At 43.2% G+C, this 288,358-nt stretch overlaps 8 protein-coding genes, 1 long non-coding RNA gene and 1 other non-coding gene across 16 annotated transcripts; 4 read left to right on the forward strand and 6 right to left on the reverse strand.

Moving 5' to 3' along the window:
• Positions 1–13,011: 13,011 nt before the first annotated feature.
• Positions 13,012–21,389, forward strand: LOC139329434 (signal peptide peptidase-like 2A). 2 transcript variants are annotated; one of them, XM_070959761.1, is made up of 5 exons: positions 13,012–16,030; positions 16,186–16,260; positions 16,869–17,029; positions 19,773–19,806; positions 20,873–21,389. In XM_070959761.1, the coding sequence occupies exons 1-5, from the start codon at positions 15,943–15,945 to the stop codon at positions 20,911–20,913; spliced, it is 399 nt and encodes a 132-aa protein (XP_070815862.1). In that variant the 5' UTR covers positions 13,012–15,942; the 3' UTR covers positions 20,914–21,389. The 2 variants fall into 2 exon arrangements, with proteins under 2 accessions (XP_070815862.1, XP_070815871.1); XM_070959770.1 differs by lacking the exon at positions 19,773–19,806 and having other exon boundaries at positions 13,085–16,030.
• Positions 21,390–22,680: 1,291 nt separating this feature from the next.
• trpm7 (transient receptor potential cation channel, subfamily M, member 7) lies at positions 22,681–58,368 on the forward strand. 4 transcript variants are annotated; one of them, XM_070959660.1, is made up of 40 exons: positions 22,681–22,877; positions 31,097–31,176; positions 32,258–32,296; positions 33,383–33,590; positions 33,887–34,100; positions 35,071–35,195; positions 35,295–35,466; positions 36,529–36,703; positions 37,735–37,858; positions 38,311–38,383; positions 39,608–39,708; positions 40,154–40,288; positions 40,391–40,444; positions 40,534–40,674; positions 40,903–41,037; positions 41,166–41,443; positions 41,537–41,765; positions 42,112–42,267; positions 42,589–42,732; positions 45,842–45,970; positions 46,125–46,376; positions 47,666–47,840; positions 48,541–48,673; positions 48,793–48,971; positions 49,076–49,208; positions 49,949–50,745; positions 51,753–51,847; positions 52,099–52,201; positions 52,333–52,409; positions 52,519–52,556; positions 52,700–52,728; positions 53,068–53,121; positions 53,603–53,647; positions 53,746–53,811; positions 55,246–55,529; positions 55,706–55,788; positions 56,081–56,286; positions 56,547–56,598; positions 56,831–56,937; positions 57,358–58,368. In XM_070959660.1, the coding sequence occupies exons 1-40, from the start codon at positions 22,875–22,877 to the stop codon at positions 57,468–57,470; spliced, it is 5,736 nt and encodes a 1,911-aa protein (XP_070815761.1). In that variant the 5' UTR covers positions 22,681–22,874; the 3' UTR covers positions 57,471–58,368. The 4 variants fall into 4 exon arrangements, with proteins under 4 accessions (XP_070815761.1, XP_070815745.1, XP_070815753.1 ...); XM_070959644.1 differs by lacking the exon at positions 22,681–22,877 and adding an exon at positions 30,015–30,104; XM_070959652.1 differs by lacking the exon at positions 22,681–22,877 and adding an exon at positions 30,015–30,104 and having other exon boundaries at positions 52,105–52,201.
• Positions 58,369–58,459: 91 nt separating this feature from the next.
• Positions 58,460–63,554, forward strand: LOC139329447 (uncharacterized). The gene is made up of 5 exons (XR_011602068.1): positions 58,460–58,589; positions 59,505–60,377; positions 60,574–60,668; positions 61,131–61,207; positions 62,198–63,554. It is a non-coding gene; the product is annotated as an uncharacterized lncRNA (long non-coding RNA).
• A 2,382-nt stretch (positions 63,555–65,936) lies between these two features.
• On the reverse strand, positions 65,937–70,054 carry bcl2l10 (BCL2 like 10). The gene is made up of 3 exons (XM_070963436.1): positions 69,966–70,054; positions 68,594–69,058; positions 65,937–66,950 (listed from the first exon to the last, which is right to left on the reverse strand). The coding sequence occupies exons 1-3, from the start codon at positions 69,996–69,998 to the stop codon at positions 66,828–66,830; spliced, it is 621 nt and encodes a 206-aa protein (XP_070819537.1). The 5' UTR covers positions 69,999–70,054; the 3' UTR covers positions 65,937–66,827.
• Positions 70,055–73,543: 3,489 nt separating this feature from the next.
• On the reverse strand, positions 73,544–87,692 carry gnb5b (guanine nucleotide binding protein (G protein), beta 5b). The gene is made up of 13 exons (XM_070963425.1): positions 87,610–87,692; positions 86,378–86,528; positions 82,705–82,816; positions 81,463–81,599; positions 81,248–81,289; positions 79,823–79,899; positions 79,176–79,308; positions 76,529–76,672; positions 76,198–76,289; positions 75,431–75,479; positions 74,898–74,994; positions 74,365–74,531; positions 73,544–74,142 (listed from the first exon to the last, which is right to left on the reverse strand). Exons 2-13 carry the CDS (start codon positions 86,501–86,503, stop codon positions 74,131–74,133), a joined length of 1,188 nt encoding a protein of 395 aa, XP_070819526.1. The 5' UTR covers positions 86,504–86,528; positions 87,610–87,692; the 3' UTR covers positions 73,544–74,130.
• Positions 78,662–78,733, forward strand: trnap-cgg (transfer RNA proline (anticodon CGG)). Its single transcript has one exon. It is a non-coding gene; the product is annotated as a tRNA-Pro (tRNA).
• Positions 87,693–88,492: 800 nt separating the features above from the next.
• Positions 88,493–140,840, reverse strand: myo5aa (myosin VAa). 2 transcript variants are annotated; one of them, XM_070971997.1, is made up of 39 exons: positions 140,585–140,840; positions 126,751–126,861; positions 125,483–125,654; positions 125,203–125,347; positions 122,232–122,388; positions 120,057–120,200; positions 117,319–117,400; positions 115,763–115,870; positions 115,558–115,664; positions 114,806–115,071; positions 114,186–114,267; positions 113,931–114,071; positions 112,835–112,960; positions 111,943–112,026; positions 108,654–108,809; positions 108,181–108,278; positions 107,932–108,018; positions 107,184–107,292; positions 106,842–107,053; positions 106,512–106,668; positions 106,100–106,339; positions 105,756–106,004; positions 104,916–105,009; positions 104,661–104,806; positions 104,361–104,474; positions 104,061–104,195; positions 103,697–103,753; positions 103,304–103,531; positions 101,295–101,395; positions 98,261–98,459; positions 96,762–96,855; positions 96,500–96,649; positions 96,026–96,180; positions 95,584–95,673; positions 94,713–94,863; positions 94,270–94,552; positions 94,003–94,177; positions 93,775–93,855; positions 88,493–92,768 (listed from the first exon to the last, which is right to left on the reverse strand). In XM_070971997.1, exons 1-39 carry the CDS (start codon positions 140,609–140,611, stop codon positions 92,616–92,618), a joined length of 5,466 nt encoding a protein of 1,821 aa, XP_070828098.1. In that variant the 5' UTR covers positions 140,612–140,840; the 3' UTR covers positions 88,493–92,615. The 2 variants fall into 2 exon arrangements, with proteins under 2 accessions (XP_070828098.1, XP_070828025.1); XM_070971924.1 differs by having other exon boundaries at positions 101,295–101,384; positions 103,284–103,531.
• Positions 140,841–141,650: 810 nt separating this feature from the next.
• On the reverse strand, positions 141,651–147,928 carry arpp19a (cAMP-regulated phosphoprotein 19a). Its single transcript, XM_070967318.1, has 3 exons — positions 147,629–147,928; positions 146,497–146,619; positions 141,651–143,779 (listed from the first exon to the last, which is right to left on the reverse strand). The coding sequence occupies exons 1-3, from the start codon at positions 147,683–147,685 to the stop codon at positions 143,609–143,611; spliced, it is 351 nt and encodes a 116-aa protein (XP_070823419.1). The 5' UTR covers positions 147,686–147,928; the 3' UTR covers positions 141,651–143,608.
• A 1,239-nt stretch (positions 147,929–149,167) lies between these two features.
• Positions 149,168–179,287, reverse strand: atosa (atos homolog A). The gene is made up of 12 exons (XM_070958596.1): positions 178,134–179,287; positions 159,078–159,262; positions 157,764–157,960; positions 156,840–156,965; positions 154,704–156,573; positions 153,999–154,124; positions 153,154–153,242; positions 151,897–151,993; positions 151,464–151,622; positions 151,221–151,289; positions 150,604–150,797; positions 149,168–150,474 (listed from the first exon to the last, which is right to left on the reverse strand). The coding sequence occupies exons 1-12, from the start codon at positions 178,162–178,164 to the stop codon at positions 150,321–150,323; spliced, it is 3,297 nt and encodes a 1,098-aa protein (XP_070814697.1). The 5' UTR covers positions 178,165–179,287; the 3' UTR covers positions 149,168–150,320.
• A 6,980-nt stretch (positions 179,288–186,267) lies between these two features.
• Positions 186,268–194,726, reverse strand: onecut1 (one cut homeobox 1). Of its 2 annotated transcripts, none has more exons than XM_070970429.1 (2): positions 193,263–194,726; positions 186,268–189,246 (listed from the first exon to the last, which is right to left on the reverse strand). In XM_070970429.1, the coding sequence occupies exons 1-2, from the start codon at positions 194,317–194,319 to the stop codon at positions 188,957–188,959; spliced, it is 1,347 nt and encodes a 448-aa protein (XP_070826530.1). In that variant the 5' UTR covers positions 194,320–194,726; the 3' UTR covers positions 186,268–188,956. The 2 variants fall into 2 exon arrangements, with proteins under 2 accessions (XP_070826530.1, XP_070826521.1); XM_070970420.1 differs by having other exon boundaries at positions 187,185–189,246; positions 193,248–194,726.
• Positions 194,727–288,358: the final 93,632 nt, after the last annotated feature.

Here is a 288,358-nt window from a genome sequence, read left to right on the forward strand (position 1 = left end):
CTTCACCTGCTCATTGTGCTTCTTTGTGCTAATGCTTCTTGCCAAGTCCAAGGCCTCGTCAATCCAGATACGCCCAAAAAGCTTCAATTTCACAGCACAGTCAATGTGACTTTTTGATTTGCCGTGCCTCTCAATTGACCGGGACAGGTTGGCAAGGTCGGTGAATCCTGCAGTGACCCAAGGATTGTTCAGGGAGCAGGAATCCTTATCAAAAAGAAGGCAGGGCCAGCAAAATAACCGCTGAAGTTTAGCGCCACCAGCTAGCCACTCAGTGCGGACATAATTCTCCTCGTTGAAAGTCCGAAAACCTTTCTTCCTCTCCGTACGCAGCTCTAATGTAGGCGTTGGCCTGCCGTCAGATTTTATTTTTAGCTGTTGCTGTAGAGGTAGTTTAGTAAAATAGTTTCTTACTAAATACTCTAAATCTCCACCCTCCATCACTGCGCTTGCTAATTTTGCCAATAAAATGTCCACACAAACTTGCTAATCTCCCTGATTTCATTCAGTGGCTTGATGATGACGATACTGTGATTTGATTGGTTTCAGGCCAAAGACTGGGTGGCTTCCCTTGACACGGTCCTGGCTAATCACAGGTGAGCAGTGTCATGAAGGCAGCCTCACCTCATTGGTTAATCACTCTTGTTTTTTTCACCAAGGGACGCCAACTCGGCTTGGCCTCCATGCGGACAACCACGCCATAACTGCTGACTGCATTTTTAGATGACCTTGTTCAAATATTTCTCTAAGAAGAGAAAGACAGCTCATGAAGATGACGCTAGTCAGTAGCGATGTGTCGGTCGCGAACGAAACGGCTCTTAGCGCCGCTCTTTGAGGTGAACGGTCGGAGCCTCCTGCCTGCGAGCCGGCGCGAGAGCCGCGTTGCGTTTTTCCCCCTGCACTTTTTTCCGTTCAAGCCGCACGTGATTGGTCAACTAACTGTGGTAGCTTCAGTGTGTACGCGCTGAGCAGGAGGGGGAGGAGCGGGGGTTACACACACACACACACACACACACACACACACACACATTCAGCCTTTAAATAGCAATTTTCAACTGGCCTTTCAATAAATAGGTTGTAAAAGTAAAATCTGTGACCCTCATGATGGCACTAGAGGAGAGCCATGGGGTCACCAAATATGTGTAAATGTTAGCAGCCTCCACTCTCCTTTTTTGTTTTGTTTTGTTTTTTTAATCCATGGTGGCAGGCATGTGATGTCACTGTGACATCACATTCTGATCTTCCATATTTGGGGCGGGGCAATGATCTTCTTTTAAAAAACATCAAAGCACACCAAAGTACTTTGTTCCTGCTGTGCTGTGCTGTGTTCAAAGCAGTTCTACACACATATAAGGTTAGAACAATTTCACTGCGAGCATATGATCACCTTGACACTTGAGACTGACACACAACAGTTTGCTTTTCAGGCCATATCATTCACGGTTGTATACTGAAGTAGCCATATCATTCACAGTTGTATACTGAACTAGCCATATCATTCACAGTTGTATACTGAACTAGCCATATCATTTACAGTTGTACACTGAAGTAGACATAGACTAAAGCAAGATGTTTTGTTTTCCGAAACGCAAAAAGGATACAAAAAGTCATTTCAACATTTGTGTTGCTGCTGAGGAAACAGGAGGCATCAGGCATGAGAATGCCCGAGAGCTTGATAGCCAAGATCTCGAAGAGAAATACAAACAGGTAAAAGCTGACAGAAAAGCAGCTAGAGATTCAAACAAATATCTTCTCAACAAAAAGACCAAAATGTACAATGAACTCAAGCGTCACAGAGACTTGGAGGAAAAATGTAGGGTTGCTCAAGAAGAAACGGAAAAAATCATCCAAGACAACCACATTCTTGAACAAGAAATTCAAGGAATTCAAGAGCGATTCAAGGACCATCAAGCCTTGGAGGATGAATATCAGGTGAAAAAGACTGAAAACAAGACCTTGAGCAAGCACAAGAATCGGCTGCAGGGCATGGTTCAGGACCTCCAGAAGAAAATCTTCAGGCAAAATCAGTTGGAAGAGAAAATGAAAAGAAAGGAGGAGGAGAATCTAGCCTTGAGCCAACTCATCACTTACCTACAACAGCAGCATCAGGATTTGACCGAAAAACTTGCAGATGGAACAAGGATGATGGCCGAGCATGCAACACTGAAAGCTGAAAAACTGGAACGCATGGACCTAAAACGCACCCTGCAACGTAGGATCCGGGATATGAACGATGAATACGAAAGAATGACACCTTGGCTTAGACAGTATCATCAGGACAAAGCTCAGCTGAATGAGCTTTACTATGAGAACACTGCCCTCAGGCAGGAATTTAGATGTCTTCAAATTCATCTCACGCAGAAAGAGTTACGTGAAATGGAGCATAAACACATCACATCTACTGCAGAGACCATCAGCCGAGAGAATTCGGATTTCCAGAACAAAATTCAGACGCTCCGCCAAGAGCTCCAGAATTTTGGATGTGTTCAGGGAAGATACAAGGAATGTCCACTAACGGCTGTCCTGAGACAAGACACTGGAGGGCTGGACGACCAGGTCCGAGACGAGACAGTTAGGACTGAAGACATTGAAGTCAAGGAAACAAAGGCGGAGGACAGGAGCTTAGATCATGTCCAGCTGCACACTGAGGGGAAGGAGGGGGAGCAGCAGACCCATCAGACCCATCGGTCCCTGTCATCCACAGAAGCTTCTGGACAGAACAGAAAGGTACGAGGGCTGACAGAAATAGCGATGGGAATTTCGGCTGGCTTAAGAGGGGGGAGCCAGCTCCGATTGTTCAAAGAGCTGGCTCTAAAAGCTGTTTCGTTCGCAACCGACACATCGCTAGGTCTGCTGAACATACAGCTGCACCAATCTAAGCCATGTCTGAATCAACCAGAAGAGAGTTCGGCCTGCGTTGTAGCTTTAGTGTAAGAAACTAAGGCTTCAACCCTGAGTCCTGCTTCCCTCTGTGTTCTCCTGTGGGTTTTCTCCGGGTGCTCCGGTTCGCCCACCTACACAATTACAATCATCAAAAAAAAAACTTCAGCAGTCCACAGGACTGACTGTTCTGGACGGAGAACACAGACGTTGTTCATCTAATCTGTTGAAGCCTCTCTCCCAGTTTGTGGGTCACTGCCCCTTGTGATTCAGCTCCCACTGGTACCACTGTTGTCTTCATTCCCCGCATCTTCTCCCTCTTTCAGCCCTCGGTATTTTTCAGGCTTCTTGTGTTCCTACTTCTTGACGTTGCTGTTGCTCGGGATTGCTACGCCTATCACTGCTTTCTTCTATCTGGCAGCTGTACATGCCATAAAGGCATTTTCATTAACAGGGCCCAGTCCTATCTGTTGTAAAGCAAATAGGACCTGGGCACTTATTGAATACATTGCAAGATAAAATAAAAAAATGTTCACCTTTTTTATAATTGCAATCAAAAATAAGGTTATTTATCAAACTAACTTGAAAATATAGAGGTATCTTAAATTGGTTAAGATTAGATCCTACTCAAGTGGTAGAGGTTTTAGAGTGATTGTACAAAACAGAATTGGTTATAATTAATACATTACCTAAAAAATTCACAATAGGGGAGGTTTTGCTCATTTTTTTGCATTTGATTTCAACATTTACGATGTTTTCATTTCATTTTAGCCGTTCCCCCATTATTTAATGTCTATTTATATATTACAAATATATAGATGGTTGTTAATTTTACATGTTAATTGCTACTGGCGATATGAAGGAATTCAGAAAAAATATATATTTTTTTTAGATAAAACATATTTTTTCTTTACCTACAACACATCACTTGGTCAAATTACAAGGATCCTGCAGTGCAGAGCAGAACCTGAACCTGAAAATCTATCAATGTGTCTGAGGTGAAGCTGAAGCATTGCTGCACTAAAGAGGGGCCTACAAGTCCACTACAGCAATGTGACTCATATAAAATGATAGGACATCTTCACATGATTTGATATTTACTGCAGAGCTCTTTATTTAAAGTTTTACAAACTGGGCGACACATCTGGGTCTAACAGTGTTATTGAGAAAGAATTTGTGGGAGCAGAAACTAACCAGAAAAAAAAAGACTTTGTCAAATACTACATGTATACAGTTCAGTGTTTCCTCTACATTCATTTAGGAGTGGCGGGCCACCATTCCCAAATGGCTTTTGTTTTTTTGTTTTTTTTAGGGCTGTCAGTTTAACAGTTTAAGCTATTTAGATTAATTAATTACGCTGCAAATTAACGCGCTATAAAAATTAACGCAATTAATCATGAGCGGCAAGTCAATGCGCAAGCATTTTAAATTTGGTCCTTTGAGTGACCCGTAGGCTACAGTGGCAGGTCGCATCTTACCTGCGCCACTGGTCAAAAGCAGGGTGACAACAGACGTGGATGCGACACCGGAGAGCGAGGCAAGCCTACTTGGACCTTTGAACGGCAAGTTTATTTATAAAAAGAACAAAGACGGGACTATTAACAAGAACGCAGTGATTTGTACCTTGTGTAAAAAAGAATTTTCCTATCACCGTAGCAGCTCCAGCCTGAATTATCATTTAAACGCTAAACATGTAGTTGCTGCTAGTGCCGCTAGCTGCCTCACGGTAGCACCGTGAGCTCACTCCGCCAACCCACACTTGCTGAGTTAGGAAAACGAATGAGCAAAGCCACGACAGAAAAACTGACAAACTCAATCGCAAAGTGGGTTGCTGCTGATTGCAGGCCGATTTCAATCGTGGAAGACGAGGGCCTAAAAGAGGCGTTTCAGATAGCGTCATGTGACTCTAATTTCCAGCTACCGTCGAGAACTACAGTGATGAAAAGAATTCACCAGCTGTAATGTGAATGTCAGTGAATTGTAATGTCCGAGAATTCAAATTCTTTATTTGGGGACCTTTAGCAGATATGAGATTAAAATGCGATTAATTAGATTAATTAATTACAAATCCTGTAATTAATTAGATTATTTTTTTTAATCGCCTGACAGCGCTAGTTTTTTTTATTCTCGCAAATACACCACCGCCGCATGTCTCCACCTTCACAGCAGAGTCCGACGTTAATTACCGCGAGAGGCGGCCTTGAAAGTGACATCACGTCAAGACCCCCAGGCACCAGGTCAGAGTCAGAGGAGTGTCGTCCTGGAAAATAGGGCAGCGACTTACCCGAGAAAAAGGACTTATTAGTCTAAGATAACTCATAATATGTTTAACAAGTTAAACAGACATTCACAAAATACTGATGGCCAGCTAATGTTACGTAACATATCGGTAGCGTCAGGTAATTGGGCCCGGTGCCAACTCAGTGTCGCTAACGTGAGTAGACTAATTAATAGAATTAAGCATAGACATAATATACGTAGACGCCTCATTGACTGACGCTTCCTATTGGAGCTGACACTCAGCGCGGCCGCCATCTTGGATGGGTCTCCTATGCCATAGATATGTATAGAAAGGCTAGATAGCTTACCGGCGCTGTGAGCCAATGGGGACTGACGTCGTCACACGGCGGCCATCTTGGGACAGGACCGCTCGTCCAGTCATAACATTAAAGTCAATTGTGCATGTAGTGCTGAAATAACTATAATTTGCTCAATTTTCAACCGATTTTCAAACGGCTTGGTTTGTCATAAACGTCAGAGATGTGGCTATTTAACTGCATACTTGTGAATAATTATAACCACGGAGTTTATTATGAAAATAGTATAATATTAAGTAGACTAGACAGGTAAAGTAATAGGTATACCCATACACACACAGTAATGATGTTGTCAACATTTATAAGATACATGAAATAGTGCAATTTAGTTTATTACTAATATTTACATTATTAAATACATGTGTAAATTTATGTATTATAGAAATCTGTCTCAAGTTGCCATTCTGTAAAATAAGAGAAAAGAGATGGGTCTTTGTTTTTTTTGTTTGTTTTTTACTTAGGTCCAGATGCACTCAATTAGAAAACAGTTCAAAATGTGCAATCAAGCAAATACAGAAAAAAAAAAAACATTAAGACACAATTGGACACAAAACAAAAAAACATTAAGACACAATTGGACACAAAACTATCTTTCCATCAGTATCAAAGCTCTTCATTGATTCAGCTCCTCCAGAAGAGCCTTCATGTTCTTCTTGGCCCTCCTTACCCTTGCCAAGGCATTGCTCTTCTCCCGCTGAAGTTTACGCACTGTTGCCATGGCTGCATCAAGTTTGGCCTTAAGAGCTTTTGGAGAGGAAGGGAATGCATACTGGTGGTCAGGGGCCTTCCTCTTCCGACTCCTTTGCCTCTCTCCAGTGGCTGCCTGTGGCTTTGAAAAAAAAAAAATACAATAAATAATAAATAAATATATGATGAAGTTAATTAGGGTTAGGGTTAGTTCATTTGTTAGTGACATTCCTCATGTGTACAAATACTCACAATATCAGGCGGAGGTTGATCCTGCTGGGGGTCCATGGGCAGGTTTTCTCCTGCTCTTCTAGAAGCGGTTGTGCTTCTTGGTGCAACCGGCTGAAAAAAATAGTTAAATATTCAATTGATCTGTAATACACATTATGTATTGCTAAACTTGCAGAGAGTGTGACATTAAATCCCATTTAAATATCGATGTATCCATCTTTAACACCTTGTATTCTAGTTGGCCAATTATACACATACCCTCTGAAGATGAACAGGGAAGTTGAAGATAGTTGGAACAGCTCCAGCTTTGAGTCTGACAGTCTGCCCTGTCCTGTCAAAATCTTCATTTGCTGAAGTGCAGAGCAGTGATCTATCGTTAGCCACGAAACCATCCCTTCTCAGGGCACGCTTCCACTGTCTCCTGCGCTCGCTGCATTTGGGAAACCTTACAAATGGGAGAAATAGTAGTCAGATATAAATGACTGTTAACCTTCCACCTTTATTTCCTTCAACATTGAGGGTATGGACAAAAATACAGTATAAAATATATTATCATTTTGATTCTATGTACTGCATGTATGCAAATATATGTAGCCAATGTAGATATGGAGAATTAGACATTAGATCATTGAGAAATGATCAGAATAAAAAGATGAAAAGAAAGTGGAAGAAACATTCTAAAAAGCCAGGGTCAATGGCAATCTTATAATATTGTCTCAGTCACACTGTTCCTGAGTAGCAGAACGTGTATTGTACATAACGAGTATCCTAATAATAGTCATAATATTTTCATATCTTACTTGTGAAAGGTGATCCCACGCGTCCTCGTTTGGAGGCTCCGTGCGTTGGTGCAGCCGTAGGCGGCACAAAAATCAGGCATTTTCACGATATCGTTATCAGAAGTTCTGTAAACAAAAAACCAACAAAGTAATCTAAATGTAAAGATGTTTTTAAGAAACCAAACCACTTGGAAATCATGTGTAACTCAAAGCTATGTTGAAACGAAAGACTAATCCTGCCTCTCCCACCAATTTACAATTGCTTGGTGACTCACGACCTCTTCACTGCTAGCCAGCAAATAAATACAACCTCGTCCACAAAATGACATTAAGACAAAAGATTAGGTTGTCAAAAAACGTTATTGGTCTTAGGAAACCTGTTAATAATTGAAAATGTCGACTTTGGTATCACTTTTGAGTTGAGGGCAGCCATGAAACACACAGCTTGGTTTGTTACAAACGTCAGAGATGTAGTTATGATACAGGACGCTGTCACACATTAAAAACAAATGCTTTCATGCTGAAATACTTTGTTAAAGAGCATAATACAGACTATATGGTATGGCATATTAATAAATGTACAAATGAATTAATTTTAGATTTTAATAAAGAAACAGTTTGATCGTTCATTTGATTTCTCTCTCTCTCTCTCTCTCTCTCTCTCTCTCTCTCTCTCTCTCTCTCTCTTTCTCTCTCTCTCTCTCTCTCTCACACACACACACAAAATCATGGCTCTTCTGTACACACCAATAACACAAGAATTTCTTCATTTTTGTTTTTGTGCGCTGAGTTTATATAATGTAAAGTTAAGCACAGGCACATGCAACACACGCACAAAAACTAGACATCTCGCATAACCTGTTGATGTGCGTATTAAACTTTGAGGAAGTTTTTATACTCATTTGTGTTGGAATAAAACTTCACCAAAACAAACTGTCGAAACGAGGAAGGTTTTTTCTTTTTGGCCAACTCATCATGTGTGTCGGCCCACAGTCCACTGCTGCTTCCAAACACACACACACACACACACACACACACAAACACACACACCGTCTGGCCTGACTAGTCTAAATTTAAACAACTGTTCACAGCTTTAGGATGACAAAGATTCCATAATAGCCTGGACTGAAACTGCTGATGTTTGTGATATACACTGATTTTAACACATACATACATACAAAGCTCCCATATATACCTGCTCGGTACATTTTTTCCTTCTTTCTTTTTTTTTTTAGGCCTTGAAAAGTTAGCTTTAAGAGTCCAGGTCATTCCAGCATCTTACACTACCCTGTTAAGCTTGTAACTGGGGCTGGGAAACTAAATAAAATAAAATAAATAAATAAAATAGGGGCATTGTTGCGCTCTTTACGTTGACTTCGGTTGGCTCTGGTGCTATTGGAGAACCTTCCTATATGGCGGCGACGCTGGATTACGCTCCAGCACGTAATGAGGCGTCTACGTATATTATGTCCATGGTGGACAACAGTGTGCAATATCGTATTTCACCACTCATTCGCCACGTAACATTTAGGAGGGCGCTGTTTTACACATCATAATGCTCAATAAGTGGAGGAGAGAAATAAGGAAGAGATGACAGTGACGAAACACAAAAGAATTACGAAACTGTTAAAAGGAGTATTTTCATTAAATCACAGCTACAGTCTGAAAATAGAGGGGGAGCATGGCTTTCCTTGGCCTCCGGGAGAAAATGCCCCCCTCCCCTCTTTTTCCTTTTATCATGACTGATCGGGGTTTTGAGTGGCAGGTTCCCCCCCATGCATGCTGCCTGCCTGCCTGCCGTGATCCAGGTGGCTTTTTGCTGTGTTTGCTGACTGTCTTGCTGCACTGCTAAAACACAGTGACTCGGATGTGATAAGCAAAGAGTACACGGTGACACACTGTCTAGCAAGAAAACCTTCAAATCACGCACGGGCGTAACGTTAGCAGGCTAAATAGCTAGCTCGCTTTAAGCTCTGAGGATTTCACAACTTTCCCACTCTTTTGTTGTCACTGTACCATAATGTGTTGCTGGCATCAATTCTAAAATGAGGATTTAATTTAAAAAAAAAAACAAAAAACAATGAAATTTCTCAGTTTCATCATTTGATTCTATAAAATATGGTGTTTTAATGATTTACATATTCCTCACATTCTGTTCCTATTATGTTTTACACAACATCACAACTTTTTTACAAACGGGGTTGTACAACACAGCACTGTGGACAATGAACAAAATATGGAGTGGAGGCTCAGATTGCCAAGAGGTAGTTTTAAACTGTCAAGACCCTCACGATAAACTGTTTATCGTGAAGGTCTGACAGTACTGATATGTCATGCATTGCAAATTTCACAGTCAATTGATAGTGTTGAATATTAGAAAGACTGCTGAATAATGCACGTCATGTCTTTTATAATCTGGTTTATATGTACATTTGTATGCCAAGGTCAGAACATGCACACGACAGCGCCGTTGAGACGCCGCGAGGTGAAACAGAAAGCAGTGGGTCAGCGTGTCATGTGTCACGAGTCAATACAGGAAGTAACTGACGGCCACTGACGACGAGCTACACAAAAGCAATGAAGATACGAGTAACTTAGCAAACTGTAGTGTTTTCGTGCCACATCAAAGTCAATTAATGTTGATGCCTCCAGACTCTGTAAACAAACGAATGTTACCAAGATGGAAAGAACTATCAGAATCTTCATTTTGTCGATCATTTTCTTGGCATCGCAGGTAAGTTGATGGGCGGTAAAACAGAAACTGGGCTGTGTGAGCGTTAGCAACTGACGGGCCTGATAGCTGAGCTTGCCATCGAAAAAAATGTTAGCTGTGTTAAAAGTGTTAACTGTCTAAATCATATTCGTAGTTTGTAGTCTATAAACTGCGCTAATCTGTGTGGAGGAAGCACCATGTTGTCCAGTATAGAACTTCTACAGGAGGAAAACATCATCTGACAGTTGTGCAGCTCTAGATTGGCAGGTTAGGACATTATAACCAACGTTAAATTCACTTGAGTCCTAGCATGTTAGCTAACGAACGTTAGCCACCTAACTACGTTAAAAAATGGGCCGCTAGTCCGTATGCATTGAAACCAATGATCGGAATGATGAGATTTCGCAATAGCGAGGCAACACCACGTTGGGCGTTAACACAGTGCTATGAATTTTCAGTTCCATATTTTTGTTAGCTATTCAGGACTTACCTTCAGTGAGCTTACAGGCGCAATACAGATTCAGCAATCTCCTCAAAAATTATGGCGGCAATGAAACTTGAAAAACTCTTCTTCAGTCCTGAGCTTGAAAGGTGAGCATGTGACCTGAGGCTGTGTTTTTAATTGGCTTTCTTCAGGTTTGTAACTCTGTGTGCCACAGACCAATTTGAATTGTTTTAATGTATTTTAATAGAATGTGATAACTCTCGTGGCTGTCAGTCCTGTTCACTGTGAGACCGTCAATCGTTCCGTGCCCTAAGTGTCAAAAATACAACAATGCATATATATATACATATTAATTTAACTTAAACAAATTAATTTACTGCTTGTTTCAAACAGAGAATATAGCCCAAATGGGACCCATCTAGTACCCATGTGTGCCATCCAAGTGGGATGCCCATGTATATTCTTCTGGGATGCCCATGTGGGGTCCAACACCAACCCAATCAAAAGCCCACTCTAAGGCCCTGCCCAGTTTAAGCCAATGTAACCCAAGAAAATCCCATGTGGGCCCCACTTGGACGTGTTGGCTGCATGATCCGCAGTCAGCGCTGTGCGTCCGGGCAGAGGGATGCGGTGTGGGGGATGTTTTATTGGGCCTGAGAGAGGGATTCCCCGCTGGCTCTGAAAACAGAAAAACGCTGCAGTTTAGTATTCAGAGAGTTACGATGAATTAAATGCGCTGACACTTCTTTGCGCCTACCAAACAGCACTGAGTGGAGCGGGTGACCAGTCCAAGATGACGGACGCTCTGGACGAGGAGGACCACCAGAGTGCCGGAGCACAGCCTCCTTCAGGATCTGACTTCGGGCAGATGAGGTCGTGGACCGGGATGAGGACCGTTGAGAAGAGCCCCGCGGAGCCGGGGTGAAATTCTGCTGTGCTCGGCGGGGTGTGGGGTGAGTTGTTAGGTGCGTTCACTGGGACAGGCGGGAGCGGTGGAGATCCGCTGAAATCATTTACAATTCTGGGAGGTGAGGAAGAAGGTCCCAGGTTCCCAGCCAGTGGTGGAAATTTGTGTGCGTCCAGGATGTTAAAATGATTTTGAAGCTGAATGTTACAGGTTGTAGGAGCATGAAGTGACAGCCTCTCCCTCCTTTTGCGATCGCCGACAACCAACTAGGTGTCCGGGTGTAAAGGAGTGGAGCTGACTGGGACCTTGGGTTTCGCCCCGAGCTGGAACCAGGGGTCCTCAGGAAAGGCGGATGGAGCGGAACCAGCGGCCGGTGCGTTAGCAGCGGCCTGTGTAGAGCGAGGCAGAGCAGAAGCAGCAGCAGGTGGAGTGGAACCTGCGGCCGGGGCCGTAGTAGGGAGCCGTGGCCTCAAGCTCTTTACTGGAGGCAGAGACTTGTGCTGGGCCGAAGAGGATAGTGTCCAGGTGTCTCTCAGCTTCCTGGATTTTGCAGAGAGTAGAAATCCTCTGCTCCAGCTCAGAAAAACGCTGCAGTTTAGTATTCAGAGAGTTACGATGAATTAAATGCGCTGACACTTCTTTGCGCCTACCAAACAGCACTGAGTGGAGCGGGTGACCAGTCCAAGATGACGGCCCCACGGCTCGTCAGTGCCGATAGGCAGTAGCGGTCGATGCGGCGTCTACTCTTTTTATCTCTATCGTCTGGTCCTACAGGTCCATCCCTTAGGTTGAGTCCCCTTGGTGGCCTGGCGCACTTCTGTTTTGTGGAGTGAATTTGCAGCATTTCTCTCTTGCAGTTGTTTTGGGGTTGTTTGTGTTCTGATATTTGCAGCATTTTTCTTTCGTGTTTGTTTTGTGTGTTTGTAAGTTTTTGCTTCTGCTTCGTTTCTGTGATTGCAGCATTTTTCTGTTGCATTTGTTTTGTGTGTTTGTGTGTTTTTGGCTTTGCATCATTCCTGTGTTTGCAGCGTTTTGCCATTTGCGACGCATTTGCCCTTGTCGGCCACCGTAGTGTAGCTCAAGGCAATTGTTTACGTTAGTGAAGATTGAAACAGAAACATCATTCTGTTAATAAATATATTGGTAGAGTAAATTTGTGTTCAGGAAAAGCAGCATGCAGCAGTTTTTGTGAGTGCAGAAACTTTATCACCTAAGTCCTGAGCGACAAGCTAAAAGCCAAGCTCGGTGGAATTCCCTGGAAGTTTTTCCTGGCTTTATTAACATCCTGGCTGAGCTGCACTGCTTACCGTTGATGCCCTTAAGGGAATGACAGACTGACTGATTGACTAACTGTGCGCTGGGGTTGGGTGGGCTCTGTCGTAGACGCAAGGTAACATGGTGGAGGTCCCCGCTGAACCCCAGACTCCCTCTGAGAAAGTAAGGCTAGATTTGTTACCCATCCGCTCCAGTTTTCAGTGCTACATCCTGATGTGCATGGGAAAGTATTAGGTTTGGTTTCCTGAGCATAAACCCACTGTTTTACTTCTGTCAGATAAATATGTAAGGAAAAAAGATGAAGAGCAAAGTTTTGTATTGGGCCATTGTTTTGTTTCATATGCTTTTCTAGCATATAGACAGCCAAACTAATGGTTAAAAAAGAAGAGAGATGACAAAAACTTAATTTAGTGATGATTAAAATGCATTCTTTGAACTAAAATTACATTTATATACAGTATATGTATGTGTGTGTGTGTGTGTGTGTGTGTGTGTGAGAGAGAGAGACACACAGACAGACAGACAGACAGACAGACAGACAGACAGACAGATAATGCAATGAACCAATTGTGTCTACACATTTTTTTGATGCCCATCATGTTCATGTTTTTTAATATATGTATTTTTTATCTATGACTGTTAGCGTCCTTATGAAAACAAGGCACTTTCTCATGTTTTTCCCAGTCCTTTCACTGAAGTGAAATGTGAAGCAAGGGAACGACACACATGTTGATTCTCACATGATTGTCAGGTGGCATGTGCTCACCAGTGACTTGATCTGTATTTTGAGTATTTCTTCTCCAGCTGAATCAGTTAATGAGCAGAGGTTTTTCTTTTGTTGCGTCATTGTAAAATTGATTTGGCCCTCAGGGTTTTTTTTTTACAGAGAGGTTTTTATATTTAGATTTCATTCCAGGAAAACATTGCTTTCACATGAATACTGTCATTTTTTTTCCTCTGCAGTTAGAGGTGCCCAGAGGATTCGGTAGGGAATGTTAAGCCATTGCAGTGGTTTTCCCAGGATTCCTCCTGCAGCAGAGCTTATGTTCTTGTTTCTGGGAAATTATACTTAGCACACACTGATGTACAAAACTGTGTTCAGTAACGTATTGAGTGAATGTGTGCATAGTGTTTGTGACCATTTGTGGAAACAACAGTTTGATGTTACAGTCTCAAACAACATTCAGATTCAAACATCTGTGATTAAAAAATGCCAGAAAGCACACTTCAAGCTAGAGTGTAGCAGAGATGGCTAATGGCTATTATAAAACACAGTGAAATATTGTAAAGTAGTGTACACCAATATGTCTGCTGCAGCTCTGAGAAATGAATATGCAGTGAAGAGTCAGTGTAACACTGCAGTACAGCTCACTGTGTTTGGCTGCATACATAACAATTCTGCTGTCACGTGTCATTTTAAACTCAAAGTGTTTTCTTTGATGAGAACACCCACAGAACACCAACAAACCTCAGATTACCAACAAACTCCAATAACCAGGAGCCAGGCTGGAGGATAGAGAGGAAAGAACCGGGGCGGAGGCAGCCAGCCAAATGGCCGAAAGCAAACGAGGTGGAAGTTTGGCAGCAGCTCAACAAGTACCTCAGTGTCACCCTAGAGCACTCAATGCATGGCCAGGTGGAAGCCAAGCTGAACCACATTGGAGACATACTGTACGAGGAGTGCAGAGGCAGGTTCGGAGTAGTGACTGGATAGCAGAGGGCTGGCCCAAAGCAGAAGGGGAGAAGGGAGAGAGAGATCAAGCAGTTGGTGAAGAGGTGGCGTCAGCTCTGAAAACAGTGGAGGAAGGCAAGCAAAGAGGAGAAAGAGCCTGAAGCCACTGTGGGAGGAGGTGAAGAAAAACCTTGCCAGCCTGCAGAGGGCATAGCGTATTCGCAAACGCTGAAGGCGGAAGAAGGAGAGAAGCAGCTTCTTCAAAAACCCCTTCAAACACACGAGACATTTGCTGGAGGACAAGAGAAGCGGGAAGCTGGAGGTCACCCAATCAGAGCTAGAGGATCACATCAGAGAGCAGTACAGTGACCCAGCAAAGTCAACCCCGCTGGGATCACCAGGTTATGTTCCTCGCCCAGCCCCCCCATCCTTCCCTTTAGACACTGACCTCCCCAAACTCGGCGAGGTAGTAGAAGTTGTGCGGAAAGCGAGAGCACCCTCAGCCCCAGGCCCCAACGGGATACCATACAAACTGTACAAGTACTGCCTAGGTGTCCTGAAACATCTGTGGAACCTCCTGAGAGTGGCCTGGAAGAACCAAGTCATCCCCTCGGAATGGCAAAGAGCTGTCACTGTTTTTTAGGAGGAGGAAGGAGGCAAACTCCACCACCATCAGCCATTTCAGGAGCATTGCACTCCTGAATGTCGAAGGGAAGATCTTCTTCTCCATCCTGGCCAAGAGGCTGACCGCCTACCTAACAAACAACGGGTACATTGATACCAGCTGCCAGAAGGCAGGCATGCCAGGATTCCCAGGGTGCGTTGAACACTCTACAGTCATATGGGAGCAGATCCAGAAAAGAGAGAGAGGTGACCTGCATGTGGTGTAGTTGGACCTTGCCAACGCATACGGGTCTGTCCCCCACCAACTCATCAAACACGCCCTGGACTTCTTCTACATCCCTGTCAGCATTCGTGCCCTGGTAAGAAGTACTTTGAAGACCTCCAGATGCGCTGCACCCATTAGGACTTCACTACTGGCTGGCAACAGCTGGAAGTAGGCATCGCCATGGGATGCTCAATCTCTCCCATCCCGTTTGTCGCAACCTTCGAGATCATCCTCATAGGGGCAAGGAAGATGGTCGGAGAAGTGAAGCTACCATCAGGTCAGAGGCTACCACCAGTGAGAGGCTACGTGGACGACATCACCACCATTCTCCAGACAGCAGCATGTACAACGAAACTGCTGAAGAGGATTGATGAACTTGTGGGGTGGGCGAGGATGCAGATCAAACCCTCCAAATTATGCAGGTTGTCCCTCAGGAAAGGGGTCAGAAGCGACCAGATCACCTTTGTCGCAGGCGGTGAGGAGATCCCACTGCTGGCAAGTCAACCCGTCCGGAGCCTGGGCCACACCTACACAGCAGACCTCTCCGACAGGCAGACGGGGGAAGCAGTGAGGAGGCAGCTCACAGAGGGCCTGGCCAGAATCAATCAGAGCCAGCTCCCTGGCAAGTATAAAGTATGGAGTTACCAGTTCATACTGTACCCAAAGGTGACGTGGTCTCTGAAGATGAGCGAAATCCCCTCCTCAGTGGCAGACAAGATGGTTAGGCTGGCAAATTCATTCATCAGGAAGTGGCTGGGACTGGAGTACACACTTGCATAAAAGGCACCGGTAGAGGTGCATCAGGCAGTAATGCCCAGCAGGTAGACCATCAACCTGTATCTCCATAAGTTTTCTCAGCTGCCAGTGGTGATGCGTGTCCCACGGTTCTTAGCTTGGGCTCAGAACCTGTGTGGAATGCAGTTCTCCATTCTGGTTCACGGAGACATCATTATTCCAGGTGAGGTTTCTAAGTGTCACTGTCAGTGTGTTAATGGAGGCAGTGCTTCTGAACTAAGAAGGAGTAAATAACAACAAACATCTGTGGTGGCATGGGTATCCCTCATCCTCATCCTCATCCTCATCCTCATCCTCATCCTCTTCACTTACCAATAGGTCTTGCCTATTGCAGCAGGTTTGATGTTTGGATCAACAGCAGCAGGAAGATCTACTTTGTCAGCTGCTGCATAGGTACTTCACAGCTCAACTACAGCTTTGTTGTTCATATGGTGTAACTTTGCATGACCACATCTAAATATGATACATTGTTTAGAGTCATTTGACTTTCGTCTTTGGAAAAAGGATTTTTTTCTTTTCTTTAGTTTTATAGTATTGTTGACACTCTAAGAATAAGTGCACAGTATGTTGCCATTTCTTTTGTTCATATTTTAAAATACTGCACATTTCATGCTGCATATGTACAATAGTTGTCATATGTTCTCTCTATCCATATTAGCTTTTCAGCTTTTTGCTGCACACACTCTTCTAGCTGATGTCCATGCCTCTTTAGAATGTGTTTCATAACACTTCCCTGTACACTGGAAATATTTAGTTGTGTGATCTTGTGTGTCACATGATCTTTTGCCAACATCTTTTTAATACTTCTGTTTTTCGTGAAATACTGACATTGGTTTTTGATAACCACTGAATTTCTCTGGTCTTTTCTTTTGCCAAATTAAGCAGTTTATTGACTTTCACTGGATTCAAATTCCAACTGTATCTGTGTTTGGTGCAGGTTTCAGGTTTACTTTGTCTCTCTTCCTCTATGTTTGAATTTGTCCATCTCTCATTTCTTGCAGCGTATCTGCTGGGAATGATAATGACGTTTGCTGTGATGCTGCTGTCGGAGATGGGACAGCCTGCTCTACTATACCTGGTGCCCTTCACCCTGATAACCTCTGCCGTGGTGGCTGGATGCAGGGGAGAGATGAGGCAGTTCTGGGCAGGAACTACCTATGAGGTGAGGGGATCCGAAAATTCAAAAGACTGAAGTACAGAGCAGGGCTATTTGCAAAGACATATGCTCACTGCTAGTCACTAGGAAGTAGAGGTAAGATCGGCCCTAAAAAATCCAGCCCGATCTGACCCAGGCCCGCGGGTATTAAAGCCCGACCCGGCCCGAGCCCGATCAATTAACTTGATTTGCAGGCCCGAGCCCGAAACAAACCCGAAATTTTATATCGCAAGTTTTCTTAATGTTAAAATAATCTGCATATTTTTATGATCATTATAAATGCATTTACACAATGAAATAACGCTGGAAAAGTTTGTTAAAGATATTTCTGTGTGTGATATTGTGCTCACATGGACGCGCCTCTCTGACAAGGAGAGGAACAGCAGCAGGAGCAGGTCTCTGGGTTTCATTGTAGATCACAAGGAAGGGCATCTGAGATACACGGGGTAAAGCCTCCAGAGCGCAGCAGGTTCACTATAGTCTTCGTTACCAAAGGCGGAAACAAACAGACTTTAAAAATCCTCCGCTGGAGACTGCGCGCACGGATGAATCCATTCATACATGTTTCTGGACCAGCTGCTGTTTGCAGAAGTCAGACCTGCTGAGGTAGGTGGTCCACGGCGGTCATCTCGGTGTAAAGTGCGTATTGTGCGGGAGTTCAGTCTTGGGTCTCATCCTCTTGAACATCTGGCATTGAGCGCTGCGTAAAGCGCGCGCGTGTCCCGAGCCGTGTATTTGGTTATTACAGACTTCAAATAAATATATATTTATTAAAAAAAATTAGTGAGAGAGAAGCCCGGCCCGACCCGACCCAAAGTTAATAATTGACATTTTGGGCCCGACCCGGCTCGGGCTCGGGCTTAAGATCTTACCTCTACTAGGAAGACATTGTAGATATCTACTATTCAGTGCTGAGCTGCCAGTGCATGACATCATAAAAAAGTATCTTACATGTTCAACAGCCCTGGTCAGCCCTGAGGGTTTGCTGTTTATTTCTCTTCACGTCACTGCACTTTTTTCTTGCACACTTCGTGAAGAATAAGTTTTTCTTGATTTACAATTGGTATGAAAACAGAAACAACCTTCACTGTTAGGGTTAGGGCAGCTGCAGCTCCATAGAACCATTTCCAGTTTGCCAAGCAGCTGTCTTGCCAGGCATGTAAACTGAGACGAAGCCAGTTAAACCAGACCACCTGAGACTCCTGCAAAGAACTTGGTCCATGTATTGAATGACAGCCACAAGGGATGTTATTCAAGGCACCTCTCCCTGTTCCTCTGTCCTCCCTGTGATTGAGTGTTTGTATCTGTTCAAGCTGAAATCTTGCTTCTGTCTTTTTTGAACTGCGTTGTCCACAGCACAAGTCAGATATTTTTTTTGTATTTTGATTGATCTCGAGAAAACTCTGACTTTTATTACTAAGTGTATTGCTTAGGCCTCCTAACCTTCTATCTAATCTTCACTTAACATCATTTAGCTCTCTGCAGCGAGAAGTGCTGAGTAAGCACTACAGCATCACCACGCTGTTATTACACAGTGAAGTGCAATAACCACTGTGTAATATCGGTGCGCTCTTAAACCTGCTGTGGAGCTTTTGTCCCCCCCCTCTGGCAGTGAGAGTAATTACACAAACACTGTCAACATGCTTGTGACACCAATTCCACCATGCTAATAGCTGCTGTGCCAACTCCATTTCTACTGTTGCTCATCAGTATGATGTGAACTCATTTGGCGAGAGCTTGAATGTAACTGAGGTTCATTTATATGTCAAAGCTTCAAACCTGAGAAATCTAACATGAGTTGCCCACTTGTAGTATGTTGACTGACTCTACTCCGGTATTTTGTGCTTTCTTTGACATACTGAGTTTACAGAAATGGAAAGACATCGGTCATTTACACACTCCTCAGCCTAAAGTGTGACACACTGAAGAGCAAACAGCAAATAAGCGTACAGTACATAAACACATGTGCATAAATACATTTATACATAATATGCAAACAAACATGGAATTATAAAAAACAACCACAAAGTTAATCAAATATGCTAGAGAACAGTCATTTACAGTCTGCTTTTGAGTTGTATTCCAACAGCTATGCATCATAAATGTACTTGCCAAACCAACTAAACAGAGCAGATAAATTTGAACAGTAAATTGTCCGTCTTTCAGGACCACAGCAGCAATTTTAGTGTTTGAGTGTATTCACTGCAAACGTGTTACTTTTGGTTATTTTCCAAACCATTCTGTAAGCTTTCAGGCTGCTTTCTTATGGTCCAGCCAGCCATTGGTGACAGTTATTGCTCGCGCAGTGTGAAGATTAACTTGCTGTGACCTGAAATTTCCTGTGACACTAATAGCATCACAGTGGACTTGTCAAAGTCACCTAATTGTAGCTGCATGTCATCTGGTTTCATGGTTTGATCCCACTTCACTGGATGCTGCTGTTTCTGTTTTTTTACCCAAGGCTCTGTAAGTTTACATTCCCAGCTGGCACAAACTGAATCAGAGGCAACCTGGGAGTCATACAATTGACCAAAATGGTCTGCATTAAAGTAGAGATTTACACAGTGTGTAGTCAAATCATGCAAAAACACCTTTATGTTCCTCACATTTCTCACCGTTAAGTTCGATGTTAACTTGGATGTGTATTGAATTGTGAATGACCTTTCGTGTGTATGTGAGACTGAACAAAACAAACAAAAAGAAGAAGCAGGAAAGAGATATAATTCTAACGTGGCTTCATCTTCACCAGGTCTTGGACTCCTCCAGGGAACCTTTGCTGCCAGGTGTGCTTCTCTCCAGTCCAGACCCCACCCCTGCATCCATCCATCCATTATCTATACCGCCTATCCCTTTCGGGGTTGCGGGGGGGCTGGAGCCTGTCCCAGCTACGATGGGCGAGAGGCGGGGTACACCCTGAACCGGTCGCCAGCCGATTGCAGGGCCACATGCAAGGACAAACAACCATTCATACTCACACTCACACCTACGGACAATTTAGAGTCATCAGTTAACCTAGTGAGCATGTTTTTGGTCTGTGGGAGGAAGCCGGAGTACCCGGAGAGAACCCACGCATGCACAGGAAGAACATGCAAACTTCACACAGAAAGGCCCCGTCTGACCCGGGGATCGAACCGACAACCTTCGTGCTGTGAGGCACGCGCACTACCTGCTGCGCCACCGTGCAGCCCCCCCCACCCCTGCATCTCCTTCCATTTTACAGTGTTGCTTACTACAGTGCCTGATCTTTTCTACAAGCTTCTTTTTGTCCCCCTTTCTTTTTTTTTTCCCTGTGGCATTTTAACCTCTGATGTCCAGCGTCAGTGTGATATTCACAGACGCAACAGATGTCACACCTTTTTAAAACATGTAGAATGGAACAACCTGTGCGTTGACAGCACAGTGTTTGGCATTAACTGACCACTAGGTGTCTCTAGTTGATTGAAAATAATCTTTTGTGTTTGTCGGAAGAGCTTCTCAGACACACTCCACAGTGCCCTTGTGTTAAAGCCATGGCCCTGGAATAGCATTAACCTCATCTCTTTATTTCTGCAGTTAGTTTTGTCACTCCCTTTCTCAACCCATCCATCTTTTCCAACCAACGAGGGCCACTCGTTTTACTCTATCCCTCATGCAGTCACCAACATGTCCATGTTGCCCTCTGCATGTTGTTGCTTTCAGTTTATCTGTGAGAGCTGTGGCATGGATTTTGGGATGTGTTATCTCTGTGTTTTTTTGTATTTATTGAACGTACCGCTTGCCTGCCGTTGCGTACATTCAGTCCGTATTTGTCTAGCATTGCTATTTGGTGAACCAAAACATAGACGAGTTACTAACTTTTTGTCTCTTCAGAGGGAAGAACTGACTGCTCCATAGAAGGAGAAAAATGCTGACTTGCAGTGTTGTGAATAGACCCAACTGCTGGATGTTTTTTCTTTTTTTTGTACCTTTTAATATTACATTTGCAAAGCAAGGGAACACGTTTTATTCATCAACAGATTCAGTATGGAACAGTATGGGTTAATTTGACTGCTGTGATTGATGTTTAGAAGGCTATTAAATATTTGTAGGATGGAAGAGAGACGTTTTAAGTGAAAGGCTTGTTTAGTGCCTGAAAGTTCTGTTAGGTTCTTGTTCAGAAAACTGTAATAACTTTGCCTTGGTGACGATTGCATACATCAAAATGAAAAAGCACTTTATAATATTTAGCTTGGCGATTGTTTCATGAGGCCTGAGGGTTGGGATTTAAATGACTTGTAGCCACAATATTGATACATTTTTGATAACTGTACTGGGGTTTCTGTGTAACCTGTTTGTATGATGTGATTTCTTTCATGGCCTTATATTAAAATGAACAACTTGTATTTAATGTTCTTGAGTGTGTGTTTCTTGCCTTGTTGAAACTTCCACACAGAAACGTAAGTCAACCAAATCTTCCTGTAGATAAACTGCAGATATCTGGAGATGCAGTGGCTTGATCTGTTGGGGAAAAAAACATATGGCTATTATTAAATGCATGAGAGGAAAGACAAGTTGTTTTTTAAAAGGACTTCCAGAGACTTAATTTTGCGTGAGATAGCCAGGGGCCAAACGGCACCAAGCATTCATCAATAAGCTCTTAAAATTAATTTTGCAACAAGGGAAGTTTTAATTGTGAGGAGGGTTTAACAGAGCTGCGTCAGTGTTAATGAAAGGCATCAAATCCGTATTCATGCACCATGTTTTTCACATAAATGTCACTTTTAATGTACAATAATAGAAAGCTTTACTGAAGAGGAGCAGCCTAGTACGAACACAATCCATCTAGTGCTCATAAAAATCATCATCACACTCATCAGATTCAAACATCTGAAGAATTTGACCTAAAGGACTCCAGTTAGTGTGTTTATGATGAACACACTGTGCTTGTATGTTCAAGTGTTGAATCATTTATCCCATCTGATTTCATCTCGGGACTCTGAAAGTTCCATTATAATTGCATGCTGTGTTATTCTGAAAAGGGTTTGATTTATTTTTAAGAATAAGCATAAAAGGCTCAGCTGGCAGCAATGAAATATTTTGTAAGGATTTCGTTCTCCTTGTGACACGAGTGTTGTTTATTGTTGTTGATTGTTGACTTAATATCTGTAAATCTGAGGAAAAACCCCCATAGGCCACCACTTCCTAATACGGTTCACTTAGCGTGGCTTTGGGGATGGTTAATGAATAATTTACTAATACTTTATAGACCAGTCAGAAGCTTTAAATAACACACTTTGGTTGCCAGGTTAAAAAACAAACAAACAAACATTGCTGTTATCTCTTTTGGTAATAAAACAGAAATGCTGTTGAACAATACGCTGAAGGGATTCTCACTTTCTAACATCAACTCTGCTGTTCTAAATGTTAATGGTTCATTAATAAATTGTGTTTTTACTGCAAGTAAAGTTAGTCTGCAGGGAAAAGCTGATGTGTATCAAATGGATTTTGGTTTGTTCTTTCAGAGCATCTCATAGCGGGTCTATCGTATTCAACCAGTCAGCCAGGCTAAATAAGTGAGACAGAAAGAGGGAAGTCAAAGTAATGGGCCTTTCTTTCTGGCTGTTTGAATTTATTAGGAAGTAAAACAAAGCGCACATGTGGCCGCTGGCTCCGCCTCGGCCATGTGACAGTGTCCGGCTGAGTCAGCCGGCTCGTCACGCAGCGTCAGTTCGGAGTCGCACAATTATGAAAAAGCAACCTTCCGCTGGAGGTGCAGCCGAAGCGGATCTCTCCAGCGTCCACCGGGCTTTCCTTCCAAGGCTAACCGAGAGCACCGCCGATAGATGGATAAAAGCCACGACACAGCTCTTCCTGAGTCTCAACGGTGAAGAGAATGGTATGTGATCCTCGCTGAGCTGTCGGCTCGTTTCCTCCGCGTTTTTTAGTCTGGTCAAATTGGCGCTGAGGATCGTCGTGACTGATCGGGGGTTTTGAGTGGCAGGTTCCCCCCCATGCATGCTGCCTGCCTGCCTGTCAGGCTCCTAGCCGTGATCCAGGTGGCTTTTTGCTGTGTTTGCTGACTGTCTTGCTGCACCGCTAAAACACAGTGACTCGGATGTGATAAGTAAAGAGTACACGGTGACACACTGTCTAGCAAGAAAACCCCCAAATCACGTACGGGCGTAACGTTAGCAGGCTAAATAGCTAGCTCGCTAGCGCTAAATGCTAGGGACTGAACCGAAGCTAACTAGCTACGCCAGCTGCGGTAGCTGGCTGATGTTAGCCGCGGTTTCTTTTCCACAAGGCAGCAGTCAGAGCGTCTCTTCATTATACAGTCCTCTAGATAATGAACACACAAAAGACTGCGATTCAGAGCAGCCAGCACTTGTTTAAGACACATTTCTGCCAGCTGTCTCAGATGTCGGACAAGACACACTATCATTGGCAGTAACAAGTCAATGCCACCTTGAATGGCTGCCAAGTCCGTTTAAACTGAGTCTCTTTTATCCCGCCAGCGTCGAGCAAAGTGATGTTGAAATGGTGCATTTATAGTCTCAGACGTGTGTCGGACCGCTGTGCGCCCACTCATGGCTGCGTGCTATTTGGCGAGAGTTAAATGTTTTAGGCCTGCTGCTCTCATTGCCGGAGACTTGTGTCAACATTTGGAAGTTGTAATTTCTCCTCTTCCTCTTCGTGTCAAGCACGGCCCCCTCTTTTCCCAAGAATTTCCTGTCTCGTGCTCTCTGGAGCAGCAGGATGAGGAGTTCAGGGTGGATGGAAAGAGAAGATGCCTTGTAGCCAAAGCTGTGAGTCAGACTTAACCACACAGTGTTGTTGGTCCGCTGGATCATACTGAACACACTCAGTGCTCAGATTATACTCTGTGATGGTGGTTCAGGAGTGGAGCACACGGATAAAATCCTCTGTGAGAGTACATGTCAGTTTCTATCATCACATTGATGTATTGTAATCTGAAATCAAAGCAGATGGGAATATCTGATTTGCATGACCCCAGTGATTTAAAGACCTGATATTGAAGTTGACATTGACGCTAAAATCATACCATTGCGATCGATCAGTCCTGCTCATTGATTTGCCCGCAGTTTCTTCTTCCACCCGGAGATATTAAAAGCAGATATACTGCTGTAGGAAGAGTGTGGCAAAGTCTTATGACTGCAGACATATTTCTACCAGATTTCTGACATTTAAAGTAGAAACAAGTATTTAGTAATGTGGATGGGATGGCCAAGCAGCGACACACATTTCTTGTTTATTTACAGCTCCAGTACCACAAAAGTTGGGACGCTGTGTAAAACTGTAAAATGTAAATAAAAACAGAATACAGCAATTGAGCTTTATCGACAGCAGTTTTGTGAAGTCTTCCTGAGCTCATGTAGTCATATCCTTCATACAATCATGTGTTCACAAAGTGGTGAACTTCACTCCATCCTTGCTTGTGAACGACTGAGCCTTTCCAGGATGCCCCTTTCATACCCAATCATGATACTATCACCTGTTACCAATGAATCTGTTTATCTGTGGAATGTTCCAAACAGGTGTTTTTGGAGCATTCCACAACTTTCCCAGTCAGTCTTTAGCTGCTCCTGTCCCAACCTGTTTGAAATGTTTTGCTGCATCAAATTCAGAATAATCAGATATTTACAAAAATCAATGAAGTCAGTGAGGTAAAACATTAAATATATTGTCTTTGTGCTGTTTTGGTTGTAGCTGGTTCGGTTGTAGCTCAAATTGATCAGTTAGATACATTCAGTAGATGGATTCATTTAAGTGTTGTGGCTTGTAAGTCGGGGAAAATATCATTACCCAAATCTCAGATGATCTGGTATATCTAATCTCCCGTTACAGTCCTGATATACATATTTCTCCTCCACAGTGTGTTATTTGCTGAGACGTCAGAGCAGCCGGTGCTTTTTGCCTCAGTGCAGAACGTCTTATTTCCCAAAGCGCTGGCTTGAGCCGGTCACATGCTGCAGCTCAACAGTGGATGAGGGACACTCCTGTGCCTCTGCTTCTCTGATAAGTCTGATAGCAGCCTGATGAACTTATCGCTGCTTCATCACTATAGTCAGCATGATTTTATCTGTGCCCCAATGGCTAATAGAGCTTTATTATCACACTCTCTTATGTAATTGTGGATAGTTTAACTGGTCAGCAGCTCAGGCTTTAGCACTCTGGGAGCTGGTAGAAAATGTCTTGCATCACTTTGTTGTGCTCCAGAATAGACTCCAGCACTGCTAGTCTGTGTAGTGCGTGCGTGTGCGTGTGTGTGTGTGTATATGTGTGTGTTTTAGCCTGCGGAGTGACTGAGGCTCTCAGAACTCTGTTATCTCATTCTCTAATTCATTTGCACCACACACACACGCCCATTTGAAGATGACTGATAAAGTTTTTCCAGTGGCCCCCGACTGGATTTTTTTTTTTTTTGGATTTTTAAAAAAAAACCCAAAGTGGTCACAGTCTGTTTGTTGATTTTCTGAATGGAGCGCTCCCCTGTCGTTGTTGTCCCCACACTGCCTCCCCTCACTCTGCAGGCCTGCAGCTCCTTGTCAAGCATGCAGCTGACTTGCATGCACTGTGTACTACCCAAAGAGTACTGGAGGGAGTACCAGCCTCGTTTATTGTATGATTTGTGCAAAGAGAGATATGCCTGTTCATGCTTTTCTGGTAGTCTCTCTTAGATATTTAAGCAGAGAGGTTTAGAAGCACTATCTCCTATCCTTAGACTGGGTTAACCACGATTTTCATAGGCTCCCATAACCACGAGCACCAGATGTTGAGAAAAATAGCCATCACATGCTTTACGTTTCTGGGTTACTCAGCTGCTTGGGGGTAGGACTCAGGGTGGCATGCCAGCGTGGTGTCAGCCCATGCTGTGTCTGTCAGAGCTGTGTCCAGGGGGCACGAGTGTGAGAGCTGGAGAGCTGTCGTACTTCGATCTCATGACTGCATGAACTGACTTTACTTGTGTTCAGCCTTCCAGGGATCTTATCTGAAGGCTATAATGAACTCTTTCCCGCAATTTAACATTCTTTTGTAGGCTGATAACTCTGATTACTGTAAGATGTGGAAAGGACTGCCAATTGATAAGACTTGTCTGTGTTAAAAAGTCTCATAGTGTGTGATTTTAATCTCTTTTAATGAAGCCAATATAAAGGCCTAGTTTCATCTTGCTTTGTCCTTATCAAAGGGGTGGCAGTGTTCGTAGCACAATATATCATACCAAGAGTTTAACACAGGCATTTTACAGGGACTACTGGCCAGAGCTGTAAACTTGAGACTTGGTTATGAGCCACACTGAGGTCACTAAAATCAGGACTTGAGATCTGACGTGGAATTGTCTGTTGTGAGATGTATTGTGTCCTTACAGTTAGACACTTGGGACCACCTCGAGACATTTAGTCCTGAGCTCTCCTGACCTTCCTTCGAGACGCCACCCGTTGGTTTGTGGACTGCTGTTCTGAAGCCTCGAAGTTGGCATTATGGCAGTCGCCATCTTGGTTTATTGGAGCCAGAGGTGATCATAGGAGGATATGCATTGCTGTGCCTCTATCCTGATTGGATCTGGCTGAAAACGCGAGGACACACTGTGGTAGTGACTTGTCAATCCAGCGACACCCCACACTCCTGATGAGAGAAACCAGTTCTTTAACGTAACTCAGTTTAAGTAGGAAAATGTTTACTGAATAGATCAAATGAGAAGTTGGGCCACTTTCTCGTAAGCTTACATATAGTCGGACTTCTTTTGCAGCCAGTGGAGTCACTGCTGGCCAGCAGAAAGAATGCAGATTTAAGGCACATCTGCATTGGTTTCGCTTTTCTTGACTTGAGACCTGCTCTGGCAGAAGAACAACTTGACTTTGGACTAGTGTCAAATTTCTTAAGATTTGACTTGGTCTTCCCCCAAAAGACCTGAACACAGCTGTGACAGCAGCACATTTGTTGGCACTCCTTGTTTTTCTATGTCGTTGATTGTAGGGCTGCAACTATCAGTTATCTGCAGATTACTGTCTTGTTTAATTGTTTGGTTTATAAAATGTCAGAAATAATGAAAAAATTCCATCTCCATATCCTAAGTTTGCTGTCATAAAACAAAGAAACTTGTAGATATTTCCATCTTAAACTGGATTTTTGACATTTTTACCTGAAAAAACACTTATTTAATTAATTGTTGCCGAATACTTGTCTGTCGATTGCGTAATTGATTCCGGCTTGCAGTGTGTGTGTCTGTAGATTCAGATATTCAGTACCTCTGTGCTGCACAAAGCAGCTCCTCTGTGACATGACTTAATGCAAAGAGGAACAGTGGTGAGGAATGGCGTGGGAAAACTCCTGACAGGAGCCTCAGCTCAGCGTGCCGTGGAGGATGCCCCAGTTCTCCGTCCATGCTTATTGTGTAACTATCACCATATATACCAGCGGCTCCATTGAAATTCTTCCAGCAGTCCATAATAATTGGTCTGTATGAGGAAGGTGAGGCAGTTGGACAAATTTGCTGCTCCATTTAATTTGGATTTTCCCCGTAAATCTGAACCTTATCTCTTCCAACCCAAAGCTTATTTCTATCCTCCATTACAAAGAATGGGGAACTTCTATGAGCTGCATAGCAGCCAGTATGCTCTGATAGCAATTTCTTAAAGTAAACAGGGGAAAGAAATAAAATGGCAAAAATGAATTGTGTTCCCTCTGTTGGCTTTCTGTGAACCACTCTTCTCTTTGGCTGCAGCTCACACTAAAGTGCTGACCCCATATCCTCCACTCTTTCTAATGGGTAATAGCTTTTGCCAAGCCAGATGTTATCTCTCGCTGTATTACGTCAGGCAGGGCCAGAGGAATGATGGCTTGACCGGCCAGCCTGGTTACATTGTTTGGAAAAAGAAGGAGGGGGAAGGAAGAGCTCAGCTCGCAAGGTTTCTGTGTGTGTGTGTGTGTGTGTGTGTGTGTGTGTGTGTGTGTGTGTGTGTGCGTGCGTGCGTGCGTGCGTGCGTGCGTGCGTGCGTGCGTGCGTGCGTGCGTGCGTGCGTGCGTGCGTGTGTGTGCGTGTGTGTGTGCGTGCGTGTCGGGAGATGACAGTGTGATCAGACTTGTGTACGCTTGCTCTCACAAACGTGTTGGTGTGGATGAACATGACCACACACACACACACGCCCATAAACAAAACTACCGGCATCCTACATTGCTGAACCCAGAGACAGAAAGGTGCTGGATTATGTTTCCTACAGGAACAGTGTAATCATAAAACCTGGAGGTCAGAGAAAGAAGCCGGAGAGGAACAGGGAGGGAGTGAGGAAGTGGGAGAGTGTGTGTGTTGCTTTTTGGCAGGGGGGCTTGAAAGAGCTCAAGTCTTTTGTTGCCTGACATTCTCAGGTGCCATGGTTACAGGTTAGCAGGCATAGCCCGCCTTTATCGGCCTCATTAATACTTTGTTACATCAAGCTGGAATCGGGACGACTCCTCAGTGCAGCGCTGAGACCTCCTTTATGTCTTCAGGTTGTGTCTCACGTCCGTCCCTAGTCCAGCAGCTCGTGCATTGTCACATACATGTTGTTTTATTGTGTTAATGTTGCTTTCAAATACAGAAACATAAAGGAACAGTTTGACAAATTTTGCAAATATACTTATTGTCTTTCTTGAGAAGAGATGAAGATTAATACCTCTCTCATGTTTGCTTGTTGAATATGAATGCTTAAATTTGTATGCTGGAGCCAGGAGATGTTAGCTTACCATAAAGTCAGAGCTAGCCTAGCTTTGTGTTTTACAGGTGCAGGTCAGTGCATTGTGCTACCTTTGGACAGAGCCATGCTAGCTGTGTCTAGTCTTTATGCTAAGCTGCCTCTAGTTTCATATTAAAGGGACAAAGTGAGTGAGTGTGGTCTTCTCATCTAACTCACAATAACAAATTAATTCAGTGTAAAATGTTATTAAAAAGGGCGGCATTTTTTTCAAAGATTTTCCTTTTTTATTTTTTTTCCAGAATTTCTTTGCAGAGTTCTGTTTTTGGTAAATTAAGCAACATTCTCTTATCTTCCAGGAACATTCATTTTTGTTCTAACCTCTAAATAAATGGTTTTGATAATACAAGACAACTAAATTGAAGGGTTGTCTTTACACTGTGGTTAACCAAGAGTTCAGGGCAACGTTCGGCAAAAACAGAAATTCATATCTAAAGGAATAACAATTCCCTTTGCCAGGATGATAATTCACACCTTCAAAACCCATCGCATGTATCAGACCATCAGCCAGGTCACAATACATTTAAATCCGCACACATGTCAACTGCTTGACTGGATAGAAATAAAATCAGCAGCGTGAGAGCAAAATGGAAATTAATTGAGAGGCAAAAAACAGTAATAGCTGTAGGTACAAACTTTAAAATGACGTCAAAGTTACATTAATTACATCAACCTTTCTGACACCTGCAGTATATTTTTCCATCAGGGACATCTAATGTGATATTAACATCAATACTACTGGCTAATATAAATACGTGATAAATATATTACATTAGCGCTGAGGGTTAGCATTAGTTTGCTGCCCTCAGTTCAGTCTGGATTGAGCTTCTTCTTCTCTCTTGGAAATGAGGCCTCTTGAAGCGCCTCAGTTGTTGGGAGAGGTTTTGTGTGTGCTGCATGAATCACAGTTGGTGGTGTGTCTTCAGAAGACAACTAGGTATCCTGTATATCATTGAGGCCGCTGCCCATCCACTAATCTTCTCCCACACCCCCGCCTCCCTCGTCTCTTTCTCCCCAGCCTAAGTATAATATCTAGTTGGTCTCAGACACATTCATCTGCCCCCTGAGTGGCTTCTTACAGATTAACAGTGGATGGAGTTTGGAGGCTGCAACCTCTCGCTGATCACTCAGCTTTTAACTCGGGCCGGATTTGTATGGTAACAGCATCGCTGTAGACTTTGAGACCTGGATGGAAATTGCGTTCAGACCTTGCGAGAGACGGAGCCTGCGAGAAGCGTCGTGATTCGTTGCTGATGATCCGGTGCTCAGGGGAGGCTGTGGTGACTGTGGTTTGTCCAGGAGATGCATGAAGGAGCCTTGGTATGTTCCTGTACAAAGCCCTTAAACACAGAGATGAAGAGGAGGACATCCAGGTACATGCTCAGTGGCTCGGTGTCACCGGTCAAGCGGCGGCATGACCAGTTTAAGATGTTTCTGTAAAACCGCCATTTACAACCATGTTGCACTATGGATGGGGCTCTTGGCACCAGAGATGGCTGCCTTTAGGGATAGATAATTTAATGGAAATGTTGGCATTATCCTAAGCCTCTCATGTTTCTGTGCTGTCTATGTTTACCTTCATGTAAAGGTTAACTAGTGAGGATCATTTGCAGCTTGCTGCAGCAGAAAACAACCTGCTGGTAACTGCCTGCTTCATTTCAGTCCCCGCTTGTTGCAAGGCTGTTGCTTGAGTTTCAGGAATAGTTGAAATGCTTTGGTGCAAAGCAGGTGATGGTGTTTGCAGGTTTCCCTCTTTGTGCTGGGAGGGATTAATGCTGCTAATCGCTCATGGTCCCTCTGAGCTGGGCTGGAGGAACAATAAGGCACGAAGCATTAATTGAAAATTCCTGTGGCATAAATCCTGCCTTTAAAAGGACAGTGATACAGGATGAGAACGCTGGCAGACTGGAGCTAAAGTGCCCCCTGAACTGTAGTCGTCCTCATTTTAGAAAGTTCAGTTTTTCTCTCTTTTTTTTTTTTTTCATTTATTAAACGTTCTAAGCCCTTTTATTTTCTAAATCCTGGATTAAGGCTTACAAGCTCCCTTTCAGGATGTTTGGAGTTTATGATTTTCGGAGAAAATTGGTTTAACTGAAGTAAAACGGACAAATTACCACTTTTGATTTATGCCCGTGTTCTTTTAACTTGCTTTCCTCATCTTTGTCAACCTGCAAAGGATATAATGTGAGCCGCGCTGTTTGCACAAGCACTCAATTACTGCACAGAGGAGCACTCCTCGGGGAACAATTTGCTTCGCAGCCCAGAATGATTAAATGCAAACATAACACAGCCGTAAATACAAACACGAGCATCATCAGCTGCTGTGTGCCGCTCACAGTACGCAACTGTTTCTCTTTGTTCACAGTCCCAGAAACCCTGGATAGAAAGCACTTTCACCAAGAGGGAATGTGTGTACATACTTCCAGTGTCAAAGGACCCCCACAGGTATGTGTTCTGCAGCGCGTCTTGTGATGGCCATGGAAACACTGTAATTGCATGGTGTGTGTTAAAGTAGGCCCAAACCCTAACCACCACTCTCCAAGGAGTAAATGAGTTTGTTTCTACATAATTTTAATGTTTATGTCTGTCACTGTGATTACAGTCTTAAGTGAGAGGGAAGACCAGTGATCATATCAGTCTTAAAGATGGGATTCTTTATTAATTTCTTGTCAGTCTGCCTCTTCTCTCAGGATGTTTGGATGTATTTCCTTGTGTGCTGCTTTAACTGGGGGGAAAAAGATCTTCTGTGTGTGTTTGTGGAGAACTTACGGGATGTCAAATGTAGACATGTTTTGTGGAGACTTACTGGAATCTTACAAAGCTGTGTTAAACTGTATGGAAGTCTTCTTATGAGGCCGCTCACTCACAGTGTGCCATGTCTGCAGGACAAGCACACACAAAGCAGCTTTGGTCAAAGGGCCAGCCGCTGGTGTAAGAGTCATCCAGTTCTAAAGAAATAGTCAGAAAACAAACAGTTTGTGAGTAAAATTCTTGGTTATTTGATTCCAGGTGGTTTCCCACAGTCACACGTGTTTACAGTGTGACCACCTCCACTGAATGTTGTTTTTAGCTTCAGAGGGCGCATTCCTTCCTTTCTCCTTGTAAGCTCGCAGTGACACTGGGTTATTCTTTTTCCCTCGTGTTTTCTTTTACATCAATTATTTGCCCCCAGCTCTTCTGCACTAACTGAACTACGTGCTGCTACTCGAAGATGATTTCAGAGGTGTTAGTGAGCATGTTAGCCACTGTTACATGGGGCAAAGGTCTGCATGTGGCTGTGATCAGAGTCACAGCCCCCTTGCCAGGTTTTACAATGCCTCCTTGGTTAAAGGCCAATCAAACCAGGCTGCCTGCCCAGCTGGCAGATAACCTTCCAAAATGTCCTCCAGTGTCTGCTGAGAACTTCTTTCCAGCAGCGACAGATAAGACTGGCGGACTGTCTTTGCATCTTTGTAAATGATCTCCACATTTAAGAGGTCTTCGTTAATTGAAACCTTAATCAATGTCGTTGTGAAATTCCCTCCAGATGCCTTCCAGGATGCCAGATTTGCCAACAGCTGGTCCGGTAAGTATTTGTTTGCTCTTCACTCGTTTCACTCGTTCTTTGTTACCTGACAGGATTAGCCTGGGAGGGCTAACCGGTTACTTCAGACCAGAAAAAGCCTGAAGGCAAATTCTTGTACAGTGTAATGCCACTGAACAGCAGCCCGCCTCAGGAAACAATTAACTTCCAGGCTTTGTGTGTCAGGATGCACATGCTTGCCGAAGGTAATCAAAGGAGGTGAGGGAACTGAAATGTTTAGGGTGGTCATTAATTGTAGTAATAAAGTAATAAAACATTGATGAGGCACATTAAAGGTGAAGATCGCCTACAGTCTTGAAAGTCTGTCAGAGCTTGTCATCAAGTTTGATTTTTTTATTTCGATTTCTAAGACTTGTTAGGAGGATGAAACTCTGTATTTTAATGTTGAAATACTGATGTGAGTATTCAAGTTATACAAAAAAATGGTTTTAAATATGCACTTGATAGCTACATCCATGATGGCGTTTTAAAAAGACTGGAGCTAAAGCTGCATCGATGCCAGCTCATGTGACAAAGATATCCTTGTGCAGCTAGTTAATCTTAGTGTGAAAAGTTTGACGAGGAGAAATGTGACATCTGATGTTTTTTTTTCTTTCTAACTCATCCCTGTTTTCCTGCTTCACTTCAGGAAGACACACGTGTGCATTTTATTGTTGTTGTGTTTTCAAATCATACATTTTACTTTTCATGTTTCAAGAGAAAGGGCTTGAGGTGGTCAAGTGTAAACTCCCCCAAATCCAATATTGAGCATGACAGAGCTGCTAGCATGAGCCTAAACTCTGATCTGGGAGTGTTCAGGACTGGCTTCCACACAGTAGGCAAATACTGCAGGGTGGTTGTGCTGTCATGAACAGGTTTTTTTGGTTTTCTAATGTAACCTGTGCCCCTTGGCCTGTAGCTCATGATCAGGTTATGGTTTATGGAAAATAATTGCTGAAGGCTGCAAGGTACTGACATTCATGACATGTGCCACTGGTTCTTGTCCGTTGCACAGTATTATTCCCTGCTCCTGAATGCATCGTTTAAATGTACTATTGTTAACATTCAGTATAATCTCATAACCTCAAGGTGCTGCTGCGGGCGGCTGGTGCGGCAGCATGTTGGCTTCACAGCCAGCTTGGCCACGAAGTACTCGGACATGAAGCTGGGTGAAAACCCCAGCCTGTCCATGCCCGCCGTGGAGGAGTGGTCGGTGGAAAAACACACAGAGGCGAGCCCCTGTGACGCCTATGGTGTCATCAACTTCCAGGGAGGGTCTCACTCGTACAGAGCCAAGGTAGGAGGGCACGTTCTTCTGTGCTGGAGGCCATGTAGTTCATAGAAAAACAATGATAAGTGTCTAACAGTCTTACACAGTCATTTTCAAGTATTCTTATGTGTTTTCCTCAGCGTACACTTTATAAAATGTTGATTATAAACCGATCAGTTGACAGAAAGGTCTTTGATAGCTCTTTTTATAATCTGCTACTACTACTTGCTGGTTTCTGCCTTCCAATGTGAGCTTATGCTGCTCTCCCTGCTTTGTGTGTCCATGTGAACGTGCTTCTCTTGTGTCTGTGCAAACGTGGGCAGTATGTGCGTTTGTCCTACGACACCCGGCCAGAGAGCATCCTGCGGCTGATGCTGAAGGAGTGGCACATGGAGCTTCCTAAGATCCTCATCTCTGTCCATGGAGGAGTTCAGAACTTTGAGCTGCACCCACGCATCAAGCAGGTGGTGGGCAAGGGCCTCATCAAAGCTGCAGTCACCACCGGGGCCTGGATTCTCACCGGAGGGGTCAACACAGGTATGTCGTCAGAGATTTGGGCATGGACTGCCTTTGCCTGCAGGCAGCACAGACTGGCTAGACACTGCAGGCCTGACATTGTTGGCGCTGTGGCTCTGCAGACGAGGAGTTATCTCAGACTGGTTTAAAGTGCTTTGCATCAATGAAACTCCTTTGTCAGTGTTTGAACTGAAAAGTAAGAGGCAAACAAGAAAAGAATACATGTTACATTGTGGAGAATAATAGAATATTAAAGCAAACCTGTGGATGTTAAAATGCTCTCTGGCTGTAGGGATGAGCTGGTAGTATTGTTATTGAATAGATATGGCCAATAACTAATTACTTTCCACCCCTGCTCCCTCACAGAGTCCCTAAATGAACACTCACTCCCGCTTACATTATAGACAGAGCAGCACAAACACACAGCCACCATCAGTGTGATGCGCTGATGAGGCAGAAGTTCTAATACCGGGCTCTAAGCGTGTCATTTGGCTGTGTGTCGTGGCCGAGGTGTGTCTGCAGCCACAGCGCGGCGTTAAGATGGTGTGGTCTGATCATAGTGTTTAAATCATTACTCACAGGGTCAATTACCCAGACCAGTGATTACTTTTAATGCCTCTCTGGCACCCTGGCCAGTTGGGATGGTCTCCTGGCTCACAAATTACTGCTGAATCCATGAGATCCATTAGCTGAGGACTGTGGTTCACAAACAACCCCAGGACTAATATACTTGATGTGGCCTTGCCCCATTTTTTGCTGCATTTTGGACATAGAAGTTTCAGGTGTCTTGGCTCATTCTTTTCACATGCATGGCCAATAATATCTGCAGTATCTAGCACTGTTACTGCACAGCACACTGCACAGCACACTGTTACTGGTCACTGGTTTGTACCAAAATATACATGTTCAGGGGCCAGTTTTACTATTTAATTACATTCCGGTCCAATAAATAGTAAAAGTTTATTGATTGTTTAATGCATCTTCCTCAAAGGTGTGGCGAAGCATGTGGGAGACGCTCTCAAAGAACACTGTTCGAGATCATCAAAGAAAATTTGCACTATCGGGATCGCACCCTGGGGAGTCATCGAAAACAGGAACGATCTCATCGGCAGAGACGTAAGACGCAGCTCAAGTTGTTGTCAATGTCAGGTTGGATTGTTTTGCAAGGGTACACTTCGCCCTCCTCTTCACTGCCTTCTCACGTCCACACTTTAGATCATCGCTCCATATCAGACGCTGCTGAACCCTCTCAGCAAACTGAACGTTCTCAACAATCTGCACTCCCATTTCCTCCTGGTGGATGATGGGACGGTGGGCAGGTACGGTGCTGAGGTCAATCTGCGGCGGGACCTGGAGAAACACATCAACCTCCAAAGAATACATGCACGTGAGTGAAAGCAGAAACTTCAACAGTTTGCCTTAAATTACTGAAATCCAGAATCTCATGAGTGAGTTTATTTTTGCCCCAATGAATCTTCTTCTTGTCTTATGCTCATTATCAATTTGCTGTTGGACCTTTAAAGCTGGACATCAGATAAATTGAACTTCACAGTGTTGAATGCATGCCTCCTGTCCAAGCTAATAGAGCACCCCCTTCTGACAAGAAAGACCAAATATTAGTACTGTGTTCTGCTTTCTTCATTATCAGATAATACTACTACTACTACTACTACTACTACTACTAATAATAATAATAATAATAATAATAATGATGATAACAGCTTAATTTGGCATAGCACCTTTCATACAGGAGTTGCAGATCAAAGTGCACATGACTTTTGTCTGATCTGCCAATTTTATATAGAAAGCATGTTAACTCTCACAAGCAAGTCAACTCTGCAGCTGGTGAGAGTCAGATCCGATCAGCAGAATCCTGTATGCACAGATAAGCTTCGTGCGTATTCTAACTTGTGTGGGAGCACCGCTTGATGAATACAGCAGATTAATCCTTCACTTTATTAATGAGGTCATAAGACTCACAGCCTAAAATGTGTGAAAGTCGTACGTTACGCTTTGCGGTAACAACCCACTGTTGAATATTCAGGCGTATTAAAGAAGTCTAAATGATCTTTCATTTGGCTCTTTCACTAGTGAAGTATCATGTGGGTTGCAGTTGAATTTACTTCAGGAAGTCAGGCTCAGGAAGTGAAACCAGTAACAAAAAAAAAAAAAAGTGGTTGAATGGTGATTTGGCTGCTGCTCACAGCATGAACTCCTAATGTCAGACATGAAAATAGTGGATTATCATTCACACAGGACTAAAAGATGTAATTGTTATGAAGTCAGTTTGTCTTTGCCTGGTGGAGCCGAAGTGATAACAGCGAGCCGGCCGTTATCTTCTCCACCTCCCGCAAACTGTCACTTGGGTGAAGCTGTGTTATGTAAATGACACTGGAGCTGAATAATGGAAAATGAAGCTAAGCTATGAGCACACTCTTCTTCCTCATAGGAATCGGTCAGGGTGTTCCTGTCGTGGCCCTGATCTTTGAGGGGGGCCCCAATGTGATCCTGACTGTGCTGGAGTACCTTCAGGAAAGCCCTCCTGTCCCAGTGGTGGTGTGTGAGGGGACCGGCCGCGCTGCTGACATACTGGCCTACGTTCACAAGCAGACTGAGGAGGGAGGGTAGGACACGTGCACACACACACAAACGCACAAAGGCAGAGGACAGGGGTGGGTGGGGAAATGAAGGTGACGTCTGTGGTGGGTGAGCCCAACAAATATTATTGATGTGTGATCAGTGTTGATTTGTTTGAGTGTAACAAGTGGAAAAGGAGAAACAGTAATGTTAATTAATTAAGCAGAGATGTTAAAAGTTCAGCAGAGCGCACAGAGCATTTTAAAGATGTGTGATATCAAGGTTCCAGCAAGTGTTTTATTGAATATTTAGTTGTTAAAGTTCAAACCTTTGTAAAACCAAATGGCAGCCTGATGCTGTTCGTGAGGAATCATTCGCTGTGCTGGAGACAGTGATGCTCCTGTTTTTTGTTTTTTGCTTTAGTTCCTTTGATGATAGCGTCGTTGGTGGCTCCTAGCTTTTTTTTTTATAACAGACTCGGCTGCGGTTGGGCTGTTAGAAATCCTTCTGGGACAGTAATAGACAGAAATAGATGAGAGCCATCTTCATCTGGTCCTCAGGCCTGAGAAAGACCTTGATTGAAATCTTGCGTCTTAAAGTGAATAAAAGTATTTGTTTGGAGCCAAACGACGTGCAGACCTTTCTCCTTTGTTCCTCCTGTTAGCTTGAATGCAAAAACTTTAGCAACCCCAGCTAACTTGACAGTGAATAGCAGCTCCATCAGACCAGGAGTTTCCAATCCAGCTGTGAGCACGTTGGCGTTAAAAGGTTGGCCTTTGTTACAGGAAACATGCACAGATCCAGAGCAGAGGGGTAAAGACGGGGTTTGTTTTTGCTTTTGAAGGTTAGTTAACAGGAAAAGGGGGATGGAATCTAAAAGTAAAAATAGGACAGACAATTACATAATTGAACAAATAAAGCATTTAAAGGCACCGGGTGATTGTACGGCTGCCTGGTGTTGTTGAGGGATTTTTAGGCAGGACGTGTGCTGGAATCAAACCTGTACTTTAAGTGTTTTATAGCTGTGTGGGTTTGAGCAGCACGACTGTGACCATGTTATACTGTAATTCCTCCACAGAGGCCTTCCTGATGGAGTGGAGACTGACATCATTGCAACCATCAAGAAAACCTTCAACTTCAGCCAGAGCGATGCCATCCACCTCTTTCAGACTCTGATGGAGTGCATGAAGAGCAAAGAACTGGTACATTCGGGAATGTTTTCATCGCATGTTTTAACCCTTTTCACACACTGCTTATAGTTCACGTTGAGGTTGTGGGTTACAGGGTCTGGACAAAGTCTTGGAAATATGGAAAATGGGTCATTTTAACCACCATGTTTTCGAGGTTAGGAATACGCTTGAATTTGAATACACTCTTTGAAAAATGCCTGCTTTTCATCATAATCTTTCCTCTACACACACACCCGTCAACAGACTGTACATCGATTGCTGTGGGTGTAAAGGTACCTTAAAAGTGCTTGAATTTGAAGCTGTAAGCCTGGAAAAGGTCTCTCACCGACACATCGGCGACGTCAGCTGATGGCCGTCCTGTTTGCTTTCACAGATTGATGTATCACATATCAGAAACTCAGAAACATCTGGAGAATGTCTGTGGGAACATGTTCATAAATGCTATCTTGTTTCTCGGAAAACAGATCACTGTGTTTCACATCAGCTCCGAGGAGCACCAGGACATTGACGTAGCCATTCTGAGGGCTTTGCTCAAAGGTTAGTAGATGACTTCTCTTTGAACCCCCCCACCCAGCTTCTCTGAGTGTGAAAGTCACATAAAGTTGATTCAGTCTATTCATATGCTGAGGTTGTTGGCATTGGGAGATTAAGATTTCAGGACTTGGTCATGTTTTCGTTCTGATATAGATATGCTTTGAGAAGCGTTCCCCCCTGTGTGCCCCCCTCTTTGTGTTCCTCAGGAGATCATGTTGCTCGTGTTCACAAGGCCTCTTTATTCCAACGCAGTCAGTCCCTGAACTGCATGTCCTATTCCTCTTCATCTCTGCGGGCTGGTAGAGAAAGAGAAAAAGACTGACTTTCACCTAAGCACTTTGTTTCAGTCATGCTGTAGAAAAGGAGAGAAAACACCCACCGTATGATGGTTTTAACTCACTGCTGTGTGAACATTCCCCTTCTCAAGTGTGGAACAAGTGTTTCACCTGAAAGAGGGAGAGGTGTGTAGTGCTGAGTGTGGGCAGCTGCAGCAAATCAGTGCTGGTCACTCACCCTTGTTCTAGTTTATTTAGACAAAAGCAAGGAATTTGTGAGTGACTGCGGCTGATCGATAGTCTGGAGAAACGGTCTCAGACACTCAAAAGACAAACCGCCGTGACTGAAAATGTCCACCCAAGCAAATATTTGCCAGCCGAAGGCACAGTGTTCTTGGTGAAACAGTAACTCATCCTCAGAAGGACCCTGCGCTACAAAAGCTCTCCAGCCTCTTAAAGACTATTGAGTGCTCTCTCTTCCATTATTACTCAATTCATTTAGCAGGCTGCATATTCAATGGGACATGTGAAGTTTGAGTCACTGGAAATGCCGTCACTCTCTTAAAGAGATGAATGGAGTGCAGAATACAGGACTGCTCGGGTCCATTTACTGATTTCAGTCCAATCAAATTCTTACGTGACATCCACGCAATTAATTCTGCACGCTGTGATTACGATCGTTTCATTCAGATGGCTCCTGGAGGACAATGAAGCAGATTACTGTGGAAGAGAGCAGTAGACTGAGGAGGGATTTACTTTGTAGTCTAATCTGCTGTGTTGCTGTATTAGTGTGTAATTGAGTGTATTATGGCCCTGGCGCTGCTCTGCTAACCCCCTTTAATCCTGCTAGCTGGCTAACGGGAAATACACAGTTAATAAGGCTTTACGTGCCTGGAAATTCATATCTGTGTGTGCGTGTGTGTTGACTCTTGGCTGTACCTGTGTATTTCAGGCACAAACGCGTCTCCCTTCGATCAGCTGGTCCTGACTCTGGCCTGGGACCGCGTAGACATTGCCAAGAATCATGTGTTTGTGTACGGACAGCAGCTCCTGGTACGTCTGCATGTTTGTTTGTCCGTGTGTGTGTGTGTTTTTTTGGCATAGCTTCCCGGGATGTTTGCTTTGCTCAGCACTGGCTCCAATCCTTTGGACTTGCCCAAAATGACTCCAGAATCTCTGCTGACCACAATCTGCAGCCTGAAGAGCCGGGGGACTGGACTCCGGCCGGCTGCCAGGAACTGCTTGTCTTGACTGTAACATGAACCCGCTTACAGTTGTCTTCATGAGCTGCCCTCAGCGCTCATGTTTATTTTAAAACTTGGGGAATCCTGGCTTTCTGTGTGAATGAAAGGATGTATAATATTTATGTTTCTCATTTTTTTGTTTGTTTTTGTTTAATTTGCCCATATTTTGGTTTTATCCCTCATGTTTTCTAAAAAATGATTTGCTATAAAAATCGGCTTCATAACAGCGTGTTTATCTTTGTTTGCGTGTGTAGGTGAGCTCTCTGGAGCAAGCGATGCTGGATGCCCTTGTGATGGACAGGGTGGACTTCGTCAAGCTGCTCATAGAAAACGGAGTGAGCATGCACCGTTTCCTGACAATCAGTCGGCTGGAGGAGCTCTACAACACGGTGAGGTTATGAACACACAGCAGCCATGGAATGAAGAAGATGAGCTGTGCATACAAGAGGTTTGAAGTGTTGCAAAACTTTTTGTACCCTCTTCTGTTGTAGAAACAACCTACCAACAACCCAACTCTCCTCCACCTGGTTAGAGATGTTAAACAGGTAGAGTCAGCCCGCTTCATATCATTTTTATCAGCTGATGTTAGTCTGTTCAGTCTCATTGACCATTTTCCTTCTGCGCCGTCCTGCAGAGTCATCTGCCTCCAAACTATAAGATCACTCTGATCGACATTGGCCTGGTTATTGAGTACCTGATGGGTGGGACTTACAGGTGCAACTACACCAGGAAACGCTTCCGAATCATTTACAACAATCTCCATGGCAACAGTAGGGTGAGTTGACACTGTTGATATTTGAAACTTAACTTTATTTGAAGTGGTGCAGAGCACTGGAGTTCAAAGCTGGCAGCTCATGTGGATGTAGCATTAAAACAGTAACATTTCATGCATTTTACTGATGACATCAGGCCCTCAGCTGTTATTGGGTGTATTGTGAACTGTAATAGAAGTCAGTGGAAGATAAATCCAGGAAGTCTGAAAAGGTTTTCATGTGTTGCGCAGAGGTCGGGGCGCCACACAGCAGGTCCTGGTTCTCATTTGAGGAAAAACCACGAGTCTTTCAGCATGCAGGCCGACAAGAAGGAGAAGACGAGGCACAACCACTTCATCAAAACTGCACAGCCGTACAAACCTAAGGTAAGCTCCTGCCGTTCAGTGAAAGGAACGAGGCTGCTGAAAACCTCAAGTGGTAGACATCTGTCTCAGTGGCAAAATAGGAGAACTGAAAGTGTCTGCCTTCCCTCTCCTCCTCCTCCTCCTCCTAGCTTGAGTCCACCACCGAGCAGAACAAAAAGAGGAGCAAAGAAGAGATCGTGGACATAGACGACCCAGAGACGAGGCGGTTTCCCTACCCTTTCAATGAGCTGCTGGTGTGGGCTGTGCTGATGAAGAGGCAGAAAATGTCGCTGTTCTTCTGGCAGCATGGCGAGGAGAACATGGCAAAGGCACTCGTGGCCTGTAAGCTTTGCCGATCGATGGGCTACGAGGCCAAGAAGAGCGACGTGGTGGACGACACCTCAGAGGAGCTCAAGGAGTACTCAAAGTAAGCTTGTCTGGGGCTTTGATACCGCTGTGACTTTCATTCCTCTATGAAAGAAAAGATGTGAACTGAATCCATTGTGCTGGTGTGTTTCAGTGAGTTTGGGACGCTAGCGGTGGACCTTCTGGAGCAGTCGTTCAGGCAGGATGAGACCATGGCCATGAAGCTGCTGACCTACGAGCTGAAGAACTGGAGCAACTCCACCTGCTTGAAGTTGGCCGTCTCGTCCCACCTGCGGCCCTTCGTGGCTCACACCTGCACCCAGATGCTGCTATCAGACATGTGGATGGGGCGGCTGAACATGCGCAAGAACTCCTGGTACAAGGTTCATGTTCCATTTAGATTTTATTTTTGGTAACAAACGAGAAGCTGGGGGAGTATATGTGCTGGAGTCCATGCTTTGTCTGTGTACAGGTTAACACAAAACCGTCCTGGAATGGTTAAATACTCGTGTTTGGTGGAGCTTCTGCCACAGGTGCAGTGATCCTGGGGTTTGAACATAATATCAAATCCCAATCTCCGTTCAGTGCTCACTGAGGGGCTGAAATGCCTGTTAGCTGGATGATTCATGGATGCAGCACTTTGGGGATTCATTTGTTTGCATGTAATTCGAAGAACATTTTCAACAAATGTAGCAGCATCCACCCACATGAGTGTGTATTTGTCTCTAGGTGATTCTGAGTATTTTGGTGCCTCCTGCCATCCTTCTGTTGGAGTACAAGTCCAAGGCTGAGATGGCTCACATCCCGCAGAGTCAGGACGACCACCAGATGACCATGGAGGACAGCGAACACAACTTCCAGAACATAGCTGAAGACATCCAGATGGTTCGATTCATTTTGGTTTTTTATCCAGTTGTGTTTTCTTTTAAAGACCTTTGTATCTTCCTCACTGAAGCAGTCCATAGTTTAGGCCATGTTAAAGGGTTAATGAGCCGTGAACTGGTTGTATGTCTGCTGGGGAATAAGGAGAAGAGTAGAAAGTCAGACGCTTACAGAAAAAGTGTGTTTAAAAAATCCTTCTTTGACCTAAAATTCCTTTTTTGTGTTTGTTTTAACCCTTGTCATGTATTTACTTTCTTTCTTTCACTCACATTCTCTCTCTCTCATTTCTGCCGTCCAATTTTGGCCTTCTTAACCTCGCTGCAGGATGTGTTCAAGGAGGCCAGATCCCACGACCACGTGGAGACCAAGAATGACACGGAGACGCACGTTCGCTCCAGGAAGCTGCCCTTAACCAGGAAAATTTATGCCTTCTACCACGCTCCCATTGTCAAGTTCTGGTCCAACACGGTATGGAGATTACAGATGAGAGCACGCACGCACACAGTACATAAGGTCATATACAACTATCTATTATATGGTGGTTTATCTGGGTGGCACGCTGGGTAAAAGGATCTTCAAAGAGATGTTGTTACCCAGGAACAGTCGCACAACACAGGTTGTTTTTGTTTTTGTTTTAACCAACCAAGCATCCTGAAGGGACACAAATGTGTTATTAAGATTATTACGTTTAGGGCACATCGACCAGGAACGTTCCCAGAACAACATGAATCTGTTCACGGACTTTGAAACTAGCTATTACATTCAGCTCCTTTCTGAAAGGTTCTGCAACATGCGTACGGCTACGTTCACAAAACAAGGAAACTCTGGGTGATTCTAGTATCAAGATGTTCACATTCAGACAGTTACTTAGTTGGGCTCGATAAAGGCTAGATGAAGACAGAGGGTTCCCATGAGCGGAGAGCAGGAGTGAACGAGAGAGAGGGAGTTGTAATGAGAGGACAAAACAAGTGAAGAAGAGAAATAAAACTTGATTTCCTGATAGGTGTTCAGTGGTTACACTCAGGACTAAAACAGCTTTTCCACCTCGGCTTGACCCATTTTCATCTGCTCATTGTATGCAACTCAAAAGTCTCAATGAAGACAGAGAATAACAGGGTGAGTCTGTGTATTTGTCATGTCATTTGTGAAAATTGCATCTCAGACATTTCAATCCTCAATCAGTTTAATTAATCTTCAGTTGCGGCAGAAATGCAAACAGGAATGTGCAAAATGGACTTTATTACTGAGCTTAGCTCCTGTTGCTCCGTAGTGCTCAAGATCAGCTTTGCCTGATGCTTCAGGTTCACTCCACCACTGCTGTCTCACACAAAACCCTGCAGACTCTGCGTGATCAATAGTCCATGGATGCCACACATGTAGGAGAAAGGGCCAAGGTGCAACCTTGTCTTATCAGACACGCACACAGGAGGTAGTGAGGCGCAGAGAATGTAGACGCAGCTCTCTCTTGCTATGGATTTTAACAGTGAATGGGTGGACCGGTGTTCCCACAGCACCGCCCACAGGAGAGCTCAGGGAACACGATTGTGCAACATTTCCCAATCCACAGCAAACATCCAGTTCAGACACGAGCTATTTGTGAGAAGTATTTGTTCTGGAGGTTGCAAAATCCTCTCCAGCACTTTGTTATAGGCTTTCCCAGACTGGTGTAGCAGTGTGATTCCTGTCTATCTGCTTCATCATCATGTCCCCTTTTTCTCAAAATTAAAGCCACTGTTATTTCGCTCCATTAAACCCTGTCAGTGTTCAAAGGAGGGGAATCAGGCCAGTGATTTACTTCACACTGGAGGAATCTGAGATCAGTAGCATGCGTTTCTGCATGTGCTTTGCCCTTACGTTCAAATTTATAAGTTAACCTTAACACTAATTTAAGGACCACAAACGTGTCAAGAAAGAGGCAATGGTAGCAGTTAAAGCTTAATTTAAATGCATTTTCTTGAATACACATTTGTACTGTCTCATTCACACTCATGCACACCATTATCACTCCTCTCACTCGCTCTGATGTTTATTTACATATAAACACAAGCCTGGGGCTGGTTCTCAGGAGCCTGGCGGTCGACTGTGAGGGTTTTATTTGAGGGCTGTTTTTCAGCCTGTTCAAGACTGACAGGAGCTGATACCATCACTGAAACTGCTGGTTATATGTGGAATGTAGCCTGTGCACAGGCTTATCTACATCTGCTGTACCTGCTTCCATCCGCTCAGCACACCGATCCAGCACTCAGCAATGACTTACCCATCAGATGAGAGTGTTAAGGGCTGATTTTCCAACAGTTCGCATGTCATGGTTCAGCAATTTTTGAGATCGTAAACCTAATCCAAGTCGTGTGAACTGGAGACGTGTGTGTGTGTGTGTGTGTGTGTGTGTGTGTGTGTGTGTGTGTGTGTGTGTGTGTGTGTGTGTGTGTGTGTGTGTGTGTGTGTGTGTGTGTGTGTGTGTGTGTGTGGTAACTTAGCAGCCTATATGGAGATTCTCAAACTTTCCCACAGTCTGCAGGATGGTTGACCCATACTTCAAGCAGAAAAGACCTCTTTTGTGCAAGGTTCAGAGGGGAGTTCATGCACCTCTGGGAGACAATCATGTGGCTTGTGCTTGTTTCCCTACAGGAAAAGATAAAAACACAAGAGTTTCCATTTGAACTAATATACTTTAAGGTGTCTTAAGTGAGTCTTGTTCAAATCTAAAATTTTGGTCAACAAGAAAGGTAAACAAAGCTAATAAATCACAGAACTTGTGGGGGATGACGCATCTCTCACCTTATTTGTTTGGCATGTAAATAGATTTACAGTATTTATGTGTGAAAGCCATTTGTCTAAATATCTACTTAATGAGTTAATAAAAAACAACTGTAGTCTATAGCCATGCTGGGGGCTTGGAGAGGGTGTGCTAAATGCTTAGCTAAATGCTAATGTAGCCACAATGACAATGCTAACAGGCTGATGTGAGACAGGTAAAATGTTTTGCATGTTCAACATTATTACTGTAAATATACCATGGTTGATGAGAGCGACGAACAGTTACTTACTTACTTAACGTTACTATGAAAACACTGATCATTGCAGCTTTAAATGATGAGCTGGTTTAAAATTCCCATCTCCGTTTCTTATATAATCCCCCTCACCCCTCCTTTCTGAGGGCCGACTTTGTCGGGAACTGTGAATTTCACTGGAGACGGAGAAGCCGAAGCTTCTCTTCTCTCACACGCGATCCTCATCCACACAGCTAACCACCAGCTGAGCTCTGAGGGCTCAGAGGCCGCAGTCGGAGTGGACGTCAAGACTATTTGTTCCCGATTCAAAGTGCCGTGATGAGGTTCAGCCCCCTCAGAGGGCCTCAACTGACCTTGTCTCAAAATATTTCAGAGAGAGGAAGCCCCTCTCTGCAACTGTTTGAGTTTACACAAGCCAGTTATCATCCACGTCCAACATGTCTTACATACTGTAAATCTGCAGTGCCCACATTTATGCCACACAGGCAGAAAACTGCATCCTCTACTGGTCTGAGTTTTATATCACGTCTTTGGAGATGTTCATGAGTCTTATTGTTGTGTCTCAGCTCTTCTACCTGGGCTTCTTGATGTTCTACTCGTATGTGGTCCTGGTGAAAATGCCTGACTGGCCTTCTCCTCAAGAGTGGGTGGTCATCCTCTACATATTCACCTCTGCCATTGAGAAAATTCGAGAGGTAAGTGGAACAGACCTGATAGACACATATGGTCAGGCTTATTCTGTTATTTTGTTTGTAGTCATTTTAACTTCACTAAAGACTGCAAATTCACTAACCACCTCATTATTTCACAGTTTTCTTCTTTACTCCACCATCTGCTTTTTTCTTTCAGATGTTTATGTCTGAAGCCGGCAAAATAAGCCAGAAGGTGAAGGTGTGGTTCGGTGACTATTTCAATGTGTCTGACTTTCTGGCCATCGTGACCTTCTTTATTGGCTTTGGCCTGAGGTTGGGTGGAGGACCCGCCTTTGTCCCCGGGAGGACGGTGTATTGTCTAAATATCATCTTCTGGTATGTGCGACTCCTGGACATCCTAGCTGTCAATCAGCAAGCTGGACCGTACGTGATGATGATCGCGAAGATGGTGAGTTCCTGTGGGAGTGTGGTGAAGGTGCTCTCAGATTTACAGAGAAAATAAAATTCACAGTGAAAATGTGTAATAGTTGATCATTGTATTGTACATGAGGCCATGGCAGTATTGCAGGCCACTGTAAAACATCCAGGATCACTTGTTTTGTAGGTTTTTAGCTAATAGTCTGAACGTACTTTGAGAGTTCTTGCTGTGTTTTCTTGCATACACAATTTGTTCATTTTGATATTGATGTTTTTATTTAATCAATTTAAATTTAAACAGCATTAATCATCTATATGATGGTACCAGGTATAGTAACCTCCGCTATTATCCTGAGCAGCCCTATCAGTTTTAGATCAGATCAGTCCTTCTATTGTTTTTTCCATTGACTGTGCTCCATGTATCTGAGTATTTACATGAGCTTTGAGAGATCACCCACCTTCAACAGAATATTGGATGTAATTACATTAAGATCACATGAAAAAATTGTTGATTGGATTTTGTCAAAAGAGTAATTTCATCATTTTTGAGATACACTCACTAGCTTTCTTGCTGAGTTATGCTAAATATGAAGCTAGAACCAGCAGGCGATCAGCTTGTTGTAGCTTTGCTTTTCTTAGCTTGGCTTAGCATATTTTAGCATTGAGCCTGGAAGCAGGGGGAGATCTGGCTCTGTCCGAATGTAGGAAAAAAAAAAAAAAAGTTATACACACATAAAGTGCAAAAATGACTTGTGGTTTTACAGGAGTTACATTTGGGACTGTTTCTGTCACTGACTTCCTGAAGTCTGATTAGTGAGTTAGGTGTTTGCCCTGTTTTCACCTTTATGCTAATCTAAGCTAATCGGCTGCTAGCTGTAGCTTTTTATTTAGCGTACCAATATTAGAGTGGTCTCCATCTTCTCATCCAGTTCTCAGCAAGAAAGCAAATAAGCATATTTTCCACAATATCAAAGTCCACCTTTAAGTGATACTAGATTTGATTAGAAGATTTGGCTCATTTACACCTTCATAGCTGTGAAGTAGTCATAAACCCTTCATCATTACTGTGTCTGCTCTGGGGATTTCAATGCAGACGTTAAGATTTTACAGCTCCAATCAACAATTGATTTGAAACTAGCAGCAGAACAAATCAAAGAACAGAAGAATGTAGCCTTGTTTTTGTTTTCCCCTACAAAATAATTTTTTTTTTCTGAGCTAAATTCGTTAGTGCTGATTTTAGATCCCCAGAGTAGGCTACTGGACTACTGTAATTCAATGATTATTTCCAGGAGTAATACCTTCAGTATGTATTTCTTTCAGGTGGCCAACATGTTTTATATTGTGGTAATAATGGCTATAGTCCTGCTGAGCTATGGCGTACCCAGGAAAGCCATTCTGTACCCAGATGAAGAGCCAAGCTGGACGCTAGCCAAAGATGTGGTTTTCCAGCCGTACTGGATGATGTACGGGGAAGTGTATGCTTATGAAATCGATGGTAAGGACGATGAGGATGGTAGGGGAGATTATGAGGGTAAGAGCATTTTTACTCCTTTTGACTAGCTTCCTACCACAGCATGAAAGCTGATTGTCACTCCAAAAAAGCACTGGAAATCAAACCCACGACGGTCTAATCATCGCTCCCCCTCACAGCCTCTTCCCAACACTTCACCGCGGCATCAACTGCCTCGAACTCTGGCGCATTTGAAGCTCAGGTGGAACAAAACACCTGGCTGCAGCCCATAACCTGAGAGGGTATCCCAACGTTTCACTCACCATTGAAATTTCTCACATGCATTATCAATGTTATCGTGACCATGAATCAACGCTCTAAAGAAACCTCTGAACAGATTGCATTTGCATTACATTTTTCAACACAGCAGCCCTTTAAATAAACAGAGCATTGCAGTAAATATGTCAGCTATATGCTGGCTCTTGTTTCGTTAAACATCGCAGTGAGTACATAAAATAAACATCTAAACAAGTTTTTGTATTGACACAGTAAGTATTTCAATGCAGTTTGAAGGCAGTTCTCTTTCATCTTGGTATGCATTCATATGTGGTAAAGTCAGATTGGGTACCAACACAGGACAGATTGTGCCTCAGAACAAGACCCCGGTGTGATGAAGGTATATATCTTAAGGATATCTCGACGTGATACGTGCATACATATCCTAAAAGGCTCCTCTTCCTCACAGTGTGTGCCAATAACAGTGACACTGCGGTGAAGCACCTGTGTGCGGCGGGAGTGTGGCTGACTCCTCTCCTACAAGCAGTCTACCTCTTTGTACAGTATATACTAATGGTCAACCTCCTCATCGCCTTCTTCAAGTGAGTGCATGACATTTCACTGCTAAATCCAGCTGTGTTTCCAGAAGAATGTTGGCACTCCAACAACATCATCATCATCAACCTCATCCTCAGTGTCATTTCTGTACTCTGTTTTCCAGCAATGTGTATCTGCAAGTGAAGTCCATTTCTAATCTGGTGTGGAAGTACCAGCGTTACCACTTTATTATGGCGTACCATGAGAAGCCTGTCCTCCCACCCCCCTTCATCCTCCTCTGCCATATCTACTCCCTCTTCTGTATGTGTAGAAAGAGGAAGAAGGAGAATACCTACGGACCAAGTACGACCACACTGCTGTCATTTTTCACCAGAAACTTCATGTCTCCTGCAGTTTAAGTTAGGGAAAATCGATTAGCAAGTCAAACAAGTGTTTCTTTCTTTCAGAGCTGTTTCTCACAGAGGAAGACCAAAAGAAGCTTCATGATTTTGAGGAGCAGTGTGTGGAGACATACTTTCACGAAAAGGATGATCAGTTTCACTCGGGCAGCGAGGAGCGCATTCGTCTTACCTCAGAAAGGTGGGGCTGTTCCCTTTTTCAAGGTGCCCTTTTGAGTTTTCTTGTGAAGAAACAAACATTATGTGCACAGTCAGGCTTGTTCTTAAAGTCTAACAAATGTGCTGAATGCATTTTCTTCCTTACAACACATCTGCAAGGCCAATTTTATGAAGTATTTTCAATGCAGCATTGTTTACCAGCCAGCAGTCTTCCTCTCCCCTGCATTTGTTGCACTTTACTGTTACTGTTGATCAGAGGAATCATGTGAAACCATCTGCTGGGTTGTGTCACCTGTGTGTGCATGTGCATCCTCATGCATGAGACATACAGAACAGGGACCCACTCATAAGAAACTGCTCCATATCGGCGGCAACACAGGGCACCTTTAAAGGCACCTTGTGACACTTGAAAAGAAATAAGCGTTCCAAAAGATGCAGCATTTAAAATGAAAAGAAATGAGTAAGAAAAAGATTTAGACATTTTCAAAGGAGTCGGTCAATATGTGAGTTTTTATTCTGAGTAGAAAGTAGTCCTTTACATTTTCATTTTAACAATGTAATACTAAAATGTTTGTTTAGACTTAGACTTAGACTTCCTTTATTGTCATTGCACAAAAAAACACAGCAGTGAGATTTTGGCAATGAAATGTTGTTGCTTGGCTTCCGGATTACAACAGAGATGGAAATTAAAAATTAATATGAACAATAGAAGATAACAAAGCTGACTTATGGTTAACTGAAGCTACTGTTTGTCATTTCCAGGGTTGAAACCATGTGTATGCAGCTAAAAGAGGTTGGGAACAAGGTCAACTTCATAAAACGCTCTTTGCACACACTGGACTCCCAAATTGGCCACCTGCAGGACCTCTCAGCACTGACTGTGGACACTCTGAAGACCCTCACTGCTCAGAGGGCGTCAGAGGCCAGTAAGGTCCACAATCAGATCACCCGGGAGCTGAGCCTGTCTAAGAACGTGGTCCCCAGCATTGCTCCTGTGGCGACAGACGCTGGCCCCCACTCCAAATCGTCCGTGATAGGAAAACGCAGTGTGGGAGCCTACTTTGGCTCCTCTTTTCCCCAGACAGGAGCCAACATGGCAGATTCTCTTTTTGGATTTGGTGTAGGGGGAGGGGCAGAAAGTAGCCGGAGAGTTGGGCCCAGCCCTGAAGCAGGACTGGAGCTGGACCCCAGCCTGAACCCAGCATTGAGTCCAGAGAGGAGGGGGTTGTTTGGGCTCGGGCACTTTGCTGCAGAGGCTGGCTCCTCAGGCAGTGCCGGCTCTAGTGCCTTTGTCCAAAGTGCTGTGGCTGTTTCCCCTCCAGAGCTGCGTCTCCGTGGCCACTCTCTCACCCAGAGTAAGCTGACCCGTCCACAGGAGCCGGGCCTTTCCGACTCCCCATCCAGCCTGCCCAATGTGCCCTCTCCTGGGGCTCAGTTCCACATCAGCAGCACCCCTTCCCAGCCCAGTGGCTCCAGCCACCCAGAACTCGCCCTAGCTCGGCTTTACCAGCAGCCCCTCCAGCCAGACAGCACCACTGTCGAGTTTGGGGCGTTTGTGGGTGAGTATGAGACTGAGAGTGAACCTGGTGTTGATGAGGAGATAAAAGGGGAGTGTGAAAACTGTGTGTGTGTGTATCCCACTGTGGTCATTGTCCCTAAGACTTCGGGCTCTGCTCGGCCCGCCTGCTTGCCTGCTTGCTCTGCAAAGCCTGAGAAATTAGAGGGGTTAGGAAGAGGGCAGAGGGAGGAGAGTTTGGGGTATGTGAATGAGGCGTTCTGTGACGACGAGGGCAGATCAGGCTCTCTGAGTAAACACTCTAAAGACACTGAAGTCCCACTGGCTCCTGAAGCTGAATCATCACCGGGTGACAGGCTGTCAGGTACTGCTCACCCCCCCGCTGTGGCACCCAGGAGACTCTGCATACGAAGAAGCAGGGAATGGAGTATGTCGAGACCTGCCCCTCCAGCATCCTGCTGCAAGGATCAAAGGGGGTCAGAACTCAGACTTGACAGGAGGAACGCGGCAAGAGAGCTGAACACAACGAGAGGTTTGAGTTCCTAAGCTTAAGTTAAGGGCTGCCGGGTGCTCGGTTCTGTCCGTCTCCAGATCAGGATCCCAGGAGACCTTTGACTGGTGCCTTTCCTTTCCTGCCTCTGCTCTACGTGAGCCTCTTGTCTGACTTGTTTACTCTCTGTTCCTGGGCTTTTCTGAGGTTTTCATGACGTGACTGCAGCATGAATGATTGGTTGACTGGTTCAGGTTTTCGGCATGATCTGTACTTGATTGAAAATGTGTTTTGCAGGTGAAGGTGAGGGGAAGAAAGAATCACATGTTTGAACTGTGATTATTATCACACATATATACACATGCACATACAGTATACATACTGCATACACATGCACACAATGATTGCCTTGGAATTTGGATTGGATCAAATACTTGAAAATAGTTCTTTCTTATTGTTATTGTGGGATATTGTTACAGGATGCAAATGTGAATAACAAGGAAATAAAGAGGGCAGTTTACATTGTTTAATGTGGACTGACAGAATTTTGTTGTTTTCAGGACATAAAGACAGTGTGGACCTCCAGCACTCCACACCCAAAGACACCTCCACCTCTAGCAGACAGCAAAGCCCAGCCACACCAACCAGAACGCAGGTGTGTGTGTGTGTGTGTGTGTGTGTGTGTGTGTGTGTGTGTGTGTGTGTGTGTGTGTGTGTGTGTGTGTGTGTGTGTGTGTGTGTGTGTGTGTGTGTGTGTGTGTGTGTGTGTGTGTGTGTGTGTGTGTGTGTGTGTGTCTGACGACATGAAACTTTACGAGATGTAGTCGTCAGATTATTAGTGTTTCAGATTAATGTGTCCATTCTCCCACTTTTTGTCACTTTGTTTGTCCTCATCTGTTTCTTTAGCCACAGGCTCAGCCTGAAAGTCACGGTCACATCAGAGCAGTCAACTCGTATGCTGGCTTCACTGAGTTTGACAGAAACCCAGCTTTTCTCCATCCTGACTCCAGTAAGCCCAGAAATTTAACACAAATTATACGAAACAGTCAAAAACCAGCATCTGCACCTGTTGGCAGTGTTATTCTTACATTTTCACTGATGACACATTGTTGCTGATGATGGTTCATTGCATTTCTGCAGCTCTGACAAAGAAGGACAGGAGCAGAGTGTCAGCGGAAGACATCCTCATCCATGAGGACCCCAGGACTGCAGTGCTGGTAAGAAGTGTGTCTCTGTGTACTTACAGCACAAAGCAAAGAAAACACAGTTCTGTGGTTCAGTGTCGGTTTCTGTCATTGTTTAACAATTTCTCAATTCCTCTACCAGGAAAGAGTTCAGGTCAAATCAGCCCAGGCCAGCAGCCTGTAAGTGTCCTCTCACTGGCCAACATGATGTGTACACACACACACACACACACACACACACACACACACACACACACACACACACACACACACACACACACACAGAAACACACTAATGTCTCTCTTGTCTCTCTCTCTGTCAGACGAGCCCCTGGGGAGGATACACTGAATAGTAAGATGTGTAGTTTCACTGTTTTCACTCCTTCTGCTTGGTTTAGTTTGGTCAGACTCTGGATCAGCTGGTCCAGCAGCATTTACACTGTCAGTGTTATCAAAATGACCTCTGACCTTTTCCCTTACATTACTTCCAAAGCTTGCTTGTATGTTACTCAATCCATACTAAACAGCATCAACACAAACGCGAGGAAAATACGTTTTTCTCCCATAAATCCTCTTTTTTTCCTCGTTGTCCTCGTTCATGTGACTTCCCCTCACATCATCAGGACACACAGGAGTGTGAACTCTTCGTGGGTGAAAGCTTTACTATGCTTTTCTTCTTCTGTTGTTACAGCCGCAGTTTCTCTCTACACGCCGCGGCACACCCACCTGGGAGCCAGAAAGGACTGTGAGTAAAACACTGAGCAAACAGCACAGCGGGCTCAGTGACCTTTATCAGGGCTTTTCATAGCAGGACTGTCTCAGTTACAGCTGAAATGATTTGTCCATGAACAGCTCAGATGATCAAGAGAAAACTGATCAGCAACTGTTTTGATAATGGATGGATCAATATCTTTGGCTTTTGGATTGTTGGCTGTTTCACACATAGTTTCTGGTAAATTATTGGAGCTGGGACCACAGTTATTTACCCCCGACCCCATTTTTTTTACTATAAACAACAGAAGTTTCTTACACGGAATCAAACAGTTTGACCTGTTTTTCTGCTTCTCTTGTTGTGAACCGGTACAAAGGCATCTGTTGGTGGATGGCTGCTGCAGTAGCTCAGGGTGTTTCTGTTGCATTAATAAACCCAAATGATCGTTAAATCATTAAATGACATCCACTTGGTTTTTGCAAAACATTAACAGCTCTCCTCTTTTTCTCCTCAGCTATTGGCTCTCCCTTCAAGCCCATGGAAAGCTACCAATACTCAGGTGAGACGTGGAGAATAAGTCATATTAACATGTTTTCATTCATGCTCTTGTCTTAACCCGTTTGTGTATCTGCATTTGTGTGTGTGTGTCTCCTGTAGCTGTGGAGCGCAACAACTTGATGAGGCTGTCCCAGAGCATCCCCTTCACCCCTGTGCCCCCCAGAGGTAAGTGTGGATTACGGGGCGCTCCCAGACATGTCCGGTCAGGTGAAAACACTGCAGACGGTTCGAAGAGACAACAGCAGGCCGTTGGAGAATGAGGAAGTGTGCAGCCTGATAAGAGATGTGGTTTCCACATTGTTTTTGTCCTTCCACACCTGCAGCTGTTTGCTCCATCCAGTCTGTCAATGAGCAAAGTGTTGGTGACGTGTTTGTATTGTTTTTGAGAACGATTTTGGCTTCAGAGTTCATTTGCATCTCCTTGCTGAAGAGAAACTTTTGGCTTTAATGGTTTTGATGTCACCGTCTTGAGTGGCAGTCGTGTTGTCGCAGTCTGTTGTTGTCGTTACTGTGAATGTCTTGAAGTGTCGATGCTCGAGTCACGTGATCCAGGCAGTTTCAAGGCATTTCATCATGGTGGTGTGACGAGGTGATTATACTGTATGCTTGCAACCGGTGCATCATCCAGTATGTTTTAGAAACAGGCAGCAACACGGCTCCAGTTAGGTGTTTGAATATCCTCCTCAAACACCACGAGGTAATGTTATAACTATCATTTAATGACTCATTCTCAAGAGACTTCCTGCTTCAATAAAGGTTAATTAAAAATAAATGAATGAAGAGATAAAAATCTGCTCTACGTTACACAGGCAACGAGCAGTGACCACACTGAGTGAAGTGAGTGACGCAGAATGATTAGGGTTTTGGTGTTTCAAGGCTCGTAGCTGAACTGCGTAACAGATGTTTAAGTTGTAAAATCCTTTCTACCTTTATAGGCTGGTTGGTTGTCTTTGTCATAGACGTTATATAAAACCTAATAAAACATTTAGATGCTCTATGTTTGGACCCTCTAAAGAGCACTGTTATAACTCAGTACATAAAACAAAATATGTTCTATTTGATCTTCATGAGTTAGTTTAAGAAATGAACCTTAGATTAAATACATTTAAATGAATTTTTTAACTGTTGGTGGAGTCAGAGGCTGCTGAGACGAGAGCTACTGCTACTCTGCTCAGCTAGGCCAGTTACACACTTTATCTGGTGTTGGCCTACTTTTTTTTTATGTCTGTCTTATTTATGTGATAAACTGAACTCAAGTACAAAGATGTTGGCTTTGTAGGGCAGTACAGCCGATACACACGTACAGAAACACAGAAATAAGACCGAAGTGAATGCTTGGACAGCCTACTTCTGAAAGAGGCGCGCGCTGTTGATAGAGATAAGGCCTTTGCGGTGTTCATGTCACTGTGTGTCATGCCAAAATGTCAGCCAGAAGCACTCTAAACCAAAAAAATCAATGTGTGCGATCTGACGCAAAAATGGGTGACAGTGAGACGGAGGTCAACAAACGGGAATGATACAAAGCCAGCAACATCAAAGCAACAGCGCGTCGATCGATCAGTGTGTGTGTGACCCTCACCCTCCTCTCTGGTGCTTCAGGGGAGCCAGTGACTGTGTACCGGCTGGAGGAGAGCTCCCCAAACACTATCAACAACAGCATGTCCTCCTGGGCCCAGCGGGGCCTCTGTGCCAAAATAGAGTTTCTCAGCAAGGAGGAGATGGGCGGAGGACTCAGGCGGGCCCTCAAGGTGCTCTGCACTTGGTCCGAGTACGACATCCTGAAACCAGGTCATCTGTATATAGTCAAATCCTTCCTTCCTGAGGTGGTCCAGACCTGGCAGAGCATCTACAAGGAGGACACTGTGCTGCACCTTTGTCTCAGGGTAGGTACCGCTGTACACTCTCCTTTTGAGACATCTTTATTTGTGGATTCGAGTTTAATTTCAGTGTTCGCAGTGTGCATGTTATTTTCAACCCTCACACACTGCATCATCAAACTGTGAGTCACTAAGTCGAGGCCTTTACTGTCTAATATATATGCTGTTCTGTGTCATTCCAGGAAATCCAACAACAACGAGCTGCTCAGAAACTAACATTTGCCTTCAACCAAATCAGGCCGAAGACGATTCCTTATTCACCGAGGTCAGCGCGCATGCAGAGCACAGACACACAAGTCCCATTCACACAATACTGGAGCTTGAAATGGCCTTATTTTCATATCACGACATGTCTTTTTGTTGTTTCATGGTTATATTTCATATTTCCTTTTAAAGAATTCAAAATGTGTGATAGGTTAAGTGGCTTTAGATGCAGCTTTTCACGTCAGACTTTGTTGTTCATCATGTTAACAGATTAGAGTTTTGTTGAATTTCTATTAGCAAAAGTGTCCTTTCCTGTGGGCCAGTGCCCTGAAACCTGAGTCCTCTGTGCTCAGGTTTCTGGAGGTGTTTCTGCTCTACTGTCACTCTGCCGGACAGTGGTTTGCAATAGAAGAGTGCATTACTGGGGAGTTCAGGAAGTTCAACAACAACAACGGAGATGAGATCGTCCCCACCAGCCTCCTGGAGGAAACCATGCTGGCCTTCAGCCACTGGACCTACGAGTACACCCGCGGAGAGCTGCTGGTCCTCGACCTGCAGGGTAAAAACTACTGAAGCCTTTAAAATGCAGTCGAGTTCATTTATGGGGGAAGTTTTCTGTTTGTTTTGAATGGCACTTGGATTCAGGGGAGAGCGAAACAAAGGGCTTGTTGTCGTAACAGATGAGTTTAAATGAGGAGCCTTCCTCCACTGACTGAGCCCTCAGCAGAGTTCTACTGATGTTGTTTAGAGTTGATCTCATGATGATGAAGTGTGTGTGTGTGTGTGTGTGTGTGTGTTTGTGTGTGTGTGTGTCTGTAGGTGTTGGGGAGATTCTGACAGATCCGTCAGTCATTAAGAGTGGTGAGAAGGGGTAAGTCACGATTAGCTTGTTGTGTCCCAGTGTTGGAAAGCTGAAACAATTAATTGAAGAGCTGATTAATGAGCAGCAAATCCTGGCCAAATATTCCCTCATTCCAGCCTCTCACTTCAGGCATGTTTCACTATTTTCCGACATTTTTCACTGCAGTCCAAACGTTTAATTGAGAAAATAATCCTGACATCCTTACAGTGTTGACTAAACGCTCACTGTTTCACTCTTGCAGATCCTATGATATGATATTTGGACCCGCCAACCTGGGGGATGATGCCATTAGGAACTTCAGAGCGAAACATCACTGCAACTCCTGCTGTCGGAAGCTCAAACTTCCCGGTGAGGAATACTGCACAACAGCTGTACAGTTACCCTATTCCTAAACTAAATCACATTACAAATGTGCTCAAAAGCCTCGACCTTGAAGGCGGAAGCTGTGTTTCAAGACATATAAAACCCTCTGCTTTGAGTGATAATTATGTCTGATATGGTTTCGTAAGGTGACACCTGCTTGTCTCTTATTTAAAAAAGTCCAGGTTCTTTAGTCAATGTGCAGTGGACGTTTAAGTTTCCACATCACACTGGCCCATGATTGGTCCAGAGTAGTTGTAATGTCACTCGCACTTACATGTGTTAATTTTAACTCAGAGAAACTTTCAGTCTTGAGCAGATGGACATGAAAACAGCCTTCAAGCGTCAGACACAGATAATAAAGATTCAAAACCGATGCATCATGTTGACTTGTTTCTCGTTCATCAGATCTGAAGCGGAATGACTACACACCAGACAAGGTGACATTCCCACAAGAAGACCCTCCCAACCCGGGGGGCAGCGTCAAAGAGTCCCGCCAATCAATGAGGCTGATGCTGTGATTGCGTAAACCACGCAAGGAAGGGAGTGATTGATCACGAGGTGACACTGTTCTGATCATTTTTTTAGTCAAAGCCAAGGAGCAGAGGGGCGCGCCCAATCAACTGGAAGAATCACACCTGTGTTTCCATGGAAACCAGTGCATGCCGACTGAGTTATGTTTGTGATGGTCCCGCCAAAATGCTGTCAAACACAATTCAACCATCTTAACCTTTTTGTTTTTTAGTACATAAATGAGGAAAAAAAAGAAAGTTTTAAACATATTTTGTACTATATATACACACACAGGTGTATACATATATATGTGTGTGTGTGTGAGAACTGGATATATGGACAGGTACAGTATCATTGCAGAGGGTTTATTATTTATTATGAAGTTTGAGAAGTTGCCTTGTTTTAAGAAAAAAAGAACAAATCTAAGTGCATTGTATATCTGTTACAGCAGCTTCTGAGAGGACAGCCTGCTGGGAACCAGTCGCTGCGACACTGCAGTTTGCCACCAGAGCATTTTTATAAATGTAGAAAGACTTGTATCACAACTTTTTGTCTCTTAGCTAATGAAAGGATATACATGAATTTGAAAATCTTGTAAAATATGGGCAGATTGCAATGCAACTTTTACAGAACAATGTATGTAATTTTATTGTATTGAAAGTGTGTCCACTAAAATATTGTTGATAGTTTTTATTGTCACAAAGGTACTATTGCTATATCTTTGTCATCAACTATTGTATGAGCAAATTACAATCTAGTGTATCTTATAGATACTGTTATCTGGCATGAGCTGAACAGATTAAAATATTTTATTCAGGGGAGCTGGCAAACGTAAGGGTATTACTGTATACATTTTGTACTGGATATCATTTTAAACGAATAAAATGTTAAAAAGCTTTAGCAACATGCTCACGCTCTAAGAGAATGACTGTGTCAGTGCATGGCTGATCTTCAGATTAAGATCTGAGTTATTTCTAGGGCTGTGCATTTTAAATTTGGCCCTTTGAGTGACCCGTAGGCTACAGTGGCAGGTCGCATCTTACCTGCGCCACTGGTCAAAAGCAGGGTGACAACAGACGTGGATGCGACACCGGAGAGCGAGGCAAGCCTACTTGGACCTTTGAACGGCAAGTTTATTTATAAAAAGAACAAAGACGGGACTATTAACAAGAACGCAGTGATTTGTACCTTGTGTAAAAAAGAATTTTCCTATCACCGTAGCAGCTCCAGCCTGAATTATCATTTAAACGCTAAACATGTAGTTGCTGCTAGTGCCGCTAGCTGCCTCACGGTAGCACCGTGAGCTCACTCCGCCAACCCACACTTGCTGAGTTAGGAAAACGAATGAGCAAAGCCACGACAGAAAAGCTGACAAACTCAATCGCAAAGTGGGTTGCTGCTGATTGCAGGCCGATTTCAATCGTGGAAGACGAGGGCCTAAAAGAGGCGTTTCAGATAGCGTCATGTGACTCTAATTTCCAGCTACCGTCGAGAACTACAGTGATGAAAAGAATTCACCAGCTGTAATGTGAATGTCAGAGAATTGTAATGTCCTAGAATTCAAATTCTTTATTTGGGGACCTTTAGCAGATATAAGATTAAAATGCGATTAATTAGATTAATTAATTACAAATCCTGTAATTAATTAGATTATTTTTTTTAATCGCCTGACAGCACTAGTTATTTCACATATTTCTCCCAGCAGCTGGTCAGCTGTGGCCCGTGAGGAAAATGGTCACTCCCAGCTTATATCTTAGTCGACTGTGAAAAACAAATGTTGGATTTGCACAAAGATACAAAAGTCAATTTGAGTACATCGACTTCTTAAAATTAGGAGAGGTATTTTTCACTACTTCCTGACAGACAAAACACAAGACAATCACTTTCATTTGTTGCCCCTTAGGTGTGTGTCCACAGCTCGTGTGTTCATGCATGCAAACCTTTTCACAAGCTGTGATTATCACCCTAGAGTATATTTAAATTCAATCTGTTGTCATGGCAGTGAGCTCATCACCTGTAAACTCTCCATCGTCTCCCTGCAGAAGGACACAGTGGGTGTGCTGTTTGCCTCAGACTCCTGCAGCTGCTGCTATCTGAGTCCACACACAGCAGCCTCTGTTCAGCTGCCTCTCATCGCTGCTGAGCCGAGCACCTGTGTGATAGTGTGCTGGCTGAAGTGCCCGCACTGCTTATCTGCTGGGAGGGAGAAATGCCACAGATGTGACTGCAGGGTCAGCCGAGGGGTGCATGAGCTTTCCATATGCTTTTGTCTCTGCTCAGCAATAACACTTTGTTTGCTTTCTGTGCACTTTTGTAAAAGCTGCATTTGTACAGTCACTTTAATTCAAGTGTATCTGTATACAACATTAGTCCAGTTCAGCTGAAGCTAGTTTGAGGTGATTTGAGCTGTTCTCTAAAGATTGGGTGTGAAGTTCCCTCTTAATGTTTCCTTACTGAGCTGTAGTAAATGAACAGTAACAACATGTGTGAATGTTGCACTGAACCGACTCACAGCAGAGGATGTCCCCTATTTGATGAGCTGGAGCCTTGGTTGAACTTTTTGTACAGAAAGACAGCAGAAAGAAAAGATTTTGTCCCCTGGAATGACATGATGAAAGGATCTCAGAGCCACTGTGAGCTGGAAGAATGATGACAGCTCATTCTCAATCCCAGAGTGTCGAATATCAGCGCTTTGTGACCTGCTTTCACCACCAGACACTCAGGTTGGTCCAGTAAGTCGTGATTCAGGGACTGGGAAGTCGAGTTTATCCTCCCACTGGGTGTGGTTTGCTTTAAAATAGTCCCCTGATGATGACTGCATGTTATTCGGCTTCTCATCGGACTGAAAGGTTACAGCTCTGCGCTGACTTCAATCCAACTGCGAAAACAATGGCTGCTGTTGCCATTGAATACTGGTAAGTTCAAAACTTTCTATTCTGCCAGTTAGAGATAAACTGTTTACTAACACACGCACAGATTGGTAAGAAATGAAGAGATGCTTTTCTCTGCGTAGAGGCTGTCACAGGCACAGAGGATTTGCATTAGAAGCAGAATGAGCCTGTGAGTGTGTTAACTGATGTGTTTCATCCTGCCTGTTGTTCTGTGTTACAGTTCAGGATGAGGTTATGCGAGGTGCTTCCGGGAACTAGCCCGTGCTCTCCAGCAGGTTCCCGGTGTGCAGGTCAAGGGAAACATAGGGAGATCATGTAAGTTGCTTCTTTCTCCACTCAGAGGCCTCTAGAAAGAAAAAAAAGCAAGTCAACTTTACTGTCCATTACGCTACATGTACAGGACACACAGAGGGATTGAAATAATGTGTCTCCCAGTCCCAGAGTTTGAGCAAAAATCTAAGGATTACAAAAAAACATTTACAATACAACAATAAAGATAAACAACAAGTGTTGTTTGTTAGTTTGTTAAATGATATATTGAACTCACCCATCATATAATACAGTTTTAGCTTGTTGGCTGTAGCAGCTAGCAAAGTGAGATACATGTATATACAGTGTACCGTATATATGTTTAGCCATATTCCAGCAGCTGCTTTGGGACTCTGTATGTGCGTGTGTGTTTTATTGGTTTTAATGCTAACACAGATAATAAGTGTAAATACACGTCACAGACTGCAGTCACAGACTGCTTCATGTTAAACTGTCTCACCCCCACAGACAGCTTTGAGGTGTTTGTGAATGGCGAGCTGATCTTCTCCAAGCTTAAGACTGGAAAGTTTCCTGTTACTGAAGAGGTTAGTGCCTTCATCTATATATGTATCATGTGTATATGCATGTATGTATGTATATGTGCTGCATAAGCGGCATCTTACTTCCTGTCGGCCATGGCATGGGAAAATAAACAATGACCTTCATTTTAATGGACTGCCTGTGATTTGTTTATGAAAGCACACTTTCAGACGGACTGTTTCATAGTTTAGTGCTCTTCAAAAACAAAACCAACGAATGACGTTTTCTCTCAGTGATGTTAACTGTTCACATCATAACTTAGGGTTAAATGCGTCATTATAAGATTTGCATCTAAAAAGCTATTTTGATACAAAGACTGAACGCAGTCAGCCAGAGCTTCCCAGGAGAGACTTCTTATACCTGACTGCATTCTTCACAGCAGAGCATGGTTGTGAAATGACTGTGGTTTTGTTGCTCTACACCCACACACTGCAAAGATCATTTACTTTCTGTTTTGGTACCCCATAGTCATCCGGGCAGAAGAATACAGGCTAAATACCAGGAGTGTCTTTGGTCACAGATCTGATTACTGACTTCACCAGACACACGTGAATAGAGAGAGAATAGAAAACGCATCATAATTGAATTTATTATTTATTGTCTTTTCATTTTCAGCCGTTCTAGCAGCTCTGTGCTTTGAGCTACATGCCAACGTCTGCATGATAATATGTTCATGATGACAATGCTAACACGCTAATGTTTAGTAGATATAATGTTCATCACAGTGTTAGTGTGCTAATATCAGCTGAGGCCATTGAGCAAAAGAAAAATTCAAACTGGTGACGGCACTAGATGACAAGACAGAAGATCAACAAAGTGATAAAGATTCATCCTGAAGGGACCAAGAATGTCTGCACCAGAGCTGATGACAATCCATCCATCACTTGTTCAGATATTTCACTTTCAAAGTGACTGACAGAGCTGCTAGCATGGCTAAAAATAAGTCAACAAACAGTCCAGCACAGCACAATGAAATTATGTTGTTTCATGACCAGGTGGTGACCATAGTGAAGAAGATCATCAACGGAGGAAAAGGGAGGAATGCTTAAAATCCGGTGCAACAGCAGAGCAAGTAAGAAGAAGGAGGAGACAATACGAAACATCAAAATGTGACATTACAATTAAAAAAAAAAAAGAATAATAATTGTTGACCAAAATCTAATCCATGTAAGTCTCAGCCATGAGAGGATCAAACCAGGCATGGTCTTCACAGTGATTACAAAGACTAGAAGATGAAGAGAGCAGCTGTGAGGAGCCAGACACTGATCTGCATTCTGTTCATGAATGTACACACCAAAAAACATGCAGTGTGTACACGATGCAAGGCTAGAAGCTCTTCAGCTGACTGGGCCCCGAGGTGCTGCTCTCATCACATCTGTCACACAGCTGCAGGAATGGAAAATGATCATATAATCAAGCCTCGTCATATTTAGCTTTCTCTGTTTGCATAACTCCAAAAGTTTGAGGTCTGTGACATGATTGGGTCCAAATTTAAAGCAATAGTTAGAAATTCACTCATTAGCTTTCTTGCCAAGAGTTAGCAAGATGAGAGGATCGATAAGCACTCTCCTGTTGCTATGGTGAAAATGAAGCTACCACCAGCAGTCAGTTAGCTTAGCTTAGCATAAAAACTGGAAACAGGGGGAAACAGCTAGCCTGCCTGTCCACATAATCCACCAGCCAGAACCTCTAAAAGTCACTAATCAACATGTTATATCTTGTTTAATCCGTACAAAACATGCTGTTTGACAGGCCGTAATGTGCTGGACTATTTCTTAGCCAGGACCAGCAACTTCCTGGAGTCTCCACAACTGGTCCAGATCAAGACATAGTCCACCACATAGCCATGATGATAAAGATAAAACATGTTGATGAGTGAGCTTTAGAGGAGCTGTTAGGTGGGGTTTGTTGCCTCCAGATGGAGCCAGGCTTGCTGTTTCCAGTCTATGTGCTAAGCTAAGATAACCAGCTGCTGGCTGTAGCTCCATATTCGCTCATCTAACTCTGGGCAAGAAAGTGAATCAGCATATTTCCAAAAATGTTCAACTAAAGATAATATTAATCTTTGTGTGGTCAGACATAAAATACAGCGCTAATTTCCTGTCTGATTCAGAAAAAATAATGAGTATGTCAAAGTTGGACACCTCACATCAGCATCATTCCCTGTATGGGTGGATGCCAGATTCAGCTTTTTGTCTGTATTTGTAGACTTCCAGTTGAAGTACTCTGGCGTACTTCATGAACACAGACCCATTCTTTTCTAACACACCACTTTACCTTTTAAACAAGTTATTGTATTGCTATACTGTTGTTCTCGTTCTCATTTTCCTGAAATGCAATAAAATACCACTGAAAAAGATGATCTGCTCTTTGAGGATGATTTCCACACTATGTAACGGTTGTTCTGGAAAAGAAGACTCAACAGCAGGCGAGTCTGCAGTCAAATGTCTGTCTGTGTGCTAACCAGGGCTGACTGTACAGACTGATACCATCATCCACCTCAACAGAGCTCAGCCAGACTTCCTGAACTCTTCCCGCTCGCTTGTCCCTCTGTTTCTATCAGATGAAATCAAATCATGTCCCCAAAATGACCATGAGATGTAAATACAGGCTCCAGCTTTAACTCTTTCATTTAATGTCAGTTATGTTCATGAGCTCTACAACATCCATCCATCCATTTCCTATACCGACTATCCCTTTCGGGGTTGCGGGGGGGCTGGAGCCTATCCCAACTGTCAACAGGCGAGAGGTGGGGTACACCTTAGACCGGTCGCCAGTCGATCACAGGGTATCATATACAGACAAACAACCATTCACGCTCACACTCACACCTAGCGGCAATCAATTAACCTAATGAGCATGTTTTTGGTCTGTGGAAGGAAGGGTGGAAGGAAGGAAGGGAGGGAGGGAGGGAGGGAGGGCCTGGAGAGAACCCACGCAAGTACGGGAAGAACATGCAAACTTCGCACAGAAGGGCCCTGTCTGACCCAGGGATCGAACCGGCGACCTTCTTGCTGTGCTGTGCACTACCTGCTGCGCTACCGTGCCACCCGAGCTCTACAACAGTTTCACATTAATAATCTCATTATGTGCTTTTAAATTTGAACCTACAAACTAACTGCAGCTGTCGAATGAAAGCAGCAGAGTAAAGGTAGTGGAGTAGGAGAAGAAATAATAGGGTCATGGGACATAATGACAATAAGAAAATGAAGACTATCACCAGATTTAACCCTTTAATGGACCGTCGTCAATCAGCTGATGGAGTGAAACATTGAAAAGCACATGCTTTGTGGCTCTGAGCTTTAGGCCCTCTAGATTGAGCTTTAAAGCAGTTCCAGAGGACTGCTGTCCATCTAATCTATGTCCCCTGTAATCCATAAAATAAACAGATCATGATAATAACCAGACATCTGTCCGCTGTTTGCGTTTCACTGGTGGAGTAAAACACCATCAAGGAGAAACACAGATCCCCACATCACAAGCAGTCACAGCTCTGTTTCTCAAACAGAGTGAACTTCACTTTGTGTTGTGACTAAAGGAGAAAATATTCCGTGTGTGTGTGTGTGTGTGTGTGTGTGTGTGTGTGTGTGTGTGTGTGTGTGTGTGTGTGTGTGTGTGTGTGTGTGTGTGTGTGTGTGTGTGTGTGTGTGTGTGTTGGAACATAACTGTGGGAAATGGGCAATTTCAGTGCTCCACCAGAATGGAAAGACCAACACATCTGTACTTTGTGTATGAGGAGCAGGCACAATAGCCTCATTGCAGTACTTGCAGTATCATGGCGTGCGCATACACACACACACACTGGCCTCATTTGTAATAGGCAAGTTTGTGACTTAATCTCCTCTGTTGAATATCTTATTTGTATTAAAACTGGGATACATTTCCACAGGTTAATCTAGGAGTTGCTACCTAAACTTTTATCTTATTAGTCCTATTATTTACTGAAAACAGCTTTTAATTTATGATTGATTAGTAAAATTACAACATACATTCATATCTTCGAACCTGAAGTGTCATATTGATCGGTGAGCATTGCCTATCACATATCTGCTCATAGCTCGAGATTCCTTTGATCAATCCTGATCAAACTCACTGGCGACATCCCACACCATCCCCTGAACGTACACGCCATTTTGCTCAAATCTGATGAATGGCGGAACTTTGAATGTGAACTTCTTGACATGCTGCAGGATAAAACTAGCTGAAGTGACTTTGCTCACCTTTGTGAAACATTATTTGTTGTGACAGCAGTGTTGAAATATTTTACTCCAGCAAAATATCTCATTGTTCTCATATCTTCACTGCAGTACAAGTATTGAAATACTGAAGCATCACAGTATCACTATGGCAGCATTTGACTGATTGTGAGCGGGTCTGGTGTCTCTGGACTACCTCCAGCTAACATTGTTTCAAACTCTGAGTGTTAAACTGCTTTAAAAACATGGGAGTGCAAACGTAAGTCTAGACACGCCTTGTTTTGTCCTCTTAACACAGCTACTTAGGAGCCAATTTTAGCCTGAAGATGTTTTGTGCATGTGGCCCTTGTTGTGTAACGTGAGCGCTGTGCTGGTCAGAGGAGCACAGAGACAGACAGCAGAACATCTCTTATTTATGACAATATGTCTGGATATGAAAGGAGGGACAGTCGTTGACTATTCGTGTTCCTCCTGCGCCCTCCTGACCTGCTGCGGAGACGTTTAGGGGAAAACAAAGTTGTAAAGGAGACGTCACCGTGTGGCTCACACTGAAGCAAAACAAGACTCGAACTTCATGATTGCTTCTTTTTATTAAAAAACAAACAAACAAAAAAACAGTGAGAAATAAATAGAACAAAACAATGTAAAAATATAATGTTTAAGAGATCTGTGGGGGGAAATGCCATAGCAACGGTTTGTTCTAATAGCAATATGTTTGAAGTCAGATTGGTCCCTGGTTTGGACTGACATGAGAAACATTTCACAACATATCATAGCACCGTTGTGTGGTCACCAGGCCTGCACTCAGCCCTGCTGACACATGGAAATCACAGACATTTCACATGAATGTCAGACAGACTTGAAAACAACTGAAACAACTGAATTAGCTGCGGATCAGTTAGAAAAAAGGGCCACAATTACGGTTTGATTTCATATAAATATAATATATTAATTTATACATTGTACACTAGAATGGCTCTATACCACATACACAACTCAGGTAAACACATGAATAAAAAGGCAGCTGACAATTTTAAAATCAAAACCAGAAGCGGTGGGAAAATTGAAGTGAAGTCTCTTTAGCTGCGCAGCTGAAAATACAAACTTTGCAGGACGAGTCTGTGCGGGAACCTGTGCTTTATCAATTGACCTGCCTAAGATATGCAAACTGATGCCACCTACTCCAAAATTTCTGAAGGCATTGACATTTTTACAATCTTAAGGAGCAGGTGACAAATGTAAATATAGATGTGTGCGTGTGTTGAGGGGTTTGAGTATGTGCAAACATTCAGTTGACTTGAACAACCCTGAATTCACTACAGATTAAGCCTGTTTTTGCAGCACTGATGTTAAAATTCAAATGTCTACTTAATTGTGCCAAATGTAAGGAGGACATGGATGAGGATGTGTTAATGACGCAGGAGGGCAGCTAGCGCACCAGGAGGAAGGTGAGTCCAGCGAGTCCCACACCAGCAGCCGCAAACAGCGCTGTCTTCATGGACGAGTCCTGACTCACCTCTCTGGCGCTGTGGGAGAACTTACAGAACCCCTCCTGTGAGACGGAGAAAGAAAAAGAAGAAATGGTTAGATTGAGAGCATGAAACATTGTTTACTCGCAAGAGAGAATATTTCCTCTTCGCCACTCTCCGTTACTCTCCATAAACTGTAGGTTTTACTAAACAAAAGAGAAAGTATGAGCTGCCAGAATGATTCCCCACGAACAGCGGCTTTAGCTGAAGGCTGGTGGCAATTATTTCGGAAAACATGTCAGTCAGCGACACCCCATGCTTCTCGAACACAGAAAAATATTTGGCATCAGAGGGAGCTGCTGATATCTGCAACTTTTCTAACAGTCTGACAGCAAAATGAGAAATAAATGATGTCGAAGTGTAAAGCTGCATTTATAGAAAATAAGTGCCGGTCTGTCTAGAGATTATGCTGAAATTATCAAATTTTACTATATTAAAATTGTAGCTGCTGCTGCTCCATTAGCAAGACCACAAAACAGTAAAAAGTCACATCTGCCCTTCCAGCGGCTGCACTTCTCCTTTATGTTTCCAAACTGAACACACACACACACACACACACACACACACACACACACACACACACACACACACACACACACACACACACACACACACACACACACACACACACACACACACACACACACACACACACACACACACACACACACACACACACACACACACACACACACACACACACACACACACACACACACACACACACACACACACACACCACTGATGAGTGCACCTGCTCTCAGCTCCAGGTGTTCCACTGTTTTACAGCTGCTTGTTTTTCTGCTCATACCAACTTTCAATAGGCTAATGCCAAATTCAACACACTGAAGCTTTGACTGTTACTACACAGTCCATCTGGCTGAGCGGGTTGTGTCTGTTAAAACCAGCTGCCAGCTGAAGAAAGGAGGGGTAAGTGTGTGTGTGTGTGTTTACGTGGGTGTCTGGGAGGGGGCCAGGGCGAGCCCATTCACAAAAGCAGACATTCATGTGGAGTTGTGTTTGGTTGGGTGAGGCTTCTGGGACCTTCGTCTACTCAGAGTCCATCATAATTTCCAGTGAAATAAGCCACGCCAAGCAGGTTTAAAATTAGCTTTGTCCTGTTGATTTCCAGTATACAGTCCAATGCTGCCTAACAACACAGCTTTTGTCTTACCGTTACAAGAAACTCTGATAATCTAAAGGCTGTTGTGGTCCTGGATTTACACTGCTGAGGTCTGTCTCGTTGGAGCAAACATTCCTCACAATCTGGCCTATTGCTACTCTACAATTCACATAATCACAGCAGCCACATGAGACACTTGAGCACTCCCCTCATCAACAAACGGTTAAGTCAGAAAGGCTGCATCCAAACTAAGCCCTGGCCATATTTTAAGCCACGTTTACACGTTGATCTAAATATATAACCGAGCAGGAAGCAAACGTTATCCTGTCACACCAGGTGCTTTCCAGTGCCAGAAGCCTGAAAAGATCACTTTCACTTTTAGGTTTTACTGGGATTTTTTTTACAGTTCTGTTTTGAGCCATTCCTTTGCTATAGGTCAAAACACTTCTCTTATCTATAATGTAATGTGTTGACTCGATCAGCTCTGCACTACTGACTGGATGAGTCAGTCAGTTTAGGAGCAGACATGTTGTTACAACCTACCCATCCGTCATTCTCCAGCAGCCAGTCTTTCTTCTCCTCTCCCAGGTAATCAGCTATGGTCTCTGCCAGTCCCCTGCAGTTTCCAGGCCCCTGTCCCAGTTCCTGGCCCTGCCCAGGGTCCAGCCCCGGGTTTGTGCTCTTCTGCTCCTGCAGTTGTCTGGCCAGCACCCCAGTAAAGGTGAAAAGGGAAACAACCCTCCCCCAGTTCAAGTGTCCATCTCCCACTAGCTCCTCCATCACCTTCCTGAGGCTGGAGCAGGGGTCCGGCCCGCACTGTCTCAGGAATGTCTGAGCAAGGGAGTGGAAGCGAGCCTGGTGCTGCGTCTCCATGTCCTGGGCCAGGCGTCTCATGGCAGCGGCTGACTCGCTGGGAGGTGGAGAGGCTGGCCGGGGGCTTGTGCAGCACAGAGACAGGTAGTCCTCTGCCAGAGCTAAGGTCTCTTTCCACAGCCCACACGACATTTTCTACAGGGGAAAAAAGAAAATTCACTTCACTTGATAAATGAAGGAAGACTTCAAATTCTTCATTTTGTCAAACCAAAAGTTCAAACCTTCAACACATTCACTTTAAAATGGCAGAAAACAGAAAAGCTGTAGCTGTTTAATTGTCTGCTAATTGACTAATCAATTAATCAAGTGTTTCGTCCTTAGACCATTAGCTGATACAATCAGCACATTACGCAGTTAACTACATTACCCATAAATCATCACTGGTTCACAGTCCGCATCAGCTTCCAGTAACGTTATTCTTACATTTCTACCGGACAATTTTAGTATTTTCTTTTGTTGAACATAAAAAAATGACAAAAAACCTCAGCTGTAAAGACTTATTTGTGTGTCTGAAGCTTCTGACCGCGACCCAACTTCAACCTGGTGTCATAAACGTAAAACTTAACCGGGTTAGATCAGTGTTGAAGGCTAACGGCAGCGCTAGCAATGGCGATATGAAGGGCAGAGACTGTGTTCACGTTAGCTCCGTTAATGACACAAGCCGGATGATGCTGGAAGCTAAATAAGGCTACGTTGACTTACTAGCCTGACACACCGACATAAATAACACTGCAGTGTGAGAGTTTCACAACATTAATGAGCCGTTTCATCGGGTTTTTGACTGATGAAACTGCAGCTAGCCGGCTGTGTCTCCGCTAACAAGCCGCCGATCTGTCACTAAAGCAATGGTGGACACAAAGGACCACATTCACACAGGCTGCGCGGAGCTAGCTGCACTACGAGCGGCACGTCTGCGCATTCAACGCCCTTTAGCACCGCAGCACAAACACGTCTGTGAGGCAGGAGGTTTACATATCCAAAGGGACACACACAGTTACAGGTTAAGCGCATTTTTTCGAGCGCAAAAGAAATAAAAGCTTACCCTCCCAGCGATATCAGACTGCTCTCTGCACATAAGGACGGCGGAAGGAGATCTTCGCTTCACTCACTCACAGTTTCCCCTCAGCTGGCTGTTCATTTATCCTCAGACTCCGCCTCTCGCACGCCTACGTACGCCCCCCCGCAAAAACCCCGTGAAAGTCCCTTTAAGATGTCCAAGTTACCACTAAAATTGTCTAAATTTCACCAACAAGCTCTTTCAGGAGCAAAACTATGCTTTATCCGCAACTTTTCTCCTCATAAAACTATTATCTGGAACAATGAGTTTATTACTAGGAAAAATAAATCCTGATACCTGAAACACTGGATTGACAAGAAGATAATTTATCTTGTAGATCTACAAAATGGTGAAGGTTAAAAGGACATTTTGGAGGGCAAGAGACTGAGAAAGCTGACTTCACCCTTTTCATCAGTGGTATAAATATTATGAGTCACCATTGTAACAATAAGCATATAAGGGATCACTTTTTCAAAAAGAAAGAAAGAAAGAAAGAAAGAAAGAAAGAAAGAAAGAAAGAAAGAAAGAAAGAAAGAAAGAAAGAAAAATACCTACCTACCTACACCTAGAGGAAAATTTGTTTGGACCTCTTATTTTTCTGATATTAATTGGAAAACAACGTGGCTCCTTCCACATAAATTTACTATCTCCTATAAAATTAAAGAAGTTCAATATAAAATTATACATAACATTTATCCAACAAATTTATACATAGCAAGATTTCTAAACATCAAATGTGTTTTTTGCAATGCTGAAGAAGAAACACTGAAGCACAGCTAAGTTCTCCAAAAGTCGACTTTTCTTTTCCGTGTTTGAAACTGAATTTAAGAAATACATTCAATGTATAAAAAGAATTGACAATAAGAAATGATTGGTATATTAAGAACTATGTAGAGAAATCTAATTTACCTTGCCTATTCTTTTTTATCTATTTATTTCCCTTCTCTTTTCTTTTTCTTAATCCTATTATGTTAAACTCCATTCTTGTACTGATATATGTACTTATTATCTTTATTGTAATATGAGAAAGTTGTTTTAAAAAAGGACTTATAAGATGTAGAGACGGAAGCGACATATCACCAGAGAGAGTATCGTCATCGTCAGTGGTCACACCGAAAAGAGAGAAGTATGAATATGTTGGAATGAATTGTAGTATGTCTGGTTTGTAGGTGCATCCTGCTGTATAGACCCAATATGTAGCTGTTAAATTTTATCGACCAAGCAATTCATTGATTACTCAAGAGAATAATCGTTTGATTAATCGATAATGAAAATCATGGTTGGCTGCAGCCCTACTCCAGAGAAGCAGCTTTCAGCAGCTGTGTGATGTGATGTGATGACTCATTTCTCAGGGATGTTGACTAAGGGTGAAATTGTCTGATTTCTTTCAGGAAATCTGAATTCATGGCTCGCAGGAGACCCAGAGGCCTCACATGAAGTCATCGGTTGAGTTTCAGGACATCAAAGCTCATTGAAACTCTCTTACACACATTTATGTGCAGGTAAATGTATGGATGTCCTCTGCCTGAGACAAATCTAAACTAAAGACAGGTGTCTGCAGCCAGGTTTCACCTCTGATAGAAAAGCTTCAGGCTCTTGACTTCAGGAGTTGGTTTCATTCATCACCAAACAGCGTGACTCTCACTCTCACTTTGTGACATTCAGCATCCGTAAACTACACACAGACCAGTTCAATGATCAGCATGAGGAAGTGAAAGCTGCACAGTGGGTCTGTAGTGAAATGAATGACAGTCAAAGCAAATAGTTCAGGTTGCACAGACTGATAGTTTTGGCTACTTTGTGTGCATGGTAATACCCTTCCTCAATGTCCTCCATCACTTCCTTCTCTCATGTTGTCTTTCACCACCCTCTGTCATTACCGTGGTGTTTCCCTTCGGGTGTTTCCAGCTTTGAGTTCCAGATAATCTTTTATTCAAGTCAGACAAATAAAAAAAGGTGAGCTCACAGGAATATTCTTCAAATGTTGACTTGTATTCAAGGTTCTTTTTAAAGGGACAAGTCTGCTGCAGTTGTGTGGAGACTCAAAACATCCTGTGCAGCAGTATAGACAGGCCAGTTTTAATAGTATATGTGTATAATAATAAGAATTTATTAATAGAATTAATAGATATATTCTTATATTAGCGCGCGCGCGCACACACACACACACACACACACACACATGCGGAGTGAAGGCAAAGGGGTCAACAAGTGCTAAACACCTCTGGGAACTCCTTCAAGACTGTTGGAAAACCGTTTCAGGTGACTACCTCTTGAAGCTCATCGAGAGAATGCCAAGAGTGTGCAAAGCAGTAATCAGAGCAAAGGGTGGCTGTTTTGAAGAAACTAGAATATAAAACATGTTTTCAGTTATTTCACCTTTTTTTGTTAAGTACATAACTCCACATGTGTTCATTCATAGTCTTGTATACACACACACACACACACACACACACACACACACACACACACACACACACACACACACACACACAGACGCATCTATATATAACAGATGCAGTGAGCATCAAGCAGGACCATAGCAGTCGGCACAACCATGTTCTACCATCCAGCCTCCAGCCTCCATCCATGAGTCACACAACACTCAGGGGATGTTGTGTGAGAGGTGAAGTGGTGATGTGGATCAGGATGGCTGACCTCTGACCATTGTTCATAAAAAATAAAGACGTGTAAGCTGGAGAGACTGATCTGATCAATAATGCTTTGAGGACACACTTTGACAACTGGCCAAAGTCATGAAAACAGACACATGAAGTACGTTCTCTTACGCAGGAGTACAACTGTAACTGCAGGCCTGAGCTTACATGTGGTGAAATGTCAGGATTTTGTCATTGAGGATGAACCCCACTCAAAGCACCATACCAGTGTTTTTACACACTTTAGCACTTTTTACTGACCAAAATCATGCTTTCATGTATTACCAGTCTAGGCAGCCATTGGTTCCATTCACTTCCACAGGGCATGTAATGACATAGCAGACTCCTGAGTAGACATCAGGTCTGCATCATCTTTGGTCAAAGTGCCATCATCAATGCTGATTTGTCCAATCAAAAAGTTAATGCAGACTTGATGCTTGTTGTGATGGATTACACAGTGCTGAGAGTCTGCTGATAGATTTCTGTGATACAGAGATGAATGGAAACCATCAGATGCCTGCAGTGGTAGAAAAACACTTTCAAATATCCAAAACACACCAGCATGCCTTGCAACATATTTTAAATGTAATTGATGTAACCTTTAGCACATGGTAGAGGTAAGCTCTTCTGTTATAACTGTGATGCTGCACAGCGCCCCTTGGTGGCAAACAGCCAATAATTTTTTCTTGGGACGTCTTGCTAAGAATAAGCTATAGAATAAGAATATAAGAATAAGACAGACTCATCAGCTCGCTGGCTATTTACATTCCCCTTTTCCACAGAACAGCCCATTTATTGGGCCGCCTCTGTGTGTGTGTGGCATACCCAGTTAAAATGAGCTGGTTTACCAAACTCTTGACAACCATTTGTATTTTGTTCATGGCGAGACGTCAAAAACAGAAAAAATACTTAAAATCTTCTTTATTTTCTCACAAGAAATGTACCTATGCTGTTGATGTTTATATAGACTGAAATAAGAAGTATCTGCTGCTACATTTAAAGTTGTCTTCCTTTGGATAAACATGGCAATATCAGCATGAACAGTAACAGCGTGTACACATGCAGTGTGACTGTGGACAGGTGTGATTCTCACAGGACAGGTGACAGTGAACACGTATCACTAACAAAGACAATCACTCATATTGCCTGCAGGTCTACATGACACATGATGCTGATTTATAGTCATTTTGGCTCTTTACACTCACAATTATTTCCCACTATATTAACAATTACATAATCAGTCATGACGTTAACAATAAGAGAAATTAGGAATCCGAACTCGACCAACTGTCGGCTCAGATGAATAGCCACCCTACAGTTATGATATTATGATATGATCTCACTGAGAACAGACATTTTAGGTGTTGGTGCTTCTGTGTTCGTCACACTGAAAGCTTGTATGAAGTAGTGTTGATTTCAGGCAGGGACTCGCAGCTCCGGCAGTCTCATAATGCTGGTGCTGTCTTTGCTGGATCACAACGGTGATGTAAACTCTAGGCCCAAATCTGCACGAGAGACGTGAAGAATGAGATGGGTTCAAACATAAAACAAGAACAGTGGGACAGTATACACTGGGCCAACAACGATTACAACTCATACATTATTATCGTGAAAAAGCTCAATGTTATTCTCCAAATGTATGTATGAAGCCCAGCTGTTGATGTGATTTACGTATGAAAAAGATTCTAAACAAATAAAAATATTGCGCAGGGGAAACTCCTGCTCACCCGTAAGGTGTTGTCCCAAGAGGCAGAGCAGATCGCTGTGCCGTCCGGGGACACTCTGACTCTGCTGATACGGTTCTCATGACCAAACATGGTGGTGACTCGAGTTCCCTTGAGAACATCCCACACATTTATGGTGTAATCATTGTAGCCAGCGAAAAGCAGGCGACCTGGGGGTGGGAAGAGGAAGTGGGGAATTTGAAATAAGGGGAAGTAGAGACAGATAAAGCATTGGTTGAAATTGTGAGATAAAGATCAAATAGCTCTATCAATAGCTGTATTTTCTGTTTAAGTCTGTATTACTTTGTGTGTCTGTTGACTTTCCCGGTAGATGATGAGAATGCATATTATTTAAAACACTATCAATGGAGGCAGAGTGTCCTACATCATCACTCCTTCTCTTCAGTTCATGCTGTAGATCAGACGAGGTCACAGAACCAGCTGGACAAGTTTTTTTTTTAAACTCAAGTTAAATCAACGCTTACTGAGCGCATCTGATGCACTGATGCAATGAAAGTGCTTTATAAACTCCTTACCACTCAGGGAGAAGTCCACAGTGGAAGCACCAAATATGACACTGTCCTTCTGGTAGACGGCAACCTCACGGTCAGCTCGCAGGTCATAGAAACGGCACTGAGGAATACCAAGAACAGATGGAACAACGCAGACACACACCATGATTTGACCAGTGATTTAAGTCTGTGAATGGTCTACAGTTGGCACTGTTAAAGTATATCACGTCAGTGTGGTGGGGGGTAGGCTTTGGCCCATCAGTACACATCACTGATGGAACATAAAGACATGTTTAAGAAAATGTGTGTGTATGAGACAGATGTTATTCTGTTCAAGGCAGCCCAGCAGTCTAAGTGTGTTTTTAATTTTGTCACAATCCTGTTACAAAAACCTGTTACCAAAAAGTGAAAGCACTGAAATCACCAACATCAAGAGTAAGACCAGTAAATCAACTGACTTTTTCCACTTGTACCGAGGATGTCAATTTAATAAACTTACAAAGGACACAGCAGAGACATCACAACAAAGTGTCAAAGCAGGTAATGACGTGACTCACTGTGGCGTCGTCAGAAGCAGAGGCAAATGCATCTCCACTGGGGAAGTACCTGAACACACATGACAGAGGACAGGGTTAGATAAACAGCACTGCTGCACCTGTGAGCTTTCTATGTGAAACCTGATTTTAAATAAGTGAGTAATTCCGCTGCTTGAATGCATCACGGGGCCGAAACTTGGTCTTTCTAATACAGTAGATGAACAAACCTACTTAATGTAAAAAAAACAAAAAACAAAACAAAACAGAAAAACAAAAACAAACAAAAAATTGTTCCCAATTGTACAACTCAATATTTTCCAAACACTCAGGAGATTCTTTAACGCTCCTTTCACAGCTATTGCACACTGAATAAAAAGTCATTCAAAACATCTGGATTTAAAAGTTATTTTAGAGCAGAGTAGATGCAGATTCAATTGAAAACATTTTTCAAAGTAAGGGCACAACAGTCTCGCCTTCATGAAAGACAAAAAAATTAAAGGGTAGCGACGTGCCTCAGATGTCCTCTATGATGCTGAGCCTGTGCAGACGTGTGGATGGAATACCTTCTTTCATGATGCATTCTGATGATTTCGGGTGGAATTTAATCATTTAGGTCTCCATTTGGAATAGTAGTAGCAGAAGTACTTCTGTTGTTACTACCACTTCCCTTCTATTGTTACTACCACTTCCCTTCAGTGCGGCAGCAGTTTTATCTCTGTCTCGTCAATTCTTCTGCTGACTTAAAAAGAGAGACACTGCCAGACTTTTGATCAAAGAGCTGGACTCACTTCACACAGTTGATGTCGGACTCATGGTTCTCAAAAGACTGAATGTTCTGTCCAGAGCGCATGTCCCACACATTGGCCTTCTTATCACAGGCCTGATAACACACACACACACACACACACACACACACACACACACACACACACACACACACATTAGAGACATTAGAGACATAAACATTGTTGCTGTCTTGTAAAAAGTCCAGTTTCTTCAAATTGTCAGTTTCACGAAAGCTCTAAATCTAAAGGGGACCATCATGAGTTACTGGGTCTTGCTACAACCACATGAATTACAAGGAGACAAACACAGAGACACACACTATCTCTGTCTCACCCCAGAGACAAAAGTGTTTCCAGTCTCAGATGGGGCGAGGTCCAGGGACAACACATCAGCTGTGTGACCATGGAAACTCTGCAGCAGCTGCCCGCTCTCCACATCCCACAAGGCACATGTGCCGTCGCCACTGGAGGTCAGGAGCTAACACACACACACACACACACACACACACACACACACACACACACACACACACACACACACACACACACACACGGACAAATGCATCCACACACATGCACACACGAGCACAGGCACACCACACATGTTCCACATACATAAAAAAAGCACAAGACAAAACAGTCAACAATATGAAAACTTAAAGCTTCTTTTTGTCCTCCTCTGTCTCTTTAAAAACTCAGCTGTATGATTTATTGAAGAAACTGTGGATACTAACCTTTAACTAACCACAGCTTAAAAATGTGCAAACACTGGCAGCCTTGGTACGCCAATGAAAGACAAACTGTAGAAACTAGAGAGGAGGAAGTGCCATCACAGAGGGACTTTGGCGGCTAAATTCTGTATTCCGTTGGAAACTCCATGAAGACTAAAGGACTAATGGGTGAAACTAGGCTGAATCAGGTTTAATACGACACAACTGGTGATCAGAGAAAGGCAGGACCTGGATATAAAAGGGGATTGTAAAAATTGGTCTTATATGTTTTTCAGTCTGTAAACAAATGTACTGTTGATGCTACAAAAAATTAAACTGCAGGATTAATCTGATTGATTGTCAGGAACTGAAAGCATGTATTTAGTTACACTATGCATATCAAATGTTGCCAGTTTTTGGAATTATCTGTTCTCTACTTCGACTCTGACGACAGGTTTTTCTTTCATTTCTCTATTCTAATATTTAAAACTGAGAAATGAAACAGCCCAAAAACACGCGAGAAATGACTGACGTGACTCCAATTCTATTTCAAGGGAAAAGTCTTTAAATTAAATTTCCGTTCCCGACATGTGATCGTTCTGACCTCAGCAGTGGCGTCAACGAAAGAGAAAAATGAAAGCTACAAATATACATGTACATATAGCAAAAGGTCAGCACCTCCCAGCCAACACAGAAAACTCCCACTGTGCATCGTGTATCCATACAAACAAGCACACAAATTGCCAAAATGTCAGCGATTCCTCTGATGTAAACAGATTAAGGGCACTTAGAGACACATGCAGACATCAGAGATCCCTGCCGGCTGGTGGATTAGAGAGCTCCTGCTGGATGACCTCAGTCACAAAAACACACCACATCCTGCCTGCACTGAGAGGTAGCTCCAGTTTCAACATGAATGCAATTATCAGGAAGCCACAATTACTGACACACGCACACACTCACAGATGGGAAGCTCACTGATCTAACACAGAGCCTTTACATCAGTGTGATTTCGCTTACTGCCACCTGCATGTTACCATATATTAAATACTTGCAGGGGTTTCCTTAAATTACCAAGTGATCTTACCCACATATCTTTAATGAAAAAGCCTCACAACTCATAACTCACAAGTCAGCTCTGTCTCAGCAGGACACACACACACACACACACACACACTGACACACACCAGTATAGTCCAAAGCTTTGTGCTTTTAATGGAGCTGTGAGCGTTATAGTGGGCTCTTGTGTATGCGTGTGTCTTTGTGTGTGAGATGCAGTGAGAGAGTGATGTGTGACAGATGTGTGTGTGTGAGAGAAAGACTGAAAGAACATATGCATGTGCGTGGCTATGCGTTAAATGTTCTACCCTCAGGTCAGTGTGCTCCGCTCTTTCCTAGATAAAAGCCACTCAGTGTCTATTAATACACCCAGGATAGAGGACAATCACCCCCTCCTTCTGGTCTCTTTTTTGCCCCCTCTTCAGCCCTACCAACTCCTCTTCCTCCCTGCGCTCGGTCATCGTCTTGCTGAGGCCTAGTGTGGAGTAAATTATTAAAGTCTGATATCTCAGGGCGTTTCCCTCATGTACTCCTTTTGGAGCTTGTCCACTATACGTTCCCTCTATCCAGTCGGCAACTTGTAGACACAGACAACAAAAAAAGCTAGCTGATGCTGACATACTCACCCTCAGTAGACATTTAGTACAATTGAAAATTGATTGATTAATGATTGACAGCAGGACAGAGCTATAACAAGTGGCTCGTTGGTCTAGGGGTATGATTCTCGCTTCGGGTGCGAGAGGTCCCGGGTTCAAATCCCGGACGAGCCCAATTTATAGCAATGACAATGCTTGACTCCTACTAATTGATATTTGTGGTTTACTAGTGGATTAATTGCACATACAGCAAATTGTGAAAGGAGCACACCAGTGCAAAATGTGGCAATGAGAACATAATTGCATATCGTTGCACTTTTAGGATTGGCCAGCTGTGGAAAGCCTTCTTTTCAAATTGCAACACTATGAACAGCAGTACACAGCTGCTTCCTCTCATGGCAGACCACCAGCTGGACCAAACCCTGTCCTTGATACACCAGACAGCACCAAATCCTTCAGGTTCAGGTCCTGCCACAACCTTCAGATGCAACTCAGCCTTTAATCTTTATGTCCATGTTTGTTCAGTCCAAGTGGAAAAATGTAATCCACTCACTGCAATCATTGCTAATAGAGTACAGAAGTTTCACATCTCACCAGGTGTGCGTGTGATGCTCACCTGCATGTCAGAGTTGATGAAGGTGCATCCTGATACGTAGTTAGTGTGCATGGCGACAGACTTCTTCTTTGCAGCCAAGTTCTCATTTTTGTCCAGTGACAGAGGGATTACTGAGCACTTGTTATCCAATCCACTTTTGAAGGAGATAAAAACATCAGCAGTTAAATGATGTAGTTAGAGATCACTCACTATGTAAGATTAAAGAGCATTATCGTGCAGGGTTAAGGGTGAGGATACTGCAGATTTCTAGAAGGATCTAATGTAGTGCCACTGAGCAAAAGCAGCAGCAGTCACCAAAAATACACATTTAGTGCACATTTACAGACAATCAAACTAACCATCATATACAAAGGAGTCTCTATATAATAGATTAAGAGGCAGGAAGTTATTGAAAAAGAGCAACCAAGGGCATTTAAATTACACTTAATTAGTAAATTTAATTACAGTAGATTACATTAAATTCAATGAGTAAATTACACTTGATTGCCATAAGATAATTAATCTACAATTTGTGTAGTTTCTCTTTCATAATAATGATAATTTTGTGGTAGAATTTTCCGAAATATTATGACTTTACTTGACAGTGAAGCTGTTAATTGTTGTTGATTGTTGGAAAGAGCAGCAGTTCATTAAATCTCTGTACTCACCCACATGCCACAGCACAGCCCGAGGGAGCATAAGCACACGCCATAACCCATGTACAAGGCAGGGTCACCCCATGTTCCTATGACATGCACACAGTACACACACAAACACAATTTGATAATTTTTATAATTTGTTATTTGTAGGAAAATACACTGTCTTTAATAAGCATAAACCAACTACATATACAACTGCAGTAAACCTGGATGTGGTGAGTATTAGTAGAGATTATGTTCAGTGAGGCTGTCTGCTCCATCCAGAGGCATGATGGTTAAACCGGGCTGAATTCTGGCAGCCATTTAAGTGCACTCAGGCACACACACAGACACACACACACACACACACACAGACACAGACACAGACACAGACACACACACACACACACACACACACACACACACACAGACACACACACACACACACACACACACACACACACACACACACACACACACACACACACACACACACACACACACACACAGACACACACACACACACACAGTCATTACAGGGGACAGATGGATGGATAATCTTTAAACGCATATTTTTCATGTGGCGGTCTTGTGCCCTCTTTCTCAGAGGAGTATGACGGTCGAGGATGATCCCACCCACCCACTCAACACCAGGACATTCGGTGAAGAGAACATGAGCATCTGAGCATGCAGACGAAACGAAAAGAAAGAAGAGAAACACTTTGCCTTACATAACAGAGAAGAAGGGGTGGAGAAGAGCGTGAGGTTAAATTGGGCAACCAAGCTTCTCACAGTGACAGTCCCATTCATTCAAGACAGTTTTACATGACTGTCTGCTCCAGCATGTCACTCTCTTGGATGGACATTAAACTCAACCTTTTGATTTATAATGACATCATAAAAAACTGAAAACAAAACTAGGTATTAGACTGTGTATTTGTAAACTGTTTGGAGTCCCACTGCAGTAAGAAACATCCAACTGTGATCTAATTTCTGTTTTCATCAGAGCCTACAGAACTTGTTGAATTGCTTTATTATTAGATTAAGGATCTAGTTGATCAACTCCTAACTCTGATTTCTTCTCCATCTTAGTACATTTATTACATTTACACATTTGAAACTGATAAAAAAGACAAAGGACGGTGATGGAATCATTAAATAATTCAACATGTTTTTATGTTTCTGAATTAAAACCTTCAAATACAAATATACAGTGGTAAAAATATGTCAAAAGCGTATCCACAAATTTCTCCTCACTTTAGCTCCTTATATACAAGTAAAACCATGAAGGAATATCAGAACTCCTCCTGCTTTTGAAGCGGTCATTTTCTTTACCTCTGAGCCCTTAATTCATTCCCATTTCATTCATTCAAGTTTTTGATTTTCAGCCCTTTAATTTAGGGTTATTTATTATCACACATCTGTTTATGCCTCAAAGCCCCCATAAACCTCACCTTATTAAGAGTGAATGCATCCCAGACAATCACTTTTCCATCCTAGTTCAGAAGAAAAAATAAATGAGCATTACATCAGAAAATAAACACAGTCCATATACTAAAGCATAAAAATTAACAATGTCATATGAAATATACATTTGAATTAATATTAGATAATATTTAACCATGTTAATCTAACATGCTCAAATCCATATGTGTGTGCTTGTGCATACCTGAGAGGAGCTGACGAGACGACGTCTATCTTTACACCAGTCCATACACAGCACCTTGTTGGTGTGACCCTTCAGCATACGCTTGGTTTTTATGGAGAGAGCGCCCAACACCTCAACCTTCTCTGCTACCTGCTGCACTGAGGTACCAACACACACACACACACACACACACACACACACACACACACACACACACACACACACACACACACACACACACACACACAAATGCAGGCACACAATATCCAGTGTCAGGTTTATGAGAAATGTTGGCAAGTAGGAATGTCTCAATGTATTACAATGTATTTAAAACCTAAAGTAAAAGTACTATTACTGTAATATTACTAGTACTGGAATACTAGAAACATTAGCAGCGAACTGTACTTAAAAAATCAAAATTAAAAATATTTTTATATAAGATACGATTGGTGTATCATTACTGACCTTTAAACACCTAAACAGCATTTAATGTGTGTCTAGTAGAGATGGAACGATTAATTGATTATTTGCCAACAACTAAACTAATCTGAAGCTATTTTGACAATTGATTCATTGGTTTGAGTATTTTTTTAAGGAAAAAAATGAAATTTTATAGATTAATTAAGTAATCAATTAATCAAAAGACTAATTGACAATGGAAATACTTGGTCCCTGGTGACCAGCCCGTCAAATGGGGCTGATTTGAACCACTTTACATAAGGTCTGGCAGGTTAATCTTTAACTTCTAGACTTTGTATGGAAAATGTTATTCTGCAAAGTTTCTACTGGCTGGGTGTAAGGTTACCTGTCAGCTGTCAAACAAAGGTAGTGGAGCACAGAGCACAGTGTTTCACTGACGTGAGATAATGGAGATAGTCAAGTAGCCTATCTGAGTTCAAATTTGAACTTAAGTACTTCAGTAAATGTACTTACAGCTAAGTATACCGTGCCACCACTGAATGAAGGCAGTTTGACTGACTCACACAAGCCATGTACAATTTTATGATCACGATAAGACGCTAAAAAAGTGCTTTGTCTTTCTTGGCCGCATACTGTCAGATTAGTCTACCTCAGCGCACACGAGCATCACTTCACCGTCACACAGAGTAAACGAGCAGCCAGCTGTCAGGCTTTTAGTCCTGTTTTAAGTAAAAAACGATGCTTTTCAGTTAAAACGTGACTGACTAAGTAATAGTTGGTTGTTGTTGTTGTTGTTATTGTTGTTGTTGTTGTTGTTAGCTTAATTTAGTCCCGGACACTTACACTCTACGTCGCTCAGTTTAGCCCGCTCCTCCTCCAGCTTCTTCTTCAGAGTCTCGCTCTCCCTCTTCAATGTGTTGAGGGTTTCCCCTTTCTGGAGCCCCCGACAAGCCATCTTTGAGAGGCAGCAGCCGCAAGAAAACACACAGAAAAGAGAAGAGGAAGGAGCGGAAGGGGGGCGGGAGACACGGGAGAAACGGGAAAGTTGGGGGGGACGGGGCGGTTAGCGGTCTGTCGCCCTCGAGCGCAACAGTGATGCAGCCGCGCGTGTCACACGGAGCTCGTGCTGTCAGCCTCCTCCTCCCCTCATCCTCCACGTTCATGATAACAGGCCTTAAGACAGTCTGACCCTGGAGCAAGTGCACCACGCTTTCACACAAATCACACACTTCAGCGGTCCCTATTTGGTACCGGGCCGCACAGAGACTGAACAAAAAATATTTTATTGATCATCAGAGAATCAGGTGCATCCGCCTGTGCCTCTGTACACACACACACACACACACACACACACACACACACACACACACACACACACACACAAATAATAATAATAATAATAATAGTTATTATTATTATTATTATTATTATTATCACAATGGGGGATACTGGTGAACCCATCGCACACCCATGTTTTTGCCTGTAAAACCTCCCCCTAAATTGAAAATAGGTGGTTTTTAAGCAGAGTTCCAGTAAATTGCATATTTGCAATATGCAAAATTGCATATTTGCTCAACCCAGAGCAAATATGCAATTTACTGGAACTCTGCTTAAAAACCACCTATTTTCAATTTAGGGGAGGTTTTACAAGCAAAAACATGGGTGTGCGATGGGTTCACCAGTATCCCCCATTGTGGCTAATCTGTACATGGAGAACATGGAAAGAACGGCCCTGAACTCTTTCAAAGGAACAACACCAAGTTATTGGTACAGATATGTGGATGACACATGGGTTAAAATCCAAAGCCAAGAAGTGCAAGCCTTCACCGAGCACATTAACTCAGTGGACAAGAACATCAAATTCACTCGAGAGGATGTCAAGGACATGAGTTTGCCTTTTTTGGACTGTGATGTCCACATTGGAGAGAACAGGAGCCTCCATATTGGGGTTTACAGAAAACCTACTCACACAGACCAGTACCTCCTTTTTGACTCACATCACCCACTGGAACACAAACTGGGTGTTATCAGAACTCTCCAGCACAGAGCTGATAATGTTCCAACCAGCCAACAGGCCAGAGACAAGGAACACAAACACCTGAGGGATGCTCTTAAAACTTGTGGTTATCCCAGCTGGTCTTTTGTGAAAAGTTCAGCCGCTTCCAGAAAGAACAGGGTGACAGAGGAAGAAAAGAGAGACAGACGGCATAACATTGTCATTCCATATGTGTCTGGTGTATCAGAGAAACTCAGGCGAATCTTTAACAAACACAACATCCCGGTACATTTCAAACCTGGGAGCACTCTCAGACAAAGGCTGGTGCACCCCAAAGACCGGACACCTCATACTCAGAAGAACAATCTGGTGTATGCAGTCCAGTGCAGTGAGGAATGCACAGACTTATATATTGGGGAAACAAAACAGCCACTGAGCAGACGCATGGCACAACACAGAAGAGCTAACTCTTCAGGTTTAGACTAAGCTGTTTGTTTGCATCTCAAGGAGGAAGCACACTCCTTTGAGGATAAAAATGTGCAAATTCTGGACAGAGAAGACAGATGGTTTGAAAGAGGAGTGAGGGAAGCCATCCATGTCAAGGTTGAAAAACCATCTCTGAACAGAGGGGGAGGTCTGAGACACCACCTATCTCCCACATACAATGCTGTCCTTTCATCTCTTCCAAAGAGATTCAAAAATTTAGCCTCTGAAAATAAACAACAAAGCCATTCACACATGGCTCAAGGAGCCTCCCAATGACAAGAATGGGACACTAACGAGGCAGACGACTGTCGTTGACACCCAAGGGTCGCACCCTACCCCGCCTTAATGGGGGATCGTTTGCCTCACAATAGAGTGATACCATCCTTGGTTTTGGGGGTTGGCCTCACTCAGAGGATAAATACTTGAACCTAACACCATTTCATTAGACTAGAGCTGTCCTATCTAGTCTGGTGCGCATGAACTGATGAAGCCTGCTCGGATGAGAGGCGAAACGTCTTCCAAGACAAACTGACAAAGTCCAGTTGCGATCGATTGAATGCCCTGAAGCCTGCACTAAATAGTGCGTTCGTGCAGCGGACCCCAGTCACCGAGGCCATTTGGTACCGGGCCGCACAGAGACACTGAACAAAAAATATTTTATTGATCATCAGAGTCCGATAGAAGTTTTATTTTGAAAATCAGGTGCATCCGCCTGTGTCTCTGTGCACGTCAAACAGCTCGTCTCGGTCACGTTATACGGACTGTAGTATAAAAGTAAGACCACAAGCTGGCATGAATGAGTAAAAACAAACGTCTTTGGAGAGCTTCTTCGGAAAGGGGGAAAGGCCAAATGATGAGACAGAAGAGGACGAGCCTACAACTTTTAAGAGAAAGAAAGCTGTATTTAAGAGTCAATATCAGCTTTAAATGCGGTTTATCGCTTCAGGTGATTCTCACGCACCAAACCGCACTGCAAATATGAGGCGACAGGCTCGCAAATGAGGCAATGAAGCCTTCTCGTTGAAGAGAAACGAGCGCAGGGCTGGCACTAATTACAAGTACATTCAGGGTAATGGTCAATTGTATTTTTAATCATTTGTTTTTATTCGTGTTTGTGCCGGTCCGGCAAAGTATTGCTTTACATAAAACCGGTACGTGGTGCAAAAAAGTTTGGGGACCGCTGACACACACCCCCATGGCATGGCCCATAAACATATAACCAAGCACTGAAACAATCCTCATTCCTACAACAAGTTTATTAAGCATAATTCAATTTGATTGGCTCTTTTCCTCCAAGTCAAATTCAATCTTATATAATCATTAAATCAAATGTAAAATGCAATGTGACAGAGGAAATGCTATAAAAGAGTGATGAATTGATGAGTTTTAATCACCATTACTATTTACTTTTATTGTAATTTTCTTGCAAAATGTTGCAGTATTTCTCTTTGTGTGTGTGTGTGTGTGTGTGTGTGTGTGTGTGTGTGTGTGTGTGTGTGTGTGTGTGTGTGTAGGTGGGTAGGTAGTGTGTGTTTAAGATGCATTAATACAGCTGCATGTCTAAAGGTGCTGCTAGTGATGTGCCATAACAGATGTTGCGCAGTGAGTGATCCTCGTCAGACTAAAGATCCCTTCACATGCAGAAGCTTGGCAGCTGCCTCACATTGCAGTTATTGTCATACATGTTCACAGATAAACATAAGATTAAGATACAGCTGTAACTTGACAGAAGGTGTAGACCTCACAGCATCTGCGTGCATTTCATCTCTTTTATTCCATTTTAAAAATCATCTGTCAGTTGTTGTTTTTGATTGGTTGATTGGTTGGTTTGCTCTTGTAATTCCCAATACTGAGTCAAACTGTTAACCAGTATGTAATTTGGTTTGATCTTAAAGCAGATCTTGTGAGATCTACACCACATCCCTTCAAATGAACTGAATATGCAGAAATTTCAGATGCTGCAAACGTTGTCACAGTTTGCACTGACATGACGTTGCAGCTGTTTCATGATGAGAAACTGAAAATAACACATACCATTTCCACACAGAAGGAGCAATAGTTGATGGCGTCATTCTTAACGTAGATGTTCATAAGAGGACTGGCGTTCCCACAGCTGTCACAGGGGCCAAAAGTGACCGCCACGAACGTCTGGTCGCACATGGCTGCAGGTGATCACCAACACACCCTGTAGAAAACACACACACACACACACACACACACACACACACACACACACACACACACACACACACACACACACACACACACACACACACACACACAAGGCTGATTCAATCAGCAAGACTACAGCCTGGACGTGCTTTGTTTTATAAATGTCTGGACTGGGTTTTGACCGCTTGGTGTGTGTGTGTGTGTGTGTGTGTGTGTGTGTGTGTGTGTGTGTGTGTGTGTGTGTGTGTGTGTGTGTGTGTGTGTATGTGTGTGGGCTTGGAGATAAGTAGTTGGTAATCTACTCCAGCCTGATCCTTCTCTGAGCTCCACAGGAGAGGAGTGCAGCACAGCTATTCTGGGAACTGGGAGCACAGCACTGTAACCTACATGATAAACACTTTGCAAAATCAAATGACAGCTCGTTATGACCTTTCACATGACAAATCTATATTTCATCACTACTGTACAAGCACTACACCATTTGAAGCAGCAAACTTGTTTTACTGTTTGTTTCCAACATAAACACATACAAATTGTATGATCTTGTAAAAGGTGATAATACCATAATAGGCTACTGATCCGCGGAGTGTCCGTCACTTTCTACACTCAAAATGTGAGCAATCAGAACACTATAACCCAATTAAGAGACTGGAGTTAATTATCATTACATTTTCAGTCCTTCCATTAAAACCAGTGTGTAGAATGTATATATAATATGATATAATTATGTGATATGATGGAGTTGTATAAGCCATTTGAAGTCCATCTGACCATCTCTGGCTGCCATTATGTTCAGACAGACATATGTCAGATGAGTCTCAGTGCTCACTTCATCATGTGTCACGTAGGCTACTGTTGGGTTAATCATTGTCGTGACGAAGTGAACAGAATGCCTGAGCAGAAACTGGAAGGAGTTTATCTTTGTCAAACTCCATCCATCCTTTCCTAAATATAATACATTTTTCTATTTTACCAGCTGATTAGAAACTGCACACTCTCCACTTCCACTTCCACAACAGCTTCCACAAACATAAAACACACCAACATCAGTTTGCAAAATACGACTTCCCGACATGTCAATGATAAAATCTTACCTCACAAGAGAATCTTCCGGGCTCTGTCAAGCAGGTGTTTGTCCCTGGAGAAGTGAGATGAGTTTTTCCAGTGAAGAGGATTGTGAGTGAGGGACAGAGAGGGTACAGTAAGCTTCTTAGTTGTTTAAGCTGTGACTCTGCTTTTACCTCCGTGCTTTGTATGTCGCTGCAGTATTACCTGCGAGGCCCGCAGAGTTACATTTAGTTTAATTCAATACACATTGCTGATTTACTGCATGATGTAATATTACTGTGCATTACATCTCTTGTTGTTGTGGTATAAATCGAAAAAGTTACTCTAGATCAAAAGTCAGCATTTTATCAGTATTTTCACCCCTTTTGTACAATGTTACATGGACATGTATCAGATTTGAGTAATGCCATTGAGTGTAATCTGTTACATCTAGCTCTGATTACCTGCAGTCTATTTGTGCCACTGAAATAACAGAAATTACAGTTTCACTTTTGATTCACTATTTCATGGCACAAAAGCTTTATTCTCTTAAATTTGGGGCAGAAATTTGTTAAAATCACACAGTGGAACACAGAGCACAATATTTGTCCAAAATCTGCCATGAAAATTCAGAGCTTTCAAGGTACTCAAGGAAAATTCTGGCAAGGAGAAAAATGGAAGGAAGAGTTCTGCAAACACATTGGAGATCATGGAGGTTCCCACAGGAATCAGTGGACTTCTGGTTGACTCGCACACATATACAGAGCAATGTGGAAACCACAGACAGAGTGCCCCCCCATGGTGGTGCTCACTGACAGATATTACTGAATTAATTTTGAGCAAGATAAGCCTTTGGTGTGCACAGAAAAAGTGTTGACACCCCCCCCCCCCCCCCCAAAAAAAAGAAAGAATAATCTCCCACAGACAGCCTGACAGTGCTGAATTCTTTTATTTTACTTATATAGATTTGACAATTTATTCCAAGTTTCTTAGTTTCTTAACGGTGAACACATTCACTAAGCACAGCTATCAGAAACTACAAACAGTCCAGTTTGTCAAATGTACACATGGATCAGAGAGGAAACATTTGGGTCTGGCTTCAGCATGTTCACACCAGTACCACAACAGCTGGAGTGATGAGATAACAATGTTCAAAATGGCAACAATGGTCATTTATAATGTCAACGTCATATCATACACCACCAACTCTCTCCTTGCTGTAAAACGCAGTGAAGGAATGACATTTTCTCCTGTTTGAGATCCCAAGAGAAGCCCAGGGGAACAAGAAGCAGCAGCTCTGCTCAACAATACCAACCGATGAATGAATGTGTTTTTTCTCCTCTGAAACTAGGCCAGCCTTCCCACTCTGAGTGCGAGAAGGCTGGTGCTGCACCCATGAAATTCACAAGTGTATCTTCTTACCTGTGGCTTGCATTAATTACTAATTAATCAGTGATTTTTCTTACAGTTTTATGGAGAAAGTGAAGCACCTGCTCATGCAGGGAATGTGGTGGAGAAGGTTTAATGGGCCACAGTCCAGTAGAAGGTGGGAATCAAAGGAAGAAAAGCTCTTCAATGTAAAGTATCTTATTTTTTTACAGGGCACATCCATCTTTGACTTCCTCAGCAGTATCTAAAAAGTGCATTTGGACTTATGGCTAAGCAGTGCAACCTATCTGTGACACCAACTGTAGGACAACAGGACACATTATCAACATAAAAATGATCACATTTAACAATTTCTATTCAGTTTACAGTGGAAAAAAAAAACAAACACTGACAGAACAAAACAATGCCACAAAGTCAATTATGTGATAAAGTCATTCAGATAGCAAATAATTCAGATAAGGCTTTGTCCACAATGTGCAGTTAAATCATGATACACTTTATTGACATTTTTAAACATTCATATGGTTACTTAACTCCTTCAGTGCCACAACCTGCAGATATGTACTCTTCACACAGACCATACTTTAAACTATCTATTTATCCAAAATATATAACAAAAGGCAGATTGATAACATGTGGTCCCCATGAGAGCATGTGGATATCAGTCTCTTCAAATACAACACAAAACATCACAAACCAAATTTACTCCACTTTGCTTGTTCCTGTCAGAGTGAGAGTGGTTTGCTTAATGTGCTGTTTAATGAGACACGAGAACATTTTGATCTATGCTTCCTTGGTTGGTCAGAATTATTTTCAGATTCAATCTCTGATCACACTAATGCTTGCCCTGATGGTCGGGGCACAGACGATCTGGTCCCAATATTGAGATGCACTTGCACCAATATTCTGTACTCGGTCGCCCATTCCATAGTGAGAAAACCAAAAATCTAAGCTCAGCTCTGGTTTAACTCCAGGAATGCAGGAGAGCAGAGTGGAAATACAAAAACAATAAAATTCCAAGTCTTTGGCCACAGACCCAAAGTTTTATTTAAAATAATAAATACAGTACTCAAACCTGCAGTCACAAATCATCTTGAAGCAACACCAGATATCTGTGATATTTTCTAATAGTTTTATTAGTAAAATGTACACTACACGTTCTCAGGTCTCACTGCCAGCAGAGTCATTCCCCCCAGTCGATTCTGTCTCCTTTTTGACATGTATCACATGTATGTACCAGAGTACATGTCCCTTAAACATTAATCCCTCATGCCGACTTCAGGAAGTGCTGGACACTGTTGAGCTGGGTATTTTATCAGTAATTGATAGCTCTCTGGTCAGTGACGATGTCCCAGCTTGCTTTAAACTTGCTCTTGGATCTGTCTGATCCTAATAATAACAGACCAATCTCAAAGCTTGCCATATCCTAAATTCTTGACAAAATAGTTTTTCTCTCGACTCATCACCTTCTTGGTCAAATTCAGCACACAAAATACATTTCAGTTAGGTCTGAGGACACACCATAGCACAAAGTCTGCTATCCAGAGGGTGACAAATGATTTGTTCTCGTCTTCAGATTCAGGAGATTTAGCAATTTTATTAATTTTAGCTCACTCAGCTTCGTTTGACAATGTCAATAATTCCACCCTTTTGGACCTCCTTTAACATGTCACATCTAAGAAGTGCCATGACCTGGATGAATGAGAGACATACTACAACAAGCTGTTGGCACTCAGGGACAGGCCTGTCAGTGGTTAGCGTCATACCTCCAACACTGATCAGTCTCTGTTAGAACTGATAATGTGTCCTCTCCCTCTGTGTCTATTTCCTGTGGCGTGCCACAAGGCTCCATATTAGGCCCTATTCTATTTTCTCAACATATGCTTCCTTAGGGGTTTATTTTTACTCAGTATCTCCAGCAGTAGTCAGGGTGACGACACCCAGCTGTACCTCCTGCTGAAACCTTGTCATCCATACAGTTTTAACTCCCTAAAACATCAGACTGAGGATGTAAAATCCTGGATGGCAAAAAGCTTCGCTCAGCTCGACCAGAACAAACCTGAGGTTCTAATCTTTGGCCCAGCAGACAACTCCACATCCACAATCAATGCTTTCTGGCCTGTCGTCAGATGTAAAGTCCCACGCACAGAAACAAACAAACCTTGGTGTTATCTGTGATTCTACTTTAAAATGTGTTATAGAAATCAACTCTGTTGTCAGCAATAGCTTCTACCATCATAGAGGACTTGCTAAATTAAAATCATTCTGTCCTTTGATGATTTGGAGACTATAGTGCACAGACTCTTGTTTACACTGCACTGCATGGACATACACCAGGTTACATCTCAGAACCACTCATCCCGTTCTTCCTCCCGGCCCCTCAGATCTGGCGAACAATCACTGCTCTACATTACCGGCACCCAGTTAAAAACCAGAGGAGGTCGAGCGTTTTCAGTTGTTGGCCCAAGATTGTGGAACAGTAACAATTAGATCTTCCCCTCCATTGATACCCTCACAACTTGTTAAAAGACGCATCTCTTTTCTTTGTCCTCTGAATTATCGTCCTGAGGACATGACACTCTGGCTTTTGTTTGCATTTTATTTTGTTGCTTGTGGATTACTACTTGTGTGATGATGTTCTCCAAGATATTATTTGCTTTTACAAATTTCATCTTATCTATGTACGTGTTTAATTGATCATTCCTGTGTTTTTATTCCTGTTTTATTTTGCTGTAAAGCACTTTTGTCATTTGGCATTTTTAAATGTGCTCTATAAAAAAACTTGAATTGGCTTAGTCAAACATTAAATCAAAAAGTCCAGTTTCAGTGACCATTCACAATCCTATAAGTAAGCACCTTAAAAACAGAAAATATTCTATCAAAGTGAAACATCTTTTTGAAAGGGTAAGGTCATGAGACAAAAATAAGGTTCACATGAGGGCAAGAGGCAAATTTGGTTAATTTTTAATAACAATGGCACAGCAGGAAGTAAACGAGCAAAGGGCTAAACACGAGGCAGCGAGGACAATGTGAATGCAGACAGATTGGGACTTTTTGGCCCTGTTTACACCTGGCATCAACAGGATTTTTGGGCGATCTGATAACAAGTGGACAGCTCTGACTGTCAGTTCACATCTGGCATTAGAATGCGTCTCCACATGCGTTTTGAAGGACCTCTTGTGACTGGATCACACTTCTCCCGCTCTATATCCAAATAAATACGTACATCATTTCCATTTACTCTTGGGCCCAAATGGAAATCAGACAGCGTGCTTTGTGTGTGCTCCATCCACCAGAGTCCATTTTGCCTATTGTTGTGTCTTCTTCTTCTTGTTTCGCACTTTTATGTGACGCCGTTGATCTGGTCCTGTGGCTTCTCTAAGAGGCAGGCATTTATACAAGCGGTGGACGGGTGGTGATGTTTTACAGCCAGATTTAAACCAGCGACGGCAACTGTGGGTGTTTGGGTGCATTTGTGCGTTTAGTAAGAGAGAAGGTGCACGTGAGTGTAGGCGTGCATGTGTACGTTCAGAGGATGGATGTATTGTACAGATGCATGATGACAGTTCAGCATGTGTTTGTGTTTGTAACTTTGCATGTTATGTGTGTTCAGACCAGGGATATCATAAGAGAACTGGATCACATGTTTCAAACTAGCAGCTCTCTAAACACGGGTGAGAAAGCCTAGGTTGAGCGAGCCGGGGATCTGGATGGTTTCTAGGGCAAGGGAGGACGGGCTGAACGGGAAAGTAACGGGGTAAATCATCTTCGTGTCCATCAACAACTGGGGACTCTCGCAACGGTCTCGCAAGCGAGTCTGAAAGGAAACAGAACAGAGCAAATGAGATGGAAATCGTTCATGTGCAGTCAAACTTCCTGTCAGGGTGAGTGTGTGTTTGGGAGTGCTCTTCAAAAGTAATTAGTCATACACATAATGACTTAGACTCGGACCACACGTATATGTATATTTTGCAAAATGGAAATTTTCTGGACGTTTCACAGCATTTTAAGTCAGTAAAATGGAGATTTTTTAAAAACACTGTCTAAAGTGCAGATTTTTCAAAATTCTGGTTTCTGTGTATCCGTGTGCACATGTAAAACAGCAAGTTGGGAAACAATGTCATCAACTCAATTTCTGCATACCCAGCTGCTTTGTGTAATGAGCACGTGTCTGAAACAGCAACACTGTGGTTAGTTCATGTCTGGTTAGCACTGCTACATTGTGTGCCACAGAGGTATTAAATAACCACACATAAATCAATAATTAGCTCCTCTTGTTTGTATTTTTAAATGACGACTGCCAAAGAAAAATATCACTGCACTTGCTTTGAATGTGCTTTTCTGGTATCTGATTTTGTCAATGCAGACTTTGCCACCTACTGGCCTGGCATGCATGTTTTGGGTGTCTGGAATCTTTTTTCTATTCCCACGCATATGGAGATATTTTGTAAAACAAAAGCTTTTTAAAACGGAGGGGGAAAATATAACTACTATCCCTAATGTGACTTGGTAAAAGGCATGGAAAACACTGACGTCCTTGAGGGTTGAAAATACATTCAAAAATATAAAAACACTACACACTTAAAAAATGTCCACCAGTTTAGTCGGACTTTGAAAGTGTTGTCAGTTTGTTAACTGAAGGCTGAAGTTACTCGCTGTCAAATTAAAATGAATATAAATAGATTAAATTTGTATTATAGGTTGGAAAGTTTAACTTTTTCAAGTGGTGTTTGCTCAGCATTCATGCCCTTAATGTACACTGCAGATATATTAAATAGTATGCCCAGAAAACAGTGATGTCTCATACATCTGGACTAAATTACCTGTATGGTTCGTATGAAAGCAACCGACACTCGCTCCTCAAACTCGTTGACTGGAGTGTAGAGGTTCAGGACCTTCACAATCTGAGAGAAACATAATACAGGACGGTTATTCCATCAAAAAAAGCACTTTACCTGCCTCCTCTCAGCAGACCGAGGCTGAGAATAACTGTTTTAAAAAGCTGGTCTGCTTTATTTGAGTGTGGTGTGATGAATGACAGGGTGGGTTACCTGAGCAGTGGTGAGGGCCAGGCACATGGAGCAGATGGCCTCGGCGTCCTCGTCAGTCTTTTTCTTCACCTGCAGGAGCTGAGCGGCCTGGATCAGAGGCTCCAGAGTCTCTTTGGCTCCGCATGTCATCAGACCTTTGTCTCTGAGCCACTCCTCCAGCTGGCTCACATTGTACCTTCACACACACACACACAGATCACAAGTTAATTAAAGAAAGGTATTCATTAAAATACATCAAGCACACCAGGCACACTCTGGAGCTCCTACCTGATCTGCATGCCTTTGCTCCAGGAGCACATGTCCTTGCGCAGCAGCAGGTTGTTGAGGGTGACGGCTCCGATGATGTAGAACTGCTGCTTCACCACCTGCTTGATGAGCTCGGGGTCGGTGCCGTGCTGGCACATGGTGGAGTGGAAGGCGCTGAGCTGCCGCAGGATGGAGTCCAGGGTGTAGGTGCCCTCGTCGGCGATGCTTGACGTCCGCTTGCGAAGACCTGTGGGCTTCACCCCCGACACGCCCTGGATGGTCTCGTGTTCCAGCATGCCAGAGACTGCAGGGAACGCACACGCTTAGTTAGTGCCTGTATTTGCACGTAAGCAAATACACATCTATTCACACAAAACAGCATTGCTTATTATTATTGTTGTCAATACGACACTGTAAGTATGTATGAGCACACATACTACACCCAGACATGTAAATGCACACACCTATCATGGGCTGGAGGATGTTCTCCATGCATTTGATCAGCTGCTGGTAGATCTGGATGGCCAAGTCACTGATCACCTGTCTGTACTCTGCCAGGTCGAAGTTGGACAGACAGTGTTCATTCTGCCTCTGTGTGTTGTGCTTCATGAAGGCCTGAGACAGAGACAGGCAGACACAGGTTAGAACATGGAGAAAGTCAATCTTTTGGTCATGCACGAGCTTCACCAACCAGGTTAGAGTGGTAGATTTACACCAATCCCAGATGGGATGAGTGTTTGGATATATCTTCGCCACGTTCTCCTTCATGAGATGGAGACGGTGAACTAGTTTGAACAATATTAGACCGTGTCTAACAAGTGGAGAGGAGGAGTGTAGTACGTCAACAATTGAAGGCCATTGGTTCTCTGCAAAAGGCACACCAAGATCTTGTTCCCAAATCAAAGAGATGGCAGCCTTGAGAGCAATTAAATCCTAAAAGAGGATCTATGGGGGTCCTTGATGGTTGCTCTGAGAAAGGGTGGTAGCCTTTTTGTACATGGTGTCTCATCTGTAGGGACCCGAAAAATGGAAGCGTGGCAGCGTACACTTTTCTGACAGTTGCTCAAATGGTGCAATTGTCCCATTTATATAACAGCTAACAGCTTTTGTGCCGTTTCCATGCCAGGCCCGAAACTCCAGGGCAGACATAGAGCTACAAACTGGAGCTTCTGCGCCACCACTGAGCCACATTATGATGTTTTGATATGCTAGTCCAGCAGCAGTGAGTAAAGAGACACAAAATAAATGACAATGACAACACTGACACCGACTGAGTATAATCCTTTTCATGAATGTGTATGTGTCTGGCAGTTTCTACGTGTGTGTCAGTCTCACCTCGTCTCCACTGTACTGTTTCAGACAGTGTAAGAAGCGGCAGGTGTTCGCCAGCCAGAAGGAAACGGTCTCAAAGTCATCTCCTCGTTTCTGATGGGAAGAGGAAGAACAAACTGGAGTCATCTGTTACAGTCACACTGTTACTCTATCACACCCACTCGAATTCAAACATCCTGCAAATGACTGAGAAACAATATTTAAAGGGTTGTTTCAAACAAATTATAAAAAACACATCTCCCTTTGTCTTCTCCAGCACCTTCAAGGACCTGCTCTGTTGGATTTACATCATCAGTAAGTATGTATTTTACATGAGCATCACTGACAGACAGACAGACAGACAGACAGACAGACAGACAGACACACACACACACACACACACACACACACACACACACACACACACACACACACACACACACACACACACACACAGTGTACATACCTTCAGGATCTTCTTAATACTGTTGATGGTTGAGGTGAGCAGAGTGCGGACCTTCTGGTCATCGTTGACATAATCTGCGTGTCTCAAACACATGAACAGGATGTAGGCCGGCAGACCTGGGATCAGATTCACGGCTACACCGCGAGGCTTCAGCTCTGGAGAGGAAAGAAGAGGAATGGGTTCAGTGATGGACTGAGGGGAAACATGCAGTCAGACAAAGCCTCGCTTTCGACATGAGGGTTGATGATTTCAGATTGGAGCCTTTGTTTCTAATCGTCCTGCAGTATCGTCAATTTAAATCATACCTCAGACTTTGTGGATTTTTTGGCATCAGGCATTAGGAATTGGCCGAGCGTTTTGCCTGCCTGATTTTTTAGACTCAGATTTTGCTCCTTTGGTCATTTTTCCTTGGATTTTCTTGGGCTTGTTGGGTAAGTAGGCTACGTTTGTAGCCAGTTTGTCATGAGGTCTTACCCAGGATGAGGTTCTTGACCAGTTTGAGTTCATCCTCCTTCTTGTACTCTAGCATCCCTTGGAAATCTTTCTCCCTGCGAGGAATGTTGACAGGGTGGATTGGTTCGTCCACCATCTGTCCTGGAGACGTCTGTCCCTCCGCCTGACCCGCTGGAAGAGAGAATAGGACAACAGTCAAACAACATACTGAACTCCAGCACTCAGACACACATACATACAGACAGACTCTGAAGCTTTTGCAGACTGATAAAATGTCCTGTACCTCCCATCTCTCCAATCCTCTTGGAGTAAACCTTCAGCTGCTTCTTGAGCTTGCGGATGGTTCGGTCCTGCTTCTCTAGCTGCTCCATCAGATCCTGAGAGAGGCAACAATGATGGAGAGACAGAGAGATGGACAGAAAGAGAAAGACAGGAGAGAACAGTGAGGACAACTCAAAAACCTGTGACTTCTCACACTACTTCACACTGTCGCCCTCCAGTGGTAACAAAGAAGGGACACGTTTGTAAATCTCAGCTCTGCGTTGGAAAATGTGAGTCTTAGAAAATCAGACACAAGCAAGCAAACAAGAGAGGTGGAAGGATTCTCAATCAACTTGATGTCTGCTCTGCAGATTGCTTTTCTGATTGAACACGACTGGCTGTTAGAAAAGAGAAAAAGGTGCTGAGCTGCTCCGCTGTGAGTTAGAAGACACTGCTGTGGAGAGTTAGAGTGATGCTCAGCGCCACTTCAATACACACAACCTCAGTTAGTACAAACAGATGCCAATGCACATGCAGGCCCACACACACACACACACACACACACACACACACACACACACACACACACACACTCCGTCTCTACATACAACCATCCGTCGTAAAATGATGACTCGAGCCTCTCGGGATGCTGTGGGGTCATCAGCCAAGAGTTCCTGTCAGGTGACACCATCCACACAAGTGAGTGTGTGTGACACAGCGCTGTAGTGGCTGCTTCAGCTTTGCTACCCGTGGCCCTGGTGACACTTCATTGATGTGTATGCATAACACGGGGACGATTACAGGTATCTCTACATCAGAATCTAAATCTTTGTGTGTGTGTGTGTGTGTGTGTGTTGTTGTTGTTGATGTAGAGCAGATTCTGGATTGTAGGATCTGGACTGATTTATTACTGTTCTGTGCTTCCCTTAAACCTGAAATCAATCATGTTTGCATCATGTAGACTCTTACATGCTGCCTGTATGAAGGACTTCAGCTCTAATGCTGCAGTATCTACACAGCTCAAAATGGTCCCCAAAGTCCTCCTCCTCTGAAGTCATTCTGCCCTGACTGCCAATGCCAGTCAAGTAAATAATACACTGGCATCCAAGTTATTTGGTTGGTTGTTGACTTTTCACTCTGCTCAAAGGCTCAATATAAACAATAAAGCAACAAGCATCACTGTCTTTGTATCTTTGTTGCACTTTTTCTTTGTACAGTTTTCAGTATTTATGCTAAGCTAAGCTAACTGGCTGCTGGCAGTAGCTTCATATTTAGTGCAATGTTACAGATATGAGTCATAGCAATCTCTCAATGTCCTCCAGACAGCAAATAAGCAGATTTTCCCAAATGTTGAATTACTCCTATAAGCCATACCCAGCAACAACAACAAAAAGATGTATCTGATGTAGTGAAGGCACAAAATAATCATTTTTGTGTGTGTGTGTGTGTGTGTGTGTGTGTGTGTGTGTGTGTGTGTGTGTGTATGGGTGTGTGGGTGTGTGTGTGTGTGTTGCAGCGTACCAGGTTCTCGTTGGTGAGTCGGGTGATCTCGTGCTGCAGACTGGCTTCGATTCGGGCCTCTGGAGGCAGCTGGAGGTTTTGGGCCAAGAGCTGCTGCTGACGGTTGTTCTCCTCCTTTGCGTTCTGCAGCTCACCGCGCAACGCCTCCACCTCGTTATTGTATGTTCTCCGCTCAGTCTGCAGCTGGTGCTCCAGCAACCTGTGGTGGGGAGGGAGATGAGACGGCGAAGGGAGGACCAGCGTGCAAAAAAACAAAACAAAGGGATGAGGGGAAAGGTATGAGGAGGTATGTGGCAGGTGAGAGGATGTGAGGGATGATGGTGAGGTAGATAAGACAGACGACATGAACAGGAGAAGGGAAGAGGAAACAAAACCAGCATTAGTGTGAGTCAAAGACCATAAAACGGTGAGGTTTCACCACAGTGTGGAGATGGAGGACAGCAGCATGCTGTGCAGCCCAGAGCCCAGTCTCTCTGAACACCTTCAACAAATCTGCTGAGTCATTAAACTTTCCTGAAAAGCTGAACCGAGCCAGCACTGTGATCAGAGGTCAGGCTGAGCGACCGAGCAGGAAGAGCTGACAGAGGCTCAGTTTTGAGTTTCAGATCCAAACTGTTCGTGGATAGTTTGCCAACTTCACTCTCTGTCAGTCAGTTACATCAGTCATGTGCTAATTAGTTAACCAAAGTTCAGTGAGACTCCCACCTGAATTAATACTACCACAGCAGTAAAACAACGTAAATGGCTTGAGTTGTCAGACGGTTTGTTTTTAAATCTGTGGAACAAAGCAGCTTTCCTCACTGTGTCCGGACTATGTAGAAAGCTCTGCAGTGAACACACGAAGCTCGAACATTTAACAGGCCGTCAGTGAAACCAGGTTAGTGGCAGGATGAAGACAGATCCTCACTGTGTTAGCAACCTTGTATAAATGACTACATATTATGCAACATATGTGGGGAATGGGGAATTTTATATATTTGTTATACTACATGCAACCCTGTAAAGTGCTGTGTGGGAAGAGTGTGACAACCACAAGTGGGAAAAGCTTGTGTCGTGCCAAAAATATAAATAGTACCCACGTCGACTTCACGATTTGCTAACTCACAACACCCAACTTATTTATTGCCATCTACCCTGGCAGGGCCCATGTCATGAGCCCCGGGGCCTAAAACTGAGCAGCTATACAAAATAAACAGGAAGATTGATACGAGAGGAAAGTCTGTGAGGTTGATAAAAGTGTGAGAAAGAAAAGTCCAGAGAAAAGGCAAACATGCTCAAACATCACACTTCAGTTACACCTCATGGTTTCCTTTAAGCCCTGATTAACCAGCCACAGCTCTCCGTCCTCATTCAGCTTATGGAAGTCTGGAGCGGCAGATCTGACCGACACACAACACAGAAAGGAACATGAACAACACAATGACAAAAAGGAAAATGCGGAATGGTTGGGAGGGACGAGAGGTGTGCACAGACAACACGAGGATATCTTTATCTGTGTGTATGTACGTGTGTGTGCATGGACTGCAGCGTATTTGAAGATACAATACATGGAAAGGAAAAGCTGGAAATGTTTCTGTCTCTCAATACAATCAAACTTTAGTACTAGATGATATGTTTTCTGTTTATTGCACTGCTGATTGTAACAGTGGTGGAGTCTACTGTGTGTGTGTGTAGCTTGCTGTGGACTAAACGTTCTCTACTGTACACATGTATGACACTGTGTGAACAAAGAAGGCCACAGGCAGCAGAGAGAGCGAAGCAGGGGTAAAGGCAGTGATGCACAGTGCAACTTTTTAGGCAACTGATGACAAAAGCAACACAGTTACTTGAATTATACTGGAAAAATGTTTTTGCTTAGAAACAGAGAAGATGTGTGCAGTCAGCGTCCTACTGTGTGTACAATAACAAGTGTGCATCAAGTACATGTTCGCTTTAACATCGTGATGACAATGTTGCTGCATTTTGAGGCCAACGAGGTGAGCGGAACTGTCGATAGAAGGAAGTCAACGTAACAAACGGAGCTAAAAACATGCTAAATATGATGCAGATATTTCTGTGTATCAACAATTCAATTCCTTAAAAGTGTTCTGTGCATCTCTGCTTAGACAAACAAAGAAACAAATGGGCTTTCATGCAGGTTTTTATGCCAAACTCATTCCATGAAGCTGAGACAGGAGGCCTCCCACATCAGCATCAAACCAACACTGCTGGATGGTCCGTGTGTGAGGAAGTCTCGATGTTGTAAATCTAAGTGTTAACAAAGGTTCAACAGCAACTGAAGATTATGCAAATACATCTCTCGCTCAGTTTCCATGCGTTCATGCTGCACATATTGTTAATGTTGTACTGTAAACAAGGAGTTCGGCAGCATCTCCGAAAACAGAGCAGAGCTGCTGAAGCCACTCAAACATCCTTGTATCCTTGTATTGTTTCAATAGAAAACTATTTTAAGTCAGCTTCAGTTTAAAAAGACTCTGCTCTTGTTCGTGCCGAACTATAAAAACCCATGCACACCTGGGAAATCCTAAAAGTCGACTCCAAAGCCAAACACACATTCCTTGACTTCAAATACTGATAAAGACAGCACGTTAGATTGTAAGGGAGACCTTAACTGTAGAGCTGCTACTTTATTCCACATGCTGTTAGGGCAGAAAACGCAACGCTACCCGAGCTTTCATCGGCACCAAGACGCAGAATCAGCTGCTTCAGCTCAGTAATATCAGTCACGTGTAACGTTTTCAGCGTGGCCATGCATGCTCTGATCCATGATGCATAGGCCACGTCTCATTGGTTACCTCAGCCTACTCAGGAGATCACTGACTTCCAGCGGCTTACGCATGAACCAAGGGGATCTGCACAGGACAAGGCAGTGTTCACAAACACACATTTCTTTACTGATAACATGCTAATAGCAAGAATGGAACAAGAGCTCGGTAAGATAGAAAATTTGGAGAAAAAGACGGAGTCTGGGCTTGGAGTGAACGGATGAATGTTGACCTGGAGACTGGGAGGAGCACTGGCTGTGATGAAGTACCTGTTGGTGTCCTTGAGGCCAATGCAAGCTTGCTTGAGTTCATCGGCGTCCTTCAGTTTGGACACATCCTCAGCATAGACAGATGGCTCTGTCATGGTCTCCTAGAAAAAAGCAAACAAGGAAAGATAAATGAGAAAGAGCATCACCACACTGACAGAGTGACCTGGCTGCTTCAACTGTTTGTGAGGCTGCATCATGAGTCAGATCAGCCACCATAACTGGGGATTTTCATACAGTTTAGCTGTGTGAGACAGTGGTTTCTTGAATGTGAGTTTACTCCGCTGTGGGAAGTCAGCATGTGTGCTGCTGACTTTACTCTGACAGTCATCAGCCAGCTGGAGCCTCAGGTTGAAACAGTGACAAGCCATCAAAGGACGCCTCGGTGACAGCCGTCCATCTGCAGAGAGCGTCACTTCACAACAGCCGCTGTGTGACAGCTTGACATGAAGACAGGACTCATTTTCTCAGCACCACAGAGTGACACTGGGAGCCTGAATATCTGTGCAGCTACAGTATAGCAAAGCAGAGTCTATTTCTTTAGTGAGTCAACAGCAATATCAATAACTCAACACCTACATTTACAGCAATAGTTAAACACCACCGCTGTCCAGTGCACGTGCTTCTTTGAAAGACAATTTTCAAAGAAAATTGCCAAAAATCCACAGCCTGCGATTTCAAATTCAACCTGCAGAAGGTTTTCAGTCTGTGGCGACATCACATCCATCCTTGGGGTGTGAGTGTACTACAGATAGCGTTCACAAGGACAGATGCAGAATGGCTGCAGTGAAACAGCTACCGAGCAGAACTCTCAGTGACCTTTACTGACGCAAACTGTCCATAAAGGCATTCACCCAGATGAAGGACGAGACAGATGAGACAATCAAAGTAGAGTCTGGACAGCGTCTGTATGTAAAGCCTCTTATTGGAAGAACGCTGATCTTGTGTTTCCTCTGTGACTTTACGTCATAACTGCACCTGAGAGCACAGTAAGTGTGAGTTCTAGTGTGTGTGTGTGTGTGTGTGTGTGTGTGTGGTGTAACCTCTTTGCCTCAACCTGCTCTGTCCTTCAATCAAGTTAGCAATTTCCCACATTAACTTGCTTCATAAAACCCTAAATTAAATCCTATACTAAACTCTCTGGAACCTGATAGCAGCTTTGTTGATGTAGCTAAGGAGGAAACAACACTAAACAACAACCAGAAATCCAAGATAAGTCATCTACATCCTTTTTTACATCTTAAAGTTATTATCTCAAAGATTTTTATTGTCACAGTGGTGGTCAGAGTTTCACTTGTCCTCCTGCTTACTGTCACTGCGATGATGTAACAATGACTCTTCTGGATCAGCCTTCTCACTGAAGGAGGATTTACATACGAGACACACCATGTCAAGAGTCAAACACTCATGCATGATACATTTCTTTAACTGTACCTTCTCATCCTGTGGGAAAGCATGGATGGAGGAGAGAAGGTGGAGACAGGAGAGTTAGACACACAGTGAAAGGGTACAGTGAAAACATTCGCAACGTACAGTGTGAACATTCATTTGATTTCATGATGACTTGGACCCAAAATTAGCAACTAACTAGAGCCCGAGTTCACATGTCGATCAATTAAAGTTCAATTTAAACACAGTGTTTAAAAGCTAAGAAGAAGGTCTCCGATTTCAGGCTTTTTTTGCAGATATTCATGAAATACTAAAAACAAATAATGTTGGAAATCTGGGATAAGGATCACTGGCAAAGCGACTTTTAGGCTGAGAGAGGTTTTGGTCTGATCCCTTTGTTACTTTTTGGGATATTGAGCAAACAAATAGACAAACAGAGAAACAATATGGGTGAAAACATAACACACAAATGTAAGAAGGTGGATGCAAGTGAGCAGGTACCATCCACTCACATCCAGCTTCATTTAGTGAAAGAACGACAGAGCCGTGTCACCATGGTGCCTGGGAGTTTAACTAAGTGGACAACTGAAGGTTGAATTCCAGGAAGTGAAATGTTCCTCTACCTTGTGGTGCATGGCTTCCTTCTGGCTGACGAGCTGCGAGCGGAGGATCAGCACCTCCTCCTTGCGGACATCCAGCTCCTCGCAGGCAGAGTTCAGCTGCTCCAGGAGCACCTTGTAAGCTGGGGAGCCCGGGGCCCCGGCGCCTGTCGCCGCGTCACCCAGCAGGCTTTGCCTCATTTCCACCAGGTTATGTTTCAGCTTCTTGTTCTCTGACTCCAGCTCCTGACGCTGTCAGGTGAAAGAGTTCAGTGTCAGGCGTCAGAAACATAAGAACGGGAGGCAAATGAGGCTTTAATGAAACAAGATGTCTGGATCAAGACATTCTCTGGAAGCACTGAGAGAACATGTACGAGTGTTGCTGCATTTCGACTTCACTCTCCTCTGACTGCTCACCTTCAGGGACTCATATTCCAGCTCTGCACCTCGAGCCTTTTTAAACTCTGCGTCATCCTGAAACAACAATCAAACCGTGGTGAGGAAGAGGTGGCTGGGATGGAGACAAAGACTGTTATATACACAATGCAGCACAGTTTGACAAAGGGCTGGAATACATTTTTTAGCTTTAATCTAATAACATCTGTACTTACTAGCTTGCACTTAAACTAGGTTGTTCCATATGTATGTGTATATGATATTATAAGCTCTCCATCCGGTATTACTGTAGGTTTACAATCCTTTACACACCAGAATGAGGCTTACAACAACACTAATTGTTATATAATTCAGATATTTCAGAGTGCAGTGTGGGTGTAGGTACCCTGGCTCTAGCCCGCTGGAACTGCTCCTCTTTGTTTTCCAGCTCGTTGCGCAGCGACTGCTTTTCTTGCTCCAGTTCTGTGAGTCGTTTCTGCAGCTTGAGGGTCAGCGAGGTGTCCATTCCTCGAGTCACATCCTGCATGACAGAGAAACATGAGAACGGAGCGCAAGCCCCATGAAAAGGGTTTAAATGAAAGGCCATAAACTCCCTCGATGTCATGCCTCACTTTAACGTCAGCAATCACTTTGTGACAGCAGAACCCTCCTCTAAATGACTGGGATGTAATGCCAGCATTCTTACTTCGGCGGCACGGGAACCTTCTTCCAATTCGGCGTACTCGGAGTTGTAGGTGTACTCTGATTCGTTGCTGCTGTGAGTGGAATCTGTTCTCCTGTGGCCAGGCTTGGACACGTTCTACAAGTGAGAGAGGAAGTAAGCCTTTTATTTTCAGACTCAAGTTCCCTCTGCGGCACCTTCACAACGTAAGTGCAGCGACGCACTGAATGTTACAAACCAGCTGCTCTCTGCTGCTGTGCGAAGCAGAGAAATACTGCAGAGAAAAACTGTCAAGTACTGACTGTGTGTACAAGTGTCCCTCACCGTGGAAACCATCTCCTCCTTCAGGTCGTCGTATTTCTCCTCCAGGCGAAGGTGTTCTGTCAGGAGATTCTGGTAGCGAGATCGCTCCTCGTTCAGATCCGTCTCCAGCTGCTGAGTCTCCTGTGCGATCGCACGGGCCATTTTCTCTGACGGCACAAAATGTGCAGAAGAAGCAGTTAAAGAATGAAGCTCGCTGTGCGGTTCAGGGGACGATCACAGCATACGGAGTTTATTGAAGCGGTGATGTTTGCTCACCTGTCATCTGCTGACTCTGTTCCTGAATCAACCTGTTCAAGTCGTCCTTCTCTTTCTTGAGCGAGCCATTCTGATCCTTCAGCTCCGAGACCATCTATACACACGCACACACACACACACACACACACACACACACACACACAAGACAACGGTCATCAGACACCTGACTGTAACTCTTAACTCTCAAAAGATGCGTGAAAACAAGTGTTATCTGAAGACAGGACACTGGACAAAAACACAGAAAAAGAAAGAAAAGAACACAGAGCAAACACACAGCTCAGCGGCTACCTGACGAGCACACTACTCTATCTCCTGTGCTCACCTGCCTGAGGGCAACACTGCCCTCTGAGCCCACCACGTGCCCATTTCCCCCTGGTTCGCTCTGGCTCCTAAATCGGGGAAAAACTGTTTTCCTCTGATGCCAATGTGCAGATTTATGCAAAAAGTGTATTTTTTGATAGATATTTTTCCAGGAAGCTACGGGAGGTCGCACTAGTTAGGAGCAATTTCTATTGAACTTTGCTTTAAACTAATATTAGGACTTAAAAAATGGAAAATTAAGTGGAGGAGAGAAGACAAAGGAGGTTTTAAGGAGAGGAAATAAGCCAATTGTTTCTTTTATTCTACCACTACAAAAACTAGAAAGAGTAGTCTAAAAAGGGTCATATATGCAGCCAGCATCAATGGAAATACCTCTACAACCAAGAATAGGACAGAAAAACATATGTACTACAGTACAGAAGACAGACGGAAGGACATTCCTATATATACACTGTGCACAGGGAGATGGAGGACCACTGCAGGCAGGTGGACAGATATGGATCTTGATCCCTGTCTTACTTTCTCCATTTCGTCCCTGTAGGTTTGTGCCCAGTCCTCGATGGTCTTCTTCTCCTTCTGCGTGGCACTCAGCTCCTTCTTCAGCCTCTCCAGCTCCTCCAGCAGTGAGGAAACCTGGTTGCTTTTGTTCTTGGCCTCCTCCTCCACCCCGCGCAGCCGGCTCAGCTCGCCACGCATCCGCTCGGTCTCTGCTGTGTACGAAGTCTCCAGACTGACTAGCTTCTCGTTGACTGACCGGTTGTCTTTGCTCTGGAGGCGTGGGATCATAAAACGGGGAGGTCGTGACAAAAATGAATCAATACACGAGGATGTGAAAACAAACATGAAAGGAAAGGGAAACTCACCTGCTCGTCGATTCTCCTCTGCAGCTGCATGATCTTGTTCTCCATGCCTTTGTTGAGCTTCTTGAAATGTTCCACTGAGCGAGCCTCGATCTTCAGCTTCTTCAGCTCGCGCCTGGCCCTCATCCTGCGGATGCAGCACTGCAGGTAGACGATGGAGACCAGGCAGCGCTTGTACCAGCACCGAGCCAACCAGCCACGAACGTGCTTCTGGATGATCACCACCTTGTGCTCCCGCAGTAACTACAGAGACACAGTACACACAGAGACAGGTGTTAGACAATAACTGCAACATAAGTGTACAAAATTCTTGAAATCAGTTAATTTTCCAATTATTGATTCTTATTTTTTAAGACTGATTTAAAGCTTTAATAATGCGACTGTATTTTGTAGCATGTTGTGATGTGTTTCTTACCGCCTGGTACTTCTGTCGGGCCATATAGGCTCTGAGGATCGTCTGCATGACCAGAGCGGCAGCCTGCTTCTGCCTGTAGCGTTTCTTCGCCACACACATCCTCTGGTACTTCTGGATGATGGTGGCCGCCTGAGTGCGACGCATGAACTTGGCCAGGCTGAGGAGAGGAAGTAAACACGTCTCAACTAACATTTAGGATTTTAATATTACCTTAGACCTTTGACTTACTTGCATTATAAAACCAATGCAATCAGTCAAAAGGAGTCTATGCATGTGATTGTTCTGTCTGACTGGATGGAGGGAGGCGAACATCAGGTTCAGCTGACTCACCAGCGAGCCTGGTACCCTCTGGTGAACCTCTGGATGGTGATGGCAGCGCTGCGCTTGCGCAGATACTTCTTGCGCGCTAGCCAGCAGCGGATGGTTTTCTGTATGCGAATGCAGGCGGCGCGCAGCTTGTCCGCCCTCAACTTCTCCAGGTAGGCTACCTGGCCGGCCCTGAAGAAGATCTTGGTCTTACCAAACTGGTATTTGTCCTGGTCCTGAAGGAAGAAAGGAGCAGAGATGAGGAGAGTGGGCAGGGGAAACGATTAAAACAAAGGCAAAGGAAACCATTCTATACTCCTCACTTTTCATCTTTAAGAGGAAAAGCATAAACTCAGATTGTCTCACCTGCACTAGTTTTTCCATAACGTTCTTGCAGGTCAGCTTCTTGTCAGGTAACACGTCCTTCTGCTTCATCAGCACTCTGTAACGACTGAAGAACTCCTGGTACGTCCATCTGAGACACACACACATAAAAATAGTGAGAAAAGTGCTGTGACGGAAACATCTTTACCAAAAATAAATCTGCAAAGAGGAAAACAGCTCTTTTCTCCAAGGAAAAACACAACATAATGCACGTTTGGGCTGTTAAGTTGTGGAATGCAATCTGATATATTCTTGATTGTAGAAAACTTAATACTTTTTCTTTTCTGCTTCTATATATGATAGCCTAAAAATTTCTGTGGGGACAACGTTTTATATTCCTGCTGTGAAAATACTGTCTGCTCACAGTCTACATTTTTCAGCATTAAGAAAAACGCATTATGGAGACTAGTAAGAAAAGCAAGACTAGAATCCAGTGCAAGAGGCCACACAGAACAGACAGGGAGAAAGCCGATCACTTATGCAACTTGAGTGATGATGAATAATAAAGACTCTAAATTAGATCTCATCAATCCTGCACTGAGCAGGTTGGATGTTGTAAGGATGCATTCAGATGCTCTGCATGTACAGCAAACTCTCAGCTGCAGGCTTAATTTGCATTTGTCTTCAGCTGATGAACTCTCTTGAAACAAAATCTTGAACAACACAACACATATCAAACACATGAGAGTCTATGGGACGCGGCAGCAGTGTCACAGGGCTGCATCAGCACCTGGATGGGAAGCCTGCAGCAGAGATGCGGATGGTTTCCAGGACGCCGCAGGCTCTGAGCTGCTGCACCGCACGCTTGGGATCAAACCTGCAACAACAAATACCGTCAGTACGGCCACCGTGAATTACACCTGAGGTAAGATGATGGCTGAGAGAATATCAATATCTCTAGAACACAGAAAAAAGAACAAAGCTGGCACATTTAATGGAAAACACAGTCAATAGTATTAAACAGAGGAGGAGGACTCACGAGAAGGCCATCTTGAAGTCGTTGGGTTTGATGCAGCGTACATAGTGTGGAGTGGTTGCGTTCAAAGTCTCCATCAGCATTTGCAGAGAGTTACGAAACTACAAGAGAGGACCACAACCACCATCACCATCACCATCACCATCACCATCACCATCACCATCACCATCACCATCAGCATAATCTCTTCTGTAGTTTCAGACTAGGCTGAGTGCATGTGGAAAAAGCAGCTTTGGATAATTATCATTACAATATATAATCAACATCAAAACAATCAAAGAGACATAATGTGCTTGAAATCTACACAATGGATTAAAAAAGGACTGATCTGTCAAAACCTACTGAAACCTATTGATCATTACTAAACTGCCCTGGACTTGATCTCACTCCCTGCTGTTGGCTGTTGTCTTCAGTGTGCAGACATGTAACAGTGTGATCAGGCCTTGTAAGAAAACACTGGAGAGAAATGTATCAACCTGGCAGCCGACGGTCTTCTTGTGCTCCTTGCTGCTCTTCTGTCGGCTCTTGTCAGGTTTGACGCTGAGGCGGGTCCGGCCTCCGGTGCCAGGGACCTGACCTGTGGGGCTGGTGGCTTTCTCCTCGTCCTGGAACAGCTCCACCAGCAGGTCAAACTGGGAACAGCAGCCCAGGTATAGTCACAAACAGAGCAGCTGATGGCAGCATCAGACGCTGCACGCAATATTGGTTTACTGAGAAATAAGTTGATGACAAAGCATTCCACTCTGGATATACTGTTAAATTAAGTGCAAATAATAATAATAAATATTTCAGTTAAAATTGTCCTTTCTAACAGTCTCTTCTCCCAGTGCATGGCATGCATATGGATTCCTCTTACCTACTGCATACAGCCGAACCAAGCACAATGACAGCTTCAATTTGAGCATATGCCAACAAGCCTTAATAATTTGACCTTAATGTTGAAAACCATGTTGTTGACATTTTTCTGAAGATAAAATTCAACAAACAAGTCTAGTGGTCAGGTGAGAGCTAATAAGGCAGCATGTTCACACACAGACACAGCTGTAAAGCTGCTCGATAGTTTAAAGAGATGAGTGAGTAGATGTTGCTCGATTTGCTGATTAGTGTTTGTTAAACTCATTCAGAGTCAGAGTTGCTGCAATGTTATGAAAAGCCAATAAAATCAATGTAAGGTTACGTTTTGTCATATATGGAAATATGCCATGGCCATATATGACATAGAATTTGTCATGGTGTTATGACATGAATACATCATGTAGGATGTATGCCCTTTAGTAAAGCACACACACATCGGTCATGTTTCATATAACACTGAGGTTATATGAGGAGGATGCTGTGTTATGTGTGCAGCTTCAGGTCCTCCTGCTGTGCTCAGAGCGTTGCCATGCTGCTTCTCTTGCCGACGTCATTAAGCAGGACAGCCACGGCCACAAAGGCTTTACGTGCTGCTCGCTCTCAGCGTCACTCTGACAGCATAAAGATACCCTCCTTCCTTTGTCCCATGTTTTTATGTCCAACCCCTCCATTCCTCCTCCTAGAGTGCCTTTAGTGCTCCCCATGCAGCAAACAAAGGCACGCGCGCACACACACACACACACACACAACTTCCATTTCCTCAGTGCTGTTAGAGTGATAATAACACCGTGCCAGAGAGAGGGAGAGAGAGGAGGAAGGAGGAAAGAAGAGCTGCAGGCGGACAAGGCGTTGTAAGAACGCCTGTGTTTACCTTCTGCTGGCAGGGAAGGGTTGTCATGATGAGGACAGAACCAAACATACATGGACAACACATGGAGACAGAGTGACAAAAGAAACACAATGACATTAAAAGGAAAGGTTACCCAAAGGAAACCCAAAGCTCAAATTCAACATCATTATCCCAGCCATCAAAAACTACAAAACACATCTACCGTTCAAACTGAAAAGGACATCAAAGCAGGCAGACTGATGGAGCTGAGATGGATGGAAGGAACGTGAGGATGATGACTGACGATGACACTGTGTCATGATGAAGTATGAAAGGTTGGATGTCTGTGGCTGGAAGATGGCCACACGGTGGACTTCTATCTGCTGTTATTTTGATGGGTCAGGGTGTATTTCTGAGGAGAGACGCCTCACCTGAGGGCTTTCTCTGTTCATCTCTGTTCAAGTTACAAAAAAACCAGACCCTGTCTCCAAAGCAGCAACAGCGAGCATATTCTCCCTCCTACTTTTTGTATGTTGCATGTTAATGTGTTACATGGCAATGCAATGAGAACAGTGAGCTGCTACATGTTTCTAAACGTGTTTATCAGTCACTCTCTGACTGCTGAGGGAGGGTTTACAGTGTTGTGGCTGAAGGCAGCAACAGAAAGGGTTTGGCTTGTGAAAAGATTTTTTTCCTACGTAATTGTCATTTTGCAGATGTGTTCATACATTGTAGGAGAGCAAATCAGCTAGCTGGAAAACACACACACACGCACGCACGCACGCACGCACGCACACACACACACACACACACACACACACACACACAGAATGATGGGATAAGCTTAACAGAGAAGTAAAATCAAACTTAATTAGACTAAATCTCATTGAGAGCTCATTAACATTTAATCCAAATTGTTTAAGTCTCACTGATTTCCATGTTCATGAATCTGTTTGTCTGTGTGTGTGCGTGTGTGTGTGTGCATGTGTTTATGTGTGTATTAAGTGGTTGTGTTAGAGGTTAGAGCGGATGATATTTTAACCCTTACCCAATTAGGCTGTTGCTGAAGTCTACAAGAGAACAGTCAAAGGTCACTGTGAGCATTTTGGACAAACACACTACATCACAGTCAGTGTGTGTGTGTGTGTGTGTGTGTGTGTGTGTGTGTGTGTTTGTGGAGCCAAAAGTGCAGCGAGGATTTAAAGGCTTAGGCCCCTTTTGACCTAACGGGGTTTTAGATCTGATCCTGAACCAAGACTAACACAGACACATACGCACGCACGCACGCACACACACACGTGCACACAAATACACACGAGATGCCAATTCGGCATGATCTAAAATATTTGAGCTTGATGAATGTGTGTGTATGTGTATGTATGTGTGTGCGTGTGTGTGTGTGCAGAGGGCAGTTTAGGTCAATACTGACTGAAAAAACTGGTGCCCTTTTAAAGATAGTTGTGATCGGTAAATGTTGCTGTGAAAGATTCTTTTGTGTGCACAGTGATCTGCTGCGTCAGGCCGGCATGATGTAAACTGTATTGTACCTACCATAATTACATAACACTGCATTCATTTAGGCTTAGTCATTCTTCTCTGCAATCATTAAATATAAATTTGGACAAGCTAGAAAGCACAATATGTAGTAAAATATTTATGAACCACAACCACATTTATCCTCTGTGGGTCATGTTGAGCCAATAAACCAACTCACTGTGTGTGTGTGTGTGTGTGTGTGTGTGTGTGTGTGTGTGTGTGTGTGTGTGTGTATTCAGCTTTGTCTGTTATGTGTAAATGAAACCTCTCGGACCATAAATCTCCAGGACAGAGCGCGTGTCTTCACTGCTGGCATCAACAGTATCACCACATGGCCAGTGGAGGGCGCTGCTTCCCTGAGCCTTCAGGTGGGACTTATGGTCAGTGAACAACAGACCAGGTGCCTCGGTTGTCCATGAGCGGCAGGCTTCTCGGCTTTGATCACAGTGGATGCTTCATTGTGCTCTGACTTGTGCACCGATCAAATCAATCTTCTGTGTCGGACTGACAACACATGGTGAAATGTAGGTGTCTGTGCTCCTCACCTTGCTGGCCTTCAGCACATTGATCTGTTCTTCGTTCACCGTGTCTTTGTTCTTCTCCAGGAAACCGTCACACTGGTATTCCACCTGCTCGACAACATGGCACAGTTTGTGTTACAATAACACTGAGGACATTTTTACAGGTCGTTCATTCCTAATGAGATATTAGGTTTTACCGTCTCTCTCTTTCATTTTTACATTCCTAACCAGAATCCTGCAGGTGCTAACAAAATACTCAACCCACAGAAACCTGTCTACACACACTGTCCTAACGGTTAGGGTGCATTTATATGAGAAACTGGTCACCAGTGACAGCTCCAAGGCAAACAAAGTCTTAACAAGAGCCCCAAACTCTTCATATACATCAACATTCATGTCTGCAAATGTTTGGTCAGAAACGTTTGCAAGGATCCTGTTTTAATATCAGCGGACCCTCATGGGAAAGCCTGCATTAGTCTTTGACCCATTTATCTGTAACCTTATAGTGAGGATCTAAAAACAGACATGAAAAATAACACTGCGCCAAACAGCACCTCATTATGGGATATAAAACCGTGCACGCTAAAGTGGATGACAACAGCACACAAACCCCCTAAACACTTCACTGCTGAACTGTTTCTGTGTGTGTGTGTGTGTGTGTGTGTGTGTGTGTGTGTGTGTGTGTGTGAAAACAATAACAATAACAATAAAAAAGTCATCCTCTAGCCTCCAGCAATCCTAAAAATATCTCACACCAGCACTGCAGGAGCCACTGCAGCCAGTCTGTCCCACTGAATGCTGAATGCTTCAAACTGCTACTTCCCACCTCGTTCCTTTTCTCGCTGAATAAGGAACAAAGCATGAATTAAAAAGTGTCAATCAGTCGTACAGGAAACATAACAGCAGCTGAGCCCACCTTGTCAGCAAAATGTTGGATGATGAAGGCGCGGTTGGACATGCGTGGCTTCTCGAAGAGAGAGCAGGTCTTCAGGTGGGTGTTGTAGAGTTTCTGAGCCCACGATTCATCCGAACCTTTAGGCATCTGATACAGAAACACAGAAGACACACTGCTTATTAATATACTGTGAGACAAGAAAACCGAACATCTCAAGCATTTAGCATTAGCTTAGATTGGACTGAATTACATGTGCTGAGTCTTTCTGTTGGTTGTCTGGTTACACAGGGTAAGAGGACACATGTTTTTTTTAATAGATCTTTGCCAAGAAGTCAAACCAAGTGTCCACTTTGTGTTTGCCTTACCCTGCAATAATGTGAGCAATGTGGACCACCTCAAATGTCAACAGCTTGTAACATGACCTTGCAGTGGTTAAGAGCCACAGAGAGATTAGTTAGCATTGTTAGCAATCTGGCTGAGCTGTGAAAGTGTGCAGGAGGTGCAGATACGAGCTCTGTTTTTACTGCACACACAATCTTAACTCTGATACTTCATATACATTCAACCCAAGCTCAGCCCAACACTGCTAGTAGCTGCGGGTCAGCAGTGTGAAGCGTTTACAACAACATCAAAGAGCATGTAAATGAATAAAACCTTTGTCTCTCATTCAGTTTCATTGTGTACGTTAGACAGAAAGAGGAAGAACAGAGAGGCTTTGGTGCCTGTGGTCACAGTTTTAATGCAGGGTTTCCTTCCTGTAGGTGACCTCTGATGAGAACTATAAGTGTAGGTGTTGTAGACTCAGGTCTAGTGTGTGCTGGGAGCCAGCGACAGGCCCATGGTCAAAAATGTAAAGCAGAAAGTGGGCGTTCAACCCTCAAGCTTCTGCTCAATATGCAGCACAGACTCACTTCATTTCTCTGGCTTGTTTACATTTACAACTAAGTTTTTATTCCACCAAAAGTGTTCAGAAGTCATCAAGTCTTATGTGATGGTGTAATGTTAGTCAATGCAGGCTGTTCTTAAAAGATTAAAAGAAGATCAGAAGACTTATGATCACTGACCAGCACAGCTACATGGAATGGAAATGCTCTAAAATATCATTTGAATAAAGTACCTTGCACTCCTCATCCAACAGGTCCAGGATGCCCATTTTGGCTTCTATGAGGTTGATGCAGGGCTGATTGTCATAGAAGTCGATCAGAGTCCAGGGGATCTGCTCCTTCATGTACTCCTCCTGCTCCAGCTTGAACACATGCTGCACACACACAGATGGGGATTTGCATATGTGCATCAATTAATGATAATAATAACAAAAGACGAATTCAGGTCTGTAACTATAATGTGCAAACCGTCAGGTGAAGCTGCTCACCATGTTGAACTGCTGCTGCAGTTTCTCATTAGCGTAGTTGATACAGAACTGCTCAAAGCTGTTGATCTCGAACGTCTCAAACCTTCAGAGGGAGAAAAGAGACAAACAGCTGGATGGCATAGACTACAAGATGAACTTACTCAGTTAAATCATCCAATTAAAACTTTGCCAAATAATTTCTGTTGCCTTTGTGTCACATATTTCCTAAAATTATTTCATATAGCCCTGATTCCAAAAAAGTTGGGATTGGGTATGAAAGGGGCATCCTGGAAAGGCTCAGTCGATCACAAGCAAGGATGGAGCGAGGTTCACCACGTTGTGAACACATGATTGTATGAAGGATATTTCCACATGGACTCAGGAACACTTTGTTAGACTGCCGTTGGTAAACACAGTCTGTTTACAAATGATTATTATTAAATGGTTATTATTATTTACAGCGTATCAACTTTTTGGACTTGGGGTTGTCTGTGTGACCACAGCACATCGACGTCAGTGAAACTTCCTTTACTGCTGTATTTAACCTGAGTGTACACTATAATGTCTATTAACGAATCATGACAACTGAATGACATCTAAAATCTCAGAGTGGCGAGATTCTGGCGAATGCACAGACGTACCCGTAGATGTCGAGGACCCCGATGAAGGAGTGCTGTGTGACACTGGTGATTAGGGCTTTGTTAACGTGCTCCACAATCCAGTTGAAGAGCTTGGCGTAGATATGTTTGGACAGCGCGTCACGGGCGTTGGTGGCCTGCAGGCGGGGGAGGGGCTTGATATACGTCTCTGTGGCGGTCTTCAGCTTCCTGTGGCACAGCCACTGAGACATGTCCTGGTAGGTCACACCTACCAACTCGCAGAACGCCGTCAGATGGCGATTGTTGGGCTACGCAAGAGGAGATTTTAATTATTACCAGGAGAAACCCAACAAAGTGTCAGCTAAGACAAGATGTATTCCCTCATTTGGGCTCATTCAAAAAACTTCTTAGATCTTGAATAATAATATTTTTGGATCATGCGTCAAACCCAGTGACGCTGTCTTCCCCTCAAAAGATCAAGGGTGATACTATAAGGAAATAGGTGGTGCAGGTAAGCAGCTCTGACTTCTCACCTCTCACATGAAAGCAAAACTTCTCATGCAAGCACAATTCAAATTAAATCGGTACATAGGTATGATTGAGGAGTGACATGTATTGAAATATGCCTGCCATGTAAGGCAAACCAGTTTCCCCAAAACCAACAAAGAGGAAACCAGAGCTGCATCCATAAATAAACACATAACTGAAAATCTACTAATGTAAAGTTGTGAGTATCATGCTTTAATTACGTCTTACTGACAGTGTCAGTACTGCGGTATAAATATTATCCTCACAGCAATGACGCTGCTGTCTGAGTCTCTGTCCTTTATGTCCACGTTTCCCAGATGAAGAATAGCAGCCAAAACCTGGAACAAGCCCATTTGATAGGACTCATTGATGCCTGCGGAGGACAAACACACAGACAGACAGACCTCAACTTCAGAATCAGACAGATTTGAATGTGTACGTATTTTCATATGTGGGCGGTGCGGTTGTTACCAAGCAGGGTGAAAGCATTGCGAGTGGTGGAAAGCTCCTTGGTGTCATCCACCCCGTCGATAACGGGGCTGCGGCCCTGCCTGGTGTACAAGAAGTCATTTGCACTGCCTGAGTGGAGGGACAGAGAAAGTACATAAATTCAGAAAACAGGCAGTATGTGCAGATTTACATGTGAACCTTGAGTACAACTAGATCTATTACATTATATTTATTTTGTGAATGGGGAAAATACTGATATCTGATTGGCTGAGAGGATCATTAATATGACACCAAAGCAACAAAGGCTGGATCGTTGTCAATCAGTGCTCAGGGTAGCCTTGCAAGTAACCATAGCAACAATCCTGGTTTGTTGTGGTAACGCTGATCTGTCTTGTATAACCAAGAATACGCACCACGGTGACAAAAAGAGGTTCAAAGTCTGACGTGTGAACGTGTCGTGGGGTAAAGAGAACAAAGCACCGCGAGGTTTCCCAGAAGACACACAAGTTAATTTCCTACACTGGGTTCATTGATGAAGTGTGGGTGAAGCTGCTCCTCCTCAAACCTGCCTCACTCACAGTGATACCGCCTGTCAGATCAGCAGACATCATATCATGATCCTGCAGACGGTTCAGGTTCACAGAAAAGAGAGAAATCAACGGCACTTCTGTGTGATCGTGACGTCAGCTCAACTTTCTCACAATCAGTTTCTTTATGAACACTTTACACTGAATTTAAGCGAGGCCTGCTGACTGGCTATGCAAGGCACTGACACGACTGTGACAACCGCTCCATTTACTGAGCCAGGAAGCCAGCGGGAGAGGAAAGACAGCAGCTGTGTGTGTGTGTGTGTGTGTGTGTGTGTGTGTGTGTGTGTGTGTGTGTGTGTGTGTGTGTGTGTCTGAAAGACAGAGAGAGAGCGAGAGAGAGAGAGGGAGGGAGAGAGAGCCAACTGAGTGGCTGTAAGTGTCAGTGCCAGCAGTGAGTGTGTGTGTGTGTGTGTGTGTGTGTGTGTGTGTGTGTGTGTGTGTGTGTCATGACTAGGACGAGCAGGTGCAGGTCCACAGTGGGAGCGCTCTGCTCTGTGTGAGAGCCTGTTCAACCACAGAGTCAATGAGTTTGATAGGTCTAAACTGATATACAATCTGATATCTGGCAGCGCTCTTCAGATGCCTCAGTGTGGTCTATTTTGAGTGGAGATGCGGAAGAGAGAAATATATTTTCAATATATGGATTCTGTGCAGCATCAGTACCATCAGATGTAAACTGGCAATTAAACTTTAATTATTTTTTGTTTGGCTGAGCTAATGAGTCACTGAGATGATGGATTTTCAGTGTTCACAGCCTCCCTGCTGCAGAGTCACTGCAGCAAACAGTGTTACTCTGTGTTCACTGCTCATTTGAATTGAGGTAGCTGAGTATATAATGCATGTATGAGGTCAGAGATCGTTCATATGTGTCTGTGTGCTGCAGCCCATTGTACCACTCACATGAAGGTGATGACCTGTTCATGATGGGCTGTGGTCATCTGTGCAGCATGTTGTATGTGTGTGTATGCACACGTGCATCAGACTTACTCAGCTTCAGAGTCTTGAACTCGGGCAGATGGGATGAAGCACAGAGCTGATAGAAGATATGATAATTCCTCTCCTCGTCAGCCTGGAAGAAAGCATGAATGTGGTATAATGTACAGTATGCAGACCTACAGCATGCTCTCGATATTCAGATATATCAAATGGATGCTGTTAATTACACATATTCAGCCCTAAACAAAAGCTTTTTCAGCCAGCGTTCATGCTGGGAAAATCAACTGTATTTGCACAAATGTGTCATCATATGTTCTTTAGAATTACACAGTTTGACATCTGGAAGCTGAGCTGGAGCAGCTGGAGATTTAGTGCCGTGCTGAAGGGCACGTCAACAGATATTACTGAGTCGCATGAGAATATTACATGTTTATTTCCTGCAAAGCCAACCCGTGCCTACCTGTACCTGCACTCCCAAGGTGACCTAACAGGTCATGATGTAAATGGGCATAAATAATGCAACTGGCCAATAACTGCATAAAGATAGAAATGCTTTTACAGTGAGAACCATCTAGAGCTACTGATTTAATTTCCACTGAAAATAAATCACTCAAATGTTAAAAGGACGTCTGCAGTGTGCTGTAAAGCTGTTACCTGTGTCTTACATTCAGAATCAAACACACATGCACACACCAGTAGCATGTGAAAAATGTGAGGAGGGAAGCGATCACGCTTTTATGCCAACATCCTCATTCCCCAACAGTGCTCTCTATGACAGCACAGTGTGTGTGTGTGTGTGTGTGTGTGTGTGTGTGTGTGTGTGTGTGTGTGCGCGCGCAGAGTTAAAATATCTTTCTTTATCTAGACACTGCCCTACTGGCTCCACCAGTGAGCAACTACACCCACTGAATATACAGGAAAGTTACATAAGAGAAAAAGAAAAAGTAGGTAAATCTTATCTGGACACAATGTGCAAACCAGAAAACATAAAGTTAGAGGTCTGGAAAAAAGCTCAGAGTTGTTACGCTTGTTAAATGTGTGCACTGATTTGCTTCTTTGGGACTTTGTGGGGCTGTAAAGCATCATTACTTTGGGGAGAATGTCCTTGACGCTGAAGAGAGAGAGGAAGAGAAGGACGAGGAAGAAGAAAGGGGTGCCGCTCTGTAACCCATGGTGACAGATGGATCGTTGGGTTTTGGGTTTACTTTGTTTCCTCCTCCTCGTCTTTGTGGAGAAGGAAATTATTGCCACATACTTCTTCTGCTCTGAAGGACAACAGGGCAGACTGACAGCTAGTCTTGGTTGTGTGTGTGTGTGTGTGTGTGTGTGTGTGTGTGTGTGTGTGTGTGTGTGTGTGTGTGTGTGTGCGTGTGTCTGGTTGACTGCACTTCTTCATACTTGTGAGGACTTCAAGCATAGAAAGAGCACTGAGACATACAAAGGTGAGAACATTTTAAAGGTTTGGACCAGGGTTAGCATTAGAGTTGAATTGTGGGTAAAATATGTCAAGTATCTGGACTCCACACCAGTGTGTCAGAACTAAATGATGCCTTTTGGAAGAGAAGCGTATCGTCTTCAAGGGTCTAGCTGCCTGTTTTGCCTTTATTTGACAGTGACAGTAGAGACAGAGAGATGAATGCTGCATTTATAAGCTAAGTGACTGCATGGCCCCTACAACTGGTGTCATAGTGGATGAGAGGTCAACAACTACCCCATAATGACTCTCATCATCATGAATCTCATTCATATTATTTTCCAGCCATGTCTGATATTTCGCAATATGACACGAGGCAAACTAGCTGTTTGTATGTGTGTGCAGCAACTGGAGTCATGTGTCAGCCACTGGAAGACAATACTGGGTCCAATACTGAGTCCCAGTGCGCCTGTAGCTGTGTGTTTAGGTGTAAGAGTTGTGTCATTTATCATTTGGGAGACAGTCCGCCTTTTTAATCTGAGGTTTCAGTTGAAAATGGTCGACTGCCAAACACACAAGCCAACAAAGGCCTGAGCGTGTTACATTATGGCTGTAGTACACGGTGAAAACACATTAGTCCTGATTCATACGGCAAAAACAGGTGCAATGTCAGGGAATGTCAAGGAATAACAAATCGCAGACAACACTTAATTAAATTCTCGTTTGCCTGTACGGTCAGCTGAAGGACTGTGTGTATTCACGAACGACACGTCCAGGAACGGGCTCAAGGACACTTCAGCAGGAACAACATTTGCTATTACCATGCTTTTCAAGTTCTCGCACTGAAGCTGTGGAATGCGCTTCCTATAACACTGAGATCGGTCGACTTCTTAGCTGCTACTCCGTCTTATCTTTACTTATATTCTTATTGACATCATTTCTGTTTTTATCCTTCTGCTTTTATTGCTGTAAAGCACTTTGTGATTTTTATCCGTGAAAGGTGCTATATAAATAAACTTTACTTACTTACTTACTTACTATCAGGAACCCTGAATTATGACTGAAGGACACAACAAGGCTAGAGTGTCTTTAGGTGTGCTTTGAAAAGACTCCACAAAAGTGTTTTCTGCATGGACTGCAGCTTAAAGTGTTGTGTGTGAAGTCTATTCAAGAGTCCTGTGCAGAATAAACACAGAACTGCACAAGGGTTAACGGGGTAATAGACTGTAATGAGGAAAGGAATGAGTGCATGTCAATGTAATACTCACAAAAGTACAACAAAACACCTCGTGTGTGTGTGTGTGTGTGTGTGTGTGTGTGTGTGTGTGTGTGTGTGTGTGTTCATGCAAACTTTGATGTGCATTTGCACGCTCACCTGAAACACCACTCGTGATTTCTCCAGCAGATACGTTCTCATGTTGGCGCCGATGATACGGAAGCGGGTGTCGAAGCCGATCTCGATGTATTTTCCAAAGCGACTGCTGTTGTCATTTCGGGTGGTCTTTGCGTTTCCAATGGCCTGGGTGACAAAATAAAATGCAAAAAAAAGAACAGATGCAACTTATTGTGGTGATGGCATTTAAATCTGGATAGAGCAGACGGTGCAGCAGTACATTTTAATGTAAACGCCATTTGGCTTCAAACCCACCATGCACAAATGGCATTTCAATTGTCCCAGGATAAGTCAGCAGCAGAGGGGAAGTCAATTTTGACTGCGTTATTGTTGCCATGGTGAAACACAAAGTGCCTTTCATCACAGAGAAAATGTTTTCAGAGCTCTTCAGCATTTTGGGAAATCCACTTATTTGCTTTTTGCCTGGAGTCAGAAGTGCAGAGTAACACCTCTCTCATGTCTGTGCAGACAATATGAAGCTAACTGCAGCAGCTGGTTAGCTTGGCTGAGCACACAGTCCAGCAACAGGGACGAACCCCCTGAAAATGCAATGTGTCATTATTCCACTTCAGTTCGTTTTACAGATTAAACATGTGAGATACAGCATGTGAATCAGTGAGCGTTAGAGGCATCAACAGGCAGACTCTGTTACTGTTGGACAGAAACAGGCTAACCAATTCCCTCCTTTCCATATTTTAGGCTAAGCAAAGCTCACTGGTTGCTGGCAGTATCCTTGTATTTACCATACAAACATGGGAGCGCTATCAATGTCCCGATCCTCATTCTCAACTGAATTATACACCTGATTCTAAAACTTGTATGACACCATGTCTGAATCTGAAATACAAGGAGAATTTGTGGTTGCTTCAGACTTGACAAATCAGCAGTATGTTTTAATGGACTTCTGTTCTTCCACAGACAGGAGTTGGATATGCTGATGGACTTTTCTGCTGAGCTGCAAGACATCGGCAAACAAACCTGCAGTCAGCAGCCTTAGTTCAATATACACGAGTGATCAATAACTGCGCAAGGAACTGTCTGCAAACGGGTGGGGCTACACACACACACACACACACACACACACACACATTCATACACCCCCCCAGCTATACAACCGGCTGGCTTGAGCAGTGTGTGAGCACAGAGCACAGAAGGTTCTTGCTGAGTTAAGGCCAAACACACAGTCTTTCACTGCAGACAAGGAGCCTTTCAGCTGAGCAGGTATTCCAATCTCTGCCGGCATCAGCTTAACACATATAAACACCATGCACAAACACACACACACACACACACACACACACACACACACACACACACACACACACACACACACACACACACACACACACACACACACACACACACACACACACACACACACACAGGTTTTGTAATATCGAAAAGGCTGATGCAACCCTCTACTCTACATCCAGGCTTAGAGGCTGAAATGACATCACTGCCACGAAAGAAGGCTTTCTATTCATTCTGTCAGCTCGTCTCTGATTGGCTCGAGGTGAAAGTGGTGGCTGGGAGGACGAGAGTGATGTTAGTGGAGCGGCTGGGGTGGGGGATGGCAGGGGATGGCAGGAGGTGGAGGAGGGGAGGAGGTAGTGGCATATGGGCACAGGAGAGAGCTCCTCCTGATGACTTCACAGGAGGAAATACAAAGCACACACAGCTCAGGATAAGACCTGTGTTATTACAGCAGAGAGCAGCTCGAGGCCAGAAAGAAGAAAGTAAATGCCAGTGGAGAAGAAAGCAAAAGAGCACACAGAGAGGAGAAGGACTTTCAGACCGTATCATTCACAAATCACTGAGTGAATATACAGTTCAGTGATTGGGCCAAAGAAACAAGTGTCTGTACACAAACTGCCAGGGAACATGATGCAACACTTTCACCTTCAAGACAAATTCACAGCTGTGGAAGTGAGCCTTTTCTAGTCCTTCACACCCACAACACTTTTTATCTAAGTGCTCAAGTACACAGGTTGTACAAAGTTGCATCAAGATATTTCACAAATTCAGTGAGTGAAAAAAAAAATCAGCGATTCTGCGTCGACTGCATTACTAAAACACATCATCACAATGCTCCTCATTGTTTGTCTGAGGAAATGTGAAGTGAAAGCTGTTCCTCAGCAGACAGCCTCCTGTGCTCACCTCCATGATGGGGTTGGAAGCCAAGACCTTCTCCTCTACGTTGGCCTCACTGGCGGAGCCGCTGACCGTAGCAAAGTATCTCATGGCATATTTGGCTGATACCGTTTTTCCTGCTCCGGACTCCCCGCTCACAATGATGGATTGGTTCCTCTCATCCCTGACAGAATGAACAGAAGACAAGGTTAAGGGTGATGTTTGACTGTGATGTAAGCCCATCCTGTGAAGTTAAAGTGTGACATAAGCACTGCCAGGGTTAGAGCCTGGGCAGATAGAAAGTGTCAGATGCTTTCATCAACAGGCAGAGCAGCTGTTAACACACCTGTGTTCCTTTGCATGTTTGAACATCCCAGCAGGCCACTCTACTTGTTATCCCAAGAACTGAGATGAAATCCTGATGCAACAGTGCGCCTCCTTTCTTTGAAGTAAACTCTCAGCTGCCGGTTTTAAAGTTTGCTCTGTTCAGATCATTTCTTCTTTTGCATTTGGCCTTTTTTCCACCTGCGGCTCCTGATGTGTCCCCAGCCCTTTGAGGCCTCATTTCATTTTTTTCTTACAGTTTCCTTTGGAGACATCCAGCAGAGTCAGTTGCTGTTGAGGGCATGTGAAGCCTATTGAGTTTATTTCCGTAGCTGCGGTAAACTGGGCCACAGAAATAAACCTAATTTAACTGGTGCTTCACAACAAGTTGAGCTGGGTGTTTACCCGCGGTGTCACACTGTACACCATGCATCCACACTCCCCGACTCCGCTGGCTTACAAGGAACAGACTTTTGATTTAAATGATTCATCTCAGTACAGAAAACATTACAACGGACTGTATCTTATTTTCAAACATTCTGTTTTCTAATCTAAAAAAATGATGTGCTTCATTATTACCCTCATACTTGGCATGTTACACTGGCTATACTTACAGTGGCCTTGCTATTTATCACATATCATCATTAATATAGCTTTAATCAACTGACTCTACTGATTCTGTGCATGTGCGTCCCATTAGATCAGTGGATCTAATGGGACGGCTGACGGCTGTTACCAGGTGTCGGATGTTGATACTTTCAGACAGGATTCAACAGGCTACATTTGTAACGTCTTTCATTTTCTATAAGAAAGTTTTTATGAATCTTAATTTTCTTGCATCGTTGCATTTATACCTTCTCCTCTCTTTTTAACCTTCATTACTCCTGTGTTTGATGGCATCATTGACTGTTTTTCTGTTTGTTTGCTTGTCTGACAGCAGGATTACAGAAGAACTACTGGCCTGATTTTCATCAAACCTGGTGGAAGGCTGTAGCATGGGCCAAGGAAGACGACATCACATTTGGAACAAAATATATATATGAATGATTATGTATAAATATAAGAGTTATTTTTCACTTTTGTTCACACTACAAGGTAGCGGAATAAATGCCACAAATCTTCAAAATCCAGTGGACATTAGTAAAGTTCAACAGTGACAAAACATAACCTATTGCAGAAATATAGTGAGGCCATATCACAGTCCACATCATCATCGGACCTGCAATCCTCTGTTAGAGCTGCACATGTAGCTGCTCAAACTTCATAGAGAGAACAGTCATTATGGAGCACTGTTACAACTGTAACATCACAACAACTTTAAATGTAACTTCTTTTCTTCTCAAACTCAGGTGTGGCTTTGGAAATGCGAATACACGCATATGATACAACTAATTCTGCTCTCAGGTTGCTTTCACACCAGAGCTGTTTGGTCCGCTTTAAACGGACCAGAGTTTGTTTCCTCGGATAGTCCGCTTCGTTTGGGAAGTTGTGAAAGCTCATCCAAACTCTGGTGCGGACCAAACAAGCGATCTGGTTCGCCTGAAAAAGTGGGTCTCGGTTCGCTTGCAAGTGAACCCTGGTTTGGCTCGTATGCAGTGTGAAAGCTCACCGGACCAAACACAGGACCAAATGTACATAGTGACGCTATACGCAGTGCATACGCATGCTAAAATACAACGTATCTCATCTGTATTTATAATATAGCTTGATTCTGCATCTCTATTTACAGCTCATTAGTCCTTACGTGAATGTTTACTGTTGCTATGGCAACAAGTGACCACTGACATTGGCAGTTGCTAGCTAGCTTAGCTCAATTGTCTGAACAACAATAACCCATAAATTAACAATTTGGCATATTTATACAAAATCAAATCACAACTACCAACAGTCCCAGTCCTTAAACTCTGAGCTCATTTGTTGTCATGTTAGATCATCAAAGTTAGAAAAATAAGAGAATCAATCCCTGATAAGCTACGATAGCATTATAGGAACAGTTGCGTTCACTGTTGTTTTTCCGGGCCGGGAGGGAGGAATTTCCCCTCCTACTTTGTCCAATCGTTGCATTTATCGCGAGTCTGCTTGGTCAGGTGTGAAAACGACCTTACTCACATCCACGTGTGACATTCTTGTCAAATGTATCCAGACATATAATATGTTGCTCTAGCAGATTTGCATTTCATAGCGGGGTGGACTACTGGCCTGGGCAGAGGTCTGCGTTCTCCTTTGTCATTTTGTTCAGAAAGTTTAGCATTATTATGATTATTAGCAAACTGTAAGACTAATATGGAAATACTGTGATACATAAAGTAATAAATACTTCAATATAGATTGTGAAAATGATGAACTGTGCAGCCCCACACTGACGTCAGGTCGTCACACATGGAGTAGTGCTGCTGTGCATCATACTGAGGGGTCATACACTTGTGTATGTTAGCTGCGTATGTTCCCGGAAGGAGACCGAGGAGATCTACTTGCTGGTTCCTGCAGAGAAAAGCAGTGTGTGTGTGTTTGTGTGTGTGTGTGTGTGTGATTAAAAGACCAAGGACAGAGACAGTGAGACCACCATGAGCTTATTTCTGGCTCAGCTTTGACCTACAAACCCCGGAGAGAGAGGCAGGGTTGAGCAACAAGGAGACTAGAACCAAGACTGCTCAGATAACAGACACACACAAACCTAGCCATCTGTTTGTAAGCCTCCTCTGCCACAGCGAAGATATGTGGGTCCATGTCTCCCATGTTCTGACCGCTGTAGGCATTGATGATATCTGTGCCATAGATTGGCAGTGTCTCGTACGGGTTGATGGCCACCAGGACGATACCTGAGACACAGAACACAGAGCGAGTATGAGCTCAGCATTAAACAGGCAACACGCAGAGGAGATCAAAGAAGGATTTCATATGAAGAACCGATGACAAAAAGTAGGCCTCCATGAGACGGTTAAAGTGCCACCTACCGCAGTAAGTGTAGATGAGCTTGGAGTCGACGAAGCGGACTTTGAGGTTGTGCAGCACGGCTGGCTCGTGGAGGTAGCTGAGCGCTGTGAGGTCATTCTCTCCCACCAGGATGTCGGGGTTTCGCAGGTAAGGCAGGTTCTTCGTCTTGGGGTCCAGTTTGTGCTCAATGTTCTGAAGTGGAGACAGGATCGTTAGAAGAGAAATGCAGTTTTCCAAGTCTGGCTGTCTGAGGCTGACCGAAAGCGGTGAGCCGCAAATAATCAATAACAGATGTCTACTCCCACTAAAAGCATTCACACAGTATTTCACTGTTCTCAGATGTCATGAGACAGGCCACTGATTTGACATGGCTCTGGAGCAAAGCCAGCAGTCACTCACTATACTGTCTTTTTCTTGTTTTCAACTTCAGCTTTTATACTTCACGCACATTTTCATCCTCAAATTGTTCCATTTTTTTATAGCCCTACATTGATTCTGTTACAGGATGTCCATCAGCAAACGCTATCTGGAATGAATTAGACAATCAGATTATTAAACTGACTAATAAGGTGTTTTATTTTGATCATCTTTAGCAGCTGCTATCTCTATCGCACAGAAGAAACACTCAGCCAGAGAGCCTAACTCCATCAAGGCTGCACAATCATCTAAACTTGTTATTTAGTTAATAGAAAATATCAAGACATTTAATCTGCACATGAATCTGGATCAGCATCAAGATCCACCACAGACAGAGTGCAGAACACTAGAATAGGACAATGTAAAAACATGGAGAAATTGCTTTTTGCAGTGTAACCTGCCTGGTCTGGACTGACACCAGAAATCTGTCACTTTCCCTCGGCCCATGGCCTCACTTAGCAGCAAAATTCATAGAAGACTTCTGACAAGTTCTGGAGACATTAAACAGCCTAATCCAAAAACATACAATAACCACCTTGATGTTGCTGGTTACATTTACATATGAACACATCATCATTAAGAACAATGCCAGCAGCATGCATTCATCAGCAGGGGTGCCTGTTGGTGCTGTGAGCTGGTGGCTGTTTGTATTCTAAGCTGAGGGACTCAATTTACTGCTGTACATTTAAAATACTCCTTGGGGCATCTTTGCAAGCCGGTCTCATCTGTGGAACGTGCTAATGGTAAAACCAATAGCTGCTAATTAGAGGCAGCACTTTGAAGAGAGATGGAGAGAAAAGAGCTGAGAGGAGACAAAAAGGAAGAGGGAGAGACGGAGTCCTCTCCACCCTACTCGTCTATTCATCCTCACCTTTCCATCTTCCAGCATGAGATGCAGGGAGGCGTCGCCATTTTTGTAGTCCTTGGTCAGCTCAGCGGACTTCCACACCTCCTCTGCATCGGGGATCCACACCCGAGCACACTGAGAGACGAGGGAACAGGAGGAGAAAGACAAGTTAGATAGAGACGTGTCATAGCACTTCAGCAGCCACATTTTACATTACCATCCATTTTTTTCACGACTCTAATGCCTTTTTTAAATTCTGGTTCAGTCTTGACGCTGACAGCATTCTGGTCAATATACCACATTTCTAAGTGTCCCAGTGAGACAAACCCACTTCATCAGGTTTTTCAAATAGGCTGGAGTCCTTTTTGTTATCATTTGGCTCAAGTTTGCCCCACCTCAGTTTAACTCAGACCCTTTCAGAAGAGGGATGACGGCAAAGTTTACAAGGCGATGACCTCAGAGAAAACACTGGACTCTTATCTTTTCACGGTCATGAGCTCATGTTTGGCTGTGGTCAGTCAAGCTGTGGAAACACACTGAAGAGAATAATGACTGAAGAATGCTGTTAAGGTCATAACTTTAAAATCTCTCACACACACACACACACACACACACACACACACACACACACACACACACACACACACACACAGAATTCTATAAAACTGCTTCTTACAGACTTGTGACTGAAGACCATCAGCTGATCGCGGACATGTGGTGAAAACAGTGATGAACGCTGGCAGTCACATGGCTGAGGAATCCGGCTCACAAACGTAAACGCACGCATACATGCACAGACACACACACAGAAACCTTATTCCTGATGGTTTGTGCAGTGATTGGAAGATTGATAGAGCTGCACCGTGACCTTAAAAACCCAGACGGTCGAGGCCTGCAGTGTATGAATGTGTGTGTGTGGTGAAGACACAAGGCAGTGGTCAAACAGCACCGAGGCTGTTTTTCTTCCAGTGCATTTGGCATTGCATAAGGGGAAAGATGAGAGGAAATTAAGTTAAGAGGTTTAGGAGGTTCAACAGGACACATTCTGGTGGGGTTTGTATTACAGTAGCATGTGTTTTATCCAGTTGACATTTCTATGTGTTTGTGCAGCAACCATCACTCTCAAAATGAGAGCTGATAAAATATACTCATCTTTCCATCTCTAAAAGCAAACCCACATTCACACACACCCTTAAAGGGACAGTTGCAGAGTTCAGGCGATATTGGCAATATAAGTGTCTGCCTTTTCTCCAGTATAATAAAACTAGATGGCACTCGCCTTGTGTTGCTCCAAGTACCAGAAAATACACGTGAAAAACACAACAGCAATGTCTCTTTCCAGAAATCATGACCCAGCTACTCAGGAATCCACACAGCAGTGAGCAGTTTAGTGTAGGAACTATCTTCTTTTTACCGAACTACACCCTCCAACTGTATCACTACGCTGAAGCTACTAAGCGTGCATCTACTCAGCAGCTCACACCAAAACAGATGGATAAACAGCACTGCAGGTAAGAGGAAATAACAATCCTTTTTTTGATTTTGGGGTGAATTATCCCTTTAACAACTGTCCTGAATGGCACTTACTCGATGAGGAGTTGTGCAACTGAAGCACATGACGACAAGGAGCACTCAGAGTCGATTTCATGGCTTCCTTACATAAACTGCTCAGGACGATTTCACACAGGCAGGAGAGAAAGACCTCATTGTAGACGAGCACAACGGGAGAGAAACTGGTTGATTTGGTCTGCTGCTTCACTACCGATCATCTGAATCATGACATCATGGTCAGACACACCTTCGCCCTCCCTCTCCCCCCCTGTCCGTCTCTCACTCCTCATGCTAAGAAAAGAGCGAAGGAGAGGGAACACAAGAAACAGGAAAAAACAAACGACAGAGTAAAATTACAACAAACATACAATCATTTAAAATGGGAAACTGGTGGCAAGAGGTGTGTGTCGTAATGCTGATAGTGTGTGTGTGTGTGTGTGTGTGTGTGTGTGCGTGTGCGTACTGAGCAACGATACTAATACTGATATTGACATCTGAGAGTTAAAATCTGATAACATCTATAAATATGAACTCATGACATTAACAAAACTCCCTTAAATTGTGATTCTGACACATTTTACAGTTAACCTGTTAATGGCAACACTGTTTCTATATGACCTTACACATACCTTTGGCCTTTCTCTACTGTAATGTGTCGATAATTATCAGCTGGCACAGACGCTGATGTGCAAGTAAATCAGCAGCTGATAAATTGGTCAATATTGGTTCATTTATCTTTTGCTCCTTGCTGTGTACATGTGGTTTCCAGGACAGACAGACAGTGACGGAGTTTGTGTGTCCGCCAAGTTGCAGGTGGAACAGCAGCTTAAAAGTGGAAGCCCTGACAGCCTCACCGTTTGACATGAACACTGACAACTAAAACATCAGCCAGGTCAACCTCCCTGTCCGACTCCTAATGACTGATTCATTCTTTTTGCCCCAACTATGATGGATTCAGTGACAACAACTCAGTCAACGTTTTAAGTCATTTCTGTGGTTTCATTTGGCAACAAATGATCGATGCAATAAACAGCAACAAGCAAGTGTCTCATTGACGCTGACATATCATCGGCAGTCAGCCTGTTGACAGTTTATATACTATGATTCGATATGGATTTTTCAGGGCCGATACCGATACTTAATTAATAATCAAGCGAAACCGATAGCTGATATTTAGAACTGATATTCGTTTGCAGCAAAAATGAAAATTTTGGTGTCAAAATTTTGAGTAACACACCTGGGATTAGAATGAATACAGTATACTGTTTGTATACTGTAAAAAAAAAAAACCTTAAGTTTTTGTAAAATAACACAAACACAAACTCTTAATTGAAATGCCTTTAAGTTTAATTATTTTTAAAACAAAAAGTGATGATTAATCATTCCCTTCCCTTTCCCTTAATGATTAAGAGCTAACCAATAAAGAGGGTGGCAGGAACCTTGGCTCACTAAGTTTATTTGATAGCTTTAGTAGTTACTTTTCAGATTAAATTTTTACATAAAACAGCATGAGTAAATAAAGATTAAACTTTCAGGGGTTCCCAGAGTTTTTTTTCACTTATAGTTCCTTATTTATTATTATATTTATTTATATATTTAGAGAAATAAAGGCATATTCCGAATGTCAGAACAGTAGGCTAGATGTAAACCCTTGTGCTTAGAACTGTATGTCGTATTACATAAATAAGAATAAGGCACTTCACAACTGTAAATGCAAACAATAAAAGCTTCATTACATACGTGAGTTGTAGACGCGACGGTAAATTTATTGATTGAAAATAAAACACATTGAGAATAATCTCCTTGACGTGTGCTCTCTGCCTGACTCATATCCCTGGACTTAACGAGTGACGGGCAAAAAGACGATCATTTAACACCAGTAGTTACGTTGCTGCACCATAGTGTAGTGAGAGCACGAGTGCTGAGGGAGAGGCGACTGTAAACAAACAAAGACACGTTAGCGTGTAGTACTTCTAAACTTATCGGCTATAATCACCTCCGGTGTTGCTTATTGATAAACCAAGAGCCGCCCCACGGGCTGAGACACGTTTGGAGATTTATTATTCCCACAAAGTAACGGTAACTGAAAGGGCCTATATTATTATTGTGCGTCTGGCCACAACTATAAAGCCGTTGAGGCAGGTATAACGTAGCGGTGGGTCATCATGAACTATGCCTTGTTGAAGTTGTGAACAGTTTCATCTCCAGGGCCAAACAGCGAAATTCAGCAGGTTTTTTGATTGGCTGTCACTTACTCACTTGTGCCATGTAGCCAATCAGTGAGGGCTGTGGGCGGGACATTGTTACACAGCCAAGAGTGGTGACTTCAGGCGGAGAGATGGCTGCATCAGAGCCAAAGGAGCGCGTTTCAAAATACATTCATTAATTAATTTTATCGGTTATCGGTGGAAAAAACGGCCGATGCCGATTATCGAAAAAATGCCGAATATCGGCCGATATTATCGGCCAGGCCAATAATTGGTCGATCCCTGTTATATACCTTCAGTAACAATCTTTGGAAATATCGGTACATCATCTGCCTGCCAAAAGGGACAGATTTATCAGAGCTGCATCAAAATATCTCCAAATGCATGTCTTTGTTTTGAAACAAAACATGAAAGTTAAATCAATTACTCAATTCAGGAAAGCCATTGTGTTGCTCTCTTATTTTTTTGTGGCCCGTGAGTGGTTTTAGTCATTACAAACCTCTGCTGAGCAGCCAAATATTGCTCAAACCTGCAGATCTTTATTTCAAATTCTAGCCGAGTTCCCAGAGTTTCCAAAGATATCAAACATGCCACGCTAAACATGAGCGAAATCACTACAAAATGATGCACCACACATCGAGAATATTCCCATCTGACAGAGCGATGCAGCCATGAAGCACTCAGAGCGAGCATCATAGAAGAGTTGCAACAAGCTGATACAAAATATAATCAAAACTGTCAGAGCGCCGAATAAAACGATTTAAGAAGCTCAAAGCTTCAGAGGAAAAACAGGAAAACTACATTTACAGTTAAATGCAAACACAGCCCCTGTGCCTGCCTCCCTTTCTCATTCTCCCCATTCCACCATTTTGTTAGTCGTTTCACCTTTTTGGTCCCCACAGGAGACCATCCCATCAGCCACCCTCCTAGCAACACAGAGAGGGGGGGGGTGGGGGGGGGTGGAGGGAGGCTAAAAATAGCATACTGAGTGTTGAGCAGCATCACACTTCACACTGCTGAGCTACTGAGCACACTTCCTGATCCACATAAACATCCACACGCACGCATGCACACACACACGTTTCACACATCTATGGGTGTCAAGCATGATTATCCTGAATTAGTTCATGCTGGAATATGCTGCTGTCTGCACATTTGTTTTCTTCACACATACAGAGATGTGTGTCTGTGAGAGAGAGTGTGTGTGTGTGTGTGTGTGAGTGTGCGTGCGTGCGTGCGTGCGTGCATGCGTGCGTGTGCGCGCCTGAATATGGGTGGAAAAGACAGACCGACAGCAATATAATAGAGCTGCAGAGGCCAGGAATCATATTTATAGACCAACAAATTCCCCCGGGTTCAGAAAGTAGAGGAGAGATGAAGGATGAAAGTCAATCACAGATATACACACACGCACACACACACACACACATGCAGGCACACATTCACATGTTTCAAGGACATAATCCTCCACAATGAAACACAAGCTGGAGCGTCTGAAAGCTGGAGAGAAAAATGTGATGAGTCAGAGCAGCCTCTCCGTCTGCCTGATGGAGGGCTGGACGGTGGTCGGGCTGGTGTGTTATGGGCGGCAGACGAAGAGCAGAGCCGTGACGGGAAGAGGAGCAAAGACGTCAAAGCATCCGTGACATCAGAGATCACATGACTAGAGTGTCTCTGCATTAAGGGCGCTCCACATATGCCACATGAATGAGTGTATGCACACACACGCATACCGTATATGTAATTTCCTGCTGTTTTCCTGTACCTCAGGGCACTGGGTGTGGTCACACTGATGTGAGGGTCACAAGCTTTCTACGTGACAAATGTGTGTTGCCTTTAAGTGCAAAATGTAAGAAGGGTTCAGACAGATAAAGACAGTATTAAAACTAAAAAAGAAATACCAGTGAATAAGAATTACAACATGGAGCAGACTCACGAACAATGCACCAGCTTCTCCCACCTGCATCCAGTCAGCAGGAGATGCTCTCATTTGAAATGAATGGTGATATACTCAGTGCGGTCAGTGTGATCCTGCCCTGATCACACGTTTAATTTTCTTTAACCTGGCAAAAAGGCAATGGAGACCCGGAGAAGTGACTTCTGATCTGGATATTCACTCGGTTGAGGGGAAACCACAGCAGCTTAGTAAAGGACTCCTATATGGCTGAGGGAGAGGCGATAGATTTAAAAAAAGAATTGAAGCAGCAGTGGCCAAGATATCCTGACTTTTAGTCCCCCGTGGTATGGGTCAAGCTCTGCAAACACTGGATCCTACATTTCCCATAATGCAACCCCTTTGTCTTTTGTATAACCCTGCCTGTCTGGTAAATGCATATGTCTTTTAAACTCCACAAACCCAGCAGACAAACCTGATGACATCACTGTGACATCATCATTGTTTTGGTTTTTTTGTCTCTAACTTGATGCAGCTCCTCCTGAGACACAGACGACATAATACAACCTCCCCTTCAATGTAAACAGATCCCAGTGCTGAACCATCGAGACGACATCGCTCTGAGAGTAAGTGTGATGATTATATACGGTCATCATCCTTCCTGAAGAAAACAAATATACCAGTGTACCTCCGATGCTGACGTGTGGTGATCATAATAACTCTGCTTCCCAACATTTTCATTTCAGAAGATTAGAGTTTTGTGCATAACAGTCACATGACAGAGATAATATTCTCTACATGCAGGGAAATAAAACAACACCACACAGTATATCAACAATGCAGATCTAAGATCATCCACCAGATATTTGGACAATATTCAAGTCATATGGACAACTGGTGTGCTATTTACCATTCAAATACCATTCACAAAAACATGCATGATATTGATCATACTGGAGGGAAACATCAGTCTTCTAGCTGTAATGTATTGTTTTTTGAGATGTTACGTCCTCAACGTCACAATTTCTTTCCTATGAAATAATGAGCCTTTGCTTCTCAGCGGCTGCCAGCAGGTCAGTTCACAGCAGGGGAAGGCTGCTCGTGAAGGTACAAGGCTGGGCTGGTGCTAATCCCGGTTTAACTGAGACAAAGGATCAGGACCTGATTAGGCTAACTCAGGATTTAACACTGGCTAATCTTATTGCAGTCAACTACACCAAGATTTCATTACATTTGCATATGGTTACAAGTTACCAGCTGCAGCTCCAGCTCGCACGGTGACCGAAGCGTCGACTTGTCTTAGTTCTTGTCCCGAACCACAGACACAAACACTGAACGTGGAATAATGCAGGCATGCAAAAGGACACATTAAGGCAGGAGAGGTGCAGTGTGCATGGGTGTGTTCACGTTAGCAAAGATGAAACTGACATCATCCAATACTGTGTGCAACAGCATGGAGCTCAAAGATGGTTGCAGACGTCATGAAAGTCATTTTAATTCCAGCTGTATTCCTAAACCCCACCTCTGCAAGGACTTTAGAGAGGACTGAGATTTGAAGATTGCACATGTCAGGGCATTGGGAGAGTGTGTGTGTGTGTGTGTGTGTGTGTGTGTGTGTGTGTGTGTGTAATATATGTGTAGATACTGTATGCATATATGTGTGTGCGTGTCAGGGGTGTAGGGCCGTACCCATGGGGCGGGGCATCCATGAGAAGTGTTTACAAATCTGCACAAAGTCAGCAGCAGATTAGAGTACTTCTCCTGGCTAATACTGAGCTCTGATCTGTCGCTCTCGCACTGGCCTGCCATGACTCTTCCGAAGGGTTTTTCTCCTGCTTACACCGACAGAGCCTCAACCGGACGCTTTAAAGCTCACTTTCCAACGTCGACCGGCTGTTTTGTGTGATTCCTGAAAGGTTTCGCATCAAGGCTACAAGATGATTTCTTAACCTTATAATATGACCTGTTAACAAACTTAAGTTACTGGACAGTGGGCCATATTTTACACCAATGAAAAGCGCTGAACACTTTCCGACTAGTTGCACGTATCACTGTTGACTGAAGACTGAAAGACTGTCCTCCCTAAAACACTGACTGAGACTGCATGTGACTGGGATAAGACTCTACGACATGGTGACCCAGTCGGACCAGTCAAATACAGCTCAGTTAAATATTGCAAGTACAAAAATGAAATTGGGTCAAAAAGGTGGCTGATACCTTGCAGCTGTAGCTTAACTCCTTGACAGAAAAGTCAATAAAGTGGATTAAAACCGTGAAACATTTTGAAGCAGAGTCTGGTAGAAACAACTGTCCAGAACAGCGTTTCCCATACTTAGGATCGCGACCTAAAATAGGTCATGAACCCATTTTTATTTGCCTTGCAGAGGAAAATGCATAACAGTGCTATGATAGGTGCATTCGTTTCCCTGATAAAACCAGACAACAAGCGTTATTTGCTGTTCAGGTCAGATGCTGCATGCAGGCCTGTTTAGCATTTCAACTCAAAGTTTGTTTCATGTGTCTGTCAGTAAATAGCAAATGTAATTATGGCTGTGCTGCACGTTCAGAATGAAATAAATACAGTTCATATACATTTCATAATCATGGTTTGTTGTTTGTCATCAGTAGTTTATACATGTAGATGTTTGAGCATTTCATGGTGTATTTTTGTAAATTTGGGTCCCTGGGAGACACCAAATTTCTCTTTTGTGCCTCGAGCTGACCCTGATCTGGACAGCTGCACTGGTGTGTGCGAAAAGCGTTTTGCCCACATATTCTCAGAAAAGCCATCAATGGAGTCCCAGACGGCAGAGGCCTCGCCATCACATGACGCCACTCATGTGAGAATCTGCTGTTTTTCTGCTCAGCTGGGCAGACGCAGCATGACTCCAAGAAACAGAGACCTCAGTGCTGGTGGAGAGCTTGGCTGGAAAGAAACCCCACTAGTCTCACTACACCCAGTAGTGTGTTCCCCAACACTCTCGCTACAACTGGCGTGCCGATGTCCAGTGATTGCCAGAGATCACAGTCGCTTACTAAGAAGCTGTGACGGCCCAGCACCTAATCACATTAGTTTAGTCAGTGCTGACTCTTTGAGTAGTGCAGCTCACTTCTGTATGTTATGTCAGGGGAGAGGAGTCAGTGCACAGCTGTGCTTCTGTCTTAAACAGAAGGTTTAAACCAGAAAATGAGCCTGAATAGTTAACAAGTAAGAAAAGATACACAAACAGCAAAATGGACAGGCCATGCTAAGTTAATCGGCCCTTCAGACACTCCATTTTCTTTGTTTTCTAGACTTTTGCTTCCCTTGCTGCTGCAGACAACATGCTCCTGCTAACCGTAAACCTGGACAAATGCTTTATATGGCCTGTAGATCAATAGGACGCTAACATGCTGCACACACGGTTGTGTCCTCGCCTACAAAGCCAGCCATGCAGTCCCATATCTACAAAGGTTAGGACAAACTCCAAACTATTTAGTGAATCCAGTCAATTCTGACAATCTGAAACAAAGTTTTTATTGTTATTCGGACACCAAATGAAGCTAGCAAGCCATGCGCTGTTGCTTTCAGTGACATTACATTTTTTCCACAGTGGATGGGTGTGCCGGGACTGGCGCTGCGTGTTGGAGATGTAATAATACACCGAATTCAAGACCAGAAGTTACAGACCACTTATCAAAGAACCACACACAGTGACAAAGAGGAAGTAGCTTCTCTTTCAACAGATCACACTGTTTGATTGGATTCAAACGCCATCTTCTTTAACGCATCTTTTTCGATTACATATCTACTTACTAAATGAACAGATTGAGGATTGAAAGCTTCAAAGAAGGACAAACTTACTTGGACAAACATGTACTCCAACTCCCGGTTCATCTCGTCTCCTTCTCGAGTCTCTAGCTCATGCTGCGAGTCTGCTGGTTTTCTGGATGCCTCCAGCCACATGCACCACAAGACCAGACGCTAGCTGATCAAGCACTGAGCTCCAGTACTCGCTGCTGAATGAAACCTTCCCATTGTGTCTGCAGACACAAGGCAAAGTTTTCTGCCCTGTGACAGACGACTGGCCATCCCTGCTGTCTGTCACACATCCCGGCCGCCGATGTTGATCACGTGAGTCGTGATGAGGACAGACTCAGAGCGAGAAAACAGGACAAATCTAACGACTGTCTGACAGGCGAGCAGTCAACCTGAGTCTTGTTCCAAGTGTCCTCTTGTTTTTCGAGGAGCACAATTTTCTACGATCCAACCGTCAATCAAAATGTTGGTTTCTAAACTTCATCTTTGTTTATAGCCTGCATTGTGTAACAATGACACATTTCATTTACTTCAAGAAACCAGCTGAAACAAACACAGTGTTGAGATCCAGAGATGATCAATATTTGAGCCGCAGACACGCAGCCCTCCTCTGTGCATCTGCCCTTGGTGCGTTCGTGTGTTGAACAGGGCTGCGATGACTACATGCCAGAGCATATACAACATGACTGCGCAATTACTTTAACCAGGTTACCTCAGTAATCTAATGCACATGCTCTCAATTAGAGTGGGGCAGAAAAAATAAACCACAGACATTAGATCATGTAAAACTCAACACTGGATTCAGCTGAGGTGACAATTATAGCACACAAAGCACAACTGTTACACACACACACACACACACACACACACACACACACACACACACACACACACACACACACACACACACACACACACACACACACACACTATACTATATTATAGACTGTAAAGAATATCTGTGTCAACTGTTCCATCCAAAAGCAGTTGAGATATCTCACTCTAAACCACAAGTGTGAACCTCATGGTGGCTAGAGGAAACGTCAGGGGATCACCAGTCGGTAGGATTCAACCTGTGGGAGCCATGAATATCTCAGCACTATCCATGGACCCTTGCTGCCATTACGGATAAAAATCATCGACAAAACAGCGTGTTGTAAATGAAATGCGCGCTGAGCCACAGAAAACGACTGCTGCACTGCTCTCTGCATGGGTTCAAACCGTTAAATGCTGTACTTTTGAAAACACCCTCACAAGTGATGTAACAGCAGGTGTTTTCCTTTCCATCAGCTGTTCATGACAGCACCTCACATGAGCGCCCTGTGGCCATATGTGCAACATGCCTGAAAGTTTCAGCTGCACTGCTGTTTTCTCACCCACATGATTCAGTCCTGATTTCCCCTGAAGTCTCTCATCCCTGTGCCGCCTGCAGCTCTGTTAGCTTAGCATCCAGTCAGTGGAAGTGGGAGCTTCAGAGATGGGAAAAACACAGGGCAATCATGCAATCGCTGCACGAGCGCTGCGATGCACTTTGCTGTGATAATGAGGCAGAGGTGACTCTTTCAATTTGAACTGTGGAGCAGCTTTCTTGCAGTTTAGCCATTTGCTGTCAGTTTGGCACACGAATGATGGCACAGGTGTTCCAACAGCATACAAGTGTGTGTGTGTCTGTCGAGTGATGTGAACCTGAAAGCACCACGCACTGCCAAGAAAACACAGCATACAACGATTGAATTTTTGCATCTTTATAAAAACATGACTGTTTTCTTCATCGGTTACCCAAAGATCTTAATGAAGGTAACTCTTCAAATATAATCACATACTTCAAAAGTACCTGTACTGTAACACTGTCATTATCACGGGTAAACAATCACTAAGAAGTCATTTATGGAGCCTTAACATGGTGAGCATTACCCTCTCACTAACAGCCAAGCTAAAGTCAGACAGATCAATAATCAGAGGCAGCACATCTGTATGAATCCATGAGTCGAGTAACTCTAAAAATAAAGTATATGCACTTGTTGTGGTACTGCAAAACACTCTAGGTTGTGTACTGAATAGTCTTTCCATCTCTGAGTCATGTAATGGAGCATCGCCTCACTGCCATTTCCATGAGAATATCCTCCCACTCCTCCACCTCTTCTTGTAGTTTCATTCACATTCGACACCTCTCACTAGTTTTGATGCTGATTTGATGTACTTACTTTATTAAGTGGACGGAAAAGACTGAATCAAATATAAAAAAAACAGATTTTTTTCCTGATTAATGTTTCTAGCTGGTTGCTTTGTCTTCTCCTCCAACCTATAAAATCTGCCTTCACCTGTGACTCACCTCAGATCAGACAGGAGCAGAATCTGATGCTCTATGTGTGTGTGTGTGTGTGTGTGTGTGTGTGTGTGTGTTTATGCATGTTAACCAAGCTGCTCAGACCTGCTCAATAAGCTTCTATAAGGCTGACTCCCAGGCACAAAGAGCAGAGTGTTTTCTAGCCTTGTGTTGGAAAAGTACATCACAGAGAGGGGTCTCACATCAGAGGCCGACACTCAAAACAGACCGTACCATTCAAAGTAGAAGCTAAGGCAGTGTTTCCTCGCCACACTGACACACATGTCCAAAGTTTCCCCTATAAAATTAAAACTATTTAACACCCAGTGACACTCTTATGGAATGAGACAGTCAAATTGATGGCTGGCTTCAAACCTAATCCTGCTGGCAGAGGAAACTGATTTCGCAGCCTCAGCCAAAATCGACGTGCACTTTGTTCACTGGCTGGCTGCAATTTCACACCCAGGTGCTATTTAAGCAGACCCAACACATATTATCTAAAGACAGCGGGCAACATCCATTTTTTATCTCACATTTCTAATGCAACTAAAGCTCCAACAAATGTCTGTTTTCATTATGGATTCATCTGACAGCACACTGTATGCAGACCAGCATGTTTTACGTGGTTTCGTTGTCATTCATTAGAGCCATCGTCACCGTTAGAAAGACACGTTTGTGGAGCAAAAATGAAAAATAAAATAATTGTCTCAGCACTTAATGCAATACTCCACTGGTGCCTTTTTGTTTGCTTCTCTCCTTTCAGATCAGAGCTCGGGGTCAGACACAGATCAGGAGCCAGCAGGGACTCGAACCTTTCAGCCTCTGTCTCCATTTGCTGACACGGGGCTTAAATCTGTGACACCTGGTTCAGAGACGGTCGTTGAGCATGTGTCCACGCTGATCAAACTAAAGCACTGGTGACAACAGAGGCTGGGAGCAGAGTGGGCAGAGTGGTTCAGATACAGACTGCAGCGCTGCTGTTCAGAGCGGATCAAACTAAACATTCAGTACACCACACACACTGACTGTTTCCCTCCATCACAACCTGATTCAAGATGAGCTGCCAGCTTTCAAAGTAGGGGGATGGGTGACTCATCTCCTTCACCCTCCCTCCCTCCCGCTCTTTCTCTCTCACACACACATACACACACAAACACACACCACTTTCTTGTCTTGATTTCAAACGTGCAATCACAGAAACACAGCAGCAGCAGCGCTTGTGACCTTGTGAGTTTTGAGTGTGACAGGCCTCCCTCCCGGGCTGCAGTGTCACCTTCTCTTCAGCGGACATCTGGGGATATGAAGCCACACTGTGGCTTTAGGGCCTCCACCGCTCTCAACATCCCGGATGCTAAAGGATGCTAAACTGTCCGGATGCGGCGCTCATCGCAGCATCTCACCGGTACCCAACCTGCGGGACTCGGCTCACATCCGTCAGAGCCGGGATATGAGCCTGAGATCGTTATCGAAATTAAACACTAACACGAAGACATTTAGGTCCCCAGGCTTGAGCTAACGCCAAATATTATGATTTACAACGGGAGAAGCAGAGCCTCCATGTTGGCTGGCACCGCCTTTGCATCATCCCAGCTCCCCGGCCTCCAGTGAGAGTGATGTCAAATAAGGAGGCCCGGGAGAAGAAGGTGTTGTTATTTTGATGAACAAACAAGGTCGCAGATGACAACAAATATGAAGAAAGCTCTTTTTTCTGATGTACGTGTTTGAGAGCAAAAGAAAAAGGACTCTCTGCCGCATCTGTTGTCTTTCTGTCAGCTGCACCCACCTCATCGAAATCCAAACACCCGAACTCATCTGCGTGTCACAGCAGCGCGTTTGAGCAGCTTCCACACTCATTTTCATTCATTTTCATCCACCTTTACATCCACCACACCTGCTGTCGAAAACACACATTTTTTCCGATGCAAAAACCAAACTGTCAGCGTGTTTTTGAGGAAAACGTCCTGAACATTTGAAGGCATTTCGCAGGAAGTTGAACCTGCGACTCGGACATGTCTTTAGCCGACATGCTAGCTCCCAGCTATAGATACGCAGCTATACATGGAAATATTCACTTATCTTACCTTTGTGTACAGCTCCGACGCTGCCATGACGGTCACACGCTACGTCCTTTCTCCAATCTGGGCTAAAGCTCCCGCGGGTCTCCTCGTTGCATGAGACCCGGTGTGTGTGTTCATGTAGCGGGGGAAGAGACCCTTTGTTGCTGCGGGGAGTTCAGGGGGAGATGTGTCTCTTATCGCCACGATAACCTGGACAGCTCGCCACTGCTGCTGCTGCTGCTGCTCCTCATTGATGTCAGCTTCTGCGACTCACTTTGCATTCTGGGTACGGATGAAATGATTCAGCCAAACGGTGAGGGCTGCTGCCGCGTGGGAAACTGCGCCCCCCGATGGTCAAGACACGAAAATACACCATCAAAACACCCTGCAAGCAAAGCCACAGCACTGCTGTGATGGAGAAGAGTGACAGCCAAAGATTTGTGTTTGGGTTAAAAATATGGCACACTGGAAAAAAACCTCTGAGATGTAAACTCAGTGTGAAATATATATAAATACACACATATGATAAATTATATTTATATGTGCATTTTTTTTCTAGATATTTGCATATTATTTTTCTGATTATATATTGAAGTGCAAGATATTTAAGAACGTTATTGGACTGTAATGTGTGTCTTCAGCTGTGGTAGGCCACAATCATTTTTGTTTAATCTGCTAAGAGGTGTTGTGTATGTGTTTGGCATTTTATTTTGTTGGTGCAGTTGCTGGGATTTAGCTATAAAGCTAAAACATAAAATCTAAGTTTATATGCACTCTATAGTGTCACTGACGGTGGTGCTGGATTATCTGACTGGTTTTCACATCTTTGAGCATCCTTTTGTTGACATCTGCATTACTGACACAAAATTGCTCACTTTACCACAAGCTGGAAAAGAAAATCAACACCTTTGCATTGTCTTTGACTAACTAAGTTTGATCTCAAAACATGGGAAAAAAACAGACAACACTTCTCAACTCAAGTCAATTTTGGGAATTTTAAAAACTGCCTTGTGTTCAAATGTATGCATTGACAAGGCAACTAAAAGCAAATATGTCTCAAGGTCAACAGAAGACACACACGACACAACAATTGAACATTTGTGCAAAACTATTTTATTTACAAAACAAAATGGCACAAAGTGACAGCAGGGCAGCCATATACATGCACAGCTGAGCTCAGACGATGTTGTGTTAGCTTTAACACACTGCAGGTAAACTTCATCCAGTCAGGAAGGAACCTGAAGAAGCACTTTACAGGGCCAAGGACATTTTAAAGATATAACAACTTCAACTTATGCATATTGAAGATTTTCCCATATCTGAACACAATTTAGGCTCCCAGTACATTTTTACCATAAATGCAGTCAACTCACACAGCATACAGGACACGAAGACTGGTCCCAATGGACAGGAATTTAGCTTTCACATCCCAAATACTCCTCTGACCCTCTCCCAGCACTGATGATTCATTCATGACAACTGGGAACTACAACCTTTGGCCTGAGGAGAGTGACTGTGTCGTCATCTGACGATGAAATGCCTCAGATGCCACAAATGCAGACCAAACTGTGAACATTGCAAGGTCAGACTGACGCAACACCACCCCCTTCTCTGTCACCATTGAAAGCAGAACATTTCCTAGTTTCAATGTGTCTTGAATGCACCATCAACCAGACACGCAGCGCTTGTATGCTGCAGCATGTGTGGAAATGTCTGTGCTCAACACACCTTGATGAATGGAGGTGGAAGTCAGAGAGGTTCACCTTTGGGAGCCTTGTGCCACACATGCACTTTCATGACACCCCAGCCTTGACTGTGGGGTCTTTAAGCACAGTTTCCCCCATTGATTCACATAAGTGTTAACAAAACTAAGCTTTGCCTTGAGATTACTATATTCAGTCAATCACTCAAGTCAAGCATAATGACAGCATAATTTAGAATAAGGATATACAGTGAATGATACAAATCTGATGCACAACCCAGACTCTAAAAAAGTTGGGACGCTGTTCAAAATGTTAATAAAACAGAACACAAACTCTGTTTACTGACAATGGTTTTATGAAGTGTTCCTGAGCTCATGTAGTCATATCCTTCATGCAATCATGTGTTCACAAAGTGGTGAACCTCGCTCCTTGCTTGTGAATGACTGAGCCTTTCCAGGATGCCTCTTTCATACACAATCATGATACTATCACCTGTTACCAATCAACCTGTTTACCTGTGGAATGTTCCAAACAGGTGTTTTTGGAGCATTCCACAACTTTCCCAGTCTTGTTTAAAATGTGTTGCTGCATGAAATTTAGAATAAGCAGATATTTACAAAATCAATGTAGTTGATGAGGTAAAACATTAAATATATTGTCTTTGTACTATTTTCAGTTGAGTCAAAAAAGATTAGTAATATCCTATTGCACTCTGTTCCATTAATGTTTCACACAATGTCCCAACTTTTTTGGAATTGGGGTTGTAAAACGCTCTAAAAGGCTGATGTCTGCCCCTGTGCCAAACAAAAAGAAATATATATACTTATGTACACACTTCCAAACTGATGGATTGATGACCATACTAAAGCCCTCCAACCATACAACACACAGCTTATGCTGCTCATCCCTCTCTTCAGCCAGTAAACACTGTGGTATCAGTCGTCCATCAGTCGAGCAGTCTGCTCGTCACACACACTTATGGATGTCTTTCAACGTATCTTACATGGAAGTAAAGAAAAAATAAAAAAGAACGTGGAAATGTGAGAGGACAAGGACAGAAGGGCAGTCAGTTAGAGGGAGTGGTGAGGGACAAAAACAAAGACAGGAGGCAGTAAAGACAGGGCCAGATGGGATGGAAACCAAAATAAAACAGGATTTTAAGGTATCAGCTAGCCAGTTTGCTGGGTGCTAGGTGTGGGTTCCTCATGGGTGGGGTCCAGGCTGGTGGGGAGAGGACAGGTGGTACTGTGAGGGGTAGGGGAGATTATGTTACAGCTCTGAGACTTGAGCGGAGAGGGTTAGGGCTGAGAGGTGCTGTAGGGGTTGTTGAGGCTGTGTGTATGCATCACCCTGCCAGTTTACTGGCCACCAGAGAGGGTTTCCTCTGGGGCAGGTCCTGGGGGGTGGGGATATGGTCCCCTGTGATCTCGGTCTTCTCTGGTGCAGCTGTTGGCAACTGCTTGTTCTTTATCTTCGCTTTAGCCATGTTGTAGTCACCAGAGTCAAAGTACTTTTGCTGTGGAGAGATATAAGATTAAAATTTTTTAGGTATGAATTATGAAAAATGAACACGTGAATAATGCAAGCTCCCTCTATAGTGAACATATATTTTAATATACATTTCAATTACATTGCAAGGGGAAATTAACTGTATCTCCAATATCTAACACATACAGCTTTGCTGACATTGATAGAGTAACAACAGTTTTAAAGACTTGAGTACCTTATTTCAGTCAGATGGCAAAGAAAGCAAATGCCATAAATGACCAAATATTTGGTTTTGCATGTTTGTTTTACCTGATAAATGACTTAAGTAATATTATGTGAAATCTAGAAATCAATTAATCAACATCAATCATTTCAGGACTCTTACAGGGAAAAGAAGAAAAATTCTGTTTTCAGCTTAGTTTCTTATCGTTTACTTTTGGTTTATTAAACTGATTACTTGGTATAACAAAATGTTAAAAATAATAATGGTAAGTCCTAGTGCTGTCAATCAGTTAAAATATTTAATCGCGATTAATCTCATGAATGTCGTAGTTAACTCGCGATTAATTGCAAATTAATCGCACATTTTTGTCTATTCTAAATGTCCCATTATTTATCGTTTTAATACTCTTATCAACATGGAAAAGTGGATAGGCTTGCTTTGTGCAAATGTTTTTAATTGAAAACAACAACGCGTAGTGTTATATTTCACACTAACATTCTCACTTTGAGCAGTCATTCACATTTGAATGAATCAAATCTCACACAATTTAACACTGTCAATAAACAGATGACAAAAAAATAAATACTTGGTTACAAAAAAGCCCCTTCAACAACCCTTTCTAAGTGATCAAAACAGGGTGATACAAGATAATGTTACAAAGTGCACATCATTGTAAACTAGGACTCAGCCTATAGTGCAATTAAACCATGGCTTAAACTTTCCTTTCTTAAGTTTCCTTTGAACATAATAGCATCCATATGCCTCTGTCGAAAGCCATCCATTGTCGCCTGGTTTTGACAAGGAGGTGGCAGGGAATTTGCATTCGCTGTGTGTTTGGCCATCAAGTGGTATTTCAGGCTGGACGAGCTACGGCGATAACTCGGTTCACACCAACAATACACACAGATAACTTTGGTCTTGTCAGTCGATCCATCTGGCAACTTTTTGAAACTAAACTTTCCATTCAGAATCTTGTTCGCACCCATTTCGGCGTTTCGCACTTGACATCCACACAAACTGGTAGCCTACTCCTTTACAGCTAGCGAGCAGGCAAGACCAAAACGTGCGTGGGGTGTGCCTATTGTTTTGTTACGGTTTGTAACTAGATCCTGTAGTTTTTCTTTTCACTAGGACACAAAGAGCGTTAATCTCGCGATAAAAAAAAAAATGACGCCGTTAAAACTGATTTGCGTTAATAACGCAATATTTTTGACAGCACTAGTAAGTACACATCACAAGGTATTACTGTAACCAAAAGTGATCTGAGCAAGTGTTAGCTGGTATTTTTACCTGATAAATGAATTGTCATTTATTATGACTCTGACTTTCTGTCTATGTAGTAACCACTGAAGCAAATTGTTGCACACAACATTATTTATGGACTGGAACATTACAGTTTCTTTATCTGTGTAGTATTGGGTTAGTACCAATGTCCAGTCTCAGTTTGATGTGAATTCATATCAGTGCGCTGTGATCTGAGGCTGAAATGCATGGCACTCCACAAATATAGTGCAAAATGTCAACACTGCAGTTCAGACTGAAGAAACAACACCATCCTCGACTCTCTCACCCTTGAAAACAGAACATTTCCTTGTATGATGCACCTGAGCTTTTCAGCATGTGTGTAAATATCTGTGCCCAATGATGAATTAAAAAGGGAGTGAGGTTCACCTTTGGGTGTCTTGCATCGCACATTCACTTTAATATGACACTCTAGCCTTCACTTTCACAATGGTACAATATATGGAGACAATGTAATTATACACTCAGTTCCCAATTTATGTGAAGTACACTAACAGTCCAAAAAAACATCCCTGCTATTGATCGTACCTTATAAAGATAATAAAGTTCAGATTTGTTTGATTCAACATTATAGTCATTACGGAGGCTGCAGTTTGTGGTGTGGTTGATTTGTATTGTGTCATATCAAGTATAAACCCATCAGGACGTCACTCATTGGTTTGTGAACTCCCATTTTGAAGACTCGAGTTTGGCATTATGACCATCACCATCTTGGTTGTTTGGAACCAGAAGTGACCATATTTGGATGAGAGGGTGGAGCTGGAGAACACACACTTTGCTACACCTCTGTCCTGATTGGGTCTGACTGAGAACCAAAACACACATCATGGTCGTGACTTGTCAATCACAAAGTAGCCAGAGCCTAAAGCATGCCCTGGTTTATTGTTTATTTTCCTCTAAATGGGGCCCTTACTTACTGAATGGACATCATCCTGTTCTGAGGACGTTAAACTCATGAATTAAACTCATCAGGAAACTGTTTACTGATGTAATAAATCAGTCATAAGTCAGGAGAAGCTTTGTATGATCACACTTCTTTTTCCAATGTGTTGCACTGAGAAGTGTTTATAAAATTTAGTCTGTTCTCATTGATATAAATGGTATGTTCGAGACAAACTGTGTGAAAGTGTAAAGTTACAAACAGAAAATGCCAGTGGGTTCAGAGATCATCCTTAAGTGAACTCTGAATGTTTTGCAAACAAACCTAAGAGATAACTCACCCCCTTCTGCAGGCGTTTGCGAAGCAGATCAGAGCCTCCCGGTTTGTTTCCTAAATTTGGATATCTGGCCTTCAGTTTGGCCTCCTCTGCCTTCTCAGGACTGATCACCTTGTCCTGAATCTCCTGAAAACAACCAAAGCATGAGGCATCGAGATGTGGGGGAGACATTTTGCTGAAAAAACACGTAGTTACTGCATAACAAGAGGTTTACAGGTCACTGCAGGCTCCCACTGAAACCTCTGAATCATCATCACTGGATTATCTGATGGCACTGCAGTATAGAGATAACCTAACTGTCCATATCAGATCTTTGCTAACGTCAACAAAACATCGTTAACATGTCTGACTGGACATGAACTACCTATCTCTAAGACAGCCCGTTAAAACAATGTTAGCAAAGCACAGAAGCATGCAACAGCTGCCTAGGGACAGTGCTAAAGTAACAGATTCAAATTACCGCTACTGCATTGTGTTGGACTCTGCTGTGCACATCAACGTCAAGCTAAAAGGAAACATTGTGTGGTGGTTACTCGACAGCCTCCTCTCAAAGCAGGCGCCGGAGAGCTATCATTACCCCACGATTGGTTGAGTTGGAAGGTCTTTGGGATTAACCGCTTAATTGTTGCAAAAATACCGCCAGTTTGTTATTTGTCGCAGCTGGGTAGCAGCTAGCAACAGGCTAAACTGCGGTATCTTCAGTGAAAATTTAGATAACGTTACTGTAACTAAGCTTCAAGCCCGTGTACGGGCTATGTTGGGCTGAGCTAAACTGACGTTAGCAGCTGAGCTAGCTGTTAGCGATTTGCCAGTGCGAGTAAATGCCATGAGTTAGCTTGGTGAATGGCGAGCTGCTAACATTAACTAGCCATAACGTTACCTCTGACATTTACACCAACCACCCCATACATTCGCTCTACTAGCGAACGAAACGGCAGGCCAGTCATCCGGTAACACAAAGGCGTTACAAGGCTTGACATACAACATTAAGTATTCACACCAGGGCGTCGTAGCTGGCTTTGGATGACATGTCAACAATAACGAGCGCGGGGCTAGGAAGCTAAGCTATTTAACGTAGCGTTAGCTACAACATTGCCATTACTGCTGCTAAACTGCTAATCCGCCGCACGGTTACCTTCTCGTCCACTGATGTCTCCTCGGCCGTCTGTGTTTCTTCGTTATCGCCCGACATTTTCTGTATTATCGTGATCTCAGACAAGAGATAGCTCACGAGTTTGACAAGTGATCCACAAATCCCCTGCTCTGACTTTCCGTACCCATACGAGTCCTACTGAGCGCGCAATCCCGCACAAGAAATACGACGTCACATGCGGAGACACCATGCGCGCTCACGTTTTGGCACCCCTGCCGTGCACCCGCATTTAGTGCTGGGATCGGATTTACATTGCGTAACAAACCGATCAGCTGTTAGACCCATGTGTTGCGCCACAAATCCAGATTTCAGTCAAGTAATCCTCAGATCTGGAGGATGATGAATGCTGCTCTGATTAACACAGCGCAGCTCGTGGTATGTTTTCCCATACCAATATTCTGTTTTGTGTCAGAGACAGAAATTGACTATGCGGCAGCTCTTCTTACATTATGCTAAATTACAATTGAATTAAGCAGCGGAGCCTGACTGTCTTTGTGCCTAAAAAGAAACAAAATGATGCATGCAAGTGTATTGAGGCTGAGCAGATGGATTTGAAAGTCCAGTTGCTGCCATATTAAATGACCACCACCGATTAGCAGCACCCACCTGCCATTATGAGTGTGAAGTGGTGGTGAACTGCTGACTTCATGCTGCACCATGTCTCTGTTGTGATACACAGAGAATGCTGCTTATACCTCTGGATATTAATAAATTACTTACGGGGGATGCAGTTTTGTCTAACAAGAGACTTTCTCACGTTAGGAAATGCTATCTTAGTAGGAATGCTAACATGATGTATTTCTCAGGTATTTGTATCCTGTACATTGTTCCACAAACCAGCAGCTTTGCAACAGCTCTGTTGTTTCTGTTCATGTCCTGCAGTTAAACACTAACTTTAAATCCTTTGATTTCATTAGGAACCTTTGATGTAATTATCTGCTGGTCATATTTGTTAATCCTTGTTAAGTAAAAAAACAAAACAACAACAACAAAAACCAAAACATTATACTTTTATTCAAGTAGAGACAGATTATAAGAGCACTTCTTTTGTCTGTTAATAGTTTTTCCAAAGACATGTGCATGGTCCACTTCCTGTTGAAACTGAAAAACATCATCTGTGCAGTCATTTTTTCTTCTAATGATTAAATTATGCACATTTAATGCTGTGATATACTTTGAGGAGCACATCGTGCTACATGTGTATAAAAAACAACAATGTACTAAGGACAGGCCTGAATGTCAGACATGCATCTCAAATGCTGTATTCAGTGTTGTTTTGTGAGCCAGAATCGCTGACTATTGGTGCAATGTTTGCACTTTTCCTCCTTTTCTGATCTTCAAGTCAGTGGACATATTTTACTATTTGAAGAGAGGTGTCACATTTTGGATATTTCATCTCTGAATGACAGCAGAAACCACCCGTGTTGTGTTCCTTTCATCCCACCACTGTGTGTGACAGCCCCCAGATGACGTGGTAGGACAGGAAACATGGTGGGAAATGTAATAAGACAAGAGACAGAGCAGCTTTCAAGATTGCTTTATAAGATATATATATTTTTTTTCAGATTTGAATATTCATGTCAAAAATACATACTATGATATACAGTTTGCACTACATCATCTTAGCATGACAGACGTCACAAGTAGTAACTGAAATATTAATTTAAATATTAAATAAACTGATGGTTAAGTAAACTGAAAGTGAATGTGTAAACACTAAACTAAGGTTACTCTTCCTATTGCAACACTTCCAATAAAGTGGTTCTGTAACAGTACAAAAGTATTAGAATATTACTATTTTCTGTTTCATTTCCAGTTACAATGAGAAAAAAATTCCACAGTGCACTTCTGATGTTCTGCTGTGATGCTTTCAGTTGAATGTAGCCTGATTGCTTGTTCGACGTCAGTGGTCCATGGTATGGCGTTTTTTTGTTTCTTTTTGGATGATGGGATGGTGTTCCACCACAGTCTGCCAACCTGCTCCTCTTCCATACGCACTCCCTCTGCTTCAAGCTCAGGAATCACAGGGTCACTTTCAGTTCAATCAATCATATCTTTAAGGATTTGAAACTAAATGTTTTTTCCACTAAAAGGGCCTTGTATTGCATTTAAAATGAAACTGAACATTTATTCTTTATGTCAAGTAGAAATCCAATTTTTTTTCCCAACATTTTGATTTGAGTAAACAGAGTAAAGAAGCCAAAACTCTGCTGAAATAATTCAAGTGTCTAACTGCTTTTGTAGACAATCACTGGTCTCCACTCTCCTGCCAAACACTGGAGGGGATACACACAACGGCAGGAAAAAGAATTACTAGCATAACTAGTGAGGCTTTCTGAACCAGGAGAACAAGATCTGAAACATACTCTATAACCGTTTTCTTTGACACGCTCTCTCTGATCCCAGGTCATGCACGTAACAGAGAACAAGGTTTCATTTCTGACGAGTCTCCCAGCCTCTTAGCTCACCCTTTTGTCTGTTCTGGGTGACAGAGGGGATACTGAAGGGGAAACTTAAGATTTTGGGCACAGGCCAGGTGAGTCTTGTTGACTGTCATCCTTAAATCGCTTCTCTTTTAGAGCCTTCTCAACTAGCCATGGGCTGAGTAAGAGTCTATCGCTGGCATTGAGATGTGACTGAAACTTCGGTAGTGGAGGCGGGAGGGAATCAGGCCTCAGCAGCGGGGAGAGAATGGTGGGTCAATGGGTGACTCTGTGAAGGACTGGAGCTCATAGGCAGCACCGCTGTCCACCTCCATGGACTTCCTGGAAAACAGCAGGCGGATGTCCCTGTGGAGGTAGATCTTCCCAGACTTAGAACTCTGGAACCTGGTTGGCATTGGGACAGAGAGAGAGAGACAGAAGACAGCGAGGATGAATAAGAGAGGAGAAACGTCACGGCTACTGGAAATATTCCAATTTTAATATGCACTAGACACAAAAGGTCAGCCAACTCACCTCAGATGAACGAGGTAGCGCAAGGTGCGTCCGTGGCCAAGGGGCTTCCTGCTGGTCTGATTGTTTGTGTCACGGCGGACGGGAACAGAGAAGGTCCTCTGGCGTAGGAAGGTCTGGTGTCCAGCTGGCATGGCTCGTAGGTCGTACATCACAACAAACATCTTCACCACCGTCTTGTTGGGGTTAAATAAGGTCTGAAGCGTAAAACCAGAGAGCGTAGGAAGATTAAGGTTTCTAAGTCTTTGTGACCTGAGCTCATCGATAAATACAGACATGACAGGATCTTACCTGCTGTGAAAGACACTTAAAATGAACATCACACGGTACATGTGATCCTTTATATGTAAACAAATATATACAGGAAAATGTATTTTAAATACAGATGTATAAGCACCATAAATGAATAAAAACATGCCCTTAAAGTTGCATGTTACATGATGAACCTTCATCTATGACCACTAGGGGTCTCCCTTTCCCTTTGCTACTTTGTGTAATTTGCTCTTTATTCTCAGCCATGTGTACACCCTTCTGCAGAGGGATCTATCTTACAGAGGGAAATATTTTGAGAATATTTCTACATTTGGAAAAAAAAAGACAATCCCATAAAGTTCCCTCACCACTTGAATGGTTCCTGATGGAGGTACACGGTAGCCCCTTTTCCCCAGGGACTCCAGGTTTATCACACCCTGTGAGAAAACACAACCACAGTGTCATAAATAAGGCTAAGACACACACACACACACGCACGCACGCACGCACGCACGCACGCACGCACGCACGCGCGTAATGAAAACTGCGGATACAGCTTTCAGTTCAAGGCTGAATTATTGATTGACTAACTGGGGGAAAAGTAATCTCACCATATATGGTGAGGGAGCGTTGTCATCGGAGACGCTGTAGAATGACACATCCACAGGTAAGGTCAGGTGACTGGGGCAGAAGGACCCACTGGCTCCAACCTCTGCTGTGAAACCCTCCACTAACCCTAAAGGCTCCAAGCGGTAGTTCAGCACACACTCCTGGAGAAACACATGGCAGTTTTTTTATCCTGTCAGCAAGTATTAGGTAACATTTTGAATAAGGAAAACACAAAGTTAACCATCAAAATGTACAAGCTGTTATATGATGAATAGTCCAAATTTTGCACTTAAAAGCAGTTGAATCGATTCCCTTTGTGAGCATTTTGTTTCATTTGAATTATTTATGGAAGAAAACTGGCATGAGTAAAAGTACACCATTCTAAAAAATGCTGGATGACAAAGACACGATTCTGAGTGTGTTTGTGTGTCGTACCTCAAAGTTTCCCAGCAGACTGAGACTGGCAGGTGGAGCGCTGGCACTGAACAGCTGCTGTGACTCATCTGTGTACCCCTCTCTCTTTGGACACACCCTGAGGGGTTAAAACACACACACACACACACACACACACACACACACACACACACACACACACACACACACACACACACACACACTTAAGCAACTTGTTTTCTACGCATTAGGTGTGAAAGAACATCAAAAATGTTCACCTTACAAGCATTCCTGGTATGTCTGAATAGGTCTGCTGAGGTGATAAAGAGCCTGAATCTTAGTTATGTGTGACCAAAGCATTATGAGGCATCTTGACATGTTCATTACCTGACATTTAATTTACTGGAACAGAAAAAATGTCATTTGTGTCCATTGGTCGCACAAACAAAGTAAGAAACTCAAACATGGTGGCATGACAACGGCTTTTATCAGCCACAGCCAAAGTGAACTTTCCACCCTGAAGGCCAGACTCTTGAAACATCTGCTTTATCAAAAGCAGCACTGAGCTACCACCCACATCTACTGTGTGTAGGCAGTGCCACGGAGCTCTGTGTATATAAAGCCAGTTCAGTTTCGTCTGCCATTTTGAGCAGAATGTGTGTGGTTCTAGATGCAGTCACAGTACAGCAGAGCTTCAGCAGGTGGCAGCGTGAGAGGAAGAGTCAGCAGAACAGGGCTGACCTAACCTTACCACTGAGAACAACGCTCTTATTGTCTGATCTCACAACACATAGACAATACTTCGAAAACCTACTGCTGATCCAAGGCTATGTCAGCGTGTTACAGTTTAAACATGGCAGCCGCATCAAGTCTCTCCCCTAATATAGATCCTTCATACAAAGGCCCTATGTCTTTGGATAGCTCAAATAATCGTGGTGGTTAACTAAATAAATCAAAATAATAACTAATAACTCCGCTTTGCATACAATAACACAATATCAAATGCTCAATATCAAAACCAGACTTTGCCTTGCTGGCACTTGCACATAAGCTGAAATGTTGCAAAACAAGAAAAACAAGCAAGTTTGATGATGCAAAGTATGAGTAACTTGATCCAGATGGTACTATAATAACCAGATGAAGTGGGAGGCAACTGTAAAACAAAATATTCTTTGTCCTTTAAGTGTTATTAAGCCTGCAGTAAACCTGTGAAAGCCTCCTGACCCGATGCGCGTGGACAAACTGAGTTGGAGTTTGGTTAACTACAGTAATAAAGATCCCAGGTGGGAAAATGTGTACCTTTTCCCAGAGGCCCAAGGCAAACCCTTACAGCCAACCAGAGAGGTGTCCAGGTCAAAGTAGCCTGTTTGATTTTTCCTCTGAGGAACCTGAGGCAGACACAAAGGACATGATTTACACCAAGCAACTGTTATAGATTAGAGCCTGGAGGACAAGATATCTCTTAAAATGAAATTTTAAAGTCACAGGAATTCATTTTTAAAGCACAAGCTGTGTAAATATAATAAACATTCATGTTTGATGATATTGAGTGCAAAGGGCATCGTCATGTGCATACAAAAATATGTGGCTTGTGTGTTGGTGAGACTGTATGTGTGTCTGTGTGTATACAAGTGTATATACATGTGAGACCTGCAAAAGACAGGAAACTGTGATGATCAAGCAGTGAGGTAATCTGGCACGCTCAGTGAAACAACTTATGAGGCACACATGAGTCACGTGCCTTGTGTGTGTGTGTGTGTGTGTGTGTGTGTGTGTGTGTGTGTGTGTGTGTGTGTGTGTGTGTGTGTGTGTGTGTGTGTGCATTAAGCTTGGCTAACAAACTCAGTATCCCAGCAGCAATAAAAACACCTGCCAGAAATGTCAAAGTCTCTTTATGGGAAACATTCACAGACCCACTTCTTACACTGGTGAAAGTACTGTGAGTAATGCTACAGATGGCTTGGAATAAAGCGTAGTGAGTGTGTTGGCATGACAAACACAACTGCATGGACACTGACGATGACTGAGTCAGTGAAGTGTTTGAGCGTGAGTGTGAGCCTGTATGCGCAAGTGTTAACAAATGCACAAAGTAGAAAATGACGATGATCCTGAGTTTGGTGTGTAGATGAGTGTGTGTTTCTTACAGGGCTGGAGAGCAGAGGCAGGCCAGTACAGGGGTGGAAGGCCTTGGTCGCTGTGGCGTCTAATGAGTGGCGATTCTGTTTCTTCCAGCTGTTGCAGGGACGCAGAGGGGAGGGGCTGTGAGCTCGCTGGAGCACAGAGATGGGGACAGATTAAGACAGCTTGCAAGTACAGTGAAATTACCTGCATTCATCAAATCACGTTCTCATGAATCATGTCATTTTGATTATCACGCCAGTCCCACCTGCTACCAACAAAACAGTCACTTAAACTGAGTGTGAGATGGTAAATTTCAGAAATGTGATGGCTGTTGTTCCTGATTACTGATAATTTCTGAAATTAAATGTCAGCGCTTTGATAAGTAATTTAGGCTTCTTGACTTTTATGTGTTGAGTAATCTGACAGATAATTGTTTAGCTTTACAGTTATCTTATTTTAGCGCAAAGTCTGGAGGAAGACACTGCTCCCCTTTCCAGTTAATTAGTGAGCTTTAGTGGCTGGGGCAGGTGGGAGGATTTTGTTACTTTTGGACAGAGCCAGGCTAGCTTGTTTCCAGCCTTTGTGCTAAGATATGCTAACTGGCTGTTGGCTGTAGATTCATATCCATCCAGCTCTCAGCAAGAAAGCAAATTAGCTTATCATTATTATAATTTCCAAAATGCTGAACAATCCCTCTTCAGTGTAAGACAAAATGAGGAGTCCCTTACCAGCACAGTAGAGGGGGGACTCATGTCTGGACTGCTGGAACATGCAGACTCCGAGGGCGCCTGGTTCTCATCCTGCGGGGACGAGGCCTGGGCTGTCGCACAGTTCTGCACCTGCATCTGGGACTGGTACTGAGGCTGAGGCTTGCTGTGGTTGTGGCTTACGTTACAGTTCATGGCAGGGCTGGCATCACTGCAAGTCCAACTAAAGATCTGGGCACTCCTTGGGCTGTTCTCAAGGACAGGGGAGGCAGAGGGGGTTTCATGGCTGCTGGGTGTCCTGACTCTGAGCTTTTCCTGTGGGGAAGTTTGTAAACGCTGACCAGCCTGGGTGTGGAACTGGCCTTTGAATGAGGGTTCTTCAAGTGTAAAGTGAGCACCATTTTGGGCCAGGGGAGAATGGCGTTCGGTCCCCGGGTCGACTCGGGGCTTGTCTGTGCAAATGGACGCGTGTGGGGTGGCGGTGTGCGTGCTGCCTCTGTGAGGTTCGTGGCTGGGTATGTGGCCGTTGGCGTAGCCGTTGGTGGCAGTGTGTGAGGAGGCTTGTGGGACGTGTGTGGTGTGTGAGTATGTGCGGACCGTGTGTGTGACTGTTGTTGTGTGTGTGTGGTGCAGAGGGCTGCCACTCCTGCTGTGCCTGGGGGACAGAGAAGGGACAGACAGTCTCTCTTGGATGAGTCTAGTAATGTCTTGTACTGCCTGGGCGATCAGGGAGCTGTCTCTCCCCCTTTCCTTGTCTTTCTCCTCTCTCTCTCTCTGCCTCTCTCCGTTCCTCTCCTCCTCTACATCTCTTGTCTCAGTCATTTTCAGCTTCCTGCAGGCTGCAGGTTTAGGGGAGGAGCTCTCTCGTTTGCTAAAAGGAGCGTCAGTCACGGGTGTGCTGAAGGGGCTCGGCCACACACGTCCAACAGACTCATAGGTTGGTACCTCAGGCTCTTTGGTCTTACTGGCAGTTATATCGTCATGGTTACTGCCCCACATGGTTTTGGGAGGGTTTTCAGAAGCAAAAAGGCCAGGAGGGAGCGGCGGTGCTGAGGGGTCACAGAAGTTGAGCCTCTGTGCAATGCGTGCGATAACTTCCTGTCTCTCCTGCAGCAGCGAACCAATCAGGGGGTTTGTCTCATTTGCGGGCCTCGGGGAGGGGCATCGGGGTGGCTCTGCCAAGGAGAAATTCTTAAAAGCTCTTAGAGGCTCTGGGATGGGCCCCTTTGACCTGTCACTGCCGTTGTTGCCAGATCCGTAGTCCTCTACTTGTGTGGGGTCAGATGAACCATTAAGAGCAGAGTATAGCCACTTTCCTGCTTTACTTGCAGGAAGCGGAGATGGGGAGTGGGAGCGCGAGGGCGTCGGGGAGTGAGAGGACCTGTGGAAAAGTGGTGAGCCCTGGCGTTGGGGGATATTGACCTGCGGAAGCTCTCCATTCTGATACATGTGGTCTTCCCCAGGCTCCTGGCTCTTCTTGCTGAAGGGAGGCGCCACAGCAGTGTGGGGAAGGCTGTTAATGGGGATGTTGTTGATGGGAAGATTAGGAATGGGTAATCCATTGAGGAGAAGGCCGGACATAGAGTTGGAGCTCTTGCTGTACATGTTTGAGTTCTGTAGGAGGTTGTCTTTGCTGGGGTCCTGGCTCTTTTTGAGGGTGGGCAGGCCACCATGGCTGTTGAGGTTCGGGTTGAGGTTGGGAGTCTTGCTGTAAAGGGGAGGCAGGCCGGTATGGATGCTGCAGGCCAGGGTGGGGTAGGTGGGTTGGCGGGGGAGCGACTGGACACGAACCTGCAGTGCAACACTCTGAGACACATTGGGGACGGGGAAAATGTGCTCTGAAGGCGGCTGGGAGAACTGCCACACCAACTCCTCATCAGCAGCACTGATCCTGTTTGACAGGGAGAGATGCAGTGAACACACCATTGTTAACTCTTCCATCTTAAAATATCCAGGATTTGTCAGAGCCTCCAGAGATGCAGTTTTACTTCCTCCTATTCAATTTGCAAATCAGCAGAGTACATAAGATTGACACCTATATATAATGACACAACTTCATATCAACTTTCCTGTAGCTTTAATAATCTGGTTGTAGAGCCTCAGCGAAAAGCCTTCAGCCCACCAGTGTCAAAGTCTTCAGCGACTGATATGTCTAACCTGTACAGGATGTTTCTGGGGACGATGCCATGGGAGGCGCTGAGCCAGGCGCTGAGCTGGGAGAAGAAGACGTAAGAGCGAACAGCCAACAGCAGAGTCTTCTCCTCAATGAAGCGATCGCCACTTCTATTAAAAACACAGTTAAAAAGAGGCGGAAATGTGCCAGCGTGTCAGGTTAATCAGAAAACAGTCCAAGGATGTGTGTGTGTGTGTGTGTGTGTGTGTCTTTTTTTTTTTCCAAACACAGTGTTCCCTGTTACTGCAAATGCCAGTAGGAAAGTGGGGCAATTTGTCAGACTAATTAACCCTCTGAGTGCCAAGTCAATTATCTGGGTTTTATTAATATTTTATTTTGTATTATACTTTAATAGCTTTTTTAATCTTCACTTTCGCATGGATCTGGATCTGTATCTGGTTCCATGGTAATCATGAATCTCTTTTATGTAATTTGACACATTTACCAGCCCATACATTATAGAAACACATGCATTTTTTTCTTAGAATTGATTAAACACATGAAAAGCTCTATTTCTAAGCTCTAAGTCTATTTCACTGAAAGATTTTAAGGTATTTTCAACTATTTTTATTTCTTTTGTTGCACTTTTTAAATTCAATTTAACTCAAGTCAAAGCAAGCAGTGAATGTGAATGTATTAGTTGTGGAAACCAAGGAAAGCAATGGTTGATGGGAGGAGCACCAACCCTGGAAACACAGCATACTGCATTTCTCTTGTAAAGTGCAGATATCTTCTCTCACAAGATATCTTGTATGAATATAGCTGTACAACATCTCTTGTGAAAACTGAAAAATGTGCCCTTTATGAGCACAACACGTTTAAAGACTAATATCAAGTGTGTGTGTGTGTGTGTGTGTGTGTGTGTGTGTGTGTGTGTGTGTGTGTGTGTGTGTGCTTGTGTGCCTTACTGTCTTGGAACTGGCTGCAGGGTCCATCTCTCCAGCAGTAGAGCGTCTTGTTTGATGACCGGGTCGCTGATGGGGTCACTTGGGGGGCACTCATCACCATAGCAACAGTCAGGCAGGAGCATGACCTCAATCATGATGGGGATGCTGTTCCTCCAAAGCAGGATCACCTCCGAACGAGTTCGCCTCGCCTGCCGACACTGGACACACATGCCCACAAACAAAGGTGGAGGGTTAGTGCTCATTAGCGAATGTCAACACCAGGACCTTGAAATCTGGGGGCAAAGCAGATGGGACCCTGAAAAGAGCCTCCCTTCAAGCTGAATTTCTCAGTGATTTTATTGAGGTCACATATTAACTAGAATTACCGCCTCATGGTTGAAGTCCTCAGCCACTCAAGTTGGGGTTTACATCCATGTCTGTCCAGATTCAATAATATATGGAGTGAAGACTTTGAAGGAATTGTATAAAAGCTATGAAGCGTACTGTCAGTATGCATCTATGATCCCGGTGAATAACTTCCAGTGAGAAACATGTTGTCTTCACTTAGAGACTATTTTTACAGAGGAGTGCAGAGGACTGATAGAGAGCTTCATCATATGGTATGACGACAATCACCTGAAGCTCAATATCAGCTTGTGATGGACTACAATGCTTCAGACACGCTGCAAAGAAGCTACAAATTGTTAAAATGTGGATGCACATCTTCAACTCAGCACCACAGAAGGTCTATACAATCATCATAGCTTCAAGGTGGACGCCAAAGATTAGAGTCACCAATTCAGGATATGACCAAATGTGAAATATGGTCACTATCTCCCCTTCCAGAAAAGAGTTTTTGTAGAACATTATGATATCACAGTAAAGTTCACATTTGACCTTTCAGATCTAAAAAGTCATCACTTCATCATTTTATCCTATGAGACATTTGTGTGAAATTTTGTCAACATTAGTGTATTGAATTATGGTCAAAAATGTGTTTTGTGTGGTCACAGTGACCTTTGATCTTTGACCACCAAAATTCAATGACGCCATGCTTGAGTTCAAATTGAGTGCAAATTTGTGGCCAATTTAAAGAAATTCCCTCAAGTTGTTCCTGAGATATTGTGTTCATGAGAATGGGACAAATGTACGGTTGTTGCCGGTAGTGAGGCATAAAAATATTTCCAACTTGGAAGTTTACTGTATATGTGCTATTCTGTACAGCTGCGGATGGAGTTCCAGCTGTACAGGTGAAATTACAGAAAACGTACAATTACCGCTGATATCAGTGTATGATATTGTGTGTACCATATCCTGTGTGTGCACATGTGCTACCTGGGGCAGTTTGTCGCTGCATTCATGCTTGTGAAGAGGCGGCATTGCCGACTGGGCCGGTGGACAGTGCAGCCCCTCGGTTCTGCCTTTCACAGAATATTCTGGTGTCCTTCCCTCAGTGATGAGCAAGGTCAGGAACACCAGGAACTCCTCCGCATCATACTCGAAAAACTCCTCCGTTGCATCTGGACATGGTAGAGAAACAGAGGGTCAACGTTTCTGTTCAAACACCTCACACCTCAACAGGAAATAAAGAACAAATTGGAGCAAAGCAGCAGGTAAACTACTCATTTGCCTATCGTGTGACAGATTCTGTGGACAGTAAACACAATCAGAAAGCCACTTGCATTGACAAAATATGCACGTGAAAGCCTTAAAGTCTTTGTTTAGGTTTTTACTTGAATGGATACGGTTATTTAACTTTGTTTGGAAAGACCTATTTAGAGAAGGGGCGTGGAGGTAGGCAGGGGATGACACCACTTTTCCAGTTTGGCTGCATTAAAGGAATATATTTAGACCCTCCATGTCAGCTGAGCTAAGGGGTGAAGCCACACACACCGTCTGCTCTCTTTCATGCAGCACACACACAAACACACAAGCATAGGCAGGGCTGACAGTGACGTCATTCACACTCATTAACATAGCATCTGCAAACAAAATCTCAACCAGAACAACAAAGAACAGAAATAATATTTATAATGCACAACCCAGTGCTCTACCAGTTTTGCCAGGGTGGGGTTAGGTGGAGCTGGTGGGGTGAAAAGTACCTGGCAGGACAAAGAGCTGAATAAACCTTTCACCATTCAGGGACAGGCTATTCCCCTCAGTCAACTGCAAGACTATTCTGTAGAAGCAGAAAGACCACTGACAAGGAACACTCTGCTGGATGTCACATTTAAATTATAGCTCACGCTGAGCCACTCTGCTGTGGACTATTATTCACAACAACCAAATTTAGATTTTAGAATGGACTACATGGGGGCTGATTTGTATGAGGACACTGGTCATATGCTTCTAAATTCAAACCAGTTTGTCTCCTGCCTCAATACAATTAACAAAATCCTGCTCTGTTTGTGTTGTAATTGAAGCTTAGATCTAAAGTCGGAGTATTTTTAGTAGGATGTTGAAGAGCCCGTCTTAGCTCTCTATCTCCTGCACTCCTCGAGAGAAAACTCCCAGAATCCCACAGGAGGTCAGCTGATACACAACAGCTCTGAGAATCACAGCTTTCTTTCTTTACAGCACACAAGCAAAAACACTGACGCACAGAAGCTGCCTGCCCTACAATCTCCAGCCTTCCTCCTGCCTTCATTTACATTGGAGCCGACCAAATATTAGGTCACATTTATGTAGTGGATATTTTGTATGTTTTAGTCATTTTGAGGATGTCAGCTCTCATAAGGCTACGAGTACAAACACACACAAATATACATACAGCCTGTCCTCCTCCCACCAGAGCCAGGCTGGCTAGAACAGAGTCCCTCTCAGCTGGCTCTGCAGAAGTGTGAGCTACGAGCTGCTGCTGCTGCTGCTGTGTGTGTGTGTGTGTGTGTGTGTGTGTGTGTGTGTGTGTGTGTGTGTGTGTGTGTGTGTGTGTGTACGTATTGCAGTCAGCCAGTCAGTCACGCACATTCCTCTCAGGGAACTCCTCCTACATGCCTTTAAGCTGCTGCTGCACGTGGAGAGAGGCGCAGTCCAACACAAAACATGAGGAGGGAGGGAGGGAGGGAGGGGGTCTGTTAGCCAGCTGTAGGCTGAATAAACGCAGGGTGAAAGAGATGGAGAGGGAGGCTATATTCAGGGACAATCTCCTTTTCTTTATGAGCTGCAATCGGAAAGGCGTGAACAAAGGGAGCAAGACACAGACCAGAGGGAGAAATATATGACAAAAGTCAAGATTCAAGGACACACATGCCATCACCTTTACACAAGGGTTTATTTATTTATTTATGTAATGTTTATTTAACAGGGACGATACATACAACATTGCCACAGGAAATGGGAAAATAAGAAATCTAGCTTCAGCTAATTTGCAGTCTTTGTCCCTGGTCAGGCTTTAGAATAGAATAAAATATATATATTGGCTTGAATGTACTGGATATACAGTAGGAGGCTATGGTTAAGATAAATAGAAGGTTCCAGTTCTTGGTCCTATTGGGGGATTTGGGCTAAAGGTGAAGCTCCATGAGAGAGGTGAAGAACAAAACAGAAAGGAAGCATGGATGGATGGATTAGGGGAGGGAGGTGAAAGAGTGATTAAGGGAGCAGTGAAAAACAGCCTCTGGGATGTGGTGTGCTACAACCCCCACCAAACACACACACACACACCCACCCACACCCACACAAGCGTATACACATAGAGCCCCAATCGTGTGTGCATAGTGGGTGTCAGATGGCTGCTTTCTAGGAAAGGCAAACTAAGGAACACATGCACATACTCGAAAAGCACATATAACAAAAACACGCATGAAGACCAACAGACACAGGCTACACAAAAACACTATCACCAAACACGTGGACCCACTGAAAACATACCAACATATATGTATGCTGGTATGTTTTCAGTGGGTTCATACACACACACACACACACACACACACACACACACACACAACCACACATGCACACATGTTCAGTGCAGGACAAAGGGCTAGTGATGGAGGCTTTGGTTAAGGGGCCCAGCCTGCGCACGCATAGATGAGAGCTGTCATTCTTTAGGGCGCTGTGCCTGAATAGAACATTCCTATGAAGACTACACACACACACACACACACACACACACACACACACACACACACACACACACACACACACACACACACACACACACACACACACACACACACACACACACACACACACACACACACACACACACACACACACACACACACACACACACACACAGCTGGGAGGTGATCAGGAAGCAGGACAACATAAAACAGGCAGAGAAGTAGGAAATCTATCCACAGACGTGAATAGAAAGAGCTGGGTTCAACATACAGAAGCACATTTACAGAACATGACGACGTTTGTCCCGTCTCAACAACTTCAAATGATCATAACAAAGAAGTCTGATTATAATAGCTGAGAATCAAACAGAGGAGGTGTTATTTCAGCTTGATGCAGGATGCTGAAATCTTTACAGTCAAATCACCTCTGTCTGTGACATTTTTAATCCTGTCTTTGGTACAAATGGTTAAAATCATTGGGGAATTTATGTAACAATCCACATTGTGTACAAATCATTAAACCTTACAAGCGGGGCTCACTGTTCAATCCTGCCTTTTGCTTCCCCTCCTCCTCCTCTCTTTCCCACTGGACCGTGACCAATTCATTCCTGGCTCTCCATCTCTTTAAAATCTGCCTATCAATTTATATTTGTATTTTTTGAATTATGAATGAAAGATGTCTCCAGTCCCTTTCTTCTCTTTGCTTTTGAGTACTCTGTGTCTGTACTATATGTACATGATGTCATTTCTGCCAGCCCCGTTGCATTCAGTTGAGAAGTTCCATAGCAACTACTAGCACTGCTTGAGAAATGCAAACAGAAAAACATTTCAATCAGGAAAAGATAATCAGGTTTAGACCCACTGTTTAAATAAGAGGCTTTGCTGATACATCCTGGCCTTTATGGACCCAAAACCAAATACCTAACACACAACAGAACACTGATCTTTCTCTTTTCCATGTGCGTGTGACCTCTCCTCCAGCTCCCGATAATGTGTGATGTGAATTATGTAACAGGTCGGATTTAGATTCAGGCGTCTTATTATTAGACCTGTGACCGCCTGCCACCAAGTGCAGCTGGAGCCCCGCCTACGGATTGGCAGGTTTGGCCTGTAACACACGCACATTCTCAGGCACACACCTCTCAGCTGGCTCGGTGTCCTCGGGCCAGCAGATCAGTATAATGTCATGTGGTCGATGGAAAAAGGCCTCTAGGACAAGAGTGGAGCGGTCAGCCTGATAGTCAACATTGTGTTCAGAGTAAACACACAGTGGAACATGCTGACACTCACTTTGGTGTGATTCATCAGTACCTAAGGCCTGTCAGAGAGGCAAACGAACAAGTCAAACATGTCAGCGCCTAGTCAAAATGGTTACGACGCTTGTGATTTGAATACATGTTGCTGGAATGCATTTAAGATAAGCAGACCCATTAGAACGTTAAGTAGAATGAAGCAGCTTTACTTCTTTCTGTAGCTCTGCTCTCTACATGCACACTCATTCACACACATACTTAAAGCTAATTTCAATGCTGTGTAAGTACTCATATGGCAAAAAAACCACTCCCTTCTTCCTCTGCTCAGCCAGTGCAGTTCTCTGCATTTATTATTTGTTTATGGCCACGTTTCATTTAAATGAAGTGGAGAGCACTGCACAAGTCTTGCTCGTCTTTCCTCATTAGTGATGCCTCTGTGTCGGGAGGACTGCAGACAAAAGAGTGACAGATCAAAGTCTCAGCAGGAACACAACAGTGAAGAGGTCACCTATAGCTGAGCTACTCGTTATCAAAAACAATATGAGATCATATACTGCAGGGCAGCATCCAGGGAGAGACGAGACAAACTTCAGAAGGAGAGAGACAGAAGTTCTCCACAGATATTGGAAGAGACAAGCGAGTAGTCTTAAGGTCAGCTAGGAAACGTGCACAGTTAGTTCAAAAGGCAGATAGGAAGTCACATTAATGCTGCTTCCAGTTAGTTGTCCGTCAAGTGGATTTCATGGAAACGTTTGAAACCTTTTTGGAAAACAAAAAAAGCAAATTTGGTGGCATTTGCTTCTGCTGAGCTGATATAAAAACTAGACTTTCTGAATGTCAAAACACATTCAGAAGAAATAGTGTTAAGAATAGTGTTAAAATAAAACCATATCGACTGTGTGCAACTATCTGGCAGATTGTGGGAAACAAATATATTACAGATCATATTTTAGAATGGCTAAAGGCTCCTTTTGAACTCTTGTAGGTACACAGGTAGCACGGTGGCACAAGTGGTAACACTGTCGCCTCACAGCTAGAAGGTGGCATGTCCTCCACCATGCCTTGGTGCCTGCTGCTTGAGGAAAAAGGGGGCCTTTCTGTGTGGAGTTTGCATGTTCTCCCCGTGTTCACCCGGGGTTTCCTCCTTAAATAACCCCCACTAAAAACATGCAAGAAGGTCACCACCTGACCAATGGTGACGAAGGTGAACTGGTCCCCGGGCCGGCTGGCAGCTGGCAGCCGCTCCTGGTCTGCCGCGGAGGATCGACAGACCAAGGATGGGATAAATGTGGAGTCCAAGTCAAATATTAAAATGAACTTAAATATGTGATAAAAATAAAGCTGGAGTAGTACACTTGCAACCAGTTTTCTCCAGTTCGAGACTGTGGAAGTAAATAAATAACTGTCCACTGCTACTGTTAAAGCTCCTGAGCAAGATATTAAAGGCTCTAACTGCTCCAGTGGGGCTGAGGCAATTTTCTCAAGATGAATAAATAATAAAACTAAGAGAACCTAGGTCTGTATCACTGGACCAATTTCTTGAAAAACAACGCAGCGGAGACACCAGAGGATTTCTAAGACTCCCGAGACTTAAAATGCTCTTTTAAGGATGTATTTAAATTGTATTTCAGGACCTGCAGACTTTGATAACCAGGCTGCCAGATGGCTGTGTGTCACAGGCATTTCCAACCACATTCAGTGCAGCAGCGGCAGCAGTCTGCTGAGCTCGCTGAGGTGTGTCAGCTTAACACATAATGATATCTAGCTCCTTCTGAATGAACCAAACGGTGAAGGTTCAACCCTCCCGACTGCAAGTTCCTCTTTCTGATCAGGTACAGCAATGGGTGTCCTTGATAGAAAAGATTTTTCTTCTGCATTCGTGCCTCTGGTCTCCACTCTGTAAAAGTACTATATGTGAAGGCAAGTGAATGCCCAAGTACATGTATGGTACATAGGGCTGCATGATGTTGGAACTGCAACTTTAATTCACATCTCTATGCAAAATCCTTTAATGATTCTGTGATAATACATGTGCTTTAGCAGACATTTCAGCCGCATCAAATAAAGCCCTTTAATACTTCTCCACATTGCTCAACAAACAACAAGACTGTGTCACATTTCTTGAAGTGTGCAAAGGTAGAGGAAGCAGAAACAGAAACAAATCTAAATTTAACAACAGTTCTGCTGTGCTCATACTGAAAGAAGGGACATGTTCTGTTGTGTGGGACTTCAAAAGCACTTAGGTAACATAGCAGTGCACCATGATACTTGTCTGATTCTCCAAAGCTCATGAAGATGACAGAGGCAATATATGCATTTTAAAATAAACGAAGACACAATCACACTCAATTAAGAGTGAGAATGAGACTCTTGTTTTGTCAAGAATTGTGCAGCCCTAACACACACACACACACACATGTACATGTACACACAGAGCTGCACTTTTATAATGAATATACAGAGGCAGAATGTGAGATTACACTGACAGTTCTTCCATGCTAAATCTCCTTACTGCAGCCCCCGGTGAGATAAATATAGACACAACTTGGTAGCTCTCATTTTCTGTTTATCTCTCTCTGTCTGTCTGATTTCAAAGTGTAGGTTCCAACAATCAACTATTTGATGACTTCGTGGTGGTGTCTGCCAGTAGCACCCATGTTAAAATGTAATGTGGTGGAGTCAGACACTGTGGAGCGATAGAAATAATTGTGAGGCAGTGAGAAAAGTTCCAACAGGAACAAGTTACTTGCTTTAATGCTGACATACACCATAGTGTGCTCCTCTGCTTTCTACGTACTATAGCTACTAGGCTAAGCAAACACTTTAATGTGCACGCACCATCCTCTTCTGAAAAGATAGCACAGACGACACAAAGATGATCTCAAAATGCCAGAAAAAGGCACTGCCCTAAAATCCACCACTGGGAGAGGTTTTTGACAGCTGCCTGATGTCCACTATGTGGCTATCCCAAGATGATGAGAGCACATAGCCAGTTTCAAAGTATTCAAATGCACTGGTAGCAAAGCAGGTGGCAGATTTGAAGTGTCAGCAACTCTGGCAACTGCATTTCACCACCCTGGGAATTATTTGCAATGGCGTCTTTTCTGTCCCATGGCCAGTTCTGCCGTCTGACCAACTATATTTGGAGACCAGCTGGTCTGTGAAACCGATGAAACTCTATCTCCCTTTCCTATATATCTGAAAGATTACAACTGCTTGTTCATATATAAAGTATGTGTTCCTTACCAACTCTGCATTTCTACGAGCACTTCACAACAAGAGTGTGGTTCCAAACATGCTGCGAGCACTGAAATGTTCATAACCACAAAACAGACAGGTCTAAAGAGAAGCTGCGTCTGAACGAGTAGTCTCAACCACAGTATGTACTGTATGCATCCATGCACAACATGCACATAAGAATGTGTGTATATATGTAGTATCCTATAACACAATCTGGTGCATACAGAGCAGCCAAATCCATAATGTATTCACTGACATCACTTCATCTCCATTCAGGACTTGTTATGCTTATGGTACCTACAGGTTCCCACAACACACTAGTTCTTTGAGTGCAAGCATAGTGTATAGTGCAGTATAGTTCATGTTCCTCATAATGGTGTTGAAGCGGCAGAAAAGCAAATCAGTCACCATTTTTGACAAGTCTTCTAGGGTCTGTTTTTGTTGTTGTCAGCTGTCTAGCAATGGTGTCATCCTTACTTCAAGCAGGGCTGAAATTAACTATTTCCATTGTCAATTGATCTTCTGATTATTTTCAAGATTAATAATTTAGTCTAAAAAAAAGGCTCATCACAATTTTCCAGAGCCCAAAGTGACATTTTTAAATTGTCCAAACCCAAAGACTCTTCATTTATGACCAGATATGATAAAGAAAAGCAGCAAATTCTTCCATTTCAGAAACTGGCGCAAATGTTTGGCTTTTTTCCTTGGAAAATGACTGAAAAGATGAACTGTTTATCAAAATAGTTGGTGATTAATTTTCTTTTGATCGATTTATCAAATAATCGACTAATCATTGCAGTTCTGACTTCAAAGCTTAGAAGATTTAAGACACCATTAACTGAGCAGCCCTGCGGTAATGCACGACAGCACACCTCCTCCTTTTTGAGTCCCAGTATAACAGGAAAGAGCTGCCTGATCTGGGCCTAATGGAGAACAGTGATCAGCGATCACAACTGTTGACCAGGGAAGAAAGGGAGGGGGGAAAGGGACAAGGGTTACCAAGGCAACAGAGACCTTGTGTTAAACATTCCCGTCACGGTGATTGAAGAGTGTCTGTGTGTAGGAATGAGCTGCACCAGTACGCGTCTTTGTATGTGACAGCGAGCTGCTTGACAAGAAAAGTTCCTCCTGTGCTCTGTGTGTGTGTGTGTGTGTGACGGGCACTGGATATATACAGCATACGGTTGTTTTGTGTTAGAGCATGTCTCCTGTGCCTCGACTGTATAACCTCCTTGTATTGCACACTGAGACCGTCTGTTGTGCCTGTTAAGCCGTTTATGTGATCATACTTGCTTTGTGTGTGTAGGGGTGTATGTTATTCCAAGTGTGTCTGAGTGTTTATGTCCCTCTTGTATTTCTTGTTCTCCGTCTCTGCGCCAAAGCAGCAGTGGATTGCAGCTAAATTTCAATGGTAATAACAGGGTCAGCTGTGTGGTTAGGTAGCATTGTATAACATCAATCACATGTCACTGCCAGCTCACCTTTCCTGTTTTTGTCCGCCTGGTGTTACAGCATTAAAATACACTGGAAGTGGCGGTGAAGCCTGCCAAGAAACGGGCATGTTGTTGCCAGACGACTGTAAGGAATGATCGGGACCACTAGTCCGGAAGAGCTGATCTAGATTCAGATTGATGTTCTGAAATTACTGATAACAGGCTGGCTGACACCGCAATCAAATTTGACCAAGTTGGCATATCTCACCAACAAACTTTGCATTATGTCTGTTGACAACTTCTTAGAATCAGGGAGTTTAGTTTTAGAAAAGGTTTTCAGTGTTGTGTTTTAGTCTGCCTTTTCCAGTTTCCCTCCACTTGATGAAGTGAAACATTTCTTCAAAACTGTGGACTTTGGATCTATGACGTGTGTGTGTGTTCCCCTCTCCCACTCTGCAACCCAAATGGGGCAGATTCACAGCACACTTAGCAACAAGCCCTGATTGGCTGAGAGGCATCAGTACAATTCCAGCTGAGAAGAACCCTTCTTCTGTTTTGTGACCTTAGCTGCTATTATTCTCCCACTGCCAACAAGCAACGCACACACAGACACAGACTTGACCCAGACTGATACACCACCTTGCCCTCTCTCTAACACCCATTATTGTCAGTCATAAACAGAGCTGTTGTTTAGAAGCTGAGCAACTCGCATACTAGAGAAGTCACGTGGTAAACAAGCTCGGCCTCTGGAAAAAACTTTTCATCATGAGGTGCGCGCATTTAACAGACAAAACTCATGTCAGCTGATGTGGAAAAAGTAACTCAAGGCTCTCTCTCACTGACCTGGGACCTGCTTTCCGAGAGCAGCTATGTCTATCAGATAGTGCTTCTTTCACTCGGTTGTTGACATGTCCTCGTGTCCCTTTTCTTTCAACAGTTCTGGTAGGTGAATACCTGTAGATTTTTTGTTCATGGCTGTTTCATGTTTCTAACACAGCCGTATATGCAGTATTAGCAGGTCATCTAGTTTCCGCCCACACTTGCTGCAGTAAACTTTTGTTAAGTTCATGCACACAAATCCCCCCTAAATCACTTGCTGTTCAGCTCTCTTGCGTTATTAGATCAGTACAGTGTGATGAAAGCACCAGCAACAATGGCAGCCTATCACAGTTAGGCAACCGTGGAGTTCTACAGAGTCTGCAGGATTTCACTGCAACCACACACTATGCCAGCTGATTTCAGTGAGAAGACAACGTGAACCAGACAGGACTGTTACATCAGCTGGTGTTGCATTTGAATCAGATAAAACCTGCATTCTCTCTGCCAGCTATGGACCGCAAAGACGTTAATTCAAATCCCTGCTGGGACGCTCTCAGACAGGAATGAGATAAAGTATGCTCTCTTCATCTTTAACAACTGGGGTCCTTGAGTAAGGTACTTGACCCCCACCATTTTTCAGATGAGTTGCTTGGTGTCTAAAACAACTGCACTGGGCAGCTTCCAGGTGTAAATGCATTAGGCTGAGTAAATGCAGAGCGGAGTGAAGCTGAAAAAATGTCTGTGCTGAAATTAAAAAAACAAAACCATTGAATACTAACATAAAGCCTCACAAACACCAAAGTAAGAGGGTAGGCATACTTGTAGCCGAGGGGGATTTAAGTGTACCATGCACATGCAACAATTCATTGCACCTCTCTCTCCTAATCTCCCTCTCATCTTTCCTGAAATTTCTGAGAGATTATCTTCACAAGCAGTGACCTAAGGTTTGTTGCGCCCTTTCTGACCTTACTTGCACACACTGTAGCCAGGCCTCCTAAGCCCCTGTTATTCAGGCAAGAGTGGTCCTTTGCAAACTCATTGTCTAACTAATACCTGTTATGTAATGTGGAGTGGAGTGAGTAAAGCAGTACTGGACAAGGTGGGCAAAGTGGGAATTACTATGGCCCAGTAGAGCCAACAATCATTCAGTCTTGTCTAATCAAGCCTTAATAATGTAAACTATTGCTCTAAACTATCATTTTAGATTCCAAATGTCACATTTTTGATTTCATTGAAATGCCACAAAGTAGCAAATGCACATCCCATTATTATTTCAGGCACATTGGCAAGAAGGAAACAATATCCAGATTTGTTTATGAGAATAAAAATGTTACTGATGCTCATTTTCTCCTCTACTAGTCATTTTTTGGTACTTATTTATGGGCCACTAATTTAACTGTGTGTATAGATGGAGTCTCCTTGACCAATTTCTATCTGCTCAAAAGGCAACATCTGACTCTAAATCTTTACTATAGCAACTTAAATTTCAGCAAGCTGACTGCTGGTAGCTATAGGACACTAGGGCAGTAGGACAAACCAGCCTCTCTCTGTAACCAGAGCCACCCTGTTCAACATGAATGCATGTGCCTTTGACCTCGCCTTTGCTGCCGATGCCAATTTCTAGAAAGGGGAGTCCAAATTGAGCAACTCGAGCAGTGTCTCAATCTCCAAAGCCCACATGAAAAGTGTGTCAGTTGTGGCACAGGCAGTTCCAGGTGGCTGGAACTGGCTGCAACGAACCGCTTGGGACAAAGAAGCACAAGGCCAAAGTCTTGATGTGGCAAGGGGAAAAAAACCCTCACTATATTCATGATAAAGCTGCACTGAATGATTCATCTGCCCCAAAGAGCCAACAAAAGACTCTTGTTCCCCTTCTCTCCTTTTGGGTGATTCTCACCTTTCATTATTAAACTGTACTTCACGTCGCTGTCATTTAGCACTTTCTTCTGTCAGGTCCTGTGAAACTGAAAGTTACAGCTCCTTGACACTCAAATTCAACAACAGCATTCATTAACAGCACATCAAAAGCCAAAAGCTTACCACTAAAATCAGCTGAGTCAAGGGGAAAAAGGACATTAACCCAGTTTAACAGGAGAGACTGACAGTCAGCTGGTTTGTTGGGAGGGTGAAGCAATGCTGGGATAAGGGAATTGCCTCGCTCGATACTGCAGCCAGCCTGAGACTGATAAAATGAGACAATGGAGAAAAGGAAAGGGGATAGTGGTGATGAGTCTCAAATTAACTTAACCTCACACTGTTGTTAATAAACAATGTGCTTAACGCCTCCACAATGAGCCCCTGAGGTACTCTGCGTTAACAGACACTGGGAACATTAGCATGCGTGTGTGTGTACCCATGTTTCTATCACTTTGAAGGAATAGTTCATATTAGAGATCAATTATCGCCTTCAGGTTTCCCTTAATTAATCAGTGTTAGTGATAACCCCCAGAATGAATGCACAGAAAACAACAATTCTTCGATTTTTCAGCTTTCTTGTTTTCCTGTTATTTATCACTCCATACTGTTATCAGACATTTAAATTCATAATTATCTATTATGGCACTTTAAGTACTATAACACATATAACAGTACATTGTCAACACGGGAACACAAACAGATGAGATGTGTGCATTGTCTGTCAGTGAGGTGTATGACCCTGATTAAAATGCTGTGCTTACGTAACAGTGTGTGGTGTCTGGTAACAGACCTTAAGAGCTGAGGAGGATTCCACCCCCTTCAGTCAATCTAGATCATCTGACAAGCACTAGTTCTTTGTTTCCTCATTAATTTGAAAAGAATTCCGTTGCTTTTGTACTCTATGAACACGACTGAGAGCTTGTTATGTTTTCTTGCTTTGACTGCCTTGACTAGTTAGTTGGAACTGATATTTTTATTTTATCAGAGGAATGCTGTTTTTTTTAATGCTGCTCTTCAGCAAATGTGAAGTACTACAATGTCTGGTGTACAAAGAATGTGTGACTTGGAACTAAATCTAAAATTGCTTCTGAAAATACAACCCCGATTCCAAAAAAGTTGGGACACTGTGTAAAACCAATATATTTAAAGTTTGACCTCAGCAGATTTTTGTAAATATATGCTTATTCTGATGGCAGCAACAAGTTTCAAACAGGTTGGGACAGGAGCAGCTGAAGACTGGGAAAGTTGTGGAATGCTCCAAAAACACCTGTTTGGAACATTCCACAGGTAAACAGGTTGATTGGTAACAGGTGATAGTATCATGATTGGGTACGAAAGGGGCATCCTGGAAAGGCTCAGTCATTCACAAGAGAGGATGGAGCGAGGCTCACTACTTTATGAACACATGATTGTTTAAAGGATATTACTACATGAGCTCAGGAACACTTTGCAAAAACGTTTTCAGTAAACACAGTTTGTCTGCAAATGACTCCAAAAATGGGCAAAAAGGTGGAGCGTAGGTGGAGCGTAGGTGGAGCTAAGTGGGACAAATGAAGAATGGTCACAGACACCCAGCAGCTAGCTGTCACTCAAAGCAACCAATGCTATAATTATGTATAACCTTAAGCCTGAATATACTTTAAAGAAATGAGTTATATAAAAATTCACCCCTGTACCTTTGTCATGAATGGGGACATTAGCTATAGACCAAGTAAACATGTTTATTTCTGCTGTAATGTTTTAGGCATTTTAATATGGGGGTCTATGGGGACTGACTCACTTTTGGAGCCAGCATCAACTGGCCTTTTGAGGAACCGTAATTTTTGGCACTTCGCACACCCAACGCTACACACCCAGTCACACACACATTTGTCAGACCTGATATGAACTCACACACAGATAGGAAAAACTACTGTGTGTGAACTGGCCTTATGTTAAAGCCTCACTTTTCCTTTATTCATAACATTGTGAAACACGTGCTCAAACAACAATATATCTGCAACATGTCCTTATCAAGCAATCAATATCAGTATACTGATACATCTGTCAGGCCCTGCTATCACCCATTTCATTTTTGTGTTTAGACAGTAAGCCAACCAAGCTCTATTTCTGTCAATATGTTTTTTGTCTAGAATATTACTAACAGATAGTGGTGGCAGAGGTGTTAAGTGTTGAGGTGTTACAGTAGCAGAGTGTATGTTATGTGACTCAGAGGATGGGCCAAAAAAAAGGTGCTGGTGGCGTGGGGTGGGGGGGTGGGGGGGGGTCCAGTTCCAAAAATAACAGACACGGTAGAAGAATGACAAAAAAATAGTCCAAACATGCCATAAGTCACAAAATTTACCTCTACTTCTGTCATGTCAGATACCTTGAAGAAGAGACACAAAAGTTTAATGGAAGACAAAGTGAATATGGCAAAGACAGACAGATATAAAGACACAGCCACCGAAACACACAGCTAGGACAAAAGATAGACATTGTCCCCACCACAACACCACCCCTACCACGAGAAAGCCACCAGGTCCAGATGGCTCTTCCTGTTCCTGCAGAGCTGGCTGCTGGTTGGCTATGAGGAGCCACAGGGGCGGGAGGATGTGACGAACACACAAGCAAATGACATCACTTGCTCAGTGGCACCCTGGCAGCAGAAATATGACCCATGCTGCTACTTTCAGCTTCAGCCAGTCTAGCTCTCACCCTGGATGGTGTATTTTTACTGAACCTTAATGACAAGCTGCACCAAATGCACACATTTGTTTTTATGTCTGTGTGGATAAAGCCCACTATGACCTGACTTTTAAGTCCAGATCAAACAGCATTTCAAGAGTATCTCGCTTCTGTATCATGATGTATTTCCGAGTGAAACGGAATAGGCAGGTAGGAAATAGTGTTGGGAGGAAATTCATTTGAAGATAAAACTGGGCCTGTCATGACATACATGGAGAATTACAGTGATTCAAAGTTGGGTGCTAGCCTCCATTCAGTTAATCTACTTGTCTCCTCCATCACTCCTGTTTCTGAAGCAGGCGGAAGTTCCCCTCGAACAGCAGGAGGTGGGGGGTTAGTTACTGCTATCTCACCAGTGCACATCGACGAGACAGCATATCCATCAAGGAAGACAGCGAGAGAGAGGAAGCCCCTTGTATACTCCACGTAGCTGTTGAAGCAGTCCACTGTAAAATGCCACTTTCCTCAAAGTGAATAAATCCTCGCCAGTGGGCCAGTAATCACAGAATTATCTGGGGAAACTGAACAAAGTTTGAGGTGGGGAACACCCAAAGAGACACCGATGTACCATGGTGTTGTTAGCTAGATAACTAATGAACTTTAACTCTGTGCATGTGAAAGTTAAATATTGATTGTGATTGATGGGTGGACGTCACATCATTATTAGTTGAAACAGGAAAAAAAAACCTGATTGGATTTTGATATAAGAATACGAAGAATTTGCTTTTATATATATTTGACATATATTGTTAAATAGGTGCACAATATGATAATATGGGAATGCGATCTAAAAAGGTTAAACATTTGGTGTTAAAAATCTAATATTCCAGCATTATGTAAGATCACTGCCGGACTGGGAGGACAAGGTACCCATTCCCATACAATGGTTAGATAAGGCTAGGCTACTTACAGTAAAACGTGTCACAGAAGCATTTATTTAGGCTGATTACTGACTTACTGAGTTACTGATAGTAACTCATGGTTGAATGCCTACCCAGTATTAGTATTCATTGCGAAAGGCAAGCTCTGAATCTCACTGTACAATGGGGCGTCCAATATCCATGCTCAGTGCAGCTGGGTCAGCAAATGGTTGTGGTGTTGTATTGAAAAGACTTACGTTGACCTAAACTAATTGATCAAATGAATACTTACTGTAAGATTGTGTGGGTGTAAACACAAAAGTGGACCTTTTAAATAAGTCTCCTAAATAAATACAAAGTTATAGTTTACAATGTATCTGTTTCTATTGTGCTTTGTTTCCAATTGTCAAACACATATTGACACAATGAGAAATGCCAAAACACATCCTGTCCCCTCTGTCTGGTCTCTAGAGTTTTTATTGTGAAAGGTAGAAAACTGGAAAGAGTGAGTCTTCGGTGTGCTTGGCATGCTTGTAAACATGCTTCATTCAAACTCAACAGAAACCACATAAAACTCACCCAAAATGTCTTGGTTATTCTTTCACATTTCCGTCACCAAGTCTGCTTTGGTTGAAATAAACACTTAATTCACTGAGTTTTGTGTCAAAATATTCTGGCTTGAGATACTGTATTTCCCCACTGCCTCTCTTGCTGGCCTCTCTGAGCTCCGGGGTTAGCTAGCTGAACAGAGTCTGCCACACACCGCAGCCCTCACTCGTCCTTTGGAGACAGACCACTACATTAGCAAAATAAAATGAAAAACAAACAAACAAACAAACAAACAAACAAACAAACAACGGGTGATGGACTCAGCCTTTTACCAACATATCCAAGCAATGGCTTGACCCTTGTGCCAATCAGCAAAGTGTTGATGTGGCTAAAAAAAAACCTTGAGAACAGAGACCCAATAAATAAAGGAGTCAGTCAAGACAACGGGGAAATATACACATGAACTCTGACTGCGTGAGACGAGTAAAACAGAAGGGAGCACCTGTTGTCACTGCCCCTTGCTATGGGGTAAATCACTGCTGAGGAGGAGGCAAAGACAACACAGGACTAGACAGGTGCTCTACAGGACAACGGTGTATGTCTCTCTGCGTTATCTGGGTCTCTCGTCAGTGAGAGTGTATACTCTGATCCACTGGCATGTGGCTGGGGCGTCTGAGGGCAGCTGTAATCTGGCTGAGTGCACGGCAGAAGGCAGGCAGGCAGGCAGGCAGGCAGGCAGGCAGGCAGGCAGAGAGTGGAGTAAGTTGTGTGTGTGTCTGTGTGTGCGTGTCTGTGGGGGTGGGGCTGGGGTCGGGGGGACTTGTATTCAAGTCCTCCTTAAGGGACTAATGGCTCCAAACAGGAAGCACCACCAAACAAACACTCTGAATAACATCACAGAGATCAGGAGCACAGCGTTGAGGCTTGCCAGCTGACTGAGTCTCTCCAACATGACTAGGTCTGAGGTCATCTCTGTGTATGTTGTTTAATGTGTGTCTGAAAGGGGGAAAGAAAGAGAGCTGTGGCAGAAGGCATAAAAGAGGAGGTATTCGGTCACCATTCTTAGCCCTTTGCTCATACATTTCACCACAATACCACATTACTTCATAACAGCATCTAGTGCAACGTCTTTTTTATGTGTGAAGTGCCTTCAGTGATTTGGTTGTGAAGAGGACCACAGTTGAGCAAAAACAGCCTATTTTTATGGTGTAAACAATTCCATTGTGGTTTTTCAATCAAACTTTGCCCTTCTACATGTGGAGCCAACACAGTCAAACAAAATTATGACTTTAAGGACACAAATAAAACCCAGCTCAACCACACGTCAGCTGAAGCAATTTGAAACTTGATATGACAAGCCATTTTTCCCCGACCGGTGAAAACAGGTCCTGAGTTTTCCATTGCTGCTCTTTATGGCACCTGTAAAAGCTGTCAGTTGAGCCACATGGTTCAACGGTACAGTGCTTATTAGGAGCAAGAGCAGTCTGTTGCGTACTCTCTGCCACACTCATTCTCTCCTCACACCCGCATACACTCACACACACACGCTATCCTGACTCACAACTCAACTCACAGAAAAACAAGGGGGTCAGATGACTCTGGTTAGGCTCCTGAGCAGAACAGAAGTGTTTCTCTTCTCCCTTTATAGCAAAAGTATAGTTCACAAAGAGATGTTGAGGAAAATGCTGCTCATCTAACGTCTAAATTTTTTGTGCCGAGTTCTCTGAATGCCTACACTGATGCTACTTTTTTCTTTTGATACCCAAACTCTGACAATTATCTGATACAGGCTTCCCAACTACACTATTACACCTCTGATTTGTTTGTCTTTAATCATATTGTTCAAGAAATTGTTTTGTTACAGCTGTGATTAAGAAGCAGCACTTAAATTGGTTTGGTCACATCAGCCTGATATGAGACCTGTTTATTAAGGGCAACATCAGCACTGTTACTGATTCAATATGTTGGATTGAAGCATCTGGAGTGAGGGGTAAAGGGGGTTGCAGGGTACAGCTCTGTGCTCATTTCAACCTTTTCTGTGGTCCAGGCTACTAAGTAAACAGCTTCTCTCCCCACTGCAGTCCCTTTCTCTGAGAGCAGGGTGGGAGGCACAAGAAGGGAGGCATCTGGGCTATAAGCAATCTGGTATCTCCACCACAGGAACGGTACAGTATGTTCCAAATAACAATAGCCCCACAGTCCCTGCCAGTCATACTGGGAGCTTCTGCTGTGGAGCAGCTTCTACAAGCACAAGCTTTCATAATTAGAACATGACAGCGAGTGAGCCAACCTGACATGGTGACAATCCACGAAAGGGTGAGGAACAGACTTGCTGTAGTAATGTGCCTAAGGCCAACAGTTCGCAGTATTTTGGCAGATACAAGGCAGGAGTGCACACACACACTCTCACACACAAAACAATATTAATATTTGAGAATTTGGTTGTAAATGTCTCAATATCCCAAATAAGCAGCATTGCTGCTTGCTCTTCACGGTTGACCCAGCATGCTGTGCTGCATTATTAGGCTATAATTACACTGTACAGTGCCAGTCAACATGCCCTTTACTCTGTCCAGTCACACCACACAGCTGTCTGGGTCAGTGCTTCTATATAAAGGCTTAGGATCCCACAGGCAAGACAAGGCAAGGCTAAGGTTAAAAGTCTAGGGCCATATAGGGCACATGTTTACGGTTTGTTGAGGGGTGCCATAACCAGCATATTGTGCTCTCACGAAGATCCCACTCAGGCCAGTCAGCAGGCTGACTGCAATTTCATAACCTGTGCAAACACAGACTATCCCTAATTGACTGCAGCTAATCTCATCATGACTGAGAACAGAGGTCTTTCACTGCCTCCAAGTATGGTGCTACTGTGTTGTTGACAACAGATCAAGTCTCCAGTGACCCTGGATCACAAACAACCACATACAGTCAATCACAGTGTGAATCAGTTGGCTTATACAATCAAGGAGCTTATACAACACCTTATGTTAATTGTGTCAGGGCAAAGATTAAGGTACTAAGATACCCTTTACAAATTAAAACCATGGTAAAATTGGTATAATCACCTTGGAACAAACAGGGGTGTCCCCTCTGTCCCTGTTTTACCTCTTGCTGCAGACAGCGACATGTAAACAGGTTGCACAGCATAAGGCAGGAGCCTCATTTCCACAACAGGGTGGGTGTCAAGAACATTTTGCAGCAGCCATGTGCAAGAGACTGCCAAAACAAGAGCTACTGGAAAAGGGAACAGCATTTGGCATGAGAGAATCTCGCTAACATGCAAAACTAGAGCAGCAAATGCATGTTGTATGTACACATCCTCATGGACTCGGATCAGGCTTTGTTAGGTCACATAACCAGTGACCAGGCTGACCAGCTGTTACATAATTCCCTGGCCTGATTCTTCTCTCAGAGGAATGGGTACAGTCAAAGTAAGTGAAGCTGGACCTGCACAGCTCACCCACACACTGATAGTCAAGTCCACCCCATATGAGTGTCTGTGTGTCCCCTGTACCCCACTTACCTCGCTCGGGCTTCATCTTGTCCAGTGTCATCAGGTTGTCTTCAGGGGCTCTCTTGCAGGGTCTTCTCTTCTTCTATCACACGCAGCCTTAACAGCAACACAACGGTTTCTGCACCCCCAAACACCCTGTGACTGACCTGCTGTATTAGCTAAGCGATAATATCAGCTGTGAAGCCCGTGTGTTGGTGCCAGCTGCCCCCTATCCAACAACAAAGCATCGCTTTGTTAGCATGCTACTGTACGCTTCCATCGAGTCGCACTGTATTGTCCAACTGGCTAACACAAAGACAGCTGATAGCGAATGCCAGCAACAGCTACCGTTAGGTAATGGAGATGTCAGGCTGCTTGCTACCGAGTAACTAATCTGACTACTAGTAATTTAACTAGCAAGCTGACTACTCTCAGAGCCCGTCTCAAATTCCACCACCTGAACCATGGTTGCGTCGCGATGCATTTCTGTCCGCTCTCCTCTGACGTTGACTCCTCACAGTGGCTCTCTGGTAGTACTGGAGGGCTGCTAACTCAGCAATGTTAGCTAGATAGCAAACACCACTAACTAACTTTACCGTGACTACGAAGCTAAGCGTCTACTGGTGACGACGACCTCCCATACATCCCAACCCCCACTGTACCGCAGGTAGCCACAGCTTAGCAACAAACATCGATTCAGATGACGGAAGGTCTCGGCACATACATATATAATATTTTTTTTGCTAAGACGAGAACATATTCAGTGTAGCATTTTTTCCACACGAAACGTTAACCGGGGGTATCACACGTATATGGTCCACTTTCTAATAACCATCCACAGCGTTAGAACCGTCGCCATCTAACGTTACTTTACGCTAGAAACGCCACCTGTGCTGACTTCCTTTACGATCCCCATTAAAACTTTTCAGACCAACAACAAATAGCACGACTCTGCCCGAACGACTCGGTAACACGGCGACGTTTTCCGCGAGTGTTTGTTGAGTAGCGGTTGCTCTTTCACCCCTGACAGGCCGTCTGACTGCGAAAACTAGAAGACTGGGTCGATACTAATATTATTCAGGCGAAATGCAGATGAAAGGAACAGTGAGTCCTCCTCGTCGTGATGCTTACAGTCTGCCTCCCCTCCTCATTTCCCTCCCCACTGCTTGTCAAAACAGATCAGTGCAGCTCCAGTCACGTGTCCCAACAACAGCCCCAGTCGTCACTTCCCTCTCTGCCAGCCTCGCGTGAACTCGCAGCCATAGCAACCGCCGGTTTAGAAGTGGTACCCGTCTTCGGTGATACTTAAACTTGTCAAGAAGACGGGCCGTGTTTGATGAAAACAGAGTAGTAATAAAGCCACCACCCACATTCATTTGTCCTGGAACAGTTCCGTAACTTTAATGACAATGGAAATATGAGCAAGGAAAAGGAACAAACAAGAGACGGGCTACTCTCCGTAAACTGATTGGCCAGTGGGATTCGGTGCGCGCTCACGTGCGCACGTGAGGGTTCGTTTTTTTCCGTCGTGAACATTTTGTTCTGGCTTGTTTAACGTGTATGAAGCCAAAGATCGTTTATGGGGGTGATGCTGTGCTGTAGTACAAAGTTCTGACTGGCTGAGGGACTTCGAAAGACCTGGACAAGTTCCTGGTAAATGAATACATAATGATTATAAGACCAGATACTAACCTTTGAGTCTTTGTGACTTCTGAAAGTAACAAATGTTTCACTTGTGTATTTTTTAGACAAATAAACTGCCCTATTTGCTCCTTGTTATAAGTAAAAGGGAGCTTCAATAATTTAGTATATCTCGTATGTTTTGCTAATGAAAAGACAATATTAAACACAAAGTTGTGTTATTTGGTGTAAATTGCAAAATCAAGAATTCCAAACCAATACAGAGCCACGAGAAGTTATACATGAGACCTATACTCAAGACCAAGGTGGTGTTATGTGGCAAAGCAGTGCTAGATACAGTAAGACATCAAATGACTTTGAAACCCTGATATCCATTAGGCCTTACTGTCAACTATCATCGTCATGAGGCGTGACCTTTAACATTCAAAACTGCTGCGGACTAGTTGTAATAATATATGTTGTTGTTTTGTTTTGTTTTTTTCAAAAGCAAAAGTAAAGTTAAAAGTAAACATCAACATGTCAAGTTAATGTGAAGAAACAGAGCTAGAACCTAATACATGCAGGGTGTTCATTGTGATTTTGGTACAAATGAAAAAGGGCAGAGGGAGAGCTCTTTGTTTTAATCTCTTCTCTGCTAAAACCTCTTGGAACAAAGGCAAAGGCCAAAATGAGGACACTAGAATCTGCTTCACAAATCTGTTTGGCAGCTGCAGTTGCACTTTGTGTGTTATTGTTGTTTGCTCAATACAGTGGACTTGAGTTTGGTTAGAAATGACTAGTATTAATAGAATATTTTCAATAGACTATTGAAAAAAGGCTATAACCTATTGCTGTCACATTTTTCAAAGAATTAAAGTGTGCCATACTATCTGCTTTGAGGCTGCTGAATTTTAGAGTCACTGAATTTTCCTTTGTTTATGATCACAAAGACAAGTGACTGTAGGAAAATATAGGGTACAAACATCGACCAGTTGATTATGGGTATGTATCTGGCTAGGGGGCAATAAAGTCTACTGATTTACAACTGAATGTTGTTTAACCGAGGATCTGCACATGACCAAAACAAAACCAAGTCACATAAGAAACCATGCGTTCTTCTATAAAGGTTTTAACCCAGAAACAGCTATGTAAGGGTTTCTGTTTGGAGCGATTGGTTGGGTGATGGTGGCAGTCAGAGGTTAAAGACGCTGTGTCAGAGTCATAAGGGCTCAAACTTTATCGGCCTGTACATCAATACTTAACAACCATACAGACAGACAGATCAGTGTGACATGTCAAACACAGTTTAATGGGAATTCTACAATAACATTCCATATACGTTTTTCTGTAATATTGTGCAAATCACTTAGAATTTGTAGAAAAAAAAGGTTGAAATGAAAAGAAGAATGTGCCATCGCTGACTTTATTTTCAGATGATTGGAGTGTATAGCACTTTGAGTGGCACTGGTGATCAAACTGTTTAGTTGTAGTTGTGTAAGTTGTGGTTTGCAATGAGCTGCAAAGGCCTGGAACACATTTAGGGCTGTACTTAGTGTGATGATGTCATTTAGAGATAAATCCTGGAGCTAACAGTAGCAACTCCTAGAAAGCTGTGACACACCCCAGCTGATTTTAAAGACATACCGGCACATTTCTCTACTCAAAGAACCTCCGCATTCATGTGGAGCTCATTTTAATTTACAATCTGAATCCATAGTTGAATCCATCTTCTTTTAGTGTGAATTATCTCTTAAAAAACGATAGTAGATCGATAGGCGAAAGTAGTAAGGTCTTGTCTTTGGAAGATTCATGTCACAGCCCCATCTAGTGGCAAGATACAAATAGTGCATCAAATAAAAAATACTACTTGTAATAATAATCTATCTATCTATCTATCTATCTATCTATCTATCTATCTATCTATCTATCTATCTATCTATCTATCTATCTATCTATCTATCTATCTATCTATCTAGGGTGAAAATGAGAAAGGAGAGGAGGGAAAGAAGACAGCAGTGGACGTGCTAAAACTCCAGGGTTAGGGTTAGGGGAGTAGATGTGTTGCCTGATGTTGGGTCTCCCTTGGGTCACTGCCCTGTAACTTCTCAGTTCTCAACCAAGGCAAGTACATCAATAATAAATACACTGCAGTACCTTTATTGTGAAAAGTGACAACATGCACACACAGATGTTCGCAAATACACGCAGAATACCTTATTGGTGTGTAGCACGTAATAAAAGCTCCTGAGCATTATTTAGCCTTTCAGGTGGATGATTGGAATTAAATGATACCATGTTGTCATTCACAAAAGCAGAATACCTTTTGAAAATCATCTGTCTATGTGTTGTGTATATTTACCTCCAGACAATATTCACCAGGCTCATTGTCTTCAGAGTTTAACTGAGATGTCTTACATTTCTCCTCCGGTGCCATAATGTCCCAAAGCAAAAGTATTTCCTGGCATGGAATATGTTTGAATATGCTTGAAAATTCAGCCTGAAGACAAACTCCCAGTTTCCCCAATATGTTTCTGCTCCACCTGTTTACATGCACAAATTTGCCTTCAGGCTTTGAATTAGTGTCATCAGCGCAGTACTGGTGGGTGATGGATTATTAACAGATGGATTTGTGGAATTCAGCACTGCAAACAGAGAAAGTAATTGAAAAATCTATTTAGTGACTACATTTATTGTTGTGTTGCTGAGATGGATCAGTGAAATGACTGATCAAAGTATGGATGTCTCAACTGGGCTTGACTCCTCTGGGATTCAGTGCAGCTGAGGGTAAACTCTATTAAGGCTAAAGGGATGATCCAGATGATTTTGCTGAACTCACAACTGTGCTCATTCATAAGTTATGATTGTGATGTTTGGATTATTTAAAGTAGCACAGTACCTTGCTTTTCTGCCCTCTGGAATTCTATTTTCAGCAACATCAGAGCTTCAAAGAAAATAAATATGTACATACTCCAACATTACAGTTTTTATTAAGTTGAGCTGATATTTTGAATAAAATTCCTCTTTACCGTCAGACTGCAAAATTGCATTCCAACATTAGCAATTTACCATTTGTATTGAATGAACCTCCCTGTCCACATTTTCTTTGAAATTTAAGACCAATGACTTTTAAAAGATACTGATGTTCTTCATTGGTTTAAGCACCTAAATACCTGTAAATGTATATTTAGCATTTACAAGTAAAATCATGTGATACATTTATACGCTGATTCATTGTTTTTGCAGGAGCCCAAGTGCATATATTTTGAATGTGGGCGCCCCCTAGAACCTCTAACCCTGACAGCATGTAAAACAAAAACTATCCACTGATCATTTGAAGCTGCTTGTCATGCAGGTTCCCATCCAAGACAGACTCATACACCTGCTTGTCTTGTCCTCTACTTCCTTATCTGATTTGATGTTTTATTGATTCAATTTGCTTGTCTGAGGGAAAAAAGACAAAACACACACACACGCACACGCACACGCACACACACACACACACACACACACACACACACACACACACACACACACACACACTCACACACACACACACACACACACACACACACACACACACACACACACAGTTGTGTTTATATCACTTGTGGGGACATTACATAGACTTACATTCATTTCCTGGAGCCTTACCCTTACCCTAACCCTAACCACAACCACTATCTGCCTATTCCTAACCCTGTACCTAACCTAACCTTACCTAACCCATAACCCTATCCTCAGTCTGCACCCTGAAATTTAATGATTTACATTAAGGGGACCTGCATTTTGTCCCCATAAGGGAGGTCAGTCCCCACAATGTGACTGTGTAAACAGATTTTTGTCCCCACAACGTGATAAATACCTATTCACACACACACACACACACACACACACACACACACACACACACACACACACACACACAAACCCCTAAAATAAAATAATAATAACAGGAGGCAGGATTCAGAAGCTGGAAATACCAACTGTTTATTTTCTACTTTTTGTGACTACAGAAATGTTGAAACATTTGAACACTGAAAAAAGCTGGATGACATCATCACTTGCTTCTCAATTTTCTTTCTTTTTTTTCATTTGCTTAGCAATCACAACAGATGATATTGCACGGCACTGAGAAAGCAGTAGCAAAGCCTGGGAAACAGCTATGACAAATCAAGTCATGAGACATGGAGTTATACATCTGAGAGTAACACGGACAGTATTGCCTCTCTGGCATGCACACGCACGCACGCACGCTCACACGCAGGCACTCACGCGCACGCACACACACACAGACATACTGATAACTGAAGAAGCATTGTGAGTTGAGCAGGAGGTCAAAAGAAAGAGATCAAGGTTGACAAGAGCACAAGGCTTACGAAAGCAATGAGATTTCATTTTGAAATGCAAGTGCAAGATGAACTACTACGCTGTAATCTATTCCTAAATGTCTATGACAACAAATATGCTTGTTTATCAAAACCCTTCAAGCATCTTTGTGTGTGAATAGCTGGAGGACACCCCTCTGCGGGTGAGAAACTAGTTCCCCAGCGTTAAGAGATCCAGATGATTGTCTTAGGCGCCGCAGTATTATTATGAGACTTGTAGCCAAGCTACCAATCATATGGGAACTCCTTATGGACAAAATAAATAACAGAAAATGTGAAAACGGGGAGAAAATAGATCCACACTGCATCATCCATTCCCTCTTTAATACAGGCCTTTGTAACTGTTATGCACCTGTATTTTGCGGACAAAACTAACATTCTCCATTCTGTGACAGTTTGACTGCAGGACATGCCGATGAGATCTGTCACGGACATGTTGGTGATGACCTTCAGTCCTTGGAGACACTGTGTGTCTGTGCCGTCTGCATGACAGAGAGGAAGCAGTACACAGTAAGGCCTCTGACAACCAGGAGGAGTCAAACTTAATGTTGTGATATGCACCAACACATTCAGACACACCAGCAGTACATGCACATTTTAACAATGGATGAACACAAGGAAATACTGGTAAATGAGCACAAACATGCACAAACTCACATACCTTAGCGGTGGGGTTTGAGTCGCACACGCACACTCGCTCTCATCCACAGTCAGGAAAAGAAAAGAGCAATCCAGGTCATCGTCCCCACACACACGCACACACTGATTCCTTGGTAAGGTTGTTTGCAGTTTTATTAGACTTTGCTCATAGTCATTACACGAGTACGTACCAAAAGAACAGATACTAGGTGGAGTGAGGCGGCAGTGCCACGGCAATAAAAACAGACCCAGCTCCGTGGCACAGCCCCTGGCAGACCGGCTGCCCAGCCAACACTCCACCTCACTCTGTGCATGAGACAGCAAAGTAAGCGGGACTTGCAGCCCTCGTTTCAAATGCTTCAGATTGTACATTGAACAGGAGATTCCCCACATGGTAGAGTAAGCTTGTCTACATAGCCCTACGCCTTCTACATTCTATACCCGTGCGAATGGCAAATCAAAACTCAACAAGTCTACCTCACAAATGCCAGTGCTTTTCAACGTTATACATATTTTTTTTTCCAATTTTTGGTTTGTTTTAAAAATCTTTGGATGTGCAGTAATACCCAGAAAATAACTGTTTTTAAAAAGTCAAAAGAATAGAAAAAACACACACACGTACACACTGCTTTTTGCCAGCTGTTGAACAAAGTAGCTCCCGTATAACTTTGTCTGCATTGGCAAATCAACTGGATTTCTGGCAGTGTTTAAAACACACATTGAAATGCCGGCTAGGATTTAGCTGAAGAAGAATACAAACTACTCCTTTGTTATATCTAAGCGTGGGAAATAAGGCTGTAACATAAAACTGTCTTTTTTGTGTCTTTTTTTTTCCAAAAACCTACTATATACAAATCTAGAGTTTCTACAAATGCATAAATTAAAGCAGTGGTTAACCATTACAAAAATGCAATTAAATTAAAATCACAACACAGAAGTAGAGAAAAGGGAAAATATGAACACAATATCACAGCAGTTGGTTTTACCCTGTAAAAGCAATAGTCTACCATCATAATATTGGCATAACCCAATGTCTGATAAAAAATACGCTTCTCCCTCCATCCCTTAAGTTTCAAACATCAACCCTGAAACTTGTCCTCCGTGACTTGAAACAGAGCACTTCTGCCGAAAAAAACAACTTCAAAATAGATAATCATACAGCTTTTTGAAGTAACAATAACAGTAACCACACGAGTGGAGTTCTGCCTTACTCACAGATAGACGTCTCAATGCAGAACTCAAAGGAATTATTACTATGAGGTATTCAGAGACATTAGTAAAGACATGCACGGCCAGAGTGCTGGACCTTCCTACACACAGCAGAGAGACAAGGAAGGTTGGGGGAAAGAGGGATGGAGGGGTAAAAGGGGGCAGGGGAGGGGAGAAACAAAGACCTTTGGTTTAATCTGTAGAAGTGGACAACAGAAATTCCTTTGGTATGTTTTCATTGCATGGTTGCGCTGGCGAAAGCACCACGGTGTGATTAAAAAACAAAAACAAAAACCTTTTCCTTGTTTCTTCAGTAGTGGCCCTTCTACAGGCTGAGGTATTCACAGAGTCAAAGGTGAGAGGTCAACAGCGGTTTAACACTTTGGTTCAAGCAAGGCACTCGTCCTGGGAGTTTTAGAAAGATTGCAACACGTCTGCTTCTACTTTCAGGAACATGTCTGCCTATAGTTGAGTCAACAATTCTGCCCATGGCTACGTCAGCTTGTCTGCCTATTGTCGTGTAAAGATGTCTGACCTATTTGGTGGGTCAATGTCATCAACCTATAGATACACACTAGGGCAGGGCCAAGTTGGGAAAAAAAAAGAGTCTGGTGGGATACTCCATCAAATTCACATAGATTATATTGAACTTCATCATGAACCAAAATAAAACTTTGATTTTTCATATTGCTGTAATGTCAGCTTTTACATTTTCATCTCACTTTTCTGCCATTACAGTGGCAGAAATGAATCCTTTGGTACTGCTATCAAGCACAAACAAAGCCTGATCACATTGCTCGGGTTCCCAGTACCCCCGCAGGCACCTGCGTGGCCGCTTGTGTGTATCTATGGCCAGATCAGCATATCTGCCTATAGCTACATCAGCATGACTACCTATGGAGCTGTAATCAGAGCACAGATGAAGCAAGAGCACGCATAGCAGGGGTTGCATGGGTTGAGTGCAGGTGGGAGTGGGAGAAAGAAAGGGGAGAAGAGAGGAAGAGAGAAAGAGAGAGAGGAGATGGGGGAGGGGAGACACACAACATCTTTTAACACCACTCATAGAGGCCGTGCAATGAGAAAAAATCTTTGGTTATCTTTGGTATCATCAAAGTGATAGAAATCACGTATGGAACTTGAGTGAGGTAGCATCTTTGGTTCACACTATAAAACATCAGCAGGTCTTGACACATTTTTGTTTCTTGTCGTCTTTTTTTTTTTTTTCTTTCAGAGATGAAGAGGCAGCTCTCTCTCGCCTCTCCTTCAGCGCTTCTTCTGATGAATGTAGAGCTGCTAACCCTGGCCACGAGGAGGATGACGGCAAGGGGCCAGCTCAATATATTTAATGATGTGCTGCCCTGGGCCAGCCCTGTGTAGTGCTTTCCTCCTAGTGCTGAAATGCATAGCTTACCAGGAGAGTGGAGGCAGGATGGACGGGGGGAGGGTTGGGCGGGGGAGGGCGGCTGGGGATTGGCAGCAGGCAGGGTGTGGTGCTTTCGTATTCAGGTGACGAGCTGACATTGCTGTGTAAGTGCCTGAAAGCGATTTGATCATTGGTATCATCCCCTCCACCCAACATCTTTGATGAGGAGGGTAAAAGCAAATAGACCTACGTCTGAAACACACAGGGATGACGGAGCGACGCTGAATGCTTATTATTAGAGTGGTGACACAGTTCAGCCTCAAAACACCCCCATCAGAAGCTGTCTGTCTCCCTCACAGTGTCGAGACCACACTTAGAGCATCCCTTTGCCAGGAAAACACACTACTGGATGGATTAGTCTTTGTTTGCCACCTGCTGGTATTTGAACACATCAGCTTGAGCTAAATCTGCAGGCATAAGCTGAACAGGTTTACAGGAGGTGATCCATCTTCACAATGATTTACAGGAACATTCACATAGACGGTTCGTAAAGATATAACTGGAATATTTGGTTTCATCCAAGAAGGCATCTACAAGGCAAATGTCAATAGTTAATTTTCAGGGTTGTGTGATATAATATTTCCATTTGTACGGAGCGTATATTTAAGGATGACTCAAAATGTTGTTTGTACCATAAGCAGTAACATTCTCTTCTTTGTGGCTCCTAACAGTCAGTCTCAGGAGGTAAGGGAGGAAATGAGGTAAAAATACTCTTTAAGATTATCAACTACAAAATATATTCTTTGGTCAAATTACTTCGTAGCAGGTTCGTAAGTGGTTTTATTTCTAAGCTGCATGAGAGGCTTCAGGGTGTAGAAGGCTTTGGTTTCTCTTGTTTAAATTATTCAACGTTTCAGCATGTTGGAAGAAAGCACTACCATGTGGGTTGAGGTTAGGGGTTTCTGGTTTGGTTTAAGGGTTGGGATTTTGGTTTTGGGTTAGCAGTCTACACATGGGCATTCCCCTGTCTGCCTGGAATGCTTGATAGAAAGACAGACAGCTGGAGAGACAGGCAGTCCACCGCCACTGATCCAAACCAGGCTGCACAACAGTCCACTCGCTCCTGTAGGATTTTTTTTTTTGTCTTTAAAGTTGATTGGCCAATCCCACCGGAGCTCCACATTCTGGCTGTTTTTCAAAGGTGTGGACAGCTTCAGATCAGACTGCCAATAGGCTGATTAAACCTCCATTTAGGGACCCATCATTAAAACCAACCAATCAGATTAAAGATAAGGATGGCGAATGATAGATTGATACCGAGGGGGGAGGTGTGGGGGGTGTAGTAAAGCTATAGACCAGTGACAGTGAGTGTGTGTGTGAGGGGGAGGGGGTAAAACTATAGTCTTTTTGCAGTATGTTACACATAAACGTGTTGCTGAAACAAACATTTCAAAGCAGGTCAAAGAAGTCTTTGGTTTGTTTTTTCATCTTTGGATACTATAAATATCAATATAGTACAGGTTTAAGGGCAAAACGTTGCTTCAAGGTCTTTTTAAGTTTCTCTTTGTTTCTCATAAGTTTTAAAGCTTTTCCACCGAGGTTGAGTCAGTCCATGAGTTGGTCAAATCAGTCCGTCTTCAGGCTTTGGTGCAGGCATTGGGGCCAGAGTTGACTGAGTGACCGGAGCCGTCGTCCACCCACTTATCTAGGCTCCGGCGGCGTGCGTTCATAAAGAAGTTGCTGACAGTGGCCAGCTCGAGGCCCAGCTGCTGGGCAATGGTGACCTGCAGCTCTTTGGATGGACGCTTGTTCTCCTTGAAGATGGCGTGGAGCGTCCGCCGCTGCACATCTGTGAACACCAGCCGGGGCTTCTTGGTCATGTTGCCCCGCTCGCTCCTGCCGTGGTCTTGTTCCTTACGCTTACATGCTGTGGAGAATTCAGGAGAGAGACAGAGAGTGTTTGTGAGAGAGGGCGGACAATACTTGTGTGAAAACAAGATATTTATTTCAGAAATCTGGTGTGACAATAGTCTCTCCATCACACTTTGACCTTGGATTAAAAAAAATAGTTGTGAATAAATCCATGGCCTGGCCCATGAATTATCTCTGTGGCTCTCCTTCACAGCAGCTTAACGCAGAAGTCTGCTTCATTCATTCTAACTGCCACTGATGTGAGTATTTAAAATACCAATATTTGATATTTTCCAATCCATTTGGACCAAAACAAACTCTAATATGAATTAATTTGGTGCACAAATGTGATAGATACTTATATAAAGATAATTCAGGGACTTCCCTTAACTTTTGAGACCACAGCACTCAAAGCACTTTTGCTTTTAGATTGTAATTTTGTCCTGTAATTTATGAGCGACATCAAGAACTGAATTGCAAACAAATATTTTAACACTTAAATGTCTTAAACATCTGATTTGAATGAGAGGCCCTCCCCTCTTTTTTAAATTATAAGATAACAGTTAGTACGTTTCAGTATATACACTGTATTACTTGCTGTGTACTGTGCTCCTGTAGTGATAGAAAGGACACTGAAAGGAGTGTAAAAGCCACATTTATCATTGTGTCTCCAAATGCTAATAAGACACTTAGTCTGTCTGATATAACTTTGCACAGGATCATGTCACAGTCTGCAGGCTGGAAGCAGCGCTCCAAACACCAAGACACTCTTTCACTGAGAAACCCGCTAGGGTGCATGGGAAATAATAGCGTGTTGTCAGGGGCCCCATGGAGTAGCATGGGGCCCCATGGTCTGCTGCTGTTGAAGAGGCAGGCAGGAAACCAGCCATCCAGGGAAAAATGAGCGCTGTCTGCGGTGCTGAAAACAACAACACGCCGCAATATAGGTTCTCCCACCGCTCTGAAAAAATGAACTTCAGATCATCTAATATCGGAAAGAGGAGCTTGGAAATCCGTTTGACAGCAAATCAAACCTCCCTTCACCCGATCTCGTTGTTTTTTTCATATTGTTTTTTCCTTTTAAACCCTGGAAGCCCTCAGCGATCTCACTGTGGCTCACCGGTGAGCAGAGACCAGGAGGGGGCAGACGAGGGTCGCTGGAGAAAGGCCGAACGTGGACTCAACGGGGAAATTCATGAACAGCATACTGTGACCACGAAGCAGTCCCTAAACCTGAGCTGATTCATTTTGCAAAATGAACCATGTGAGTAAAAACACCGTATTACAAAAATCAACAAATCACAGTAAAGTACGAAGAAGATAATTCAACAAACCAATGAGATTCAGACGCAGTTTGGAGCCAAATAAGGACAAAATATGCCAGAAAGGATCATTTTAAGCATTTCACTGCACTATAAAAGCGACTCATTCTATATTAGACGAGCAGTGTGTATGTCACCAACAGTGCGTTTAAAGAGGCTGAATAATTCATGTTTTTATCATCATGTTGTTGATCTGTGTCGTTGCCTTCCAACCAAAAGTAGCAGTAGGAAGAGATCAAAAATAAACAGAATTATTAAATCAAGCAATAACCTCGTTTTAGCCCCCCCCCCCCGTGTGGTAAAGTACAGTGCAGCGACCTCTACGCATGACCATAAACTCGAGTACAATAGTGAGTATGAGCAGCCCGGTGTCTCCAGCGCTGGTAAATATTAACAGAGAGTCGGAGCCCCGCATGTAAAGGCTGCTATAAATCAGCCGGAGTGAAGGCCACTCAGACAGCAGGAGCCACCACAGAGCGGCCCGGCCCCGGCACAGGAGGCCCGGGCAGAGAGGCAGCTTTCCCAGGGCCAGGGGACATAACAACGACCTCGTTATCACGCTAATCACACACACACACACACACACACACACACACACACACACACACACACACACACACACACACACACACACACACACACACACACACACACACACACACACACACACACTGCTGCTGCTCCCGGCTAATCATTACAAACACAGAGATAACTCCACACACCCGAACAGGCTGCACACAGTGGGCCCACTGACACGGTGTGACGATAGTCCTGCGTTTCATAATCTCACAGAGAACAACAAACAGACCTCTTCTTTCTGAAGTCATTCATTCTGTCCTGTCCTAACGCACAGCTGCCTGATCCAAACCTCTTCCCTTCTATTCAAGCAAATTCAGATGAGTAATTGAATGCAGGGGAAAGGCAGAAAAGGCCCGAGATTAATTTCAGAAGCCTAAAATCAATAAGTAGCCTATATCACATCTACTTCAGCGCACGATCACATATCCAGTTCACCTAGAAACGAACGGATCGATAACACGGCGCTCGGCCTATTCTTTCCAAATTAATTTAGTTTTTAACTGTGAAATCTTCTCCCTCTCCAAACCCTTTCAAACAAAAATATGGAATTTCATATAGAAAGTTTTTACTGTTCATGATTATTTTTTTTCTTACAAAAGGTTCAGATAAAACGGGACAGGGCATGACACGTGCAAGGGAAGGCGAATAGGTAGGAAATATGAACACAGCTGAAGAAGGCCTGATACAGTTATTTTCCCAGTATAGCAATATGAATCAATAATAATCAATAATAATCAATAAGCCACTGGTCTGACTCTAGTGTGTTTTAATTATATGCCGATCACACGAATGATCAAACGATGATCGAGTACAAAACCAGCTTCCAATTCAAAGGAGATTTTCAAAACTCATTTGCAAAAGTAAATGATAAAATCTCATCTTCAAACCGCAAACCCGCATCCAGAACACACACACGCTCGCCCGCGAGCGCGGGGTACGCAGCAGCAGCAGCAGCAGCAGATGAGAAAACTGAAAAATAATCTATTGCGATTACACTTACGTGCACTCGCGCGAGCATGCACGCACACACACGCGTAGACGAATACACGCACTTTCCACTCTAAGTGGCCGCGGCCTCACTTTTCAAAAAGCCAAAAAGCCCATTTGTAGGTCATTGATCGGGCCTATAAACGTTTCAGAAAAAACCCACTGGGTGTCTGTGAGCGCGCACGTGCGATTTGGGCCTCATTGTGCGCCCTAATTGACTCGTGCGTACCTCAGGGACAAATTAATACAGATGTCTATCAGTTAATTAGAGAAACCTTAGTCAAGTCAGGGTTAGTTTAGCACCAAAACACAAACACGCGCTCCTGATTCTGTTCTATGGTGAAGTTAAATCCTCTGATTGGAGCAAAGTGAGAGACAAAGCCCATTCCACTAAATAATGCATGACTTCAGCTTTACTTGACATTTAAATTCAGTTCATCACAGACTCTCAAGAACACGTGAACACACACTTTTCTCTCTCTGTTTACACCAAGGGCAACACCAAAAAGGCTGATCAGTTGCATCTACACCAAAATAAACACATTCCTAACGATTTCTGGGTGAAGGATCAGCTTACGCTTGCAGTCCAGCGGTCGATATTTTGAGGTAAAACGACATGGGCGCTTGTTTCACACAAGCCCAAAATCAGCGTGGAGACCGAAAAGGGATGCGTATTGATATCAGGCCGCTTATTTGGTGCACGGGCATCAGCTTGGTGGAGCAGTTTCAACTTCACATGTTGTTTAGCACACTGTATGGAGCTGGATTTGACCCCCTCCACCAGACATAAATCTCTCATTTGGAAACCAGGGGCGTCAGGTCATGAAAGCCTAAGGCAGGTTTAATTTCTGGAGACATGATGTTATTTTGATAAAGAACTATCAGCCTAGAGGGAACATTTGTCCTGAATGCTACCCTGATGTGATCCTTGAATTACACTTACAGTAGACTGCTGGGAAATCTTTCTTTTTTTCACTCTTATAATAACAACTACAAAATCAGTTTTCGTTCCCAACCCACTCGACCCATTGCCAAAATAAAGTAGCATTCAGGACTAATGATCCAGTCTGAGCGTCTGTTTTTTTCTCAACAACACATTCAGAGGATGAAAACAAAAAGGGGGCTTTACCGAGGCTTCGCTCACCTGCGAGCCTGAGCGCACTCATGCGTTGGAACTCAGGCTCCTGCAGCCATTTCCACATACGGCGGAAGGTCTCTCTACCGGACTTGAGCTTGGACCAGGGTTTGGGGTTCCTCAGCAGGTCGGACAGGGTTCCCTGGGACCTGCACAGGACCCGCTGGGCAAAGATGGCCTGAGGGATGCTGTAGCGCTTCAGCTCCGTGGTGATCCTTTGCGCCACCTCTTTGGTATTCACCTCCTCCATCTGTCCCCCAGAAACACCACCGCCACCCCCTTGTTGCACGGGCCCGGAGGCCTGCTCCCGGCTGTTCACCAGCCCCTGGCCGTGCCCCTGTGCGCCTAGGTGAGCGTGTGGGTGGTGGTGGAGGCCGTTGATTTGTACCATGCCCGCCGAGGAGCTCATGTGCTGCTCCGTGTGTCTGCCGAGCATGGCCGGGTGGTGAGCCTCAAACCCGCTGGGGGTGAGCATCTTCTCACCAGGCATGGCGGCACCGGGATGAGCGTAAGGAGGGATGCCAGCCTGGGTCGTGTGTATGCTGGCCAGACCGGAACCAGACAGCGGGGAGAGGCTCTGGCCCATGCAGGGATCCTTGTGATGATATGCGGGATACAGACTGTTCATAGGCGCCAGACTCCGGTCTTCTCGCATCAACGTGAAGCTGCCGCTGACATTTCCGGGGATCCTCTGGTGCGGATGAGGGTGAGGATGATGGGGATGGTGGTGGTGGTGGTGGTGGTGATGCGGAGGAAACTTTTCGGACACGGTGGAGATGGGGGGTAAGGGCTGCAGGGGGGTCAGGGTTGTGTAAGTGCTGCTTGCACTCATGCCAGGGGGGGCTTCACACATGCTGATGGCCGGATGCAGGTGTCCGGGGTGGCTGGGGTGATAGTCTCCGCTGTCCAGCAGGGTCGCCATGCCCATAGCGCGGTGGCTCAGACCCCGGGGGGTCGAACGAGAATGTGGACTGTGGCCACTCAGCAGCTCTCCGTGACCGGCCACGGACTCATGGCTCACTCCGTGCAGGTCGCCAATATTTTCCATCGACAGCTGTGCGTTCATGATCCGGGCAGCGCTGTGGACAAACCATCTATCTGACCTACCGCAGTTAGCTGATGTCCAGAAGTCCACACGTCCAGTAAAGTTCAATTTGCTTTTGATGCTATTTTCCCTCTTGGAGCAGCTTCCTCTGCTACTGCCTCCTCTCTGTCCTTATTCACCAATTAGATTTTTTTCTCCTACCTCTGACGCTTTTTTTGCAGAATGGGAACTCCTTTTCCGAATCCTTTTTTTCTTAATATTTTTCTTTTATTTTTTTTTTTTAATTTTCTGGTTGTCTTTATGATTCAAGCCCCCCCACCGCCAACCAACTGTCCTTGCGCTCCGGTCGGGTGCCGCGCCATCTCTCTAGTTGTGTGTCTCCAGCCCCTCTTCCACCGCAGCACAGATCAATGTCTGCACATGCGCACTGCGAACACTCATCTCCTCCCGTACTCTCTCTCTCTCTCTCTCTGTCTCTCTCTCACTCACACACACACACACACACACACCGCCCCATTGCTCTGACGTCAGCTACCTTATTAAGGAAGGGAGGTATCAAACCGCCTACTAAAAGCTGTTCTCCTCAATAAGCCATATTCAGCAGCCTTTAGCCTTCACTGAAATGTTAAAAATGCAAATAGACGGATGTCTAATAAAACGCTCTCAGGATCGACCAGTGGAAATGGACTGGATGCAGCATCTAAAGTTTGATTGCCAATTGTTATTTAGAAAATGTTAAATTCATTAGGGCTGTAATGGGGCTTTATCATCAGTCCTCCTTAAATTATTAGCTGCAAATGAAGTAAACTTCCTGGTTCATTTGGAGTTGATTTTTAACTGGTGAGGTCTGGGATTCAAAACCTCAAAAGCTCCCGTGAAAATACGCTGAAAACACGAGAGGCTTCGGGGATTAGAACAAAGCGTGATGATTTAATTAGCCGCTGAAGGGCTACCACTAAAGTTAGATCATACACGGACACCTCATAGATCCATTCTTTCATTATTAGGCTTTAGCTGCAACCCCACCCCCCGCCCCCCGCCCCCTGACAAATATGTGGCGGTTTAACCAAACGAGGAAGACTGCACTATCTTCCTTTTTGACAGAAAAAGATGAGCAGATGTGTCTATTGTTCAACCATTAGGCCTAACGAACCAAGCCCAGCCTTGTGTGTGTGTGTGTGTGTGTGTGTGTGTGTGTGTGTGTGTGTGTGTGTGTGTGTGTGTGTGTGTGTGTGTGTGTGTGTGTGTGTGTGTGTGTTATTTGCAGTTACACGCATGCACATTCTTAAGTTTGGGAGTAATTAAAGAAGAAAAAAAGGTCTATACACAGTGACACTAAAAATAAAACACCAACATGTTATTTATTTAAATAAGAGAATATTTATTTTGTCGGCAGAAACTTCCAGATGATACAAAATTCACACATATGTTCACAGCATCTCTTTCTATAAAGTGGCCATGGCCTTGGAGGAAATGACATGCTGACCCATATGGTATCCCTGTGTTGCTGTGGTGCATTATGCTGCATGAGTGTTAAACTTCCCTATAACCTGCAGCCGGAGAAAAGCCGGCCCCTGCTTACATGTCAGGGGCCGTTTAGCCTAATAGAGCGGTAGCGCAGGGCGTCCTCAGCCGGCCGAGGTGACAGCTTGCAGCGGTCAGTGTCCTGCTGGACCCCCTACTGAATGAGGGACATGTCAAAGGTGACGCTTCAAGACTCCCAAAGCCAACATCTGCGGGGGGACAGATTAACCTTTCAGACTTTTCCCTGTCCTGGACCTGCTAGGGGCCCTGCATCTGTCATGGTCCCCACAATAGAGCCAGCGCTCGGTTGAACGAGTTAAATAAAAGAAAAGAAAAAAAGAGAGAAGAAGTTAAACTGTCTCTGATGTGAAGTCAATGTCAACGGCGTGTGTGTGACGTGTGTCGAGACAAAAGGACACTAATTCCTCGAAGTGTGGCTGTCCAACCGTGTAGTCCTATGGACATAATAGACTTTGGAGGCAGACAATTAGGGCTGACAAGAGGGAAACAGAAACAACGTGAAAACACACACACACACACACACACACACACACACACACACACACACACACACACACACACACACACACACACACACACACACACAAAAAGTAATTAGAAATCATAATTCATGCTCCATATCGGGATGCATTTAATTAGATTTCAATCCAAACATTTTTTTCCCTTATTCTACAAATTAAATAACTCTCTTTCTGCTAATATAACTTTTATTTTTTCCACGTTGGCCAATTTAGTCTGTTTTTAACTTATGGCACACCAGCGCAGAGACTCAGAGACAAACGCATGTAAGAAGAGTATGAAAGGCCAAGGTTTGGCCTCACATGGCAGCAAGCCTCATCTACACATTCTCATACGGATCGATAGGCTCCTGCCATGTCTGCACGACCTGCGCTGTGTGTTTATGTGTGCTGGCTTTCTATATGGCCATTGTGCCGAGCGCGGCCTGGCTCTACAAGCCAGTGACATTTGCTTTGCAGAGAATATAAGGGAGGCGGTTATCTGAGAACTTCTGAAGGAGGATACATTTCAAGCGGGATTCAATTCAATTAGTGCAAAGGAGACAGAGGCACAGACCGAGAAGTTGTGCCTCACAGAGCCGTGCATGCATGCGCGGATGTGGTTATGCAGCCGAGGTTGGAAAAACGTGTTCTCTCGTTTTCATTAACCCCCCAAACAAACAAACAAACAAACAAACAAACAAACAAACAAACATGCGTCTGCGTCAGAGCAAAGTGAGGCCAGACATCGGGCACCTGAAGGCACTGTGTCGATTACTTACAGGTTTCACACTGATTATTAATCAGGGGCATCATTCCCGTGAAGCCCACAGCAGCATATCCAAGCAGAAATAATGCTTCGCAAAGAGCTCCGCGGATCAATATTTCTCCAGCTCTGCAAAGTGACACAGCGTTGCAAGCCTTATAGATGTTCAAAATGACAATTACAGCTTGTTTAGGAATAAGCCTTTACTAAATTGCATTTGGTGAAACTAAACTTTTATAAATGAGGCTACTTGAGTTTGGCCTATATGGTCATTCATGGCGGATGAGCCCATACGATATTAAGGGCGCTTCAATGAGGAAACTGAATTAGCCTTTTGAGAATAAATCACATGCCTCTTGTTTTATGCTTCTGAACCCACGATCTAATTTATTGGTTCACCTTTAAAGTCCCGAGTTCCATAAATATCGCTGTTCTGCAAATTTATTTTCAGACTTTTCCTCAAATCCTCCCCGAAAATCAAGACTGTAAATGAAAAATACAGACACAAGGAACGTTGAAAAATTTCATCAGATATGAAATTATTGCTCTCTGCGCACTTTTCGGAGAATGTGCATTGCAGTGTTTGTGGCTGGCCTTTACAGCATATTTGAAGTATAGGCCTTGAAAACACACCACACCGCACCAATCAATACTGAATAAAATTATAATTCCTGGAGGAACTCAGACCAAGGCCTTTGACTTGTTCGAATAAACAAACCTAAAAATATAGGTATTTTATATATACTTCGCGTGTGCATTTGTGTGTATATTTGATGTGTCTTAGAATTTCTTTTAAAAATTTAAATTAGGCAATTATTTAAATTAAAATGCGAATTAAAGGAAACCACATAAGTCTGTTTATACAAATTACAATAGTTTTAAGCTGTGCAGATGGCGTTATTTTAGTTTGAATGAATGTGAATAAAGGCATCTTGAGTTATAAAAATATCAATTGGAACTCGCTGATAAGCCAAGATTACATTAAGAGCTTAAGAGAGATCATCTTCTTTTTAAACTTCTTCAGTTTTAAATCCCGTATTAGAGCACTTAAGACGAGCTGGTGGAGTTTTTAAGTCAAAGCATGTGTAGAACATAAACAGGAACAAATAAATCGCAGAGCTGTAAAAAGAAAACGACTTTACTTCCCACAGTCATTGATTAAGGAATTTACTTTTTTCAATTTTCCCTAATTAATAAAAATGCCATCATGGCCGAGCAGCAGATGCCGGACCTGCTGCCTTGCTCAGGGGTAAATCAACTGCCTCTTCCCTTGTGTTATTCCGCGTCACTTGCTCTGATTCGTGCACTCATGTGAAATTAACAAGGCATCACTTTACATTAAGGTGTCCATATGCCGCCCAATTACGCGCTGTAATTTTGGTGAGACTCCAATTATGACCACAAAGCCGTGTCAACGATAGCCAAACCAACCCCACCGCGGTGCTCTAAATGTGCACTTCAAATCCAAATGACTTCTCTCAGACAAACTGTGGCTTTATGAACAGCAGTAATCAGTTTGGGGGAAATCACAAGGCGCCTTCCAAATTTCTGGTGGGATTGTTAAAAGTGTAGGATGATGTTGTATTTTATGGCGCCCTAATTTCTCTGCATTTTATCGTTTTAGCAATTACGATTAATTCGGCTTTTAGATGGCTATAATTGTAACTTGCCAATGAAACATATGTGACGTTTTGGGAATTGAATCACAATCACAGCTGTAGCAGATGACATAAGAACAATTTCCACACTGTGTTCTCTCACGTGTGTGTTTCTTTTAATGAAAGCCTTACCTCCCTAGGAACATTTCCCCATTAAGACACGTCTATCTTCTCGAATTTTGGGTCTTATAATTATTTCTTTCAGCACTGTGTCAAATGAGATTAACATTTTTCCATCTGATCACAGCGAGAGGGTGGGGCTGGTTTCTAATGGCACACTTGACAACATGTTTCCCAGCATAATCTTCCTGCTGCACCCTTTTCTTTACATTTATGAACCACATCTCATCTCTCAAGAGAGTCTTTACTGTGTCAGTTAAATGCATTGACGACGAGTTCATTTTTATTTTACAAAACAGCTACAGCTAGGTGCGTGCGCATGCACACCTATACTTACTCATATACTTTATTGACCAACAATTATTAGCAGTAGTTAAAGCTTCAGTCTCAATTTAAAAGCAGCTGTAAGTAAACTGAACCCGCATTTAAAATACGACAACTTGACTGTACAGGCGCACAGAGCTGCATTATGCACAAAATCAATCAGTAATTCGTTATAATATTGACCACTGCGGGCTTGACTCTGTATTGTTATATTGTTCAGTATTTAAAGACGCCGAATCTTTAATCAAAACCTCTCCTCCAGGAAGCCCGTGTGGCCATAAGCTGATGCCAGCATGCACATATGAAAGGCTGACGTGTGTCGCAGCTGCATGCTGAAGTTTGTGTGCAGATGTGTCAGAAACAGCCTGATGCTGTGCGTCAGACTTGGACGGCACTCTTTTGTCCACGTTTCTTCTCGACAGGGTGCAAAATGTACGCATTTTAAACTCCTCTTCTTCTGTGCCACGCATGAAAAACACACACTCGCACACGCACGAACAACGCACACACACGCACACTCTCACAGTGTAGTCCCCGACTTTACCGCAGGATCCTATTGTGTCATGCATCTTTAACAGCCTCCCAGCTCACTCCCATACAGCAGCGCACACAAGGACAGAGCCTCAATATGAATGCATAGAAACTCTTTAACTCCAACATAAGACTTGCAAAAAACAGAGGATGCGCTCACATCCGCGCGTCTCCTCCGTGTGCGTTTTCCCCGTCCCACCCTCACCCTCGTCCTCTTCCTCCGTCTTCCAGCTTTTCTCCAGAGCTGCCAGAGTCCCAAATCCTGACGAGGTAAACATCCTTAGCCGCTGCACGCGTCTCCGTTTCCAGACGCCAATTATCCGTTCGCAAAAAGCCTCTCTTTTCCTGCTGCGGTGCCGTGCTTCTCTCCGTGCTTTTCTCGATGCAGGCGCATTTGAATAGCTGGCCGGTGTTGTTATGGATCCGTGCGCACTGAAAGAGAATCAGTATGCAAATTGTTTCAGTATCAATCGAAAGGTTCGATCCGCCTGAGCGTCAGCCCCTTTGGCACGAGGGGCTCCTTTGCTGCATAAATGTTTATAATGATCTCATACATTAACACACACACACACAGGAGAGGAAATACTGGACTATTATTAAGATGTTACTAAAGTTATTCTTTCGCGGGATAAATAAAATGTAAATTTAGGGATGTAGCGGGATGTAGATGGTGCCTCAGTGCCGCAGACCTGCGGCTTAGCTCAAACACATTTTCATTAGCGAAATAAACACACACATGCAGTCACAGAGTATATCATATAAGTAGCACTAAAACGTTTATATGTTACAATTCAGATTTCATTTTTAATTTGTCTGGAATCACTGGGGATTTTCTATCTCTGCCTGTGTGAAAGTACAACCACAGTTTTGAATTTTAATGATGATGATGATTATTTTAACATCACACCACAAACTATATTTTACAGACACAGAAGTGTCACAACTTATCTTGTTTTGAAATGACTCATTGAATGTTGAATAGTGTGATATAGCCACAGTTAAATGGCAGGCATATGATTTGAATGACAGCAATGGTATGACATTTTCTGTCTGTTTGCCACCTTCTAATAATCTTACTTAAGCACTAAATGTAGCCTGGTGGAGTGTGACAGCGCTGATAAACACACTGCAGAATACAAGCACCTAGATGAGGATGGATAGAGAGAGGAAATGAAAAAGGGTAAATGTAAAATAAGTGATTGGGTGAAATGTATGAGTGCAATAGTGCAGGGGAGGAACTGTAGGAGGCACATAGGTGATAACAGGAGTGGGTCTGAGAGTTTAGGCTATCAAGAGCAGGACAGAGACGATGAAGGAAAAGAGAGGAAGGGCAACAAGAGGTGTGAGGAAAGGCTGTGGCAAGGGCCGGGAGATGGAGAGTGTGGCCAAGAGGAGATAAAGCATAGAGTCCGTTATCCATCTGTTTCAGGGTTAGGGTTTGACCAGCTGAGGGGGTCAGGGGTGAAGGGTCGCTGACCCGATACCCTAAGGGCTCCGTGGTCAGTGCGCTCGCAGGTACACACTGGGGACAGGATTATGAGGTAAACAAAACAGGATGATGTTTTTTTTTTGCACAGATGGAACAGCCAGCTCACAGAAAGACAGCTTTCAGTCAGTCTAATAAATTATTATTCATTCTCTTTAATGACAAGTCAAGAAAAGCTGAATACCCCCACAAGATGGCTTGATGCACAATAAAGATTTTTTTATGCTTTGAATGTGAAACACAGTTTGGTTTAATGCACTGAACAGGTGCATTAAACCTGCATCAAAATGTAGGCATTACTCAATATGTTGAATATCGTTGATTACACATCTCATGACCTCATGAGCAGATATTATGTAACTTATTGTTATTAACAATAATGTAAAGAGTTGTAAAGAGTGAGATTTTATGAACGCTAACTCCACATGTACAGCAGTAGTGTAGAGCCACATTCGACTGAAATGCTCAGAAGTGGATATTCCTGTTTAAACTTTAATAACTCTTTGGACACGAGGGTCTCTCTTAATCAGTTTAGATCCTCTCAGCCACTTACACTATAGGAGGTGCCATATTTAATAACTATCCACCTGTTCAAAGTGATGTGTGCACAGCACAGTGTATGTGAAGATTTAACAAGGTGCTCAGTGGTTAGGTCAGGGATTGCTGTCCTTTACTTGTGCCTGAAAATCTATATCTCGGAAAGGGGAAGGATTATATATTTTATGTCAACAAGAGACTGTCCTTTGTGTGTGTGTGTGTGTGTGTGTGTGTGTGTGTGTGTGTGAGTGGCTTAGCAGTGTGCACAGTAGGTCTCTGCGACCGTATGTGTGTGTCAAACTGTAGGTGTCGGCGTGTGTGTATCTGTGGGAAGTAAAGAGACTTCATTGATGTGGGTGTGTGCTATGGCTGTGGTGTCTCCAAACCTTTGCATACACAAGTTCACATATCCACCACTGAAAATTTCCTTTAATTTCTTATCATTCAGTCAATGTGGGTGTTACATTTCATCGACACACACAGACATTTTTTTTAAAGGATTCTTTTTGTCAGATTTTACTGGTAAACAGAAATATTTTCTCAATAAAATCAAACATTAGTTTGAAATTCTGCCAAGTTTAATTAGTGAACCTACAACCAAGTCAACATCAGCCAATCAGAGATGAGACCATTGTTGATGTAAAGTGTTTCCAGTATATTTTTGACATGATGGCCCAGAGTGGAGGTGGTGTGATGACAGCAAGGTAATTCAGCTGTATTTTCTGTTTGTTTGCACCTCTTTTTGTTTGCACATTACGAATACAAAGAGGAAACACAAAGAGCTTTTTGATAATAACCATGATAAAAAGTCAGATTGCAACATTTTTCAGCATGAAATTGCAGGCCAAGATTACACCGCAGGCAGCAATATCTTTTATTTTATTCATTTCCACTTCCCACTGTAAGTCAGCCTTGCCTGTTCGTCTCTTTGGCTGGTATTGTATTCGCCTTTGTGTCATCACCTTAACATGCACTTTCTGAGGAAAGACTGAATATTTCAGACTTTATCATTCAAATGAACCATTCAGATTCATTTTGAGAAATGATGTGATTGATTGTGGTCGTGATTGATCCCTGTCCAGCTGCTTGAGTCTACAGTACATATGTGTGTGTCGATGAGAACTCCACAGTGAGTCAGTGCAGGTGAGTCTATGAGTGTGTGTGTGTGTGTGTGTGTGTGTGTGTGTGTGTGTGTGTGTGTGTGTGTGTGTTGACAAAAATGTGGAAATAGACAATGCAACCTCTGTATTAATTGTGATTAATCACGCACTACATGGCGAGTACAGTACACACCGGAGTGTTTGGGTGTGTGTGTGTGTGTGTGTTTGGGGGCGGGGGGCGGCGGCAGGTGGAAGGATTAGTAGGGAAAGTGGCTGGGGTAAGGACAATGATAGCTGCATCTAAAAGAGGATTACATGGGTTCCCCCTGTCATCATGTACCTGCCATTATGGGATTATGGACACCACTTCCACCTTCTCCATTCAACACTGCAGTGCAGGACAAAGCCTTGAAAATACCTCCACACTCACACAGGCTCAAAGCCTCAACAGAGGAGGGAAGGAGGGTGGTCCTGTTTAGGTCAACAGGTAGACTGCATTATTAAGCTGCCTGCTGGAGTTTGGAAGTTAAGACAGTATGCGCTTGTGGTGCAAGCATGAAATTGTTCTTCGTACGGCATGTTTGGTGATTCGATTGGTAGTAGACAAGTTTTAGGTCTAGACATAGATGGTACACCTGGTCATAGAAAGTGCAATTTAAACTCATTGTATGCACACAAACACGCATAAAAGAGCATTATAAAGATCACTCATACACACACGAACACAAAACATGCTGGAAATACAGGCCTGCTACACATATAGACGCACATTTTATGAGAGAGAAGAATGAATGGAGCTGTGATTGCCTCCCACACACATACACACACACACCCTGTTGGTAATAGTGAATACTGATTTGACACAGTCTCTCATGATATCTATTGTTCATTAGTCATTGTTATCCCGCTTTGATGTAGCTGTAATGGGCTTTAGATGTGTGGACCGGCTCAATAAAGACTCCTGTTTAGTAACGGCCACAGTTTAAATGCTCTTAATGTGCTGCGAGGTGTGGGGAGGGGCCAGGAGCTGTAAATCACAGAGAAAGGTGGGGGAGCAGGGGGGAGATTGGAGGTGAAGAAAGGAGCGATTGGAGAAGAAAAAAGAGGAGAGGGGAGACGAAAGGAGAGGGGGGAGGGAGGAGAGGAGGTTCAGGGTCGAGGGAATGGAATCTGTGTGTGTGCATTCTGACGAGGCAGAGAGCCTCCCTCCGAAACTGCAGACGTGTTTACAGAGCACAGGTTCACACAGTCGCTCCTGCGAGAGCACACACAAACACACGCACGCACGCACGCCCGCACGCACGCACGCACGCCCGCATGCACGCACGCATGCACACAGAGTTTAGCCCTCTCTCTTGTTAAGGTGCTCCTGTGTCGTGTGCATGCTTACATTGAGTTTAGCATTGAGCTCAGCGACAGGGGATCATCTTTTGTAACTGTGCGTATGTGTGTGTGCACGCGATCTGCCTGGTTCCCAGTAGGGACAGAGCAAATAGACAGAGGCAGCTATCAGCCTCTCCATTGTATTCATCTGATCACTAATCTTCAATGGTTAAATCATTATCCATCCACCACCTTAGCAAAGGGCCAGGCAAACACTACTGGGCTGTCACCAAGCAGCACTAGTCCTTAATATGTTACTAACACACACATGCACGCACACACATCCACACCCCGTCACACACACATACAAACCTTATACATACACTGAACTCCACAATTGTTACATTACGTTTATGTTAACACTTGTTCTTTGCACAGGAATACACAAAGTGACAAAAATAAGCAAATGCAGGCATTCTATACATGTACACATATATGAACACACACACACACACACACACACACACACACACACACACACACACACACACACACACACACACACACACACACACACACACACACACACACACACAAAGCAAGAGTTGTTGCCATCTCCGGGTCTGAGGGGCCTCCATCACTCCCAGCAGGATACTCGGGCAAATCTAATTGCAGGTAAATGTACAGTGCTGCTCTCTGTGGCTCCTGTGTGGAGAAGATGGAAGGAGAGGCCCAGCGACATGGTTAGTATTGGTCGGGATGACTGATTGGCCCTGCCCTAACTACATTAGACTGTGGAGAAGTGGCTGGCTGTGCCTCTCTCTCACATACACACCACTGCTGCTACCCCACTCTCTCCCAGCAAGCTCCTCCGCTCCTTCAAAAAAGGCAAAGGTAGTTGATGGGGCTTTGGTGGGGCTGCAACATGGGGGGCGCTGGGTGTGACCCGTCCCCGCCGCGGATCCCTGCGTATCAGCCTCCAATAGAGAAGCCCACGGTTGATTGGAGCGTATTAGCAGGCTGTTGGTCTAGAGGTAGTTCAGGCCCAGCAGAGGGTTCTACCATCTAAGATGTGATCAGAGGTTATTAGCAGTAAAGAGCCACTGTGGATGAGAGGAGGAGAGACATCATTTACAGGGTCAGAGCCTGGCCGCCCAGAGCCGGCTGGGCAGTGCACGCACACACAGAAAAAACACACATGAGGCTACATGCACACACTGGACAGTAAAGGGCGGCTCATTACTCAGTGAGAGCTCAGGTTTCCAGCGTAGACCTCTCCATTAGACCCCCAGTTAGGGAGAAATGAATGGCTGCAGCTTCTCCGCACTCATAAACCATCCAACCATCCACAGCAGGAGAAAATGAGATACAAGTAAAAGGAGGGAGGGGATCTTAGAAGAGTAGAGTCTGTGTGTGTATGTGTGTGTGTGTGTGTGAGTGTGTGAGTGAGGGTAAGAGAGAGAGAGAGAGAGAGAGAGAGAGAGAGAGAGAGAGAGCGAGCGAGCGAGAGAGAGAGCTGAGGGGTCCTCAGGGTCTTTGAGATGGAAATGTCCAGCTGGCTGGCCGTCTGCTGCCTGACCCCTGAGCTCAAGGTCAAAAGCCAGGGCCCCCAACCAACCGGCCACTGACCAACACGCACCCATACAGTACACACACACACCCACACACACACACACACACACACACACACACACACACACACACACACACACACACACACACACACAGACTCAATATCCACACATGTTCATATCCCGCTTGTGTGTGTATGTGTCTATTTTTGTGTGTGCTTTCAGAGAGAGGGAGAGGGAGTGTGCTCTCTGCTGTGTGCGTGTAATTGATCATTTAATCTGGCTGACATCATAATCCCTGACGCGTGTTTAACTAACTGGCTGACCAGCGGAGGAGCAGAAGGGCTGAGTAATTATCTCATTTGGATACATTAATAACGAAGCATCACTCACCGTTACCTCAGCTCCACCGGTCCTGAATCAATCATAGCGAGCAGCGAAGCGTTTTTGCATGTGTGGGAGCGAAAAAAGAGAGAAAAGAGAGTGTGTGCATTGGTGTGTATTTATTCTTGTGTGTTCACACAGATATTTGAGGAAGCTGCATGGATGCGTTGCACCTCGAAGCAGAGCGTCGGCCATCACACAGCCCAACCTGCAGCAGGAGTGAGCTAAAATGGAGACTGGTGCATGTGTGTGTTGGCTTCTGTATGCATCTGCAGTGTCATGTCTGTGTGTGGATTTGTAGGAAAGCCAAAACGCACAAAAAATGAACCACAAATCAACAATATTGGCAGGGAAACAATCAAAGAATTCAAGCAAGAGATGGGAATATGAGAAGGATATGCGGTGTGCATCAAGGAACGGGCATAAGTGCACATTCAAAGCCAATTGCTCAAAGGATGGAGATCCACACAAATGGCAATCAAATTAAATGACAGCTGAAACAAAGAGAAGCGGTCCCACGCATGTGTCCTTGTGTTTGTGTGTGTGTGTGTGTGTGTGTGTGTGTGTGTGTGTGTGTGTGTGTGTAAGCGCATCAGGGTCTTAGGAAAATTATTGCTATTGATTTAAGGCGGAGAAACGTGGAAATGTTACCAGATGGGACATTTAGCTGTGAGTGGCTTCAGATGAGACGAGTCATCCTCGAAAGGCCAGGGCAGAGAGATGCAGCGAATGCACATCAAAACACCAAATGCTGTCCTGACCTTCGCTCAGGATGAATCCACAATTCACCATCACAATATCAGGTATATTAATTCATGTGCATGGAGATTTTAGCTTGTATGTTGGACTCAAGATGCCTGAATTTGCTTCAACTTATACGTACGTTGGACTTTAACTTGGATTTCTGTTTACGGTCTTAATTTTTTTTGTCATTTTATGTGTCTATTCTTAGCTTTAAAATGCATATAAAGCACATATGAACAGTAGCTGCTACGTGCAGTCAGCAGTGTATCTGATGTTCAGACAGTGAGTGGGTTTAAGTAAACAAAGTAACGCTGTGTGCTCACAGAAGCCACTGCACCAAACATCAGAAACTGGACCACAGAAAGCAACTCTTTGGAATTTACTACTAAAAAGTCAGACTTAGTCTGCAGTCGTACTGAACTACATTTACAAAAGTGCAAACTTAGTTGAAATTAAAGATTTTCTCTTGCTTATTTTTTGCTTTTACTGTTCTCTTTTGTATGCAAAAAGAATTGTCACAAAATAAGCAGCAGTCTCAGTGATAATGTGATCTCAAAATGGTTTGCGTAGATAGAATTGCGAGGCTTTGTGCCTTCACATGATGCCAAATAGACTAACAAACCCCATATTCATAATATTTTCATTGTGACACTCATGATGTTGAAACTAATGTATTTCAACTAGAAACATCTTTCTTAACCGCATCACATCCACCGTCTCATTCCTCATCAAGTAATCACCCATTGTTGGGTTTCAGGTGACGGTCACAGTTGGGTTAGGTTGAAGCACCAAAACTTTGGAATAGAAGTGTTGAGCTACACATGCAAACACACATATTAAACTGTACACTTTCAGACCTGTGAATGGATAACTAAAGGCACAATATCTAACATTTCAGCTTTAAAATGTTGAACAACAACTAGACCAATGATATATAGTTTTTTGAGTTCTGTACTTACATTATTCCAAATGTTTCAAACATTGTTCAAACCCAGAAAAATCCATAATTGTATTCAAGATAATGGTACAGTATGGTATAACGGTTTCATTTGGTTGCCTCCAGTGGCGACACGGGGAACATCCGATGATACATCAGAGAGATAGGAAGTCAGCAAACATGACTAAACTTACCGTGAATAAAACCTTAATGCATTACCTCGTCCATGAATTTTCTGCCTGATTCAAATCAGATAGATTTTCATTGACCATTGTGCTTGTTGAACAGTGCAGACAACAACTCCCATGATCCCATGCTACTTTAGCCTTCATCAAATTAAGTCTTTTGTTGTCAGTGTTTTGAAAGAGACCCTCGGCACCAGAAATTACACAGTGTGCATTTAACTAATGTTTGAAAATTACCATCAGGATGTAATGACTCCCTGTGACACAGTTTCATTGTATCAAGTGCCAATCACAAATCCCTTCGTTTGAGAGCTTTAATTCATCCTAATTTTTTTTAGAAGTGTTTCAGCCACACACTGCTGTTCAGTCTTGCAGTGCAGTTGTTTGAATTCATCCTTTATAGCAGCCCCCACCAGTGAGTGTGATCGTCACTGAGGTGGAGCAACAGGGGAGCTCAAAGGCTTTTCTCAAGAGGCAGCCTGATGGTAGAGGCAATGGGATTAGAGCTTCTGTTACCTCTGCAGGGTGAGTTATGTTTTTAGAGCAGATTGTCTCTTTAACTGTCTGTTCTCAGTGACCACTGACTGCTGTCCGTCTGTTCTGGTTCAGGTTAGGAGCCTCTCAGTAGAGCTGTTCACATTACACAAACAGCTCAATAGAGACAAACTCAACATGCTGCAGCAAACACACACACACACACACACACACACACACACACACACACACACACACACACACACACACACACACACACACACACACACACTGCACAATCACAGCAAACTGTATATGAAGATGCACATGACTGCACATAGACATTCATTTTACTTAAGTGCACCTAAACACATCTGGAATAATGCACACACACACACACACACACACACACACACACACACACACACACACACACACACACACACACACACACACACACACACACAAAGAAAGTCTGGCAGTCTGGTGTTCTTCAAGTTAATTTGACACAGAATCGATTTGATCCCTCGTCATCTCAATAATGATAGAAAAGATGCTAAATGCAATAGAATCTCTGAAATCTAATATTTTGGGGTCAAATCGTTTAATGAAGAGCAATCTGACTCTGGACTTTTCACTGTTTGTACTGCATGCTATCTATTAGGATGTTGTTTTTCCAGATGCTTTGTTGAATTACGGTCAGCTTAAAGCAATGCTGCAGAATCGTCTAAAGGAACTCCCATAAATCAGTACAATTACATTGGAGACATATTGCTGATTGAGCTGTTACTTAAAGGCTCAATCTGTAGTCTAAATGGGGTCAGAACAAGAATCCAAACCAGTTATCACTCTCAAATTGATTTACACATTTTTGACAGGACAGGAAGACGCCAGATAAAAAGGGTTATTTTCAGCAGATAGGTTCCTAAATATAGCAAAAAAAACAGGCCTGTATTTTCAGTTATGACCAGATGAATACACACACACACACACACACACACACACACACACACACACACACACACACACACACACACACACACACACACACACACACACACATATGCACAGCGGTTTTCAATCAATAAGCCAAACTCTTAGATTATTCATGTGATTAGATGCCACAGATGGACAGTAGTAATAGAAGAAAAATATTAAGAGTAAATAAGAGACACTTCGCTCATTACCACATTAATATTGCAGTAAAACAGGCTCAATGAAACACTGGAGTTGTGTCGGATGATGGCTTTAACGTGTGCTAAAATATTTCACATTAGCCTGGAAAAAGCAAATTTCTTGTGATACTGACACGTCAAGAATCAGATAAGGTATATGCATCCATATTACTGTGACAGAGCAAGAACTGACCCTGTGACTGACATCTATTCCTGTAGAGACTGATAATGACTGTGATTGTGTGTCGGAGCTGCAGCTTAGTGAAACGAGACCTTTGAGTTGTTTATTTTCACCATCACGTGCAACAATCATACTTTAACCTTATATGTGAGTGCTTTGCGGTTCCTTACATGGGTGTGTGTGTGCTTCTGTAATTGTGTGTGTGCGTGTGATTACCCACGCTGTTATCAGCAGCAAGCCGCCATTCACTCCGGCTGAAATGAAAGGTTTTCCTCTGTCACAAAGCAGTTTCTTTGTTTCCATGGCGCTATGATTCTGTCAAAATCCCAGAGAAAACAGAGGGGGGAGAGGAAAAAAAATCAATGTCCCCCATCACCAGCAGCAGTCTCAGCCTAGCAGGTTGCCGCCTTGCAAGTACACATGCCAACATATGCATACACAGACAGTGGGAGATGAAAAAGAAAAAAAAAGAAAAAGAAAAAAAGAGTTGCCCTTGCATGTAAGTCTGTTTCTTTCAGTTTGTGGGCGACAGTATATCTTGGATATTTTTGATAGTAGCATCTTGAAAAGATAATGCTCCTGAGAGGTGACAAAAGAGAAGTTTTCAATCTTTTTTATAACTCGCATATGACCGGTAGATTCAGAACATATTGACAATCTTTATTAGCTGCCTGCAGTGAGAGAGAGGAGCAGGGAGTGTAATTTACTCTCACTCTCACACATCTCTCAGCAGGTCTTTGTCATTAGACGACGTGTCTATTATAATAGAAACAGATCGACAGGATATTGTAAGAACAATTCACAGTTACAGGGGAGGGCATCATCGGCGGCATGTGTCGTCTGATGGTGTTCGTCATGTTGTTGTAAAAAAGCAGCCTGTCTGTTTTAAGCTAAGATGAGAGGCAGTGACAGAACATACATGAGCCTTAACGTTGAAGAGCAGCTGAAGTCTTTAAAAGCCTCTGTGAGCCACTGAAAACAGTGCAGAGAGGTAAGAAGTGTAAAGCACTATGCAGAGAAAAACATGGAATTCAGAGGGTGGAGAGTGGAGATTTTCAAAGGCTTTTAGGATTATTTGAAAAGGATTCTCCTTTCGATACCAAACAGAGATAAACGCTAAAATGCTGGACAGAGAGAGAGGGTACGGTAGACAGGAGAATAAAATCAAACTGCCTCACACTAACCCAATACACCCTTTAACTTGTGGCAGCTGTCTGCCGCTGATTCTGCGTTACTGGTATCTGGGAAAGATATCAGTGAGATTGAGCTGACCCTTCGTAAAGAGTTAGGTTGGAGTGGCTCGTAGACGATAAGCTTTGTCAAGTAAAACTGAGTTGACCCCATTTGGAACTAAGAGTGAGTTGTCAAAGGCAAACTGGTTGAAAACTGGGAGGAGCTCACCTGAATTTGTATCCTCAACATCTGTAACATATTTAGGCGTAACACTAATATTATCTAAAGGTACATTCAGACAGAAAGCAAAGCATGTTGTCACCTTGTGGCTTCCATGTGTTCAGCTCAGCCTCTGACTGGACGGGTCAGCTCTATTATTTCTCTGCAGTCTGTCTCCTTCTTCCTCTTCTGCATGCATGTTTAGGAAGCAGATTAATAAAGCCCCAGGATATTTACCTTTATGCTCAGCTTGAAACATTTTCAACTTGCACCGCCTCGAGCAAATTTAGTCCGTCTCAGTTTTCAATCTTGATCTGACTTTGCTCGCAATCTTACTTCCTTTAAATTCACATTGCATTCTGTCTGAACTCATGGTAAGACATCCAGTAGAGGTATCCTGTGGAGTTTTTGACCTCTAGTGATGCTGTGGAGCTGTGTCTTTATGAGTGGGTCCCAATTTTGTTTGTCTTGTGCATGTGCATGCACGCAGATCTACAGGTGGTGGTAATATGTCAAAAAAAAGCACATTGCAGCAACAAAGGGATGAAAGAAGATGACTTCTTACTTGTAAACAGGGATGCAAACAATGCAGGTTTCAATGCTAGAGCTAAATCTAGCATCTTTTATGTACATTTTAAAGGTGATGCAAAAACAACATTATTCACTATTTACTGACTGTGTCTCCTCAAACCCATGTTGGTGGTGATATAAGTGACGATAAGTGTTTCATCATATGTAAATGTCATCAGTGACCATGCTCCTGAATATTTCTGCTCACAGATCACAGTGGTCCATTCTGTGACATGTTTTCATACAAACCGCCTCAATTAAAGAGTGTGAGACTCTTTTAAATTACTATCGGTGCCATAACGTGAATCAGCCATCCATGAAATATAAAGCAGACAAAAGTCAAAGGCGCTTTCACAGGTCAAGTGGGAGCTTTCTTAATGGAATAAGGTGACAGGTTATGGATAAAATTTTACTTGCGGTAAAGGTCTTGTTCTTGTATGAAAGTCGTCTACTATTTTAATTAGCCTGCGCTGATGTAGGTCTAAGATTATGCTGTTAATTTTTATGCAACATCATGTCTGTCTTGTAACATCCTGGGACCACACTGGAAATAAGTGTTCTCACTTTAAAGTGCTGTCAGTTGGACAGATGTGTTCTTGTAGATCCATAAATGTGTCAGAACTCCCTCCACAAACACTCATGTTAGAAGTAACTCAGTCTCAGAGCCCGTCAGTCAGTCACGGATCATTAGCCTCTGTGAGAAGGGGTGATGCCGCAGGATTGAACAAAATCTATCGGCGCTCTCAAATCTGAGCCGTCCAAGTCATTCTTATGCAATATAGAGCACAAACTCTTATCACTCCACACAGATGATTTAACCGTTTTTCACCCTTGTTCAGTTGGATTTAAATGAATGCAGACATTTGCCAAAGCATGTGAAAAACATCAGTATTTGTTCTTCACCAAGCTCAATACCAGTTTAATTTTTAAAAAGCAGTGCAAAGTGTCCTTACTCAAGATACTGAAGGGTCTTGACTTATTTGAGGGAAGAAATACTTCATATAATTTGTGACAAAGTCCTCAAAAGTAGGAAATTCGTTTTTGGAATTAAACCATCAAAAATCTGTCATAAAAAGCACCGTGAGACATCCAGCGTGGAATAATATCTTTATTTTGATCCGATCGATTCGGCTTCCACAGCTTCTTTTGGAGCTCAGTGACACACAAGTTGTTATATTTAACACAGACAGATGTAGGGTTAGCGTCAGGGCTTGCGGGGTCAGGGACACAGTTTGAGATTTTTGACCTTACTTCCAGACATAAAAAAACCAAACCAAAACAAAGCAAATCAAAAGAAAACCCCAGACGATTCTGTCTTTTTAGAGCCCAAAGAAATGGTCCAACCCTCTTGAAGGCTAAACAGAGAAAAAGACCCTGTGAAGTGTGTGTGTGTGTGTGTGTGTGTGTGTGTGTGTGTGTGTGTGTCTGTTTCCCCTGCCACTGGCAGCTAATGTGAGGCCATTAGTGTGTGTTTTTATCTGTGCGTCCCTCTTAGAACCCCCTTCATGCTTTTAAGACACTCCTCAAGATTCTTCAAGGCTGCAGATACACACAATGGACAGTCTGGAACATGAGCTGTGTGTGTGTGTGTGTGTGTGTGTGTGTGTGTGTGTGTGTGTGTGTGTGTGTGTGTGTTTGTGTGTCTCTATGTGCGTGTGCTCGAGTGTGTGTATGTTGGCTGTTTACGGTATTTGTATGTGTATTTATGAAACGGTACTTGCTGGTCAAGTAAGCTCTCCATGAAGTTGGAGACAGGACATCAAACCCAGCCATTGAAGAGGCTTTCACAGAAATAAAGAGGCAGGTGATGAAGATGATGGTGGTGAGGAGGAGTAATTAGGAGGAGATGAGAGGAAATGGATTCACTGCTTTTATCTCTTTAGCTTTTAAAGGCTACAGCAAAGTTGGTAGAGTCTGGAGTGAGCAAGTAAGAGAAAAATAAGCGAAGGAAAAGGAGGATATACAACATGCAAGAGACAGACAGACAGACAGACAGACAGACAGACAGACAGACAGACAGACAGACAGACAGACAGACACTGTACAAACACTCAACACTGGCCAAATACAGGATGTAACATCCATCTCAGGCAGTCAGATCTTTCTGTTCCTCCTATATTACATCACAGCTATAAATCTTGATTTCTCTCATTGATCACAAACAGGTTCTGCAAATACAATTTCAAATTTAAAAGCTAATGCACAAAAAGCTTAAAAAAATCAATTTTTATTCCACTAAAGAGGGCCCATATTGCGCGAAAGTAGACAAAAATCAAAGCGGATATATACATTTTCCCGTGAAATCATTCCTTTCTGGGCTGGCGTAACAAAGTTCGAGAGAACATAAAGCGCGTAGTTTTTTGGAGAAACAGCGATGAGACGTAGGAGAAGTTTCGACCATTAGGTTTATTACCCAGGGGCCCCGAGGAAAAAACACATGATAGGAAAGTGAGGCATCCCATCTACAAGAGATTAGAGACGCGTGAGCACTTGTCGGTGAGTGAGGTCATGCCCAAAAAAACATCACAGACACCAAACTATATATAATAGCCCCCCCAAAACTCACACACACACACACACACACACACACACACACACACACACACACACACACACACACACACACACACACACACACACAGAAGCTCACTGTGCTCTCGGTTCAATTTGACACTGTCTTAACAGCGACTTTCCTTCAGTGCCATTTGAAAATAAAATGCTAAGGTGGCTGATTCAGAAAAAATCATTTTATTGATATATCAATGTGCAAGGGAGAAATAAAAAGACTTGAATTAAATTAATGCTAATAAAGAAATGTTCAGAAAAGTGTTTTACAATTACACTAGTACTAATAATAATCAAAACCAGAAATAATAGTATTATTTATATTAACAATTATTCAAAAACCATTTAGAAAGGGGCTTTAATTCATTCTGAACTCTGAATGAGCTCTGTAACGAGCTGTCTGATCTGATGCTCCTCTCTTTAATAACTCTTACATTCTGTTTGTATTTACTCATATCCTTGCCCTCCTTTCATCCTTCACAGCTCCATTGAGGAAGATGTTCTTAGGGGGACCACTCACTTAAATAAAGAAAGAAAGACACATGACAGAAACTTGCATTAAAGACACCTCATTATATTCCCGCTGAGCACCTGAGAGGAGCAGAGCTGCATAGAGAGCTTTCATAATACACAGCTTGTTTCTTTTTTGGCTTTCAGTCGGAGCGTGGTGAGACAAACCATTTAAGTTTATTTTTAGTTTGTTTGTTGTCAGAGCTCTGCTGACGGAGCTTACAGTCAATATTATCCCCTCTAATCAATTTGCATTTGTGGTGCAAGGTGCTCTGGCTCAGGTGGCACAAGGCCTTGAGTGTGTTAAGTACACTCTCTCTTTCTCCGTCCTCGCGTGTGCATTTGTGTGTGCATGAAGGAGAAAGAGGTATGGAGCGGTGGAGAACGTGAGTGATGAACGGTTAATGAGAGGTAGAGGAGGAGCTGTTTGGGTTGGGTCAGTCGGATTTGAGGCGTGAATTGAGGGGTCACTCTACAGGGTGAGGGTGGGAGGGTGAATGGTGAGTATTCAGAGAGAGAGAGGACGAGAGAGAAAATGAACAGGGAGGCCAGAAAATGTGAAGCAGAACAGTCAAAGATGGGAAAGAGGAGAAGGATGAAACGCATCATGAGGAAAGGAAGTAAAAGAGAGGAAAAAGAGAGAGATGACAGGAGGGAAGAGGGGGAGAAAGAGAGAGAAGGAGAAGGGAGGCAGGAGGGAAGAGAGGGAGAGAGTCAACATATTGATCGATCAGACCTGTCGGCAGCCAGACAGCAAGGGAGACGTCTGTCCTTGTGCTGCCACTCTCTGGCCTGTAGACACCTAACCCCCCCCCGCGCCTGCTCCTACCGGGGGGCTGTGGCGTCAGAATGGGGGAAGTGCATGTGTGTGTAGGTGCGTGCATGCACTGTGTCGTGATTGTGAAGCATGCGCGTGTGCTCACATGTGCATGTTTACGTGTGTTGTTGTACATTTCTATTTGGTATTTAGCCACAGTGTCTGTGTGTGTGTGTGTGTGTGTGTGTGTGTGTGTGTGTGTGTGTGTGTGTGTGTGTGTGTGTGTAGGTTGCCCTGCCCCTGCAGCCAGCCTGTCGCTGCCCTGTGTCTTCTAGGGCCTCAGGTGTGGAGTGTCTTCTCCTCTGTGGAATTAACTAGGTTCCAGTCAGGAAACTAATCTCACGCTCTCTGTCGCACACAGACGCATCTCAGGAGTATGGATTCTATCAATACCACGAGCACTGTGCACTGAGGCAATGCCAAAGCTGTGGTCTTCTCTGGAAGAGCTACTGTCAGCCACCAACCACAGCCCCTCCTCCTCAACTACCATCAGCCCCTTTTGGGATTTTGTCCTTATACAGAGTTCCTTTGCTGGATAAGAAACATCATTTCCAGTGAATTTTCTTTGGCAGAAGAGCTATAGCAGAGGTGGAAAATGTATTCAGATCCTTAAGAGAAGCAATACCTCGCTGTAATAATACTCAAGTAGGAGTCTTTTGCTCATTATTGATCCAGTTATGAAATTAAATTAAAATGATTCAATTGTGTCTATTTGTCATAGAAGTATTAAAATATGAAGTACCACAGAGTAATGTGCACACTTATGTTGGCATACTGCTGTTAAATCTTTTAAATGTCATATTTCAATGCTGAGACAGCCACCAATGAAATTCCAATCACCACACTGTATTGAAGTGGAAGCAGAAATCTCTGCAAAGCTGCATGACCAGAGGTAGGTGAGACATTTTTGTCTTCTTTTTTTTATAAGTTGGGTGAACTGACCCTTATATCATGTCATCAGTGGGATCGGCTAATATACAATATAAATAGGAAATATTCTGCACTTCAGAAAACATTACAGGGTAAATTTGATTTGATATTATGCTCCTTTTCTCTCGCTCTCTGCCTCTGTTTTCTCTCTGTCATTCTGTCCATCCATCCATTACATCTGATCCTATTGTTCCAAACCAGAGAGCTGTGAGTTGACCTGAGAGGTCAGATAATCAGATGCTCTCCTCTGTGACCTGCACTAACCTGCAGTTCAGGGGCCATTTTGGTGTAAGACCGTGCGTCTCCTCAGCCTGAGAGACAAGCTCATATAATACTGGGATGCTGTGCTGTTGTGAGATTGATAATTGAAGTTTCAGCATTTCTGGGATTCAACACAACATGCTGGTGAAGGTGCAGTACTGAAGACGCAGTAAGACAACACTGTCGATGTGAAAAAATAAACATGTATTGCACGGAAACAAAAAAACCTGACCGTTAATAAGAAGAATACCAAAACTCATCTGGCCAAGTCAATATCACTTTGAAGGATGCAACTGCCTATAATTTAAGAGGTAATGGGATGTTTTGAATTAGATTTCTCCACCTAACGTCCTCCTGAAGCGAGATACCTGCAACAATCCATAAAGTGGATATTTCACCAAGCTGGAGTATTAATATGGATTTTTCTACAATTTGAAAAAAACATATTTAAATGTAAAAGATTCCTCATCACGGTTTGATCACAACACAAACATTTTTAAGCTGTTCTGGCTGTGTCTCGACATTAACGCTCATCTGTAACAGTGTCAGAGTGAAAATGCAACAGACATGATGAACTGACAAAAGCAAAGCACAGAGGAGACCCCAGAAAATGGAGGAGAAAGACAGGTATAAGGGAAAGATTTCGAGGGAGAGAAAGAAGAAACGCGTGTAGGAGAAGGTGAATCTGATTTCTCCCGGTAAATTGGACTCCCCTGCTTTCTCTAATTCATGTTTCAGAGCTACTGCATCGATGGGGAGATGGAGAGGGTGAAGAGAGAGAGGGAGAAGAAAGGAGGGGAAAGGGAAGACAAATCCATGCAGGGGAGAGCTGAGGGAGAGAGGGAGACTGCGGCCGCTCTCCCACAGGCAGACAGCAATCAATAAATCAATAGGAAACTGTGGTTGGCTGGAGAACGGCTGGGGCTGGGAGGATGGAGGATGGAAAAGAGAGAGACCTGAATCAAAGTAGCTCCAAGATGGATGGAGCGAGGAGAGGAAGGGAGAAGGAGGAAGGCAGGGAGGGAGCGAGGGTTCAATAGGGGTGGAGGCGTTGAGAAGGATGCAGGAAGAGGGGAGGAGTGCGTGCAGGAAAGGTGGTTTTAGCAGGAGATGTGAGGGCAAAACAGGTGGAGGTCCAGCAGGCTTTTGGGGTCCCCTCCCCGTCCTGCCTCCAGCGCATCCTGCATCAGTGGTGCAGTGATAGGGCTTGGCACTGCGCGATGCCCCGCTGTGGTCTGCCCAATGAGCCCAGTCAAGCGCGGCTGTATCTGGGGCCGGGGGAAAGCCGTAGGCCCCCTCTGCCCGCTGGGTGCAGCCTGGTTGACTGGCTGCTTGCCTGGCTGCCTGCCTGCTGGCTGCCTGGCTGGCTGGACATCGATCTCAGTGGGTTGGAGAGTACAGCTGGACGCACACTGAGAGCTGGGGCTAAATCTGGCTCAGGCTCAATCAACGTTTGCACCTGTCTTTTCCAAAGGGAATTAAACGTAGTAGATAGAGAGAAAGAAAGAGTAATGGTGTGTGTGAGCATGTGTGTGTGCATGTGTGTGTGCTTAAGTGTGAGTGTGTGTGTTAAGGTTAAGACTTGAAGGTAGAGTGGGAGTGGAGAGTTTGTAAGGAACATGCTGGTTTTGTCATTAGTCAACATGGTTTTACTACAGCAGGTGAGGTTGTAGTTTGATGGGTGGTTGTGTGTGTGTTTGTGATAGGCAGTGTGTGTGTGTGTGTGCATGTCTTATCTGCATGGCTTTGATGTGCAAATGACAAGGTGAATGAGAAGAAGATAGTCGCCGAGCTTCACGCAGATCAGGCAATTTGTTCGAGTTAAACAAAAGAGATAGTGAGATCAAATATTATCCCTCCCTGAATGTCTCCCCCCATATTCAAAAATCAATTTATCAAAATATGAGGCTTATTGTACCCAATCGACTATCCATGCACAGACGTGTTTTGAGCAATGAAGACAGAAGCTGAAATGATAACACAATCTCAAAAATCACACATCTTAAAATAGCTACATATGGCAACCTTGGCTTGCCATGCTTGCCTTACCTTATATTCTGATTATAGACTCTTTGAAATTAGGCACAACACCAGTGCCCAAACACTGTATTTTTAAGTGGATATATAAAAATGTCCCTATATACTTTTGGGGCAACTGCCTGAGGCCTCCAAACTACCCACAATGCACAGTGTTTTTATATTTTCAACCAGCCAGTAATGAAAAATATGACATCTGCTTGTATCTTTCAATCATATGGATCTGTTGTGCACTGTTTTGTCTTTGTCCCTACCAAATTGAATGGCTCCAGGAACCCTAATAACAGCTCCCAGTTTAAGAACATATGCACAAAATTCAATGAAAATATTTTGTAGAATTATTTTTTATTTAGATTTTGGTGTGAAATAGCAAATACATAAAAATGTCAACAAAAACCTCTATCTGATTTAGCATGAAATGATGATGGCTTGTTAATACCATGGACTGGGTGATGCCAGATTCTGATTGGCTACAAGGAATCCATTAATTCCTAATATTGGACTCATAATAAGTAATTAAAGTAAAACTGTCTGTTCACTGTTCAAAATTAATGCTGTGGCTACAAACACAGACAGTCAAAGCCTCTGTTCAGAATTTATTGCAGAAAGCTAACATCTAATTAAAATAAGGAATGACCTCAACATTTTTTTAAACCGTTTGTCAAATATGACAACTTTGATGACTGTGATGCAGCAGAAGAAAGTGAAATTGAAAAGAAAAGAAAGAAACAGCAGAAGGACTTAACACCTGGAGAATTAAATCAAAAATATGTTGACAGAACCTCTGCTTCCATTTGCATCAGCTGGCTGCAGACACCTCGACCGTAGAAATAAATTAAATGAAAAATAAAATCTGCGTATTGTTTTAACAGCACTGAGCGCAGTCCTTCAGTGCTTCATCCTCTGAACACCACAGGATAGTGACTGTAACACACAAGGTGCAGGAAGTACAGTGCTCCTCTGAACTGACTTCCACATCCCATTCGCTATTCAAGTTGTACGTCAGGCTGTGGCTGATAGTGAACCTGGCCCATCCTTTGTGAAAATCTTGATATCGATTTGGACACACTGACATGGTGGATAGCTGCTTGTCAAATTATTTTTAATATTTTCAACAATACGCAATATTATTGAGTGAACTACAAATGCCTCCTGTTGCCAAATCATATCTCAGGTTTGTCCTGTGTACTGCCACATTGAACAATGTTTCCATTGCATAAGAACCCTATGGGATGGTCATGATAGGTATTAGTGACCATGGAATAACTGGGATAAGGCTTTTCAAAGTGTAATTCCTGATAATGGACACGGGGGATCATCCCTTCCACACAAGATTCTTTCCTTGAGGGGTTATGATCATCTACGTCTACTATGTCACATATCACCAACAATGGACCTTCAGCTAGCCATACAAAGAAGCTAGCTTGGTTTTCCCTGCGGGCATCATGGCAGAGGCGAAAAGATTGTCCTAAAAATTCAAACCTCCTGGATTTGTATTAACTCCAGTGGTGGAAAATTGATGTGCACTCTGAAACTGTAGGAGTGCTGTCGCCAAGTCGCAAAAAAATACCAATACCAATACTGCGAAGAAATAGTTCCACACGTAAACCCTGTGAGACCACAAAGTTACTGTTTATACACTTACATTTTTGTATGGATTAAACAAACAAGATATAGTTTGTTAATTACTGAGCTGTAGAAAGCAACATCCATGTGTGAGAAGCACGGTGGTTTCACAGGATTCACTGCATTCAAGTCCTCGTAAACAGATTGCAGCATTTGAAAGTGGAATCTTTAAGACGATAGGATCTCTATTAGCTTGCTGTGGCAAACTCTTCATGTTTATAGCTATTGTCAATAGTCATTGTGCAATTAAGTTGCTTTGCATTGATAGCCTATTAGATGTCTTTATCAGCTGCAAGGCGGCAGTGCGGATGGTCAGAGACGTATTGCACGTGTATAACTAACAATCACTGTCCAGCAACTCGTTAACTGTCAGTAACAAATATTTAGTCCTCCCCTGTGTTTCCTTGTCTCTCTTCTTTCATTTTTCTTCCCCCTCTGTCCTCCCTCCCATCTGCTATATTTTTCTTCCTTTCCTTTCTGCTCCCCTCATCTCCTCAATTTTCTTCTGCCTTTGACCTTTCCTCTCTTATTCTGTCTCCTCCTTTACTTTCCAGTCCTTTCCTCCCTTCTGTCTGCTCCTCTCTTCTCCTGCACTGCTTTTCTCTCTCTCCTCTCCTCTCCTCTCCTCTCCTCTCCTCTCCTCTCCTCTCCTCTCCTCTCCGGGGTCCCATCCTAGAGAGGCTGCTCCCACCCAGACACAGATGGCCCCCAGATCAGATTTATCAAGGCCAGCAGAGCCCTCTGCAAAAGGTCACTCTCTTAAAAGCTGACCGATCAATGGTCCAACTCCTAATACTAACAGCCATGCTTTTTCGTCCGCTTTCTTTTTGTGTGTGTGTCTTTGACCATGAGTGTGTGCATCTACATGTGCATCCCAGTAGGTGTATATGCTTTTATCCATGCATCTACCTGTGTGTCTGTGTGTGTGTGTGCAGCTCTGAGGACCGACAGAGACGAGGGCCCTGGGTGTTACTAATCGAAGGGCCGTCCCTCAGACAGTCCTCTAATGACCTCTCCCACCTCTAATAGTGCAACCCTATTGAGGCTCTACTAAATATTTCAGCAAGTCATTAGCTCATTACACGTCATTATCTACAGCGTGTTCAGCCCGCCAGGATTAGCTGCGAGACTTTTAGCAACTTCTCTGTGGGAAATCAATAATTGGCAGACACTTTCAATCACCAGGATCATCTGCATGTGGCTATCTGAAATTCACACAATCATACGTGCACACACACTCATTCTTACAAGTAGAGCGTGTCTGTCGGCCCCACAGATTTGCCGAATTAATGTTTAATTATTTATGTCCTGTTTTCATTTTATTGACGTGGATGGGAAGCAGAAAATTATACTGTATTTATTGGATTGGCCCTGCGGATAAGAGGTTAAGACAGTGACCGTGAACTGCAACATCCCTGCTTTGACTCCAGCTGGGGATCATTGCTGCGTCTCCCTCTACCTCATTTCCTGTCATCTCTCTATTATCTGTATTAAATTCATGAACATACAAATATGACACTAGACTGACACTGACACTGGAGTAGCGACTGCGAAGATGCGTTAATACTAAGAAAACACCTTTGGATATTTTTGGTGGGTGGAGCACAGACCTTTACGTTTGAGCTCAAATACCGTCAATCTGTCGTGTTAGTTGCTTTTGTCACTAAAATTCAGGTGGTTATATTAAAAAACTGAAAATCTTATGGCTCATATTCTGTTTTCACAAGGCTTTCTGGAGGTAAGATCCACACCTATTATATATATCAAAGGAGCAAACTGGTCTACAGGCTATCAAAAATAACCCGAGGTCTTGACTGTGCAGACATTTTCAGACTGTTCTTCCTGTTTGATATTTTTAAATGAGTGGTTTAGTATTGCACATTCACAAAGCTGGGGCACTCAACAGAGAAAAAAGCAGCAGAGACAAAGATAGGCTGACTTTCACCTACATTTTCCATAATGCAGCCGGATAGCGTCTTTCATTATTTTACAGTATATGGCCCAGGCTCCATGCCAGCCCGGGAGATGATACTTTTCAACTATTGCTTCTTAATGAGAGACTAGTTTTTTAAATGCAGAAAAGTACATGGTAATCTCCACCTCCACCAGTGACTCCAACTGTCCTGCCATTAAAACCCAGACTGCTCCTGTTGAGTCATAGAAATGCTCAGGAAATTGGCTCGACAGCAGAATATCTTTCAAAGATTCACGTTCAACATTTGACTCAAAAAACTGAAAGGATGTCTGCTGTCTTCCAGCAATAAAACTGCTGTGCAGTCAACATTTATGTCCGTCCTTGAATATATTAATTATTTTTTCATTGTGTAGTTGTGTTGTTTCTGTTTGCTGATTGTATTCTTGTGAATGTTTCTTGGTCTCTCTTGGAAAAGAGATCTTAATCTTAACGAGACTGTCTGATTTAATCACGATTCAATAAACAAATAAATAGATGAATTAGACCCTTTCCATCTGGTAAACACCCACGTCTCTTCACACAACTTTCAGAACTTTCTGTTAAAAATTCAAAGTCTCAAGCTCAGTCCGAGGTAACTCTAAAGACATTTGGAGAGCTCTGTCCACAAGCAGACATTGTGCAATTGTTTCTACAGATTTGTAATTTACTCCTCATGATGGATAAACTGAAATTCATGTGTAGAATCGGTGGAGTGCTTTCAATGAAATACAGTAAATTGCACTAACTTATAAAATAGAAGTGAAATATGGAAGTTGCTCCATCAGCTGTATGGCTCTCGCATTTGGCTTTGGCACCTGCTGGTTGTGATATGATTTGAATAAAGTGAAAATAGATTTCTGTAACATTTGGAATAATTTCGTAGGCTGGAAATTACAGCCATCACATCAGAGCCACCATTCACTGTTCGCAGTGTGTGCGGAGACTTCCAGGATCTTTTGTTTTAAGGGTCACGAAGCAAGGTTGAATACCTCGGCTCTTGTTTTGAGAGGGGTTTGTGTGCTGAACCTGAGCGCCTGCCTGCTGCCTGGGAGGGAGACGAGAGCTGTTTAAGGCAACCATGAAACCTCTTTGACACACTTTAGGAGTCACTTAACAATGGGCAGGGTGTGCGTGGTTAAGTGTGTGACTAATTTCCTTTAACACAGTGTGAGATTGAGAGACTGAAGGCCAGAGAGGGGTGGCGCTGCTACTTGTTAAGAAGGTCAGAGGTCAGCTCTTCTTGAAAAGACCCAGAAATCCCCAATCAATTACGCAAACACATACACAAACAGAAACACACGCCTGCATACGAATGGATGCACAAACGCGCACGCACACAAGAATCAGAGGAGTCTATTATAAGCTCATACATTTTTTGTTTGGTGCCACGGTGCTGCATACCAAAGAGAAGTGGATATAATTCTGTGAGGGCAGTGGATCGACAATCAGTCAACGACAAATGGGAAGCACAGCTTCTGCAAACAGTCTTAACAGTTACGACCCAAACAACAGCTTTCTCTGCGCCTGCTTTTGCCTTAAATGATGTATCTGTGGGTCCGTGATCTATCACTCTCTCCTCACCCACTCCTCCTGCTGCTGCGCCGAGACAGAGGAGGGGGATGTTTGAATCAGCTAAAAGTTTAAAAGCTTTATTATAAAGAGGAAATACAATTGCTCTCTTTCGTTGCCCATCCGTCTTCTCTCTGCCTTTGTGCGCTGTCCATTTGGATAGCAGCAGCAGCATTACTCAGCAAAACAGCAAACCTCCTCGTTGGAGAAATTAATAAGTGAGATATGATCTAATCTAAGTTAAGGTGCAGGACCAATCGAGGGGAGTGCAATGAGTTTACAGAATGTAATCAAATTTCTGATGCTTCACCATTTAAGTGTTTTCTTTAAGCAAAATGCTTTTACACTGTTTCTAATTGCAGGGAATTGGTTTACAAAATGGTCTCGACAATTCAGAATATCATGCTCACTTGCATAAGACCTTTATTCAGAATAGGAAGATAATAATAATAAATGTGCCGGGTGGTTGTGTGGCTTAAAATGTGCTTATGATGCCTTGTTTCATCTTCCGAGCCAAACGTCAGCCTAAATCACACACAACTATCCTACACTGTATAATATCTGGTTGTTTTTCTCAGCTGATTTTTCCCTTTTTTCCTTCCCTCTCTCTCTCCCTCTCTTCTCCTCTCAGTTCTTCGCTCTCCTCCCTTGTACTCATTGCAGTTGTAGGCTCATCCCGGCATCCACCCCAACAATATTTCACATCCTGATTTATTTTGGTCCTGGAGTCATGTGACCCTAAATATTGTAACTGACCCTGGGCGTATTGATCTCCTGTGTCGGCTAGCACTGCAACTTCCTGCCTTATAACGACCCGATGAAACCCTCCATGATCTATCATTATCAACATCATCATCATCATTTAGGAAAAAGAGCAATGCGCTCCATATTTATCGTTTTGTCTGTGTGTGTTTGTCTGCAGATGTGGGTATCTTTATGTGTATGCTGTGTTGGTATGTCCCTCCACATCATGTTTCTGCATTATACCTGCATCTAAATCGGCTGTTTTTTTTGTCTGTGTGCGTGTCTTTGCTTGGTGTACCCATGTATGTTGTGACCACTGTGTGTGTATGTGTGTTTCCCTAATGATGCTATTTTGCCAGAGGAGAGAAGAAACCCCTGTCACCATTGTAATGAGAGGTATTTATATCAGTTACCTGGCACTGAACTACTCTGATCTCCTCCCCTCATGTCTCATTCCCACAAGACAGGTGTGTGTGTGTGTGTGTATGTCTGTGTGTGTGTGCCTCTGTGTGTGTCAGCGATGGTGCTTGTTTGCATTTGTAAGTGCCAGCGTATCTCAGATTAAAATAAACAACTGTGGTGGAGTGTGTATGTGCACATAAATGGGTAAAGGTACAAGAAAGGTACAGGATATCACGGACACAGCACAAAATGGTGTGTGTGTGTGTGTGTGTGTGTGTGTGTGTGTGTGTGTGTGTGTGTGTGTGTGTGTGTGCGTGTGTGTGCGTGTGTGTGCGTGTGAGAAGGAGGAGTGTGTCGAGGGTGGAAGAGACAAAGAGGGTAAATTGAAAGGAAATGATGAGCAATGAGTCTGTGTCGCACATTAGTGTTCTGCAGTTTTTTTTTCATTTTCACCATGATTGTCTGCTTCCTTGGACCTCACTGTGTGTGTGTGTGTGTGTGTGTGTGTGTGTGTGTGTGTGTGTATACGCGTGCGCGCTTTGGGTTCCCTTAGGGTGCAGTTTTTATCCTTATCTCTACGTCCAGGAGTGTGACACATCTAGAAATGCCTTTAGAAATTTCTACATCTTTTGACCCAAGGCCTTTAAAAAGTGTATGTGTGTGTATGTGTGTTCTTTACACCTGCAGCCGGTTGGGGCACTGCATGTATGTATGTGTGTATGTGTGCATGTGTGGTGGATATGGTGTGTGGGGGGTGGTGGTGGTGGTGGTGGGGGGGGTGAGGCCGTATCCATGGTAACACCCAACCGCCACCCCCACTGGGTCCTAAAAGACAAAGCCTCACACACACACACACACACACACACACACACACACGCACACACACACACACACACACACACACACACACACACACACACACACACACACACACACACACACACACACACACACACACACACACACACACACACACAGCACTACAGGGCCAGCTGAGCCAGATCAATATTTCTCCCCATTTAAAGAACAGAATTCAGAGAATGGCTTTTCAGCGCCCAGACTGCAGCCATGCTTTAGACCTTGGGTTTTTTACACTAAACACCCAATCTGCAAAGTGGTGAGGTTTTTTTTGTACCAACCCCAAATAATTCCTGGCCTGAATCTTTTTCTTTTCATTCTTTTTACTGTATTGATGGATCTGCTCAGCCCTGTGAGGACCTCTGTCTTGCTCCCTATCTTTGTCTGACTACCCCGGTCCTCCTCTCTTTCTTTATTTCCATCCTTTGCTTGTACCCTCGCTCCAAAGTCTGTTTCCGCTGTGTGAGTGACAGGGTCAGATTGCATTCAGCATCCCTGCTCTTTGTCCCACCCTGTGGCTGACCACAGCTCAGGTCCCGACAGGTCCCTCTCTGCTCCCCTGGGGCGTCCGAGCCCATCTCTGTGGCTGAAGGGCTGGACTGGCCTTGGCCCAATGGTCCTGCTTGCTGCCTGGAGGCTGTTGGGAGGGGGGCTGAAGGGCTGTGGGTGGGGGGGGGGGGGTTGGGTCCTTGGCTGCTGTCGATAGGTGAAATGGAGAAGGGCTCCCTCTAGCACTGCTGGGTTGTAACAACAGGGGGATAACCTAAAAAGAACACAACTTTCTAGACACACAAAGAAAAGGACACTGATTATTTCCTATGCGTTAGACAACTTTTTCCTCCAAAATATTACATGCAGTATGCCAGCTAATGAATACAGGCGCATGAACGTGCATGTAGACAAGCCTTCAGTCAAACTCTGACACAAATAAATGCACAATCACACATTGAGAATTGCCCAAGGCTGATTGGTGCATCCTGTTTCTGAAACAGCCATGGGAGGTTTCTGAGGCCTCTCCAGTTCGATATCTTGACAGCCCCGGTGTGTGTGCAAGCATTGTGAGCGCCTGCATTTCATTAAACACATCCCACGTTGGAAGTCAGATCTCCCATTGCCAGTTAGATCATGGCTCTCAGAGGTGAACAGCTGCATATCTCTGGAAACATATCTTACTCAATAGGGAATTGCATGCATTTTTTTCTATAAAAAAATGGAAATGTTTTATCAAGGACATAAAGAACAACTGGCTGACTGGTTGTATATCTGCGTGGCCTCTATTTTCACCACACTAGGATTGTAAAACGCTGTTGTTACAGCTAACCTATTGCTCAGTTTCTTTCTCTCTTTACTGTTTTCCTTAGTCTTAGTAGGTAATGATGTATTAATGTATTTTATAGATTATTCATTTGTTTTTGAGACATCTGTAACGTACAGTGTGTTTGTATTGTCAGCATGCGGCTGTGAGGTGTACATACAATTTGAAAAACCAAAATAAATGACGAGAAAAAAAATGCATGTAGCGGTTTTTCACTCTCTCCTCCACCAAATGGACTAATGAATTGTTCCTTGATTTTGTTTGTTTGGAGTCTTCACTGGAATGAGCCTCTTCAGTCTTTGGCCATTGCTGTGGAGACTGCGATCCGAATGAGGAAACTGATAATTGATTTCATCAGGCGACAAGGCTGTGGGCCACTTGTAGCAGAGAGTGAGAGATTGGAGGGGACTTTACCTGAGTGGGTCCATTTTCTACATAATCCTCCACAATCATCCTGCAGTCATCACCATGTTACTGGAGAGCCTGTGTGACACATTGAAGATTACTGTGCAATGCTCTCATTAGATGTTAACACTCAGTGACCTGTCAAGTGCTCTTGAACAAAGCTCCAGCAGCCTGTGGTGGCACTAATGAGAGGACAGTGCATACGTAGAGAGAGGAGAAAGTCAATCCCACACTGTGGTGAAACTCAACCACACTTTTAAGAAAGGATGAGCCCATTTTTAACCTGTCCCTGCAGTTTGACACGAGACACTTGAAAGAATAAAGATGTGGTAACAGGCTGACATGTCGAAGCAGCACACGCTGCTTTACTATAATCACACACGTTAAAAACACACAGCGTCCTTTAAAGGCTTTACTCAATCTGTGTGAAACACCATCATGTATTGCATTTCTTTACTTATCCCAGCATGCACTAGACAAGATACAGGAATTCATGGACAGGTTGCCAGATGATTGGAGTTTGCAATTTAATTTGAGTGAATTTTCAACTCACTTGAGTTGTGTGTGGGAGGGAAACTGAGTTTGTGAAGGAAACCCCCCCACACACAAAGAGAAAACATTCAAAATCCACCCGGATCACCTGAGTATCACTTCCGCTCTGTGGGCTGGGAATGTGGCTCAAGGACTGACATGAATGGATTTCAGAACCTGATTAAAACACGTATGAATCCACTTTTCCAGTGTCCATATGCATAATTGGTATATTCCACTTTTTGGTATTTCTTGTCTGTTTTTTATTTAGATATCTTGCTCAGGATAATGTAACCATCCAAGCTGCAGACTCCTTGCTGTTCTCTTTACTGCATTGTTTTTGGTGTATTTAGCCAGAATCATCAATTTACGGCAAAATAGGCATGAACAAATGAACAATATAAGTGAAATGAAATATGCTTTGTTGTTGCTGTTGAATGCAGTAATATGGCATTTATTACTAAAGCATAGCACCAAGTGATGGCAGACAGAGGAACAAATGTAGCCAGCTCTGTGGCAACAACAATCTGTTCAAATGAATGAATGAATGAGTCAATTGATAAACTAATGTGATCTCTAATAGGGTTCAGGTACTTGTCAGCACTGTTAGAGATTCTTGAATACCTTTTATGTCAAGGTAGCTATTAGGCATGCACCAATCCAATATGATGTTATCTTGAATAAAAATACTTCCCATGAGCTCCACACAGATATCAAATGTGGGACAAAGACAGCATATTGTCAGATTCTCTAAGGTGAGGCATCAGAATTGGTATCAGGAGAGACAAAGTTGGATTGGTGCACCCTCAGTACTGTCCCGCTTATGTACTGTATCTGACTGTGTCACTCTGGCCAATGTGACAAATGAGTGAACAGGACTGTTTATTAGACTAAAATTAAAGGGCTTTTGCGAAAGTGTACTATATATACATACACACACACACACACACACACACACACACACACACACACACACACACACACACACACACACACACACACACACACACACCATTTAATTCACTGATTGGCCAAAAGATTTAATATTGTTTGATTTCATTCTTGTAACAAACATAACCTTTTATGGTTTGATGCAGCATCCTCTGTCTATGAGTAATGGATCAACAGAGCAGCCCAAAAGTGCATGCCTCCTTCATTTTGCCTGTGACCTGTTTGAGTGCCGTGGCTCTGAGCTATTTGTGGTGCTGCTTCTTCCATCCGCAGCGACCAAGGTTTTCTGCTGAAGGGACGAGTCAAGATATACAGACCGGGCAGACACAGCCATATTTCAGACGGGAGAGGGAGACGTGTGTGCACTCACACTCCAATGCACACACATCAAGCCACACGTGGACATGTATATCGGCACACACACGCACAGACAGAGGAGGGAAGGAGGGAGGGAGGGAGGGAGGGAGGGAGGTGGTGATGTGGCAGACTAAAGGACAGAGTGAGGAGGGGGCAGGGGTTGTGTGACAAGGGGACAGGGACATGCTGTCTGTTGTGTGTGTCAGGGTAGTGATGTTTCGGTGTGTGTGTGTGTGTGTGTGTGTGTGTGTGTGTGTGTGTGTGTGTGTGTGTGTGGGCGTGCTTGGCAGTGACACAGACACCTTGAGGTGTGGCAAACCGCCACAAGCTGCCTGTAAATAATGTGTGCTGGTGGAGGAAAGGCAAAACCTGGAGAAAACAGTTATGTATCCAATGGCTTCACAACCCATAACAACAAGACTTATTTGAGCAGTAAATTTTAAATGCAGGCATACATCATGCAACCTTTCTAGAATGTGATTCCATCTGTGGTAAATTTAATGCACTGGACATGACGCAATAAAAAAGCTCACAGAAAATGTTCGGGCAAAAACCAATCCATGAAATCTCTGTAGACTTTGAAGAAGAGTTGAATTGAAGAGCGCACTCAAGGCATGGTTTAAGAGCTCAGTGGCCTCCATCTCTGAAAATGGAAGAAGTCTGAAACCTCAGAGACTCTGACACTGAGAGTCTCTGTACATGAGTGTGGCTGGAGAAAGAAAAGCATTGCTCAGAGTGACAAAAACGGCCGATAGGTTCTCTGACAGAGTTTCAGAGTTGCTCTGTTGCTCCTTTTTATATATAGTTTGAGACATCATTTCACTGAGCATGATGCACAGTGTTGTAATTCAATTCTCAGTTGCCTAATTTAATTGTATTCTGGTGCTGTCAAAAAACTTTGAGCCCAGTGAGGAGAGAAGACCTGATTTCTCTTTGGTCAGATGATTATCCAAAATAAAAATGTGTTTTTCATGGTCCAAAAGCTGGGATTTTACAAATGATAAATATCTGGAATCAATGGCTTTTCTGTGTGGAAATAAATGGCCACTATAAGTGTTGGAATTAAGGACAGGTTATACTGAAAACAAACTTTGTCAGTTTTGTTTATAGCTCTCCTGAATGGCTGTACCTGAAGGCGAAGGGAGGAGAACCATGAACTGTGCACACTTTCAGACAGTTCCTCCTAAAAGGCATCAAGGGTGCTGCAGTCAGCTGCACACACAATCAGGGGTGTCAGTAGTTGTGTGGAGAATGAAAAAATAAATCTTATTTTAAGGGAAAAGTTAATATTCTGCATACCTTCTCACCTGGGCCAACTGCTGCGTAAACAACTGTTGGACACAGCTCGATGTGAGGGGAGAGAATTAATTAATCACTATCACTGCGGTATCTTAGTTTCTTACATCCCTGTGTTAGCATTTGTTTTCTACTAATCACAACAAAACTGAGTGGCGACACACAAGTGTGATATAAAGCTTCCATACTTTATTCTTTAAGTCCTCAAAAAGAAACTGCACCTCCAAAAGTAGGCTGCACAAAAGAAAACAATGCACATTCAGAAAAACTCCTCACAGTTTGTTCAAACTAAGGTCTCCCTCTCACTGGACAGGTAGCCAATCATACTTCAGAATAATGTGCTGGTACTTATTGTTGGTTCAAAGGCTGCTGAGTGTTGGTGAATATAGTGAAGGGAGTATTTTCCATTTTCATCAATTCCTACAATCTTAATGCAGTCCAGCTCCATGAAAAGCTCATTAAAATACAAAACAGTGTAGTGTGTTTACATTTTTTTTTTTTTTTTTTAGCATTTCTCAAGTGTGACTTGTATGTATGTTCGCTGTGGCTCATTAGTGTAATACATCTGTCAGTGTTTTATTAAAAGCCCTTTTCCCTGTGTCTCTACAGATGAATGTGAATAATTGTACATGGCAAAGAGTAATGTGTGAGCAGAAATCAACGCTGTCATTTATTGGCCTCAGTCTTGTCTCACAACAGGAAGCTGCAGCAGGCGCAGCAATCACACTTTATTGTTTTATGGTTCTCAAATAAAAACATGAATCATCTGGCTTTCTAAAGTGCAATGTCTAATAATATTAGAGTGACTGTTTCTGCCTGCGTCTGCACTCTGAGGGAATCATTGGTGTGTGTGTGTACTTTATGTTTGTGTGTGAAAAAGAGACTGAAAGAGACACAGAGAGATTGAGTATGTGAGTGAGTAAAGGCAAAGCAAGTATAAAGGAAAAGCGAAAAGAAAGTGTGTGTGTGTGTGTGTGTGTGTGTGTGTGTGTGTGTGTGTGTGTGTGTGTGTGTGTGTGTGTTTGTAGGTCTGCTAGTGTGTGTATTGTTGCCTATCAGTAGATGCTGGTTGATCAAAGTGCCTCTGTGTTGAGTGTTGGGCAGGGAGGAGGACTTCTAGCGGTACTGGAGGTCTAGATTAGATTTACACACATGGATGCTCTCTATAGATGAGTACTAGGTGTCATACCTACACCTCTCCTTTCACTCTTCACTCATTGTAAGCTATTCTAGGAAAGAGCATCAGCTGCATGCCTGAAATGTAAATGTATGCTGACTGCGCAATATGCACCAATGTGTACAGAACAGCTAACTACGAGTTTTTCTTTTAGAGGACGAGACAGTATAGTGCATGAAAATCCAATTAGGACGTCTGTTTTCTGAGATGGAGCGACCAAGCTGTCTGGCACCAACAATCATACCGCGTTAAAAGTTGTTTGGGTGAGGCATCTCTCTCTTGAATGTTCATAGGCCAGGACTTTTTTCATGGCTGCTTTGCTTTCAAGTTTCAATGCAGGCTTGAAAGTCTGAGGGCTTGTTTCAATTAAGTCAGTTGCAAATTTACATGTACTTCTGTTTGTGTGTGTGTGTGTGTGTGTGTTCTCTTTGTGTTTTGAATAGTGCTCCATACTTCACGTAGTTTAACAGTCATACACTACAGCACCTGTCACATGCCCCCTAGACTACATGCTGCCAGCCAGGTGAATGCTTGATTCCACTGAAATGGATCAGAAGCATCATTGATAATTATAATAAGTTACACTTCTGCTTTTCCTGCTATGACAAATCAAAATGTCTGCTACGAAATGTTTTGACATGTCAGAGCAGTGAAAGCTCAGGTTTGATTAATAATCTTAATGATGACTGTCACATCTTATTGACCAATTAATGTGATAGTTAACACTGTTCTTGCTCTGAAAAGTCTCAGTTATATTTGACCACAGTGTGCTTAAATAAAACAAGCAAAACAAAGAAAATAAGTCCTGAACAGATGTATGTTTGTTACCTCACAAATCTGTCGATAAGAGTTTTTCTTTGGCGGAGTTGGCTCATGTCCTGCTGCCTCCCTGTCCAAATGAGTAGTAAGAAATAATCAGTTCTTTTAGACTTCTTCATTTTTATTTAACATACTGGCTTAATTGTTCATCACATGGACTTATGACACTCAAAACAAAATGTGGGGCAGTGTAGTACCGGACTCTTTTACTAGGAAGCCACTTTGTTGTCACATCAGAATGCCTCTCCGGGAACCATCACCTTATCGTGGTGGAGAGGTTTGTGTGTCCCGATGAACCTGAGGGCTATGTTGTCTGGAGCCTAGTGCTCCTGGTAGGGTCTCCCATGGCAGATTGGTCTCAGGCAAGGGTCCAGACTAAGAATGGTTCATACAGACCCCATGAAAGAAAGGCTAAGAAGAGGTGATACCTGGCCTGGAGGAAGCCCGGGGCCCCCTTCTGGAGCCAGGCCAGGATGGAGGGCCCGTCAGTGAGCACCTGGTGGTCAGGCTTGCTATGGAGCCTGGCCAGGCACAGCCCGAAAAGATTGCGTGGCACCCTCATCTTTATCCTGTGGGCCCACCACCTGCAGGAGAAACCACTGGGGTCGGGTGCGCTGCCATATGGGTGGCAGTGAAGGCCGGGGATCTTGACGGACCAGACCTGGGCAGCAGAAGCTGGCTCTGGGGACGTGGAATGTCACCTCTCTGTGGGGGAAGGAGCCGGAGCTTGTGCGTAGTGGTGGGGCTCACCTCTATGCACAGTGTCAGCTCTGGAACCGTTCTCCTGGATAGGGGTTGGACTCTTCTCCGGAGTCGTCCAAGGTGTGAGGCGCCGGGTGGGTGTGGGGATACTCACAAATCCTCGGCTGAGTGGTGCTATGTTGGAGTTTACCCCAGTGGACGAGAGGGTTGCCTCCCTACGCCTTTGGGTTATGGGGGGGACAACTCTGACTGTTGTTTGTGCCTACGCACCGAACAGCAGTTCAGAGTATTCGGCCATCTTGGAGACCCTGAGTGGAGTGCTGCATGGGGCTCCGGTGGGGGATTCCATAGTCCTTCTGGGGGACTTCAACGCACGAGTGGGCAACGATGGAGTCACCTGGAGAGGCGTGATTGGGAGGAATGGCCCCCCTGATCTGAACCCGAGCGGTTGTTTGTTACTGGACTGCTAGTCATGGACTGTCCATAATGAACACCATGTTCAAACGTAAGGACACTCATAAGTGTACATGGTACCAGAGCACCCTATGTCGAAGGTCGATGATCGATTCCATTATCGTATCATCTGACCTGAGGTCGCATGTTTTGGACACTCGGGTGAAGAGAGGGGCGGAGTTGTCAACTGATCACCATCTGGTGGTGATTTGGGTCTGAGGCGGAGGGAGACTTTTGACAGACCTGGTAAACCCAAGCGTGTGGTGCAGGTGAACTGGGAACGTCTGGAGGAGGCCCTGTCTGAGAGATCTTGAACTCATACCTCCGGCAGAGCTTTTCTGGCATCCCTGTGGAGGTTGGGGGCATCGAACCTGAGTGGGTGATGTTCAAAGCTTCCATTGCTGAAGCTGCAGTGGAGAGCTGTGGTCTAAAGGTCTTGGGTGCCTCAAGGGGTGGTAACCCTCGAACGCCGTGGTGGACACCGGTGGTCAGGGAAGCCTTCCAACTGAAGAAGGAGTCTTTCTGGGATATGTTATCTCGGAGGACTCCAGAGGCAGTTGCAAGGTACCGACAGTCCCCCAGTCAGAGCTGGTTAATGTGGCCCGGGAAAGGGAAGTTTGGGGTCCCCTGATGAAGTTGTTGCCCACACGACCCGACCCTGGATAAACGGTGGAAGATGAGATGAGATGAGACATGCAGAATGTTGCTTGCCTAGTTAGCCCTGGAAAAGACGTCGTCTGGATGGCAGCATATGTTGCTCCAAGACCTGTATGTATTTTTCTGCATTAATGGTGCAGTTGCCCATGCCAGGAGCATTAACACATACCATACCAGATGTTGGCTTTTGAACTTTGTGCTGGTAACAATCTGGATGGTCCTTTTCCTCTTCAGCTAGGAGACATTCCACAACTTTCCCAGTCCTTAGCTGCTCCTGTCCCAACTTGTTTGAAACATGCTGCATCAAATTCAAAATAAACAGATATTTACAAAAATCAATGATGTTGATGTGGTCAAACCTTAAATGTATTGTCTTTGTGCTGTTTTCAATAGAGTGGGGTTAGCAAATGATCAATTTGTGTTTTATTTATGTTTTACACAGTGTTTTTTGTAATCAGAGTTGTATTTGTTCTGTGGTATGTTCCTCCTAACAATCAAGGAAAATTCACTACTAGTCTGTCTCACCACCTGTCTTTCTCTGCATTCTCCCATTCATCAGCCTCTGTGTCTCTTTTCTCCTGTTGTATCACTGTGTATGTCTCTCTCTCACTCTATCCTCCTCTCCTCTCCTCTCCTCTCCTCTCCTCTCCTCTCCTCTCCTCTCCTCTCCTCTCCTCTCCTCTCCTCTCTTCCCACTCCGCTGCTGAAACAATCATCAATTACCCTTATCCCTCTGTGTTATCCTTCCCTCAATCTCCCTCCATCTTCCCGGCCCATCCAGCAGAGTGGTTCCTCCTGGTTGGCTGCGGGCCACCCAACCCCGTCCCTGTCAGTCACTCTGCTCCCGGTCGCTGAGCAGAGACTGACAGCTCCATGAGCAAATCAATAATAATCTTCAGCCAGTGTAATCCTATACCTGAGGACATCCCTAAATGCACCAGCAGCTTCCTGGTTTCATATGTTCTGCATATTCAGTGTAGTTGTGGAGAAATGAGCAGGCCCAGAAAGAAAACAGAAGGTGAGCTGAGTGAGTGTGGACAAACAAGCCAAGCTGTGTGGAAAAACAAACAGGATGTGTGTGAGCATGGTCTCTGGCACACGAGTACATCTGTTATGTGCATGGACATCACAAAAACACACAAATACACACACCTACACACCGTCCTGTCCCGACTGTCACTGAGGCTAAGGTCATCTCGCTTGATGTATGAGCCGACTCATATGACAACCTTCATATAACTCCAACCTCTTTCCTCTCCAAGAAAATTAACAGGAAGGGCTGAAGGACTGAAGGAGAAGACGTGATCTTGCTCTTGTCTCATAAAAAAAATAAACCACAATAAAGCAAACTTTCTGTAGCAATCTTATTTCTGGCCCTTCTTGGTATTATTCTCCTTTTTTGCTGTTGGATGCTTGGGACGCTGCTGGAAACTGTTGGAGTTTAATCAAATGCTCTCACTGTGTGTCATTCTGGGCTATGATGGAAATTTAAATTGTCCTCTTTTTCCTACAGAGTAGTATTCACTATACATTGATAGAAATAATAAGAAATGAGCTGATGTTTTTTTTTCAGCATACCACAGGCTGCACAGTTTTCATACAGCAGTTTGTCTAATAACAGATGAAGGGAGATGAAATTCAGCATATAAACCATCTATGTATGCAGCTGAAAGGTTTTGTCAATAGACCTGTCTTTTTGGTTTTAGTTTTATTTAAAAACACCACATTGCACCATGTTTAAAGGAACCTTGTGCCGTTTTCTCACAGCAGTTCCCAGGCTGTTGTGTTGTTACCCATACTGGTGAGACACTGGCATACAATCCGGACAGACTGAAATTGGTTGCTTACACCCATTTTTACATATCAGCTAGCATGCTGTGCCATGTCACATTTCTAGATAAAGTACCTCTACCAACTGTCTGAAATCTTAGGCATGAATGTGTTTTGCATCACCTGTACTTATGCATCCTTGTGCTCACAGAGACCAAGACACAAACAAAACATTACTCCAAACTGCAGCACATGGTGCAAAACACCACACTGTACCTTTAGATAACATATGATACACTTTGTAAATTGCTGTCATCACCTATCAACATCTCTGTGTCTGTGTCAAGTGGATTTAAGAGATGAGAAGTCAGAAAGGGGATCATAGCTTTCATCTGGATCAGTCTGCGAGAGGAAGGGGTTGTGGAGCAGAGTGAAGAGCTGACTACACAGGATGAACTCCACTGTTCTGCCTTCTTCACAGTTCTTCTTTCTCGTGAGTTAATCCACCTGCCCTCACTCAGCTTCCCCTGTGTGCAGGTCCCTCAGATACTATCTCCATCTGCTGTAATTATAGAGACCCCCACCCCCTACTCTCTCAGCCTTGCAAACACATACACACACAGAAGACACTGCCCACTGGTGTAATTCATGCTGCCTTGGGGGTCATGGGAGATTATGAGTGGGATCGATCAATGTGATGGTTCACACAAAAAAGCGCTCACACACATGCACAACCTCATCATCGATGAGGGCCTCCTTACCTCCCCTCTCCTACTGAGGGACATCCTGCGGCTAATGAGGACACACAAACATCGTTGACTGTATCGACCACCTTAGCTTAACAAGGTACTTCATATATATGGACCCGCTGGAAGACCATCAGCATGAAGACTCCCTGCTCTACACCTGCTCTGCCACCGGAAAGTGTAGCTAAAGACACAATTAACACACAATGAGACAACGTCCAGGTCTTCGCTCTCTCCCACTGCTTTCACTTCCTGGACTCTTCTTGGTGTTTTTTTTATCCTTAGTGGGTGTTTTACGTCACACAAGATGATGTGCATTAAACTTCCAACTAATTTTAGCTTTACAGTCTGCAAAACACCTCCATAAACATGTCACTTTTACATCTGTCTCACTGGCAACCCCAACCTGGTCTCACTCCCAACTTAGCATCAGAACAACTTAGCATCATTTTTTTTAAGTCACAGTTATTTTTCAGTGCACAGGGTAGTCTTACAGACTTCTATTGACAAATTGTTCTAACTCCCAACATGTCAAATGACGTAGTATAAAGAGCAAAAGAAGTCCACATTTGGAAGAGGTTGGGGTTGTTGGGCAGGTTAACTTTCCCCCAAGAAACCACAATTTGTGTCCTATGTGAATCCAAATGTGAAGTTTGGCCTCTTAGGTAAGTGTAGTAGCATAACATAACGTCTCTTAATGTAGCCATACCATGACATTTTCCTCAATGGAACAAAGTAGTTTAATTTCCTAAACCTAAACAAAATGTGACTGTTTAATAACATATTTATTATTGCCAACTTGACTGCCGAGCCCTGCACATTGAAAAATGACACTGAAGGGTTACCCAGTGCCTTGAAAGTGCCAAGGGATCCTGACCAAGTGTCTGTATGTGAGGGGTTGGGAGGGAGAATGTGTTATGTGGTATTAAGACTCAATTCCATTTGGCACAACTGGAGAATTTGGTGGTAGAGTGCAGGACAAATCAATATTGAGAAATTTCAATTCTCACCTTGCACCAAATCTCAAAAAAACAAAACAAAACAAAAAAAACAAACAAACAAAAAAAACACTACATCACAAGTTAAAGAAGCTTCCTCGAGAGAACAAAGCATTGTGGATCCAGTGTCTTCATGTTGGTCCAATGGGTATACCTCAGGTTCAAACTTATGCTGGCATAAAAAACCCATTTTCTATTTATAAGAAAGCTGTAGTCAATTCAACATTACAATAGGCTGGCTAATGTAATTTCTATATCATTTAGTATAATTCACATTTGAAGATGTCTAATATTTGGTATTATCATGTTATTATTTCATAACAACATGTAAACATCTGAGTAAATTAATTTGACTTCACATTGACTGATTTCACAGTGTGGAAGTTTCAGAATCATACATTTTGTTCAGACTAATCATCCATCCATCCATCCATCCATCCATCCATCCATCCATCCATCCATCCATCCATCCATCCATCTGTATACCCCCTAGTCCCATTAAAGGTTTCAGACAGCTGAAAAAAAATGGTGAAGATCTGCAAAGTTATATTACCCTGAAGCCACATGGCCTGCTGTCAGTGTAGGATATTGGTGTCCTGCAAAGAGTCAATAGTAGTGTTATGTCTGCAAGTCGAGGCGTGTGTTTGTATACTGAACACTGCAGCTCTGAACATGCCTATACATATGCCTGTGAGAGAATACATGCGACTTGAGTAATTGCATCTATGTGCGTATCTGTTTAGAGTGCATGTATGTGTCTATGTATGTGTATATGTGTGTGTGTGTGTGTGTGTGTGTGTGTGTGTGTGTGTGTGTGTGTGTGTGTGTGTGTGTGTGTGTGTGTGTGTGTGTGCATGTGCGTGTGTGATGTATAGATCATGGACGCTGACTGCTGGGGTCCAGAGCAGGTGTCAGGTTGCTGGTGGGAACATGAAAGAGTCTCTGAGGGGGGGAAGGGACTGGTCAGCAAACCTGACCTACAAAATCAATGTCCTTATAAAAGAGCAAATGACAAGATCAGAAGAATGGCTAACATCACAAAGACACACAGAGAAAGAAAAATACACTTGATTCAAACATATAAAGGCACTTAGGCACATATTGTGCGACAAAAAAGTCAGATCTTTGAAAATAATATGTAGACTCTCCTCCTGAGTGCTGTGTGAGAAACTTAACCTGGTTGTAATGACAGTGCAGAAGTCATGTGGATTTATAGCATGCGTAACCCCAGTGGAAAAAGCTGCTGAAATGGCCTACATACACTCTACTGTGATAAATCTTTTTCAAGTAATGAATACGGGACAAAGTGTTGAGCAAATTAGTCACTGTGAAGCAATGTGACTTGTAAAACTGATAAAAAATTGGTATTTGTTCATACTTTGCACTTTTTTTTTTTTTTTTTTTACAGGCAGCACTCTCATATCAGGGCCCTCTTGTGCAGCTGCTTATCAACTGATACAGCAAATGGAAACAAAAACAATGGATGAATTTAACATGGGTAAGAAGTTAATAATAATAATAATACAAAAATCCCAACTAGGCATCTCCATCAAGGCCACCATACTGTCATTGGGGTCTTTTTTTGGCAAGTTTCTGGTTGCACTCACACTGTGGACTGGGTGGAAGACATGGTGGTAACACAGATGCTTCCTTCACAAATTCACAAACCACTAAGTACACGGCGTGTTATGAGGCCATCTTGAAAAGCTCTTGAAAGGCTCAAACCATTTCACTGAAAGAAAAGTGCCATCTGCATTGGCTGTCATCAGGCATGAAGTTCATTCAGACATGCTGAATGTGACATCGGATCACCACACAATGCACACAAAAGACAACGATTGAAGACACTCAGATAAAGACCTACAGACCCCGAGTGTGCTCATCGTCAGTGTGCTGGTGGGGGACCAGAAGACCACTCCTCCTCCTGTATTGAATTTGTGTGCCCTTTCAGAACCCCCCGCCACTTGGTTTCCTTTATCACTGGGTTGGATGGCTCTGCAGCAACCAGTGGGGTTCCCCCACTACAGGAGCTGGGGCTTTCTCCACCTGAAGGTCAGTGATGTTGCCCAGAGACTTCCAGTCCTTGGTGCATTCTGCTCCTCTGTAGGTTGTCCAGCTGCCAATCCTGTTCAAACATGAGAGACTATAACAATGCATTTCTTTATGTCAACAAAGTGACAAAGTGGAGATTCCGGTTGGGTCAGAAACTGAAGGCCAGACCGATCAACACGATCCCAAGTGGAGGTGATGGCAGTACATCTGCAAAGAACTCTCTGGAGAAAAGAAGAGGCTGCAACAAGTCTGGAACAGGGTTATTATTTTCAGTTCAGCATCAGAAGCTTTGTTAACGCACATAAAGCTCCTTGGAGGAAAACATCATGGTTAAAGACAAAAATCTGAAAATAAAAATGCCACCAAATGGACAAAAACCAAACCAGAAACATCAAGTTTTTGTTTTTTTCCCATCTTTATTGGCCATGTTAAAATAGGTCATAATGGTGACAAAGGCTGGAAATGTAGAGCAGCAGATTGCAGTTGTGAAGAATTTGCAAGTACAAATCTGCGAGAGTGGGCAAAAACAACAACAACAACAACAACAACAACAACAACAACTAAAGAGAATATGCCCTGTCTCTTTCTCCTATGAGTACTTTTAATTTTGAGAGGTAATTTAGCCTCTATGAATTGAGATTACTGAGTTTAATTTATCAAAGTAAATGTTTCTCATTTCATTGAATGTTTGACATTATAGGAGACAATGACGAACAGAGAATTCCTCAACTTAAAAGAAATACTCCCAGATAATTTGTGACTTAGTGTATGTTGCCTGACAGTGAGGCGAAACTAGTAAATGCAGGTAGCTTGGCATTTTGCAGACACAGCAGTTGTAATGAAACAGCCTAGTTAAGCAAACACGGCTGTAATGAAGAGCGGTGATTAGCAAGCGAGGCCCTAACGAGGGCGTGTTTATTGAGAGGCAGTTGGATGAAAGTGTTGCAGAGAGAGAGGAGAGAAAAGGGGGAGGAAGGGGGAGAGAGAGAACTTATAGGCTGAGTGATGCTGCCAGAGCCAATTCATTACGACTGCAGCTCTGTCAATCCCTGCTCATCTCCCGTAGCACTAGACCACTAATGGAATTAGTCCCTGTCTCACACACACACACACACACACACACACACACACACACACACACACACACACACACACACACACACACACACACAAACAAATACACATACACAAACACACACTGCATTAACACAATGGGTCCTGCAGATATATCTCTGTGTCAGAGCTCTCACACTTGCAGCCCATAAATCCTTGGGGGTCAGCAGGGTAGCCACACACACACACACACACACACACACACACACACACACACACACACACACACACACACACACATGCAGTACACTCACATGTTCCACACATGATAAAAACGGCAAAATAATGAAAATATTCTACCACACACAAATCTCCACCATCTTTTAATATGTGTTATTTGTGTTTAACATAAAGTTGCACACCTACAATCAATCCATCGGAAAAGTCAGGAGCAGAACAGACCTCCTCAGACCAGCAGGGAGGAGGAGAAAAGGTTCATTTCGGTGAGGAACTGTCTCTGGTTAATAATGGATGAAACCTTCAGTATGTCCAGTCCAGGGTGAATCTGAACTGTATTAGGTTTTCAGTGGCACACGACAAGACAATGCCTTTGACTGAGAGCTGGTTATCTGATTTGATCGAATAGAGGTCAACACCAGCCGGCCAGTCCTGAGGACAGAAGATCACCCACCCCCTCCTTCCCTCCAAACCTCATCACCCATCCTTCCTGACCATCCCCCCCCCACCCTCTGTCCACTCCCCCCATGGCCTCACCCCCCTCCTCCTCCTTCCCACTGCTCTGAGTGAGCGGTCATTAGATTACACCAACGGTCATGACCGTAAGGATTCTCCATCACTTTCCAGTAAACTCCATTCCCCGAGACCTGACCAGACCAGCAGGAGGCTATAAGGCAGGAACATGCATCCCAACCTGAATGCATGTTCCTGCAAGCATCATATAGTGGCCTGGCTGAATTTCTAAGATCAGATGGAGCTCCTTGGTCTGCTTAATGCCAATTTACACTAATCACACCTTTCAGCTTATGCTGTGATCCTGTTTAACACACACACACACACACACACACACACACACACACACACACACACACACACACACACACACACACACACACACACACACACACACACACACACAAGGATTGCAGACTGCTGTGACAGAAAACCTACAGATCTGCCATGATAGGCAGACGCCACAACATATGCTCCATCACAGCAGGATGGTATATTTTTATGGTCAGCTTCCCCCATGCCCGTGAGCCCAATCTCTCTCCCTTCGAACGGAGGGTCAGACAGTGAATCAAAGAGCATCGTGATTGGCTGGCTTTGACTGGGTGACCTCAGAGGTCAAGGGTGAGTGACCCCACAGGCCTGGTGAAGAGTCAATTCTCCCCAGGTCAGAGGTCCCCCCCAACCCTCCTCACACAACAGCTTCAAGAGCATCAGGGGGATGAGCTGTGTTTCAACATGCAGCACACACACAAACACACACACACACACACACACACACACACACACACACACACACACACACACACACACACACACACACACACACACACATCATAGAGATTGGAAGAGGAGAGGTGAGTGTGAAGAGCTTGATTGGGTGTGAGTGAGGGTGATGGGAGGCGGTGCTGGAGGGGAGGTAGTATTGAGGAGGGTGGGGAGGGTGGTGTTTGGTCCTCTGAATGCCTTTGACCTCTGCACTGACCCCCTGCTGAACGCTCTCCCCGTGCACTGACTGATAGACAGTAATGATTGTGTTTGTGTTGGAGTGTGTTTGTACACGTGTTAGCCTGAGCAGTGTTTACATATAGCTTTAGGCATAGAAAGGTAGATTTAATACTGTCATCCATCCATCCATCCATCCATCCATCCATCCATCCATCCATCCATCCATCCATCCATCCATCCAGTCAAACCCTAAATTCTGCTAGGAGACACACCTTTTCTGTATCGATCATGGATATGTTTGGAGTTGGGGGGAAAGTGATTGGTCAAACTCTCTGTCCCATTCTCTCCTTCTCTCCAGATGTTTCACTTTCATCTTGGAGGTATATTCAGTCTAAATGTTGGTGTATCACCATTTATCAAAGCATGCTGAAATTTTGTTCTGTGCTTTTGGGGGAAAAAAAGAGGTCCATCCATCCATCCATCCATCCATCCATCCATCCATCCATCCATCCATCCATCCATCCATCCATCCATCCATCCATCCATCAGTAGTCCACTGGCTGGGGCTCAGGGGACTCTTTGTGGCAAGTAGGAGGGTAGGAGGTTGTTTTTAAATCAACCGCAAGACACTGTTGATTGAATAATTAATGTGTGCCTTCATGTAACAGGGAAACCTCACACTCACCACAAAAAAGGACACATTCAGCCTCCTTCCCTCACCTCTGTTTCCTCTACATTTCCTATCTATCTATCTATCTATCTATCTATCTATCTATCTATCTATCTATCTATCTATCTATCTATCTATCTATCTATCTATCTATCTATCTATCTATCTATCTATCTATCTATCTATCTGCAGGTCCACTGAGGCAGTATGGCTGACTTTCCTCCCCTCCCCCTTCGCTGCCTTATTTCCTGCTTTGGCCGTTTCTGGCTCTCTTCCCTCTTCATCTGATCGGTTCCACTCCCCCCTTCCTCTCCTCTTCTGGTTAGCTGTCTTTGACCTTTGCCCCCTTGTGTGATCATGCTAACGCGGCACACACTCCCATACACCCTGACAAACAGCCTGACACACTCCCTGACACACACACACACACACATACACACTCACACACACACACACACGTACACACAAATATCATCTAAGTGACTGAGTGTTCTTGACAGCGTGGAGAAACACAGCTGGTTTAAAACACAGTGAGATGAGACCTTAATGTGTGTGACCAGGGACTCCTGCTGGCATCCGAACACTAACTACTAACAATGAAAGCACACACAAAGACACACACACACACAGACAAAGACCACAGTCACGTATGCACAAAGCATCAATATACAGTACATTACACGTCACTGACACACAAACACATATAGATTCTAGCCTGTTTTATACACACTCACACACACACACACACACACACACACACACACACACACACACACACACACACACACACACACACACACACATATACACACACCATATGATCTCACACCGCATCACGACAAACAGTGTTCTCAAATTCACACAGCAGGCTCACAGTCGGTACATGCACACACATCGTGCGTGCATTCATTGCAAGTGCACTGTCCTTGTGCTCCTTTTCTGTATGTATGTATGTATGTATGTGTGTGTGTATGTATGTTGTGTGTGTTTGTGTGTGGGTGTGTGTGTGTGTGTGTGTGTGCGTGTGGGTGGCTGTGTGCGCATGCAGCCTCCACAGTGAAACACTGCAACAGAGAGAGATTGGAATCAATACTTTCTGCTCCGTCATTTGTCACATCTTTACAAGGCTGAAACCATCTGAACACCAGTCTATTCTACTTTGGCGTCATTTATCAAATTGCCCCACCTTGCAAAGGCACACACACACACACACACACACACACACACACACACACACACACACACACACACACACACACACATTTATAAACATACACACAGTCATGTAGTCAAGCACAAACACATGCAGCATGCACAGAGGCTCTTAACCCAAACTTTTTGGCCATAATTAAAAGTATATAACAAACATATACCTGGACTGTTTATTTGCTAATTAGACATTGCACATTAATGTCAGTTTCTAGATCAGTATCAGAAATTAAAAACCTTAGAAAACCTTAGAAATTTAGCATTTGCTAAAAAAAGAGTGTGCTACTGTTGCTACACCTGTCAAGCTTCACATTCTGCTTGGCACATAATACAGTTTACAGAATTAAAATTCATGATACAATGGGTGCTTTATTTCAGACACGGGAGATAAAAGCAGGCTTCTTATGTCCGGCCTGTCACTGTTGATTTTGCCAGCTGAAATAAACACTGTTTAGATTTATAGAAGAGGCCCGTCAGAGGCATGAGTCAGAGCAGTGGTGAAGGACAAACTTACAGTTAAGAACAAAAAGTGAAAAGTGAAAAGATTGTGGAGTGAAACTAATTTTCAGTTTTTTCGACACCTTTGTCTTCAGCTTTTGCTGCAGAATCTAAATCTTTGTGATTGGCTATTTCTTGCCATCCCACATGTACCTAAATAGTCAAATACCTCTGACTAATTATCAGTGAACCAGATATTTTCTATTGTAGTTCTTAAGCTTTGGTACTGATGACTTAACCAGAGAGAATTTGGTTATTCAAGTTGTATAAGTGCTCCAACTGTGAGTCACAGAACATGGTCTATGGGTAAAATAAAGGGGACTTCCAACTTCCAGAACCAGGGCCCTATTATTGTGTCTGGACTGAAGCCAACTTGTCAGCCCTTCTGTTTTCCCCTGTTTCTCACATATGTTACTCCTTTTCCCATAGATCTCTAGTATCATTAGTATTAAAAAAATGTATGTGTTTATGTGTTTTTTATGTGTAATTTATGTGTTTGCTACATTCCCCTCCAGTACAGAAGCCGGCAGTAGACATAACATCAGCTGTAACATTTATTGACAAGGAGTTATTCACTTCAACAGCAACCAGCAATAAATAAGAGGATGAAGAAGAAGAAACCTGATGAATGTGACCGGAAAATCTGCCAAGCATAAGTTCACCCACGAGCCTCAGAAACATGCCCCACCAATGACTGTATTTATACTATCACTCCATCCATTTTCATGATCACCCTCAATTGTGTCACCTGTCTGTAGCCTCTCTAAAAATCACAACTGAAGCATTATGTTGAAGTGATGTGTACATGTCCTTCAAGTGTTTTCATTTATATAATGCAGGGATGTTCAGAGCATTTCACTTGAAACCATGCATCTGATTCTGAACTCCTAACTGCAGGCACTTCATGTAGTAACTAGTTAACTCAATCTTTGCTGCCCTGATGTTTTAAAGCAAGTGGTTGCCCAGTGGTGATTTTAGGATTCACTGTGTACGCCCTTAAATGTGAAGGGTATGTGGACTGTGGTGATGGTGATGGTGATGGGACAGCCCAGGGTGGGGTGGTGGAAAATTTCCCTTATTTTCAAATCCCAGTGTATGGTATGCTGATCTATTGTTCATCAGCAAAATATTGTCAAACAGTTGGAATACTCTCACTTGTGTAGCTGATGTGTCTTTTGTCTTCCAGCTTTATTTTTGTAAAGATTGTCTCATCCTCTTCAACTATGTCCCTGCTTTCAAGATGACATAAAAAAATATGCTCTGATTTTGTATGAAGTTGCACTTGTCTTTTTCCAAGGCCATAAAGTATTTTTCCACAACAGCTTTGACTGAGTGCATGGTGAGTGGATAACAGGATCTTGGAAGAAATTGCTCCACTAACCAATTTCCCTGAACCCTGTGGTAACATTCCAAAAAGCCAGATATGACTTTATTCAATTCATCCACAAACGATAAAGCAATTTGGCCCTGACCACTTTCCACTGCCTTACACATGGGCTGCCACACACACACACACACACACACACACACACACACACACACACACACACACACACACACACACACACACACACACACACACACACACTCACAGACTTGCAACACACTGTAAGTGCAGTTAATCCAGACAGTTCTACAGTAAGCGTCCTCTGGAGAAGGCTCTTATTCAGCTCAGTTTTCCAGGAAGGTTTAAGCAACACTTAAGCCTTGGTGATACATCTAAAACATTGTATCATATTTTTCTACATTTTAATAGCTCAGCATTTCACAGCATTGAAGTTTTCCAATAAAAAGACATTTTATACAAAAGTACATGATGTTAGATAGATGTATAATACAATACAATGAGCCTTTTAGCGTGGGAGTAATGCATTCATGTCTTTCTTTGTCAGTAGGAGACAGTTTCCTTTTACCACAGGTCTGTCATGTACTGATTGGCCTGCTCATGTTTGTCATTGGTGCCTATTGGTCATGAGATTTAAAATATGCAGAAGAACTAAACAGAGGAATGAAATTCTTCTTTCATGGTTGAGAACATCATGTTCTCAGGCTAATAAAATCCTTTAAAGTCCAATTTGATTAGATTGAAAATGCTGTGTCATGTTGCTTGTCATGTGCTTGCTTAGCTCATGAAAAGTAAACATTTTGTCGATACACAGCCAACTAATTTACTAGGATTCATTCGTGATATTAGGGAACACTTTTTGTGAATGTGAACACATCTTCAGAAATCTAAGTGCAATGCCACACATCTGGCCTCATCATCCACCGTCCGGGGAACAGCACCAACAGAAAGCTGGAGAAGATACATCCCGACTTGTTCCTGTGAAGCTGAGTCCAAGCAGTAGGAGGAAACCCAACTCAACAAGACACACAGCGCTCCGCCTACAGGCTTCACAGACTGAGACATGGTGACTGCAGTGTTTGAGAAAAAAACATTCTCTCTTCCTCAAGGCAATATTCAGACCAGTCCTTTTGATCTGCCCTCAGGCCTGCTGGTGGGTATCTTCTAATGAGGAGGTGGCCACTGACCATATCCTCTGCCTATTGATTGTTATTGGTGACATGCACTAATAAGATTCTGCAGTTCTGGAATTACAGATCAATGGACAAAGGCTGGAGTAGCTTTAAGGTGAAGGATGTAAAGTACGGTGGTGGTGGTTAACTGTGCTACTTAGTACTTAATAAATATTTGAACATTGACTTAACATGCACTTATCAAAGGTTACGCATTAGAATTAGTAACAATTTACAGATTATCATTGCAAAATATGTTAAGTGCAGTGATCAGAGCCATGGCAATAACATAATACCTTGGAGCAATAATGAAATATCCTCACAGTACATCTCTACACTGCAGCTGATACTATCATACTTGGTTTCCACATTGTACAGCTTCAGAATACAAAAGCTGTAAAAGCTGTTAAAGCTGTTTGTTATGGATCTAATCAATATCAAGTCAAGGAATAAATGAAAATAAAAGCTGTAGTTGAACAGTGAGAGTTAAGACTTTGACAGAGAATAATAATTAAATACTTTCTTTAACTCAAAAAGTTGAAGAAAGTACATCCAGTACTCTAATGGACACATTTGTATGTGAATAGTTTGTCTGGATCACTGCCACGCTTGACAGAGGAAAGGATATGGTAGCTACCAAGCAAGTTAAAGTGAAGGTAACACCTCAGACCACTGGGACTGTGACTGAACATATCACACCTCTTCTTTATCAGGACTGGAACAAGACGACAGGCTTTATCCATTTACACCCATTGATTCTGTCATTGACATGTGTTTGAGTCATGTTTGGCTAAAAGTCGAACTTTAGGACACGTCAAACCATTCAATTCATGTTCTCAACCTCTGTGATCGAAAAGTGTCCTTTCGTGTCCTCGCGAGGGAGACAATGGCAGGACTCATGATGCGACATCAAACCAAAATTTTTAATTGAGGGGGACCACGGGCATAGAAACTAGACTTGAATTGTGAAGGATAAAGGTATTGTTTGTTGAATATGACTAAATAAATATATATTGATCTGCAACTCTGGCCTTCAAATGAGGCCATCATTAAGGCCTCTGTCCTACAGCTGTTCTTGCTACTGCTCAAAAGGAAGATGGCGTGTTTTTTCCAAGTTAATCAGTACACTGATGATAGATAAAATTGTATGGAGAAGCGGTTTACATGATCATGAGTCTACTGTATTTCAAATGTGCAACAGCAGCGTTTGCTGGGTAATGCATTTCAAGAATAAAACATGAGTTTTTTTAAAGCTGGAGAGGAGCTTTTGATGCACAGGATTAATAAGCTCTCATAATCTGATATATAAACAGGCAGAATACTGATGCTGACTAATCTGATGTGTGTGGAGATGTGTGTGGTTATTCTGTAGCAGCTTGGTGTCATTTGCATGTAATTTGATAATGTGGAGGGTATCAGCCTCAATGTTGTCAATCTTCTTGTCTTCTAAATGAATAATTCTCTTATTATTGAATCCAGAAGTGTAATTTATGCACATTTGGGGTAACTGTTGATATTCCCACACGTCAACTGTGCTGTCTCCCAACACTTTTAATGTAGCAATATTAAAAGCTGCATTGCCCCAGCTCTTATGTTTGAAGGAGGCTGCAGGGGTGGGGTGCTCAGGCGTGACTCTGTAAAGTGGAATCATCTTTCCTTTGAAAGGACAGATAGTTAGAACTCCTCTTTGAGAGTGATCGTTAAGGATAACCACTAACACCACAGCCTGAGAAGAGACAATTACCCGCAATCACATGGGCTGCCAGTGGAGTGGCATTTTATGCAAGTGTTTGTGTGTGTACATGTGTGCGTGTGGAGGTTTGTTCGCCCCTTCGCTGGGCGTCTGGATGGCCCCCGTCTGCACAGCCAGTCATCTGTCACCATTACAGGACAAAGGCAGCAGCGTCTCAGGGCCATTACTGAGATTGCTAGAGATGATTTGGAGTGTCCTCCTCAGCACCGAGAAAATCATTTCCTCACAAAGAGGCTGCCCCTCAGCTCTGCGGGCCCCTGGCAGCCTAAGGGACAAACTACAGAGCCCTTCTTCTGCCTCAGTCGCCTCCAGGAGTGATGGGCATGCACAGAGTGGGACACCGAATCGGACAGAAAAGAAAGCTAAAGAGAGCGACAGATGCAGTGCAATAAGAGCTGAGCAAAGGAGAAAGCAGAGAGACAAGGATGAAAAATTAGTGCATCTCTTAATGGGATACAAGGGAAGAAGACAGTTAAGAAAAATGGATATGAAATAAATGTGGCCAGGCTGGAATGAGAGAAAAGTAAGTGTGGAATGAAGTTGAATTAGCCAATCTCTAGCACACTTCCTTGATTTGGTTCATGCCCTGAACTCTCTTCATTCTCATCCCTCATCTCGTTCTTCCTCTCTCACTCAGTCTCTTTCTCTCCCACGATCATGAACACGAACACAAACAGGCTGCTGGCCAGATTCGTAGCTTCATTTACAATCTAGCTGACCTTGGCTGGAATGTGGATGAGTGTTTAAAGATCAGTGTTGTGAAGTGAGTACAGTGTGTGCGTGTGTGTGTGTGTGTTTGGTGCGCGCACGCGACTGGTCAGTGGCTTGAGTATTGCAGTCACCCCCTTCCACCTCCTCACCCCTCCAAACCCAGACCCACTCACACACTCACACACTCACACACACCTCTGACACACAGAGATCATGATGAATTGTCCTCTCTGCAGGCCCAGATTGTTTTTAAGGTTTAATTCAGTTTCTTCCTGTGCTTGGATGAGCAGCTGTGTGTGTATATGTGTGTGTGTGTGTGTGTGTGTGTGTGTGTGTGCGTGTGTGTGTGGATGAGTGTTTTTGCACCTCTCTGTAGGTGCGTCACAGTATGTGTATGAGAGAGAGGCAGAGAAGCGAGGGAGAAAGAGAGAGGGAGTGAAAGAGAGAACAAACAGGCGTTATGGATCTCAGGTCTAATGTACTCCAGCAGGTCAGAGAGAGGGGGCCTCCAGTCGCCATGGAAATGACAAAACCTGATCAATACTCAAGGTTACGACCTCTAAACTCCGACCCCTCCCCCAAAATCCCGACTCTACCATCCATTTTTTCTCCTCATCCCACCATCTATCTATCTATCTATCTATCTATCTATCTATCTATCTATCTATCTATCTATCTATCTATCTATCTATCTATCTATCTATCTATCTATCTATCTATCTATCTATCTAATTGTAATCTCTTGTGGTCAGCTCAGCTTCCTCCAGGCCTCTTCATGTTGCACTTGTTCTCTTCTCTCTGAAATATATCATCAATATGCAGTCCTCACCCCAATCTAACCCTCCGCTCCGCTCAGAAACAAGCCTTTCTCTTTGTCCACTCTTTCTCTCTTGTTCAGCTGTTTAATTTCTTGTTGTTTTCATCCCATCCCATTTTTTCCCCCACATTTATATTTTGGACTGGGAAGCCGAGTGCATTACAGTTTTTCTCAGTTGCTTTGGTACATTTCTCAGATCAGAATTGAAATTCTCAAAACTACTTGTTCAATCTTCACATCATTGTGTCACTTCTGCACATCAAAAAGCAGTTTCTCATGTCTTTGAACAAGTTCTAAATGTTTTGGTACATCCATGCAAACGATTATGTACAATTCTCTGCTGTTTCCTACTTTATCAATTGCTTATGTCATGTTGATCAAAATGTATTATAATGGGTCTCTGTTGAATAGTCTCACCCCCCACAACATTTAGACATTAGTTCATTGCATAAGTCTTTACATGCAAATGTAAATGTCGAGGATGATTCATGAAATGTACCAGAGCGACTGAGAAAAACTGTAAGACAAAACCGGTTTAACCACATTAAAAGGCAACAGGAGATTTTACAAGTCAACGTCATGATGAATCATGGTAAATTTGAGCTTTGTAGACTGCTGTGAAATCGCAGAGAGGTTTTGAGATTCCAGGTTGGTCCACCAAAATGGGTGCCACATGTTCAACTCCAAATTTTAGCACAGCAGAAAACACGGCAACATTTACATTAATTACACTTCATATGAGAGACATATCTAAAACCACTGCATGTTTGCATCGTGTGTATGTTTCTAAACTTATTTTATGTTGGAACAAAACTAAATAAATGCATTTAACCTCTTAGGCATATTTAATTTTCATTCATTTTCTATGTTAAGATCAAAATTTGTCTGCAAATCTGCCCAGCAACATTGCCTGAAGCAGTTTCTGACTTCTTTCTTCCTGAGTGACTGAAAATAGGCCTCTATTATTTCCCCTAACAGTGATTTGAGCTCATGTATCTCACGTATTTTACATCAGTACTATTCGATGTGTTAGTTTTCTCACAGCAGATGTCCATGGTGTCATTTTCAGCTGAAAAGGTTGCCCGTGTATGCGTGTTGCATCTACAATGTTGCAGGAAGTGTTTCATATTTACAGTTTTTCTCAGTCGCTTTGGTACATTTCTCGAATCATCCTGGACATCTGCAAAACAGTAAGTGCATTTCTCAAAGCAATTCGTACAAATAGCAAAACACCATGGATTACCTGCAAAAGGCAGTTACTTGCTCAAAATCCTTAGTTCATCTCTCAAAAGTAAATATCTGTGTCAATGAACATGTCAGTGACATCAGAATGACATGTCCTTGTGTCAGTGTGTACAGATAAGACAGTCAAATTGTTTAGTCATGTTGTCAATATAACAGTGTACTCTGGAGGGATGTTATGATGTAAACTATGGCTAAAAATCTGATGACAATTATTGTAAATTGTGTTACACCTTAGTGTATGTGGGAGATTGACAAGGTTCACATTTCCGCTTCTACTGATTGTACTGTAATTTGTTGACAGACCATGTCATTGCAATGCAGAAAGGAAAAGACAGTGAAACAAAAGTAACAATGAAACAAAAGCAGAAATGTGAACATAGGACAATCTCCGTAGGGAAAACTGTACATGCAGTGCTGTAGGAATTACAGTGCATGTCCTTTACCTTCTGACGTTCCACAAATTTCCCTTCATTAGAGAAAGTCAAGATTCACCTTGGAGCAATTTACCAATTCAGGACAGATTAAAAAAAAAAAGTCTAATGGAAATGTACAGAAATATGCTTGACAACTTGTTTAACCATTTTGCATGTAAAGACTTATGCAATGAACTAATGTCTAAATGTTGTGGGGGGTGAGACTATTCAACAGAGACCCATTATAATACATTTTGATCAACATGACATAATCAATTGATAAAGTAGGAAACAGCAGAGAATTGTACATAATCGTTTGCATGGATGTACCAAAACATTTAGAACTTGTTCAAAGACATGAGAAACTGCTTTTTGATGTGCAGAAGTGACACAATGATGTGAAGATTGAACAAGTAGTTTTGAGAATTTCAATTCTGATCTGAGAAATGTACCAAAGCAACTGAGAAAAACTGTAACAACAGTACATTTGCGTGGAGAGAGTTCATCTGATTTCCCCTGATAGCTTTGACACATGCAGATGTTTAAGATTTTGGGAAATGTCTGGTAAGCAGAGCAAAGCAGCCAAACAAAGAGGAGGTAATGAATGGGACAAGAAGAAAGACAAAAGTGAAGAAAAACTGATTAACTGTCAGAGACTTCTTGGCTTTGCAGAGTGTATTCATCAATACAGAGACAGCACCCCTTTCCGTCTCTGAGGGCAGGAAAAGTGGAAAATGTTGGACATCTTCCAGTCTGGAAACCACAGACCAAAGCCTCCATTTGAAGTTATCAATATCAATCTATCTTGGCCTTCCTTCAAACTGAATAAAAGGTATGGGTTCTCTTCATCAGTGCTGCACAATAAACTGATACCATCTGACCCAAAAAGAGGACAAAGCCAGAAAGAAGAGGCAACAGTGACTAATCACAATAAAATCCTCTGGACACACTCATATACCAGGTGCCATTTCTGACATAATCTTGTCCTGTGGCTTTCAAAGAGAGCATTTATTAGCCAAAGGTGGGGCAGAAGTAAAACTGTCTCTAAACTTTTATAGTCCACTGTATGTGTTTGTCTGTTGGCTGTGCGGATGTCAGAAACAACACATTCTCACTCTCAACTCGTCACTCACCTAACTCACTTGCTCAGGACCCCGAGGTGTCACTTTTTAAGGCATTGGGTACCCGTTAATAAGCAATGATAAATATGTTTATACACTTTCAAAATAATGCTTGCTGAGAACAATAATAAAGTTGTGGTTAACGCTGTGAAACACTTGCATGCTGGTTTGGTTTAGACACTAAAACTACTTGGTTGTAATAGATTGAAGAGTTTCTATGAAATCTAATCAATTAATAATAATAATCTAATAGCTGTCCCCTAGAAATGACATTTATACACAACTAGTTTGCGTTCATGTTTGCTGACAAACACAATGCCTGCCTTAATAAATTTCAGTCAATGTTTGTTTGTGTGTGAATGAAATGTGTCCTGTGGCTTTCAGGAAATGTGAATGAAACGCTATAATTTTTGTACCATGCTGGAGTCACAGGGAGGTTGTCTCAGTTGATAAAGTGTACCAAGAGTCGGATTGTGACATCAGAATCCAGGCTTCACTTGCAGACTGTGCACAGGTTTAGGCAACAAAAGCATTTTGGTTAAGGTTTGGGAAAGATTCTGATTTCTGCTGAAGTTTTCTGTATTAAAACAGACCATGATCTTTCCCTAACATTAACCAAGAGCTGTCAATGCTTAGACATAACCATAAAAAAGTCCAACAATGCTGTAGTCACTACGAGTGGATAGTGTATGGCAAGATTGCCTATTTTGGTGGAACGTTAATTGTAGGTTAATTAACAGCATTTCCTCATTGTGTTAATACAAAATTAAATTTTGTTGGCATTACGTTTCCTTCAGAATGTATTTTTTGTTGATAATTGTAATTATGTATAATATATGTATAATTAGTGGTATATAAAACATAAGTTGTAGGAGAGGGGGCTCTTTAATGAGAGAATATGCAGGCAGAGGAACACTCAGCATAGGTGCACGTTAGAAAAATGAACCAAAGCCAGCAGTGGAACGTAATGAGTAGAAGGTGGTGGGGGTCCTACACTGAGTGACTTTAAACCCGTTAAACCCTCCACAGATTGTGCTAGTGTTTTGACAATGGCCAGTAAACTATCTAAATTGCAGTGTTTTAGCACCTGCCTTTCTGTACTGAGCTGTGTAGTGAGGCGTGAGGCTGTCAGCCCTGTCAAACGGCCTTTCTTTCTCTCCTTTCTCTCTCTCTGCACGGCTGCTATCATCATCACTGGCCTTTCAGACACCAAACTTTGTCCCTTTATCTCCGATTGTGCCTCTCCCTCACTATCCCGCTAAAATTACCCTTTCATTTTGTTGTGCCATAAAATTACAGCCTGGTGAAGATTGGCAGTGTTTTTCTGCAGAGGGAGGGGGGCAAATCAATGTTTTTGTGGCTGTGCATGTGCGTCTGTGTGTGTTTGCGCATGTGTGTGTGTGTGTGTGTGTGTGCATGGGCGTCTTCAGAATGTCAGAATGTAGTGATGTGTGATCAATGTACCATTGTTCGTGTGAGTGTGCATGTGTGTGTGGTTATGTCTCACAGCTATCAGTGAGGATAATAGGACTCTTGGTAATGCCAGGCTACAGGGGCAAAGACCCCTGTTTTACTGGACACTTTTAGATTTTTTCAATCAGTTAGAGGAAAATAGCAAAGTAGTAGTGGAGGTGAGGACCTGCAGTGGGGCATAAGAGACAGGGGAGTGCTGCAGTTGATCTCTGTATGAAACTAATCATATTCATACTAAATCCCAGCAGAGTAGACATGGATTTTCTCAGTTCTTTATCAAACTTGAGGCTCTGCTCCAACATGGAAAAGACTGAAATAAAGCAATCTCCAAGAGGCACACACACCAGCAAATTTAAACTCTTTGTCCATGCAGGTGCAGGTGTCACAGCCTGGCTCAATACTGTGTGAAATAGGAGGGCCACCACACATAGTGCTTGTATTACCCAAAATATTTTATTCAAATATATGAAATAGAAGTAAGATATGCTTCAGCTGTTGCTGAAGCTGTTGACCCCGTGACCCGACCCGTTGAAGATGAGGATGAGGAAGTAAGATATGTCTGTTAGTAGTTGAGCAGTGTATGCAATGTCTGTGACTGTTGTGGAGTGCATGAATGCATGGATGTGAAGCACAAATCACAAAGAACAGCGTCAGATGGCCGGCCATATGAAGACCACGAGAGGATCTTGTAGGTCTCATTTAGAGACTCCTTAGTGCACCTTACACAGATGTACTGAATCTCTGACAAGCCCCGCCTGTCATTTCTCCATTTGTACATCCTTGATTCCTTTTCTCGCCTCCTGTCCTCACTCCTCACTAGTCTCAATCCCTCCTGCCTGAAGGTCAAGCGGAGGAGGCAAGGATGAGACAAAGCAACAGGCATTCAACAAAATGAGACACCCTTTAGAGCGACCATCTTAAACAAGTTATGATGCACAACACAGCTGCATCATCTGTCCACTGGTTTATTACAGCCTTCCACCGTACTTTGTGATGTCTGTCAGATGAGCATAACAGCATTCATGTCAACTTATGTCATACATTTTTATTTCTACATTTAACACACACACACACACACACACACACACACACACACACACACACACACACACACACACACACACACACAAATGTTTGTATGAAAATTGCATTTGCAGACTGCATGTTGGGCGCATGACAACAATAAATACAGGAAATTAGCGCTGAATGTTTGTTCCTGTTGATAAGTTGATGTTAGCAGCTGTTTGCACCTGTAAATATAATGTCATGATTATAGCACTTGAATTGGGTGTATTCTACATTCAACAATAAAAACAGAAGTAATATCAAGATGAAATGTCATTAAGGGATGCAGATAGAACAAAGCCTTATGAGGTACTACACAAATTTCACAAAAACAAATGGAGATCTAAAAAAAAGGCTAAAAGAGCAAAATCACAGATTGGAGTGATTGAGAAGTGGAATGCAAGACAAGGAGATCAGAAATGTAACTGGGGCAAGATCGTGCTCAGCATTACAAGTAATCAGAGGAAGAACTAACTGAGTGGAAAGGATGTTGCATTGGATGAAGTTTGACAGAGTTACAAAGAAAAGGGCATCCGCCATAATTTTATTGGATGTCCAGGTGGTAAGGGTGCTAAAACAGAGCCCACCCCGTGAGCCTTCGATCTGGATTCTAAAGGGAGTTCAAGAAAGTGAATGTGTTATGGTCAGTACAACAACTGGCCTCTCAAGGTGAAGGTGGACATGGACGTGTCGCAAAGCCACATTAAATACAGCGCTTCTTTTTATACCACTGAGTAGTTCAGCTGGTAGGAGTTGAACTTCTTAGAAAAGAAGCTAACTGGAGGATCAATACCTTGTGTGTCGGCTTGAAGAAGTGTAGCATCTGAAATGGCTGGCATCCGCTTTAAGATTAAAAAGCCGGTCCAGGAAACAATGGCTTCAGTAGCTGATACCTTGGTACAAACAGACCACACATGACCCTGACCCACAGCCATAAGATATGCTACAGTGGCTTTTGAAAATTCACATTTCGCTAAGTTTACTGTCAAAATTCAAATAAATAATAATAAGTTCAAATAAAACAATAATACAACTAATCCTCCCAGGTGTTATTACTCCATTGTCCAGTTATACAGCACAGGCCTCATGACTGTTAACGACCATATTCATGAGTTGTTGATGGTAGTGTTATGACAGCAGATATACTCTGTGCTCTTGTGGTTAAAGACACCTGCAAGTGTCACTTTAATATGTCAAATGTGCTCTTATCCCAAATAAGAATGGATTTCTTTTTCAACAGACAAGTGAGCCAACAAGACATCTAAATTTGATGTGAGTTTACAAGAGTCACTGGGCATCGCCACACTGTTGCTGCACTGTGCACAAATGCTTCATTCTGGCATTTTGGCAGTTTTCCTTTTGCCAGTTGACCAGCCATATAAAGCCTATGTCAGAAATCATTTACATAATCTATCAAGTTTTGACTGGTTTCTTTTGTTTTCCACTCATCCTGAAGAATTACCAGTGGACCATGTATGTTGTGACCAGAAACTAGGTCATTAGGACTGAACCCAATACCCTCTTGACAGGGGTGTCAAGAGGGTACTGGGTTGAGCAGATAAAAGCAAGGATGGTAAACCTTCCTCTCAGTCCCTCTCCATATGTGTAGACATGCATGAAAGACTTGAGTTTGATGAAATCAGTTGAAGACTCCTTGGCTTCCCTGACTCCCTGACTTCCTTAGTTATACTAAATAAAGTTTGCTTGAGGACTGAAGAAAAGTTTAACCCTTGAATGCTCTGAATGATTTTTCCAAATAGGGAAATAACCTGAATCATGGCTTTGGCAATGGATAGGCAGCAGGGTGGTGTGTAACCTGGCACATCACAGTCAGATACTTGGACAAAGGCCCAACACAGTTGATGATTTAATGTTCAGTGTCTAGAGGGTCTGCACAAAGTGGGGCAGATTTAATGCCCTGATTTGGCTCTCCTGTTACTTCGCATGTATGACAGGTCTCAATGTGAGCTGCAGCATAAGACAAGGACAAAAGAGGTCATGCAAAATGTGTATGTTATGTGTATGTTTTCCTAACACCCAAATCTGGTCAAGAGAACTCTTCAACACTGCGCTGTGATACTTTTTTTCTTTTAAACTCATTATTACAAAAAGACAAACATAGAATACATAGAGGAACATAATAACAATACCACCAGCTGAAAACAAACAAAAAACATGCGTATGTGCAGCCTGCTCAGGTGTACTGCATCTCCAACAAGGTCTTAGATCCACCAATAACTTCCTGGAAGAAAAGTAAAAGGCGTTGCCATACACAGAAGTCAAAAAGGTGCCAATCATGGGGCCAACACACAAATGTTTTATGCAAATTATGCAAATTTATGTATATACAGATTCAACCACTCTCTCACCTTGGCCTTAAGAAGACCCTGTGTGGTTGAAACATTGTTAGTATCCCAAAGCATTCTGTCCACAGCTCTCCATTTCCATCAATGCAAGAAGTTCAGTGTGCCACATAATATGTGTGGGGATTGGAGGGGGGTGTATCATATTTCACTTGCCTAATCTTAACCATATCTTGACCATAGTTTTGGTGTCTGAGTGGTGGGTGCAAGGTAGCAGGTGATGGACCCAAATGCAGATGGCAGAAGAAGGGAGTGCAGTTCAGTGATTTTCTTTTCAAAATGAGGTACAAAGGTTTAAAAGATTGTGAACTCATGATGAGACCCAAAAGAAGCAAGCATGAACCCAAAATCCAAAAAAACAGCCAAAAAGGTAAAAAACAGGCTGGTGCAGGTTTTCAGATAAACAGAACACATGTGACACAAAGCTCGACAGAAGAGGCATAGAAACCTGTGACCTGACAGGGGACAAAGGGAGCGAACTCGTGTAAGTAGTGAAGGCTGATTAGGGAGCAGGGTGCAGGTGGGAAAATGGGTGAGGAAGACTGCAGGGCTGATGAGAAATGAGAACAGGTGCGTGGAGGGGTGGAGCAGCAGATGAATAAAGGAGGGAAAGTCTGAGGACATCTAGTGGACAGCAAGAGGGTAGCAGGTCTGAGGAGTTCAAGAAAAGTATGAGGTCTTGGAGAGCTGAGCAGAGGCTGAGAGCAACATGGCTGAAAAGGGGGACTGAGGGGCAGATTGTGACAGTAGGTGCAATGGACAGAAAAGATTTTTAAAACATCAGCTACGGAAGTAAAAATCATCATCCACGATTTGCAGAATATATTGATATTCTTGTCTTAACATTTAACAGATTATTTGTTTTTTTGCTCAAGTATTTATGTCCGGTCTTTAGACCACTTTCTCAAGACCAGGCCAGCACACGGCAATTTAAAAGTTCCCTACAGAAATGATTATTTGTGTGATGACCAGTAAGAACTTTCTTCACGACTGATACATTAACATATGTAAGTAAATGGCATTAATTTGATTAATGGTGTCTTAAACTGGAAAGGAAAGTGTTGTGAACGTCCACTCATTCCTGGACAGTCTCTCTTTGCTGTCTCTTTTTTGCTATCAAGTGTTTGAAAGGCAGAGACAGCATCTGTCGTTATCAGTGTGAAACAGCCTGCTTCCTTGGATTAGTCTTTGTCTGGTCAATTTATAACCAGCATTGATATTAGCGTGTTTGCATAAGGAGTGAGAGAATAAGGGCATGCGTTTCCGACGACGCCATTTCGTTATCTATCTTCTTAGTTTGCTCCGCTGATACTCTGCCGCTTCCTCGCTGGCTGGAGAGTCGAAACAAACATGGAGTTCAGTTTGCACACAATCTGAGAGCTATCCATCTAATTGGGTAAACATTGTTTAATCAAGTGTGTTTTCAGCATGGGTATAATGTGTTATAGCGGAAATATACAAGTCAGTGGCCTCAAGCAAAAAGCACTGGTACCAACATATTTGTTCTATATAAATGAGCACAGTTTTTTTTTATAGATTTCACTTGCGAGTGTAATTTGGCTAGAAGAGTGATCACTCCAGCAGCTGTCTCAGTGTGTGTATGCCAGTTGCTGTCTGTGCTAACACCTGAGTGTGAGCATCACCTGCAGCCCGATGACAGCTAGTCTGTTATTTCTCTCCAGGCATTATGTTAGGTCTTCTGGGTGAGAATGAACCATAGATGTTTTAACAATGTGTAGCTTCTTTGCAGCATATCTGAAGCATTGTAGCTGACCACAAGGTTTGGTTGCTGATATTGATCTTCAGGTGATTGCCGTTGCACCGTGTGATGAAGCTGTTAAGACTGAGTCAATGGCTGGACTTGAAAAATGCAGCACTCAGATTCAGATTGTCTGAATAAAGAAAAGGATTTATTGTCACAAAAAGGGTAGATTAATCACCAGGAAACGATCTGTGCAGATCCAGGAAGGAGCGGGCAGGCAAGTGAGGAGTCAGCAGGATTGCAGGTGGTGGACTGGAGACAGGGAGACACAGGGAGAACACAGTTTGGTTAATCAGAGAAAGGCAAAGCAAGACCAGAGAACAAGGCACTAGGAAAACTAAATGGCCTAGATGTGCTACCAGTTGAGGGAGTACAACAATCGCATGAAGACTTGTGAGGAGAACCAGGTATTTATCTTGAGGCTGGTGATTCGAGGCTTGGCTGCAGCTGTGGTGGCTGATAGGCATGAAGATCAGGTGTAGGTGAGCCATGATTGAGGAGGAACCGCCCAGTCCAGACACGCACGCACGCACGCACGCACGCACGCACGCACGCACGCACGCACGCACGCACGCACGCACGCACGCACGCACGCACGCACGCACGCACGCACGCACCCATTCCTAACCCTGTACCTAACCTAACCTTACCTAACCCGTAACCCTATCCTCAGTCTGCACCCTAAAATTTAATGATTTATATTAAAGGGACCTGCATTTTGTCCCCATAAGGCAGGTAAGCCCCCACAATGTGACTGTGTAAGAAAGGGGAGGAGGAGGCATCATTCATGTCTATACCTGACTATCCCTTTTTGGGGTTGAGGGGGGCTGGAACCTATCCCAGCTGTCAACGGGCGAGAGGCGGGGTACACCCTGGACCAGTCGCAGGGCAACAACCCTACAGACAAACAACCATTCACACTCACAATCACACCGAAGGACAATTTTAGAGTCACCAATCAACCTAATGAGCATGTTTTTGGTCTGTGGGAGGAAGCCGGAGTGCCCGGAGAGAACCCACGCATGCACAGGAAGAACATGCAAACTTCACACAGAAAGGCCCGACCCGGGGATTGAACCAACGACCTTCTTGCTGTGAGGCACGCGCACTCTGCTGCCTCACTGTGCTGCCCAGCTCTCCATCAGTCCTCTGTCTTCTTCTGTAAATATAGTCTCTAAGTGAAGACACATGTCAATATAGAGATAACTTCCATTTCACCAAAAAATAAAATCTTCCCCATATATTATCTGGGTCTGGACAGACATGGATGTACTGCAAATTAAATCGTTGGCAAAGACATACAACCTTAGTTTGACATCAAACTTCATGTCAAACCATTTCGTTTGTCTGCCTATTTCTCTTTTACATTTCTTCATCTAACACTACTACTGGCACTGTTATGTGATTTATGTTTTTGTCTGCTTATTTATGACAACAGGACTATTTGAGGTGTGAAGTACTTCTTTTTACTTTAAAACTTTTCTACAAAGTGAATGGAAGGGGTAGCCTTACAGACAAATTTCCGGGCTGGATAACACAAATGATCACGTCTCATGTGTAAGCAGCTTGAAATGAGTTTGTGGAGTTAAGAGACTTTGGTGATTCCAGCAGTGAGCACTCACAGCAAAACAAAAGAAAGAAAGTAAAAAAATTACAATACATGATATAAAAATGTGCTTGCATGAGGCCTATTGAGTCACAACACAATTTCTTGACCCAATGTTAACAAAATCATATATTTTTTTCGATTTCACTGACTGACTGAAAATGTGCTTAGTATGACAATCAACGGCACAAGCTGGGCAACACTGTGACAGTTCTGATCTTCTTTATTTGTTTTTGCTTATTTTTTCCTTTGTTCCACCTTGCTGTGATTACAGAATCTACAATGTGGGTGCGGAGACTCCTAACAATGTATTTATTGAGCCAATCCACCTCCTGACTCATAACTCACAGCCAACCCTTGATACGAGTAACATCAACATCCATGAAGCAGATTGAGTTTTGTTACTGTGGTGAATATACTGTATAATAAATCTTTTCATATCTACTGCTATCCTCTTCTCGCTGAAAGCTTTTTGGATCCATACCAACTCTCTCCGATGTATAAGGAAGGAGCGTGACCTTTATGTCTTTTGAATAGTCTAAGGCTATTGAGACGCGTTCACCCGTGGTGTGTGCTCTTTGACGCAGTCAGGACTCTCGGTCTCACAAAGTCCAAAAGTATCTGGTATTGTATCAAAAGAATGGCACGAGAATGTTGAAGGCACTCACTTGTGGAGAGGTGAGGCAAGAGGCAGAGTGAGAGGCAAGCTGCAAGGTGCCATCGGTGCAGAGAAATGGGAGTGAAAGGGATGAAAACCCATAAATGAAAATCAATACGAGAAGGCAGGAAGGCATAAGAACTGGGGGGAAGGTAATAGAATAGACTAAAGATAAATAATGAGGACAGGAGGAAGGGGAAAGAAATGAGAAGGGAGAGCAGAAGGAAGGAGACAAAGAAAAATGATGGCAGAATACAATCAGAGGAATAAATTTGTTATTGTGTGGCTGTCCTTCCCATCAATAGACTAAAGTGAGAAGACGGACGAATTTGCCCTCAGTAGCTCGATGACTGAAAAGTTCTCAAGTCTCCTCTCTTGTTTTGTGTTTCTAAAGGATAATGTAGGGGAAATTCTCCCTGTTGATCGTTGAGAGTTGCTAATTCTTGGAAGAATTACAGACTCAGTGTGATGAATCAGGTCTCTTTAATACCTGCAGCATGGAGGGAAGACTCATGCAGAGTGTTCTCTCTAGATCTCCACAACGTCTTGACTTTTATACTGTCCGGCAACAAAAGGACAACTGGTCATCACATGCACTTGATGTTGGTAAATCATTCCCCTAAAACAATGACCATGTGAGAGTCTCACTGATCATTTTTAGGTTTTTATACAATACCATAAACTACTCAGGCACAATGAATTTCACCCTACATTACCCCCTTCATCCTGTTTCCCTCATTGAATGTCCCTCTGTCCTCTCCCTCACCTCAGGAAGAAAGGCCCACAAAAACTTGTACAATTCATTGACTGATTCCTGGGATTAGTACGTCATCTAATTCCTACAACTCTGATTGAACACTAAAGCCAGTAACTCTTCATTTGAAAACCAGCGTTCATAGATGACTTAGTGGAAAAGATTACATATTTATCACATTACTGATTTACTTGTTGGTATAAAGCTTTACAAGCTATGCAGCACTGTGCGGCAACAGCAGCGTAGCGTTTAATATTTTAAACTGCCTCCGGCCATTTCACCCTATGGTCTGACCTGTATGGGATGTAAATGTTAAAAAAAACAAAAGGGGAGAATGACTGTTTTGCCTCAGTTATCTTCAACTCCCTAAAAATTAATTTAATTATCTACATGTCAAGCTGGACAGCAATGATGCTCAATTCCAACTCTTCATTTCTTCATCTTCTCATATGTGTGACTACAATAAAACAGATCTTATAGATTTTCAAAATTCAACTCCATGTTACTGAACTACATGCTTAACCTCGTTGCTCTGAATTCATTCATTTACTTAGACTGTACACATGAAGCAGCATCAGCATATGACTGCAGTAGAAAGCTACTCTTCAGACATATGCTTTGAAGCTGAATGTATCTCGGGGGAAAACTAATTTATCAATCTGCAGAGTTCAATCCTGGTACCTGCCTTTTGTTGTAATGTTAAGTTACAGAGCAGCACAATTCATCAGGCCTGTGTCGTTCCACCCTGCTGGGATCTTCTGGCTGAACAACCTGTGTTCAAACCCAAGAATCTGTCCTGCCTACTTCAACAAGTCACTCTCCTTCAGTTTTACGCCTGCTCCTCATCATCTGACCTCCGTGGAACCAGTTAATTCTCCTATTTATTACTTTATGTTGGCTTTTGAAAGGTAACACTATTTTGACTGGTTTCAGACTGTTTTAGAAATGTATCTGTTTCCAGCACTTAATTATACTGTATCAAATCTCAGTCTCTTAATTTACAACACCAGCTCTGGCATTTGAGCAGTGCATCAATTGTATTATCCATCGAAGTATGTATCTATTTGTATGAATGTTTGCTTGTGCACAGAGTGCTGCATTGTGTAAAAGAAGCTATTTAATTGTATTTGGAAACAGAGATGATGGGTGCGAGCGACCAGGCTATTGATATGTTTCTGTGCCTGCGCGCATGCAGCATCCCATCATACCCTGAGATATTTCAACACAACCATCGATCAGCTTCAGTAGCACCCAGATCAGATGATACTGGGCTGAGTTACAGGAAGCACGAGTGCACAAGTGTGTGTTTGAGCCAAGGACACAGAAGGCTGCAAGGAATGAAGGGAGCATCACCTAATTTCTTACTTGTGGGCCTGGAAGATGAACGAGTTGATCAAAATGTTAAATACATTTTTTAAAAAGCCGGTGACAGATGACGACGACGACGATGATGATGATGATGATGATGATTGTGTGTATGTTTTTGTTGAGAAGGGATGAGAAGAGGGTGGGGGTCTTAAGCCAACCCTAAACCTCATCTTCAATCATGAATGAGAACAGATACTCCACCATCACACTGTGCAACTCTCTGGATGCAGGCCAAACAGGAAAGGGAGGCTGGCAGCAATTACAGACAGACAGACACACACACACACACACACACACACACACACACACACACACACACACACACACACTGATCACACAGCACCGAAAGCACAGTGCAGTGAGGCCAGTTCCATCTGTGATTCTTCAAAGAGTTTGGCTGATATTGATTTGGTGCCAAGGTTAGCAGCTCATTCAGGCAGAGTGGAGCTTTCAGGAGCAGCTGGAAGGAGCTGAGACCACAGCCGGAGACGGAGGCTGAGACCTTGAGCTGAAACACACGGCAGCAATCCTCTGCTGGGACTAACAATGTCTCCAAGCACACCATCACAATCACAATGTAGACAAAGACAAATAAACACACTGACACATAGGCTTGCACGTGCGCGCGCGCACACACACACACACACACACACAGGCAAACATACATGCATCCCTCTCACAGTCATGAGTGAGCTGCATTGAATCTAAAGTGGGAGGGAAAAAGAGTGTGAGAGTGAGAGAGGGAAGAGGTGTGTGTGTGTGTGTGTGTGTGTGTGTGTGTGTGTGTGTGTGCATGGGTGTGTGTGTTTGTGTTTGTTGTGGAGAGACAGAGGATTAGTTGTGTTTTTGAGAAAGTGATTGAGGCTCTTAAATTCAACTCTCGTCCCTGGCCATAGGACCTCTGGGCTAACTGTGTGTACTGTGCTGTGCAACGTTTGTTTGCGTGCTCTGTGGACATCTGTGTGTGTGTGTGTGTTTGTAACTTTGCTTTGTACAGGCCTCGCTTTCTTTTCACCACACTAATTTAACAGGAGAACAATAAATCTAGCTCTGCTAACAAGACGTGTATGCAAGTTTACCTGTTGAGATGGTTGCATTTGATGCATCTCTCAGTGTTAGAGCAGAGACACTTTCACCCTACTGAGGAAACTGTTCAGAAAACAAATAGAGACACAGGAAACTGCAGTGTTAAAATATAGAAAGAGCAGTCAGCATGGCCAGACTCAACACTTTTAATATGTCTCTGCAAGAACACGAAAAAAACAAACACACAAAAAACAAAAAAATCCAGATGGAGGGATGTTACAAAGTTTCAGTCTATATGAAGAATTTGTCTAAAACAAATCTTATAGAAAACTTTTAGAAACTAAATTTGAAACTTTTAAGGTCCCAGTAAGCAGAGTATCAAGATTGATGTTACTTATCATCAATTATCATATTATTAATAACTTAAAATAACATGTATTGGTCCCAGATATATTAACCAAACCAGAGCTTGCATGCGATGATGTGATTTCCAGTGTTGGAGTTCAAGCCTCTAGTTTTTATTCCCAAACATCATTTCTTTAAAGACGTGCTCCTGTTTGATCAGCGCAGCTGCATGTCCTGTGTCGCTTCAGCATTTCTTCTTTCTGTACCTCCACCAGTGAGGTTAAGTCTGAGATTGTACCATAACCTCATGTTAGGTTAGGTCTTGGCAAAAAAAGGCATTTAGAGGAATTTTTTGTTCTTTAAACAAAAAATGTGCTGCATGAGTCGGCATGAAGATTCCCTGTAGCTGCTCCCTGCATTTATCTAGCAGCCATCCTCCTTTAGGAGTGCTGTAAAGACTAATATCACACAGTAAGAAGACAATTATAACATAAAGAAAAAAGAAAACTAAATACCAAGCCATTACTTACAACCTCCAAAAGCTGAAAAGCAAGGACATATTTACTGTGCACTTCTTGGGCAGAGCACAAAGCGCTCAGCAAGGATGAAGTAAATAGAGTGACAGTGATCACAATGAAAGAGAATAGTGAAGTAACACAACTCATTTAGTAATATGTCATATTGCAGTCAGTGGTATGAAAAAAATGCCGGAGCATACCAGCTGTCATCTCATAGGTCAGTATCTGTTTTTATCTCCACTCCTGAAAAGACTACTTTACAGTTACAAGGTTTTAATGTGACAGCGGCAACAAACATCCGTGCATGTGCATCCGTGCACGCTCACACGCCCACGCACTCCACCACCTCCGCCGTCATCATTCAGACTAATCCCCTCACAGACCCCTCGTGTTGCTCTTTGAACAGAGTACAAAGCGTGTTCTGGGCTTAAAACAGCACCACAAAGACACAAATAAAAAACCTGCTGAGACTTTTGACCTTTCGGCTGGGATTACAGTTTTCAAACAGCGTTCAAGGAATTCAGCTTTCGCATCCACACAGCTTTTCAAACAGTCTCTCTGCTCCCTTCATCTCTGCTTACTTGCCAACTTAATGGCACTCATTTTTGTTAAATACCACAAACATGCTGAAGTGAACGCGCCCTGTCTTAGTTTCTCCCTTGGGTTTGGTGCTCGAGGCTGCTGAGGAACACTTCAGTCATTAACTTTGCTATTTTTTCCAACTTTGGTTTTGTTCTCGTTGTCTTTTTCTCTGTTTACGCCAAATAGAAACGTTTAAAGAATAAAAAGGATATTTGCTTTGTCGGTTTTTATACCAAAACTATAAATTACACCTGTTCCGGCATGAGGCAAAGGTAAAAAAGGGCATGAAATTTAGTACAAATCTGGATGCGCAAACTTCAGGTTTTTTATCTTCTTTGGTCTTGGACACTTTCCGCCTTGTGTGGCTGAACAAATGCCTCAAAACCCACAACAGCAAGGCCAGGTCACGTTGACAAAATAGTTTCTGGAGCTACTTCGCTGCAGACATTGTGATCGTACCAACGGACAATGTTGGGCCTGCATCTGCATCATGCATTTCAGGCAGGGCTCTGCAGTTTTGTATTGTATTGTCAAAATCATTCTCAGATAATTATCGGTGATACAGCTCCAGGCTTTGTCTTTTGATTACATCACAGACTGCGGCTCTGTTTTTTCTGGTTCCCAGCTTTAGGAGACAGTTTTTCATCCACGCAAATATTGATTAAATTGTCGAGCATACAAGAAATAACACATGTGAATTCTGTTTCAGGCAGGATCTTTCGCTTTAACTGCTGTTTGCCTACGAGTGCTTTTCTGAGCTGCTCTCTGTGTATCGGCGCATAGAAAGTCAGTGTGCGCTCATGAGTGAACTAACAAGCACACACATCAGAAAAGACACTCACAAACACTCCCATTCTACATTAGGTGCAATCTGAGGCGACATGGGAGTCTTACATATATCACTCAGGAGACGGACTTCAAAAAAGGGGCAAAGCTACGAAGGAACCATCCCATGAAGGTATACTGGGTAACGTCTGTGCATGCGTGCACGTGTGCGCGTGTGTGTGTGTGTGCGCAGCAACACGAGTCATTGTCTGGTGATTCTACTCCAACCTACACTCACCCCCCCAACAACACACAGACACACACATTTTCCTCTCACTCCTGCTTGGCCGTTGACGCCTCTGCGAATCAATATGTGCAATTCTGGAGAAATACTGCATCACCATGGCAACCAGGCCCCCTGTCCTATGGAGAAGAGAGCTGCAGAGCGTACAGTCTGGTGTCCGTCCCACCGTCTCTCCTCTCCCTCGTCATTTTATGAGATCTTTTTGCATTTGGCTAATGGTCAGCCATCGCTGTGTTGTCATTAACATTCTGTCATGCAGTTCAGCCTTTGCCTTCTTCTCTCCTTTCATTGATCCATTTCTGTTTTTAAATGGTCTTTTTAGAAGTTTCCCTCGAATCTCGAATTTTTTATATAACCGATATTTCACCCTTTCAGCTTTTTTCATTTGTTGTCTTGGTTTGATCACAGTCTTTACATATTTTTCCCCATTACCAATGCCATCTCTGCATAAACTAGACGAACACTTGACTAAAACTATTGTTGGGCTCTATGTGTTTATCTTCATGTTCTCTGTTTGCTCCTTCATCTGAACGTGCTGTCAAGGTCTCCTCACACTGCTGGTCAACTTCTCTGAAGGTCAGGATCTCAAACCTGTGGATTTTCAGCACCCTCATTAATTGCATTCTGCTTTGTAGATGCATCGTGTGATTTATCCTCATAACAGACATGTTAGTGTTCTTCAGGACAAATGCCGAGGTCTGTGTTATGACACAGTGACCAGCAGAACACAGAGGGACCCAGTAATGAACAATACTGATCTGTGGCCTTTTGATTGTCCAGCCGTCACAACACTGCAGGCTTACAAATTCTTTGCCATTTCTTGTCAAATAAAGACACACCCTGGTGTATTCACTGTAATCAGACTTTGATTATCACAGTGTGAGCTACAAGAACATCCCTCTCTTGCAACCCCACAATCCTGCATGTTTCCCACTGACACCAAAGCATTTTCCACCAAATATAAAGAGTATTGTAGAGGCCAGTAAAGTGGAGCTGTTGAATTAAGCTTTAAATTACATGTTCAGAGTGATCATTCTTTCCTCCTGTGCTGCAATTACACAACAACAACAACAACAAAAAAAACATGTCAGAATATTGTGATGCTACAAGCTACAATTCATTCAAATTTTGTAACCAAAGTAGTGAACACACATTTTTCAAATTGGACCTGTTTATTTTGCAAATGCATTGTTTTTATGTGCCATCACATTAATGTTCAGCTCCTACATTGTGGTAGTTGAGAACCACACAAGAAAAATTACAGAATCTGTGTTTTTCCATCCATCCTCCATTCCCAAGAATATCAGAGCTTTCATGCCACATCTCTGTAAACTAGTCTTTTCGAAGTTTCCTTTTTTTCTCTGTACTGCTATTTATTATCTTACTACCTTTAACTTTAGCACTAATTGGCACTCGTTTCTCCGTGCAATGCATTTTGAGCTGCATTTATTCTATGAAGGATGTAATCTGAGTCTAGCATTATTTGGTTAACACTTTGCCGTAAGGTTAAGATGCTGCGCAGACAAACCAGCTGTATATTTGTGTGTGTACAGTGAAAGAGTGTGCACATGCGGCTATGTATCAGCCGTGTGTGTGTGTGTGTGTGTGTGTGTGTGTGTGTGTGTGTGTGTGTGTGTGTGTGTGAGAGAGGCTAATGAAGCAGGCTGACAGGAAAAGGGGGGATAGCTTTCCAGTGTCCAGACTCTCGGTCTCTTCCCAGGAGGCGAGCTGCCTGACAAATCCCTGGACCCTAAAGACCAAAGACAGGAAGGCCTGTCACGCTATGATACTATAGGCTGTCTGTCAGGAGAGGGTGACAGTGTTTGTTTATTGTTTATTATATAAAAGCTCCTTTATCTGGTCTATCATTCATCAAGTGATATATTATCCCATTACAAGCTCTCTCTGACATGTTGCTTCAGAAACTGATACAGTTAGGCCCAGAAATATTTGGACAGTGACACAATCTTCATGAATTGGGCTCTGCAATGACACCACATTAGATTTGAAATGAAACAACTACAACAGAATTGAAGTGCAGACTTCAAGGTTTAATTCAATGGGTTGAACAAAAATATATGATTAAACATGTAGAAACTGTATCTATTTTTATACAAACGCTCCTCATTTCAGGGGCTCAAAAGTAATTGGACAAATAAACATAACCCTAAGTAAAATGTTACTTTTCAATATTTTGTTGAGAATCCTTTGCAGGCAATGACTGCCTGAAGTCTGGAACCCATGGGCATCACCAAATGCTGGGTTTCCTCCTTTGTGATGCTTTGCCAGACCTTTACTGCAGCTGTCTTCAGTTGTTGCTTGTTTGTGGGTCTTTCTGCCTTAAGTTTTGTCTTGAGCAAGTGAAATGCATGCTCGATTGGTTTGAGATCTGGTGATTGACTCGGCCATCGCAGAATATTCTACTTCTTTGCTTTAAAAAACTCCTGGGTTGCTTTTGCAGTATGTTTTGGATCATTGTCCATCTGTACTGTGAAGCGCCGTCCAATCAACTTTGCTGCATTTGGCTGAATCTGAGCAGAAAGTATATCCCTATACACTTCAGAATTCATCTGGCTGCTTCTGTCTTTTGTCACATCATCAATAAACACAAGTGACCCAGTGCCATTGGAAGCCATGCATGCCCATGCCATCACACTGCCTCCACCATGTTTTACAGAAGATGTGGTGTGCTTTGGATCATGAGCTTTTCCAATTCTCCTCCAAACTTTCTTCTTCCCATCATTCTGGTACAGCTTGATCTTAGTCTCATCTGTCCAAAGAATGCTGTTCCAGAACTGGGCTGGCTTCTTCAGGTGTTTTTTGGCAAAGTCAATTCTGGCCTTTCTATTTTTGAGGCTGATTAATGGTTTGCACCTTGTGGTGAATCCTTTGTATTTACTCTCATGAAGTCTTCTCTTTATGGTAGACTTAGACACTGATACACCTACTTCTTGGACAGTGTTCTTCACTTGAGTGGATGTTGTGAAGGGGTTTTTCTTCACCATGGAAAGGATTCTGCGATCATCCACCACTGTTGTCTTCCGTGGATGTCCAGGCCTTTTTGAGTTCCCAAGCTCACCAGTGCACTCTTTTTTTCTCAGAAAGTACCAAACTGTTGATTTGGCCACTCCTAACATTTCTGCTATCTCTCTGATGGATTTCTTTTTTTTTCTTCTGAGTCAATTGTCCAATTACTATTGGTCCCTTGTAAAAGAGGCAGCTACATATTAAAGAGCTGTAATTCCTAAACCCTTGCTCCAATTTGGATGTGAATACTCTCAAATTACAGCTGAGAGTCTGCACTTTAAGCCCACACTGATTATATAATTGCATCCTGAATATGTTTTTGTAAACAGCTAAAATAACAAAACTTGTGTCACTCTCCAAATATTTTGGGGCCTAATTGTATCTTGATATCTGCCGTCTTTCTCTCTGCTTCCTTTCTGTCACTTGTTTTTGCCATTTCCTTCACCTAAGAGAAGTGCCTAAGGAGGTGTGTGTGTGCAAGTGTGTGTGCGCACATCTCCCCATTGCAGCTTCAAGGCTGAGGCTGCCACGCTCCAGGGATCTGATGGACACCAGCCACCGAAGGCAGAGAGACGTGTGACAGATATGCAGCTACAAATACACTCATGTCTCTCTCACCTGTTCACTTCCTGTGTGGATTTTATTTTATTTTTTACCGCAAAATTGGCAAATATAATATTGTATTTGAAAATTATTCAGAAAAAAAATTTGCCTGTACATTGCAGTAAAACCTCTTAATTTTCAGGCAATTAAAAGCAGAAAGTCTGCCTGATTAAAGCAGCCAAAACCAGCAAAATGTCTCATACATAAAAGGGTCATGATTTCTTGATGCACCCATATCTGAATAATCTATATCTCTACTAAGGCTGTTCCATTTTTATAAGGATTATATGACAAAAAAAGGGGAAAAATTCAGATTCAGTTTTTATTTTACTGGTCTCTGTTTGAAGCAGCTACCTGTGGCTGTTGTCACATAGCCTGAGGAAAACCGCTTTATGGAAAAAAAAAAAATCAATGGCAAATTCATGAAGGACATTCAATGACATTCACATTCAGCACTCTAAAGGAAGGATTAAAACACTCAACGGTAGCTCTCCGGGCCTTAGAAGAGCACGCACATAGGGAGAAAGTAAAAAAGGCACAACAGTTCGATTAAGTGTAGAATAAGGATGCGGACTGCAGAACTTTTGCACAAAACTTTTCAAAACATTTTTAAAATACTGCACAGAGAATGCAGAGGTTACAAAAAGATGGTGCTCATGAATCACTGGTCATGGCTCATCATCCTCCGTTGACACATACAAACTGGAATTACTCAAAGGCTTATCAAAAGGAAATCAATGGAGGCACTGTGGAGGAAATCAATGACAAAATCATCAAGAAGACTCAGGGACTATCACATTCAGCACTGTGAAAGGAGCCTAAAGAGAAAAACAGCCAAATTTAGGTAATTATCCTGTACTCTTCAAAGTACTAGACCTGCTACATAATGATCAGTACTTTATCATCCTTATGTTGCTGTAATGCAGGATACGTAACATCTTGTCGCACCTGATTCAGGAAGTGCTCGTCTCAGCAAATGTTTCCTCATTAAAGAGTCAGGGTAGACAAGCTTCATTATAGAAAAAAACAGATTTGCATTCAAATTAAAGGTACAATGATCCAAACGTAAACAACTGGATCAAAACTGAACACACAGGACTGGAGCCTGCTGTCACATGGCACAAACACTGAAATGTTTAATTTCTGTTAAATGTTTGTAAGCATGGGTGAGCAGAAAAAAATATTTATTTTGTGAATCTTTAAAACCTAAAATGTATATAATTAAAATTTTCTGGGTGGGTCCTTTAAGTAAATTTTAGAATATCATTGAAACTAAATCTGCATCACAATAACATGTCACAAATATTTTCAGACATTTATATCATATAGTTTAAAATCAGTTTTAATCTGCTGTGTGACCACTGCATCGCTGAACCTTATTGTTTTCATTTGTGCTGTACTTAGTTGGATTCAGGTGCAGGCTAATTAATTTTGCATTTTCTCCTGATCCATTTTCTCCACTGTCTATTGCAGCACTGTTCTTACTTTCTGAGCTGTAGTCATGGCAGAGAACCTTACTTTCTGTAAAATGTGGTGGACATCAATGGCTTTTAGCTGTGTGGGGACACAAAAAATGTGTTCTGCTACTTTCATTTTTGGGTAAAAATTTCCTTTCCCTAATCTTGGTCACATGCATAAAAACATGAGATCAATGGTAAATAAATGGAGGAGGTTTATTGTGTGAATTCCATGAATGAGGTGATCACTACATGCGTACGTCAGTCGCAGAGACTGCAACGCTAAGCTTATGGGCCCAGAATATGATCTTTTTAATATTTATTCATATGTAAGTTGTTGATCCTATTGGTGCTAGTATTAATACTCAAAACAAGATTTCTTCTGTAGGTAGTATTGATACGTTCAATATTGGTCTGCCCATCACTACAACAAACATCTAAATGAGTTTGTTATACTCTTATATTCTCAGCTGTAAAGACTGGCTCTCTTTTGGCTCTATGATCTCCAACTCAGACTCAACACACATGACTGTGTGACGGTGCAGCAGACTTGTAGAGTGAAGGAGTAATGCAACAATACTCCAGGCTATACCGTGTACCCATGCAGCAGGTTTGGCATATCCAGCACATACTTGTACATTTTCCACGTGCCCATTGCTGTGATTGCCTGGTTATGGAACGGAGAGCAAAGCTACTGTAAGTGAATTGGGTGTCTTCAATCTTCCCCAATCACTTAGAGCCTGTGCATCAGCGCATGTCATCCATCATGTGGACCAGAACATGCCTCAGACAAATGGTGCATCAGCATTCTGCGGGAGCCTCAACACAGAGATCGCTGGTCACCGGGACTGGTGGTCAAGGCTAGAGTCCCTCTGACCATCCAGAAGGGAGATGACCCTGTGATTACTGATATCACACACTTAAACTGACCTCTGGCAGCACTTTTAAGTCGAAGGCTTTTATTTTGCTGAGTGTCAAAAAGGCCACGTGAAGCTCTCCTGTCATCCTGCGAAAGGACAGACGGGGCCTCGTCGGGACAAGCCCAAGAATTCAGTGAAGCACGGAAAGAGGAAATGTAGAAAGATAGAGTTACAGTATTGGGGAGATGTGCAACCATCCCTGAATGTGTGTTTGTGTGGACGTGCATTGCCTGTGTGCACTCTGTCACAGTATCTGTGGTGTGATGCAGGAACATGGAGAGGTGTTTCTGGGACAGGGTCAGCCTGGTGACCTTGGTCACATGTCACTATGGGACAGTTGAGCTTATTACTAAATGCTTGACCCACACCTCGACACACCTCTCTCAGAGCGAAGGAGCCATCTCCTGATGGCCCAACCTAATCCATAGATGGAGGGACTGTTTAATGGATTACTACACCTCTTCCTGTCTCTCTCTGTCGCTGTCTCTACACAAAGCCACACACATAAAACAACACACACACACACACACACACACACACACACACACACACACACACACACACACACACACACACACAAACACAACACCTGGAGAACCTCTCAGAAAAATGATCAGTAATAGTGCAGAGTGGTTGATAAGTGGTTGGTATGTTAGTAATATTGAAGGATAGTTTGACTGTGTTGAGAGAATCGGTTTTTCACACCTTACAAAGAAATGGATATTGTCTTTTAGCAAAACAGTGGTGAGTTCAGTTTTGTGTGGGCGAGCCAGGCTTTCATGTATTTATCTAGTCTATATATTGATATATATCATTTAAAAAAAATGGATCCAATAACTGGGAATTTTCCACCCCCACTGCCCGCACTGGATTTTGTGTAAATCCATCCCCTCCTCTCCTGGAATCAATATGGGCACAACTGTGGCTAAAATCAAAACAGAGTCTCCACCACCAGCTGATCTAAAGTACACATGTAGTTTCAAATCTTTTTTGTTACCTGTTACCCTCTGTGTCTGTCCCTGCTTTAAATATGAAGATCTAATAAGGTAAAAAAGAAAAATATCTTAACTCGTGTGTGTGTTCATGTCTGCCTGACTGTGTCATGATAAAGCGTGGTGATATTTGTGAAGGAACCTATAGAGCCATAGCTCCCCCTGTGTATTGACACTGTGCTGCAAAGAAAAGCCTGACACATGCAGCCTTCACTGGGCCACCTGCAAAGAACTCTGTTATATTTTTCCACCAACGCAGTGAAACACATGACAACTGATCACATTTTACACAAGAACACGTAACATTCACATGAATTCCCAGATTTTGACATGTGTGACAAATGACCTCCTTCCGCACCCTGGCTATGGAACTATTCAAGGCACTGAACATGAGCAGTTTATGGGCCTAAGCCGCCGTATATCGGCAGGCCACACAGACACACTGGAGCCCAGTAAGATGGATGCCCCACATACAGTCGGACAGAATATTCCCCTGAGCAAAGCTATCGACAGGACAAACATCAAGGAGTCCCCCTCGTCTGTGCCTCTCTCTCCCCAGTATGTCAAAGCACACCCTCTTGACCTCAAGACTCCAGATCCTCTCCTCACACCAGTGGTCACATCAAACATTCAGAGGCTACAGCTACCACGACATGAAATGACACACATGCAGACACACGCGCACACACATACAGGGCATACATGTGCACAAACGTGTGCGCGTGAACTCAAACAGAAACAGATTAGAGATGGCTCCAGGGATCACCTGATGACTTGGAGGGCACATGGTCTGAACTGCATATTCCTTTGATGTATTTTAGTATCATGAAAATGAATCATTGATTGTTTAAAATGTCACTTGTCACAACTGGTTCAACAAATGGCATTGGCTGGGTGGCCAGATTTTGATCATAATCTAATTAAATCAGATTGTGATGAAGTCAAATTTTACTCCTCTGTTTGGCATTGATTTTACTTGAGCAAATTCTCAAGACACGCCCATGCTCGTGCCTTTGTGCCACACTGCATGAGGCTCCTGGCCATATAGGACTCTGTTGCATTAGTGCTGTACGACAATGTAATCCTATAGTGGAGAAACAACACACCCCCATCTTCATTAGCAGGAGTTTAAATTCCTGCAGCCTCTCTGAGCGCACTCGACTGGGGGAACTGTATCCCACGCCACACCGGGGCAGACGGAGGTGGCGCCTCGGCAATTTCATTTTGTTTAAAAATACTCCCCAAATGTTGTTAGGGCTGCATTAAAGGATCCTGTGTTAAAACAGGCAGGAGGGGAGGATTGAATCAGCTCACCATGGGCTGGCACTCCTCACAGCTCCACTCTGCATTAAAGGCCTGTTGGGTTACACTCTCAGCAGGAGACAGTGCTACAACGGCCCACGCTAACTGCATTAATTCCTCTGTGTTGTTAGATATACAGCACCTGTGGATACAACTCGCTCGGTTGGCTGTAATTACTGTCTGAACAACAAAGCAAATACATGCTGGCAGCGGCTAACGGCTCAGTCAGACCTGAGGAATCTCCCTTGACAACCTTGAGGTTTTAGGCTGTGATAGAAATCTGGCAAACTTAAGGTTTGTCGGCACTTTGGTGTGAGGCCTTTTTAAGCCAACTGGAGAAATAAACATTTTGTAAATGCCAGAAAATCAGGGCAAAGCTGGCCCTGCAATAGAACATACCTTTTTGTTTTTGATTTTTGTCTGATTCAGCAGTCATACCTCAGATAACAATTACAATTAGTCATTTGGCAGACACTTTTATCCAAAGAGAAGGGCATATTCACACACTGAGGGCACAGCATCAGGCTAGTTTTGGGGTTCAGTATCTTGCCCAAGGATACTGCCAGGCCAGGGATCGAATCACCGACCTCCTGATAGGTGGACGAATGCCCTACTTCCTGAGCCACAGCCGATGCAGACCACACATGTTTGTGAATATTCAGAGATATTAAGGCTGCAACTAACACTTATTTTCTGTTCAGTCTTGATTAATTGATTAGTTATTGCCCAGTTAAACATTTAGTCAATAAAATGTCCAACAATGGTGAAGATTGCTCATCATTGATCCCCAGAACTCAAAGTGATGTCTTCAAGTTGCTTGTTTTGTCCAACTGACAGTCCAGAAACCAGAGGATTTTCTTTTCCTATCACACATGATAGAGAATAACAGTAAATCTTCATGTTTGAGAAGCTGGAACCAGGAAACAGGAAAGTCCATGAGGGGTTGTTATTGCTCTTCATTCATCATTCAAGGTTTAACAGACCATTCTCTTTCCAAATGCAGAAATGTTAAATCTTTCAGCCGAACACAAGTCCACCCTGGAAAAAAATTCATCTGTATGTGGTGAAGAAAACTATTGATTTCCCTGCAGTCTGAATGGTGAGAATGTGCTCAGACAGCGCAGCCGAGTACAAGTGGGATTTTTGTCTGTCCTAGCCGCCGTCTATTTGTCTCTCTATGTTTTGTTTGTACAGCCTATATCCTCTCTGGCCTGATTTGCATCTGTCTGGTTGGGCGCTTTTCACTTCTGGGTAGTGAACTGCATCTGAAAGATGCTTTTCCATGAATAAAGAAAGAACACCGGCAGCTATAGAACCCGTATAAGTTTCTGTACATAGTTATTTTTTGTCTGTCGGCTGTGAAGTTCCATCCACTGCACTGCTGAAATATAAAATTACTTTATCATTCAGTCACACCACAACACAGATGGGAGTTCATGCACTCACAACATCAGTGACGTTCAGCTCTTGAACTGAGGTTATTATTTTGGTGGTAGGTGTAGACTCTTATGTCAGTGATTCGACTTTATTAGGCTCATCATACCAGAAACATGTCTGGCTTCTGTTCACACCTACACGGCACTCCATTACAGCCTCATCGTCACGGTCAAACAAAAGCCTCCTCTCTCGGCCTTAAACTCAAAACACCTCTAACAAAGGCCAGATAAGTAATCATTTAGCCTGCAGCCTCCACACAAAAGCATGGGTTGCTTTATAAAAGGCGGAATGAGTGAGAATTCTCCTTTCATAAGGCTTCGCCCGGATTTACTCTCATAATATCAGCCAGTGAATACACATTTTTCTGTCACCCACCAAAGCACAAGGACGTGGGCACTGTTGAGAGACCTGTGTACATCTGCCGTGATTGGCAAGGAGGAACAAAAATACATTAGGGCCATTATTGAGAAAAGGTTTTTATCAATAAGACAGAGCTCCAACATCTAATAGAGACAAGACGCCAGCAATTGCCAGCATCTTTTACATGTTCCTGCAATCAAGAGGCCCTTTAGGACTCATTACGAAGTCTGAATCACTTCGAGTGTCTGTAGATGCTGAGGGAGGGATTCTTTCAATGTAACAAGAATATGTAAGAGTGTAGGGAAAGGAAACAGAGGAGGGGAGACAGCGGTACATGTGTCTGTACTGTTGGATCTAAACTCAAACACACACACACACACACACACACACACACACACACACACACACACACACACACACACACACACACACACACACATACACACACACACACACACACAGAGTCAGAGTATGAGGTCAGTGGTCTGTCTTTCTTTTCGTGCTGGCTCAGTGTCACGTCAAGCTAACAGATGGACATTGACCCTCCCCTTATGGACTCCAATGGACTCCTGAAATCAAGATGGATCTCGGCTTCCTCACATTTGCACTCTGTGAAAATGCTCCAGGCATTCATCAAAATGACACACAAAGAAACCACAGTTTGTGTATTTCTAGTGCGGTCGAACACGACTGCCGAGAGCTCACCTCAACTTTAGGCAGTTAAGACTTAGCCATGCGTACTCGTGGCTTATTACGAGCTGGACTGGGCAACTCATTGATTTGAGCTTCAATCAAGATAATACACAAATAATGTGTATTTTGAGAATTAGCAAAGCAAAACAGCACTTCGATTCTCCGACTGACGGCTCTTGGTTTCCATTCACCTTCAGGGTAAATCGCTCAGCTTAATCAGATAAGGCCATTCATCACACTGGAGCTTTTGTTAAACCTATTACGCTTCATCTTTTTATGATTAAGAGGTTTTTAACTGATTTTTCTTTGCCTCCTATGAGCCCCAGGTGGCGATGGGAGCTGCTACAAACACAGATATTGCCTCTCTGCATGTACCAAAGCATGTGTATGAGTGTGGCTAGCATTGTGCAAAACGTTGAGTGCATGCATTACAGCTGAGGCGAGCAAAAGAGAACAAAACCTGGCTGGTTCCGAATTAGTCCTTTTATCAGGCGATCGGTGACCGGTGGGAAACCTTGAGAGCCCAAACTGTGTTTTAAGTGAGACTGCAACTGCTGGGGCCATTATCCTTTCACTCTTAAACCTTTCTCTCTCTGTCTGTATGTGTGTCTGGATATGTGTGCATACATGTGTGTCCATGCCTATGTGTGTGTGTGTGTGTCCTTCCCCTGCCTTGAAAGCCCTCGGAGCCTCAGGGAGCTGTGAAAAATCAATACTCTTCGGCAGCTCTGCCTCTTTATTCATTTAATAACTCACTACCATTGCATTACTGTTCCACTGATCTCCCATCACAGGGCCCAGATTGACACCTTTGTGCTCTTTTACCACACTGGAGTTTGATGTAATCAGTTAAACCTCCACCTCACGCCTGACACATGCATCAAATGGACCTTGAGTATGAACATGGGTGCATCAACAACAATGCAATATGAAAAAGAGGAGTCAAAGAGGAGTCAAAGTGTATAAATGTGAGGCTGGAATCTGCGCGTGTGCTTGATCGTCTGATGGTGAGATGTGCTCCAATACTAGAAGTGGATGTCGAGCGCAAACAGCACACACAAATAACAGTAGTAATGTGAGAAAGTGAGGTTGGGAACAGAGGGACCACCTACTGTGCATACTGAAAGTGCACGTACTGCATACTGACTCAAACATCAGCCGTGTATACATGGAAGTCAAGAAACGAGAGTGTTATTAATGTATAATAGACAAGGTGAGACATGATGAGAGTTTTCACCAGGTGAGGTGGTTCATCTGTGCAGGAGTGATGATGGGAATGTTAAAAACTCTCGTATGTGACACAGGAAGGATGTTTGTGTGTGTGTGTGTGTGTGTGTGTGTGTGTGTGTTTATGCTTTTTGTGTGTGTGTGTGTGTGTGTGTGTGTGTGTGTGTGTTTGCAGATCTGTGCTTGTCTTTGTGTGTGCACATGTACAGTGATTGTGATGGTGGAGGTGGGGGTTGCCTCCCTGTGTGGGACTCGGAGCAGAGAGCAGGTGGGCTCGGGATGGAGCAGAGAATCTGTATTGATTGTTTTTGTGCCTCAGAGCTGTTTAGCCGTTGTCAAAGCTGCCTCCACCAGCTGAGAGGCAAATTGCAGCATTTACACCAGGAGGCGTTTTCTTTTCTTTTTTAAATCTCTTTATTTTTTTATTTCTCTATTTTACAATGGGAGATGTATCTGCAATCTACAGTGTCAGAGGATTTTCTCGCTGCTTTATTCCCAGTCTTAACAAAACTGCCAAAATTAAAGAGAGACAGCCGTGACGAAAAGTCAAACTGGGGCAAAAGCTGTCTTTTCTTGGTCAGAATTACCGAGTTGTTCAGTGAAGCGCACAGATGGTTGAAATAAAAAAGTTCAAGTTCACATTCAAAAACTTCATAATTTATCAAATTTTTATTTCTTTTCACTTGGTTGAATCAAGAGAGCAAGTCGTCATCTAAACGCATTGATTTCGAGGGGTGCATTATTGCCTATTATTCAATCCACAACAGACCTGACATGTTCAAATGTAACAATGCTCCCATTTCTCCAGGCGTTTGTCATGATTAAAGCACATTTTCCATTTTCGATCTTTCATTGCTGAAACTGTGTGTGGTCGGAAATAAAGGAAGGTGAGCACATCACTGTGTATACTGTGTAAGTTTAAACATCAGAAGTGATGCACTCTAACTTATACATGTCTCACAAAAGTTTCGGCTCACTTCAGCCTCCAGGCTCGAGGTGGGCATGAAGAGTACAGCATGCATTTACACTGAATTTTGTTATCTAGAGTGTGTGTTTGCTATGTGGAGTAAATATACATCCTTTGAGATGAGACTGCACCATTCTGCATAAGAATCTTGAAACACTTGAAATTAATTGCTGATAGAATCATTCCTTCTGTGAATATATATATATATATATATATATATATATATATATATATATATATATATATATATATAGGGAAAAACCCCTCAAACATTTGCAGAAATGAAAAATTTCAAGGTAAATGACATTTATCCGCATCAGTGGTGTTATATGAACTGAACCAGGAGCACATCTACTCCAGTTAGTAAAGGTACAGTCAAGGTGAATGCTCATTAAAAGCTAGCAAAGCTCATATAACCAAAGCTACTACCTACACTTTTAGCCTTTACTCACAGAAAGGAGAAGGGAGAATGGAGGGAAGCAAGCGATCAGAAGAGAAACAAAGAAAGAAATCGGATGTTTACACTGAACACAGAGAAGTGCGGCTCCATTATGCAGCTGGAGGATCCTGCAGGCAGACAAAAGATAAAGATGCAGAAAAACAGACAGAAAAGCAATATATCCAATGTTTTACCACCATAAAGCACTGATTTAGGTCCACAGAACTTTACAATGCCATGTTTTACCCGATAGGTTGAGTCATCGGTGCAGAGGGAAGTGAGGAAGTGTATGATTTTATAATGGTGCTTGAGCAGAATATGCACACTACAGTGTGTTTGCTGATCCAATAACCAGCAGGGAAAGTTAATGACATGAAAGGAGCTGCTGTTTGCCAAACAGACTGAAACACATGATTGATTGATAATCCAGGGAGCCTCAATGCCATGTCAGTCAATAATATAATAGCATATACCTGAAGTATACTAAAGTGGTGCATGAATGCAGCCACACAAATACTCAACAACACAACATTTAGCACTAATTGATGGTGGGAGAAGTGTTGGGGTTGCAAAGGGGGCTGATGGTGAGAAAGCAAGTGTTTTACAATCTCACTAATGGCTGGTTAAAACCGGTAAGAAAGCTCAGTGAAACACATCCTCCCCACTCACACACAGCTACCACTGAGATGCTGATGAGCGAGGGCTTCAACCTTGAATTGCTTCAATGAATGCGTTCATCCGCCAAAACAATAATAATAAACAAGGTTTAACAATAAACAATAAACAACAAACAAACAAACAAAAAACAAAAAAACAATGAACATATGAAGTAGGCAGTTTCCAAGTGTGAAGGAAAATTTAACGGCAGGAAGTAGAGACTTTATGAAAAAGGGGTTTTATTACTAACATAACATTTGATGCTACACTTGAAGAATCATTTGCACCAGCACAGTGTTAAAATCTGTAAAAGAAACATGTACATATTTACTGTGTAAATAAAAAAAAGAAGAATACATTTCCGCTGATGGTGAAGCTGACTGCTTGTTCACATATTCATTCACTCATTCATTCATTTTTTAGGATTCATGGCTCTGCTTTCCAAAAGTTTGAGCGCTCTGCTTGAGATTTTTAGCACTACAATTATGTATTTGGAGCAAAGAAGTGCGGTTCGCAATTACAGATAGATCAATGAATAATTAAATCATTGTTTGTAGGGTTTTTTTTTTTTTAAGCCAAGTCATTTTGATGAACTATTGTTGTAAATAAATCTGCCATTTGGAGCCCATTCTCACCCCTGGCATTTAAATATAATAATTTTCCCCTTTAGGGAAATTAAAAGAGAGACAAAGAGACAGAGAGAGAAGAGGCGGAGAGTGAGAGAGAGGAGTTAGCGTCTCTGGTGTGTTGCTACTTGGCTCGGCTTCATGCAGAGAAGCTGACATTAAATCATGCATTGAGGTTGTTTGTGTGTGTGTGTTTGTGCGCGCGCACGCGTGTGTGTGTGTGTGTGTGTGTGTGTGTGCCTATTGATTGGCTTACACAGCTTTATAGCGCTCTGTTGTAAATGTCATGTTTTTACAGGCCACTGTTTGATATAAACCTGATTAAAGTATTTGCTTGCTAACACAGATTGCGAGCGGCAAATGGTTACAATCAGACGATTACTCAGCAATTAGGAACCAACTAAATGACTATATGACTGTCCGATCGAGCAAAGTAAACACAAGTGTTTCCATCCTTTCTCCCCCTCTTCCTGCTTCTCAATCTTTCACTGCTCTTAAAAAGGCTGCCATCTTATAAACCCATGTATGTATCTTGTTTTGGACCATATTATTATTCCTTTTTGCACGTCATATATCTGATACTGTAATATCCCAAAGTAGATACAAATATAAGATAGAAAACGCAACAGAGGAAATGCCAGTTGGATCTGAATGTCTAATGTCTTGACCCTGAGGAAGACTGGTATGCATTTGACAGTGATTGATAATAACTGCATTTATTGAAGTACTGTGCATTAGTTCAATATTCAATTTTTTTCTAGTTTTCTTAACTTTATACCTATATTCCACTAAATGCATAGATAAGAATGGTTACTATACAAATTAAGACTACCTCTGTTATTGTAGATATGAAATTTAGATATGACTTTATCCATCTGGGGGTGAATTAACATCTTGAAGCAGCACAGAAGAGAACTACTGAATAACTATTTCAGTGTATTTCTCCAATGTATTTGTACAGCATTTATAATCTACATTACAAGATGTTGTGCTCTATACATGAACAGTGAAAATAATTGTGTAAACAAGCAGGAACCTGTCAGTGAAACACCAGCAGTCATGACGTGTGTCAGCTCTGATTGATGAGCAACATTAAAATGTTGCTTACATGTTAATGCATCAGTAATAATCACAGTGATGAAATTATTATTATTATTATTATTATTATTATTATTATTATTATTATTATTATTGTTATTATTATTATTATTATTATTATTAATAATAATAATAATAATAATAATAATATTAGTAGAACACTCTCTGCATTACAAGTTTTTTCCCAAATGTTGCTAATACATCAGCACTTTATTTTTTGGTAATTTCTGCTAAAAGATCTGAATACTGGTCTTTTCCTTAAAAAAAAGAAAAGAAAAAAGAATGACACAGCAGCACGCCTTCAAATAGGATCCCTCTTGGTGAATGATTGAGACATGAAAACAAACACAAAAATCAAATATAAGGGTCTTTTGCAGTGACACACCCACATTATGGTCCACACTTTTTTCTCCACCTTGTGTTAGTTATCTAGCCCGCTGATTAAAATCCCTCTTCAGCTTAAGACATGGGGACTGTTCACTGTAGACTGTAGACTGTTTCCCTTCTGTTAAGAAGGGCCATTAAAGTGCACTTTAACAGCAATTTACTGGTGTAATGCAAAATCGAACTACCTAAAATATTTTATATTCAAGATCTCTCTGATACAAGTTTTTATCACTCTTCATATTTGGCTCTCCTTCAGAAATATTCAAAGTCTCGAATGCTCTCATCCGTCGCATCCCACATTTTGGTGTTATCATCATTGTGTTCTGTATTCCTCATGGACATGGTTGAGTGGAACCGTGCTCAGCGACAATGCAGGACTCATTGGTTTGGTTTCACAGATGTGTGAATGTGTGAATGAAGCTCCCCTCATGATAACTGTGGCTCTCAGAGCATTATGCCTTTTATCCTGCAGGTGTTTGACTCTAGTGTGGACTTACAGCTACACTTAGTGGCTGAACTGCAGAATTACAACAACAATAGATAGATAGATAGATAGATAGATAGATAGATAGATAGATAGATAGATAGATAGATAGATAGATAGATAGAGAGGTGAACTGTCTCTGTTGAAATATTTTTCCCTAGACTAAAGAAAGACACTGTATGTTTTATGAGGGTGTGACTATGAAACACCATCTCTGCTGTGGTGTTTAATGATTGCGTTTCTATAAGTGTGAATATGCAGGACTTTGCTTCAACAGTGATGCTCTGCCCTGCCTCAAGCATTGAATTTAGTTGAATTCGAAAGAATACAAGAAATCAATGTGTATGAAGACATGAAGAAGCTACAATTAAATGTCCTAAGAAAGGTCAAGATAATACAAAAACAATGAAGCGACCCTACAGCGTGCCCTAAACACTCAGAGCCTTTTAGAGCCTTACTAAAACAGGTGAGTGTTACTAATAAGAACAGACTGACCTATAGGCTTTGTACCCTTTTTAAAAAGTGACTTTTTGGTTGATGCCAGCACAAACTGCAGAACATACTCTCTCTCCCTTAATTAAATGCCAGCCTCAGCAGGAGTGTGCTGCTGGAGGTGGCCTCCCTCCAGTCCTTCTCATGTCTTTTTTTCCCCCATGTAAGGTGCACTCCTACTTGACAAAATGCTTATTGCACATAGCCTATTGCACAAATGTTGACATGTAGTATCAAAACTGAAAAAACATGTCAACAATACAGCTGCTTTTACTCTGAATGGTGCTCAATTTGAAGTCTAAGTTATTATTATTATTATTGTTGTTATGATTATAGTACTGTACTTTAGTAAACATACTAACAAAAGGTGAGAGGCATTCGTTAATTAGTCACGTCTCTAACTGCCTTCTGTTCTTCTTGTATGAATCTGCAACGTAGCAAAGATAGTAAAGTTTTACATTTTGTATAAATTGAATGATGCAGGTCTGAAATGTCACCACCTCCGAGCACTTTGACATCTTCAGCTTGCTTTTCTTCAGGCGTCAGATGACGCTTTCAGTAAATCAACTGATGCTAAATATTAACGTTTGACCATAAATGTCCAATATAGCCTCTTGCCAACATACAGTGTGTTGAAGGCCAAAAAAAAAAAAAAAAACATGATCACAATCAAGTTTTATTGACATTTAGCAGCACATCAGATGGTCATGCTAGACATTTAATGTTGCCTCATAGGCAATGACATACAAGGTGTATAAAAAGTGAGTCTGTGTGTGCGTAATTATCATGTGTGTGTGTGCCTGAGACTGCCTTGTCTTTGAGCGTGCATCTGTCTGTATGTTGAGGACTCCCTGGGAATGGATTCCTGGTGGCTTTGTGAATATGCATGACTGCCAGCATGCATGATTAATTTCCTGAGCAAATGTCAGCGTATGGGATTAGAATGTAAATCCAACTGTACGCCTACAGTGCATACAGCCACAGTTTCCCTTTTATTTTTGCTCTCGCACAGGATTTATTCCATAAGAAGTATGTAAAAATATTGTAGTTTATATCAAAGCGTCAGTGACCTGTGTGTGTGTGTGTGTGTGTGTGTGTGTGTGTGTGTGTGTGTGTGTGTGTGTGTGTGTGTGTGTGTGTGTGCATGCGCTGTGGCATTATAGTCATAAGGCATGTGTATTTATATATTTCATCTCTATTTGCTATTTCCTATTTTCAGGGTCAGCCATGACTGAAAAACAAACATGGTGGTGATGGTGGCCTCCAGACGGTTAGATACCAAGGCACTTGAAAATTACTGCATTAGTAATAGCTCAAGCCACTCAGATCTCAACCTCTGGTGATCAGTATGAAAAAGGTTTTTCTCAGCACTTCTTGAGTTTCAGTGTTTATAGCAGCACAGATATGTAGCAGGTTTTGAGAGCGAGCACACTCAGCAGGTCCTACAGGATAGAGAACTAATAAGCAGGGTATTAGTGCCATCTAAGGTTGTTGCAAGGCAGCACAGCTACTAAGCAGTAAAATAACACTTCAAATTAGTGTATGGAGACAAGGTTAAAGCCTATTATGGCCGGTGGAGTAATTAAAAATGCTTTCTTTTCTTTCATAATGAATAATAATGTGGTTCTGTAGTCACAGCTTAAGGGCAAAATTTCTTATCACTCCCAACCAGGGAGATCAGTGCACAGTGCACAGTAAGCTGCTCAAGATATTGAACCCTCTTCCATCCCGAGTCACTAGATCTTCAATTATTTGGCCACCCACTGTATGAGAGATGTTTGGCTGCATTATAACCTATGTTTTATTTTTGCTTTAGAAGAGTTGGTCTTGCTGCACTCGCATTTAATTACTGGGAGAGCTCAAAGGAAAAGCTGCATGTCATACAGAGCAACAGTGGTTATTTAACTGCAGAGCCAAGCCCTCTCTCCAGTGGATATAATGAACCAAAGTAATACTGGATATGAAGAGATTTTCTGTCTGCTGCCCCATTTGAACTGTGAATGAACAAGTGTTTCATCACTCCTTTCATTTTTTTCCTTTCCTCTCATTATTTAAAAATCAGTTTGATTGCAACCATCAACAGTTCACTACAGTTTGAACATTTCTGTAGTAAAAGGACACAGGGAGCAGTTCTAGAGAAGGTGGTCATCTTTTCACTGAAAGATTAAAGGTCTGAGCAGAGGAGCAACATGTCCATGAAGAGGTTCTGTATCGTAAATGGAAAATAGAAAAGATACCACAGATTGTATTTATTTGCTACAAAGGGTTCACGTTGTGTTTACTAGCTCTGCGGTATGCCTTTATAGGAATGCGTAGGCAGAAAGAACCAATGTAATCTATGAGCTCTGGGGGTGGGAAAGGATGGCCGCTAATGAACCATGATGGATGAGGAAAACAATTCATTCAGATGAGAAGAAGCTGCATTATACCAGCTCTGGCGGTGATGGTACAATTGCACTGGAGGCACCGGATAAAGAGAAAAACAAGTGACCTGCCCTTGTTGATTCCAATCCAATTCATGCTGATCATGAGAGAAGCAAATCCAGATTATTTAATTCTTTAATTTCTTCAGACTGCTGCCATGTCATCTTTCTCTTTT

The sequence above is a fragment of the Chaetodon trifascialis genome, chromosome 1, assembly GCF_039877785.1.
Source record: "Chaetodon trifascialis isolate fChaTrf1 chromosome 1, fChaTrf1.hap1, whole genome shotgun sequence".
NCBI lineage: Eukaryota > Metazoa > Chordata > Actinopteri > Chaetodontiformes > Chaetodontidae > Chaetodon > Chaetodon trifascialis.

Coding starts and splice junctions, on each gene's coding strand:
- LOC139329434 (XM_070959761.1), top strand. CDS start 15,943: ATGCGTGTCCCACGGTTCTTAGCTTGGGCTCAGAACCTGTGTGGAATG. Junction 16,261..16,868: donor CTTTGTCAGCTGCTGCATAG/GTACTTCACAGC, acceptor CATTTCTTGCAG/CGTATCTGCTGGGAATGATA. Junction 17,030..19,772: donor GGGCAGGAACTACCTATGAG/GTGAGGGGATCC, acceptor CATCTTCACCAG/GTCTTGGACTCCTCCAGGGA.
- trpm7 (XM_070959644.1), top strand. CDS start 30,054: ATGTTCCTGTACAAAGCCCTTAAACACAGAGATGAAGAGGAGGACATC. Junction 53,648..53,745: donor GGAAAGCTACCAATACTCAG/GTGAGACGTGGA, acceptor TGTCTCCTGTAG/CTGTGGAGCGCAACAACTTG. Junction 56,938..57,357: donor TCGGAAGCTCAAACTTCCCG/GTGAGGAATACT, acceptor CTCGTTCATCAG/ATCTGAAGCGGAATGACTAC.
- bcl2l10 (XM_070963436.1), bottom strand. CDS start 69,998: ATGTGCAGAGAGCAGTCTGATATCGCTGGGAGG. Junction 69,059..69,965: donor AGTCTGATATCGCTGGGAGG/GTAAGCTTTTAT, acceptor TTTCCCCTGTAG/AAAATGTCGTGTGGGCTGTG. Junction 66,951..68,593: donor TGCTGGAGAATGACGGATGG/GTAGGTTGTAAC, acceptor TCCGTCTCACAG/GAGGGGTTCTGTAAGTTCTC.
- gnb5b (XM_070963425.1), bottom strand. CDS start 86,503: ATGTGCGACCAGACGTTCGTGGCGGTCACTTTTGGCCCCTGTGACAGC. Junction 81,290..81,462: donor GTCTCGTCAGCTCCTCTCAG/GTATGCACAAGC, acceptor CTTCTGAACTAG/GATGGAAAAGTGATTGTCTG. Junction 79,900..81,247: donor ATGCATTCACTCTTAATAAG/GTGAGGTTTATG, acceptor TGCATGTCATAG/GAACATGGGGTGACCCTGCC.
- myo5aa (XM_070971924.1), bottom strand. CDS start 140,611: ATGGCAGCGTCGGAGCTGTACACAAAG. Junction 115,072..115,557: donor CAGACAGCAGCGTCATTGCT/GTGAGGATAATA, acceptor CCTCTTGCGTAG/CCCAACAATCGCCATCTGAC. Junction 104,807..104,915: donor ACAGAGTCAGCAGATGACAG/GTGAGCAAACAT, acceptor TTGTGCCGTCAG/AGAAAATGGCCCGTGCGATC.
- arpp19a (XM_070967318.1), bottom strand. CDS start 147,685: ATGTCGGGCGATAACGAAGAAACACAGACGGCCGAGGAGACATCAGTG. Junction 146,620..147,628: donor AGACATCAGTGGACGAGAAG/GTAACCGTGCGG, acceptor GGTTGTTTTCAG/GAGATTCAGGACAAGGTGAT. Junction 143,780..146,496: donor GCAAACGCCTGCAGAAGGGG/GTGAGTTATCTC, acceptor ATCTCTCCACAG/CAAAAGTACTTTGACTCTGG.
- atosa (XM_070958596.1), bottom strand. CDS start 178,164: ATGACACTGGACAAGATGAAGCCCGAGCGAG. Junction 156,574..156,839: donor CCCAGAAACATCCTGTACAG/GTTAGACATATC, acceptor CCTGTCAAACAG/GATCAGTGCTGCTGATGAGG. Junction 150,798..151,220: donor CATCAGGAACCATTCAAGTG/GTGAGGGAACTT, acceptor TTTACGCTTCAG/ACCTTATTTAACCCCAACAA.
- onecut1 (XM_070970420.1), bottom strand. CDS start 194,319: ATGAACGCACAGCTGTCGATGGAAAATATTGGCGACCTGCACGGAGTG. Junction 189,247..193,247: donor CGCAGGTGAGCGAAGCCTCG/GTAAAGCCCCCT, acceptor AATTCTCCACAG/CATGTAAGCGTAAGGAACAA.